Source organism: Narcine bancroftii, chromosome 8 (assembly GCF_036971445.1).
Source record: "Narcine bancroftii isolate sNarBan1 chromosome 8, sNarBan1.hap1, whole genome shotgun sequence".
Lineage (NCBI taxonomy): Eukaryota > Metazoa > Chordata > Chondrichthyes > Torpediniformes > Narcinidae > Narcine > Narcine bancroftii.
In genome coordinates, this window is record NC_091476.1 from 148,244,951 (window position 1) to 148,533,308 (window position 288,358).

General features: G+C 40.4%; 4 protein-coding genes and 3 long non-coding RNA genes across 19 annotated transcripts in view; 4 read left to right on the forward strand and 3 right to left on the reverse strand.

Moving 5' to 3' along the window:
• Positions 1 to 3,333, forward strand: part of LOC138741344 (serine/arginine-rich splicing factor 4-like) — a 12,217-nt gene extending 8,884 nt beyond the window's left edge. The window contains exons 5-6 of one of the 2 annotated variants that reach the window (XM_069895246.1): positions 606 to 695; positions 2,004 to 3,333. In XM_069895246.1, the coding sequence (XP_069751347.1) occupies positions 606 to 695; positions 2,004 to 2,835 (922 nt within the window). In that variant the 3' untranslated portion in view covers positions 2,836 to 3,333. The remainder of the gene's footprint in view (positions 1 to 605; positions 696 to 2,003) is intronic. The other variant, XM_069895247.1, reaches the window with a different exon arrangement.
• A 35,579-nt stretch (positions 3,334 to 38,912) lies between these two features.
• On the forward strand, positions 38,913 to 62,814 carry LOC138741348 (transmembrane protein 200A-like). The gene is made up of 2 exons (XM_069895262.1): positions 38,913 to 39,084; positions 57,090 to 62,814. Exon 2 carries the CDS (start codon positions 57,109 to 57,111, stop codon positions 58,417 to 58,419), a length of 1,311 nt encoding a protein of 436 aa, XP_069751363.1. The 5' UTR covers positions 38,913 to 39,084; positions 57,090 to 57,108; the 3' UTR covers positions 58,420 to 62,814.
• An 11,827-nt stretch (positions 62,815 to 74,641) lies between these two features.
• On the reverse strand, positions 74,642 to 199,256 carry LOC138741349 (protein 4.1-like). Of its 12 annotated transcripts, XM_069895276.1 has the most exons (22): positions 189,689 to 189,818; positions 150,061 to 150,553; positions 148,682 to 148,894; positions 147,238 to 147,342; positions 140,600 to 140,642; positions 137,536 to 137,611; positions 135,293 to 135,511; positions 132,374 to 132,461; positions 128,459 to 128,611; positions 116,871 to 116,965; positions 115,818 to 115,990; positions 113,621 to 113,710; positions 111,887 to 112,095; positions 110,180 to 110,239; positions 110,021 to 110,062; positions 109,663 to 109,725; positions 104,682 to 104,861; positions 80,043 to 80,168; positions 78,670 to 78,771; positions 78,313 to 78,393; positions 76,957 to 77,065; positions 74,642 to 76,294 (listed from the first exon to the last, which is right to left on the reverse strand). In XM_069895276.1, the coding sequence occupies exons 1-21, from the start codon at positions 189,694 to 189,696 to the stop codon at positions 76,964 to 76,966; spliced, it is 2,721 nt and encodes a 906-aa protein (XP_069751377.1). In that variant the 5' UTR covers positions 189,697 to 189,818; the 3' UTR covers positions 74,642 to 76,294; positions 76,957 to 76,963. The 12 variants fall into 12 exon arrangements, with proteins under 12 accessions (XP_069751377.1, XP_069751368.1, XP_069751365.1 ...); XM_069895267.1 differs by lacking the exons at positions 113,621 to 113,710; positions 189,689 to 189,818 and adding an exon at positions 199,163 to 199,256; XM_069895264.1 differs by lacking the exon at positions 113,621 to 113,710 and having other exon boundaries at positions 189,689 to 189,815.
• LOC138741350 (uncharacterized) lies at positions 182,943 to 189,829 on the forward strand. The gene is made up of 2 exons (XR_011343464.1): positions 182,943 to 183,219; positions 188,413 to 189,829. It is a non-coding gene; the product is annotated as an uncharacterized lncRNA (long non-coding RNA).
• A 25,337-nt stretch (positions 199,257 to 224,593) lies between the features above and the next one.
• Positions 224,594 to 284,704, forward strand: LOC138741888 (uncharacterized). The gene is made up of 3 exons (XR_011343849.1): positions 224,594 to 224,710; positions 255,800 to 255,936; positions 284,097 to 284,704. It is a non-coding gene; the product is annotated as an uncharacterized lncRNA (long non-coding RNA).
• Positions 237,956 to 244,341, reverse strand: LOC138741351 (CCN family member 2-like). The gene is made up of 5 exons (XM_069895277.1): positions 244,144 to 244,341; positions 243,067 to 243,289; positions 241,540 to 241,791; positions 240,932 to 241,143; positions 237,956 to 239,683 (listed from the first exon to the last, which is right to left on the reverse strand). The coding sequence occupies exons 1-5, from the start codon at positions 244,201 to 244,203 to the stop codon at positions 239,384 to 239,386; spliced, it is 1,047 nt and encodes a 348-aa protein (XP_069751378.1). The 5' UTR covers positions 244,204 to 244,341; the 3' UTR covers positions 237,956 to 239,383.
• On the reverse strand, positions 263,310 to 271,978 carry LOC138741887 (uncharacterized). Its single transcript, XR_011343848.1, has 2 exons — positions 271,888 to 271,978; positions 263,310 to 263,747 (listed from the first exon to the last, which is right to left on the reverse strand). It is a non-coding gene; the product is annotated as an uncharacterized lncRNA (long non-coding RNA).
• Positions 284,705 to 288,358: the final 3,654 nt, after the last annotated feature.

Here is a 288,358-nt window from a genome sequence, read left to right on the forward strand (position 1 = left end):
GGCTGCTCCAAAATTCTGCTAGGTTGATCCTAATATGTTCTATTCACCTGTAGCTACTGCACCATGACCTTGACCTTTAACAAATCAGCGTTAATTTAACCATACTCTGAGCATTTAATTGTACTACATCAATGGTAACTACACTTTCAGCCACCTATAAGCCCTGGAAATTCCTTCTAAAATCTATGAATCGCTTTAAAAATCATTCTACCTTGAGTTCCTGGATGGCCGAGTGTCCACTTCTAGAAGATCATACATTTGCAAAGTTCCTTGTAATATTTTGCGACATTAAAGGTACATTATACATTGTCGTGAACATTATTGGATAATACCTGCTTCTCTGGGATCTAGCATTGGAGAAGTTGATTTTTGTTAACTTGGTTTTAATATCTGAAGTTCCCTTTCCACGCCTCCTTTACAACAAGGGTTTTACCCAGCTATTCTTTTTCATCTTTGGCTGCAGTGTCATTTTTAGTCCGGTGATGTCCCTGTGGAATGTCTGGGAGAATTTTACAGAAAGGTTAAGTGCCATGTAATTTGCGCTGATTGAAAGTACATGTTAGTAGCATATTTTCTTTCTTTGGTGGCCTTTTAAAACAATATAGGTCTCGTTCTCCAAGCAGAAATCGTTCACATTCTCGTAACAAGAGTCGAAGCCGCAGTGGAAGCACTAAAAGCAGCCGATCCCGATCACGGTGCGTATGTAACTATTCCCTCGAAGTTGAAAGACTAGTCTTGAATACGCATGGAAAGTGAAGAATATTAATATGTAATGAGATTTTTTAAAAAATCTAGCATCATATGTGAGGCCATGCAAAACTTAAATTGGGGAAATAGTTGCAGAGTATTTGATTTTAAATAGTGGATGGCAGAAATGTGGACAATTACAGGACAATTGAGGGTGAAGTGGACATATGTCGGCTGTACAAACCAAAAGCTTGAGTGATTATTGATTGCACCATGCCATAAAAATCATTAAACGGTTGTAACACAGAGACCACTCAACTCCTGTCGCACTAGTTTTTGCTAATTCCATCTTCCAGCCCTTTCTTTTCCATTACTTTGCAGTTTTGTGTCCAATGTCCTCACAAAGCCCACAATGGAACCTACCTCTACGCTTGTAGGGAGTGCACTCTAGATTCTCCTCTTGTATTGGGCAAAGACATACTTCACAATGCTCTTGCCCCTTATTTTACACTTGGTCTCTGCTCCACCTTAAAGATCTTATTCACTGTTGTATCTTATCGCTTTGTATATCTTCAAATCTCCCATCAATTTCTCCAAGAGGAAAAAGGTCCCAATCTTTCTAATCTCACCCCTAGGAGTAAATCTCATAAATCTTGTGGATAATATCTAATTAATTCATATCCTTATAATACGAATATTATACAGAAGAGATTACAGCAAATGAAGCCGACCAGTTTTTAGAACTATTCAACAAAACTTCCTGTGTGTTTGATTTGGTGAAGCCCAGAAATCTTTCTCAATCTGCCCTATTAGTTTGTGTTTCCTCCAGGTTTTTCTGCTTTTATACTCCTTTTGGAACCGTATTGCTTTTCCTTGTTCTTCTGAACAAAGTACATCACCTGGTGTCTCTGCATTAAGCATGTTTGCTCTTGCATCAGCCCATTTATCAGCCTGTTTACAACTGGCTGCCTTCTCTCACATTGTGGATGACAATATTTGGAAATACATGAAGAACAAATTCAAAAAATTGTTTTTTTTTCCCTCATGTCTAGAACATTAATGTACATTGAAAAGCAATTGTCCTAATACAGATCCTTGGGGAATGCCACTTTTCATGTTCCTCCAGACGAATTAGTAACCATTCATCCATAGAAAGTGAGAACCAAAAATACATTTCGCGAACTGTTTGATCTAAGATGAATTATTGTGAGAGAGAATTAAAGTGTACCGTAAAAACAGGAATTTTTATCAGAAGGGCAGAAGACTTTTAATTTTGCACTATTTGAGTAAATGTTTAATCTTTTCTTTTATTTCAGCTCTGGTTCACACTCTCGGAGTAAAAGTGGAAGCAGAAGCAAAAGTCGAAGTGTGAGCAAGAACAAAACCAAGAGCAGGAGCCGGAGTAAAGAGAAGAAAATCAGAGCAAGTAGTAGGAGTGGAAGTGAGGAGAAGAGTAAGAGCAGGAGCAGGAGTGTTGAACAGATTAAAGAAAACAATGCAGAAGTGAAAACTGAGAACAGAAATGAAAATGGGGAGAAGGAGCGGAGTGTTAGTAAAGAGAAGAGTAGAAGTCGTAGTAAGAGTAAAGATGGAGAAAAAACTGATAGGAGTAGAAGCAAAGAGAAGGGTAAGAGTAAAAGTCGGAGTAGAAGTAAAGGGAAGAGTAAGAGTAGAAGTCGGAGCAAGAGCAAGGAGAAACGAAAGGGCAGGAAGAGGAGTAGAAGTGAGAGCAGGAGCCGGAGCAGGAGTCGCAGCAAAAATGAGAAGAGCAAAAGGCGTGGTAAACGCGAATGCAGGACTAAAAGTAACAGTAAGAGCAGGAAAAGAAAGGGTGACAAGGAGCAATCTAGATCGAGATCGAGATCAGAATCAAAGGAAAAGGAGGAAGAGAGTAGAAAGACAAATGTTGAAAAAGAAACTAAGGTTGAAGCTGAAGAAGTGGATGGGGAATCGGACATTAACGAACAGTCAAAGTCAAGGCTTGCATCTCGTTCTAGGTCGAGGTCCAGATCAAAGGCCAAATCTAAATCTCGTTCCAGGTCTAAATCGATCTCCAAAACCAGGTCACGTTCAAAGTCCTGTTCACCTTCTCGCTCTATGTCAAGATCTGTGTCTCGTTCTAGGTCCAGGTCACGATCAAAATCCTAAATTTCCTCCCTGTTCATTTTGTATGAAAACATTAACCGATTTTTTTTCTGGCAGGTCTGTCGTTAGCTGTTACCACATACAAACAATAGACACTGATAAGCTGTACATTTTTCAAAATAGACAATGTATTTAGTGCTAAATTAAAATTTTATGATGGGCCTGTACTGTCAGAAGGATTCTTAGGTAGGTATGCTATGTGCAGTGTCATGGTGCCCATCACTGCTGGTGTTGTTGGATATGTCTAATGAAGTCTTAAGTTACATTCATTTGTATTGATCATTTAAATAAAACATTTCTGATGTTGTGGACTTCGTAGCCAAAACATAGCAAATTGTAAAGTTTTACAAATACAGTGTAATCAAAATATCGAGATTTCACCCCCACCCCACCTCTGATGTAAGGAATACCTCTGCCTGGGTTTCTGCTTATTTTATTTTATTTTTTAGCTGGATAACATGCATTGCTTTTTTTGGTTCAATAAAATACAAATAACTGACAGCTTTCATTGGAATGATTTATTATTAAGTAGCTCATTTAATAGGAATTGCAATTTCAGTAAATTATTGAAATATAAAGGGGTAGTATGATGGTGCATCTAGCTGCTAAACAGGTAATAACATTGCTCATTCTAAATTGTTGACCATTAAGATGCTGGTGAGTTTACGTAAGTATAGTAAAATACCCATTATCCAGCACTTGTGTTGATCTCGGGTGTCAGATATGCAAATTTTCTGGTTGACTGAGACTCGTTCTTCCAGTGCCTAACTAATACACCTGCATTAAGAATACACCTGCATTAAGAATACACCTGCATTAAGAATACACCTGCATTAAGAATACACCTGCATTAAGAATACGCCTGCATTAAGAATACGCCTGCATTAAGAATACGCCTGCATTAAGAATACGCCTGCATTAAGAATACGCCTGCATTAAGAATACGCCTGCATTAAGAATACGCCTGCATTAAGAATACGCCTGCATTAAGAATACGCCTGCATTAAGAATACGCCTGCATTAAGAATACGCCTGCATTAAGAATACGCCTGCATTAAGAATACGCCTGCATTAAGAATACGCCTGCATTAAGAATACGCCTGCATTAAGAATACGCCTGCATTAAGAATACGCCTGCATTAAGAATACGCCTGCATTAAGAATACGCCTGCATTAAGAATACGCCTGCATTAAGAATACGCCTGCATTAAGAATACGCCTGCATTAAGAATACGCCTGCATTAAGAATACGCCTGCATTAAGAATACGCCTGCATTAAGAATACGCCTGCATTAAGAATACGCCTGCATTAAGAATACGCCTGCATTAAGAATACGCCTGCATTAAGAATACGCCTGCATTAAGAATACGCCTGCATTAAGAATACGCCTGCATTAAGAATACGCCTGCATTAAGAATACGCCTGCATTAAGAATACGCCTGCATTAAGAATACGCCTGCATTAAGAATACGCCTGCATTAAGAATACGCCTGCATTAAGAATACACCTGCATTAAGAAAAGACTGTAGAATCTAAAGTAATTGGGGGGGGGCGGGGGATCAGTATTGTAGTCTTTAATTATGTAGTTTATTTTAATCAACTAATTCCTGTAACTTACAAAATTTGAATTCAAACTTCAGTTGCTGGCGCTGTTATGCTAGCCACTATCCTAACCATGCTGCTGTCATAATTTATCCCCTCCCCCTAAGTTTAAGTTAAAGCCTTACCAATATACTTCATAGTATACTAATAAAAATAGACTCTTACTAGGCATGGATAGAGAGACACTTTGGAAGAGTCAATCCCGAAGCAGTACCGACTGGCTGGCTCTTCATTCTGGGTGCTGCCATTTTATTCAAACACAACTTTATTGAAACTTAATTCAAGCAGCTGCAGTGGGTGGGAACAACTGGGGTGCTTCACTGGCTGAATGTTTGCTCCCATTCTCACCATGGGGTTGTGTGTTGCTTTGGAGAACTTTTTACAATTTTATTTAAAACTTTATTTTAATATTTATTTCTTAGACTTTTTTGCTGGTTGTTTGAGTTTCAGGTTGAGTACTGGATAATGGGGATTTTACAGTAATCTTGACAATAATTGTTGAGATCCCACATTACCACCTCTACATCTCTTCTCACCTGTAAGGATTCCATTCCATTCTCTCAATTCCTCTGTCACATTTACACCCAGGATGAGGACTTCCATACCAGATCATCAGAGATGTCCTCTTCAAACAATGTGGCTTTTCCCCTACCACCATCAACTCGGTACTCACCCTCATATCCTCCATTACCTGGCCCCCTCCACCCCCCCCCCCCACATGCAACAAGAACTGGGTTCCTCTTGTCCTCACCTACCACCCCACCAGTCTCTGAATCCAACACATTCTTCTCTGCTATTTCTGTTGCTGCATGATTCTCACCACTAGATACATATTCCCCTTTCTGCCTTCCACAGGGACCGCTCCCTCTGTGACTCCCTTGTTCACTCTTCCCTCCACAAACATCATCCCCTTGGGACCTACTCTTGTTACAGCAGGAGATGCTTCACATGCACCAGCACAATTCTGGGCCCCAAGTAGTCTTGCCAAGTGAGGAAACGTTTCATTTGTGAATCTGCAAGGGTCATCTAGTGCATCCGGTATTCCTGTGTTCTCTCTAGATCAGAGAGACTGGATACACACTGGGAGATAGTTTTATCGAACACTTCAGCTCTGTCGCAATAGCGTGGATCTCCCAGTGGCCACCCATTTTAATTCTCCATCCCATTCCTTTGCTGATATGTCAGTCCATGGTCTCGTGTACTGCCAGGCTAAGACCACCCATGAATTGGAGGAACAGCACCTCATCCTCTGACTGGGCACCTCCAACTGAATGACATTAATATTGACTTCTCTGGCTTTTGTTAAACCCCACTCCGTTTCCCCTGTTGTCTCTTCATTCCCTGCCTCCTTTCACACAGATGTGATATTATCCATTATCACATCTAATACTTTTTGTTAGTCTGGATTCCTCCCCCAGTGTTTGAATTCTGAGACTCTGATATATCCTGCTTTTTTCTGTTTTTTTTTCCTTGAAGAAGGGCTCAGGCCTGAAACCTCAGCAATATATCTGTCTCCTATAGATGCTGAAAAGACCAGCTGAATTCCTCTAGCATTTTGGTGTTTTAACCCAAAATCTTTTGCCTTTGAAGACCAGCTGAAAACTTCACAAAATTCTTGGGTCCCTCTACCTGCTATGTAAAAATCTGGCCAAGTGCAGCTGCAAACTTAACCACCTGATTTGGAATAAGAATTTGGATGGGTCACGTCTCCAGAATGGAGGACCATCGCCTTCCCAAGATCGTGTTATATGGCGAGCTCTCCACTGGCCACCGTGACAGAGGTGCACCAAAGAAAAGGTACAAGGACTGCCTAAAGAAATCTCTTGGTGCCTGCCACATTGACCACCGCCAGTGGGCTGATAACGCCTCAAACCGTGCATCTTGGCGCCTCACAGTTTGGCGGGCAGCAACCTCCTTTGAAGAAGGCCGCAGAGCCCACCTCACTGACAAAAGGCAAAGGAGGAAAAACCCAACACCCAACCCCAACCAACCAATTTTCCCTTGCAACCGCTGCAATCGTGTCTGCCTGTCCCGCATCGGACTTGTCAGCCACAAACGAGCCTGCAGCTGACGTGGACTTTTTACCCCCTCCATAAATCTTCGTCCGCGAAGCCAAGCCAAAGAAGAGAATAGAAGTTATAAACATATTTAAATATTAGGATGTATACAGTAAAGGGCCACTATTGTGGCAGAGTTGAGGTGCTCAACAAAGCGATCTCCCAGTCTGCATCTAGTCTCCAATGTAGAGGAGACCACAACGGGAAAACCAAATGTAGTAGATTACCCCTACAAATTCACAAGTGAAATGTGGCTTCACTTGGAAGGGTTGTTTGGGGTCCCTTCACCTGAATAGTGGTGAGGGGGGAGGTGTGGGTGCTCCCTCCTGAAGTCTGCTGCAGAATCGGGTAGGTCCCTGATTTGGAATCTTCAGCTTCAAGGGCCTGAAATGCCATCTAGTGGTAGAATGAAGAATCTACAAATGTGAACACAGAATGCAAACAAAGTGACAGCAAATAAAGGAGTTGATTGAGAATTAGTTAATAGAAGCAGAGCTGATGTAAGCAGAGTCCTTAATATGGGTTCCAACAAGTTTGCAGTTGGTAGATGGGATTAAATATAAATTTCCAAGTTTGAATCACATAGTCTAGTGATAAGAAGAGAATGAGACTTCAAGAGGAAATCAGAAAACAATGCTGGAAACCTGAGGCTGAGAAGACTGGTGGGCAAGGCTACTGGCCACCATTATGTCTGCCTTCTATAAGCAGCTCTAGCAAGACCGACCTTGCCGGCTGCATCAGTGTGGAATGGTTGCTGCAGAGAAATGGATTGGAAGTCGGTCCACAAAAACATAAGAGTGGCAGAGAGGATCACTGGAGTCTTTCTCTCTCCCCCCAACCACATTGACATGATCTATTGGGATCGTTGTCTGAAGAGGGCGCACAGAATCTTTGTGGACCCCTTACACCCTGCACATAGCATCTTTCAGTTGCTCCTGGGTGGGGGGGTGGGTGGGGGAGACATACAGGATCAGAGCCAGCACCACCACCAGGCTGAGAATGCTGAACGACCAAAGGAACTGCTCACACTAACCGTCGGAGACTTAGTTGTACAAAGCAATATTTTTTATGTAATATTTGTATGTGTGTTACATCTAATCCTGGGTGTGTTTTGCACCGAGGATCGGAGAACGCTGTTTTGTCAGGTTGTACTTGTACAATCAGATGATAATAAATTGGACTTGAATAGATGAAGTGTCTACAAAAATACAATTCATCTTTTACAAGAGCGCAGGAGATCAGAATCTTTTGCACCGAGGATCGGAGAACACTGTTTTGTCAGGTTGTACTTGTACAATCAGATGATAATAAATTTGACTTGAATAGATGAAGTGTCTACAAAAATACAATTCATCTTTTACAAGAGCGCAGGAGATCAGAATCTTTTGCACCGAGGATCGGAGAACGCTGTTTTGTCAGGTTGTACTTGTACAATCAGATGATAATAAATTTGACTTGAATAGATGAATTGTCTACAAAAATACAATTCATCTTTTACAAGAGCGCAGGAGATCAGAATCTTTTGCACCGAGGATCGGAGAACACTGTTTTGTCAGGTTGTACTTGTACAATCAGATGATAATAAATTTGACTTGAATAGATGAAGTGTCTACAAAAATACAATTCATCTTTTACAAGAGCGCAGGAGATCAGAATCAGATTTATTATCGTGAACATGGATCATGAAATTTGTTGTTTTACAGCAGCATTCAATGCTTTTGCAGGTGCAAATGTTCCTATAAATTACATTTGCGTAAATAAATTATTTTTTAAAATTCAATCAATAAATTGGTGCAAAAAATGGTAGTCTCTGTGGTTCATTATCCATTCAGAAATTTGATGGTGCAGGGATAAGCTGTTTTTGTACCTTTGGGTGTTGGTCTTCAGGTTCCTGTATCTCCTTCTTGATAGCCTGGGTAGTGAGGGTCCTTAAGGATAGAGGCTGCATTTTTGAGACACCGCCTCTTAAGCTGTTCTTAAATAGAGTGAAGATTAATACCCATGATAGTGCTGGCTGAGTTCACAACTCTGCATTCTTTTCCTGTCCTGTGCCTTGGCACTTCCGTATCACACATTGATGCAACCAGTCAATGCTTGCCATGGTGCACCTGTAGAAGTCTGCAAGAATCTTTGATAACATAAAATTTAGCTGCTGGCGAGGCGACTTCATGATTGCATCGACCTGAAGGCCCCAGGATAGATCTTAGAGATGTTGACACCCAGGAATTTGAAGTTCTTTACCCTCTCTACTGCTAACCCCTCGATGAGGACTAGTTTGTGTTCTGGTTTCTCCCTCCTCAAGTCTACAATTAGTTCCTTAGTTTTGCTAATGTTGAGTGCAAGGTTCTTGTGACACCAGTCAACTAGAAATGTAGAGTCTTAGAGCTATGCAGCACAGGAACAGGCCCTTCAGCTCGATTTGCCCATTCTAATTTAAAATAATTATTTTGTCTAACATTATATTGAAAAAGGCTTAATTAAAATGTGTGTTTGTTGATTCTTTTACCAGTTGAGAAACTCTTTTGTATCTTTTTTACACTATTTAATTCCTTGTGTAAGATTGGTGAAAAAATATTTTTTATGTAAAGTCCCAAGTCTTCAAGTGTGGCAAACCAGGTGGTTAACGATGTGCAGTATATCAGAATCAGAATTTATTGTCATGAACAAATCACAAAATTTGGTGTTAACTTTGATTAAAATGCAGTGAAATTAAACATGCAGAATCATTTTGAATTCTTGTCCAAGGTTAAGTTTGCTGGTTTGATTTTCTTTGCAGTAAATTGAACTGTTTGTTGCCCCATCATGCAGGTACTGCATTGTTATTCCAAGGATCAACTGAGCATTAGTTAGACTGGCAGGCCCAACAATGGGTTATCAATCCTTGCTGTATTTTATCCTTCAACAGAGGAGGTGGGAAGGGGAAGGTTGGGGTATTTGTAACAAGAGGCATGGGAAAACAGACAAAAAAGCAGGAATGTTCATTACTCAGGCTCCCTTGTTCAAATCTGTGATGCCACAAGCCAAATGTTTATGGATATTTTAGTTAATTCTAATACCTTTTTTGCTTCATGTGATTGTTAGACACATAATCACGGCAATGTTGTCCTGGGATATCTGCCTAAGTCCAGAAAGTGTAACACCCACTGAAAGCTGGCAATGTATTTTTTCAGGCAATGAGGGCAAGAGTTTTGTGAAGTTCTGGGCTGTCCCTGTAGCAACGTTGCTTCTGGCCCAAAAGAACTTTGGGTTCATGTTTTTTCCTGAGACTTCAGGATAAATTCTAGGCTGACTCCAGTGAAGTGGTGCCATCCAGTTCATCCAGATTTTGATGTAGAAACCAAGGACTTGCCTGCCCTGTTGAGTGGGATGCTTTGTACTTTTTTGAAGTTGAATGGGGGAAAGCTGTACTGAACACTATCCTCAACAATAAGGGGGCAGCACGGTGGGTGTAATGATTAGCACAATTACTTTACAGCACCAGTGTTTGGGACCAGGGTTTGAATCCCATGCTCTCCGTAATGAGTTTGTACATTCTCCCTATGTCTGCATGGGTTTTCCCCAGGGGCTCTGATTTCCTCCCACTGTTTGAAATGTACCCGGGTTGTAGGTTCATTGGGTATAAATTGGGCAGCATGGACTCGTGGGCCAAAATGGCCTTTTACTGACTGTATGTCTAATTTTTTAAAATTAATAGTGATAAATATTATCATCTGGGTATTTTCACATTGCTCTGTGCATTTTGGCACCCATGTTGTCTACAGCGTTGATCAATTTTCAGACATGAACTAGAGATACCTTGAGATTGCGTTAGGCCCATTGGGCGCACACTTGTTAAGATTTTAATATTACTGAAATACTCTGCAAAGGTAAGTGATTAGAGGATGAGCTAGATCAGTGGCATCACTAGGGTTGATGTTACCCAGTGTGGTAACTCATGGTGTCACACCCTCCCCCCACCCCATGCTTGTAGTGCATGCAGACAAAACCACGTGATTCGAAGCGTCATTATGATGGGGTCTGACCAGAGCGCATTAGAAGGTTCAAAAAGTAAATTAGCGTAGAGTTTTAGCCTTTTGGGTATATTGATATACTTAAGCTGGACTTGTGAAAATAAAATTTTTGTTGTTATAACTAACTATAACTAATAAATTTCTGTTGGAACAGGCACAAAAAGTTTGTAGAGATGGCATCCAACCTGAGCTGACCTTCTGTCAGATTGCTCCAAAAGAGAAGTTCTTCCGTCAGTATTTTGACATACATTTCCACTTCCAAAAATTTCTTGTGGCTGATGTTTTTTATTGAGAACTGAAGTTTAAATTGTATATTTTTCCTGCCTTTCCATCATCCATCCAATCGTTTCACTTTGATCATGAAACTGGACCCTGTGATAAGAGGAATCCCTTGCCCACTAGGTACAGTGGATGAAAGAGTAAAGGTATTCCCCCCCCACCCCCCCTCCCCATCCTTCCATGAAAGGCTAGAGTCATTTCCGCATGTTAATGCTGTGGGATAATAACAGAATATCAATGTTATTTGTTTAATATTACTTGTACTTCAACCTGTGTTTAATGGGAGAGCCTTTGGCCATTGTCGCTTTTCAAATAGTCACATTTCATCAATTAAAGCTTTAGGATCTTAAAAAGATAAATGGAATTATTTTTTCTCAGCAGACAGTCCCTAAGCATTACAAATATGTTTTTAAAATCCAAAAATGTCATAAAGAAAACTTGGCATTAGGAGGTTATTAGGAGAGCCCTTTTTTGGGAATTGTCACTTGGGATAGCAATGGATTCCTTGGTTGAATATTGCTGATCTGTCGAAGGTTTGGATCTGGAGATCGGGCTGCTAATGGTTTGGACTGGACTCTGGGGGGCTGTGGCAGCAGTGGAGGCAAATCCATGGAGGGGCTTCTCTTTGACTGTAAGGCACTTCAGGCAATTTTTGCCAATGGCGAATCTGAATCTAAAGCAAGTTTCATGTAATAGTGCATTGTTTTTAGTACATGAAAATAAAGGAATCTTAATTTTTATAAGGCACTGACTGGTGAAGCTTCACTTAGAGTATGGGGTACAATTTTGGGCTCCTTACTTAAGAAAGGATGTGCTGGCATTGGAAAGAGTTCAGAGAAGATTTACAAGAACAATTCTGGAATGAAGGGATTAGCATATGAGGAATGTTTGACAGCTCTTGGACTGTATTCTCGAATTCAGAGCAATGAGGGGGATCTCAAAGAATCATTTTAAATGTTTTTTGACATTTTAAATGCCTAGACAGAGTATATGTGACAAAGTTATTTCCTGTGGTAGGGGAGTCAAGGATAAGAGGTCACAACTTCAGGATTGAAGGGCACCCATTTAAAACAGATGTGGAGGAATTTCTTTAACCAGAGATGGGTGAGGCTCTGGAATTTGCTGCCATGAGTGGCTGTGGTGGCCAGGTCAATGGGCATATTTAAGGCAGAAATTAATAGCTATCTGAATAGTCAGGGTATCATAGGTTATGAGGAGAAGGCAGGTGAGTGGGGTGAGTGGGAGAATGGATCAGCTCAAGATGGAATGGCAGAGTGGACTCTATGGGCTGAATGGCCAACTTATGCTCTATAATTTATGGTCTTAAGATTTTGGGAAATAAATTCCCAGGAGATAACACCAATAATAGTGCTGTAACCAGGACTTTCCTTTTAAAACTACAAGTACTCCTTTTAAAACTACAAGTACACTCATAAAGATTTAATACCAAATATGGTCTGAAAAGTTCATAAAAATGGCTATTCTATGATGCTACTGAAGCCAAGACTGAACTAGTTTGGATATAGCCAGCCCTGCTTATCTGGATATATGTATTTTTTTCCATTGAGACTGTTGATATTACCTCATTGGGCAGCCAGCACATCTGCTACACTTTATATTGATCAAGACATCATCACAGAAGAATGCAATGAGCATTTTGTCTTGTGACCCACGCAACCTTTCTTCACATGAATCACATAAATATATTACTGTGATAGTACAGATCTATCAACAATGTACATAGTGTATATAGTTACTGTATCTAGACTGTGCTTACAGCGATTGGCTGAGAGCTAAGCCACACCTATTGTTTGGGCCTTAAAGGGTTGTGTCCCTAGCCAGGTCGGATCATTCCGGACTGGTCGGCCACCTGTGAAGAGCTCCGGTCTTTTGCTAATAAAAGCCTTGGTTTGGATCAACAAGTCTTTGGTTCTTTCGACGAGCTCTACAATTACCTACAATAACCCCTAAACAATTAAGAGCATTGTCAAACCTTTAAAATTTTCAAAATAGTTTGCTGTTAAATTAGACAGAGAGTTAAAATTACTACCATATATTTGTTTATTTCTTTTGATTATATGGACATTATATACACAAAAGAGTCTGGAAAAACAACCAACTGAAAAACCTCACAAAGATAAGCGTATTCAGAGCCGTTGTCATACCCACACTCCTGTTCGGCTCCGAATCATGGGTCCTCTACCGGCACCACCTACGGCTCCTAGAACGCTTCCACCAGCGTTGTCTCCGCTCCATCCTCAACATCCATTGGAGCGCTTACATCCCTAACGTCGAAGTACTCGAGATGGCAGAGGTCGACAGCATCGAGTCCACGCTGCTGAAGATCCAGCTACGCTGGATGGGTCACGTCTCCAGAATGGAGGACCATCGCCTTCCCAAGATCGTGTTATATGGCGAGCTCTCCACTGGCCACCGTGACAGAGGTGCACCAAAGAAAAGGTACAAGGACTGCCTAAAGAAATCTCTTGGTGCCTGCCACATTGACCACCGCCAGTGGGCCGATAACGCCTCAAACCGTACATCTTGGCGCCTCACAGTTTGGCGGGCAGCAACCTCCTTTGAAGAAGACCGCAGAGCCCACCTCACTGACAAAAGGCAAAGAAGGAAAAACCCAACACCCAACCCCAACCAACCAATTTTCCCCTGCAACCGCTGCAATCGTGTCTGCCTGTCCCGCATCGGACTTGTCAGCCACAAACGAGCCTGCAGCTGACGTGGACTTTTTACCCCCTCCATAAATCTTCGTCCGCGAAGCCAAGCCAAAGAAAAGAAATATGGACCTCTTCTGCTTACAAACAGGAGAATTTCAACATCATGTTAGTTCAGCTAACTTCAGCTCAATGTTTAATATGATCATTCCCCAGAGGCTGGTAGAGATCCTATCCTCACTGGGACTGGATTCTGGACTTCCTAACTGAAAAACAGTCTGTCCGGGTTGATAGCAAAATGTTGAGCACCATCACGCTTCTGTTCACGCTACTGACCCAGGACTGCATTGCTAGACCTAGTTCCAAAAGTGTGATCAAGTTTGCAGATGACACAACAGTAGTTGGTCTCATCAGCGACAACGAATAAGTAGAAAATCATATTACATGGTGCTAGAGTAACAACCCGAGACTCAACATGGTCAAGATGAAGGAGATGATTGTGGGTTTCAGGAGGACCAGGAACAACCATCCTGCACTGTAGTAGAGAGAATGGAGAGCACCACGTTCCTTGGAGTTAACTAGTGGCCTATCATGGACACTCAACATCTCAATTGTCAGGAACGCACAACAGCGACTGCACTTCCTGAGAAAACTGAAGCAGCTAAGGCTACCGGCCATCATCATGTCAACCTTCTTCAGGAGCTCTATCGAGAGCATCCTGGCTGACAAAATTACAATGTTTGACAGTTACTGCAGAGAAATGGGCTGAGGTCAATCCACATAACCATAAGAATGGCAGAAAGGATCGCTGGAGTCTGACTACCCCCATTGATGCAATCTACGGGGATAATTGTCTGAAGAGGGTGTGGAAAATCATTGAGACCCCTTTCCACTACGCACACAGCAATTTCAGCTGCCCCTGCCAGGAAAGAGATGCAGAGTATCAGAGCCAGCACCACCAGGCTGAGGAGCAGCTTCTTCCCACTGGTAGTGAGAATGGTGAACAGCTATTAAAGAACTGCTCACACTAACCATCCGAGACTCTCATATTCACAAAACAATATATATACATGAATACTTGTCATGCATATGTATTATTTGTTACTATGTGTGTCATTTCTGGTTGTATGTCTGTGTTTTGCACTGAGGGACTAGAGGACATTGTTTTGTTGTCTTGTACTTGTGCAATCGGATGACAATAAACTTGACGAGTTGTATGGGCTGATTACTCTCCAACCTGCTATCATCTTCATATGGATGATTTCTCCAGCATTTCCTTTGAACCAACTACTTACCATTTTAATATGTACATAATCAGGCATGATACAGAATGGCCCAGCTGCCAGAATCACATCAGGATTTGCCGACACAAGGAATAGGTGGTAACACCAAGCCTGTGACTAATGGTATTTGAAGTTCTGTGGTTTGCTTTCTTAAGCTTGTTGTTTTACAAAATGCCTTAAAATGGTAGCTCATAATTTTTAAATCAAATTTAATTGTTTGATTTAGTGTACTAATGTTTATTTTAATTATTTAAAACTGCTTTCAATCTTTTTAGATGTCCTTATGGAAATAGGTTGGCTGTTTCTCTCATGCAGTGGGGCATATTCAAACACTTGCCTGAGTCCAGGGCTGTCTTAAGCCTTTTCACTTTTCTGTTGGCCAAGAGTCCAAGAAAAAAAACTCCGATCAGATCTTTCGAATTTACCTTTTCAGATCGAGGGCTTTGGTTTAACATCGCAGGTGAATATTAGTCCTTTTATCATTTGGCATTCTACTGTTATGACTTTGGAGATAGAAGTTTGGCTTTCTACCAAACACTGACTTTAATAGAGAATGCTGAGTGGTGTATTGACGTACAATTTATGCACAAGTGAATTAATGTTCTAGTAAGGGAATGGTCTGGTTTAACCTCTCATTGAAAATTAATTGCAATCTTTTGTTACTTTCTGATTTCACTGCACCCAGCGGCACAAGGAGAGTTTCTTCCCCTCTGCCTTCGGCTGAATGGACAATGAACCACACACTACCTCACTTTCTTTTATTTTCTTGCACTATTTTATTTATTTTTGAAATGTAACTTATAGCAATATTTGCATGGTAATGTGGCTGCAAAACAATAAATTTTGCGACATGCTTCTGTCAATAAATTCGGATTCTGATTTAGATCTCCTTCCTTCTGTTAACAGAGTGTGATTGGAATTTTTTTTACAACCGTACAAAACAGTTTTATTATCTCCCCTATAGAGTTGCTCGGGGGTGGTGGGGTTGGGGGGGGGGAGGGCGTGGCCTGATGGGGTAAGGAGAAGGCGTGGAGAAACACCTCCCCCTGGCAGAACTATTAAAGTTTTTAAAGTTTTTACATTTTTTCAGATATTTTGCTGAAATATCTGGAAGAAAGTATGAGAAAAACAAAGGCAGAAGCAGTTTAAAAAAAACGATTTCCAAACAGCTACCAAGTGCAGAAGAACTTGGGCCTACCTTTGAAGTGGAGCCTCTGGAGTTGATTCCTCCTCATCCAAGACCACAACGGCAGTCCCTCGGTAAGATTCACTTGACTCTGGCACTGACCACGCAGCGTTGCAGAAGATGGCACTGGCAACTGACATCATCTCTTTCACACATGTGTGTTATATCGAGTGTGGCCCGGGCTGCGAGAGGACCTGACCTCTCGACCCAGTGATCCTGGGCTGATGGGAGTGGGGGGGGGGGGTGTCCTGAACTCTCAGTCGGGCTGAAATGCCTTCAGCATCAATGGAGGAAGAAGAAGGATACATTGGAGGACTGGAGGAAGAAGAAATTTATCAAGATGTGAAGGAGGAAGAAACTGTCATATACAAGGGTAGGCCCATAGCTAAACAGGTTTTAACAAAGTTTAAATCTGACCTTCGTTATTCAGATCCACTTTCACAAATTGATATATCTAAACAAAAAGAAAATTTGGCAACTCAGACGGGTCAAGATTTTTCATCTATGAAGGAACAACTTGCTGATATGAAGGGGAAATATCTTTTATTAAGGTGGATGTGGCAAAGTGTGAAAATTATGAATAAAGTGTAAGATAAATTGAAGAGGATTTTCATCATTGTAAGGAGGATGTGGTACAATGTAAGGAAAGAATCGGTCAGACGGAGGATTTATTTACTGGTTGGAAAATCCAGAGAAATGATTTATTGAAGAAAATTGTTGCGTTGGAGAATCAAAGTCGAAGGAATAATGTTCAAATTGTAGGTCACCCAGAAGATTTTGAAGGTCTGGATCCAGTTCAATTTTTTCAGAAATGCATTCCTGAAATTTTGGGGAAATAATATTTTCTGAATGGTTTGGAATTGGATAGAGCTCATAGAGCGATAAGAAGGAAACCTTTTCCAGGTCAAGCTCCACGTTCTATCCTGATTAGATGTTTACACGATCAAGATAGAGTATTGATCTTAAGAGTTGCTGTTCAAAATGCGAGAAGCAATCAAGGCCCCTTGGTAGTTAAGAATAATAGTCTTTTATGCCAATTTGAGTCAAGCTGTTATTAAAGGTCGTAAAGAATTTAATTCAGCTAAAGCTGTTTTGTGGAAGAAAGGATACAAATTTGCTTCTTGATATCCTGCTGTACTTAAAGTTTTTTATGGAGACTTTCATTCCCAGTTCTTTAGTGACGACGCCGAAGCTCTTACATTTTCTAATTCTCATCGGATAATAAACAGATGAAAAGTCAAGAAAGTTTTTTCCAACAGCCTGTTCCAGTTCAGAAGTGGAAGATTGGAAGGCGAGAGAAGGAATCTCAGCAGTTAATTGACAATGATGATTAATAGAGATCTGGAGGAAGCTTATACTTGAAATGATTTGTTCATTATTACTTTTGGTTCTGTTCGGGGGAGGTGGTTTGGCTACTGGTCCTTATGAAGTCGTTGGCCACCTTGTGGCATTGGTCACTCACATATAATTGAGGGGGGGGAGTAATACTGTAGTACAGTTTTTTTGGGGGGGTTTATATATATGGGGTTTCTTTCTTTTTCTTTTGAGGAGATAATTTTGTCTTTTGTGTGGTTGCCATGGGGATGTGCTTCACCATGTGTGGTAAGGTTGTTTTTTAAATGATTTGTCATGATGGCTAATTTAAATTTTGCTACTTTTAATGTTAAAGGGTTTAATAATCAGATTAAGAGAAAAAGAGTTGGTGTATATTTAAAAAATTGAAGGTTGATGTTGCTTTTTTGCAAGAGAAACAACAGATGGGAGCAGAGGACTAACTCGTATTGTTTGCTGGAGAAAGGAGGGGGTTTTTGCAACAAAAAGAGAGAGAGAGAGAGAGAGAGAGAGAACAGTCACAGCTGAAACAAGCAGGAGAAGCTGGTTGGAACTGAAACAGAAACTCCAGAGTGGCAGATGGCTGGAAGTGCTATCTGCCTGATGTTTCTCTTTGAATAAGTGGAACAGAAAGGAACTCTGTCATAGCCTGAAAGAAAGGTTATCATCTGAAGAACCCTGGTGGGGCAAGTTTGATCAGCAAGACATTGAGGTTGTGGAACAACAAATCTCTCTCCTCAAACCAACAAAGAACCTTCCTGAGTGGTAGACATTTATCGAGCACCAAAGCCTGGTGAACTTTATTCATGTTAAATTTTGTGCACAGTATAAGAATTGCCTGCTACCAGAGAAATTGGAAGAATGAGAAGTGAGATTGAACTATGAACCAAAGAACTTTTCTTAAATTTACACACACATTACATACATATATGCTTAGAATTAGAAGGGGGTTAAGTTGGGTTAGTTAAGTTAATAGGAATAAGTTAAAGTTTGATTCTGTTTTTATGTTTAAAGAAAATTAAAAACAACTTTTGTTTAAGTAACTACTTGTTTTGATGAATATCTATTGGTGCTGGGGTTTGGGGGCCTTTGGGCTCGTAACAACTAAAATGGCAAAATAATTGATAGTGAATTTAGTAGATATATGGAGAAGGTTAAATCCTAAAGAGAAAGATTTTTTGTTTTATTCATTTTGACATGATTCTTATTCCAGAATAGATTTATTTTTGGTATCAGCACAGTTACAAGGCTGGGTATTAAAGGCTGAATATAAGAGTAGAATTTTGTCTGATCATTCTTTGTTATTAATAACATGTACTGGTTTGGAGAGAATTCAGAATGTTTTATCATTGGAGATTTAATTCTTTATTGTTGAAAAATGTTGAATTTTGTAATTTTATAAGGGATGAAAAAAGGATTTAGTTAATAGTAAATTTTTTTAACAGGATGCTTTAAAAACATATTTGAGGGGACAAATTATTAGTTATACTGCCAAAATTAAGAAACAGCATGTTGCTGAAGTAAGTAAATTTGAGTAGGAGATAGAGATTTTAGAAAAGAATTTACAGCAAAATTTTATGGAGATTAATGAAATATGTTTAGTTAATATGAAATTACGATATAATTTGTTACAAACTTATAAATTTGAGAAATCATTACAGAGAACCAGACAAAGGTATTATGAATTAGGGGAAAGAGCTCATAAAGTATTAACTTGGCAGTTAAAGAATGAACTAGAATAATAAATGCTATTAGATATGATTCAATTATTACATATAAACCTCAGGAAATTAATGATGTTTTGAAAAATTGTATACTTCTGAAGTAGTGGAGGATGAGGTTAAAAATTATAATTTTTTTTCTGATTTGGATTTACCCTTTTTAAGTATTAAGGATTTGGGTACTTCTTCTACCACTAAAGAAGTAATAGATGCACTTTGATCTACGCCTAGTGGGAAGTCTCCAGGGGATGATAGTTTTAGCTCTGAATTCTAAAAAGAATTTCAGGATTTATTAATTATTTTTTTGATGGATGTATTGAAGCAGGTGACAGAGGTTCATTCCTTTCTGGATTCTTTTTTTAAAGCAATTATTACAGTTATCCTTAAGAAAGATAGGGATCCACTGATCCCTATCTTGTAGACCGATTTCTTTATTAAATGTTGATTATAAAATTGTGGCGAAGGTTCTAGCTAATAGGCTAGCTAAATATTTACCAGATTTAATTCATTCAAAACCAGGCGGGTTTTATAAAAATCATTATTCGGCAGATAATGTTGTGAAGTTGATTTCTTTAATTAATGTTTCCCGGGAGGAATCTAACCTACCAATGGTTATTTCGTTGGATGCAGAAAAGGCCTTTGATAGAGTAGTGTTGAGTTTTTTATTTAAAGTTTTGGAGAAATTTAAATTTGGCCCCTTTCTTATTGGTTGGATTAAGGCTTTATATAAAAGTCCTACTGCTAGAGTTGTGACAAATGGACAAATGCGGCGGATGAGCAGTGTAAGAAGCACTGCCACCATGCTGAGAATCGTTAATGATTGTTTTTTTTATAATTGAGCACGTGCCCCTTTAAGGGCAGCGTTGGTTCAGTCACCACGTGCGAGATGATACCACAATCGCTGTTCAGGGCGCGTGCCATGCGGGAGGTTTGAGTGAGGAAGAAATCCCCGACAGCACCATCTTCCCAGAGCTGCCCCGCCACATGGCGTTACAAGTGGGGCCGGTTCACCCTGAGCGAGTGCACCGCCACACAACCCTCCCCAGAAAAGGCTACGTGTCTAGCCGCTTGGGCGGGTGGCCTTGTTGCTTGGGCCTGGCCGTCAGCACCAGCTGTGACATGTCCACCGTGAAAAGTTCCTCCCTCCCCCCAATGTCCAGTGCGAAGGTTCTGCCGGACCGGTGTAGAACCTTGTACAGACCCTCGTACAGGCACTGTAGCGGTGCTGCCTGTGATCTTCTCTGCACAAACATGAATTAAGCAGAGTCGAGTTCCTTGGGGAGGTGGGCTGGCCGAGTGCCGTGGCACACTAGGGGAGGGGGGAAAGGGAGGCCAGTCTCTTGCGGAGGTTTGCCAGCAGGTTCATGTCCCCGGGTGTCGGGATCCGGGCCGAAGAACTCGCCGGGGATGGAGAGTGGTGCGCCATATACCATTTCCACTGCCGAGGCTTGGAGGTCCTCCTTGGGTGCCACCCTGATCCCAAGGAGGACCCAGGGTAGTTCATCTCCCCAATCTGGGTCGGTGAGTATGGCCATGACCGAGGACTTAAAGTGCCAGTGGAACCTCTCCGCCAAACCATTGGACTGTGGATGGTAGGCCGTGGTGTGGTGGAGCTTGATCCCCAGGAGTTTTGCCATTTGGGTCCACAGAGCAGGTGTGAACTGGGCGCCCCTGTTGCTGGTGATGTGCGTCGGGACTCTGAACCAGGCGATCCACTGGCTGACCAGGGTCCTGGTGCATGTCCCCGCAGAGGCTTCCTTGATGGGGATAACCTTGGGCCATCTTGTGGCTTGATCCACCACCATGATAGGTAACGCACCTCCCTGGACACCGGCAAGGGGCCAACGACATCTACGTGGATGTGCTAAAACCTGCAAGCTGCTGATTCGAAGTAGACCTTGGAGGTCTGGCACCTGATGCAGTTCCTGACCAGCTCCACCACCTCTTTCTTAAGTCCGTGCCACACGAACTGCTCCGCAACCATCTGCACAGTCGTCTTTACTGCAGGTGAGTGAGGTCATGTACCAGACTGAAGACTCTCGATCTCCAGTTCAGTGGGACTACCAGATGCAGCGTACCTGTTGAAATATTGCAGAGCAGTGTGTCCAGACTGTTGGGTACTTGGACATCCTTGAGTTCGAGGCCTGAGTTGGCAGTCTGCAGGGCTTGCGTCTCTGCGTCAGTTTGCTGGGCCTGGGCTAAGTTGTGCATAGTTCAACACGAGGGCAAGCGTGTTGATGGCCGGGCACGAGAGTGTGCCCGCCACCACATCGTCCTTGCCTGCCTTGTGCCGGATGTCGGTAGTGAACTCTGACACGTATGAGAGGTGGCACTGTTGTCTGGTGGTCCACAGGTCCTTGGCTATCGCCAGTGCCTGGGTGAGGGGCTTGTGGTGCGTGAAGATTGTGAAAGGCCTGCCCTCCATTAAGTAACAAAAATGACAGATTTTTGCTCCCGGTCAAAGGCTCTGTATTTGAGCTCTGGTGGTCACAGCTGCTTGCTGAAAAAGGCCAGCAGGTGCCATTGTCTGTTCAGCCATTGTTCCAGGACCCCCCGACTGCTGTAGCTGAGGAATCGACAGAGAATGCTGTGTGTGCCTCTGGCCGTGTGTGCACCAGCAGCGTCTTGCTGGCAAGGGCCTCCTTCGTCACCACGAACGCCTTGTCCATCTCTTCCAGCCAGGATAAGGTTTTTTCTTTGGTGGCCATCAGCGTGAACAATGGGCGCATGGTACGGGCAGCCCCGGGGATGAAACGGTGGTAAAAGTTCACTCTCCCCACGAACTCCTGCAGGCCTTTAAGGGTGACGGGTTTGGCCAAACGTTGGATGGCCGCCACCTTCTCCGGCTCTGGGGCAGCCCCAGCTGCTGAAATAATATGCCCCAGAAACTGGAGGGTCTCCTTGCCGAACTGGCATTTGGCCGCATTGACAGTAAGGCTGATATCCGCCAGCCGGGCAAACAGGATGCGGAGGTGGGCTTTGTGCTCTTCGTGGTTACGACTGGCAATCAGTATATCGTCCAGGTCCTTTCCCACCGCGTCCATGAGGCACTGGAATGTCTGGGCCGATCCTTTAAGCCAAATGGCATGCGGAGGAACTCAAAGAGGCCAAAGGGGGTGATAATGGCCGTCTTACCCACATCGTCTGGGTGTACCAGGATCTGATGGTATCCTCGCACGAGATCCACTTTGGAGAAAACCCGTGCGCCGTGGAGGTTGGAGGAGAAATCCTGTATGTGGGGAACTGGATACCTGTCAGGAGTGGTTGCATCGTTTAACTGACTGTAGTCCCCGCAGGGCCTCCAGCCCCCAGACGATTTCGGGACCTTATGGAGCGATGATGCCCAGGCACTGTCCGAGTGTCGGATGATTCCCAGTTCCTGTAGTCTGGAAAACTCCTCTTTTGCCTGCTGGAGCTTTTCGGGCGGCAGACATCTGGGCCTAGCATGCAGCAGGGGGCCTTGCATGGCGATGTGGTGGAAGACTCCGTGCTGGGGCAGGGTGTCTTTTTAAAATTTTTATTTAGTGTAAATCAAATAGTTTTTCCACATACATGACAGTAAATGAGGGGAATTGGTCAATCTGCTCCAATCCCAAGTGGAGCTTGAAGCACAATCTCTAGGTCGAAAGGCACAAATGTGTTAACAATAGAGTTGAATTGAGTTTTGTCTGAACATTTTAAAAAGCAACAACTAATCCTTTGAATTCCTGCAGAAAAACATGTAATCTGTGAGATACTGACAGAAGGGATTCTCTTTTGTTTCACTTTTTCCTATTGTTCAGGATGCCAGGAAGTACTTATGGTGTCTCTTTGTTTACTGGAAGGCAGACAAAAGTTGAAGTATATCATGTGTATTACATTTTTAATGTATTGTTGCATTTTTAATGTACTATTATTTGACAATAAAAGGAATCTTTAAAAGGGACCTTTAGTTTTGAACGTGACTGACCTTGATCGAAATGAACACATCATCTTCAGAAGTTTGAATGTGTGATCATCACTTGTGACATAGAACATTACAGAATAGTTCAGGCCTTTTGGCCCACAATGTTGTGCTGACCTATATAAATCTACTCCACAACAATCTAATCCTTCCCTATTTTACATCCATAACCCTCTATTTTTCTTACAGCTCTGTGCTGTACCCCTAGCAATGCATTTCAGGCACTCACCATTCCCCTAAATTTTCCTTCACTCACCTTAAACAGATTTCACCTGTTATTTGTTATTGCCACCCCAGGGAAAACTGCTGGCTGTCCATTATATCTACGCCTCTCATAATATGATATGCTTCTGTTAAGTCACCTGTCATCTTTCATTGCTCCAAAGAGAAAAACCCTAGCTCTGTCAGTCATATTGCATATGACACATTCTCCAATCCAGGTAACTTCCTGGTAAATCTCCTCTGCACCCTGTCTAAAGCTTCTACAACCTTCCTACAATGAGGTGACTAGAACTAAACACAATACTGAACTGACTGCAATATGTCTGCAGATATCTAATAGGAGATTCACTGTTAATTAGGGTTAGGGGTTTCTTTAGACTTCATTTTTATTTAGAATCACACTCATTGTTAAACCAGTCCAACTTTTTTTCAAGTATAAATGAACACTGATTTTGTCCATTGAAATTCAAGGAATGCTGAAGTGAAACAGTTGACCTGAGATGTACAAGACAACAATATAACACTTTCTATGTTGCTTTATATTTAATTCTGACCAGATTTTAAATCCAAGTTGTGGTTGACAAAAATATCTATTTGAAATGTAATTGAACAAAGAGTAAAAGCATATTTTAGATTATAGCAATTTACAAGTTTGATTAGGCCACAAGTTTGAGAACAGTTCAGTTAATTTGGCTGAAAGTGACTGCATGGTTGTTCCATTTAACCTCATTTAACCAGATTTCTAGGTATCATCATCTCTGAAGATCTATCCTGGGGTCATCATGTTGAATCAATCATGAATAAGGCTCACTAGCGGCTATATTTCGTTAGGAGTTTGAGGAGATTTGGTATGTCACCAAAGACTTGCAAATTTCTACAGGTGCAACATAGAGAGCATTCTGACTGGTTGCATCTCTGTCTGCTGTGGAAGTGCCAATGCACAGGACAGGATCAGGTTACAGAGGGATGTAAACTTAGCCAATGCCATCATGGTCATCAGTCTTCACTCCATCGAGGACGTCTTTAAGTGGTGGTGCCTCAAGAAAGCAGCTTCTATCATAAAGGATCCTCACCACCCAAGCCATGCCCTCTTCTCACTGCTACCATCAGGAAGTGAGGTACAGTAGCCTGAAGACAAACACCCAATGGTACAAAAAGAGCTCTTTCCCTTCTGCCATCAGATTTCTGAATAGAATTGAACTTATAGACACCACCTCACTTTTTTCACTATTTATTAATTTTTAATATATTTATGGAACCATAAATTATTGCCATTTTGCACCTTAATGCAAAATAAATTTTGTGTCACATGTTCAAGGCAATAAACCTGATTCTGAGATGAGCCAGGCTGGGATCAGTAGTTAGATTTCAATATCTGAACAGTAATATTAATACTGTTTAACTTTATCTAGGTCCAAATTTTTGTTTTAATGGGATATGGGGTCACCAATATCCCTGAGCGGAAAGCTCTGCAGAAGATTGTAGACACAGCCCATGACATCACAGGCAAAACCCTCCCTACTTTTGAGAACATCTACAGGGAACACTGCCATCGGAGAGCAGCAGCAATCATCAAGGATCCACACCACCCAGCTCATGCTCTGTTCTCGCTGCTGCCATTAGGAAAGAGGTCTAGGTGCCACAAGACTCACACCACCAAGTTCAGGAACAGTTGCTACCCCTCCACCATCCAACTCCTCAGCAACAAACTCAATCAGGGACTCATTTAAGGACTCTTACTTGTGCACTTCATTGATTTTTAAAAAATTCTCTCTGTATTGCACAGTTTGTTCACATTCGTTAGCTGTTTACAGTTCTTTATTTGTTCACGTATAAATTGTGTATAGTTTTTTGCATGACCTAGAAGTGGTAATCCTGCCTCGCCCACAGAAAAAGAATTTCAGACTTGTATGTGCTGTCATGTATGTACTCTGACAATAAATCTAAAATCTATAATATATCCTTTCTGCAAATTGGTGTCCAGAAATGCCAGATGGATTTGACCAGATTCTGCAAAAAATGAGCAATTCACTTTGTATTCCTGACCACAAAAGTGCCTGAATTACTTCTGGAACTCTTCCAAGGAATTGTCTCACTTTGATCTCATTGCTGTGGCTGCCTTCCAACAACCTCTGCCAAAGATGTGCTAGGTTCCACATGATCCCTAAGAATACAAAGAAATCTTAATTATGTGATTACGGAACCCAAAGATGTAATAATTGTGTACACCAACAACCTAATCTGTTTTATTTTGTAATTTCAACGAAACTGAATCAAGCAAGCACTCTGCAGGATAAGGCCACAGATGTGTTTTTGTCCGGTGATAATTTCAGCAGTTAGATTCACATATTTCAATCACTTCAATTTGCCTTCAGTTTCTACAAGGACACCTTCCAAGGCCTTAGTTGACCTGTGTAAAATAACAATGAACAAACTCATCATTCTTCTACCCAGTAATGCAGTGAGAATGTTTGCTTTTCTCTTTGTGCGTGGATAATGTACAGAAGCCATTCTCACTGGGGGCCACTGTACATTTAAGTCAAAGCCTTGTTTTCACCTTGCAAAACATTTCCTTGTTCTTGCTTGGATTAAATTCCACCTGCCACCAACTTTCCAGCTGATCCCTGTCCTACTGTACCCCTAGACTAGGCATTCTCAACAGGGCCTGTACACCACACCACCCCCCCACCTCCCCCATACCTGTCACTCCCCCCAGGGGCCACAGCACATTTAAGTTTTATGTTCTCAGTAGACGAGAAGTATGGAAGAAACCAAATAAACTTGCCTGCTTCACAGGGAAGGGGGGCATAAATTTTGAGCAGACTCCTAAGTGGGCTACAGCTGAAAAGAAACTTGAGCATAGATGCCTTCTGCAGCCCTTTTACACAGAGTTTGAAAGCTGGATTTTATCTACCTTTCGAACACTGTGTGAAAGTATTGCAAGGTGGATTGTGGGGGGGTGGGGGGGGGGTGTGTTTTGACTTACCCATCTTCGATCCACCTGGGTAGGTACTCTCAGTGGTGAAGCATATTTGACTCATGAAGCCAGCCAGCTTTTTTCGGTTCTGAGTGAACAAGCAAGCAGGCTTCCAAACAGAAGTTGTGATTATGGCAATAACGCGGCTTTTCAGTTTAAAAAGTGCTTTTGCCATCTTCAGCTCCAACAGATTTTCATGTTTCTTTTCTACAAACTGACTGTACTTCTCAATTAGGTAATTTATATTATACAAATGTCAAGGAATATGCAGGGCAGGGGGGAAAATTAAGTTAAGGCCGAAGGTCAGACTTTATGAAGCAGGCTTGAGTCTACTTCTACATCCATTTCTTTTTATTTAATTGTCATACCCAGATAATAAGCAGGTTATCAAAACAATATACATATTCTGTTTCTCAGAGTCAGAGGTCCTAAGGGGGGGTGGGGGGGCATAGCCTTGAGGATGGCTGATACAGAATAATGAATAGTCTAAGGAGAGTGGATAGTGGAAAAGTGTAACACCACCCCAAGCTCTCACCAAAACATCCTACTTTTAAAGATGAAAGAAGGATAGGGAAAGAGAGAGACTTGGGGAGGGGTTTAACAGAAATTGGAGAAGTAATTTCAAAGGAGACATTCACCTGATTCCTCGCATTTATTCCTATAGATGTTAATGCAAGAAGTTCACAGATTGCAAGAGGAAAGCATTTGCTTCTGGCAATAGAGCAAAGTCTTTATCATAGAGAGAAGTTCACTGCTTGTGTAGAGCAGACATTCTAAACAGGGGACCACAGCACATTTAAGTAAAGCCCTTGTTTTATTTTCACCTCACATAATGTAAAAATCTTTTATATTTTTAATTTAGTTTGTAGGAGAGAAGTACAGAAGAAACCAACTAAGTGACTGCTTCACAGGGAAAGGGGCCCATAAAGTTTGAGCAGAGTTCTAAGGGGGACACAGCCAAACAAAAGGTTGAGAATGGCTGATACAGTACAGTAATAGTCCATTTATTTAGCAAGAGTGGTTTCTGACTATGTTTCCATTTTGTGCAAATGTCTCCACTTGAATCTTCTTGCATCTTTCTTCTCATTTCCTTGCCTCCTTACTGACAACCAAACCAGCTGTGGGACATCAATGTTAACTATTTAGCATTTGGTTAACCTATTTTCATGGATCGAAATTTGACTTCAGATATTTTAAAACCCAGCTATTGCTATACTCTAGGTAATTAAGTTTAATTTTAAATATGCTTTTGGAATTTAGTTCATCACACTTAATTAGGGAAAGTGCATTCCCATCAAAGTTAATTCAGTAAATGACTCTATGTGGGTGTTTCACAAATTAATTTATCAAATTAACCCTGGCTGACACATTAATGGTGTTTAAAACTTTTGAAACTTTGTAAAATATGAATTCAGATTATAAATGGGCAGTTTATTCAGTTAAGTAAATACCATCTAGCAAGCTTGTATGTGAAAGTGCCAGAAGCAAGCTTGTCAGACAATGCTAGGCTGTGGGTCTGTAACATTGTTCTCAATGTTGAGCAAGTCTAGAACCAGGGGTCACAGTTTAAGGATAAAGGGGAAGTCCTTTAGGACTGAGATGAGGAAGAATTTTTTCACTCAGAGGGTGGTGTATTTATGGAATTCTCTGCCGCAGAGAATTGAGGCTGGTTCCATAGCTCTATTTAAGAGAGAGTTAGATTTAGTACTTGTGACTAGGGGGATCAGGGGGTATGGAGAGAGAGCTGGAACAGGGTACTGAGTGGTTGATCAGCCATGGTCAAATGAATGGTGGTGTAGGCTTGAAGGGCCAAATGGCCTACTCCTACACCTTTTTTCTATGTTTCTATGGTCGAGATACTATTTTCTTCAGTCATTCTTTTCAGGAGTAAAATGGCTATCGATGGACACTCAGTGCCACTGAAGGGACTCTTTCTCTTAATGTAAGTGGCAATACTAATGGCGACTTTGCCTTATGACAGAGTAAAGGAAATTTTGTGTAATATTACATTTTCTATTTTATTGCACGATTTAAAAAAAATAATCTTGAATATTGAAAATGCAGGAGGAATGAAAATCAAAAAGGCTCAGATGCTGAAATTCTGAACTGAAAACAAATAAAAATATTGGAAATTCTTTGCAATCTGCAACTGAGCCTCCCTTTTCTTTAAATCTCTCTTTCAGTCCCTTAAACCAGAAGTGTGCATGGGAAGTCTTCATCAGAGCACACAACTGTGAAGGAACTGGAAGAATGGAATCCTTGCAGAAATTGCTTTTGGAGAGAGGTTCATAAAATTACTCAGTTCAGAAACAAGATATTGGCACCATGCCCCTCCTGGTCCTTGGTGTAATGGTGTAAACGTCATTGAGTGACTAGAGAGGAGGTTCACCAGGTTGATTCCAGAGATAAGGGGGTTAGCCTATGATGAGAGATTGAGTCATCTGGCACTGTATTCACTGGAATTCAAAAGAATGAGAGGGGATCTTATAGAAACGTATAAAATCATGAAAAGTATAGATAAGATAGAGGTAGGTAAGTTGTTTTCATTGGTGGGGGAAACTAGAACCAGTGGCGTCACTAGGGTTGGTGTCACCATTCCCCCCCCATCCCAACCTAATGGACCGAGTGTAAGAATGCACCAAGCGTAGAAGAAACAGGTGTATGTTCCTTGTATGTCTGTGGGGTGACAGTGGCGGCACTGACCAGGGGTGGAAGGGGTGTGGGGTGGGGGCGGCAGTGCTGAGCCGGGGGGGGCGGTGTGGGGGCGGCAGCGCTGAGCCGGGGGGGGGGGGGGCGGTGTGGGCTCTGTCCAGAGTGTATTAAAAGATTCAAAAAGTAAATTAGCAGAGAGTTTTAGCCTTGTAAGCTCGGCTTATGAAAAATGTCTTTGTTGTTATAACTTACTGCTGTATAGGGCTACTTTTATTAAAAAAATGCATTTCTGCTGAAACACTGCACAAAAATTTTATAGACAATAATTTTGGTGTCACCCCCTCTGATGGTGTCACTCGGTATGGTCTGCATCTCCTAGTGACGCCAGTGACTAGAACTAGGGAACACAGCCTCAAGATTTGGGGTAGTAGATTTAGGACAGAGATGAGGAGGAGCTGCTTTTCCCCAGAGGGTGGTGAATCTGTGGAATTTTCTGCCTATTGAAACAGTGGAGGAGACCTCAGTAAATATAGTTAAGACAAGGTTAGATAGATGGTTACATAGTAGGGGAATTAAGGGATATGGGGAAAAGGCAGATAGGTGGAGATGAGCCGCTCATCAGATCAGCCATGATCTTATTGAATGGCAGAGCAGGCTCGACGGGCCAGATGGCCAACTTCTTCTCCTATTTCTTATGACCTTGATCACCCATGTTGATGCAATGGTCAAGAAAGCACATCAGTGACTCTACTTGCCCAGAAGGCTGAGAAAATTTAGAATATCACCGGTGTCGCTTAGCAACTTCTACAGTTGCACCATTGAAAGCATCATATCAGCTGGTGTGTGCTCCACCCAAGTCTACAAGAAACTGCAGGTGGTTGTGAACTTGACACAGGCCATCTCACATATACATCCCCTCCCAACTATTAACGTATATGTTATTCCCACTGCCTTGCAAAAGCAGCCAACATATTAAATGACATCCCATCCCAGCTATACTCTTTTCACTTCCCTCCTGTCAGCAAGATTTATGAATATATCACACACCACTAGATTCAAGGACAGATTTTTCCCTGTTGTTATCGGAATCCTGAATGAACCTCAAAATACTAAATTGATGTTGGCTTTGCTCTGTACCAACTGATGTCTCTCTGTAACTCTGCACTTTAGTTCTGGGTCTGAGATGGCTAACTTGTCTGCTCAGAAAAGATAGAAACATAGAAGATAGGAGCAGGAGTAGGTCATTCGGCCCTTCGAGCCTGCTCCGCCATTCAATGAAATCATGGCTGATCTTAAAGTTCAGTACCCCGTCCCCGCCTTCTCTCCGTAACCCCTAATTCCCTTATATTGAAGAAATATATCCATATATAAATATATTCAATGAACTTGCCTCCACTGCCCTCTGTGGCAATGAATTCCACAGATTCACCTCCCTCTGGGTAAAGAAATTCCTCCTCATCTCGGTGCTAAATGGTTTGCCTATTATCCTCGAACCATGGCCCCCGGGTTCTGGACTCCCCTACCATTGGAAACATCCCATCTGCATCCATTCTGTCCAGTCCTGCCAGAATTTTATAGGTCTCTATGAGATCCCCTCTCAATCTTCTAAACTCCAGCGAGTACAATCCCAAATTGCGCAATCTTTCCTCATAAGTCATTCCTGCCATTCCAGGTATCAGCCTGGTGAATCGCCTCTGCACTCCCTCCCTTGCAAGAACATCCTTCCTCAGATAAGGCGACCAAAACTGCACACAATACTCCAGGAGTGGTCTCACCAAGGCCCTGTACAGCTGCAGTAAGGTATCCTTATTCCTATACTCAAACCCTCTTGATATGAAGGCCAACATACCAGTTGCCTTTTTAACCGCCTGCTGTACCTGCATGCTCGCCTTCAGTGACTGGTGCACAAGAACCCCTAAGTCTCTCTGCACTTCCCCATCTCCCAATCTATTGCCATTCAAATAGTAATCCACCTTCCGGTTTGTATTACCAAAGTGGATAACCTCACATTTATCCACATTGTAGTGTATTTGCCATGTATCTGCCCAGTCCCCCAATTTATCCAAATCACACTGAAGCTTCCTGACCCCCTCTTCAGTGCACACAACCCCTCCTAGCTTAGTGTCATCTGCAAATTTGGAGATATTACATCCAATTCCCTCATCTAGATCATTAATGTAAATTGTGAACAGCTGGGGTCCCAGTACAGATCCCTGTGGCACCCCACTGATCACCGCCTGCCACTCAGAAAATGAGCCGTTTATCCCAACTCTCTGTCTTCTATCTGCCAGCCAGTTCTCAATCCACATCAATTCCTTGCCCCCCCCAAAAAAAAAAAAAAAAAAAAAAAAAAAAATTCCTTGCCCCCAATCCCAAGAACCTTTATTTTGCATGCCAGTCATTTATGTGGGACCTTATCGAAGGCCTTTTGGATGTCCAGGTACACCACATCCACTGGCTCTCCCCCGTCTATTTTACTTGTCACCACCTCAAAGAATTCCAATAGATTTGTCAAGCACGATTTACCTTTTGTAAATCCATGTTGCCTCTGTCCGATCCCTTCTCTGCTAGTCATATGCTCCGCTATTACATCCTTAATAATGGATTCCATCATTTTTCCCAGTACTGATGTAAGGCTCACCGGCCTATAATTCCCCGCTTTTTCTCTACACCCCTTTTTAAATAGTGGGGTAACATTAGCTACCCTCCATCCATGGGTACTGATCCTGAGTCTATAGAGTTCTGGAAAATAATTCTTAAAGCATCTGCTATCTGAATGTCCACTTCCTTAAGTACCCTAGGATGTAGATTATCAGGCCCTTGGGATTTATCGGCCTTCAATCCCTTCAATTTCCCCAAGACCATGTCCTTAGAGATACTGATTTCTTTCAGTTCCTCCCTTGCATTAGTCTCTATGTTTCCCAACATCCCTGGGAGGTTATTTGTATCCTCTCTTGCGAAAACAGAACTAAAGTAAGAATTTAATTGGTCTGCCATTTCCTTATTCCCCATTATATATTCCCCTGATTCCGACTGCAAAGGACCTACTCTGGATTTCACCAATCTTTTCCTCTTGACATATCTATAAAAGCTTTTGCAGTTGGTTTTTATGTTTGCCGCAAGCTTACTTTCGTAATTTATTTTTGCTCTCTTGATTAATCCCTTTGTCCTCCTTTGCTGCATCTTGAACTGTTCCCAGTCTTTAGATTTGGTACTTTTTTTGGCCAATTGATATGCTCTCTCTTTGGAACTAATGCTGTCTCTAATTTCCCTTGTTATCCACGGTTGAGTCACCTTTTTGGTTTATTTTTATGCCAAACCGGTATAAACGATTTCTGCAATTCTTCCATTAGATCTGTGAATGCTTTCCATTGTCTATCCACCGTCAACCCCCCCATAAACACCACCCAATCAATCTTACTCAACTCCCGTCTCATACCATCATAATTCCCTTTATTTAAATCAGGACCTTACTCTCGGTTTTAATTTCTTCACTCTCCATGTCGAGTGAGAATTCAATCATACTGTGATCGCTCCTACCCAAAGGGCCTCGTACAACAAGATTACTGATTAGCCCCTTTTCATTGCATAATACCCAGTCTAAAATGGCCTGCTCCCAAGTTGGTTCCTCGACATAATTGGTCTAGATAATCGTCCCGTAAACATTCAAGGAAATCCTCCTCTTCAGTATTTTTACTAATTTGGCTAGTCCAATCTATATATAAATTAAAGTCTCCCATGATGACAGCTATTCCCTTATTGCGCGCTTCTCTAATTTCTCTTTTTATGGCTCCCCTCACCTCTACATTACTATTTGGAGGCCTATATACTACCCCCATTAACGTTTTCCGTCCCTTGGTATTCCTCAGTTCTACCCATATAGATTCCGCATCTTCCGAGTTAATATCCTTCCTGTCAATCGTGTCGGTCCCTTCTCTCACCATCAATGCTACCCCACCCCCTTTTCTTTCTTGCCGATCCTTCCTAAATATTGTATACCCTGGGATGTTAAGTTCCTAGGCTTGCCCACTTTGCAGCCATGTTTCTGTAATCCCAATCAAATCGTATTTGTTGGTCTCAATTTCCACAGCCAATTCATCTACCTTGTTCCGAATGCTTCTTGAATTAAGATATAAAGCCTTCAGATTTGCTTTTTTCACCCTCCTTGCTCTTTCTGATTTTTTACTTTCGCTGCCTAACCTAACTTTTCCTGTTTTATCTTTTCTGTCCTTTGCCCTATCATACAGGTTCCCATCCCCCTGCCAAATTAGTTTAAACCGCATCCGACGGCTGTACCAAACCTAGCTGCCAATATATTGACCCCTTTTGGGTTTAGGTGTAACCCATCCTTCTTGTAAAACAACTGTCAAAGTTCAGATTTATTGTCAGAGTACATCCATGACACCACATACAACCCTGAAATTCTTTTTAACTGCAGCCACGGCAGAATTGCCACTTATCAGTAGTGCGGAAAAAAACTGTACTTGAGGAAAAGATACATATGCCAAAGAAGGAAATGTAAACAAACTCGGTGCAATACAATAAATATTGTGCCAAGTAAAAGTCCTTAAGTCTCTGATTGAGTTGTTGATGGTGGAGGGGTAGCAGCTGATGGTGCAAGCCCTGTGACACCTGTACCTCTTTCCTGATGGCAGCAGCGAGAACAGAGTGTGAGCTGGGTGGTGTGGATCCTTGATGATTGCTGCTGCTCTCTGACAGCAGCGCTTCATGTAGATTTTCTCAGTGGTGGGGAGAGTTTTGCCAGTGATGTACTGGGCTGTGTCCACTTCCATTTGCAGGGCCACCTGCATGTGGGTATTGATGCATCATTAGCCTTGATATATCTGGTCAGCAACAATTTTCACTAAGGATTGGCACAAGTGACAATAAGCTTGAACATGAGTGAGGATGGTATTTGTCACAGGCAATGGTGACGTTCTCATCTCCCTCCTCCGCTTGAGTATCAGAGTGCAATGGATGTTTATACTTGAGAGTAACCAGTCAGTGCCAGATCCAAATGCTTCCAGATCCACTTCATCAACAACAGCTGTAAAACAAACATTTTGTTCTTTCCCCATAAACCCTGGATGTGTTTTCTTTTTGGATCTATCTGGGAAACATACAATGTAACATTTACCGATGGTTGCTTAATTAATAGTGACTCTGTCTGTCTTATGGCAGGCAAAAGGCAATTGTGTTAATGCATGTTCTATACTATTACAATAAAGGAATCTTGAATGTTAATTACTGTCAAATTGAAATGGTTTTCTGCTGGAAGGTTATGCATTAGTACTTCAGAAAGCATCCATATCTGGCAGAGAAAGAAACCTTTCAAATTACAGGTACACGATCCTTTATCCAGAACCCTTGGGGCATAGTGTGTTCTGAATTTTGGATTTTTCTGGATTTCAGAAAGCCCACCTGAATTGTGCTGCCGTATCCACCCCCACCCCTTTCCAGTCGCCCAGCCATCTCCCCTAACCACTGGTCTCTCGGCCATCTGAGTTAAATGTTCCTCTCTTGAAAGACTCTATCTGACTTACAGAATGATTTTATTTTTTATCTGTGGCTTTTAGCATCTGTTTGATTTTAGTTTTTCAGTATGGAGGATTGGTTGACTTGGGATTTGAGTCAGGGTTACTTCCTGTACCCTACTCTTTGACTATAATCCTGTGATTTTGTTAAAAAAATTTATTTCAACTATCTAACCAGCATCCTTTGACAAGTCGACCAGTTCAAACGTTTGAACCCAAGATGATGTTTCCTCGCTTGTTATAAATTTTCCAATGGGATGATTCCATATTTTATGGCTTATTCATATTGTCCAAACCAGCCATTCTCAATGTGGGTCCTAGGGCCCCCTTGGGGGCCACACCACATTTAAATAAAGCTTTGTTTTCTTTTCACATCCCGAGTCATAAATATCATTAAATGTTTTTTTTTAACGTGGAGAGAAGTACAGAAGAAACCAAACCTTGCCTGCTTCACAGGCAGGGCCAGTACCAGACTATTTTAAGCCTGAGGCAAGGCCAACTACTTGCACTCCCCTCCAAAAAAACTGCCAACTTCAATTTTCAATTTTGTAGAAAAAATGAAAAACACAAAACTTGAAAATGCTGAATTTATTTTAAATTGCAAGAATGAATAACATCAATCTTTGATTATCTTTCTCAAATACAAAAGAAAATATTTTGGCACAAAATCATTTTGAACTAAGGGGCACTCTGGTAGAATGCACACCTCCACCAAGGGCAACACAACATTAAAACCTTTTACTTCACACATCTTTAAGTTGATCTACCTTCCAGTGTCCATTTTGTTCCACAAGAATGATGCAATATGGAAATGCCTCTTTGGTCCATCAAGTTTGTTCTGACTTTTTACAAATCTTTGCTATTCTCTTTATTTATTTTCCCACATTTCTCCGATTTCCCCCCAGGTTCCACACTCTTACACATTACAACATTCCTCAATAATTGACCTGCCCACATCTTTGAGATTTGAGAGGAAATTGAAGCTCACATGGTCACAGGGAGAGTGTGTGAACTGCACACAGACAGGGTCAGATTTCAAGGCAGAAGCCAGGTCGCTGGAGTCGTGAGGTAGTAGCTCCATTAATTGCACCCCTGTGAGACAGCATCAACTGTAGCAATAATCAAGTTGATTACATGTCTCTCTAAGAACTGCCTACAAGGATAGTATCTCCACATTACACAACAACAACTGTGAGAACTTGCAATACATTAATAGTAAAAATGTAACTATATAATTTCAGTATGGTTTTACACACAGAAATGCAAGAATGCTTTTCTGTTAGTCTGCCTTTTGAAGTCCTCATGTTTTAAGAAACTTTGACAACTAGGATGAACAAAATCATTGCTTTAATGACAAAAATAGCATGTAGTAATTGCTGAGCTGATTTCTTTTAAGAATTTATATATCTTTATTTCTTTCTCATCTATGAATATTGATAGTTATTCTGCTATCAGAAACCAGCTAGTACCTTCCTGACACTGACTTTGAACCCTCCCCTCTACAGTCGGCCTAAAGTTGCACACCAGAGCTCCCAATGCCCGACTTTGAACCCTCCCCTCGGCCTATACTGGAGCTCCCAATACCGACCCCAGACCCTCCACTCAGCATTCGGCCTACAGGTGCACTCCAGAACTCCTGACGTCGACTCCAAACTCTCCTCTTGGACTCCGGTGTGCATGTGCAGTAGGCCAAGGGGACAGGGTAGGGTTTGGAGTCAGGACTCTGGCATCAGGAACTCTGGTGTAGGCCAAGGGGAGAGTTCAGAGTTGGGAGTTGGGAGCTCCTGGCTCTGGTGACCAGTGTTCCTAATGTCTGACTCTGAATCCTCCCTTCAGCAGTCAGCCTACTGGCACACACTGAAGCTCCCAACACTGATTCCAAACCCTCTCTTCGGCCTACCTGAAATGTGGGGCACAACAGCGCCCCTCTGAGGTCTGGACCCTAGGCAGCTACCTAGTTTGCCTAATAGGAGCGTTGGCCCTGTTCACAGGCAAGGGGCTCATAAACTTTTAGCAGAGTCCTAAGGAGGCCATAGCTGAAAAAATGTTGAGAATGGCTGATTCAAACCATTAAAATATATTCAGTAATCCTAAAATGAATTGCAAATTGATTAGGCAAAGTGAACTCTTCTCCAATTAATTGAACTATTTATTAATCTTTTAAAAGTTTTTTTTACATTTTCACCTTTACCTTCTATACCATAAACTTCTTTGTACTAATAACAATCAGTGACATTGGAAAATAGGTCATTTGCTAACTATCTCTCCACCCCCTTGCCATCATGGACAAAAGGAACTGTACTGTCTCTTCCACACCCCCACCCCCCCCCCCCCCCCCCGCCATCCCCAGCTTCTTTCTCCTTTACTGTATATACAGATGTAAAAATTGACTCCTTATTTTGGCTAACAAATCAGGAATTTTCCAGATATCTTGCATTAATTTTTTTCCCTAGTCTCTCACCTTGGACCTGTCCGCCCGCAGACCAGATCTCCCAATGCCTCCAACGCGGAATCTCGACTTGGCCCCTGCCACCCCATCGCCCCCCAATTGGAGCTCCTGATGCCTCAAATGTGGACTCGCGCCCCAGCTGCTGGCCGATCAGAGCTCCCGACGCCTCCGATGATGCAGATGCTTACTGCGGTTCCGTCTTCTCCCATGGTAGGACGTGTGTTTTGATGCACAGACCCTGTATTATAATTTTAATTCACTATGTTTTTGTTCTTTATTTGTTTAGAGATCATTTGGATTTCTGATACTGATATGGGATTTTGGATTCTAGTGTAATAGTCAACCCCATAAATTTAACATAAAAAATTGTCTACAAATGCAACGTTTACATGAGTATATATGTAATATCACCCTTATTTAACTTTATTTTTGATAAGGGGTCCCGAGTGCAAACATCAACCAAACCATCTCTACTCATGGACACTACTATATGAGCTTCTCCAGCATCTCACCATTTGTTCAAGTTTCAGGCATCCAGTTGTTTGAATTTCCGAGTCACACAAGCTCTGACCTTGTTCTTCTTGGTTTTTTCATTGTTCCAAGGAAACTTCCTTGCAGAAGGACTTTGGAGTGTCTGTGCATGAATCGCAAAAGGTTGGTTTGCAGTGCAGCAGGAAAATGGAAAGGAATGTTGGCCTTCCTTGCAGGAGGGGTTGAATTTAGGAGCAGGGAGGTTATGCTGCAACTGTGCAGGGCACTGGTGAGGCCACATCTGGAGAACTAGTCTCCTTACTTTGAGGAAGGATGTACTGACTTTGGAAGAGGAGGTTCACTATGTTGATTCCAGGGAATGAGGGGGTTAGTCTAAGAGGAGAGATTGGAACTCTCACTGTACTCGCTGGAATTTAGAAGAATGAAGGATCTTTAAGAAACATGTAAAATTATGAAAGACAAAGATAAGTTGGAGGTAGGTAAGTTGTGGGGAAACTAGAACTGGGGGACACAGCCTCAAGATTCAGGGTAGTAGATTTGGGATGGAGATGAGGAGGAACTGCTTTTCCTATGGAATTCGCTGGCCATCAGAGTAGTGGAGGTGACCTCAGTAAATATATTGAAGACACGGTTGGATAGATTTCTACATAGTAGGGAAATCGGGGAAAAGGCAGTTAGGCCGGTGGAGATGAGCCTATCATCAGATCAGTCCCGACCTCATTGAATGGCGGAGCAGGCTCGACGGGCCGAATGACCGATCCCAGCTCCTATTTCTTATGTTCAACAGGCACTCTACCCCTCGGGGGCCTCACATCGCTCCTTTCAGATTTTCAGAGTTCTTTCCACATTCCCTGATTCAACTGTTTACATCCTCTGTTATTCTGTCCTTCTCCCACCCTGGCATGGAACTTCGTCCTTTGTTCTCTCCCGTTCCCAGGATTGCTAATCCGTTTGCCAGCTCGAATGTTATTTTATTTGGGGGGGGGGGGGGGGTGGTCTTTGATCTGTATATTTCCCCAATTTCTCTTTTCATTCCGTATTTCCAGCACACGGGGCGATTTTTGTTTTTGGAAATGCAACCTTATTCCCACGAATAAGGCAAATGCAGCCGTTTACTTCCAGGGAGAAGAAAGGCAAATCAGCCCTTTTGGAAAAGGATATTGTGGGAATCTGTGGCTTGAGATGCACAAACTGAACTGCAACTGACCCGAAGATTTGACGAGGGATCTGGGAGCCCCGGCTCGGAACCCTGACACAGACGGTGCAAGCTAAACATCATGGAACTTTATTCCAAAGAGGAGGAGAGACTCCCCCACCCCCCGGTCCGAAATTCCGGCGACAATGAACAATAAAACGTTCCTCTCTAAGTTGCGGGCGGTGTAAAACAGCCAGTATCGGGAGGATGCGTGTCCTAAAGTGGGGAGTGATCAGCGGGTTGATTAGGGACAGGGCAGCGAGACTCGACCAACAACAAAAGCGAAGCGGACAAGGATGAAATGCGAACGCACTGGACTGGGGCACGACTTCCCAACGCCGAGGGTCGACGCCCAGCTGGGAGATTTAATCGAGAGCCGTGCATGTGGAAGGCAGAAGTGGAAAACGGGGGTGGGGAACGGAATGTGCCCCCCCCCCCCCCCCTCCCTCCTCCTCTTCTCCCCGTTGTCTCTGCCTGTTCGCTGCGGCCACTTGGTGTTTGACTCCGCTGGTTAGTTGCACCCTCGCTTTGTCCAAGTCAAATTTCACCCCAAGCCATTGCAATCGGCAGATAAACGCGAGGGGGACAAGTCTCAATGTCAGCGGATTCCAAGTGGGAGGAATGAACGGATACATTGTACAAGAGAAGGTAAGGCTTCTGATCCGAAACTCGAGAAGGGGTTGGAGAAGATATCCCCCCCCCCCCACCCCGGACCACTGGAAAAGGCAACGTGCCTTGGAGCTCGTCGGTGAGGGGAAAGAAACTTTATTAAGATTGTATTTCCATCAGATTAACAACTGAGTGCGGAAGCCAGAAACCTTAACAAGAGAGGGATCTCCATTGGAATAGTTTAATTCCCGCCTTCGCTGTTTGCTCGCCAGGGGCTCATTGTCACGTCGGGGATCATTGAAATTGACGGTTGAACCGAAACCTTTCACTAGTTCTTCAAGAGACATGTAGATCCAGCATTTTCACTACTTTGGCTCTGGAGGGGTTGAGTGTGGCCTGCACTCTCATCGCAAGCCTCTCATCTCGTTTTATCATGATCTTTGGTGTTGCAGTGTAACTAATTTTATTGTGGAAAGGGTCTGAATTTCTGCCGAAAGCTCCCATAGGGGCATTTCCCTTCCACCTCAAATCCTTTGTATCCAGATATGACTCCAACACTCATTCATTCTTTGGATGACAGGTGGAATCATCACCTGTTTCCAATTTGCCCACTCCACCTTTTACACTCCTGAGCTTGTTCTTTTGAAACACACAAATGCTGTGCTCAAAATCCCCTCTGCCATCGGATTTTTGAAAGAACCACCTACCATCTCACTTTCTCTTCTTTTACACTAATATATTTATTTTTAAAAATCTAATTTATAGCAATATTTGCTCCTGTAATGTTGCCGTTAAACAATTGTCTGTGACAATAAATTCTTATTGTAAATAGAGAGAGGGAATGTAAGCTCCAAAAGTTAACAGTGTTGTAAGGGAACTGGAAAACAAGCCACAGGGAGGAATTTAATGGAAATGTTCAAAAAATAATTTTGACATCATCAGATGCAAAAAAAAAAGAACCAATCCACTGGGATATGACGGTTTTCAGCACGGGGCATTAAAAGAAATGAGGCCATTGCAAATGCGCCAAGAGGCAGGAAACTGGCCTTCTGGATAAAAATTTGTAATGCAATTCTGTTAGTTGGGAAGGGAAGGAGATCACCATGGAGCTGAGAGGGTAAGGGGCAGGGGGATGGGTTTCTGGGTTAAAAGTAGAGTGTATTGGAGAGAGACTTAACAAGTCGTGTGGTATTACTAGGGAGAGGAACAGAGTGAACGTTTCCCAGCAATGATCTTTCATCAACACAGATCAATTTTTATTAAAACATTGCCTGCCCCTCAATTCATGCTCTTAGTTTCCAGAGGCCTAATCATATTTTTCTTAAAAGTTGTCACAGAGAAGGTATCCACAGTACATTGTAATGTTTAACTATAGTGTATTACAGGACTGAAAATAGACCTTTCAGCCCTTCTAGTCCACGCTATTATTCTGCCTAATCTCACCGACCTGCAGCCATTCCATACCTTTCTCATCTACTTATCTGTCCAAATTTTTATTAAATGTTAAAATTAGGCCCACATTCACCACATCGGCTGGCAGCCCATTCCACTCTTTGTGTGAAGAAGGCCCCCGTCATATTCCCTTTTACCCCTTTCACCCTTAATCCATGTCCTTTGGTTTATATCTCATCTACACTCAGTGGGGGAAAAAAAGCCCACTTGCACTTACTCTATCTATACCCTCATCATTTTGTATACTTCTGTAAAATCTCCCCTCATTCTTCTACACTCCAGGGAATAAACTCCTAACTGGTTTCCTCTTTCCCTATATATCAATTCCTCAAGTCCTGGCAACATTCTTGTAAATCTTCTCTGCATTCTTTCAATTTTATTGATCTTTTCTATAGTTAGGTGACTAAACCTGCACACAATACTCCAAAATTGGCCTCACCAATGCCTTATACAACTTTATTCTAACATCCCAACTCCTGTACTCAATACTTTGATTTATGAAAGCCAATGTGCCAAAAGCTCTGTTTACAATCCTATGTGACACCACTTTCAGGGAATTATGTATCTGTTCCCAGATCCCTCAGTTCGACTGCACTTCTCAGTGCCCTACCATTTACCCTGCATATCCTACCTTGGTTTGTCCTTCCAAAATGCAACATCTCACACTTGTCTGCATTAAATTCCATTGGCCATTTTTCAGCCCATTTCCCCAGCTGATCCAGATCCCTCTGCAAGCTTTGAAAACCTTCCTCACTGTCCACAACTCCTCCAATCTGTGTCATCTGCAAACTTGCTGATCCAGTTATAGCATGTTATCATCTAGAATCCAGATCATTGATATAGATGACACACAACAATGGATCCAGCATTGATCCTTGAGGTGCACCACTAGTCACAGGCCTCCAGTCAGAGGCAATCATCCACTACCACACTTTGGCTTCTCCCACCATGTTGAATCCAGTTTACTACATCACCATGAATGCCGAGTGTCTGATCCTTCCTGACTTGTCAAAGGCCTTACTAAAGTCCATGTAAATAATATCTACAGCCTTTCCTAGAAACTCTGAAGATTTGTTAAATGGGACCTTTGATGCACAAATCCATGATGACTATTGCTAATCAGTCCCTGGCTTATCCAAATATTTGTATTATCTAATCAGTTAGAGCACCTTCCAATACTTTCCCTATTACTGATGTTAGGTTCACTGGCATATAATTTTCTTGGTTTTTTTGGGACCCTTTTTAAAACAACTGAACAATACCTTCAATCCTCAGGCACCTTACCCATGGCTAAGGAAAATTTAAGTAGATCTGCCAAGGCTTCTGCAATTTCTACACTAGCCTCCCTCAAGGTCCGAGGGAATACCTTGTCAGGCCCTGGGGAGTTCTCCACTTTATTCACTTCAAGACAGCAAGCACCTCCTCCTCTTTAATGTGTTCTATTATCCTCACTGCTTGTTTGTCTCACTTCCCTAGATTCTGTTTGTTTCTTGAGTAAATACAATTGCCAAAAAACCCATTTAAGATCTCCACCATCTCTCCTGGGTCCATGCATAGCTAACCATTCTGATCTTCGAGGACCAATTTTATCCATTGCTATCCTTTTGCTCTTAATATTTCTGTAGAAACCTTTAGGATTTTCTTTCACCTTGTCTGCCAAAGCAACCTCATGTTTTCTTTTAGTCCTTCTAATTTTCATCTTAAGTTTCTTCCTGCATTTTTTATACCCAAGTTCATAATTTGCTCCTTGTTGCCAATATTAGTTGTACATCTCTCTTCTTAATCGAGATCCCAGAAAAACTGAGGTCCTTTATGCCTGTTAACCTTGCCTTTAATCCTTACAGAAATCTCAAAATTTCACCTTTTGATGGTCTTCCATTTACCAATGCATCCTTGCCAGAAAACGACCGAGCCCAATCCATGCTTTTTAGATCCTTTCTCATTTTCTCCAGTTGGGAATCTCAATCCGAGGACTTGATTTTTAAAAGTTTCCTGACCTGGAAGGTTTTTGAGTTTCATCAGCAGGGTGTGCAACCTCCTTCTATTGCTGTGTTTGGCCCCATGAACTCTCCTCAGGATAGTTCAAGTAACCAGAGTCTTTCAGACACTTCTCTGCCTACTAGACTGAATGGCTTTGGGCCAAAAATTCTCATGATTCTCTTGGAGACCTAGGAGTACATGTGCATCATTCCTTGAGAGAGATCCAGGGGTAGGTGTACATAGTGGCTTGAGAGAGATCCAGGGGTATGTGTGCACAGTGGCTTGAGAGAGATTCTCGGGTATGTGTGCACAGTGGCTTGAGAGAGATCCAGGGGTATGTGTGTACAGTGGCTTGAGAGAGATCCAGGGGTATGTGTGCACAGTTGCTTGAGAGAGAGACTAAGGGGTATTTGTGCATAGTTGCTTGAGAGAGATCTAGGGGAATGCACATGTGTATAGTTCCTGAACAAGATCTAGGGGGTGCAAGTGTATAATTCCCTGCAATTGGCAACATAGGTAGACAGGATGGTAAAGAAGGAGCATGTGAGGGCATTGTGTACAGAAGTGGGGATGTCATGTTACAGCTGAACAAGACTTTAGTGAGATTGGATATAGAGCATCATTCGTGGTTCTGGTCACCCAGCTGTAGGAAAGATGTCACTAAACTGAAAAGGGTGCAGGAAATCTTCCTGATGATTTAACTGGGGCTGCAGGGCTTGAGTTACAAGAAGAATTTCTTTCCTGAAAGCTCTTGCTGGAACAGAACAGGGGGTAGAGTTTCAAGGGTCAGGTGAGAAGTACATAGACCATCTGGCCTGCAGAATGTAATCAAACCGGTCAATCTGGAGATGCTAGCCTGGAAGAGGATACGGACATTGGTTTGTTTATCTAGTCAGTGGTTTTAAGGAGGTAGGATTTGTGGTACTTCTCCATGTTTTAAGGTGCTACCTGTCAAAGTCTGCAATGGATACAGTCAAGAGGGAATCTCTTGTCTCTTGTGCAACTGTGAGCATAATGCTGGTCTTGAAGCCTTTCACCTGGAGTGAGTGAAGAAACACAGGAGGCAGTGGTAGATGTCATCATTGATGTTTCTCCAGAAGGTTTGAATCTGTTCAGCTCTTGAGCTGTGTTAACTTAGAAATTCTTTCAATAATGCTGTATTATTTCCCCTTAACCCTGTCCAGAAACTTTTCTCACCCCTCCATTCCCCATCCCTCAGTGCTTAGTTCATATCGATCTACGATCATCCTATCTTTAAGAATTGGGGTGGCGTGGTTAATACAACATTATTGGAGCACCAGCAATGGGGGTTTGAATCTAGTGCTTTCTGTAAGGAGTTTTCATGTTCTCCCTTTGTCTGTGGGTTTTCCCCAGGGGCTCTGTTTTCCTCCCAATGTTCAAAATGTACTTGTGGTGTGAGTCAATTGAGTGTAGTTGGGTGGCATGGGCTCAAGGGCCGAAAGGGGTTGCTACCGTGCTATATGTGTAAAAATCATGTGGCTTAACCTAGACTCTCAAAGACCCCTTATGCGTTTTTCTTTTGATTTAATCCCCTCAGCCTTGTTTCTGGTTGCAAGGGAACTGGGGAAAGAAAGAATGATGGGATTTTGAATGGGTGGAAGAAATGATGCTATTTTGGGTGGTTAATCATTTAATCTGTACACTTTGTAGCTGAGAGCATTTAAAGTGAGCACCTTGCAGAAAGTGAGGCAGATCCGCACCAGATGCCCAGCTCTGCGGGATCCAAACCAAGCCAGCCATGCTTCCTGTAACTCACACAAAAACAAATCAGTGGCACACCACGTCTTGTGTAAACAATATTTTTCATGCCACTGGCATACCGAGGGAGGGTTACACCCACTTGCACTAATTCCAAGGTATTTCTGTAATCTCCAGTCAAGAGCAAGCATAGGAATTTAAGTTTGACATCTTTTGGAAGATGTGTTTATTCATTGTTACCTACCCTGCCTGTGTGTGGCTTGGCCTCGAACTCTCTAAGTAACTTGTATTCTTATTTTGAGCTGTGTTCTGGTTCTAACTGAGGAGGATAGAACCTCTCAGTACCAAATCTGTCGAACCCCCTTAGAAACCTGTGTTTCAACAAGGTTCAACATCAAATTCCAATCAGTACAAATCCACCCCACTTGATCTTTCCTCACAAGGTATTGTTTCCATCCCAGGAATCAATCGTGGTAATTGCCTTCAATGAGGAATATTGAGTTAGATCTGGTTTCAATTTCCATCTGTCCTTTACCTGTTCTACCTTTTTGCCAAGTCCAACTTCTCCCAGTGGTCTCTGTCTCTCTACCTGTCACTCGTTGGTAAGTGAAACTAGACCATACAAACATTATTTCTACTTTATATAAGTTGTGTGTTTATCATATCATTCCTGCTTTTACTATATGTCAGTGTTATTTTAAGTTTTATGTGTATATCTGATATGATTTGGTAGGTTATTTTTTGAGGTCTGAGAATCCTCAAAAATTTTTCCCATAGAAATCACTGGGAATTGCTTCTTTGCTTTACGACATTTTGGCTTATGAAAGGTTCTGGAGGAATGCTCTGTACTAACTTTCTGAAGAGCAGGATTCTGTAGACCTCTCCACCTCTCCACTTGAACTACCAGTATCTTCCTATCACACTTCCTTACATTACTCTCTGACCAAGGTGGACATATTCAATGCAGGCATGATGTTTTCCTGGCATAGGCTTCTAGAATGAGGGTTCACAGTTCCAAATTGTGGGATAAAACATATAGAATTGAGATCAGGAGAAATGTCTTCGTTCGATCAACCAGTGCTACAGAAAGTGGCAGAAACTACTTTATTGAATAAATTCAGGAAGGAAGTAGATTTTTAGACATAAAAGACTTTAAAGGATTTTATAAGAGATTAGGAAATCCTAGCAAATTTTTAAAAACGTGTGGTGGAAAGTATGTTGACCAGCTGCATCATGGTCTGGTATGGGGACACCAATATCCCTAAGCGTAAAGCCCTCCAAAAGGTAGTGGGCATAGCCCAGGACATCATAGGCAAAACCCTCCCCACTATCGAGAACATCTACAGGAAACGCTGCCGTTGCGAGCAGCAGCAATCATCAAAGATCCAAACCACCCAGCACATGCTCTGTTCTCGCTGCTGCCATCAGGAAGAAGTTATAGGTGCCACAAGACTCGCACCACCAGGTTCAAGAGCAGCTTCTACCCCTCCACCATCAGACTCCAAATCAAACCAAATCAGGGACTCATTTAAGGACTCTTACCTGTGCACTTGATTAATTAAAAAAAAACTCTCTGCATTGCACAATTTATCTAAATTCGTTCTATTCACATTTCTTTGTTTACAGGTAGACGCTGTGTACAGTTCTTAATTGCGCTACCAAGAAGTGGTAATTCTGCCTCGCCTGTAGAAAAAGAATTTCGGGTTGTATGTGATGTCATGGATGTACTCTGAATATGATACTGAGATAGAGGAACAGCCATGATTGTATTAAAAGGCCCATAGCCATGCCTATTTTATGTGCTTGTAAATATTTCCATCTTGCAGTTATCCTTTAAAATGTTGCTTCCAAATACACCTCTAATCAACCTCTCTGACCTAATGGATTATTATGTGGTTGAGTTGATTATCTTTGTACAATAGGGTAAAATGTTTTAGGGAATTTTGCTTTGCTCAAACTACCATAAAAATTACTGACATTGGTCTGGATCAGCCATTCTCAACCTTTTTTTTATTATGGTCCCCTTGGACTCTGCTCAATGTTTGTAGGCCCCCTTTCCTGTGAAGCAGTCAAGTTTAGTAGGTTTTTTTCCATACTTTTCTACCATCAAATGCATAAAAGAAATTGTTACATGAGGTAAAAGCAAAGCTTTTACTTAAATGAAATGTGGCCCCCAGGGAGGCTGTGGAGCCCTTGTTGAGAATGGCTGGTCAAGAAGATAATCCTCAAGGTTAACACTTGAAATGTAGCAGTATTGCAGTTCGCAAGCCCCAACATTTCCTCTAAATTTCCCTCACTCTCCATCAATACTTTAATCCTACCTGTTTGCTTGTCAGCCCTAACATTTAATTAGGTGTGTTAATTTTTAAAAAAGTTAACTCTCCTCCTGATCCACCTAAATATAATGAGCTGTGTCAAAGTTCGACAGAAATGCAAACTGTGAGGGTAGTTTGAAATTGTCCTTCTGTCAAGCTGATAGATGCAAGGAGCAAAAGCACACTTACTTTTGCTATGTATATTTTAATAGTTGCACAGCAATTTTATTTTGCAGAAAACTAGACTGTGGTTCCAAATGCTAACATGGCCATTAAAGCAGGAAAGTCAAGTGTGCTTTAAGTATGACTTGTAAATTGATCTGTTACGTTGTGGAATGTGTAGTCTTCATTTGTAGTTGAGTTGTTGAACTACAGGTAATTAAACCCAATGTATATGCAAGGAAGTGAAGTTCTTTTTCTTTGGCTTGGCTTCGCAGACGAAGATTTATGGAGGGGGTAAAAGTCCACGTCAGCTGCAGGCTCGTTGGTGGCTGACAAGTCCGATGCGGGACAGGCAGACACGGTTGCAGCGGCTGCAGGGGAAAATTGGTTGGTTGGGGTTGGGTGTTGGGTTTTTCCTCCTTTGCCTTTTGTCAATGAGGTGGGCTCTGCGGTCTTCTTCAAAGGAGGTTGCTGCCCGCCAAACTGTGAGGCGCCAAGATGCACGGTTTGAGGCGATATCAGCCCACTGGCGGTGGTCAATGTGGCAGGCACCAAGAGATTTCTTTAGGCAGTCCTTGTACCTCTTCTTTGGTGCACCTCTGTCACGGTGGCCAGTGGAGAGCTCGCCATATAACACGATCTTGGGAAGGCGATGGTCCTCCATTCTGGAGACGTGACCCACCCAGCGCAGCTGGATCTTCAGCAGCGTGGACTCGATGCTGTCGACCTCTGCCATCTCGAGTACTTCGACGTTAGGGATGAAAGCGCTCCAATGGATGTTGAGAATGGAGCGGAGACAACGCTGGTGGAAGTGTTCTAGGAGCCATAGGTGATGCCGGTAGAGGACCCATGATTCGGAGCCGAACAGGAGTGTGGGTATGACAACGGCTCTGTATACGCTTATCTTTGTGAGGTTTTTCAGTTGGTTGTTTTTCCAGACTCTTTTGTGTAGTCTTCCAAAGGCACTATTTGCCTTGGCGAGTCTGTTGTCTATCTCATTGTCGATCCTTGCATCTGATGAAATGGTGCAGCCGAGATAGGTAAACTGGTTGACCGTTTTGAGTTTTGTGTGCCCGATGGAGATGTAGGGGGGCTGGTAGTCATGGTGGGGAGCTGGCTGATGGAGGACCTCAGTTTTCTTCAGGCTGACTTCCAGGCCAAACATTTTGGCAGTTTCCGCAAAGCAGGACGTCAAGCGCTGAAGAGCTGGCTCTGAATGGGCAACTAAAGCGGCATCGTCTGCAAAGAGTAGTTCACGGACAAGTTTCTCTTGTGTCTTGGTGTGAGCTTGCAGGCGCCTCAGATTGAAGAGACTGCCATCCGTGCGGTACCGGATGTAAACAGCGTCTTCATTGTTGGCGTCTTTCATGGCTTGGTTCAGCATCATGCTGAAGAAGATTGAAAAGAGGGTTGGTGCGAGAACACAGCCTTGCTTCACGGCATTGTTAAGGGAGAAGGGTTCAGAGAGCTCATTGCTGTATCTGACCCGACCTTGTTGGTTTTCGTGCAGTTGGATAATCATATGCAAGGAAGTGAAGTCTCGCATTATGAAATCAGCACTTCAAATGGAAACAACTTTGCCGTGTTATATTGTTATCCTTTCGCCACTAATGGCGATGTACTCTCTGAAAGCAATTTGTTGTGGCATTGGAGTAGGTTCAGAGAAGATTCACAAGAATGACTCCTGGAATGCAGGGAATGTTTGACAGCTCTTGGACTGTACTCCTTGGGGTTCAGAAGAATGAGCGGGGATCTCATGGAAGCATTTTGAATGCTGAAAGGCCTAGACAGAGTAGATGTGGCAAAATTGTTTCTCACGGTAGGGGAGTGAAGGACAAGAGGGCACAACTTAAGGATTGAAGTGCACCTATTTAAAACAGATGTGGAGTAATTTCTTTAGTCAGTGATTGGTGAACCTCTGGAATCAGCTGTGGAGGTCAAAGTCATTGGGTGTATTTAAGGCAGAGATTGATAGGTTTCTGAACAGTCAGGGTATCAAAGGTTATGGGGCGAAGATAGGGGAGTGGAGAAATAAATCAGCTCATGATGGAATGGCAGAGCAGACTCGATGAGCTGAATGGCCTACTTCTCCTATATCTTGTAGTCATATGGAAAGGGAAACTTAGACAATGCTAAGTTTATAAAAAAGTTGCATTATTAAAGTGGATATGGGAATTTCTTCGGGAAGAATTGGAATGTTGATCGAGATTTTAAATCTAAAATTGATGGTCACTGCCAGATAATGTTACCTAAACTGTTGAGTTTGTTCTCAGGATTGATGTAAGCTATAATGGTTTTATTTGCAAAAAAAAAGTATACAAGTCCCCTAGGACTTATCTAGCAATGGAACAATGGATTTGATATTCCCAATTTGGCTTGCGTCTTCAGAATGACTTTCTGGCGATCTACTCTGGTTGATGAATGACTGGTTACAGATATGTAACTGGTAATGAGAACAAGTATTTCCCACATATTAAAGCAAAAGGATGGTTTTTTTCACTGATGACTTTGGCACAACTACGGATTGAGCAGCTCCTGTAATATTTTAACTTTATGATTTCTGAGATATTGTCATGGGATTCTTGGCCAGCAGCAGCAATGGTATAGTTTTTTTTTAACAAGTCAGCCCTCTATCTCTACTTAACACAGATTATAAGATAATAGCTAAACTATTAGCAAACAGATTGGCCGACTGTGTACCTAAAATAGTAAAACTAGATCAAACTGGATTTATTAAGAAAAGACGAACAACGGACAATATCTGTAAGTTCATTAACTTAATTCATGCAGTACAAGGAAACAAGACGCCAACAGTGGCAGTTGCCTTAGACACAGAGAAAGCCTTTGACAGAGTAGAATGGAATTATTTATTCAAAGTACTATAGAGGTTCAACCTACCAGAGAAATATTTTAATTGGATTAAAGCATTATATAAGGGACCATTGGCGAAGGTGACAGTAAATGGATATATATCAAACCAATTTAAATTAAGCAGGTCAACTAGGCAGGGATATCCACTATCTCCCTCACTGTTCGCATTAGCTATAGAATCACTGGCAGAACAGAAAATAAAATAAGAGGGATAAAAATAAAAGAGAAGGAATATAAATTCAGTCTATTTGCAGATGACATCATAGTATACGTAACAGAACCAGAAATATCAATAAAAGAATTACATAGGAAATTGAAGGAATATGGAAAAGTATTGGGGTACAAGATCAACGCAAATAAAAGTGAAGCAATGCCAATGAATAATGCGGATTTCACAAAGTTTAAGAAAGAATCACCATTTAGATGGCAAACACAAGCAATCCGATACCTTGGTATACAACTAGATAATAATCGAGGCCATCTATACAAACTAAATTATCAGCCATTAACGAAAAAATTACAAGACGACTTAGAACGTTGGAAAGACTTACCACTAACACTGATTGGAAGGGTAAATTGCATTAAAATGAATATCTTCCCAAGGATAAAATACCTATTCCAATCATTACCAATTCACCTAACAGAGAAATTCTTCAAGGAGCTAAAGAAAATAATAAGGAAATTCTTATAGAAAGGGGGGAAACCGAGGATAGCGCTAGATAAATTAACAGAACGGTACAAACAAGGGGGCTTTCAGCTACCAAACTTTAAGAATTATTATAGAGCAGCACAATTAAGATACCTATCAGATTTTTATCAAACAAGGGAAAAACCAGATTGGACCAGATTAGAGCTAGATAAAATAGGGGAGAAGGTACCTAAACATATACTATATAAGTGGGATGAAAAGCTGGTGCAACATAGAAATTCACCAGTACTGCACCATCTGCTCAACATTTGGAAGAAGATTCACGTAGAAAGGAATAAAAGAAATGATCAACTACCAAAATTAATATTGACGCAAAATCAACTAATCCCTTTCACAATAGATAACCTTTCCTTTAGAGAATGGGAGAGAAAAAGGATCAAAAGAATAGAAAATTGTTTTTCGGGAAATAAATTATTATCTTTTGAACAAATGAAGTGAACATATGGAATAACTCATGGTACAATGTTTGCATACCACCAACTGAAAACCTACTTGAAGGACAAATTGGGAAGTAGACTGAGATTACCAGAAGGAAGCAATTTTGAATATGTGATTACAGACGCAATGATAATTAAAAGATTTATAACAAACATGTACATCAAACTGAAAGAGAAAGAGAATGAGGAAACGAGCTGTAAACCCAAACAAAAATGGGAACAAGATCTAAACATAAAGATAAAGAATGAAACATGGGAAAAGCTATGCTCCGAAACTATGAGAAAAACAATAAAAACGAGGTTACACATGATACAATATAGTTGGTTACACAGGCTATACACCACGCCCCAAAAGTTAAATAAATGGGACCCAACAGTATCAGACAGATGTTTTCGCTGTAAGAAGGAAATGGGAACAACAGTACATGCAATTTGGGCATGTGAGAAAGTGGAAAAGTTTTGGGAAGATCTAAACGAGGTATTAAATAAAATCACAAAAAGCAACATACCAAAAAATCCAGAGATCTTTCTTCTAAGTAATATAAGAAGTAAAGAACTTGGACTCAATTTGGATGGAGCACAAAAAAGATTTATTATGGTAGCCTTAGCTGCAGCAAAAAAATGTATTATGTCAACCTGGAAATGAGAAGATAGCCTGAGAATACAGCAATGGTACATAGAAATGAATAAATGTATTTCATTGGAAAAAATAACATATAATTTAAGAAATAACATCACAGTATTTGAACAAATTTGGGAACCGTATATGGAACACAACAGAGAAGTCCTACCGCGGACCTCCACTGCCTAAAATGACAGAATGAGAAGAAAACGAAATGAACTGACCCAGTGTGTAAAAGTAGAAGACACAAATTTCTTGTTTATTTTCATTGTGTGATGACATTGTTTAATGGGTTTAATGTATCATATAGGTTGAACGTTGAGTGGGTGGGGAGGTGGGGTGAAGGAGGGAGGAAAAGGAGGGGGGGGGGAAAGGGGTGAAAATGACACTGTGTATATTCAAGAGGGAAATGTTTGTGTGTATTTTGGTCAATATGGTTCATAGTGTGAAAAATAAAACAAATAAAAAAACAAGTCAGCCCTTGCACTGAGACTTGTGGGAAGTAACAGGAAAGAAAGACCAAACAAGTAGGAAGAAAGGGGGGGGGGGGGGTTGAATAAGTTTCTTGAAACATGATATCAGGTGGTGGCAGAAACAAAAGAGGAAATTCCAGAGAGAACACCCCAGGCAGCTAGTGGTACCAGTAACAATGGTGGGCGGGGGTAAGGAAAGTAAATGGGGAGTCTGTCATCTGATGAGTGCACTATTTGAATGGGGAGATGAGGGTGAAAATGTGAGGCTAGAGGATGTGAGAATTGACTGGGAAGAGAATGAAAATGTGGGATTTAGTGGAGAAACAGAATATGTACCTTTACTTTGACAACCTGGATATGTCAATAATAATAAAAAAAGAAATGGATGTAGAAGTAGACTCAAGCCTGCTCAATAATATGGGCTTTGACTTAATTTTCCTGCTTGCCCTGCATATTCTTTGACATTTGTATAATATAAATGACCTGGTTGAGAAGAACAGTCAATTTGTAGACAGCATGAACATTTGGAAAGAAAGTTATCTAAGGCACCAGGTTTTTTTTTTCAGCTGTGGTCCCTTTAAGACTCTGCTCAAAATTTATGGCCCCCCCCCCCTTCCTGTGAAACAGTCAAGTTTAGTTGGTTTCTTTGTACTTCTCTCCTACCAACTGCATAAAATATATGGTAAGATTTCTGTCCCTTCACCCCCTTTAGATGTGTTGCAGCCCCAAGGGGGGGTGGGGGGGTGAATGATCCCCATTGAGAATGGCTGGCCTTGGGACGGGGATCAGCTGGTGGCAGAAGGAATTTATTCCAACTAAGGTTAAGGTAATGCACTTTGGGAGGTCAAGGTGGGGTGGCACAGTTGGTGAGGTGGTTAGCACAATGCCTTTACAGCACCAGCAATTGGGACCGGGGTTTGAATCCAGCGCTATATCTAGGGTACGTTCTCCTCGGGCTTGTGTGGATTTTCCCCAGAGGCTCTAGTTTCTTCCCACCGTGCATAAATGTACTGGGGGAATGTAGGTCAATAGGTGTAATTGGGCAGCATGGGTTCATGGGCCAAAATAGCCTGTTACCGTGCTGTATGTCTAAATTTAAAAAAAAAATCTGTGGTAGGACATGTAGTGTAAATGGCAGGGATGTTAGAAGTAATGATATACAGAGAGACCCTGGGGTGCTCCCTGAAAGTGGAGACACGGGTGGATAGGGTTGTGAAAAAGGTCGTTAGTGTGCTTGTCTTCATAACAAGGAGTTGAGTATAATAGTGAGCTGATGTAGAAACTGAGCAGGTCAGGCAGCATCCATGGGTAGAAATAGTTAACGTTTAGACTCAGGAAAGGGTCCCATCCCAAAATATTGTCTGATTGTTTCTACCCACTGAGTTCTTTCCGCAGTTCATTGTTTAAGATTCCAGCAACTGCATATTTTGTTTGTCCATTGAGTGGAAGATTTGGGACTCCAAGTGCAGTTGTACCAAACCCTGGTTAGTCTGTGGTTTGAGTCTTGGGTACAGTTCTGATTGCCACACTATAGCAAGGATATGGTGTTGCTGGAGAAAATGCCAAAGAGATTCACCAGTGTGTTGCCTGGAATCGAGGACTGTACTTGTCAGGGGGGATTGGACAGGCTGAGTTTATTCTCATTGGTAATTTACTGAGCTGCTCTTCCTCAAGGTGTGTAATGTGGAAGAGAAGGGATCCCCTTGGGGAAAGGGGACGTATGGTAACCAGAAAGGTTTTCACTCCTGGCACTGGGTGAGCAGAAATGTAATATTTACCAGCAATGTCCAAACTCGAGATGGCAGAGGCCGACAGCATCGAATCCACGCTGCTGAAGATCCAACTGCGCTGGGTGGGTCACGTCTCCAGAATGGAGGACCATTGCCTTCCCAAGATCGTGTTATATGGCGAGCTCTCCACTGGCCACCGTGACAGAGGTGCACCAAAGAAGAGGTACAAGGACTGCCTAAAGAAATCTCTTGGTGCCTGCCACATTGACCACCGCCAGTGGGCTGATATCGCCTCAAACCGTGCATCTTGGCGCCTCACAGTTTGGCGGGCAGCAACCTCCTTTGAAGAAGACCGCAGAGCCCACCTCACTGACAAAAGACAAAGGAGGAAAAACCCAACACCCAACCCCAACCCACCAATTTTCCGCTGCAACCGTGTCCCGCATCGGACTTGTCAGCCATAAACGAGCCTGCAGCTGACGTGGACATTTACCCCCTCCATAAATCTTCGTCTGCGAAGCCAAGCCAAAGAAAGAGATTGGTTCAAATTCTGATAAAGGAACAGCATTTTAGCACACCATTGTGCTCTCGAGCCCTCAAATACATCTGCAATCACTTTTTTCTTTCACAGTGACTAATTATAGTCATTATTAATGATTCTGTTTGGCTGTGCTTTTGTTATGAAGTCTGTTCTTGAACCTTTTGATCTCTGTACAGTGATTTCCTTGCTTCTAAGTGGGCAACATACACTGTGATCAATTGGAACCATACATATCCAGACTTTTGGATTTAAAACATTTCATATAAAGGGATAAGTGTTGGAGAAGCCCAGAGGGGGCTAAAAGCAACATCTCGCAGGGAACCAATGGACTACATCTTATGGACTTGAAGAAAGTGGCTGCAGAGATAGTTCAGATTTATTGTCAAAGAACATACATTAAATCACATACAACCCTGAGATTCTTCTTCATGCGGGCAAGGCAGGATTAACACACATTGGTAGTGCAAAGATAAACCTAAACAAATAATGCAAACAAACTGTGCAATGTAGAGAGAAAAAAAAATCAATAAGGTGGAAAAGAAAGACTCCTTAATTAGGTCCCTGATTGAGTTTGTTGTTGAGGAGTCTGATGGTGGAGGGGGAGCAGTTGTTCCTGAACTCGGTGGTGCGAGTCTTGTGGCACCTATACAACCTTCCTGATGGTAGCAACAAGAACAAAGCATGTGCTAGGTGGTGTGGATCCTTGATGATTGCTGCTGCTCTCCGACGGCAGCGTTCCATGTAATTTTCTCAATGGTGGGGAGGGTTTTGCCTGGGATGTCCTGGCTGTGTCCACTACCTTTTGCAGAGCTTTATGCTCTGGTGTATTGGTGTCCCCATACCTTGATGCCAGTCAGCACATTTAATCTATTGGATGAAATTTTTTGTAATTTGCTAAACCCTCCAGAGGTAGCAGAAATTGAATGATTTCCAATGTGATCCCCTTGTTCAAAAAAAAGGAGAAAGGCAAAGGCCTCAAAGCTATAGGCCATTAGTTTAACAGTCATTATTGGTGAAGTATTATAATCAGTAATCAAAATAAATTGCTAATTATTTAGGAAAGTTAAGTAGAATTAAACCTAGTAATGAAAGTTGATGAAAGATGAATCATATTTGACAGATTTACTTGAATTCTTTGAGGATGTGACAGAGGGGAACTGGTATATAGATTTCTAATAGGCATTTGTCAAGGAGGCACTTAAGAGGCTAGTGCATCAATAGAAAGCCCATCGAGGAAGTGCATTGGAACGGATTGAAACCTGGCTGTCTCATTGCAAACATTTGTAATGCATGGGTCCTTTGTAGACTGGGACAAAGTAACTGGTGGAGCATCTCGAGGATCAGATTTTCGCTGTTTGCATTAATGACCTAGAGGAAGGAATCATATTTGAGGTTTCCAAGTTAGCAGATGTCACCAAGATTGGCGGAAGGGCGTGTTGAGATGAGGGTACTGTGTTTCTGAAATGGTGCATTAGCTACTTTCCCAAACAATAGAACCATTCAGCAAGGAACAGGCCATCCAACTTCATCCTGTTTTATACCCCTCCCATCCACTCCTCCTCTCCAATCCTTGTGCAGGGCACATCCCGACTGGCATGTCTTTGTGACAGGCATTGAATCCCGAGGACTTCACTTTACACCTACGACTGTGTGGCTCGGTACAATAACACCATCTACAAATTTGCCGACGATACCACGGTAGAGGGTTGTGTAAAGGAAGGGGATGAGTCGGCATACAGGATGGAGATTGAATACTTGGCTGAATAGTGCACCAACCATTACACTCAATGTCACTAAAACTAAGGATCTAATTGCTTTCAGGAAAGGAAAGCCAGAGGTGTACGATCCAATGATCATTGGGGGATCAGAGGTGGAGAGGGTGAGCAAATTTAAGTTCTTGGGAGTCACTATCTCAGAGGATCTTTCCTGGACCTAACACACTAAGGGCATTGTGAAGAAAGCACATCTACTTCCTCAGGAGTTTGCGGAGGTTTGGTATGACACCAGAAACCCTAGCAAATTTCTACAGAGGTGTGGTGGAAAGTGTGCTGACCGGCTGCATCACAGTCTGGTATGGGAACACCAATACCCTTGAGCATAAAGATCTCCAAAATGTAATGGACACAACCCAGGATGTCACAGGCAAGACCCTCCCACTATTGAGTACATCTATAGGGAACGCTCCTGTCGGAGCGATCATCAAAGACCCGCACCATTCAGCACATGTTCTGTTCTCGCTGCTGCCATCAGGAAAGAAGTATAGGTGACACAAGACTCGTACCACCACCAGGTTCAGGAACCTACCCCTCCACCATCAGACTCCTCAATGACAAACTCAATCAGAGACTCATTTAAGGATTCTTGTGCATTTTATTTTGTTCTCTTTGTTGAGAAAGTGTCAAGTTTGGTGGGTTCAAAAAAGATACGAGTCTGGACACAAGGGTTTGCAATCAAACTTAACTTTATTAACACAATTAATAAAAGAGCTGAGTTGGGCGGCTGTCTACATTTTGCTTGTACTTTGATGAAGGGCTCAAGTCTGAAACGTTGGTTTTGTACCTTTATTTTTCCTATATAAAGGACACTTTAACCTGCTGAGTTTTTCCAGCATTGTGTTTTAATTCAGTAAGTTGCAGTTTTTCTGAATCGAATGCTTTTGATAGGTTTCAATATTTATTAAAATATTACAGATACTGTATATTCCTGAGCCTGGCCCTTCAGCACATTTCTCTGTATCCAAAGTAATTTTCATCATTCTTATTCCATTCACCCCCACCCCCCCCCCCCCATCCCCACCAAATTTGTTTGACAATGACGTTTTTATTGGCTTGTTTCTGCATGAATGAAGTTAGTCATTTGTAACCATGTAATTTGTCATGTGAGCATTTGAAGATTGTAAGGACTGCTGTGATTCAGAAAAAAAACCTTTCATTTTAAAAGCAGAACTGGGCAAGAAATCAAATGGGGATAATATTTGTTAATGTGTGTAATTTGCTTCTTTGTATATTTAAGAAGTTTCTCTTTTATTTTAAGCAAACTTAAAACAATCAAAATGATGACCACGGAAAACAACCCAGTCACAGGGAACCATACAAACTTCAGCCAACCTGGTGTTCACTCTCCTGGTAAAGCATCAAGAGCAAAATGTAAATCCAGAGATGATAAAAGTGTTAAAGGAAAACTTAATATGAGATCTCCTGCTGGTCTTTTCATTGTATTGGGCCTGTTCATTGTCTTGGTGGGGATTGCAATTGCAGTTGTTGGCTATTGGCCACATAAACACAATTCTCAGGCCTCCAGGATTCATCAACGAATGAACAGTAGTGAAATGGCTGCTGAGGTTCAACATGGAAAGGTGAGGCTTCGGTCCCAACCCACGCAGATGAATGAGAAGCTGAAACTAATTGGTCCGCTGATTATGGGCACTGGATTATTTGTATTCATCTGTGCAAACACAGTGTTGCATGAAAATCGGGATAGGGAAACGAAACTTTTAGCACAGGGCAAGGTTAATTCCACAACTGGCCAGACTTGCAGTGAGAACAAAGAACCAGAAAGGATCGGGCAGGATGGTGCTCCACCTGCCACCGAAAGCAGCTTGAGATGTTTTGATCAGTGCTGTGCCCTTGAGGAAGGCTGCAGAGCAACTCGTGGTCACAAATGTCCCCTGAGTGCAGAAAAATGTGTGGATCGGCGCGGATCTGCTCAACACAACACGACTGCACAGTTGTTGCATCACAAAAGACCTTCCCCTTCCATCTCCCTTTGTAGTATGGAATTGGGTTCCTGCACCTCCAGCGAAGAAAACCTTAATGTTGGTTTGAATTGCGGCAATGACCCCTCAGTAGCCACCTCTGTGGTATTACCAGTTATTAAGGTCAACAACTGCATCATTGACACTCCAATTGTTAGCGGCATGGTCAAAGACGTTGAACCCGGGCAGCCAGTGGTCATGATGTCCACCGAAGACTTGGGAGAGCCACGGAACCATGGGTACATTCGCTCTGGCAGTATTCGCAGTGTTGATGGTGCTCCGACTATTATGGAACGCCCCTCACCCTTCTCTAACACATTCATTGAGAAGTTATTGTCCTCAGAAATGACCAGGAAAGCATACGGTTCGGAGATGCAGCTTCACATGTTATGTGGTTACTCCAAGTCATTTGACCTTGGGAAGAATGCAAACCAACTTGGTGAACAAAAAAAAGAAGGGCAGCATAGGAGTTGGCCCCGCTTGGATTGCAGTTACATAAAAAAGTATCTGAAGCTGGATAACAGAGAAGACAGTGTGGACAGATTGCTTGAACAGATTGAACGCGAGTCTGCAGGCGAGGAGCAGAACTTTCAAGAGCAAAGGAATTGAAGAATATGGTGGCTGTAAATTGGTTGCAAGATGCAGAAATGTGAAATGGTTTAAAATATTTATCCACACAGCAATTTCTGAAAAAATCCATCTGTTGTGGTCAACTGAAAATGGTTAAATTTAGACACACAGCACATTAACAGGCCCTTCCAGCCCACAAGTCCATGCCAGCCAAATACACCAATTTACCTACAACTCTGGTATGTTTTGAAGGGTGGGAGAAAACCCACACAGTCACTGGGAGAAAGTACAAACTTCTTACCGACGGTGCCGGATTTAAACCCAGGTCTCTGACTCTGTAAAAGCGTAGCGTTAACCGTCCTGCCCAATAACAGATGGGGAATGGTTTGCAAAAATATTGCCCCTACTTTGATTGTTGTAATCAACTGTAACAAGCAACGTTAGTGTTCTGCAAAAACTCTTCCCCACTCCTGATTGGGTGGACTTGCTAGACAAATAATTCAGGACTATAAAAGTTTTCCTGTTCTTAGCTTGCCCCTATGTAGTCTCTCGTCCTTTTTGGCCATCCCACATCGTTGTCTCGTGTCTTTGTCTCCATGCTACCTCTATGTACATCCTGAGTAGATACATCTCCTCAAATATCTCTCAATGCTTTCCTTAAATTGTGAAGAAGAAAGAACTTACCGCTGAAACAATGCTCAAATAATGTACTCCTTGGACATAATGTCACTGGACAACAATTTTTTTCAAAAGGTTTGCTTCGTGGAAAAAAAAGGCAATTTCAGATTTGCTGTATCATGTGGGAAGTTGAAGAAACATTATTGAATTTAGCCTGTTTAATCGCATAATGATGCTGACACATTGCGTGAGTTCAACTGACACAAAATTGTTTTGCCGCTGATTTTTGTTTGTACTCAGCATCCGGTGCCTCTTGTTACTGACATGGTCAAAGACATTGATGGATTCTAGTTGCCCTGATGCCACTTTTCCATGGTCGCAGTCTCCTGGTGAATCCTTTCACCGTGTTCGTCACTGACTGCACCAAGGATCAGCAGGGAAGACGTCCAAGTGTGAATGCAAAAAAATGACTTTTCAATAATGTTGCACTTCATGGTTTTTATGCTTGAAGCACGTTAAAAATATGATAGGAAATCATAAAAATAGGTTATATCTTTTTAAAAAAACTGTATGTGATAGGAAAATGTTATGGTGATCAGCAGCCCAAAATCCATAACATACACCCAAAATCCATAACATACACCCAAAATCCTTAAACAGCTCAGAAAGCTAAATTTTCGTTATCCAGTGTTTTTTTTTGCCCCTTCTCAGCTACTTTAGTTTTTATGAACTCTTATCAATCCACAAATCAACTATTTGTATATCTGCATTAATGTTAGAATTCTCTATTGATGCTATGTCTAATTTTGGTTCTATCTCTTCCAAGCCAAATGAACACTCTGCTCAATACTTTGTTGTAATAAAAACTCAAGCTATTTAATGCATTTTGATCTTTCTCACATTAACCTCCATTTTATTTCCATTAATCATTGATCCCATTAACTCATCTTTATTAGCATAATCCTGTCTCCCTCCCCCCCCCCCACCCCCTCTTCCAAAGCTAATGTGTTCATCTATAGTTTTGTGCTTCCACAAACACCCTTTTTCTATTTTCATGGAAACACCCTCCATCTCCGCAGTCAGATCTTGGCATTGTCTTGGCATCACATCCTTAATCACTCAACTCTTCCTTGCCAATTTTCCCAAATTCTAAAGCCTCCTCAAAACTTACTCAATGTTCAAGTTGCTTATATTGATGGCATAAGATAAATACATGCAGTCATTACAGGAATAAGAATATTTTGTTATTGCTATAAGATTAATGAAAACTTTTTTGTCACTTGCTTCACTTTGGATGAGTGAAAAGTCCAAGCATCCATGTCAATTGAAACTGTTCAAGTATTTGAAATAAGTTGATGTTTCTTCTAACATTTAATACAAGGGATGGAAATGGATTCCTTTCTTACACAGAAATGTTTCATGTAGAGGCTCTGCTCAAAGAATGTGATGGTATTTTCAAAGGTAAGGTCTATTATTTGGAAATGGACCTTCAGAGTATAAGTTCCAGCACCAAATCCCAATGTATTTAAAAACAACTTTGGCCATAATTTTGGGTATGTATAACTGGTTACATTAACTGCTTAACTATCATCAGGTTAAATATTATGTCTGTTAGTTCATGTTATTTGAGAACAAATTAAAGACATGCCAACCCTGAAGAAGGTTCCCACCTCTCTTTGGGAGTTCAGTGAGTCTCTCTCACTGCTCCCCTCCATGATCCTTGTTGCTCTACAACCAGGTGATCACCCAGATCACTTCCACAGCCATGTTTTCTTCCTGCCCACCATCTTGGGCCACATGGCTTCCAGTTCTATTTCCAGACCTCTCAGTTTGGTCCCAGCAAGGATCCCAGGTTCTTGCGCCCCATTGACTGCTTCTCCCGCCAGATTCTAACCCTTGTCCCCGTGAGCAGATACCAGCTGGCTATTGGTCTTTCTTTGCCACAGCTCTGCGCCTCACTCTCCACATCCTGCTACGGTCCTCTCCGATACTTCTTCCTCTGATGGATCCACGACTGCAACTGGTGGCTTGTCACCTCTCGTGCATCCAGGGAGAATCAGCTTGCCCCCTCTCCAGCTGTGGTCCACCTCCTTTTCTTTCAGCTGCTGGATCTACCTGCCCCTCGACTTCTCCCACCACACCCTAATTATCCTTGCTCCCTCACACCCAATGTTTTATTCTCCACATTTTTCTGTCACCTCCAACAGGATCTTCCCCCCCCCCACCCCACAGACACATCTTCCTCCCTCCTCCGTTTTCTACAGGGATCACTCTGTCTGCTCGTCCCTCCTCATTAGTTGCCCCATCCTCAATACTTTTCCCTTGCTACAATTCAGGGCCCCGTACAGTCTTTCCAACTGAGGAAATACTCCACCTGCAAATATCTAGGGCCTATTCAGTGCATATGGTGCTCCTGGGAGGCTGGGCACATATTGGGAATCAATTTATTGCCTCAACAGCCAGGATCTCCCTGTAGCCAGCCATTTTAATTCCACTTCCTATTCCCATACTGACACATTTGTCCATGGCCCATTGTACTGCCAAGCTGAGGTCATGTGCAAATTAGAATACAGTTTTTTGGTTTGACAGTCTTAACCAGTAGGCATCTACAACCAATTTCCTGTAACTTTCCCTTTGTTTTCCCTGATATCTGGCCCATTCTTCCTTCTGGTCATCACCCACACCTTCCTTACTTTAGTTCTCCAGCCCCTTCCCTTCTAGAGAAGTCATTCTCAACCTTTTTTCAGTTATGGCCTCCTTAGGAAACTACTCAAAGTTTATGTGTCTCCTTCCCTCTAAAGCAGAGATGTTTAGTTGGTTTCTCCTACCGACTTCATTAAAAAAAAATCAAAATATTTGTTAGTGAGGTGGAAAAAAAAGGCTTTTACTAAAGTTGGGGTTGGGGGGGGGGCAATGTGGTCTCTGTTGGGAATAACTGCACTACTGCCCTCTGCCTCTTCCACCTATCACCTCCCTAGCTTATCTTCCACCCCGCCTCTCAGCTAGCTCATGCTCCTCCCCCTCCCCCACTGTTTTATTTGAGCTTCTGCCCTCTTCCCAGCTCTGATGAAGGCTTTGGCTGAAACACGTATCATCTGTTGTCTGACCTGTGTTCTTCCTGCATTTTGTGTGTTGCAATATTTCCAGTGAATCCTCATTTACATATCTCCAGTTGAGTTTCATTAAAATGTATCCATTTGTATGACCAACATTTTTTATTTTTCTGTGGCTGAGATATTTATTCAATAACAAAACTTTATTTTAACCCATCCAATTGAAATACTTGGAGCATTATCAAAATCTTCTATATTGCACAGAAAAATGATCTGATCCAATAACCAATCATGTGAGCCAACTGCATTCAATTTCTTATTTATTGTAGTTTGGGCAGAGCTTTAAAGTCCTCACTGTTTTTTTGGGCAACATTTGTTCAGTGAGCCAGTCTTTTCTGCTTCATATTATTGCCAGATCACATGGTCAGGATGGGGAATGTTGTGTACTTGCTGTAAGGGAGGGATATCATAGAGTTTGTTTTCAGCAATTGTACTAGAAAGAGGCATCTTCTGCAAAGAGTGAGAATTTAAATTAAAATCTTGGTTCACTTGTAAATCACTAATCTTCTGTTAACTTTTCACCCTTCCTTTTTATGATCCTCAATAGCAAAGATGGTACCAGACACTAGTATATCTTATGGATGTGAAGTGACATTTTTAAAATTGGGTACTGAGAATAAAAGTGAAACAAGGCATTCATTATCAAATAGTACATATTTTATTGTCTTTTGCTGTAAAACTGTGATTATATAACAGAAACACAATGGTACTACAATATTCCTAATCACTTGCTTTAAATATAAAAGCCTTGATGCTCTTTAAGTTTATGGTTGGACTCTAGTAAACAGAGGAGCAAAGATTTATAGCTAGTGGGTATGGCATCTTTTGGGCAACATACACCAACGAGAGTGCAGGTATCCATTAATATTTCCAACATCTCCCCACTACCCTGGATTTCTTCAGTGTTCCACTGTGGTTAAGTTAGAAGAATGCCTTCTTGGAACTTCAGGTATGTGGGTTGACTTTTGTTTAATGCAGAAGAAAACAATCATACTTCAATTGGCCTTGCCAATAAGTTTAATGCTAACGAACTCTGTTGTTAAATGGCAATGCAAATGCAGACTTTGACCATGCCAAGGTTTCTGATGTTTGTCTACCAGACTTTCATCTCAGAGAGGTGGTCTCTGTGGGCAGATGAGGAAAATAAATCCGATGGTGTATTAACACATTTAGCTACAAATAGATGAAGTGGATGTACTACATGGCCACAATGCAAGGCAAATGCAAGACAATGTGCCTGGCTTGGAAAATAGTAGAGTAGTTGGGTAAAAACAAAGTCCATCCATAATCAAAATAATCACTTAATGTGGGAAAATATCATTTTCTCATCATGGAATCAAAGATTTCTTCTGGCACAAGAGGCAATGGGCTCTTCAATTCTGTCCTGACCTTTGAGGGGGTAATCCAGTCCTGATCTTTTGCCTCCAGATTATTGTCCTTCAGGCACCTCAACTAATTCCCTTTTAAAAGTCTTGATTAATGCTGTTTGACAACCTCTTAAATTAATGGATTTTTAAAAAGTAAATAAAAAAAAATCCTTTATCTTTTGCCTAGAAATTTATGTTCCCTTGTCCATAAACTTAAATGAGCAACTTCTTAAGAGTGACCTCCCATGTCTCAAATGTCTTCAATTCATACAATTGAAAAATACTGTAATTTATTTTAGCAACTTTAATACAATTAGTATTTTTATATTAAATGCTTTAAAATAATTTCAATATTTTTCTAAGTCTGTTGTATGAATTTCTTGTCTCAGGTAATTATCAATGATTTTCCAAAATAAATTGTAAAAGGTGCAACTTTTACAGGATCAATGAACTATCCACCAGGAGCTGACAGTCTGAGTAGATTGGGCAGGCTGTACTGTGCATGATGACTAATCTGGTCCCTTTTCTTACTGATGCCTTATGATTTTATAAATCCTTTAAGGTCCTCCTTTAGCTTTGCAGATTCCGGGGTAAAATGTCCCAACCTCTTTTAATAATTTAAACCTACCAATCCCAGTTCCATTTCCATGAATTTTTTCTGCATCCTTTCCAGCTTTAATGACATCTTTCCTATAGTTGGGTGACCAAAACTGCACTCAGTATTCTCACCAACATCTTGTCGAATTGTAACATGCCATTCCTGCTCCTGTACACTATGGCTCAACTGCTGTAGCAAGCATGCCAAATGTCCTCTTCACCACTTAATAATATTTTAAATACTTGGCCCCTTCACCCCACAAGCCCATGCTGTCCAATTACATTCAATTAACTTACAACCCCCGTATATTTTGGAGGGTGAGAGGAAACCAAAGCCCCTGGGGAAAACCCATGCAAACACGGGGGTGAACGTACAAACTCCTTACAGACAGCGTGGGATTCGAACTGTGGTTGCTGGCACTGTGACAGCATTAAGTTAACAATGCCACCCTAATGTCCACGTACGTTGCCACTTTCATGGAACTATACTTCAGATGTGTGTTCTACAACACTAGCCAGGACCATCCTATTCACTGTGCAAGTCCTGCCTGGTTTCAAACACTAAAGCCTGCAGACACTGGGATTGTAGTAAAAACACAGAAATGCTGGAGGATCGCTGCTGGTCTCGCAGCATCTATGCAAAGTAAAGATATATTCTTTAGCTGAGCTTTTTTCCTGTGAGATAGGCAGAATTGCCACTTATTGGTAGGGCAAAAGACTGTACTCAGGAAGATATGTATATTGTAAACAAATTAACTGTGCAGTTCAGAGGGAAAAAAAAATAAAGGGCAAAAGTAAGAGCATCTTGGCTCTGGGCACATTTGAAGTCAGCTGGAGTCTTTAGGTTGATTATGTTCAAAAGCATTATAACTTTCAGAGGTTGTTTTGAATTGAGCTTTAAAAGATTTCTGACATCAATTAAAAATGACCTGATCTAATGGAGAACCTAGAATCATACAATACTGGAGGAGGGCCATTTATTTTTCCATTCATTTTCACTGGCCCTTTGAAACAATTATTCTTAAATCCTCACCTCTTACTCCACCACACTAGTTTTATCACCCCCTTTTTAAAATCATCACCACATTCTCCATAAAATGTTTATGAAGCACAACACATCTGCTTTTGTAATTTATAAAAGAACCAATTCTAGCAATCCCTGAATACTCACACAGATATTGTATTTGACCTTTGGCTGGGTGTTCAGTCAGAAATCTACATGAACACAAAGTTCTTCATCTTCCTCTGTGTTATCTTTGCCACAGCAGTACCTGGGGCATTACAATGATTTCCTAAATCTGAACCCACTGAGAGAAAAGTCAGCCATGGTCTCCTCTCTAAGTGTAAATGGGGGAAGAGGACTCTAGACCAGTGGTTCTCAACCTTTTTCTTTCCACTCACATACCACTAAGTATTCCCTATGCCATAGCTGCTCTGTGATTAGTAAGGGATTGCTTAAGGGTAGTATGTGAGTGGAAAGAAAATGTTTGAAAACCACTATTTTAATCGTACCTAATTGACTCATTATGTGCATGGTTTCATAACTCCAAAGGAAATGGGCCAATGACAATTTTTCTCAAGCAAAATATTTCAGTAACAATTGGGTCTAGAGCAGTGATTCTGAACCCTTCCTTCCCACTCTCATACCAACACACCACCTTAAACAATCCCTTACTAATCACAGAACACTGATGGCACAGGGCGAGTAGAAAGAAAAAGGTTGAGAACTACTGCTCTAGACTCAGCTTTCCTGCAACCATTCACCAGAGCAAAGTATTGCAAAGTTGGCTGTGTGCAGAAGGCAGCATCTGGAAATTAGTTTACTGCTTTCAAAATGAAACATCAAAGAAAATACACAATTTGGGAACTTGAATTGAGTTTACCCACCAAAATTCAGCACACAGTTCACCGCCGGCAAACATTTTTCTATCCCCATATAGAAGATAAAAGAAACAGGATAACACACAGCAGATAATTGTCTTGTTAAAGCCGATTACTGCAGTTTATCAAGTCAACATCATCTGAGAATTATGTTAACGATTTTAAATGAAGTTATGGTACTAGCAACGATACACATATTCTGTGTGGCCTGAACTTTCAGATGGAAAATATTCCAGGAACTGCCATTCCCATTTTAACCTATGGTGCTGCAAACTCTGCTTGCAGCAGTGCCTCTACCTGCTTCTCCACCTCTCACTTTCTCCACCTCTCACTTTCTGACCAGTAGCTTATCTCTTAGCCTCTCCCCAGCTTCTTTCCCCCTTCACCCTTTCTTGCTTTAGGCTTGATAAAGGGACGAATCCTGAAATACTGACTGACCACTTCTGTCCATGGATGCGTCCTGACTTCCTCTGGCACCTGATTCTTTGCACAAGATTCTAATATCTGCAGTTTTTGTGTTTCTCTGTTGAGATTAATTAGATTGTTTGTTACCGAATGGTTAGTGCAATACTATTACAGTCCCAGAGATTGGGACTGGTGTTTGAATTTTGCATTGCAAGGAGTTAATACGTTCTCTCCGTGTCTGTGTGGTTTTCTGCCCACTGTTAGAAACATTCTGGGGTTTGTAGGTTAATTGGGGGCAGCACAGGCTCTTGGGCCAAAATGGCCTGTTACCATGCTGTAAAGGGAAAAAAAAATTGTGTTGGACCAAATCCTGAGACCAAGAAACTGGGTTGTTCTTGGAATCCAGCCCATCCCATGGAAAAATTATGTTCATTGTAATCGGCGAGCACTGTTTTTGAGGAGAGAGACCATACAATTCCCAGCAATTATACAGCTCAGATGGAACAGTGTAAAGTCCACTTTTTAAAAATCACATCAGGAACTACACAGCAAACATTAAGAGTTCCAGACCACTCTGGTAGGAATAAAGTAGGATACTTGATCCAGATTGAAGTATAGGTTTCAATAAGTATGATAATATTGCATGCTGGTATTAGAAAATGACTATGAATGCTGCCAGTCTAAAAACACAATGCTGGAGAAACTCAGCAGGTTAGAGAGTATACTTTATCTTTGCTATATAAAGTACACTGTTTGACCTGCTGAGTTTCTCCAGCCTTGTGCTTTTACTTCAATCATAGTGTCAGCAGACTTTTGTGTTAAAACGTGGTTTGTGTTTAGTTAGTTGATCTTGCTTGTATTTTGGGCTTCAGTGCAAAGGATGGATGGTTAGAATCATTACCTTTAATTGGAGACTGCCGTGAACCCAATGCTATTCTCATCACTGCTGCTTCACTGAATATTTACTCTAAATGCCCCATTTCATTCTTCAGATCCACCACAGCTTTGGTTGTTTCCAGGCTGGAAACAAAGTGACTTGAATTTGGAGCTGTGTGGCTGGGATCTCACTCTCTCTGTTGAGGTATGCAATTGGTCTATAGTCAAGATTAATCCACAGAGCTGTTTTGCATGATAATAAATTTGGAAAGTTTCACTGTGAGGCAATCTAACAAAAAAAAATGATTTAAAGCTGTAGAACAGAGTTTACAGGATGACCTGATTAAATGAGCAATCCATGACATCAGAAGGAAAAGGTAGTTGGCATAAATGGAGTGCAGAACTATCTCACGCAAACAATAAAAATCTTAAACTGCTGGTAAGGTGCCCAGAGCACATTATGTTGGTTTGATGGCTGGCTAACTTGCATGTACAACTTAAAATCTTACACAATTCCTCTTTACTGCTAGGATTGTTTTGTTACGATATTTTAAGTTTTTGTGTAGTTCTGAAATTAGTATTGCATCTTTACAGAAGTGTATCTCCATTATATTCATTTCCAGTAAATTATTACCAGGTTCATTAGTGAAAGCAGTTTAAAAAATAAATAAATTATCAACTGCTTTAATATCATAGCCACTCAAATACTACATTTTGGTTAAGTTTCTCTATTATTTAATGCTTAGTGGAAGTATCAAAATGTTTCTAACAGTGGGCAGAAAACCACACAGACACGGAGAGAACGTATTAACTCCTTGCAATGCAAAATTCAAACACCAGTCCCAATCTCTGGGACTGTAATAGTATTGCACTAACCATTCGGCAACATCCTGGTAAATCTCCTCTTCACCCTCTCTGTAGCTTCCACATCCTTCCTATAATGAGGTGACCAGAACAGAACTAAGTGTGGTCTTACCAAAGATATATAGTGTTGTAACATGACCTCTCGACTCCTGAATTCAATCCTCCCTATTAATGAATCCAAGCATCCCATAGGCCTTCTTAACTATCCCATCAACCTGTGCGGTGATCTTAAGGGATTGTATGGATTTGGATCCCAAGGTCTCTCTGTTCATCCACACTCTTAAGTAACCAACCATTAACCCTGTACTCAGCCTTCTGGTTTGTCCTTCCAAAATGCATCATCTCACACTTATCTGGATTGAAATCCATCTGCCCCTTTTCTGCCCAACTCTGCTTCCTGTCTATATCTTCTTAACCTTTGACAACCTTCAGCTCCATCCACATCTCCTCCAACCTAATGCCATCCGCAAGCTTACTGACCCATCCTTCCACCTCTTCATCCAGGTCTTTTATAAAAATCACATAGAGCAGGGGTCCCAAAACAGATCCCTGTGGCACTCCAGTAGTTACCGACCTCCAGATAGAATACTTTCCTTTTACTACATTCTCTTCCTACAAGCCAATTATTTATCCATACAGCAAATTTTCCACTAATCTTGTGCCTCATGCCTTTCTGGATGAGTCTCTCTTGGGGGACCTTGTCAAATGCCTTGCTAAAATCCACGTAGACCACATCTACTGCCCTACCTTCAATTTATTTTGTTACCTCCTCAAAAAACTCAATTAGATTCATGAGGCACAACCTTCACAAAGGCATGCTGACTATCCTGGAGTAGACTGTAACCTTCCAAATGCTCATAGATTCTATCCTTAAGAATCCTCTCTATTAGTTTACTGATGTAAAACTCACCAGTCTATAATTCCCAGGATTCTCCCCATTACCTTTTTAAGCAAGGGGACTACATTTGCCATTCTCCAATCCTCTGGCACCTCCCCTGCAACCAAAGAGGATTCAAAGATCATAGCTACTGCCCCAGCTATCTCTTCTCTCAGTTCCCGCAGCAGTCTGGGTATATTGCATCCAGCCGGCCACTTGTCAATTTTGATGTTTTTTTTTAAAAAAGATCATTAATGTTTAATAGCATTGTGCAGCTGTAACAGTAGAAAGAAATCATGGATGGCTGTTAAGAGATTTCAGGCTTAGATCAGATAAACAATTGTTTTGCCAAGGAGTCAATTAGTGTAGATTGGGAATTTATTCATTGGATCTGCCAGTCTCCTGGGATAATGAGAGCCTGGGGCCGATAAACATTTTAAAGAATTTCCCTTTCTCAAGAAATCCATTTTTACTTCGATCTATTTACATTGTCACTAATGGCTGATTGTCATAAAGATTATTCAAAGTGAAAACCAAATTTTAATTGGAGATGATTGCCTTGCAAAACCCATATCAGTTAAGACTTTTGGCTCCACTAAAGTAACTCAAATTGATGTTAAGAACTCTGTGTAACTGTCATGGGATTTTTTTTCCCTGGAAAAATTATTTGGAGAGGTTGCTGTAAATTTTTTTCCCCCTCATCTTCAAATACACAAATCAAGAGTAAATTGACCATTTGATTTTTCTGTCATAAAACTGCTGCTCTTACCAACACCAATTTGCAAAGAATGATCAATATACAGCCTTCTTCCCACGGGTAGTGAGAAGGCTGAATGACCACAGAAGCTGCTTACATTAACTCTCTGAAATTCTCCTATTTATGAAATAATATTTATTTATTTGAATAGATGAATACTTGTCCAGTATATGTATTGTCTGTATGTGTTATGTTGAGTTGTATGACTGTGTTTTGCACAGAGGTCTAGAGAACGCCATTTCGTTGGGTTGTACAATCAGACAACAATCAACTTGTATAAATGCCAATCATGTGGCATTTCTCCACGAGAAATATGGCAATTTAACTCAAATCTGAGAGAAGAGACAATCAGACAACAATCAACTTGTATAAATGCCAATCATGTGGCATTTCTCCACGAGAAATATGGCAATTTAACTCAAATCTGAGAGAAGAGACAATCAGACAACAATCAACTTGTATAAATGCCAATCATGTGGCATTTCTCCACGAGAAATATGGCAATTTAACTCAAATCTGAGAGAAGAGACAATCAGACAACAATCAACTTGTATAAATGCCAATCATGTGGCATTTCTCCACGAGAAATATGGCAATTTAACTCAAATCTGAGAGAAGAGACAATCAGACAACAATCAACTTGTATAAATGCCAATCATGTGGCATTTCTCCACGAGAAATATGGCAATTTAACTCAAATCTGAGAGAAGAGACAATCAGACAACAATCAACTTGTATAAATGCCAATCATGTGGCATTTCTCCACGAGAAATATGGCAATTTAACTCAAATCTGAGAGGAGACAATCAGACAACAATCAACTTGTATAAATGCCAATCATGTGGCATTTCTCCACGAGAAATATGGCAATTTAACTCAAATCTGTATTCAGTAAATTCTGACAAAAGTACACATCTGTGGCAGGGTCATCTTTGTAAAAATTAGCTGAACACCCACCAGCCGATTTCCTCTTTGTAAGACAAAGTTCAGCAGAGCCGCTGCAGTTTCTCCTGCTTACCTGGCTAAGCTCAATCATTGAGACGTAACAAACACAATCCCAGTTCCCCATTTATCTGCCGTTTTAGGTCTTACTACTTCGATGATGCCTGCTTGTCATTATATGATCAACTCCAAATTAAAAATCTTAAAGATAAAACGGTGGTTGAAACAAAAACACAATGCTAGAGAAATTCTGCTGCATAAAGAAACACTGTTTGACCTGCTGAGGTAGATACAAAACCAATGTCTCGGGCTTGAGCCCTTCATCAAGGTATGAAAAATTGTAGGCAGGTGCCCGAACATAATGGTGGTGAGGGGTGGGGGTGGAATGATGGAGAACAGTCTCACAGCAGGAGGTATTGGGTAGATAAGGGAGGGAGGGAACATCAGTAAACAGAATCTGTTCACATCAGTGACATCGCACCAAGACCACTCGTAAACTGGAAGTGCAACACTTAAATTTTTTTGTATGGACACTCTCCAACTGGATGCCATTAACAGACTTCTCTGGTTTCTGCTAACCCACTCTCTATTCACCTTCCCTTGGTCTTATTCCCTCCAGCTCTCCACCCTCTTCCCTCTCCATTCACAGAGCCATGTTTGCTGGTGTGCCCTCCCTGCCTTTGGGACTGGGCCCCCACCCCCACCCTCTATAGTGATAGAGTGCTAGTGACACTCCTGACCACTAGAGGGAGTCAGAGACCAGGTTGATGCAGCTGGGGTTGGATTCTTTATTTCAAAAGACACACCACACCCCCCACTTCGATGAAGGGCTCAAGCCCGAAATGTTGGTTTCTTTGGCTTGGCTTCGCGGATGAAGATTAATGGAGGGGTAATACCCACATCAACTGCAGGCTCGTTTGTGGCTGACAAGTCTGATGCGGGACAGGCAGACACGGTTGCAGCGGTTGCAAGGGAAAATTGGTTGGTTGGGGTTGGGTTTTTCCTCCTTTGTCTTTTGTCAGTGAGGTGGGCTCTGCGGTCTTCTTCAAAGGAGGTTCCTGCCCGCCGAACTGTGAGGCGTCAAGATGCACGGTTTGCTACATAAAACACACCATTCGACCGGCTGAGTTTCTCCAGCATTGTGTTCTTACTTAAAATTCCAAAATCTATTTATAAATAATGGAATACCATGCAGTGCAACAGTGGTGGAAAACTGCCAATTTAGAGGAGAGATTTCAGGTGACTTTGAACTTACTTTTAAGAACGAGTGGTAAAAGTCTGGAATGGGTGAAGGGCTGGGAGTCAGAACTGGCATAAGGTCTGTAATGGAATTAGTCCAGAAGACTACAGATTCATACTTTCCAAAGCCACTGTCACTTCCTCTAAATCTGTGTCACCGCATTCCCAGAACCATACTGAAGGACATATTCACTGCCTCAATGCACGAGCTATTCAATGCTGGTACCAACAGTGGTGATAGCAGCAAACCGAGCTTGCACAAGTCAGAGTTCCCAGATTTTACTGGCCAATGCAGCACAGAAGCCAAAATATCTGCCATCAGATATTGCATCATCGTTTGGATATGAAATGGAAATGGAACAGAATGGGCTGCCGAGCTCTTTGCTTGGTTGATGCTGGATAGTTCATGACCTTAACTGGTACTGCTGCACCCACAAATCAATATGCAAGATTCTCGTTTCACCATGGAAATATTTCCTTTCCACCAAAACCTCAAATACAGCACTTGAGTACCTTGGTAACCGCACTCTCTTGCACTGTGCTATTTAAAAAAGAGTCTCAAGTGTTTTCATTTGTAGAACATCTGCTAGTACCTGCTGCAGCCATCATGCAACTCCCTTAAAAAAAAGGAAATGGATCTAACCACTCCCAAAAATCACTCTTAAAAAAGGTAATAAGCCAATAAACATCAAGATCAGCACCATGTATTCTACAATCATGCAAGCAAACAGACCAACATTAGGGTCCTGCCTAAATTCGACGCACCTCACCTTTCCAATCTCCATATCTATTTTAGGTGTATTTTTTAAAAAAAGTTACTGCACTGTAGAAGCCGATTCCAGCCAATTAAAACAGTGCTGCCCAATTACATCCAAAATGACCTTCAACCCTGTAGGTTTTGGAGGGTGAGAGGAAACTGGAGCACTCAGAGGAAACCCACATAGATATGGGAATAATGTACAAACTCCTTACAGTGTTAGATTCAAACCTGGGTTCACTGGTGCTGTAATAGCGTCTACGCTAACCATGGTGTTTAAAGGGCATGGTTCAATTTGATTAACTTATCTCTGGCAAAAAAAAAACTCAGGATAAATACTTTATTGGTATTTTTGCTTTGTATTGATAATTTAACTACACATCAGCATCAACATATGGTTTCCAGCCCTCAACATGAACTTATTAAACTTGTCAGGGCAAAGAAAAACATTTAATACACAGTGATCTCAGTGCAGTCAGCATATTTATTTGATTAGTCAATTTCCATGAAAAAAGCCAAACTGCAATGTTTTTAGGCTAGCCAAGCAAATGCAGCTATGAAATAGGATAGCACAATGCAGTGTCAAGATATTGATTTTAAACTCATTATTAATGTGAAGACAAATCTATCACAAAATTCACTATTCACTTTAATTGCTACTTCCTTAATATTGTGCAATAAATTGGTCAGCAGTGGGGTCTCCAATTTCTGTATAAACAAATGCATAGAGAATTGGTCAAATGTCTTGAAGCCTTTGGAGAACCCAACTCCATGTTGAAATCCTATTATATCTAAACTTTAAATTCTTTAACAAGATTGGACTCAGCATTTCTATTTTCAAGATGACAATTTTAAATTGGTAATATCACTTCCTGTTACCAAAATACACAACTCTATGGAATGAATTATAAATTGCAGAAACATTTTCTACAAGTTCTAGTTTTATTGTCGCATGTACCAAGACGCAATTATAGAGGTTGTTTTGCAAGCAGTCCAGTTAGGCATCTCATACAGCTTACAAGACTGTACAAAAAATGCAGTTACACAGGGAGACAAGTTTCTACACAGCAAATGTTGCATTATTTTACAATTTTGGGATCAGATAACAATGGGAAAGTGGGGGGTGGGAAAGAAATTGAAGACAGTGTGGCCACGGTGGGAGGACTCTTAATATGTTGGTCGTGGGAATTGTAGGCGAGAGTTATATGAGAGGGGGTATGCGCAACAGCTTGGGTCGTCCTTTGTGGTACCTTGTGGTCTTGGGCAGAGAAGTTCCCGTTCCATGCAGTGATGCACCCTGATAGGGTACTTTCAATGATGTAATTGCAGAAATTGTCAATGGATGCTCATGACATACCCAATTTCCGCAAGCTCCTGGGAACGTAGAGGCGCTGCTGTGCTTTCTTGGGTATTTCATCAAGGATGGATCTGCTCATGTCACTGGAGATGTTTACCCCTCAAGAATTTGAAGATGGCTTCCAACTTCTCCTTTGCATCGTTGACCAAGGAATGTGCTCTCTCTCCCCACCCCTCCTCTGAAGTCTATAACCAGCTCCTCAGTCTTGCTGATCATTGTCTTGGCGTCAAGCCACAAGTCCTTTTTTCTCTCTTGTGCACTCTGCTTCGTTGTTGCTGGGGATCCTGCCAATAATGGTAGCTTCATTTATTAATTTGTGGATGGAGATGCAGCTGTGCTTGGCCATGTAGTCATGGGTGTACAATAAGTATAGGAGAGGAGTGAGTACATAGCCTTGTGGTGCCTAATAAACATTGATTACATGTCAAAGATACTGCAACTCTGTGACTCTTTGAATGGCGGAGCAGGCTCGAAGGGCCGAATGACCTACTCCTGCTCCTATCTTCTATGTTGCGATGTTGTGAAAGGTGCTAAACTAATGAAATTATTTCTTTTGGTAGATAATATTAATGATATACAAGCATAATTAATCCAAAAGTTCTGCAACTCAGTACATGATCAAAAATTTTTTATTTATTTTTAAATTTGTATTCAAAAAGCTATAGGATGATTTTATTTCAATGCTTCCAGCTACCAAATGCAATTTCCTATCATGTCATTAATATGATCATGGTGTGACTGAAGTCCCACAACAATGAGATTATCGTCATTAATTAACATCGGCTAAGACCATGATTCATTATTCTCCATGATTACATGCCCTAAAATTTAATGGCGCAAAGGTTTGATTTGCTAATTCTATACAATACAAAGAACTGTACAAAAACTCCTTAAAATCAGTAGGGCTCACATCTAAAAAAAAGAAATTCAAAGAACTGAGCTATTTTTCATGGTAGGATTGAGATCATAAATTTAAATGAACATCTTTCTCCAATACCTCATACAACATTTGACAATTCATACCAATGTGCATGATAAATTAAGATTTTCTTTCCCTTCTGATTATAAAATTACAAACTGTTATTTCAGGACCTCAATATCTAAACTGTTTAGATATCTAAATCGACAAGCACACTAGTTTTGGAGAGGCACAAATTTAACTGATAACAGCCCAGACTGGAAATTCTCTGCTGACAGGAAAACAACTTTATAGAGGAATGACACACAAGTACACAGATGATCAACAATCCTAGAATATATTAAAGATTATTTTATCCAGCCAAGACCATGCAATGAGCATTGAGAATTTTTTCTCATGTCATGGAAAAAAAATCTGAAACATAAATAAGATAACAATTCTAAATAATTTACTTCATATTACTTAATTTAGAACTTAATGATCGCAATCCTACAAAGGCCATCTGCTTTTCCTGGCGGTGTGTTTACGCTCTGTACAACTTCCAGGTAAAATCAAAACTATTGTATCCTTTTTCAAAGTTGATCAATGGTTTTTATTAAAAATAGAATACAATTTTAAAAGATTTCCTGCACAGCAACCTAAAACATTGAATTTTATTTTAATCTCCTCTGATTCAATAGCTGCTTAGGATCAAAACCCCAGCGGAACAAACTAAATTGATAACTAATGGCAGCTGGTTGAGAAAGTTCAGTAGATCGTTTGAAAAAGGATACTACAACTTTCAGAAGCAAAAATAGAAGGCTTCTGATAAGCAATAATAAAGATTCCTCTTGCTAAAACATTTGAAAAATTTGTCAAATTCACAACTATTCACAGCTCCTTCAATTCACAGTATAAAATGGTTCATGATTAAACTGTGCTGAAATTTAATGTCTTCATTCTTCACACATCATTTCCCTTCTCAGCCCAAGTACTGAATCTTCAGCACTAAAACGAACTTTGGGGAATTTCCTCCCTCCCCTTCGAATACAAAACAGTTTTAAAATCTGCTTTTAGGTACTGAGATATGTAAAAAATCTATGAATCTAAAACTGTATCAAATAGGATGCTGCCAAGTAATTAAAAAACAAAAGTTCAGAATCACACCTTGGCTTGGATATCTTCTCATTTGGTCATATGTCCATTGTCTACTTGGTTCCAAATACAAGATTTGGTGATTACTGAATGGTTGCAAAGCAAGCACAAATGGCAGTGATCAGATTCTAAAAAAGGTACAAAAATCTTCTAATGAACAGCCAAAGCAGTAAGACTTGGAAAGCTGCCACTCATGGTATTTTCTATATTTCTGTAAAACAAAATGGGGAAGCTTTTATTATCCTGCAGGCCAAAAGGAAACACTAAATTGAGAAATATTATTCTCTCTGCAATTTAAGATTAAACGTTTGACTACTTATTCAATTTTTTCACCTGATTATCCCAATTTATTTATCTCCCCCATACAAAAAAGACAATTAAATATCTTTCAAAGCACAGTGACGAGATGATGCAGCTGATGATGCGAAAAATGGGTTTGATTCAGCATCTATGGTTACTGAGTGTGGGAAGTTGTGATTTCAAATTGGCATCTAACCAGCCTAGGTCTCCGTGGCATTATTTCATTGTGTTATTATCTGCAGGTATTTTGCAGAAGTTTACCACTGAAAGCACAAGCCATTAAACATGAAGTTGAATATCATTAGAAAGTTTTTGACCAGCTGCAACCAAGTCAGCATCATGTAATCCATCAGATTTGGATTGGCACAGATTTTATCTGCAATTCAAAGTATTGATTGGTCTGTGACTTAATGTCCCTGGAGCGAAATCTTTGCTTCATTGCAAATTGCATAAATCAATACTCTATATAGACACATGTAATCTAGCCAGTGTATCTATTAATTTAATAATGTTACCAAATATGGTTGTCATTTTTCCATAATATGAGTGGAAAGGTCCGACTAAAAGCTATACCTTGGCTTTACTCCTTATCAGCTATCTGTGTCTCTTGATGCACCACTACCTTGGTCACTGACATATCTGGATGCTGTTCTTTGGTTTCTCTGATGGCTTGTGCCAAAGCCTGTCAAAATAGAAGAATAATATTTCTAAATATTTATGCAACTGCTAAATCATATGCATCTTCTGTAATGTGTTGATTATTTGTACAAATGGCTTTCACTTTCCATTTATTCAGAGTAAATATCACATTTCCTAAAAAAAAGCAGAATATTTACATACTAGCTTAATAATAGAGATAAAACACTATGGAGTAATCAGCATAAACTGGGAAAATACGACATTGAGTGAAAAGGATGCATTGTCACAGATGCAGCATACTGCGCTAAAGCCTCCATCACCACAGGATACAATGTTCATGATTCTATATTGAGAAATCTTATGACTGTGACTAATTCTGGTCCAAACAAAGGTGCTTGTCTGCCTGGGTAATCTCCTTGAATCTCAGGGGAAAAATCCATTTTATACAGAGTTGAAATTTGAATCTTGATATTGGGAAGCAGAGATCAGGCCAACACACGCACGGTTTGGAAATGTAACAATTTTGAAATTTCATTGAAGTGAAATTCAATCTAGTAACAATTGACAATAAAACGTTTGCTTCCTGAACACATTTAGGTGCTAATCACAAACATCACCTTAATATTTTCCTATCATGCACCATTTTCTAAAGATACAACCTATTTTTGCGATTTCCTGTCACATTTTTGACAAAACCATGAAGTGCAACATATCATTGAAAATTGACTTTCTGCCTTCGCATTTGGTGATCTTGGTGCAGTCTGTGACGAACATGATGAAGGGTTTTACCAGGGCACTGCGAACACTGAAAAAGGTAACAGGGCAACTGGAATCCATCGATGCTACCCGACTATTGTTGGAATCGGACATGAGAGGCATCAGATGCTGAGTACAAATGAAAATCAGCAGCAAAACATTTTTACGTCAGTTGAACTAACACAAAGTGTCAGTATCATTATGCAATTAAACATGCTAAATTCAATAAAATTTAATGTTTCTCCACTTCCTATGTAGTACAGGAAATCTGAAATTATTTATGTGTTCATCTTGAAGTTGTCCATCATAATCCTCAACTTTCTATCAGGAAGCAAACGTTGGTGTAAAAAAAAATTGTTGTCCAGTGTAATTAATATTACAATCTCAGAACACTGGTTTTTTAATGTCACTCATTAACACTATTACAAGATAGAGATACCATTTGTTGATATGAAGATTGATATTTTCACCCAAAGCAATATTTTACAATGGAATCTAACAATTCACTGCACAGGAAAGACAAAGATATTTCACCTGATCGTGGTCAACATTGGCATCTCCCGTAATTACAATTCGTTTCTCAATTCTGGTTTCAGAAATCCCCCCTTTAATAGTCTGGAACAAAAAAAAAGAGAGCACATTATAAACTTTACTAAGGCATTGATGACAATGAAGCAAAATTAATTTAGATCTTGACATGTGCCATTCCTAGATACTTCTGTCTATTGACTGGGGAACAACATTGACAAACTGCAACATGCACCTCTAGACCTTCTGAATTCATCCACCTTATAAATGCACATCAGAGATTCACTTGCTTCATTTTGTGATTCATTATTACCAGCAGATATTAAATGGAAATCTTTAAGAATGTTGATAGTTTGTCCTTACCTTTGTGATCTGTGTGGTTGTAGTGGTGGACACAGTCTCAGAGGTGATAGTTTGAGCACTCATCAATACCCCAGGCTCACCATCACTACTGCAATCACCTGTCTGCACCAGATTACAACAATCCAGAATGGAGGTATATTAAAATGAGTGTATACTAAAATGGCCATTTATTACCAGCAATATTCATGTCCCTGCAATGTTTGTTTTCTTTTTTAAAACGAAGGGAAGCCTTCAACAGTTGTGGGGGGGAAGGGGGGGGGGGAAAGCAACTTGTATTTTCGTGGAGAGTAAAACATGACCCTGCTTCACAAGAGTAGTCAGTTAAAAACTGACCATCTTTCCAAAAACTATTATGGAAGGTGACTAAAAGTTGGGCATAAAGTTATTTGAAGAGGACAGGCAGAGGAATTTTAGAAGTGAATTTCAGGACTTTGGGCCTAGATGGCTAAATGCATAGCTGTGACTGCTCAGATAAAGGGATTGGCAAATAGGCCCTGAGCTGGAAGAACACCATGCTCAGATAGTTTTACTCCTGGAAATGTGTGCCTATAAGAAGGATTTGAATACCAAGATGAGAAATTTAACACTGAGAGACTGGTGGTCATGAAGGCCAACAAGCACAGCAGTAAAGAATACACAGGGTTTTTCATTTGTTATGATATTGGTAACTAAAAGAGCTAGAATTGTGGAAGATGGTAAGCTGGCCAATAGTGCATTAAATTAACTGAATTTGCAAAAAAAAGTTATTCTCCAGCCATCAATTACCATCTGAAACAATCTTAAATTGACTTTTGTCGCTAGGACAATGAGCTGGTAACATTACTAAAAACTTAAATAGTGACACATCTCCAATAAAATGCCAAATTATTTAGTTTTGTTTAATAGTTTTTTTAACTTTTAAAAATGTCGGGTAGTAGAACTGAAAAGTTGGGAGACATGCTCTACAACACATAAACATAGTTCTGAAATATTTTATAGGATTTCCAGAGTTCTATCCTCCAGAGAAACAGATTCAAAATGTCCTTCATGCTCCTGCAATCCATGGAAATTGCTAGTCACCTGAAATCTTATTATATATAATCCCCAAGTGAATGGTAGCAGGTATTTGACGTCATCACAGATGACCAAGAAATACTCAAGACCACAGATGCATAATCCATTAATGAACACAAACAGGAATTCTGACCAAATGTTACCACTTTAACCTCGTGACTTCAGCTTAAATGAAATTAGCAGCAGAGACTGTGAGATTGAACTTGATAGTTTCCTCATTTGAAAATCTCAACTCATTCGCTGCATAAGAGGCAACACAAAGTTCTTGTCAGATCTTCAAGCTATGATGGAGACTAGTTCCTCTCAGAATCATTTCAAACCTGTGGTGCCTCATAAGTGATGGTCTTTGTTTCTGTATGAACAACTGGAACTTCACTGGTTGCGATTTCATTTTCAGAGTGTGGCATGTCAGAGATGGTCAGGGTTCGAGTCTTCACAAGTGGTGGCTATTCAAAAAAAAAGGGGAAGAGATTATATTTAATGAGTTTTTCCAAAAGACATGTTATAATCAGCAACAGGCAATAAAAGTTTAGCCATTTTCACCAATGACAAAAATCAACGTGGCAAAAGTATTGTAAAACTCATCAGGAATAGCTGTTCAAATCTTGTCTTCACTACCGCTGCAAAGTAACAGAAATGCTGATTGCACAGAAGAAACACAAAATAGCAGTAATTGATGCTGCAAATGAATCCAAATTGGCCAGCTAAAGCACACTGTGTTTTTATTTTGCCGTTGAAGTTAATCCTCCAATACAATTGGCATATTCAAGTCAAAGTACAATTTCTGATAAACCAATTTATGACTACCTTTTCAATTTTTTTTTAAACAAATACTCGGGAGATAGTTAGACGTGATGTTAGCATAAGGAGCTTTTTGTGAATAAGTGCATTTAACAAACCACATTGACAAGAGTGTAGATGAAAAAATAGGGTCATTTCTCTTCCCAGAGAAAGCTGCTCGACGTACTTTGTGCTTCTAGCACAGCTTTCATTTCCGAAATGTAGTATCAGCATTTTTTTGATATTCAATATTAATGCTGACTCTAGGAACTCAATTTAATTATAGCTCTGATTGATATTAAAATATTTGTGACAAAATTGAATGTAAACCACCCCCCCCATTTACTTTTCATCAATGAACTGCCAGAAATGCAAGTAAATGCACAGAAAACACCACACTGTATAATCCATGGGAACAATCTGTCAACATTTCAACAACATTGCATAAAACCAATAAAACTGTAGTTGACAGAATAAATGGAAAACAATTAAAATGCATGATCTACAAACAAGTTGTGTCAGATACTGCTGCAACTACCTGCTGACAATCAAGATAAAATAATCTCTTTTTAATGTCCTTTACTTGGATATATCAAGTGTTAAAACATTTTAACTCCACCACCAATAACCATTGTTAGTCACCATGCAAATAACAATATTAGCATCAGAACTGGTCAGAGTTTAGATAGGAGAGAGAATAGGTAAAATCCATATTATTGTTGCAATTTCCAAATCTGATTTGAATTCATTTGAAAGGATCCAAAATTTCCCAGTATCCAGAAACCAACACCGAAGCAAGCAAACTCTCTGCTTTCCATAAAATATATGTGACATATAAATTGTATTTTGAAAGTTCCTAAATACACCATCAGATTCTCTTAGAAGTTCATATTAACCCAACATGCTGTAGTGTCTTTTATGGTGGAAAGCAAATCAGTATGATGGAATTGGTGGTCTCCCGATTTCAGTTTTACCTGAAAGTAACGAATTAGCTGAGGAGGTTCATGGGAATGAGCAGCATCTAATCTTTAAAGGGAGTTCCCCCTGTTCACCTTCCTTCAGATGGTGATTTATTGAACAGCAGTAGCAGAGCTCAACAGCGTCTTTGCTACAATATCCTCTGAAGCCTCAGACTGCATATCCAGGCCTGTTCCAGACCTGCTCTGCCACTTCAGATCCTTGTTGGGAAGGAGGTATAATTGTTCCTCCTTTAAGCTGCTTATCACAGAGGAAGGTACAGAGTCACATCTCTGTGGAGAGTCCAACAGACCAACCACTTGGCTCATGCTGAAGCCATTCTCAAGCTCCAATCCCTCTATTTCTGCTTACACACTGTCTGATCTTCCAGTTCTGATTTCAGACCATAATCCACATTCTAAAAGAAAATGGGCAAATATAAGGGGTAAAATGAAATAAACCATTAGGCAGAGTTTTAGTTCAATTAAAATGCCAACTTAAAAAAAAGTGTACTACATTATCTAAATGGATTGATTATAATTTGGACTCTAAAATTGATTCACGCTTTTGTTATACTAAGGCAACATCAAATCTTCAAACTCTATCATTTGTATAAAATAAAGTTGGCATCTTCACCTGTACTTTATAAAATGTAATACCTACTGTGCAGCTCTACAATAGCATTTTAATGGATAATCACTGGGCTCTGATGAAACTATCTAATGGGAGATTTCAACCTTGCCATCACTTGGTTCAATGTGCTCTTGAACAATGAAGCATTAACCAAAATAAAACCTCCCGCAATAATAGAGCATATTTAGAGCTTATTGTGTACTAGTATCAAAAGTATATTCATAGAGATTGGGAAAGGCTCTTCCTCCACCCCAATTTTGTTTTCATGTTGGCCCCAGAATTCATTACCATCCCAAGGATTCTATCTTCTCCAAACTATAATGAAGGCAGCAATTTGAAGGTCTAGGCTTCACACTAAATATCAAAAGAATTAAAATAAAACACCTCTGAAAAATGCCCACAGGAGAAAGAAATTGGTTATTTATGTACTGTAAATGTTGTTACAGATTTGAAAACATATACTCAAGATTTAAAAGTGGACATTTAGCCAAAGGAGAGCCAGACTCTGGAGACAAGGTTGCTCTCATTACTGGGAAAACCCCAGTACAAACAGCACGGGCATGAATGGTACATACTGATGTTTTAAATTTAACACAAATCATGATTGGATTCAATAGACTTCAGCCAATTTGGGATTTAGGTAGTGAGTGTATCAGATGACTTCATATTTAGTGAGGAAAGGAGTCCTCACTTGCTGAGCTTCGTCAACTTTTGTAGAGGGGAGAGGAGTTCTGACACACCTCATTGATAGGAGGTCTGCATTTTTTTTGTTTAAATATTTCAAATGGCACCAATTAAAAATAAAAAAAAACTTATTTAAGTTGCTCTCCATGACCAGCTTTTAAAAGAATGTGTGAATGCATGAGAATTTGTGCTTTTGAGTAACAGAAGAACAAATAGCAAGTTGAGAATAAAACATATATAGCACCTGAACATGTGAAATAGAGCAAGGCAAAGCAGTTTTATTTGGAGTCAGTGCCTGTCCTTCACGGTTGGTCTTCTCAGGTGTTGAATAAAAGAAGCATGTGGCCTGGAATATGGTTGGCTTTTCATTGGCACGCAAATTTCCATATAGGCCTTCTATTAATTTCTAGGCAGTTAGTCGCAAAGAATAGAGAAAAATGGAAGAGAAAGAAGAAAAGTAACAAGATCAGTAAGACACCAGAAAAAGATTGAATTTAAGGATTACAATGACAGCAAAGCTTAAACAAGGCGTGCATTTAAATTGCTTTCCTTCATTGCAAGGCATTGTTGCTTCATGCAAAAAGATCATGGAATCTGAATGCTATTTCGTTGATAAAACAAAGCACTTTTTAAAAAAAAACTTAAGCCATGACTTGCATTATAGTTGTAAATTTGAATCAAGAAACATTAAACGAATGAATATACATTTAAGAACAGGCTACCCAGAGGTATTTTAATCTAACTCTTTTCTAAAACAATTTTTTTTTTTTTTTTTTTTTTAAAAAGGATCAAAACCGAAGGATGAACCTGTCAACATTTTTAAAACTTCAGTATCCCCTTTCTGAATCTTTCTAGAATTATAGGCATGTTAGCTTCTTCAATCTCAATTGCCAAACTAACCTGTTTCCAGAGGGTCTCATTTCTAAATCTGATTGTCCAAAAAGATAACTATTTTGTCGATTGAAACGTCTGAGGCACGGAAGCTAACATTTACTGACAAAAGGGATATTGCAGCTTTAAGGTATATCATTGGAACAGCTCTGATAGATGGATAAATTACAAACCTTCTGTAGAAAGCAATGTTAACTGCATAATTAGGTTAAATTGGGCAAACATACACATTAATAGGGGTTAAAATACTTGGCTGCCATCAAATTTATTCTGGGCAAGTCAGGAAGGTGAACATTTCACAACTCAGCAATAAAATATTAAACACTAATATTTATCAAGTCATTTTTCAATCCGATACAAGTAAGCCTACAAGCCTTTTAAGTAAATATTTGCAATGGAACAAGCAATCATCTGCAAATGTTCCAAGGTACATTATGCATGGAATATTTCAATTAATCCTAATATAAATTACAAGAAATCCTTAAATAGTTACAAACCAAGAATCTGCCATGAATTAAAAAACTGGAAATATTCAATAACCAAAAGGAAAAATTACAAGAAATCCTTACATAGTTACGAACCAAGAATCTGCCATGAATTTAAAAACTGGAAATATTCTGTAACCAAAAGGCAAAAATGCAATGAAAGGCTCAACAATTTATCCAAAGTATTTTCTTATAATTACACAAGTTTAATCACAGATTCTCTGAAACTGTTGCAGCAGATTTAACAGGCAATGTTCAACACTAATATGAAAAAGACCCAGCGGAAGAAACAAGTGAAAAATGTTTCAATTTAACAACCCAAATTAAAAGTTCAAAAATTACAGAAACCATTGGGTTAGTTTTTATTAACATAATTAAGATTTCAATAAAGCCTCGAGTTTTACATTTCACCTTATTGCACCATTAAAACCTAATTTGCAAATTTTGTAATACCTGTACTCTATTTCTTTGCTCCACATTTAAAAAGTGCAAAATTAAATTTTGCCTAAGCTAATTTCACGTTCAGCTGGGCCAATATTGTTCCACCTAAAGTGCTGTGTTTCGGATGTATTTTAAATAGATTGTTTAGTTCAGCTGTATGAAAACTCACATTCAATGGATTAAGAAAGATGGAGACAGTGACACTAATTTTTATGGCCTGGAAAATAAACTCGTGTTATACATAGCAGGCACAGAATTTTGATGGGCCAAATTTAGAGCAGATTCTTCCAAAAGTATTACTGAAGAGTAACTCTTATTACTGCTTCATAAACTTATAATTCAGATGGACACCAGCATTTTTCCTTAAGTATTTTAATCCCTCTTGGAATAAATGCCAATTTGAAGTTCTTCATTGATCTTGTTAGTTTAAATTATTAAAAATGCTTCATCCAAAATAAAGGCCTCAAAATAAGAGTATTATGTGCATCAGCTATTTGGCCAGCAAAAACAAGCAAAAGATAATGCCACATGACATAACTTTGCCATTTTGTTCAGTTTCAAATTAGACTCTTCCTTGACCTACGTAGACTGCAGCTTCCTCTCCACCCCCCTCCCCCCAAAGTAAACAACAATTGTGAATCTTAGTCCCTTTTAATTCTGATGCTGGAAGGAAACTGAAGTTGTAGGGCTTTTTGGTCAGGTTACCGGATTCCCTAGAGCAGCCATTCTCCATGGGGGCCATATGCCCCGCCACCCCACACCCCGGGGGCCACATCACATTTAAGGAAAGTCACAAACTTAAATTATAAAATAATTTTTTGTTTTTTCTCTAGTCGGTAGGAGAGAAATACAGAAGAAACTAACTAAACTTGACTGCTTCACAAGGAAGGTGGCCTGTAAATTTTGAGCAGAGTTCTAAGGGGGGCCACTACCAAGAAAAGGTTGAGAATGGTTGCTCTAGAGTAATGGTTCCAGGTTGTGATTACTTTAAACTGTACTAGTAAAATAATACTGACAAAGCCAAACTCAAATTTAAAAATAATATTGAGCCACAATCTAACCTATGGCAAAAAAAACTCAGGATTAAAAAAAAACCACTGCTAAAATTTCAGTATTTTAAAAACATTTTCATATAAATTCAATGCCAAAAGAAAACTCTGCCAATAATAGTTCTCCACAAATTTATGTACAAGTTCTAAAGAGCTGCCTAAGTAGGTCAAGATAAGGATATTATTCATCTTCATTCCAAGCAAACAAAATATTGGCTAAACATATAGAAACAAGCAATGTGCCAGCTGAAGCCATAAAGCTTAAATAGAAATTTGCATTGTGTCCAGTACCAAGGAACACTCACCAGTAACCACCGCAGTTTCAACTTTTTGGTATTCAACATGGTGAAAGCACACAACTGGAATGACTGAAGTGCTCACTAGAGAGCAGCAGTTTGTTCCCCTGCTTGCACACGCAGGGATGGAAACTCACCGCAATAAGAAAATGATTAACAAGACCCCGTTCACACAAGTAACAAGTAATAAAAACCTGGGCATCACTTCATTCATTATGCAACACATGTGTCTCTCCCTTCAAGTTATAATTATTAAAAATAATCACAATAAAATTCTTAAGTCTAAATTAAGTAAAAGAGCACCATAAGCAAAAGCGACAAAACCCTATCCTACCACCCATTAATATTCTGAAATTCCACTGACCACCAATTTCTAAAGTGGAGATTAATATGTACATTACGAGCAAGATGCATGCTCTATCCCATCAATTCAATTACCATACAATTTAAAAGATATAATATTTAGCATGTTTTATGCTGAACAATACGTACTGAAGACAAATTACAGACCTAGTCTGGAGTCTTTTTCTGAAAAAAGTCTACAAATACTGTGCAAGTTATGCCAATTATTTTATACAACACATAAAAGCTGTTTTCCATTACAGTGTGTTTTACCGTAAGAGCTGAGATTCATCTGAAAAAATAATGAACAATGATCACATGAAATCTGGGGCCAGGGAACCAAATTCAATTTCATTTCCAAAAAAACTAAAAGGTTAAGTTGCTGTCATATTGCAAAACACTTCCAAACACAAGGGAAATTTCACTATCAACGGAGGTAAACTCAATTTAATCATTAAACTTAGTTTTAAAAAAGAATGAGTGTAAATTTTAATTTCTGAACAAATTTGATTTTTACAAAAAAAAAAATTGAATATTGTTTCTTATTTTGCTTTAAATTGAAAGTACCATTAAATAATTGTTTGGGAAATGTTTTTAACTATGCAGACAACATTGTTACACAGTAAATATTAAGTTCATATAATCAGCTATAATGACAGACTTCGCCAAAATCAAAAAGTTATAAAATCCTAATGATTTAATTTTTTTTTGTATAGAGTAGAATTTTGCCGATTTAACACTTGTATCTGTGACAAGCAATTTCAATAGAATTAAATGCAGTACAGATAGCGTAGTGGCTACTACACCACTATTACTGTGCCAGTGACCTGGGTTTGAATCTGGCACTGTCTGCCAGGAGTTCATACATTCTCCCCGTGTCTGTGTCGGCGCTTCCTCTGGGTGTTCCAGCTTCCTTCCACCCTCCAAAAAAAAATGTATGGGGTTTGTTGATTAATTGGTGTATTTGGGCATCACAGACTTGTGGGCCAGAAGGACCTGTTATCATGTGGCAGCTCCAAATTAAAATTAAATAAAAATTTCAACTGGCTAACTGCAAAAGTTAGCTTTGCAATATTAATAATAGCGAGAATAGTTAAAGGTAATTTGTGTTTACTAACTAGAATTAACAAATTCTTCTTTCATGAATGTAATTACATGACATAAATCTTTGGAGATTCAAGTTAACTTAGTGTTCCATCCATTCCAGGGTAACGAGAGTAAAACTTTAATAATATTGTAATTGGAAATGAACAAGCAAGCTTAAATATTGTTTTAGAGTTTAAAAAAAAAAGACACACCACACAGTACCAGGCCTTTTCAGCCCACAAGCCCAATTTACACCCAGTTGACCTACACCCCAAGTATGTTTTGAATGGTGGGAGGAAACTGGAAACCATTGGGGGGGAAAAACCCACGCATACATGGAGTAAACGTACAAACACCTTACAGACAGCATGGGATTCAAACCCTAGATCTGATTGCTGGCACTGTAAAGCCATCGCACTAACTGCTCTGCCAACCATGCCATAGTTAATTAAAATCAAGAGCCTTTTCATACTAATCCTTTTTTTTTAAACCTAGCTTCAATCCACATTTAAATAACATAACATAACAATTACAGCACGGAAACAGGCCATTAGGCCCTTCTAGTCCGCACCGAACCAAACACCCCTTTCTAGTCCCACCTCCCTGAACAATGCCCATAACCTTCCATCTTCTTCTCATCCATATACCTGTCCAACCTTTTCTTAAATAATACAATTGACTCCGCCGCCACTATTTCTCCCGGAAGCTCATTCCACACGGCTACCACTCTCTGAGTAAAGAAGTTCCCCCTCATGTTCCCCCATCACAATAATAGCCATGTAAAATAGTCTGTTGGCCAATAAGTAAAACTTTTTCACATTCTAAATGTGTATTGATGCTTTTAGCAATTGTTCTTAATTTTCAGTATGCTGTTACCAACATACTAGTTTGCGCTAAAGAAGCCCAACTACAAGTCACAAGGTTCTTTATATATCAACAATTTCACAATCCAATGAACTTATGAAACTTTGGACCATCTTTGGCTACCTGAATGAAGAAATTTCCATTAAAAAAAATAGATTCACAAGGTGTATCTCTCCTCAAAGACATCCTTCAGTTTAAATAACGAACTGATTTCATGGTTTATATAAGCAAATGTCCAAATGCAATAGGCTTAGCGAATTTGCAGGATGTTTGCTTACTGTATAACCCCAGCTAAATTGCAAACATCCAAGTAGGTAAATATGGTAAATGCACACAATAAATAGAATAATTAACAGAATTACAAAATATAGTCAAGCTGTATTCAAACTACACAATACACTGGTAGTATATACCCAGTCCACATCCCTTGTTGAATATTTTGTAAACCAAGGGCCAATATTACTACATTTTATATTCAATTTCCAAGTGACCAATTCCAAATTTGTACTTATTTAAAAGCACATGTTCTCAACTTCTAATAAAAATAAAATACCAACTTTAATCACATCATGCCCTTCAAATCAAAATACCTACATGACATTTACATAGCATCTAAACTAAGGGAATCTGTAGATTTTTGTAAATAGATTTTATGAAAGTTCAGTCATTTGAATCACCCCTATAGTTCCACGCTGCTGAAGATCAAACTGCGCTGGGTGGGTCACGTCTCCAGAATGGAGGACCATCGCCTTCCCAAGATCGTGTTATATGGCGAGCTCTCCACTGGCCACCGAGACAGAGATGCACCAAAGAAGAGGTTCAAGGACTGCCTAAAGAAATCTCTTGGTGCCTGCCACATTGACCACCGCCAGTGGGCTGATCTCGCCTCAAACCGTGCATCTTGGCGCCTCACAGTTTGGCGGGCAGCAACCTCCTTTGAAGAAGACCGCAGAGCCCACCTCACTGTCAAAAGACAAAGGAGGAAAAACCCAACACCCAACCCCAACCAACCAATTTTCCCTTGCAACCGTGTCTGCCTGTCCTGCATTGGACGTCAGCCACAAATGAGCCTGCAGCTGACGTGGACATTACCCCTCCATAAATCTTTGTCCGCGAAGCCAAGCCAAAGAAGAAGATAGTTATTTATTTATTCATACAATTCTGTAATGTAACAATACCCCCCTTTTCCACTGGAACCTTGTCCCAGAATTGAAAGCCAATTTACAGGTTATGAGTCCAGTGGAAAAGGGAAACAATCAGCACGCCAGCATCAAATGATGTTAAATCTCATTGAGGATTGACAGCCTCGATCCCTACTCACATCCCTAGTGTCAGCTGATGCCAGTGTGCTGATTAAACCAGTGGAAAAAGGACAAGTTGCATCCCTGGACTATTGATCAAGGTAAGACTCTCGTATCCCCGGGGGATAACTTGTAGTCAGTGGGAAAGCACTTAGTGTCCCTGTTAAAAGTGACCCAGTGGAAACAGCAAAAGCAGCTTCTTTAACCAGGACACTGCACAGCCAATTAACTGGGATGCCAATGGAAAAAGGGCAGGATGGTTCAATTCAACAATGCAAATAAGAAAGAAAAGCTTAAAGAACATGGTGATCCATCAGCACAGTTCAAAATAAACAATATCTGCAGATCAAGTTTTCACAATGTGTTTATTTATCTTAATACACGTACAAGAGAGTTTTAGCAATATACAAAGTTCTACTGTAAGGGTCAATTATATTTAGTTCTTGTTCTGAGAGATAAAATGTTTTCTTGTTTCAATTAATTTGATAGATTATGTAAAATTGTTTACCCAAAATACTTGAGGCTACTATTCTACTGTTGTAACCTCATTCATATCTAAGACCATAATCCCAGGTATAATTTCCAAGCATTTTGTATTTATCAGATGGTTTCAACAGGTAAGCAAAAACAATACGAAATGGATTTACAAAATCAAAACATAACTGGGTCTTTAATGTTCTAATGGCACTGATCATTTTTACAATGTTTTTCAGCTGCACTCGGACTTATCTCATACTATTCAGCTCTATCGAGGAACACAAAGAATCCACGCTACATGTTTAATCTGATGCTAATCAATTAAATGTACAAAAAAAATTAAACTTCACGATCTTCTGGATTAAATTTGATGATTTCCTTTTAGCTTGACAACTTGCTTTTCCCTACAAAATAGCTTTGGCAGTTCACTCATCTCCAAATACACTTTGCCTCGCAAACCACTTTTTTCCTGTTTTAAAACATCTAAAATAATTTATACACAGCTGCCTCTTCTGCATCACTGCTCCTCTCACAAAAATTCTAATCACAGTCTAAACTGTGAAACATCTGTCCACCAATGTACAAATCCGAAGGAAAGAAACCCCTTTATTTGTGAATGTGGCCATGTGAGAGACTGCAGATGCTGGTATTAGAAAATGGCTATGAATGCTGCTAGTCTATGGTCAGGAAAACATGGCCCATGTTTAATAAAAACACAAAATTGGAGAAACAGTGTACCTTATAGAGCAAAGATACAGATGCATAACTGACATGCCCGCACCTGCCTACATTTTCCTCATGGCCATGATGAAGTTCAAAAAGTTGGTTATCTTTCTTTACCTTTGCTAAATAAAGTGCACAGCGCCTGCCCACATTTTTTCCCCCACACCTTGATGAAGGGCTCAAGCCTGAAACGTTGGTTATGCATCTTTATCTTTGCTCTATAAAAGACACTGTTCGAACTGCAGAGTTTCTCCAGCTTTGTGTTTTTACTTCAACCACCGTGTCTGCAGACTTTCGTGTTGTACTGCAGATGCTGGAAACTGGAGCAAAAAAAAATGCATTGAGCAGCATCGGTGGAAGAAAATTAGTCAACATTCCGGCTATTTTTCTCTCACTGATGCGGTTGGATTGTAGAGTTCTTTCAGCAGTTTGTTTTATGCAAAATTTTTTTGAAAAAATTATGGGCTAGTATTATTCGCATCCTTCAAAGTTTGCAATTTTAACTCGAATGACTTCAGACTTCTAATAACAGCACTAAAGTTTAATGACTTTTAATGCAAACAGATCAGACAATTTCAATGATGGCTTTACAAATGATTTATATGCTTCTTGTTTAAACACCACTTATCTTCCTTCGGTAAAGCCCGTTCACAAAGACATGGATGCCTCAAATTTGTCTGCTTTCTCATGAATGTTATTTTGGCTGCGTTAATTTCTGCCATTAAGTTTCAAATAATAAATTCTGATCCACTATCTGGCACAGGATCCTTCCAAATTCAAGCATATCTGCAATGACAACTGCAATGGAGTAAAGTGCTTTCTTTACTTTTGATCCATTTGCAGATGCTGAGTTGCAAGAGCTAATTCTGTGGTTTCAATTGCAAGGTTGAAAAGATACAAACTAAAATTGCTTCACTGCTATACTGCTGATGGAATATTGCCACCGTTATACATTATTTTCTTAACAATATTGAATGTACATTTTAATTATTGCTAGAGAAAATGTTAATTTGACTTATTTCATAAGTTGATGGGTGTAGGCTTCAGAAATATATTCCTGTTTTAGCTTTTCCCATCCCAAAACAGAGGTATTTCTTGCACATACTGTGCTAATTAACAATAAGTTTAATTTTTTAAAGATTTAAATTTATTAAATTTAGACATACAGCACTGTAACAGGCCATTTCAGTACACCCAATTAACCTGCATCCCCTGTCCCCGGTACGTTTTGAACAGTGGGAGGAAATCAGAGCCCCAGGGGAAAAACCCACACAGAAACGGGGAGAATATACAAACTCCTTACAGACAGCACATGATTCAAACCCAAGTTCCGATTGCTGGGGCTGTAAAAGCATTGCACTAACTACTACACCAATCATGCCACCCAGATCAAGTTCCATATAGGATAAGAATACAAGCTGCTCTTGACATGGAGGCATCATTATTGTTGGAGTTACCTCACATGAATGAATATAGTAATGGTGTTTGGTTGTCAATCAACCAAACCTCAAGTCCCCCAGGCCCAACCATCTCCAGTTCTTTCATTAATGATTTTCCTTCTTTTGTAAAATTAAAAGTAGAGCCAGGTGATTGTGTGGGGGAGGAGGGGGGGGGGAAATGATGAACCACTGACCAGTTGCTTGTCCTGATATAAATGAAGTCCCTAAAATCCCAAAGCCTTTCCACCATTTTCAAGACATGTTTGGAAAACTCTCCCCTTGATGGAATGAAGGCAATTCACGAAGCCCATCACCATGCCAATAAAGTTGAATATTTAATTAGTCCCCACATTAAACATCAATTCCCTCCACAACTCATGGACGTTAGCTGCAATGTGCATCATTTACGAAAAGCACTTTTCTACACAAACAGCACCTTCCAAATACGCAATCTTAACCACCAATGAGGACAGAGACTTCAGCTATGTGGAAACATCAGCTCCTACAGCTCCTTCATTGTCACAATCTAAATCTTGTAACTCCCTACTCAACATCATGGGAGTTCCTTCAACAGAATGAAGCCAACAAGAAGATGGCTCACCATACCTCTTCAAGGTCAATGATGTACACTGGCTCTGGATCACAGTTCTACAATAACTGCTGGTCTTGCACAGATCCTGAAAAACGAATAAGCAGACAGTACACTTGGCATTCTATAAGAGCCAAAAAGACTTTATGTGAACTGAAGTGAATCATTAGGTATTTATGTTAATGACTAAATACTTCTGGAATAAGCTTACTGCACATCACAGCTCTTCTTGTTCTTGTTTCACTCAGAGGAGGAAACTGCCAGCTTTTAAATGAATGATATATTTGAGGAGATTTGACAGATGAAATATTTTTCTAGGTCTGAAAATCTTCAAGTTCCTCAAATACATACCTTAAATTTGTTTCCATCTTTTCCACTTTAACATTTTACCTCTGAATCCAATTTACAGAGAGAAAAAAAACATTATAAACGTGATTTCCGCAAAGCATTCATCAACCTTCCAGCTAATCCTGATTCTGTTCACTTGCTACCATTTTTTCCCCCAAACACAAATCAGAGAAACAAAATATGCTTGAGTAACTTGAACAATCAGGTGCAAAAATAGCTCTTAAAAACTTTTTCCCCCCTCAAAACTATATTCTCATGTCTGCATTATATTATTGAACTGTTGCAGAATTTTACCTTAATACAGATTTAGTGAGATTCCTAAATATGCAGACAGATGCAATTTTGACTTAATTTATGTTTTGAACAACTATAAGATTTTTTTTTCCATCAAAAGGAGATACATTGCCCATGTATTAAACAAAATACAATTTTTAATTTTTTTGGCCCTCTTCAGATCTATCAAGATTCCTGACAGCTCTGTTCCATCATTTGTAATAATAAACCATTTTTATAGATCAGTCTCCATGTCAGTTTCTTCAGAACTTTTCTACATGACAGACTCCTCTTACATCCAAGGCTAATCAATTTGGGTAAATGAAATCAAAGCCCACATTTCAGGGGTGTATCACTTCCCACATTAGAGTTAATTTGTTTAATCAAATTAGTACAACCTAGCTCTTTTCATGTGTAACTTTATACTTGCAGACAGAAATCACAGTCTAGAAATTCTTCAGCAACTTACAGAGGCACTGTGTAGGGGTCTGTTCCTTGCACACAATGTCCCACCTCAAAATAATGCTTCACTCACATGAGATGCAAAGTATTGGATGTATTAGGTATGCACACAGGTCTTGCTTGTCCTTTTCCCCAGTAACAGAAAACAAAGTAGGTCACAGATCAAGAACAAGGGGTGGGTGGGGGCAGGGGCTTGCTGGGCAAGAATTTGAAACACTGATCTTTGTTGTGCTCAGGCCTGAGGTTTGCCTGCAAGCTGATCTGAGACATGGTAGCCAAGTTGGGGGGAAGGAGGTGCAAGATGAGTTCTTGGAGGAGCAACCTGAGTGTGGTGCCCACAATAATCAAATCAACACGATGGAGTGATTAAACGGATTTAATTACCAAAAACCTGAGCATTACGGATACACTACTTGGTCAGGTTCCAGGTTCAGGAGCAAGAAGGGGGAAGTCTGGTCATGACGGCCTGTATTGGGAAATCCAGGGAGGAGCCAAGGGAGGGGTTAGGGAAGATCAGGTAGGTTCGGACTGGCCAGTCCATACATCTATGCAAATGCCTTTCACAACACTGAGGATTTATGCAATTATAACCATACAACAATTATAGTATGGCAACAGGCCATCTCAGCCCCTCTATTCTACACTGATTTAAGTCAACTCCACTAGTCCCACCTACCTGCTCCCTGCCCATAACCCTCCAATCCCCTCACATCCATGTACTCATCCAACTTTCTCTTAAATGACAAAATTGACCCTGCTGCGACCATCTCTTCCAGAAGGTCATTCCCCTCAGCCACCACTCTGAGTGAAGAAGCTTCCTCTTGTGTTACTTCTAAAGTTTTTCCCCCAACCCTTAACTTATGACCCCTCGTTCCAATCTCACCTACCCTCAAGGGAAAGAGCCTATTCACATCTACTCTTATCTATCCCCCTCATAATTTTATGCACCTCTATCAAATCCCCCCTCAACCTTCTATGCTCCAATCAATAAAGACCCAGTCTACTCAATCTTTCTTTGTATTCTAGATATTGCAATCCAGGCAACATTTTAGTAAATCTTCTCTGCGGCCTCTCTACCTTATTGATATCCCTCCTATAATTTGGGGACCAGAACTGCACACAAATTCCAAATTTGGCCTCACTAGTGCCTTGAACAGTCTCAATATCACCTCCTAGCTCCTATATTCTATGCTTTATTTATAAAGGCCAGCATACCAAAAGCCTTCTTCACCACCCTATCTACATGAGAATCCACTTTCAAAGAATGAAGAACTGTTATTCCAAGATCTCTCTGTTCCTCTGCATTCCTCAATGCTCTCCCCTTCACTACTTATGTTCTGTTTTGATTATTCTTCCCTAAATGAAGCACTTTATATTTATCCACATTAAACTCCATCTGCCACCTTTCAGCCCACTCTTCTAAATAGTCCAAATCCTTCTGCAGTCCCTGAAAACCATTTTCACTATCCACAACTCCCTCCATTTTTGTATCGTCCGCACATTTAGTAAGCCAATTTACTACTCCAACATCTAAATCATTAATGTAAATGACAAACCACAAGGGACCCAACACCAATCCCTGAGGCACACCACTCGTCACTGGCCTCCATCCTGATAGGCACCAGAGAGTCATGGTGGATAACTGCCTATCTTCTAGCTACCGTTGAACCCATCTGACTATCTCAACATTAATCCCTAGCTCCTGAACCTTCCTCACCAACCTTCCATGTGGTACCTTACTGAAATCCATATAGACTACATCTACTGCTCTACCCTCATCAACCTTCCTCGTCACTTCCTCAAAAAATTCAACAAGATTTGTCAAACATGACCTTCCCCTCACAAATCCATGTTGGGTGTCCCTAATCAGTTCCTGCCCCTATAGATACTGATACATATTATCTCTAAGAATACTTCCCATTAGTTTACCAACAACCGACGTCAAACTTACTGGCTGATAATTCCTGGGCCTACATCTGGACTTAGCAATTGACAAGCGCCACAGATGTATCTCTCAGCTGCTTCTGTGCAAGTGGCCTTCATTATTTAGATGTTGCCCAATGTCACTGCATATGACTATTGGAACATGAATATTAAATACACAGGAGGACCCAAGCAAACTTGCCAAACCTTGAATTAGTGCAGAGTTCTAAAATAAATTCTTTTATTTTGGAGAGCATGTGTTGGGGTATGCAAGGAACAAAAATTAGGCAGAAAACAGCATCTAGCGTCTTGTTACATTTTCTTTCATAGGTATGGTCAAACATCATAAACAATTTCATACTACTTATCATAAATACCTCTACTTAGAGTAGAAAGAAGATTTACACTTGACTGAATATTATTTGTTAGTGCACCTGTATATTAAATCCACAATTAAATATAAATGCCTGCAAGATTTATTGTAATTTTCACTTGACTATGTCTGAATATTTTATTTCTAGTGGACGCTAGTAATAGCGAAATATTGCTGCTACAAATACTATCACAATAATATCAATAATAATATCCTTAAATGCAGCAAAATTAAAGAGCAATGTTGGAATATTTTTGCTACTCATTTATTCTCAATCAAATGAAGCTGAAAGAAGTCTCTTTCTGCCATTAATACTAAATATTAGACCTTGCAATTGACAATATTTAATATATAATGATTGGCTCACTGCATAGCACCAGTAAATAAAATTGAAGTATCAATTTTAAACCTAGATTTAAAAAATACATACAACATATACATACCAAAAGGAATTGTGGAATGATTTCTCAAGTACCCTAACTTTTACAGAAACGCAAGAGTGCTACCTTCAAATTCTTTTAATTTAGAGACAGCAGTTTGGTAAACACCATTTTAATAGGATTTAACGTTTGAAATGAAAAGTTTTGGCAAAAGTCACAATTTTCATCAATATTGTGTTATAAATGACATGGTATCACACAGCACAAACATCCTCACAAAAGAGAAAATCTTTTCAAGGCTCTTACTGAATTCAGCATAACAGAAATAAAAAGTCAGCTCAAAGTTTTGTAAATTACAAACAAGAAATACAATTTGGACAGGGATTTTGTTAAGAAGAGAGGAATTCATCAGTGCAATGTTGAATTAAAAAAAAGTACAGCTCAAAAAAAACTTTGAAAGATTTTAGCTACTGCTTCATTTGAGTTCATATAAAGATAAGCCACCAAACTGTCAAACTAAACACTATTAGGAATGACATTATGAGGGGAATACGAGGGGGTTGAAGTGCAATAGGATAGAGGTGACAAGGTTTTGATTTGGGCTGGTCGTCAGGCATCTGAATGGAAACCATTTGAGAATTTTCTTCTTTATTTTCTTGTGCAAGTGCAGTCCCTGTGGTTTCTTGCTTTCCTTTTATCTCATCTTCCTCCTGTACTAACAGTGGCATTTTCTTTGTCTGCTTCATGACAGAAGACCAAGAGAAAAAAAGAATTGAACAAATGCAAGATGGGAAAGCAAGTACGAAATTAAAAAAAAAATGTGCAAAGGAAAAAGAGAACAAAAGTGGCAAATGTAAGAAAAATATAAAAATAATGTGGTGAAGATTTGGGTGTCAGGGATTTTCCTTCATGGATTTTCAAAGAAAACAAAATGATAGCAAAAAATGGCATTTTCAGAAACAAGGAGGAAAGGAAAAAAGAATAAAATGTAAAATATTATAAACAGAACAGGGTTCACTTGCACTTTGGTAATTTTTGTTGGAAAAGGTATGGCAATTTCTTCATGCAACCTTTAACCAGCCATGCACAGTTTAATAGGCATTCATAAAGCTGCAGCATTAGGAAGTCTTCATTGGTTTTGGAACTGCAAGAATAGAAAAACTAATGTCTGTCTTCTAGCAACTAAAAATACAATTCAGCGCTGATGAGATCTCTGAGCAAATAAAATATTAGCATTCACAGCACAACTGGTAATCACTTTACCTCTGGCCCACCAAGCTTCTTTTCAGTATGTAAACCTGAAATCACCTTGGCCTGTACATAGATAAAGTTATTAGTTTTAGATACTACACAATACAATCACCGCATGCACTTTCGTTTCAACATCAACACATCTTTGGTTACTTACCAACCATCTAGTTTTTAAAAAAAAAAATCATAAATCTAACCGATAAACTACAAAGTTATGATCAGCAATTTCACTGTAGTTGTTTGGGAATGCTGCTTTAAAAAAACTATAAGGAATGTAAAAAGCAAGAGTTCAAAGGAAAAAAAAAAGACACGATTTGTCAAATTATATATTCTTTCAAGACACAAAACCCCAAAAGGAAAAGTCTGTGACTAACCAGAGAAATTAAAATATAGGGTGACAGGAAAGCGCTGGTATCATTGTCAAAAATAGCAGTAAAAATTGGCAGCATTTTACAACAAAGGTTGATCAGGAAACTGACAAAGAAAGATAGCACAGAAAAACTAGAAAATCAAGGAACTGATTAAAATGACCACAGTAAAATTTTAAAAATTGGTATTGGAGATAATGAAAGTGGACAAGAGCCAAAAATGATCGACATTGCATTCATTTGAAAGATACATAGTTAACACTGTGTGAGAATCAGTTAACATAAGGAATGGGAATAAAATGTCCCAGAGCAGGTTGGCAGGCTACCAAATATATTTCCAAACTTGATGATGGTGCAAATTTAGATAGAATCGTGAGTAAGCAGGAGGATACTAAGAGACTGAGGATCAGATAAGCTGAGTGTGTATGTGAGAGCATGGCAGAACAAATACAAAGTGGAGAATGGTACAAAACAGCTTTTGTATGCCACAGTACAAAAACAGATTCTTCAGCCCCTACCGTTACATTTCTTAATGGACAATGAACCACAGACACAACCCCACTTCCTATTCTTTTGCACAAATTTATTTTTAAAAATGAAATTTATAGCAATATTTACAGATTTCGCGACATATTCATGACAAATTCTGAATCTGAAAAGTGTTAGCTCATCTGTATTAGTGTACAAAACTGAAAATGGTGACAGAACGAGAAATCTTGCATTTCAAAAGGTATCTAAGTGTTAAAGGAATCCATAAAAAGGATTCACTGAAAGCTAACATTTGAGAACAGCAAGCAATTATGAAAGCAAATGGTACCTCGTGCTTTATTACAAGGATTGGAGTACACCTGGATAATAATGCTCTTCCAAAAAGTCTTGTCATCTGCAATGCAGGTGACGAGATCAGTTCTAGCAATGACAGGTTTGCCAGAAAATTAAAGGCAAAGTTTATTGAGATAGGACATCAATTCAAAATCAGAACTCTTACATATATTAAAAAGGTGAAAGTTTCCTGTGCTTATGGAATGCAGTAGCAAGGGTCACGGTCTCAGAATAATGGGTAGGCCGTTTAGGACTGAGGAGAAATTTCTTCAGAGGATGGAAAATTTAGCAATTTTCCACCTGGTAGATTTCCAGAGATTCAGTTACTGATTTCATTCAAAGCAGATTTTACTGAATATCAAGGAATCAAAGCATACGGGGATAGTGGAGCTATGGTCTTAATGAAGAATGGAACAGCATCTAATGACCGTTTATTCCTGCTTCTACCTCTTATCTTCATAAGTATCAGAAACTTATAGCATGAAAAAAGGCCCTATATTATTCTCCTCACACTCCCATCAACAGTCCTCACTCCCTTTGATTCGTTCTCCTAGAACAGGCAATTTAGGTCGGACAATCAGTCCAACAACCAGCACGTCTTTGGGATGTCCAAGGAAAGCAGATCACAAAGGAAACCCACAAGCCAAGAATTTAATGTCGTATACACAAGTACAATGTTCTTACTTGTTTCAACCACACAGGTACACAAGACACACCAAATGAACTAAATTAATACAAATTAAATTACACAATATGCTAAGGCAAAGAGAGTCAATATAAAAGGATACATAAATAACTATTCACAGTTGTAATTAGTGCAAGTAGAACATCCTAACCTCACACAGTAATGCAGGTGCAAATGCAAAATAGCAGCTCTACTAGGTCTGCCTGTTCTGCCTACATCATGGGAATAATGATTTAATTTAGTCATTAAAATCACACCAAGCAATATTTTGGTATGAATTTTGAAATAAAATAATGTAATCATTAAATGTCTATCTCACAGCTTACAATAGTTGGAGATATCTTAGACATTGTAATATAATATATATCAAACTAATTAACGTTGTCCATTTTTACCTAGCAATGATTTTCACTCAAGCCAATTCCCCCCCCCCCAACGATTTTGTTGAGGTTTATAGAATTATTGGCAGAATGACAACACCTAAAGACTGTTCCATGACCGCGAACATTGGACAGCTTCTATTTAAGTACCTCTAGTCATCAGAATGACCTTAGCACCCACTTTCCACACCTTTGACTTAGTTCTAACCAATACCCCAAATATCTAGGTGACTTAATCTTCAGCAACATTTCCTCAGCTCTTTTCCCTTAAAATTTGTTCCCTAGTCCTTCAAAATTCAAACACTAATGTCCCATCCTTTACAAAATTCTATCATCTCTAGCTCTGTAATCTCCTTTACTACATCTTGTCTGAATGCCTTCTATCAAATTCTTTCCCTCTTTTGAGCATGTTGTTCCATCTACTGTGCTTGTTGAGGCTAAGTATTGAAGTACAGTTCTGTGACAACTCTGTGTGCATTATTCAGGTTGCAAAAGGAAGCTCTAGGCATATAGTTGACAAGTTTTCAAGATACAAATGAATGAAAAATCTGCTGAACTATAAATTAATAAACATTTCTCTCATGAGAGGCTACAGTAAATACTAATTGCCTTCCATTGTATTCACTAAAAATAAAATTAAGGGGAAACAAAAGCTTGAAATACCATATTGTACGAGAATTCAAAATACCAAAAAGGGCTTGCACAGGTTTAGAACCTTCAGATTATTACATTATGAAACGTAGAAATGAATCAAAGCAATATGAAACAGTAAAATCAAAACAGCAAGTTTGTTGACCCATTGAAAGTTTCCAACTCAATGTTCAGATATTAAGATTGATAATGAAACATCATTGTAGAAAAGACTCAATCAGAACTCACACATACAAAAGAATTTGAGAACCACATGCTGAATTTTGATAAATCATGAATGTGAATGCTGCTTACCTTCGAATTCATTACATACAAACAAGTCGTGAATGTTGATGGTGCAACTTTAACTTCACTGAAGTGGAAGAAATCAGGTTCGGAAATAAATCATGGGATGTCTTGAATTATAATGACAGCAGTAGTTATGTGGTGCCATTTTGGACTGGTTTCTAACCTTTGCATCAATTTTGTACGATAGGATTTCAAATAATTAAAAACAACTCCACAAATACTTTCTTGGTGAAGCATCACTGCATGAAGGCTAATACCAAATCAAGTTCCACCACATCCCACTCCTCAAAATCAATTTAAAAACAAATGTGCAATAGTGTTGGCATGGTTTCCATTTCAAAATGCATTCAATTGTGACATTCTTAGGTACAAAAAGGTGTTGCAGCATTTTTACATTTTGCTGGACAAGAGGAGAAAAAAGCATTAAAAAAAAACACCATCCCAAGGACAGCCAGAAAAGAGTAGACATTGTTGTCTACTAAAGGGAGGCTGTAGGAAAAGTCTTCACAATTGTGGATTTCCATGTCTCCTCCCCTAGAGTCTGTTACCACAGCAGCTACTACATCTACTCTGATCCTTGTGTTGTCGACAGGACCATCGAGCCAAAGGTTATTTTCTCATGAATTATTTCTTCCGATAAGCCATTTATGCAAGCACAGATAAACACCTTGGACTGTGCAAGACCTGTATCCAGCAAGTGTTGGAGTTGTCTTGCACAGTGTCCTGATGTCAGCAGAGTGAATCTTTGAATGGCAAATAAATGTACTTTAAAAAAAAAAATTACTGGTTGCTTTCTGTCCCAGGATCTCTAATTTTGGATGCAAAATGTGTTGCACTTGTTATTGTACGTATGATACAAGGAAAATATTTGGACTTGCTTCTGGAATTGCTCACTCTAGTCCTGTAACTGACAACCTTTACCTAGAAAGGACCACCAATATGATGTACACTGGATCACAGTTCTGCAAAACACCAATCGTCTTAATTTCTCGGAACTGAAAAGTAGGTATTGAGTGCAAAGCTTAAGAATATTCCAAACATATTAGACATAATTGCCAAACTGATGCATCTGGATCCTAACAACTGTTTTAAATCCTGTCTATTCACTTACAGCAGACCTCTTGGTTCTAATCAACCTTTTCTATAATATCTCCATCGCATCTCAAATGACTTTAAAAAAAACCTATTTCCTATTGCCCTGCTCTCATGCAAGAGAGGTTAACACATGAAATGTAGGTTGTGGATTGTAAACGGACTTGCAAAGACTTTTCAAGAGCTACTTATTTGGATTCAAAATTTGATTTCAAATAACTTCAGACACTAATTCAATTAAATGTGCACATGCCAGTGATAATACAGGAGTCTCAGGAACTCCACAGCCTCTAGGTCTATTGTATCATTCAAATTAGATCATGGTTGACTGGTACTTCAACTCCATTTACCTGTCTCTGCTCAATTTTTAAATATTTTCTTAACCAGTCAACTTCATTCACCTGGTATCTATAATACCCTTTGGCGGAAAAAAAAAACATTTTCAAGGCACTTAGAATGGAAAGAGTCCTCTCTAAATAGTCCAGTTCTAATTTTAAGCCCCTATGAAAGGATCCTAGAGTAATGATAGTATGGCAGAATTTCAAATTCAGTTTAAAGTTGAAAAATTTGGGTCTCAACTACTGTCTTAAATTTAAGGCAATTACAACAGAATAAGAACGGGGATGCGCAAAATGACAAATGAGCAAGTATTTGAGATGTTTCAATATCCCACCAAAGATGTAATCTGGTGGAGTAAAGGCTCTATGTGCCAACAAATGTGCCATTGTTTGTTTACTTATCTAAACGAGAATGCATTGAAAACATTCCAATATGAATAGATAGTCAAGGGCCATAGAGAGGAAGAAACTTAAAAAAATATGTACAAAGCAATCTAATGGTACAGAAGGTTGAGAAGCCCTCAGGAATTGATGGGCTACATTCGAGATGAATTGCAATCTACCAAACTTCACAGGACTCTGAGGAGGTCCCAAAGAATGACAAAAATCACAATTTAAACAACACAATAGTCGGGAGACAGAAAGCAGGAATCAAAAGGGCAGTAAGTTGATCGTGTCTTTTCAAATGGTGAAATCCATTATTGTAGAAGGATACTTAGAAAATTAGATATCAAGCAATGTAGTTTTATGAAAGTGAAACAGTGCCAAATTTGCTCACGATCTTTGAGGGTGTAACGGAGTGGATAAAATGGAAATCCATAATGTATTTTAAAAGGTTCATGGAAAAGAATACGACAGTTTGAGGATAATACATTGACTGGGCAGGAGAGGTGCCAACAAAAAAGCCAGATATACTTGACCTGATATATTGACCATCCCTCTACCTTTACAGATGCTGTCTGACCAACCAATTCCTCTAGCAGATTCAGGATGAAAGGGTCATTTTCAGATAGCCACAGCAATCTACATTTGGGGCTCAACTATTTATCATAGATGAGGAATTTAGTGTAATGTGGGGGAAAACAAAGCAAGTTACTGGGAAGAACTCAGCATCTGCCGAGGGAAAATATATTCAACCTGCTGAGTTCTTCACTCATTTGTATTTTTTTTTGCGCAAGATCAGCATCTGTGATCTCGGGTCTCCATAATGTAGGGAATTGAGAGATCATCCATTTTGCAAGAAGAATGGAAACATTTGTTTAAATGAACAAGACTAAAAATGTTGATGCATAAAGTTCTGGGGTTCCTAGTCCAGGACACAAAAAACAAATTAGCATTAAGGAACAAGTAATTAGTAAGGCTAATATTGTTTTTTTTTGGAGTGGTAGGAGATATAAAAGTGGTGAAGGTTTTATGTACTTAACAAGGTGATGGCAAGGACTAGTGGTAATCAGTTCCAGTCTCCACATTGTAGAAAGGAGGTTGTTGTATTGGATGGAGAGCAGAATAAGGGCTGACGACACTGATGATTGAAATCATTAGAATTTGTTGACAGTAGCAAAGAGAGTTTAAACTACGTTGATTCCTGGGATAAAGGGGTTGAACTATGAAGAAAAGTAGAGCAAGTCGGGCACTGCAGAACAGAAGATTGAGAGATGATCAAATTGAAATAAATTCTAGGAGAGATCGACAGGCTGGATGCTGGAAGGAGATTTCTTCTAGTGGAGGCATTTTGAAATTGGGGACAAAGCTTCATTTTTGTGGTCGCCCATTTCCAATTGAGATTAGCAGCAATTTTTTTCTCCGATTTGTGAATCTGTGGAATTCTCCACCTCAGTAAGCTGTGGAGATGGATTTTTCTCCTACCACCAATATTTTAATGAAGAGCAAAAGCAGCATTTTTAATAACATTTCCTTCTTCCCAAGAATACTGTCCAATATAGGGGTGAATTCTTGTGCCAACCCTTTGGTAATTATTCTTCAAGAATGAAGTTGACAGGCAGCTACTGACAGAGGTATATGATATTTAAGGTAATGTCAGAGATTCATGGGAAATGGGGAGTGAAAAGAAAATGTAGTTAATACATTTATAATGATCTTATTGAATAGTAGAATTGGCAATATGGGCTTGATTAGCCTACTGTTGCTCTTGTTAGTTTATGTCCTCATTTCCATTTACCCAAACTTCTCCTATCAGATGAAACAGTATTTTTTTTGCATCTTGTTCCGTGATGCACTATTGTAAGAAAGCGGTTTTTAAAACAAAGGAAGTAAAATATCAAACTTACTTCTTCTGCAGCACTTTGAACTTGTCCATTGACATTCAAGGCCTTAAAAGGTGAGTGTGCTGAGAGCCGTTTATCCCATTCACTGGGACGTGGTTCTGGTACAGCCTCCATAAAGTTCCGCTTTAGTTCACTGATGCTCGCATGATGTTTTATGATTTCATCTTGGGTTTTATCTAGATCCTATCACAAACAATTGAGCAAAAGGAGAAAGATCTTTAAAAGTAAAATTGTGAAATTTAAAACGTTAAGGTATGGGTGTTTTAAAAGGGACCAAAGATTAAGCTGGCAATTATTATTGACAGAAAGCAAGCAAAATACAGTACGGATAATTTAGTCAAATGTATGTTATGAAATATATTTATATCAAGAGCTTCATTTAAATTTAGCACACAAGTTCAATGAAGAGCAAAAGCAGCATTTTTAATAACATTTCCTTCTTCCCAAGAATACTGTCCTATATGGAGGTGAATTCTTTGCCAACCCTTTGGTACCTTGCTCAGCTAATTATTCTTCAAGAATGAAGTTGACAAGCTATGTATCTGTACTGGGGTATTACAACTGATCCCAAAACCCACTTTCCAGACAAGGTCATGGGATGAATATTTTCCTAGCTCAGGGAGATGGAAAGGAATTTAAATTGTTCCCCACCCCACCAAAGAAAAGAAAACAAAAAAAAATAAATAGATTTGACTGACCATTTTAGTGCATACCTCTGTACAACATCAAAGTCTTCAAGTAAACTGCTCAGTTGTGAAAACTCTGAAAATCAACGCATCAATACGGAAACCAGAAACAAATAAAACTTCAATCTTTAAGGTTTGGTCATTTAGTAGGCTTCCAACACAAATCCTAATTTTCTTCCAGACGCCCTATTAACTTACCACAATGTTTGGTCACATTGGACACAAGCACAGATGAAATGGAGCACACACAAGGCCAGAAGCAACAAAATCTTTTCTCTTTATAAGCTTATGGATAGGAAGTTGGTAAAGTAGTACATTGCAATGTAAAGAGACAGGAAAGAAGAAGGAGCATTACACATCCAAAGTTTAAAAATCAGTGTGATCCCTTGAACTTTCCCCTTCTATTTTTATATGACTGAGGAGCACTTTACTGGACCTTGTGAAATTGTTTGCTCCTATATATACCTATGAGAGCACAACAAACAGAAGTGGGAGCAGGCCATTCCGCCCCGCAGGTATACCTCACCTGTTAAAGATCATGATTGAATTAATTTTTGTAAACTGCATATGACTCTCCTACTCTAAACCCTCATCGTGTACAACTCTCCCTCATTGCTTGATTTTCTTGAGGTATTTAAAAACCCAAAAGTGAGCTGCTGAATGTCCTAAATGAGACCTTATCTGAAAGTAACCTGGCAACTTTTAAAATGCAAAAATCATTCCCATCCCAAGATCCACAATCAAACCCAAAACTACGGTGTTTCTGAAACTTAATGGGAGTAGAATATTTACAGTACAAATTTTCAATGGACTAAACTTAGTTGAATCAGCTAATCTTTATTAGGCTGCACCAAGAAGCTGGCCAGTCTCATGGAAACTTAGATGCAAATCAGGCCTATTTAACAAGACACCAACTTCTCTGAATTAGTCTGAAATATAAAAATGATTGATGTGTTTATAAAATACCGAGGCTCTCAGTTCTCGCTCCAAATTTGCAGTGGAGCAGCAGAACTCAGCTAAGGTTGCACTTAAAAATGAGCAGCAAAAAAAGTCTTCAATTTTTCACTTCTACCCCAGTGATAACTCCTAAAAAGGACCCACCTGATCACTGACTCCTGCAAGTTGTTAATGAATACGTATTCAGGTGATCTGATGTTTATAAAGAAACCCATGATAAACTGTTGTTAGAAAATTATAATTGCTTTGAGTATGTAAAAGTGAATGAATCTAATTTGGCATGGAAGAGAGGCTGCTATTTCACTCCTTTCTCCCACTACAGAAAAAGTAAGTAATTTTCAGTTCACTTAGTTGTCTCCTAAAGATATTTTCTGTGAAACTCTCAAGAACACATCACATTTCAACTTTTATAATCTTTGGAATTTAAAAAAAAAAGATCTTCGACTGTTTAAAAAAAATAAACAGACGACCTGCAGGTCGTGCAGCTATCTTGTAACTCACAGCTCCAGCAACGCCAGGTTCAAGTCTGACTTCTGATGTAGTTTGTGTGGAGCTTGGAGGATTCTGCCTGAGACTACATGGTTTCCTCCAAGTGCTTTGATTTAGAACTATAGGACAGAAAACAGGCCATTCAGCCCTTCTAGTCTGTGCTGACCATTATTCCACTAGTCCCATTGTCCTGCTCCCATTTCATAACCCTCCAGACCTCTCCCATCTATACTTAAAACTTGACCCCAAATTCACTACATCAGAAGGCAGCTCATTCCATACTCCCACCACTGAATGAAGAACTTCGCCCTAATGTTCCCTCTAAATCTTTCCCCCTTCATCTTAGAACAATGACTGCTCATATTTATCTCCCTCAATCTAAACGGAAAAAGCCTATTCGCATCCACTCTGTCTATGCCTCTCAATCTTGTAAACCTCTATCAAATCTCCCCTCATTTTTCTTCACTCCAAGGAATAAAGTCCTAACCTGTTTAATCTTTCCCTGTAGCTCAACTCCTGAAGACCCAGCAACATCCTAGTAAGTCTTCTCTGCACTCTTTCAATCTTATTGATATCCTTTCTGTAGTTAGGTGACCAGAACTGCACTAAATATTACAAATTTGGACTCCACAATGTTTTAAACAACTTCAACATAACATCCCAACTCCTATACTCAATACTTTGATTTATCAAGGCTAAGATGCCAAAAGTTTTCTTTACAACCCGATCCACCTGTGACACCACCTTCAGGGAACAATGTATCTGTGTTTCCATGTCTCTTTGCTCCTCTGCACTTCTCAGTGCCCTACTATTTACTGTGTATGTCCTTCCTTGGTTTGCCCTTCCAAAATGCATCACCTTACACTTGTGTGCATTAAACTCTATCTCCCATTTTTCTGGACCATTTTCCCAGTTGGTCCAGATCCCTCTGCAAGCTTTGAAAATCTTCCTCGCTGTCCACAACACCTCCTATCTTTGTGTCATCAGGTTGTGATCAATTTTACCACATTATCATCCAGATCACTGATATAGACCACAAACAACAATAGTCCCAACACAGATCCCTGAGGCACACCACTTGTCACAGGCCTTTAATCAGAGAAGCAACCATCATCTACCACTGTTTTCTCCCACAGCCAATTTCATATTCAGTCTACAACCTCTCCATGGATACCTAGTGTCTTTACCTTCTGAACTACTCCCATGTGGGACCTTGTCCACAGCCTTTCCTTCATCTATCTCCTTGAAAAATTCTACAAGATTCGTTAAACACGACCTACCATGCACAAAGCCATGCTGACTGTCCTTAATCAGCCCATGGCTATTCAAATACCTATACATCTCATCTCTCAGAACTCCTTCCAATAACTTACTTATTACTGATGTCAGGCTCACCGACCTATAATTACCTGGTTTATTTTTGGAACCTTTTTTAAATAACGGGTCAACATGAGCTACCCTCCAATTTTCTGGCACCTCACCGATGGCTAAGGACATTTTAAATACATCTGCCAGGTACCCTGCAATTTCTACACTAGTCTCCCTCAAGGTCAGAGAGATGCATCTACCTTGATTTGCTGTAAGGCAGCAAACACTTCTTCATCTTAATCTCCATATGTTCAATGGCACTTCTGTTTGCTTTCCTTCCTTCTTTATGCAACTCTGCTAGTTTCCTGAGTAAATATTGATGCAAAATAAAACTGCTTCCATCATAATCGACAGATACGATGACTGGTAGGTTAATTGCCCATTGTAAATTAACCCTGGTGTAGTTGACTTGTTGGAGGCCAGGAGGGGGTGTCAATGGGCATGTGTGAGAGACCAGATTACAGGGAAATATGAGTAAAAAAGTTTGGTTTTCTCTAAGAGACAAAGTGGACTCAAAGGGCTAAATGACTAACTACATTCTAAAAAGAGATGCAAAATACGGGACTTTTAACGATTGTTATCTCAGTCTTCTTATCATTTACTGATTCTAGGCAACAATATCTCAAAATTGTTGGATTTTTAAAATCAACTTTAAAAATAAATCCATGAGATTGAAGACTAGTGCTCCATCGTTTTCTTCTCTACATTGCAAAAGAGGAGAATAATACCAACCGTGAAATGAAAATGTCAAACCAGTGATATTTTTCTGTATTAAATTTAATCTAATAAGCAAAAAAAAATTTTTAAACAGAAGAGGGCACAGTAAGATTGTCTTCTGAAGTTTACTTTCTATTATTTGATCAGGAAAAATGGCAGTTATAACTTGTCCTTAATTACTCCTGTACTGAGGAAGATGTAAAACATACTGCATTGTTCAAACTGGGCAACAACGCCCGATCTCCTCTCCTGAAGGACATTATGGCATTCCCATCATTTCAGTGGTAAGATTTGTGCCTCTGTATCAATGGTCCAGCAACGGGTGCAAATTCAAAGGGAACACTGTCTTTTTAAATCAGAATGCACAACTGTTGTTCAAGAATCACCATAATGTGAGCAGTATATCTTACTTATATCTCCTTTTTACACTCACAGAAATACCCCAATATGCAACCATCAGCAGAACACCTTTGCAGTGGTTGCAAAATAGTATTTTTCTGTTTTAATGCTTCAATTGAGCTAACTGCAATTACAAAATGGATTTTCTTAATAGACCATCTTCCCATCCATAGTTTCAAGCAGCTTAAAGAAAATAAACACAAACATGCTAATGCTTGCTTATAAAGTAACAGGACAATTAACAAACAAAAACATTATAATACATCTGCGTTGGTCGCATACAGCACATGCAACATTGCATTGAAGCAGCAAAAGAATAAATGCAGAACCGTGACTTGATGGATAACAAGCTTTCAGTTCATACAAACCTCCAACATTAAATTGCTATGCCTGACATAAATGTTTTCACCCTCAATTTTCTTTGATCTCTTCTGCGAAATGAAAGAAGGGAAAAAAGAAAAGCACAAAAATTAAAATGTTGTTCTTGTGGCATTGCAAAATAGCAAATAAAAAGAGTTCAAAAAAAGTTCTAATAGCGCAGCAGAATATATATATGATGATCATGAAACCACAAGAACACTCCCTGATTTGATCACCAAAAGGAAAAAAAGCAGAATGAGACAATTCATTATTGATGAAGAAACAATGACTTAACCAAGGTAAATAATGCTGGGTATACAAGGACAAAGATCGATCTATATTAAAATAAATCCAAAAAAAACTAACCTTACGCATTTTGACGACAACTTCTTCTCCATCAGGCTTTTGCTATATGTATGTTATGGAAAGAAGTGAAGTTTAGTGACCTGCATTCACAGAGCTTACAAAAGATTTAAAACGAGATCTAACATTTGAACTGGTTTTCATTCCAATTTGGAAACAAACCTGTAATTTGTCATTTGCTGCGGTAGAAACTGGAGTGACTTCAGTTTGCTGAGGAAGGGCCTGCGTCATCAGAAATAAAGACTCAAATTTAATTTTAAACTCAGGAATCCAATTACAGTAAAATCCCCAGTATATGCAATTCAAGCAACCTGCAACCCAACCAACTGGAAAGGGTTGGGGGGGTGGGGGGGGGAGAGGAAGAGGAAATAAATTAAATAAAATTAAAATAAATAAGAATTTAAATAAAAGTTTAAAATTGTAAAAGTTAATGTTTTCTGAAGCAACACACAACTCCTTGGTGAAGGTGGGAGCAAACATTCAGCCAGTGGACTGCCCTAGTCATGCCTTGCCGCATCAGTTGTTTGAATAAAGTTTTCAATGAAGTTTCATTTGAATAAAATGGTGGTGCCTAGGATGAAGAGCCGGCCGATGCCGCTCGCCACTGGAGTGACTCCCCCAAAGTATCTCCTTATCCCTGCCTAGTAGGAGTCCTTATTAGCATTAAGTATATTAGTAAGGCTTTATCTATAAACTTAGGGGAGAGAGGATTAATTCTGACATAAGCACAGTTAGCGAAGCAGTTAGCACAATGCTGTTACAGCACCAGCGACTCAGTTAGAATTCAAATTTAGTAAGTTACAGAAGATAAATGATTAAAGTGAATTTTACATAATTAAGGATAATAACTGATTTTTTTTCCAAATTACTTTACATTTTGCATTGTCTTTTAGACTGTGCATGTGTATTAGTTAGGCATTGTAAGAGTGTGTCTCAGTCAACCAGAAAATTTGCATATCCAGCATCTGTGATGCCCATAGGTGCTGGATACTGGGGATTTTACTGTAATATTTTTTTCAAACTTGGATTGAGAAACTTTACATTTCCAAAGTTTTGTTACAGCTTTCATTAACAAATTTAAAAAAAAACTCAGATTAAATTTGATCTGCACATAATACATAGGCTTCATTTTCATTTATCAAATTAGATGCAAAATGCTTTAATGCTAAGAGTTAATTCTGCAATTTATTCTTCATAAATATCTGTAAAACCTAGATTTACAAAACTGTGCAAGACATTAACAAACTTCATAAGCATCTCAATATCAAAAGCCTTTTTATATTATGTTCCTGTAGATGCACCGCAGTAAAAGTTCCATACTGGTTCATATTCTATTTTATCAAAAAGTGTGGGGGGGGGGGGGGGGGGTGCTGAAATAATAGCACAGAAAACTATTTACTATTCCAGTTCATCAGATGGTGCTTAATTTCAAAGGTAGTTTTTTTATATAAAAAAGATGACAGTATTTCTTAGTTTCAGTCAGGTTAGCTTTAAATTTCAATTTGTAGTATCTAACGGATTTGTTCAAGTTTTAAATCAGCAGTGAAAATCAGAATCGATGTTGAGAGAGAGATGCCACTGCAGGACTACCCAAGGATAGAACAGCTTGTATCAACATTACTCTGAACTAATTCTATCACTTCACCTTTGGGAGGTATGATGTTGCCACGTCAGAGGAGACTGCTCTACTACCAACCCCAAAAGGATAGAATTGATACAAATTTTTCTTCTCTTGTCAAACTCAAAATTCAATACTGTTCAGCACAAAAGCTTCTGAACTACAGAGCTATTCACTTTCAACAAATATCAACATTAATTTGGAAAATCATTTAAAATGTTACGGCGGCATAAATTCAGCTCAAGAATCACCTTAAGTTCTTGGGCTGGTTCTGATCTTTTGTCTACGAGACACTCTTGTTTTGCTTCATCCTTCACTTGATATTCAACTGCATTTGATTCAGCCACTCTTGTCTCCACTGTAAGTGGGCTACTGACTTCCACTGAGTGACTTTCAGATACTGCTGGCACAGTAGTGGTAACTGGCCTTGGACTTCTGTCTGGAGTCACAACTACTGCAGCTGTAACAAAATGCATCAAAGTTACTCACTGGTATTACACTATTCTGTGAGAATTTTCAGGAAAATGCAAAAACTGCCAAAAAAATTAAGAGATTTGGAGGAAAAACCCAAACAAACAGAAATCCAAATGCAGAATGAGTACAAACATTTTAACCATAACTAAGTGCTTAAAATTTAGCTTGGCTGAGGTTCTTCCTTTTAATGCCACTTCTTTCTCCTGTCAAACTAAATTCAATACTTAACCGGATAAGAAAAATATTAATTTAATTCTAAATACAAGTAGATTTTTCTTGCCCCATTGTAATCTCATCTTATTGGGAGGATAAATTAGTTGAATGAGGCATAAAAATGTTCAGGTTTAATAAGTTGGCTTTTATTTTGGTATTTCTTCATAATTCTGGATCATCTTGGGGTGCTAACACTCTGCTTTCATTTTGTATCATTAAGGAATTTTGGTTGTAAAATACACTTTACAATCAGTTGGTAGATAAATATTTAATTGTATTTCAAGAGTAGTAGAACTGACATGTCTGTCCATGGTCTTATGCACTGCTAGCCTGAGACCACCTGGAAATTGGAGGAACACCTCATCTTCCTTTTGGGCACTCTCCCACCAGATGACTTCACTGGTTACCATTAAACCTCCCCACCCCCCCATCTTTCCCCTGCCTCCTTTCAGAGCCAAAATCAATTCTCACACCTCTTCTTATCATATCCAATTAGCTTCTTTTGTTGGTTTGGACTCTCCCCCTGCCAGTCTACAGTCTTTATTCCTATTCTTTGCTTGTTCCTTGAAGAAGGGCTCGAGCCCGAAATGTCAGTAAAATATCTTTACCCCCTATGAATGCTGCAGGACTGGCTGAGTTCCTCCAGCATTTCTGAATGTTTTTATACCAATCCAGGAAATACCCTCAAACAAATATTTATAGGAATGTCCAGGGACTGTGTTGACTGCCATCATCACCAGTGGAGAACATTCCTCTCCACTCAACCCATCTTCATTCACTTCAATGTATGCATACTGTTGAACATCCTGTTGTCAAGTCAGTCACTCTCACATCACCTTGGAATTCACCCATTTTATCTCTCTTTGAGCCAAGTGTGCTCCAGGAAGATTTAAATTGATTTTAAAGGCAAAGATGCACAATTGGCAGTTCACACTGAACTTAGCGACTTAAGTCCCTGAATGGTGCCTCACACATGAATGGATTGAAAAACTAGACATGTGAATTACAAGGCTTTGTAAACTAAGGTAGTAAAGGTACTCATAGCCCTGTATTCAAGAATCCAGGTGTTTTTGAAAAAAAATCTTAAATCTTTGAGCTGGTTAAATTACAAAAAAACTTTAACAATACTAGATAGGTACAAAGAAGGTTACAGATTGGTTAAAAAAAAGCATTTGCTTCCAGTTTAAGTGATCACGATTAGAAAATAAATCACTGAATCAACAGAGGAATTTTAAATTGTTTGCAGAAAAGATGAAGAAACAGGATCACTGCAGAGCTTTAAGCCAACAAACTGGTACCTGGCAGCTCTATGAGTGCTTTATCACATCTGGGCTCAGGATCCTTGTCCACAGGTAACTCAAAGGAAGATTTTGGAGGTTTACGTTTTGCTGGAGGGAATTTGGACATTTTACATGCACACATGATTAGTCTATATAAAATTTTCAGTTTCTTTCATTTGATTTTTTTTAAAATCAAGAGTCAAGTCTTTTTTTTTTAAACTGATCTGCATCAGCACATACTGGGAGTTGAAAAAATTCTCAGGGAAATCATCAACCTACTATAAAGGGAAAAATACTGCATCAGAATTCGAATTCCAAATATCCAATCACAAAGCAAAATATTGCAGAGGCTAGAAACTGGGGGAAAAAAATCCCCATAGAAAATACCAGTCATACACAGCAGATCAGGCTACATGCATGGGAGAGAGATGCAGAATGTTTTGGGTCAATGACAATGAGAATGGAAGAAACAGGAGCAGGAGTAAACCTTTCTGCAGCTGAGTTGACATTGCCATTCAAGACCACGGCTGGTCTTCTATCTCGGCACCATTTTCCAGTTCTATCCCCACATCCCATTCTTCCCTTCACGCCCAGAAATCTAACCATCTCAGTTATGAATGAGCACAAAAGCAGAGTGTTCACAGCTGTCCAGGGCAGAGAATCCAGAAGCATCACTTTGTGCGTGAAAGTTTGTACTCATCTCATTCTAAACCATCTACTACGAATTTGGAGATTGCATCCCAAGGCAAGGAAAATTCTTCCTGCATCAAGCCTGTCGAGCTCTTTAACCATTTCTTTGTTTCTAGGAGTTCTCCTCTCATTCTTCTAAGCTCTAAAGAATAGCGTTCCAGTCTAGTTAATCTCTCCGCATACAGAGAATGTGATTTTGGAATCAGATGAGTCAATCTGCATTGCACCCCCTCAATGGCAAGTAAATTCTTTCTCAGTTAAGAAATCAAACCTCTTGTGGTTTCATTTGTGGTCCTTCACAACCTGTTCAGGCCTATTCTTCAAAGAGCTGTATTTAGATCAATTAATTAAAGAATTTCAAATCAAAAAAAAATGTAGCAGTTGGTAAAGGAACCATTTGCAACTTCAGAAGGTCAATTTGACTACAAGTACTTAATACATTTTTGAGGGGGAGGACTTCCATCAATGCTGTCTCCACTCCATCCTCAACATTCATTGGAGCGACTTCATCCCTAACATCGAAGTACTCGAGATGGCAGAGGCCGATAGCATCGAATCCATGCTGCTGAAGACCCAACTGCGCTGGGTGGGTCACGTCTCCAGAATGGAGGACCATCGCCTTCCCAAGATTGTGTTCTATGGCGAGCTCTCCACTGGCCACCGAGACAGAGGTGCACCAAAGAAGAGGTACAAGAACTGCTTAAAGAAATCTCTTGGTGCCTGCCACATTGACCACCGCCAGTGGGCTGATATCGCCTCCAACCGTGCATCTTGGCACCTCACAGTTCGGCGGGCAGCAACCTCCTTTGAAGAAGACCGCAGAGCCCACCTCACTGACAATAGACAAAGGAGGAAAAACCCAACACCCAACCCCAACCAACCAATTTTCCCTTGCAACTGCTGCAACCGTGCCTGCCTGTCCCGCATCGGAATTGTCAGTCACCAACGAGCCTGGACATACCCCTCCATAAATCTTCATCCGCGAAGCCAAGCCAAAGAAGAAAGAAGACTTAATACAGTAAAACCCCTGTTATCGGGAATTCAAGCAAACAGCAGCCTCAAGCAACTGACAAAATAATCACAGAAAATAGGCAAAAAATACAGAAGTTTAAAATTGGCGTGCCTCGCCGCTAGTTTGCCAATCATGCAACACGCAATCTCAAGCATCTAGAAAATTCACTTATCTGGCATCTATCAATCCCCATAGGCTGATACCAGGGGTTTACTGTACTTCTTTTTAAAACTCAGACCTTAAAGAAGGGCCCAGGCTCAAAATGTCGGTTATACATCTTTAACTCCTATGAATGCTGTGAGATCTGCTGAGTTTCACCAGCATTTCTGTGTTTTTAGTACTTAATACTCCACAAGGAATGTTTCCTTTTAAGATACATGGCTGCAGTTAAATGGCTACTTGCTCTGGCTACTCTCAACAGGTTCAATACACAAAACATATGACATGAAAAATACACTTTGGCGCCCTCTGGCTTCAATGATTTAATACATTTGTAATCTCAGCTAAATTTACCTCCATCAAGGCTTCTTGATGCCCGTTTGCTTGCAGTACGCTCAAAACGGGGTGCAGGTCTATCAATTAGGGCACTTGCTTCCCTGGTCTGAGCCTGTGTTCGCCCACTGTAACGAAATTTGGAACCTAGGGACAAGAACTTGCTTTTTGATGAGGCTTCTGGAGTTGTTAACCTATTGGGGAGAGCATAAAATTAAAAAGCATAGGTAAGGCGCAGGAATATTCTTGCATTCTTCACTTGAACACACCAAACTGAAATTAATACTGGGGCAAAAAAAAAATAGAAATTACGTCAAAAAAATTCTACATGTACTTTGGGGAGAAGTTTTTGTAATTTTTTTTTATTGCAATTCACATTAATCACACAAAGAAATATAATAGCTGATTACTCAATGCAAGTGCTTTAGAGGATAGTTTTGAGGTTTTTGAACTTGAATTTTACTGACAAGTTGAACTTAAGGGTATTTGCAACCGAGGACTATGATATTTGACTTGCATGTCTTCTTTTCTTTGGCTTGGCTTCACGGATGAAGATTTATGGAGGGGGTAAAAGTCCACGTCAGCTGCAGGCTCGTTTGTGGCTGACAAGTCCGATGCGGGACAGGCAGACACGGTTGCAGCGGCTGCAGGGGAAAATTGGTGGTTTGGGGTTGGGTGTTGGGTTTTTCCTCCTTTGCCTTTTGTCAATGAGGTGGGCTCTGCGGTCTTCTTCAAAGGAGGTTGCTGCCCGCCAAACTGTGAGGCGCCAAGATGCACGGTTTGAGGCGATATCAGCCCACTGGCGGTGGTCAATGTGGCAGGCACCAAGAGATTTCTTTAGGCAGTCCTTGTACCTTTTCTTTGGTGCACCTCTGTCACGGTGGCCAGTGGAGAGCTCGCCATATAACACGATCTTGGGAAGGCAATGGTCCTCCACTCTGGAGACGTGACCCACCCAGCGCAGCTGGATCTTCAGCAGCATGGACTCGATGCTGTCGATGTGCTAATTAATTAAACATACAAATTTTCTGCAGAGGATTCTTTATTCTCTAATCTTTGTGCTATTTTACATACCTGAAAAAGGTATGATTTTCCACACATACTTTCCACAGTTTCTTGGCAGCACGGTAATTGGACAGTTTAAACCCAATAGTACTTTCACACTGATCCTGAAAAATGAATGCAGAACACAAATAATTCCATGAACAGCTGGTATAGAAAACTGTAATTAACCCTAAAAGTTACCCCCAAAAAATCACTATAGTTTGAAAATGCTTCAAATCAAGAACATTTTTAAAGTATTGAGACAACAACCTACCTTCTGTACGTTCACCCATTTACTGTGTTAGCCCATGTTAAGTTGCCACTACAGAAATCGACAGCTCATATTTTCTACTCCATGCCAATGACTTCAAAAGGTAGTCATCTCCAACATTTTAATCACTTTTCCACATTGTTTATGTCAAGCACCATGTAGAAAGACCTCTGCTGATCAGAAGCTGACTCCTGACTGAAAACCACAGTCCATAAACCAAGCAGCAAAAAAAAAACAACACATTTTTAACCACTATTTTGTATAACACAAAGCTGGAATATAGAGGCAAAATTGTGACAGAACGCAAAATGCTATTAAAAAATAGTAAAACTAAAACTGCACACGCTGGAAACCCAAAGTGAAAATGTTGGAAACATTTTGCAAGTCAAGTCAGCATCTGGGGCAAGTGAAACAGTTAATGTTTCAGAAATATTCTCAAGGATACGAATCAAGAAATGTGAACCATTTTTCTCTTTCCACTGATACCTGGTGCATTCAAGGCTGCACACTGTCCCATCCTTGGTTACTCAGACCACATCGTTGTCCTGCTAACCCCAGTGTACAGACTGCTGACAAAGTAAACTAGGTCATTTCACAGGGAGAAAAGTACATGGCAGGACTGCCCTGAAACCACGGACTGGAGCAGTTTCAAGGGAGGTGGCCACTTACAATGGTCACGTAAACAGAGGAGTACACGAGCTCAGTGACTGGCTACATCAGTAAGAGCAAAAGCACAGAAGATCCACAGACAGCTGTGCAACACTGGCAACACGAGGTGTATGTGGTAAGGGATCAAGACTATTACGGATCATAAATCAACTTTGTGAATTAAGGATAATGATGCCTCCCTTCCTGACAGACTGAACACCTGTACATAGTTTGATGAGAAGAACAGGATGATGTCATCCCGATAAACTGGCCTCCCACAGAGCCGCAGCTGAGATGAGGATAAACCTATTTAAGGGGAACCCACACAAGGCGGCAGGACTGAACAACATACCTGGTTGGATCTGAAGGATTGCACAGACCTATTGATAGAGGTCTTCGTGGACGTCTTCAAGACCTCAATGCAGCCGTCTGCTGGTTTCAAGACAGTTTCCATCATCCCGGTTCCAAAGAGGGCAACAATAACAGGCCTAAATGACTACTGCCCTGTAACTGTGACCTCCACTATTATGAAATGCTTTGAGCATCTGGTGATGGAACATATCAAAGCACACCTCCCAGAGATGCTGGATCCATTTCAATTTTCCAATAAAAGAAACTATAGCCTTGTCACTTCACACTGTCCAGGCCCACCTGGAGAACGACGCCTCATACACCAGGCTGCTGTTCATCGACTTCAGCTCAGTGTTTAATACGATCATTCCTCAGAGGCTGTTGGAGAAGCTGTCCTCACTGGGACTCAACTCCCCTCTCTGTAACTGGATCCTGGACTTCCTAACGGAAAGACTACAGTCTGTCCACATTGGTAGCAGAAAATCGAGCACCGTCACACCTCAGGGCAGTGTGCTCAACCCACTCCTGTTCATACTACTGACCCATAACTGCATTGTCAGATCCTGCTCCAACAGTGTCATCAAGTTTGCAGATAACAACAGTAGTTGGCCTGATCAGCAACAACGAATCACACCACAGAGAAGAGGTGGAAAATCTCGTGAAATGGTGTGAGAATTACAACCCAAGTCTCAACGTGGACAAGACAAAGGAGATGATTGTGGATTTCAGAGGACCAGGAATGACCACCCTCCACTACACATCAACAGTTGTAAAGTAGAGAGAGTGGAGAGCACCAAGTTCCTTGGAGTTCACTTAACTACTGACCTATTGAGTACACTCAACATCTCCTCACTTGTCAGGAAGGTGCAACAGCAACTGCACTTCCTGAGAAGACTGAAACTGGCAAGGCTACCGGCCACCGTTATGCCAACCTTCTATAGGAGCTCTATCGAGAGTGTCCCGGTCAGCTGCATCACAGTGTGGTACGGTTGGTACAGAGAAATGGATCAGAGGTCAATTCACAGGACCTTAAGAGTGCTTCTCAACCTTTATTGCCCTAGGCCCCACTTTAAGTTTAAAAAAAAATGTATGCCCCACCATTAGTGGAAAAAAGTTATATATTCAAAAGAAGTTTTAATTAAATAATTTACTGAAAGTGTATTTCAAAGACCTCAACAATGAAGACGCTGTTTACATCCGGTACCGCACGGATGGCAGTCTCTTCAATCTGAGGCGCCTGCAAGTTCACACCAAGACACAAGAGCAACTTGTCCGTGAAATACTCTTTGCAGACGATGCCGCTTTAGTTGCCCATTCAGAGCCAGCTCTTCAGCGCTTGACGTCTTGTTTTGCGGAAACTGCCAAAATGTTTGGCCTGGAAGTCAGCCTGAAGAAAACTGAGGTCCTCCATCAGCCAGCTCCCCACCATGACTACCAGCCCCCCCACATCTCCATCGGGCACACAAAACTCAAAACGGTCAACCAGTTTACCTATCTCAGCTGCACCATTTCATCGGATGCAAGGATCGACAACGAGATAGACGACAGACTCGCCAAGGCAAATAGTGACTTTGGAAGACTACACAAAAGAGTCTGGAAAAACAACCAACTGAAAAACCTCACAAAGATTAGCATATACAGAGCCGTTGTCATACCCACACTCCCGTTCAGCTCCGAATCATGGGTCCTCTACCGGCATCACCTACGGCTCCTAGAACACTTCCACAAGCGTTGTCTCCGCTCCATCCTCAACATTCATTGGAGCGACTTCATCCCTAACATCGAAGTACTCGAGATGGCAGAGGCCGATAGCATCGAATCCATGCTGCTGAAGACCCAACTGCGCTGGGTAGGTCACATCTCCAGAATGGAGGACCATCGCCTTCCCAAGATTGTGTTATATGGCGAGCTCTCCACTGGCCACCGAGACAGAGGTGCACCAAAGAAGAGGTACAAGGACTGCCTAAAGAAATCTCTTGGTGCCTGCCACAGTGACCACCGCCAGTGGGCTGATATCGCCTCAAACCTTGCATCTTGGCACCTCACAGTTCGGCGGGCAGCAACCTCCTTTGAAGAAGACCGCAGAGCCCACCTCACTGACAAAAGACAAAGGAGGAAAAACCCAACACCCAATCCCAACCAACCAATTTTCCCCTGCAACCGTGTCTGCCTGTCCCGCATCGGACTTGTCAGCCACAAACAAGCCTGCAGCTGACATGGACATTTACCCCTTATAAATCTTCATCTGCAAAGCCAAGCCAAAGAGAAGAGAAGAGATTTCAATGCAATTAAGGTTGGGAATATACTGGAACACATATTTCATATTCAACTTCTACTTCAATATGTCAACCATTTCAAACACACATTCAACAATTGTCATCATTTCAGTGGGAACCTTGCCCCCGATGCTCGGTGCAGATTTTTTTGATTCAAGGGACTAATTTTGTTAGTTTCAACCTTAAATATCCACATTTTGTAATTTCCAGTTGGTTTCTCTTAGCTTGTAGCAAATTACTAACAGCACTGAAGCCACATTCTACAAAATAAAACAATGGAAAATGTATCAATAGTTCCCTTGCTAAAGTAGTCAAGTTTGGATATTTCTTTTTGATCTCGTTAGACAGACACATCATGGTTCCTTTCACTTTTAACAGAGTTTTCACAGATTCATCGTGTTGCAACTCTGATAACTCCTCTTGTTATTGCACTGGAACTTCAGACAAGTCCACCAGCAATAGCTGAGTTAACTAAGAGGGAAAATCCATTGCCTTTAAAAATCCATAATTGAAATCAGTAACCAACATTTTCAAATGGTCAACAATGACGTTTGTAGCAGCATTAGTTACCTCACACTTATTCAACCAATAGAATTAACTGAAATTTCTTGTAGAAATATTCCTTTGGCATCATTCTGGAAGTGTCATGAATCCAAATATTTTTTGTTTTTGCATCAACGAGCATCATATTCACTACATGGAGTTGCTGGTTCAATATACTTAGTTTCTCAAAAATATCCGTCAAGTAACTCATACATTTTGCCATCTGTTGTTAGCACGAACTTCATTTCAGGTTTGTCCTTCAAAAACTCGCTGAGGAGATCAAACAGTTCCATAAACCTTTTGAAGCAGTTTCCCTTTGACAACCACCTTACTTCAGTGTGAAGCAATAATCTCACATGTTCTGCATTTTTAATCGACACAAAACTACTTAAACAGATGTTCACATTAGACATTAGCTTTGATGGGATTGATACACTTGATCACAGAATGCAGTATCTCCTGTAGAAACTTTCTAGGCAACTAAGTTTTCTCGGTGGATAACACAATGCACAACCAACATGTTTGGATTTTTATCCTTCATTAATTTTAAACATCCTGTTTTTTTTTAACCCATCATAGCAGGTGCACCATCTGTAGTACAAGATACAATGTTTCCTTTTGGCATTTCATTTTCACTCCAAATAATTTTTGAGGTGGCTGTAGATTTCAACCATAGTAGTGGTTATTTCTAATGATTCACAAAACAATATTTCTTCTTGAATCTCTTCCTGATCAATATATCTCACGTATGCTATTAACAGAGCTTCACTGTTCTGTACAGTAGATTCATCCAGTTGTAGTGAGAATTTCCCTGATTTCAACTTCTCAATAAGCTGTTTTTCAACTTCTTGACCCATGTCATCTATTCTGTTGCAGACAGTACTCACTGGTATTGCTCAGACATCTGTGTCATCCTTTTGCAGAATTGTTTTGAGAAACAATGATATTGCAGGTTTAATCAGTTCCTCCCCAATCGTATGATTTGCTATCATGTTTTGCTATCATCAAAGAAATTTCATAGCTAGATTCAAGGGTATGATTCAGGCCTGTAGTTTGTGCAGTGAATAATGAAGTGATTTTTTTTAATCTATTTTCAAACTTCTCTTTCAGTGATTTAAAATATTCCAATTTCGAATTGACATGGTTAGGATGTTTTACCCTCAAATAAAATTCAAGACGGCCTGCTTTCATGGTTTCATTTGTCAAAGTCTGTTGGCATAATAGGCAAAAAGGTGCATGTTCATCAGGTACAGCAGGTATAAATCCAAGCTTCAAGAACTTCACTGAATATTGACAAACTTTTTGCTTGCTTGGTCTGCTCAATTTGAATATACAACAGCGTGCACTCTCTGAAACAGATTAATATAACAATGCAAGCTCCTTAAAACAGATTAATCAATATTTTATTATGTCTTAGAATTGAAAAATGTAATAAAAGTAATGAATGAATCAAAAGGAAGAAGGTTGACCATAAAAAAAGAAAAAAAACACTAGCGCGGTTTCTGACATTTTTTCCTTCCAGAGAGTGCATCAAAACGGTGCTAGCCCCGTGCTTTCTGGAGTCCTTATTTCTTTTCACACCCGATTTTAGCATCCCCCTCAGGCTGTCACCTGGGGCAGAACCCCCGCACCGCCCCCCCCCCCCAATCGATACACACAAAGATCACTCACTACTGAACTGATAAAGTGGAGTATAGATGGAGACACGATGGTCGAGATAGTTTGGAATCCCCGTTGCCAATAAGATAATATGGAATGGATGATCATTATATTTTTCCTGACCGGTCTTATTATGTTAACCAAGGATAACAACAGTTAAAAATAAGAGAAACAACAGAGAAACATTGGAAGAGCAAAAACACATGTTATGAAAATAAAAAGAACAAAGTGATTTTGGAAGTTACTGCAATTGTGTTATACGGACAGTGTTGCCAAGTCACAACCTTCACACCAACATAACAAGTTTATTTTTTTAAACCAACTTTTTAATTACTTCCCAAAATATTCCCATGTCCCACCTTGAGAATTTATGGCATAGAGAATCACTGGAGTCTCTTTGCCCTCCATCTACTGGGACCATTGTCTGAAGAGGGTGAGCAAAATTATTGAAGAAATATTAAAACACAAACTTCCAATTAGATTACACAAGCATTATTCCCACTATTGAGCAACTCCTTCCCAGTTACCTACAAATGGAAGGACAAACCAAGGTAGGATGTACATCCAATTTTGCCATGTCTCTTGCAAAGAAAAGGTTGAAAATATAGGTTTAGGATTAAAGCAGTTAATTAAACAGTAGCTTTGAGATGAAAGTTAAAAGTGCAAGTTTTGTATTCTAATACTGAGCCATATGGTTGCACATTTGACCTATAATGAGCAAGCAAAATCTCCATCAACACCAAACTCAAACTTAAAAATATAAACCCTTTTTCCTTCTCCAGCAATGTAATTGGATCTGTTGACATTTCCAACATTTTCTGCTTCATTAGAGAAAACACGAAGCTTGACATGATGTCCCATGGTCAAATAGTTCACAAACAAAGTCACAATTGCATCGTTTTTATTGCCTTGGTTTCTCTTCAACAATTTGCATTTGCTTTAAGCTATCCTGATTTGCACTTCATCTCATCCATTTCTGCATTTGGGGATGCAATTAAAACTTCCTTCCTTTCAGAAGCCACACCTAAACCTTGGCATCACCACTCTGAGATAGTCCCTTTATTCTTTCAGACAGAGTAGTAGTGGAAAATCGCTTGTCATACGAGAGGCCGGTGATTAGCCTCAGGGATCGGTGCTGGGAGCATTGTTTTTTGTTGTCCACATTATTAATAGGGATGATAATGTAGAAAATTGGATCAGCAAGTTTGCTGAGGACACTAAGATTGGAGGCACTGTGGGTGGATAGTGAGGAATATTTTCCAAAGCTTACAGAGGGATCTGGACCAACTGGAAAAATGGGCCAGAAGGGGGCAGATGGACTTTAATGCAGAGAAATGTGAGGCATTGCATTTTGGAAGGACAAACCAAGGTAGAACGTACACAGTAAATGATAGGGCACCGAGGAGTGCGGAGGAACAAAGGGATCTGGGAATTCAGATGCACAATTCCCTGAAAGGGGTGTCACAGGTAGACAAAGTTGAGAAGAGAGATTTTGGCATCTTGGCCTTCATAAATCAAAGTATTGAGTACAGGAGTTGGGATGTTAAGGTGAGATTGTATAACACATTGATCAGGTCAAATTTGGAGTATTGTGTGCCGTTCTGGTGAACCAAACTACAGGAAGGATATCAATAAAATTGAGAGTGCAGAGATTTACTAGGATGTGCCAGGCCTTCTGGAATAGAATTAAAGGAAAGGATTAAACAGGTTTGGTCTATTCCTTGGAGAGTAGAAGCATGAGGGGAGATTTGATAGAGGTTGATAAAATTATGAAAGGTATAGACAGAGTAAATGTGAGTAGGCTCTTTCCACTTAGATTAGGAGAGATAAAAAAAGAGAACATGCACTTAGGGTGAAAGGGGAAAAGTTTAGAGAGAACATTAGGGGGAACTTATATTTTTACTCAGTGTGGAATGAGTTGCCATCTGACTTGGTAAATGTGGGCTCACTCTTAAATTTTAAAAATAAACTGGATAGATACATGGATAGGAGAGGTCTGGAGGGTTATAGAAGGGGTACAGGTCAGTAGGAATAGCAATATGACTTTGGCATAGACTAGAAGGGCCGAATAGCCGGTTTAATCCCAAGCCTCAAAAAACAAATCTTGTTTGTTTTTTTTTCCCCTTCTTATTTCTAAAGAGTTTTCAATCTGAAATTATGACACTTTCCACCAACACTACCTGACCTGTTCAATGCTTGCAGCATTTTCTATTTTATTTCATCTACTAATGATTTCCTGAGAAAGATTAAAATGGTTATCACTACCAGCTAAACTAAATATCGAAAACAAGTAGAATCTCAATGAGACGAGACAAAAATTTACTTTGCCCACAGATGGCGCCACATTCATGTTCCAACTTGCTTTTTGATTCATGTTTTACTAGCAGAAGGGATGAACCAGTTAGAAAACGTTCCCGCACGTGCCCACACATGCGCACATGCACATCATCAAATAATTCCAGACACCATCCACTGTGTCTGAGGAAATGGAGAGAGAGACAAGATAGGACACCAAACACAAATGTTTAACACGAGGCCATGAGGTAAAACATCTTTCTGTCCACATCACAATTATTTATGCCATTTGCTAGATGCAGATTAACTGCTGAACAATGATGTTTCAAAAGCACTTAACTAGTTGTAACAAACAATAGAAAATCCCTATGTTATGAGAAGTCCAATACAAATCCAAATTTAATTATTTTAAATTCTGTGTTAAATACAATTAGCTTGCTTGGATAAGAATAACTTTTGCAGATATAGTTTTGACATTTCTAAGAAATTGGTTTTCCCACTTCACTTTGTGCTTTCCCATCTCTTCCCACGTAGCAAAACATTGTTATGCCTGTACGTGGATCACTCATTTTCTCGGTCAGAGAGCACAGAAACAGACTCATCACATCCATGTTAATCCCATCTTCCATACCATTCTATTCCTAAACAATTTAATTGCTTATCTGTACATTCACTTAAATGCTGTCAACAACTCTTCTCCCACAACTTTCTCCAGCATTGCACTTCAGGTAGTCACCACTCTAAAGGTCCCTCTCAAGATGCACTCCAAATATTTTCCCTCTCACTCTTAAATTTACATCCTCTGGTTTATTCACATCTGATAAGGGAAAAAGTTTCCGATAGTCTACCTTATCTATAGCCCGCATAATTTAAAACAGTTCATGATCACTCTCAACCTCACCACCACAGGAAAAACAACCTTGCTACTGTCTCTCCTCAGAACTGAAATACCCTATCCCAGGCAGCACTCTGTACCTCAGCACAATCACATTTTGCTAACAGTGTGGCCAGAACTGCACATAATACTCCAACAGAGGTCCAACCAATATTTTATAAAGGCTGAGCACAACCTCTCTGTTCTTGTCTTCAACGCTTCAACTAATGAAGCTTGCATCCCATATGCACGCCGAACCATGCTTCAAGGAGTTTTGAACTTGCATGTCAATACTGCTAGGACCTTATTATTCATGGAGCATTCCCTGTCCTCATTAATATTCCCAAAATGCATAACCTCACATTTACCAAGATGCTAATGCATCCTATAATTTTTCCATTATTGACAGTACATGACAAGATTGTGCATGACAAGACATTTTCTTTAAATAAAATCTACAGTGAAGAATCCATTAAGGGAAAATGGTCATAGGTGTAAAGTCCTCCATTGTGCGATATATGAGCAAATGTTTTAGTGCATCTTTTGGAAGGATTGGGCATTAAGGAAAAGGGCAGTATAATATTGAAGGGCAGGATGAAGGCAGAGGAGAGAAAAGGTCTAAAGCATTTAAAAATAATTCAGTTCGGATTGAGGGAAGAAACAGCAAGGGACAGAAAATACTTATAGGAATTGCATACATGCCCCATGTAGTAATCATAATCTACAACTCTTAAATGTAGAGGTACATTAAACCAAGCAATATGATAATCATGGTGAAACTGAATTCAAATGTAGATGAGGCAAACGAGATCAGCAGTTTTAGTAGGGAGAATTATAGATAGATCGTCTTCTCAATCAACATGTTGAGCAACCAACAAGGAAATAGGCCTCTTTAGATCTAGTATTATACAATGAGCAAGGAAATCAATGATTAGTTAGTTGGGAATTTTTTTAAAAACTGATAATTATTTAAGACCCTGGCAATTCAGCAAATGAGATAATGTACACAGAACTGATAAATTTAACAAAGTAAGGATATACTCAGAGTGCAATGAAAGTTCACCAGGTTGATTGAAAGGGGGCATTACATGAGGAGAGATTACATAGGTGGAGTTAAACTGAAATTTGGAAGAAAGCCAGGTCTTAGTGAAAAACACAAACTCTTAGGGTAGATGCAGGGATAATGTTCTCATTGTGGATTATGGAAATAGTGGTCACAATCTCAAAAGAAGGGGGTTGGCTATTCAGGACTGGAATAGAGAAGACATTTCTTCACCAAGAGGATAGTGAATCTTTAGAATTTTCCACACAAGAGAGTAGCAGAGTTCATCACTGAGTATATTCAAGACAAAAATCATTAAACTAAGGGGTTTATGCCAATTTCGGGCACAGAGACAACAATGGACAATTAGGAAACTGGGGTTGGGGACACCTGATAAGAGATTCATAAAATCATGAGTGGCTTAGACAAGGTAAAAATAGTCTTTTTTCCCCCAGAAGAGGGGAACAAAATCTGGAAAACATGAATTTAAGGTGAGAATGGGTAGATTTAAAAAGGAACCCAAGGGTGACTTTTAAAAAAAAACTAAAGTGGTGGAGAAACTCAGCAGGTCAGTGTGGGTCTTCTTTGCCCTTTCACACAGAGGGTAGTGGGGAACAGGCTGCCAGAGAAAGTGGATGCATGGATAGGAAAGGTTTAGAAGGGTAAGGGCAGACCACATAACTGGGCCAAAGGGCCTGCTTCCATGCTGTCATCACTGACAAATGCAGAATTCATGAACACCCACAAACTTGGTTTTTTTAAAAAAAATGTCATTAATGAATTAGCATCCAGAACATGTGAATAGCAAGCTGTAGCCTGAGAACATATTTTTCCTTTAAAAATTAAGAGATAAAAATCCACTAATTAAAAAGCATCATGACTGCTTAATTATTGGAAAAATTGCAGTACCCAAGTTCATCTTCCTTAGCTGGTCTGGTTTCTGTGCATGAAGTGAAATATGAAAGTCTGCAGACGCTGTGATTGCAGTAAAAAAACTCACAAATGCTGGAGAAACTTAGCCGGACTTGCAGCACCCATAGGTGGCAAAGCTCAGGCCCGAAACATCATTAAGATATCTTTACCACCTAAGGATGCTGCAAGACTAGCTGAGATCCTCCAACACTTGTGAATGTTTTTACTAGTTTCTGTGCATCTCTAGGCTACGTTGTTTATGGATAAATGACTTTTCAATGGTCGATACGTTAGTTGTGTAAAATTGAAACAGTAATTGAAATATAAAGATCCACCCACACCTGAGAGGAATAAGGGAGGGCTAATAAATGCTGGCATTACTAGAGACAGTCACAAATGGATTTGTAAACACAAAAAAGAATAATCTTAACAGATCAGATGGGAAGTACTTGATTAAACAAAATTCATGACTAAGCTAACATTTTAAAAAAAATTCGGGGAGTGCAATAAGGTTACAGTGCCAGTGTTCAGGACTGCGGTTTGAATCCCACACTCTGTAAGGAGTTTGTACATTCTCCCCATGTCTGCATGGGTTTTCACTGGGGCCTCTGGTTTCTTCCCACTCTTCAAAACGTACCGGGGGCTGTGGGGCAAATTGGGCGGCACAGGCTCGTAGGCCACAATGGCTTTGTGTCTACATTTAAATTTAATAATTTCACTTTACAAAGATGCATTAAATTTAAGTACCTCTCCTGGGCGAATTTTAATGAAGAAGCTGCTCCGTTTGTACGAAATCTTCAGAACTTTAGGCCAGGCAAAGCGATTTATTCGTAGTCTGTCTTTGTAAACAAGGAGGCCACCTGAAGAAACGCCGAGCATGATGTCCACTCCTTCCAAATCCTAAATGCCAAAACAAAACAATGAAGAATAGTGCATACTAAGAGTTGGACACATTGGAACTAAAGATTGTATCTAGTTCACTTCTCTACTTAAGCCAAAAACCATTTGTATTCGTTGTGCTCCAAAGGGTTTTTACGTCTTTGAAGTTTCTCACCCATTGTTTGTTCTGAAGTTTGTTCTGGCACTTTTCAGCAGACAATTTTGTTTTTTCCTTCTTTTTTATTTTTCTTTTTCTTTTTCCATAGCTACATCTTTTTCTTGGGGCCTTTCTTGGGTGGGTGGGGGTTGGGGGGGGGGGAGAAGTGGGTTACAACCATCATGGAGTAAATGCTGAAATTAATTTTGTACTTGTATTTTTTAAACTTTGTTACTTGACTGCCATGTATGGTCAAAATTTTAAAAAATATAAAGAAATTGTTGGTTCACTAAATGCTAGAATGAAATTTATTTTTTTATTCAAATTTTCTCCTTTTAAATATTGTTTATAAATGAATTATATGCAGCCCCCCCCCCTCCAGTTTTAGAAGAGTACTTACAACACGAAAAATACACCAATTCTTCACCACTGAACTGGATGGTTGACAGAAGTTGAACTGAAATCTTTTTAAAGTCCCAAAACTTTAATTACGGAAATAGAAATTTAACATCATCTGATATCATTAGAATGAGGTGGTAAAGATGGTAATTTCTCAGATTACAAAAAAAAGTGGATAATCAAATGATCCAATTTCTGTATTTGATGGCATACAAGACCACCCCCACCCCCCACCCCTAATTTTAGCATGAGATTTCAGGAAAATTTTGTTTTAGTGTATTTACCTTCAGTCACCTTGATGGAAACCCTCCAGCCTTGCATGGCTGAGATGCTGAGGTCTCCTTGCACACAAGCAGCAGCACATCCTCCTTGCCCACCGGGGCTCAGGCTGCTTACCCTCAATGCACAATGCTAATTAATTGACAGGTGTGCAAGGGAGAGAAGCCAGGACAATGGGTAGGGCCCAGGCCCACTGTTGCGTGGAGACATAGATCGCTTGCATTGAGGGGAGGACTGGGCTCAGCTCAATAGGCTGCTCGTTCAAGCCAGCCATCCCCGTGTCTCGTTTGATTTGCTCTGAGGTCATGCTCGTTGTGGCCCAACGCACCCTTCAAAGCATTGTGGGAGAGAGTGAGCAGGATTGAGCGAGCAGGCCTTCTCACTGGGGGAAGTGAGTGGTACTGGCTCCAGAATGCACATATGTGGAAGACAAATGATGTTTATCAAATGCCTTTTTTTTTTAAAATACAGGGTCAATGAAGGAAACACAGTTAATGTGAACCATTTGAATTTATAAAACATTAATAAGTTCTGCATAATAGACCTATTATTCAGATCAAGTCCCATGGAATCATATGGGCAGAAGCCACATGCAAATTGGCCACATTACATCAATGGGTCATAATCACAAGATAAAGGAACAGAAGTCTGCTCTACAACTCCACCCTTAGCTAAATTGTTCTCACATCTACTTCCAAATTCTGACATTTTTCCCATATTCCTTGATACCTATCAATCTCCTCCTTAAACTCCCCCAATGATCAGGCCTCCACAGCTGTACGTGGCAACAAATTCCACAAATCCACGACTTTCTAGCTACAGCAATTTCTCCTCATCTCTGTTTTAAATGGGTACCTTCTAATTCTAAGAATGCTTTTTTTTTGGATTGGAGGAATGAGTAGAGTGGTGATCACCAGGGAGAATTAGACTTTGGTATACGGGGTACTATTTCCAAATTTGCAGGCAACACAAAACTTGGGCACAGGAAATTGCAAGGATGATAACTGATTTCAAGAACACAGGTAGGTTGAATGTGCAGTTGTAGCAGTTTAATTTAAAGACAAAAAATGTTCCATTTCAACCAAAAAATGAGAGCCAAAAAAATGAGGGCATGCAGGATGCTGGGTTATATAAATACATAGAGAAAAAGAGAAAGGATATCATAATGAACCTTAATAATCTGAAGAGACATGGACTCCAGACGGGCAGACAGGATTAGTTAAATCCACCTCAGAAGCTGATTCTACAATCCTCATTCGAAATGTGGTGGCTGGCAAATCAATCAATGGGTCTGTAATTTTTGTGTTGGGGGGGGGCGAAGAGAGAGAAGAGAGAGAGAGAGAGAGAGAGAGAGAGAGAGAGAGAGAGAGAGAGAGAGAGAACTGGGAATGATATAGCAAGTTCAGTGGAAAATTTGGTCTACTGGGAGAACAATGAAGAAATTTCTTTCATGCCATTAATGGTTTGCTACCTGACCTTCACCATGTTTATCTTGTTTCAATTAATTTAAGTGGTTTCATGTTCCATACTATCCAATACACAAAATTGCATGTTACATATTCGCAGCACATTTATAAATTCATGCCACGGGGGTCAATGGATAGAAGCTTTCCATGTGCAAGAAAAATAGTAAATCACTTGAAACAGCATTTCTGCAATGCAAGTAAAAATTGTGCTATTTAAAATTTTGATCATTCTTGAAAGTAGTGAAACAGGTAAAGTAAAAAGACTCACTCAAAGAATGATACAACTGATTGCTTGCTAAGTAAGAGTTAAAACTGTGGTAAACTGAAAAATTTTAAAAAACCACTAATGCAATAATACATGTAATTATAGCAATGAATTCTTATCTTCCAAATTTAAATTATAGAACTGGGAAATTATTCTACCAAGATTGAAAAGCGGATCTAAAATTGTTAGACTTATAAATAATCAGGCAATTACAGCAATTTAACAATTTTTGTTCAGCACAGGAGGCCTCCATTTGGGCCAATCCCTGGTAGAGAAATCCCTTCAGTACCATTATTTCTCTTTCCTTCCCCCCCCCAACCCCCATCCACCCCACCCCCAAACAATTTCCCTGTAGCCCTAAAGGTATATTGAGATTCTGTATTATCTGTTTTCTCCCCCTCAACAAAATAGTTCAATATGCATTTTTAAACTTACTTTAAACCTGCCAATTTAATTGAAAAATCAAATGACATATTAATGCACACTGGACAATTCAAAAGTGTCCCATATTTACAAATCCTATTTGAATATGTACATTCCACAGGAGTTCAATTGTTTGGAAGTGTTATACGTATACAAATTACAATGCATATTTTATTGGTCCAATTTCTTAGTGTCAAATTTGGAGGGGAGCGGGTCGATTTTTACACAGGTCACACTCTTGATCTTGGTCGTTCAAGGCTTTGAGAGTTCGGATGGCCTGGACTGGGTGTTAAGTCCGCGGTCGGGACATCTGGAGCTCCGCTAGGTGGGCAGCTGGAGTGATGACCTGTGGTCTGGTTGGTAGCTCTGATGGATGTGCAGCCAGGGCATTGGGAGCTCTTATGGACAAGCAGTTGGGGCCAACTTTTACACAGCTCATACAAAAATCCCACGATGTTTGGGGGAAAACAAAGGAGGGGGGAGCTCAACTGTTACACGTATCTATGTTAATTCAACCATCTTTTTCACATCAGTTTAACTGATTGCTGGATCTTATACATTTACAAACTAGTGACATTTACTAATTGTGCATTTGTGGTATCAGCTAAACCACTACTTGGCTAATAACAGTTTAGAAACTGGAACATTTAAATTTCAGTCTGTAACAAAATTGCATCATACCACTGGCTCCAAATGTTTTTTTTTTAAAAATCAAGCACATATTCTCAATCTGACTAGCATTAAAAAAACCCAAATTTTTAGTTTTTTTGTGGTAGAATTAAGTAATTGAGTACCTTTGCAGGATGAAAATCGACACCATACATTGACAGCTTCTTGGCATTCTCCAAGAATTGTAAATCTGCTTGTGCAGGGGTCATAGCCCTAGAAAAAATTTTTTATCAATGCCAACATTCATAAAATACCTCATTATCTAAAAAGCCCCACTTCTGCCTGAAAAATAACATTCAGATAACAGATTGATCTTCCCTTTGTTGTTGAAGGACAATGCTGTCCCTTTTTAAAATTACCAGTAAGCAATGTAAGACAGTTCACAAGAATCCCCATAATTTCCAGTAGCCATCATTGGATATTACAGCCACTTAATTCAAGCTCCCCTCACCACCCCCCCCCCACCCCCCCCCCCCCCCCGCAGATGAGGATATGATATGATTCCTCCCTTGGCCCAATTTAGTTTATTTAAAATGTTTCAGATGATGCTTGGATTAGATACACATCAACACTATTTGCCTTAACATGCTCATCAAAAAACACCATATAAAATATCTTCAACAATGAGGATAAGTCAGAGAATTTCCAGAAATTATAAGAATAGTAACTGTGTAATATTTCCACTATAATGATCATACTTGTTTAAGGAAGACTGAGATACATAGCCATCAACCTTTTCCACCATTCAATAATATCATCGATGATCCTACAATTCAAAGTCACCTTCCTGACATCATTTTATCTCTCAACACCTTCAAGCAATCGAAATTAGTCAATCTCAATATTGAATACTTATTATAGAATAGAATAATAGAAAGTAGAAGTATGGTCATTCATCCCTTTGAGCCTCCACCACCATTCAATATAATCCTGGTTGATCATGACTTCAGTACTCTATTCCTGTTTTCTCTCCATTCTCCTTGATCCCTTTCACGATCAAACCCACACCCACCTCCCTTTCAATACAATAATGAACTGGTATTACCAGTAACTTTCTGTGAAAGGGAGTTCAACAAGTTCATAACTCTCTGTGAAGAGGTTTCTCTCATCTCAGTTGTAAATGGTTTTATCCTGGACTTCAACATCAGGAATATTCTTCCTGAGTCTAACCCGACTAGTCTTGTCAGAATTTTATACATTTCTTGTTGTGATCCTTCCCCACCCCACCCCCATATTCTTCTAAATTCCAATGAATGCAACCCTATTTTCTTTCTTCAGACACGATTCCTGCCATCCTAGGGATCAGTCTAGTGAATTTTCACTTACCAATCACACTTTCAACATTAATTTCCAAATTGTTAATGCATAATGGTTTATACCAAGGCATTAATCCCCGTGGGGGAACAACTGGCAATAAGCTTCCAAATCAGAAAAGCAACCATCTACCAAGTCCATTTTGGATCCAGTTTGCCAACTTGCCTTGAATCCCTTTGGCTCTAACCTGTGGACTAGACTCGCTTTGGCACCTTGACAAAGGCCTTTCTGAAGTCCATGTAGGCAACATTAGCTATCCTCAGTAACATGTTTGGTTATCTCATCAAAAGAACCAAAAATTAAAAGAAAAATTAAATTGGTCAGATTGCATCTCCCCTGAACAAATCATTATTATTAATTAATCAACATCTACTAGGTTTAATCAGCTATTAAATATAAATTTAAAAGAGCAGTGGACCCAACACAGACTGATATGGAATAATCACTGCCTTTCAATCTTGCAGTCTTAAAAACTATTTAGTACTACTTTCTGGGAAACAAGAAATGTTGGGGTCCACAACAGTACACAAAAGTGTTAAAGAAACTCAGCAGGTCAAGCATCATCTGTAAGAAGTAAAAGGTAGTCGCCATTTTGGGCCAAAGTTCTTCATCTGGAATGTCAGAAATCAGGCAGATGGGTGAAGAAAAGGGTGGAGGAGGCAGGAGAAAGGGGAAAAATGGGGAGGAGCACATGCTAACATTTTAGAATAGGTGATTGCTTTTGGGAGAGAACACCATTGCCACATTGACTCACCTGTCCAGAACCTCACATACAGCCAAACAGAGGCAACCACAAATGAGAGGAAGCACACCTTATATTCCATCTTGGCAGTCACCAATCAGATGGCATTAATATTGATCTCTTCAGTTTCTGTTAACCCGCTTGCCTGGTCTCTCCCTTTCTGTCTCCCTTCCTCAAGCTCCCCTTCCTTCTCCTAGCAGAGAGCTATCCTTCATAGCTTCATGCCCTTATCCCCTCTCATTTCTCAGCTTTTTACTCTTCTACTCTCCCATCTGTATTCACTTCTTATCTGTTAGTTTGGGCCCCTCCCACTTCCCCTTCCTCCAGCCACCTTTTATAAAATTTTAAATTTAGACATTCTACACGGTAACAGGCCATTTTTGCCCACAAATCCGTGCTGTCCAATTTACACCCAATTAATTTACACCCCTGGTATATTTTGAATGATGGGAGGAAACCGGAGCCCCCCCTGGAGAAAATACACTCCTTACAGACAGCGAAGGATTCAAACCCTGGTCCTGCCACTGGTGCTGTAAAGGCATTGCGCTAACTACTCCACAAATCGTGCCGCCCATCTTAGCATCTGGCTAATTTTTGACACTCCTGATGAAGGACTCAGGCCTGAAACACTGACTGCCTTTTTTTTCCTTTGGATGCTGTGTGACCTGCTGAGTTTCTCTAGCACTTTCATGCACTGGATTTTAAAATCTGTACTGGCTCTCCTTTATCACTCAATTTTCTCTAGGTGCCTGTTTCTTTTTCTTCATGATTAGTACTTTGAAAAGCTTCCTCTTAACCTTCAATATCTCAAAAATACACACTGAAAATACTACTAATTGTTAAAAGTGCAACACAAACAATAGGTTTAACCACATATTTCAGAAATAACCAACTAATTTCCAAGATGGAATCAGAAGACACTGTTCCAGAAAACTAGAAATGGTATTTCAATCAGCAAAATTAACATTTTTAAATTAGAAGTGAATACCTGTGGGTTTTGTGAAGTTCCATTATTTTCTCTTCCAGTTCTTTTGTTTGATTTGGAGCCAACCTGAACTCACTCACATAATCTGTTCCATGTAGCTCTGGATCATATTCACCCAGCTCTGACTGAACTGTATATGATCCCAAAAGGATAAGGGTAACAAATGAACAAGGCAAACATCCAGTAACTATGTCCTGTCGTAGCTGAAGGCACAAGTAGTATCTGAAAGAACATTTGTAATCAAAAGTCATTGGAATGAATAAATTTAAAGCATTAATAAATTCAATAGAACCAATCCTTAAAAGAGTTTGACTAAAGATTTAATAAAGTTACATTACAGGTAACTTTTTAAAGTAATGACTCGTGATGGCATTGATAATGGGTTGCTCTTGCATTATTAAGTATACATACCAAGCTTGGAGTGGAACATGCAAATAACATGATGGTAAACACCATTACTTACATGTACCACTCCAAACTACACAATAAATAATCACCATTTCTTCATCATGATTGGGTATGAATGCTGAATCACCCTACTCAACATCGTGGGAGCGCTATCACAAGAAGTACCTCAGGAGATCAAGAAAATCACTGCCACTTTCTCTTTCACAATAAGCATTGGGCTTCTCTATATTTCGTAAATGAATGAAAAATTGGAAAGTAGTCGGTGTTGGGAAATGGATACTTTAAAATGCAGAGATTGGTAGTTGAGTGTTTAAAGTTCCTTTTTGCAGAACATTAAAAGATCTGATATTTCAATTTCTACTTTTACCTTGAGACCATTTTAAAAAAAAAGTATTTGAGGGAATTACATTACACATGGATAAGATTTGTTTTTCCGAAAACCTGACTAGGACTTGGAACACACTACCCATAGGGACCGACCGCCTTAGCTCCAATGACTCCGGTTCAATGTGGGGTTGGTAGGTTATTGGCTCATGTAAATTGCCCCCTATGGTGTCAGTGCTGGGCAATTGCTCAGCAAAAGGTGTAAGGCACTTCTTCCATCTGATAGCCTGCAGGTTAGCCTACGGGTCACCCTTGGGCAAGGTGTGGTATCTGTTCAGCCTCCCAATCAGGGTCATGTGAAGCCATGAATTGCAGATGGTGGATTTTTTTTTTTAAAAAAGCAGATTCTACAAATTGGAATTTATGCTTGTAAAACTAAAAACGCTAGAAAGATGAATCTGCTGATGAATGGCTAGGGTTGCCTCCAAGTATGGAGATTGCAACTGAAGAAGGCAACAGGAAACCACTTTAGAATTTTTCCCTTGTCTTATCATGGGCTTAACATGGACTATGGTCTCAGCTCAAAGATGAGCCTTCACCGAAGGAGAACAGGGGAGGTAACAACTACAATTCAGAGGGTCGACGGATGGAAAGACTTGATTGCCACGCCGAGTGGCAAGGAACCTGAATGAATGAAATTGCCCCCAGTGTGTAAGGAGTGGTAGAGTTTAGAGGGGAGAAGGGGGAAGGAAATAGAGACAATAAATTTGGTTGGGGTAGTACGAAAATGCGTGGTTAATCATTAGTACTGACAGTCTGCCAAAGATGTGTCGGCCTGACTCTCTCTCTATGTGCTCCCTTTCTCTAGGATTCTAGAGCACAGAAGTTTTTACCTTGTGTAACAAAGTCTAGCACGAGCTATGTGTATTTATAGATATTTGTGGATCAATGTTTGAATCAATTCACTGATTACTAGAGAACATCCTGGGTAAAGTTGGAAAACAGCATAATCTGGAGGGAAGAATGAATCACCAGTAGAATTTCAACTCTAGAAATATGTATCCCAATAACTGTTCACAGTTTCCCTATGGAATCATTGTGAATGGTGACAGTTTTGCTGGCATTACTACTACAAAATCCAGTCCAAATAAACAAGTTTTATTAATATTCTGAATAATAATAATTTTACATCAGTTTTCAAGGAGCTATGGAACATTGCAGAAAGTAGTCTTTAAATAATGTTTTGTCATTTAAATTTAAACCGCTAAAAAATCCAACAAATTACAATCCATCCCTGACGATCTATTCTATTTATATTTAGCCAAGTATTCTTATTTCCAGTACCACAAAACTAGAGTACTTGCACAAGTTCTCAGAAATATTTAATACTACAAATCAATTTGACAGACTTTAGCCATGATAATTATATTTAGTATCCATACACGTAAAGTACTTTGAACATCAAAAAGAATTATGACCAGATTAATAAAAAAATTGAGAAAACATCTTTACACCTGGTTATATCTTCAGTCAGCTGTGCAGGGTCAGGAGGATAAAATTTCACATTGAATGTAAAATCCCATGGACTACCTGAAGTAGAAAGAAACAATATGTTGTCACTAAATCCTGGCCAATAAATGCACATTAGTATGTCCAGAAGCCAGGCATTTGTAACCTGGGCAGACCTTGAGGAAAGGCTCAGGCCTGAAACAGTCAATTTTAAATTCTGCTTTGACAGAAGTGAGGAGGGGAGTGATGATACAAGAGGCAGGCTGTCAAAATTGTGCTGACAAAGTAGCTGAACATTTGTGCCAAAAGGCAGAGTTTTGCTCTTTGGCATTCGCTGGTGTAATGGAGGATTAAAACCATGTGCCCAGATGCTTTTTGCTTATGTGGAACTGACGACACTGGGTCCACACGCAGGTCACCTTACTGTCAGAACTAGCAGATGAAATTAAACTCAGCCATGGGGATTTATCTGAAGAATCACTTTGAAATGGAATTCCACTGTGAGGCCCAGGGAAAGCAGTTGTCAAATACGACACTCTGAAATTGACGAATTGGTCACAACCTGCCTTGCTCGAGAAGTTTTAATAAGTCTTTGTATCTACGAGATAAACCAGGAAATCATAACATCCTGGTTCCATAATAATTAATCTTCTAAATTGTAGAATATAATGTTCAGTTTTGATTTTGACTGACAAATGTTAGAAGGAGTAGGCACTTGATTAATTGTTTTTGGGGTATATAAGCCTGTGGTCCTGCTGCTGAAGTTTAGACTCTCCGAGGGGTGGGAACACCCCTTGTCAAGAAGGAAGAACAGCCAGAGTCTGAGCAACGTCCCGGTCGGGGGAGGTGGAGAAGCTGCTACCGGTGCCCTGACAACCTACTACAAGTGTGCAGTCGTTGCCTCGCTTCGGCAGTTGAGACCAGTCCAAGCATTGATAAGTATAGTTGGGAAGGGTTTGCATATTGTAGTGTGAAATCAGCTTTTGAATTAGTAATAAACATTTGTATAAACTGAACTGCTCTCGGTGTGTGTGTCTATTTTCTTTCGGTAGCTCAAACACTGTGACCAATCTAAAATGAACAAAATGAGAGGTATAAGTTTACCCAAGACAGCTGGTGAGCCAGGAGCCAGTTGCCCACAATCAACTTTGCTCTATAGCCCACAAACAACATGCTGCAATACTGGATTCCACCAGTTATTTCCAAGACTTTAACTGAAACAATCACCACCAATCTGACCTTCAGTTATGGAAATATCATTGAAATGTCACACAGAAGTTTTGAGAGAATCTTCCTAAAGTATCTAAGAGAAATGTGCCATTATACAAATTATATATGGATGAAAAAAAAAATCACTGTATTCAGCTCATCTTACTCAACCAGAAATGCATCAAATCAGTGAAGCCAGGTGCTTTGCCTATATTTAATTTTTACTGGGAGTTCACTTCCTAAATATGGGCACATGTTGTCAGCTTGATTCAATTTTACTTGAGAATCAGCATTTTATGGGTTCCCTTTGAAACTTGTGCAGCTAATAAATACACTGGCTAATAATTATAGCACTGCATTGGTTTGTGTCTGCTGAAAGCCATGTCAATTAAAATCTTTGCATCTTTTGTTTTATTTCCTCATTTATCCTGAACTGTTTTAACTCAAAGAATTTATCCAAATTATCCTAAAAACAGACAACCACAAGGTTTATTAACACTCAACAAGGAAAGGACATTTAAAAACAATGTTATCAATTATTTAAAAGTTTCTACAAGTTCTGTAACTTGAGGTACTTAAAATGCTTTGATATTGTCTTGAACTTTTCCTGTAATTGTGCAAGTGGTTTGAAATTTTCACTGCTTCCCAAAAAGTAGCCTAACAATTCACAATGTGATAAGGATGAGACACCCAACAGGAGAAAAAAAAATCTTACGCGCAAGGATTATTCCTATAGGAATAGGATGGCTCAAATTCTTTGGCTTGGCTTCGCGGACGAAGATCTATAGAGGGGTAATGTCCACGTCAGCTGCAGGCTCGTTTGTGGCTGACAAGTCCGATGCGGGACAGGCAGACACGGTTGCAGCGGTTGCAAGGGAAAATTGGTTGGTTGGGGTTGGGTGTTGGGTTTTTCCTCCTTTGTCTTTTGTCTTAAATGAGATTAGTGTAATGAATGCAAAACTGAGACATTGCAGGAATAAAAAGGCAGTATATAAACACGTTTCTTTCCTCTACAATTAATCACTTTAAATAATGATTTAATCTATTACACACAAAATACAAGAGTGAGGTACACAGATTCTCATCAAATGTTTGGTTCTATGAGAATTGTTCCAGTCCCAAAGGGAATCAGTTTGTCATTATGCTTTCTTTGTTCACACCCTTAAAATGATCAAGTATTCAATAACATCTTAATTCTAACCTTCAATTTCAGATTGGGAACATCCCTTCTTTATTCCTTGAATGCTTTTATTTTGAAAATTATTCATATTATACATGCTAATTTCTGCAGATTATTTATGGATGTTCCAAAATTGACTAACAATCAACATTTTTACCAGGTTTGCATTAGTTTTAGGCTAACAGCCTAAAATTAATGCAATTCTGGCCATGGATAATTATTGATGCATTTCCTTGTGATGACAGATGGAATAAATGCAATTAATTGAATGTATAAACAGAAAAAGCCACGAGAAATTCATAAATGAACAGATAATAGGTTGTAATCAGAAAGGACACATTCATTTTTCAGAAAAAAAAGCATTAAAAGCAGACAGAACATTAAGAAAGCCTTTAAGAGCAAAACAAAATTTCAAAAGGATCTAAGCCATCATGAAATCCCTGTGTGCAGAATGTGTAAAAAATAAAATGTCACTTGCTTGCCATTGTTACATTGCCAGCAAATTGAGAGTTGTTTAATAAGGATTTTGTAAATAAAGAGCTATAGGCAATACTTCTATACCAAACCACAATATTTCGGAATGGTGTTGCACAGATAAACTTTTACATCAGCCAATATAATCTTGCTATTGAGAAAATTAACGAAACGGCTTGTATGTTTTAGATGAGAAAGTATCTTACCCTGTACTTGCTTCTTTATCTCTTTGGTGAGATCCAGCCAACTCTGAAAACAAAAAAAAACTGTTGAACAAATGTAGAAACACAAATCATCATGGACCAACCCCTGAACAATGAGCCCACATATCACATATTAGTGAACTGGCCACAACAATAATCGTGTAAGAAACCCCATTAACATACTTAAAAAAAAAACTATATTGCCTCCTACTAAGTTGGTACTGGTGTCCATCAGAAGTTTTGGCAAAATCAAAAGAATCCTTTTCAATTGCCCTGAATGATCTAGCCTCCACAACTCTGCAAGGGAATTCCAGAGGTTCACGATTATCTGCAAGAAATTTTACACAAATGCTCCCTTATCTTCTGTATCCCCTCATTTGAGGCTCTCCCACTAGTGGAAACATTTTGTATCTATCCTGTCATTCTTCCTTGGATATTATAGGTTCAAATGATCACAACTCGTTCTTCTGAACATCCAAGAGTATAGATCTATTTGAAAAAATTCCTGAAAAGACGACCTCAATCCAGGAATTGTTTGCTTCTACATTAAAGGATTCAATTATAAATTATTTGACCACCTTCCAGTCATCTCTTTCTTTAATTATTTTCCACCTCCCATTCTAACCTGTCCTTAGCATCCTATATTGCTCTAACAATTCCCAATGTATACACAAGGAACAATACCTCATCTTGGTACAGTCCTGCAAATATATTTAAGAAATTTAGGTAACCACTCCTCTTTTTCCTCCTCCCAGATGTGACTGTATTGATCTGCTTTAAAATATTTGTCAATCTTTAAATGCCATTTTTAAAAATGCCACCTCAGAAACTTAGTATGCAGCCTATCAGTCTCTCCCTGGTCTCACCAGTCCTTCACCTTTCTGCAACTTAAAAATGCTTTTTTTTTCTCTCTTTATCAGTTCTGAAAAGGAATCAGTTCAACATCAACATTGTTTCGCATTTGCTTTTTCTCATTGTTTTTGTTGCCATTTCCAGTGTCTCTAGATTTATGCTCTAAATGCCAAATCATTCATTTAACTGTTCAGTAAATTTTAAATTTAAATTAATTATAAAAATTTAGACACACAGCACAGTAACAGACCCCTTTGATCCATGCTGCCAAAATATCCCACAACCTACAACCCCCATACATTTAGGGGGTGGGAGGAAACTGGAGCACTAGGAGGAAATTTACGCAGACACAGGGAGAATGTACAAACCGCTTAGACAGTGGCAGATTCAAATCAGGGTTGCTGGCACTGTAACAGCCTTGCACTAACCACGATGCTACCCGTTCCTCCCTTGGACTATTTATATTCTCTGTTGTTTGCAGTTTTTCTTAAAATATTCTTAAGACTTCCTGATAATTTTACGTATCAATAAATCGTTAAACTAATCCCTTATTTGGAAACCCTATGAGAATATACTGAGCCCATATCATACAACCATAAATAGTGCTTTAAGGTACAAAATATGCTGCAGAGTGAGGTGGAGGAGGATAAAGGACATGCGAGGACTGCATGTATAGACAGAAATCAAAGGTTTGCACATGATAGAAATGCTCTCAGATGTTTTTATCTTAATGTAAGGAGTACATTAAGAGGCGCCTGCAAGCTCACACCAAGACACAAGAGAAACTTGTCCGTGTACTACTCTTTGCAGACGATGCCGCTTTAGTTGCCCATTCAGAGCCAGCTCTTCAGCGCTTGACGTCCTGTTTTGCGGAAACTGCCAAAATGTTTGGCCTGGAAGTCAGCCTGAAGAAAACTGAGGTCCTCCATCAGCCAGCTCCCCACCATGACTACCAGCACCCCCCACATCTCCATCGGGCACACAAAACTCAAAACGGTCAACCAGTTTACCTATCTCGGCTGCACCATTTCATCAGATGCAAGGATCGACAACGAGATAGACAACAGACTCGCCAAGGCAAATAGCGCCTTTGGAAGACTACACAAAAGAGTCTGGAAAAACCTCACAAAGGTAAGCGTATACAGAGCCGTTGTCATACCCACACTCCTGTTCGGCTCCGAATCATGGGTCCTCTACCGGCATCACCTACGGCTCCTAGAACGCTTCCACCAGCGTTGTCTCCGCTCCATCCTCAACATTCATTGGAGCGCTTTCATCCCTAACGTCGAAGTACTCGAGATGGCAGAGGTCGACAGCATCGAGTCCACGCTGCTGAAGATCCAGCTGCGCTGGGTGGGTCACGTCTCCAGAATGGAGGACCATCGCCTTCCCAAGATCGTGTTATATGGCGAGCTCTCCACTGGCCACCGTGACAGAGGTGCACCAAAGAAAAGGTACAAGGACTGCCTAAAGAAATCTCTTGGTGCCTGCCCCATTGACCACCGCCAGTGGGCTGATAACGCCTTAAACCGTGCATCTTGGCGCCTCACAGTTTGGCGGGCAGCAACCTCCTTTGAAGAAGACCGCAGAGCCCACCTCACTGACAAAAGGCAAAGGAGGAAAAACCCAACACCCAACCCCAAACCACCAATTTTCCCCTGCAGCCGCTGCAACCGTGTCTGCCTGTCCCGCATCGGACTTGTCAGCCACAAACGAGCCTGCAACTGACGTGGACTTTTACCCCCTCCATAAATCTTCGTCTGCGAAGCCAAGCCAAAGAATTGTTAGAAAAGCTGACAAGCTTAAGGCATGGATTGACATGTGGAATTATGACATTATAGCTATTAGTAAGATTTTTTGCAGGACTGGCATCTTAATGTTCTGGGGTTCTGTTGCTTCAGTTGTGATAGAGGGGTAGGAGGGATGAAAGGGGGAGGAGTGGCATTGCTAGTCAGGGAAAATATCTCAGCTGTGCGAAGTCAGAACAGCCAAGAAGGTTTGTTTATAGAGGCCATATCAGTGAAGTTGAGGAATGGGAAAGGTGTGACCACACCTTATATTATAGACTGCCCAATAGTCAGAGAGAATTGGAGGAGCAAATCTGTAGAGAGATAGCAGACCAACGCAAGAAACAGAAAGTTGTGATGGAAGGAGATTTTAATTTTCCAAATATTGACTGGGACTCCCACACTGTAAAAGGGTTGAACGGCTTGGAATTTGTGAAATGTGTTCAGAAAAATTTTCTAAATATATAGAGGTACCAACAAGAGAGGATGCTGTATTTGATCTCCTATTAGGGAACAAGACAGGTCAGGTGACAGATGTATGTGTGGGTGAACATTTTGGATCCAGTGAATTTGGATTAGCTTCAAGTTAATTATGGTAAAAGGTAAGTCTGGTCTTCATGTGGGGATTCTAAATTGGACAAAGGCAAATATTGTGGAAATGGCAAGGGTGTGTTAAGTGGATGGCCTTCAAAAGGTGAAATCTTGAGTGCAGAATTTCCATGTCCCTGTTAAAGCTAACAGACATAGGGAACTCTGGTTTTCAAGGGATATTGGTGATCCAGTTAAGAAGAGGGAGGTGTATAGCAAGTATAGGCAACAAGGAGCATTTAATGAGGTACTTGAGTACAGAAAATGCAAGAAAATATTCAAGAAATCAGGAAGGCTAAAAGAAGAAATGAGGTTGCTTTGGCAGATAATGTGAAGGTAAACAAGAAGGGTTTCTACAAGTATTTTAACAATAAAAGGAGAGCAAGGAACAAAATTGGTCCCCTAGAGTATCAGAGAGGTCAACTATGTGGGGAACCTCACGTAATGGGGGAAGATATTAAACAGTTTTTTTTTGCATCAGTATTCACTCAGGAAACTGAATAGTGCTTAAGTAAGGGAAACAAACAAAAGAGTCATGGAACATCTGGAGATTAAGGAGGAGGAGGTGCTTGCTGCATTACAGCAAATAAAGGTAGATAAATCACCCAGCCCAGATATCATATTCCCTCAGACCTTGAGAAAAACTAGTGTAGAAATTGCAGGGGCCATGGCTGATATATTCAAAATGTCCTTAGCCACTGGTGAGTTGCCAGAAGATTGGAGGCTCCAAAGGCTCCAAAAATAAACCAGGGAATTATAGGCCAGTGAGCCAGACGTCAGAAGTAGGCAAGTCATTGGAAGGAGTTCTAAGAGATAGGATGTACAAGTATTTGGACAGCCATGGGCTGATTAAGGACAGCCGGCATGGCTTTGTGCATGGTAGGTCGTGTTTAACGAATCTTGTAGAGTTTTGAGGCAGTTAACAAGAAGATAGATGAAGGAAAGGCTGTTGTCTACATGGACTTTAGTAAAGCCTTTGACAAGGTCCCACATAGGAGGTTAGTTCAGTAGGTTATGACACAAGGTATCCATGGAGAGGTTGTAAATTGTATTTGTAATTGGCTGTGTGGGAGAAAACAGACTGGAATCCTGTGACTCGTGGTGTGCTTCAAGGATCTGTGTTGGGACCATTGTTGCTTGTTGGATGTATCAATGATTTGTATGATAATGTGGTAAAATGGATCACATAAAGATAGGAGGTGGAAAGTAAGGAAGATTTTCAAAGCTTGCAGAGGGATCTGGCCCAACTGGGAGAATGGGCCAAAATTTAAAAAAAAAAGGGAGATAAAGTTTAATGCAGACAAGTGTGAGGTGATGCATTTTAGAAGAGCAAAACAAGGAAGGACATACACAGTAAACAGTACGGCACTGAGGAGTGCGCAGGAGCAAGAGATCTGGGAGTACAGATACATTGTTCCCTGAAGATGGTGTCACAGGTAGATAGGGTTGTGAAGAAAGCTTTTGGCATCTTATCCTTTATAAATCAAAGTAGTGAGTATAGGAGTTGGGATCTTATGTTGAAGCTGTTTAAGACATTGGTGAAGTCAAATTTGGAATATTGCTTGCAATTCTGGTCACCTAACTATAGGAAGGCTATCAATAAGATTGAAATAGTGCAGAGAAGATTTGCTAGGATGTTGCCTGGTCTTCAGGAGTTGCATTACAGGGAAAGATTAAACAGGTTAGGATTTTATTCCTTGGAGAAAAGAAGAATGAGGGGAGATTTGATCAAGGTTTACAAGATTATGAGAGGCATAGACAGAGTGGATGCGAGTAGGCTTTTTCCACTTATTTTGAGGGGTGGGGGGTGGAGAAAAAGATAAATATGAGAGGTCATGGTTTTAAGCTGAAAGGGGAAAGGTTTAGGGGGAACATTACAGGAAATTTCCACAGAGTGGTGGAAGTGTGGAATGGACTGCCATCTGGCATGGTGAATGCGGGTTCAATCTTAAGTTTTAAGTATAGATTGGATAGATATATGGATGGGAGAGGACTGGAGGGTTAAGAAATAGGAGCAGGTCAATGGGACTAGTGGAATAATGGTCGGCACAGACTAGAAGGGCTGAATGGCCTGTAGTGTCCTATAGTACTAAATCAAAGCACTTGGAGGAAACACATGTAGTCTCGAGCAGAATCCTCCAAGCTCCATACAAACTACATCAGATGTCAGACTTGAACCTGGCGTTGCTGAAGCTGTGAGTTACAAGATAGCTGCACTACCTGCAGGTCGTCTGTTTATTTATTTTTTCTGTGCTGCAACAGTCTATGGTTCTATAGTTGGAAAAAAGCATAAATCCTTAATATAAAAATGTGAAATATGATAACAAGAATATCCAGGCAATTCAATTCAGTCAATAAACAATTTATCCTTTTAGTTTCCATGGCAAACATTTTACAGAAATATTTTTCCTTTGAAAGCATACAAAATGGCATGGTTAGAGTAGGAGGTGGCATGATTAGTGCCACGCTGTTTCAGTGCCAGTGAATAAAGTTCGAATCTGGCTCTGTCTGTAAGGAGTTTGTACGTTCACCCACTAACTGCATGGGTTTCTTCCAGGTAGTCCAGTTTCCTCCCATCATTTAAAAAGTATGGGGGTTGTAGGTCAACTGAGTGTAATTGGGCAACATGGACTCCTGGGACAAAAGGTACTGTTTGTTACCATGCTGCAAGCCTAAATTTAAATATTGGTCATCTCATAACTACATTATTTAGCACTAATACAAATGTTCAGAGCAGATTTGTTTGACATTAGGAATACGCAACCTTATTTGCACTGAACGTGGAAAAGTTGTTCTTGTTGGATTAAAGAAGATTATGGGAAGATTTAATGGAGATGGATGTTCAGAGTAATGAAAGCTTCTGATAAAGAAAACACATGGGTCAGAGGATACAATTTGGAAGACAGCTGGATGAATAAAAGATGAGAAGAGATTCTTTTTTAAATGTAGTGAGTTACTTTGATCTTTCATGAACTGTAACTGCATTGAGATCTGATTTAATAAATTATTTAAGGACAAAGTGCTGGACTATGGGAAGAAAAGTTGGTGAATACCAGTTGACTCTTTAAAAGACTTAAATTTCTTATGTGTGGTACAATTCTAGGAAACGTAGGAAAGTAGCAGCTTGTATGCACCACTTCTGAGGCTTTTACATCCCGAACAACAGTGATACGTCAATTTACATTTTGCCCAGTGTTTCATGGTATTCTTTGCCTATCTGCAGATAAAACTTGAACATGAATGACATCATGTGTGAGCTAATAAGCTGAGTTAGGGGGTATTGATCAAATTTTGAATTCCTCAATGAAAAAAAGTGGAAAAGGAAAGCTAGATTTTGAATGCAACTGCTTTATAAATCAACAATGATAATTACCATTATTATCACCTCATATTTAAAGAAATAAAATTGCTTACTCTTTGATTGGTTGAATCCCAAAAGGCCAGTCCAAAATAATCCTTCTCAAGAAGATTAAGGTGTTGACACACTTTAGTGAAGAGTTCATGTCCCTTGGAATGTCTCTGCATCAACATGGATATAATAATAGAATATTTTATGGTTTATAAAATTATTAGTTTGTGGTATTATGATTCAATATGCTGAATAATTTTAATGCTCAATATTAAACCTGATTTGGACATCACCAAATACAGTAAAACCCTTGCTATCTGGAATTCAAGCAACAGGCAGCCTCAAGCAACCAGGAAAAGGACAAATTAATAGGTTAAAAAAATGAAAATTTCAAAGTGGCGCATCTTGCCATTTGTTCGCCAATCCACGCAACACGTGACCTCAAGCAACTGGAAAATTCACTTATCCAGCATCTACCTATCTCCATAGGTGCCAGATACCAGGGGTTTTATTGTACTATATAATGCTTACTATATAATACTTACCTGCATGTGATGCAAAAATACTCATGTTCAACAACACTGCAAGATTATTTTTAGAGACAAATGACTTCATCAGTTAAGTCTATTCATATTCTTTCCCAAGAACAAAAATTAGGCAAGCTTGCCAAAAACTGTATTTCCTTTCTCTTTCAATCTATAGGTTTTAAAATATAGCTGTACAATTAGTTCATCAATGATAGTTTTAGCTATTTTGCACTCATGCGTTTTTCAATTCTGGTTGTTTTCTATAGTATAGGCCTTTCACAATTCATTTGTAATTGATTCTCCACAGAGTTAAGTAGACGAATGATATGGTAAGCTGCAGTCCCAGAGCATTGCTCAATCTCTTATTAAGCAGGTAAAATTGCAACTGAGAAACAACCAACTGAAAAAGTGCAGAGGTTTTTGAGGAGAGAGAACTAGAAAAGGGGAACACCTCAGAACATTCTTACACACATAGTGGCTGGTTAAATGGAGCAAATACCTGGTGGCAGATTCCTGTCCCATCCTCTCAGAAGGAGAACAGTGCACGTACGACCAAAGAGTAGGCGGGAAAACAAAAAAATTTGTTTCACACATCTTGAAGTTTATCTTCACAGACCATATTATTGGGCAGTCACCTTTTCATTACAAGGTTTTATCAAAATGTAATGAACCTTTTTAGCCAAGCTGACTCCTAAAATTTTAGTCATCAGTTGAAAGCAGTGAAACACAAACACTGTGATTGTAGTCAAAGCACAGAAATGTTGGAGGAACTCAGCCAGTCTTGCAGCATCCATAGAAGGTTAAGATATATTACTGCTATTTCATACTGCCATATGTTGAGGAAGGGTTCAGGTCCGAAATGTCGGTAATATATCTTAATCTCCTATGGATGCTGCAAGATCGGCTAAGTTCCTCCAGCATCTCTATCAGTTGAAAGCCACACAGCATACATTTAATACTAGAAATAATGCATTCATCTTACCTCAACATCACATTCAAATTCAGTTTCATCCAAAAGAGTCACCTTACAGTGCATGATTTTGGATTTTTTGGCAACCTTAGGTGGTGGTTTCAAATCCTTACTGGTTTTTAGCTCTGTACTTTCACCTTTTGCCTCAGGGTCATCTAGCTTAACTTCTTCCTCAACTTCAGAAGCCTTTTCTAAACCAATATCTTCTTTTTCTTCTTGGGCTGGCTGCAACACATACAAAGTTGTTGGTAAGTTGTCTAAATTACATTAAGGTTTTCAGGAATCTTCAACCCAAGTATCACACTTCATTTTTCAATCAAATTGAAAGCATCACTGACAAATACTATTTTAATTTGATTAGGACAACAGTATTTAAAAAAAAAAACAGAATCATTTCAAAATTCTGTCATCTTTGAAATTAAACTAAATTTCTTGGGCTTTGTGAGACGATTTGTTGAATCTCAAGCTTTACTTACTGCTCATAGGCGTTAGCTAATAATTAATGACACCTTAGCTTTAATCAAGTCCGCACAACCTCATTAATAGGAGCTCACTGTCCAAGCATTTCGTTTATACTTTCATCCACAAAATTCAATTTTATAAGCACAAAAACAAACAACAAAATATATTCTTGGAAATGAGTCAGGAAATTGAGTTTTTTTCCCCCATCCAAAATTATTCCTGAAATGGGAAAAAAAAGTCTTCAGCTGAGGCATTAAGCCTTCCAACTACATTGTTGAACTTATTTAAATAATCTATTATTGGGATCCAAATCCCACCAATGGGTGTACATATCTGAAATTCTTAGCAATTTTTTAAAAAAAAAAAAGGTCTAAGAGAAAGGTTAATTCACTCCTCACAAGTTGGTGAGTTTCCAGCATTTTCTGGGACTTCTTTCCAATCAATCAGGCTTCTTAAGTGGAGGGTAATGATTAGTCTTGGAAACAATGCTCTGCACACTACCAAAACAGAAACAGTCCAAAAAAAAATTTTTTTTTTTCTACAGTTACACACAGTAAATAGATTTATTAGGCAAGAGAAGTTTAAAAAATGGCACAAGTGATTAAAATTGAAAAAACCTTATATTAAGTTACAACTACTTTCAATAGCTCGGCTACAACAAAACTAGTATTTATTTTAACATTATAGTTCTTGAGGCAAACTTTTATTAAACCCAAAGAGAACGATTGCTCTCTACTCAGGAACATTGGTCAGTCATAGGCATTTCTTACCCCACTTGCATAGAATTTAGAACAATTTTGGATGTGGTATTGCTTTTTGGCAAATAAAAACCACAACTGCTCAAACGGCATACTTGAAACAATCAAATAAAATTTTCCAACTTCTGTCTATTACCCAGCAATACATTTCCAAAACTAAACAATGATTACCCGAGTCTCAGCACTGCTAATGGAATGCAAATCTAAAGTTGCTTCTTCGTCAATATTATCATCCAGTTCTTGATCTGCGATAGGTGCCCCTTGCGCGATGAACTCGGTTTGCTTTACCGAATCCTGTTGTGCTGGGAATGTGTTGCCGGCTTCACAGACTGCACTACCTTCCTTGCCACTTTCCTCTTCTGAAATCTGAGACCTGGGTCTTTTAAACCAGCCAGGCAAGAAGCGCGACAACCCTTTGCCACCGGAAGACTGTTCCCTCTCAGTCTCCTCCTTGTTGGCTGCAACACCATTGACTGGAGTTGTTGGCGTGTTCTGGTCTCCACCTGTTTCTTTGTCCACCACTTCTACTGACAGTTGACTTTCCTTCTTTGGCCGACTTTCTGAATTTTCAAACTTGAGAGGCTCTTGTGGTTCAGAACTTGGCTGTTGTGGATGGAGATTTCCTTTGGCAGCACTTGAGCTAATTTCCGTTGTCATAATGATCCTAAAAAAAAAATTTAGATACAAATCTTTTGTTTAGTTTGGAAAAACACAAAACAGTAATTCCAATAAAACTATGTTAACATACATTCTTGAACAGTGCGAGCTGATAAAATTAAGTGGTGTTCAGCAACAAACCAATCATATTAAAACAACGATGCAGTTACATCAACTGCTGCCTTGCAGGTCTAGTGAGCCAGGTTCAAAATCCTGACCTCTCGTGCTGTACTTAGAGTGTTGACAGTGATCAGCTGGGTCATAGAATTTCCCTACAAGCCAACGTGGACTGAACAAGCCAAATATTAAAGAGAAATATGACAGCTCCCAACAACATTTAAGCACTTATCAAAAACAAAAGAGCTGCACAAATCACAAGGTTTCAGGATTGACTGATTTCCAAATGTCAATGTGCCAAGAAATTGGGAAGCAAATAGCACAAATTGAGAGAATGGTTTAAAACAAAAAAAAACAGATGGAACCTCCAGCTACTAAATAGACAAAAGGAAGAAAGACATGAAGGTTGATAAAATATTGGCTTGGTCATAATTCTCAAAACCACTATAAAGAAAGATGCAATGGCCTTACAGGGGTTACATACGAGATTTAAAGTAAAAGTCTGAACAACCAGATTGCTCAGGGATTGGGTCAGCCTGGATTTTCTGGATTCTTGGGCATTACTTTTAAAATTCAAATTTAAGGAGGAATAAAGAGATGAACAGGACAATTTTGTTAGTTTATTCATTAGCAAATACAGCAGTTTTAAAGAAAAATAAAGCCAACAAGGCATTGTTGCTTGTGCACCTGTGGCGATTATGCATGCACATGCACAGAAAAGCCTGCAAAATCTCAAGTTTGATTTTTTGAAAAATCCGGATTCTCAGGTGGTCTGGATTTCTGGCAGCCAGATTTTTTGATTGTACTACATTAAAATTAATCCAGAGATGAGGTTCACTAGTTACAGAGAGAGACAAAAGAAGCTTGAGCTGATTCTCCTTAACTGGGAGAGGTCAAGTTAAATCCTAATCAACGTACAAGTATGTGCTGCTGAACATCCACGATAAACTTGTGAAACTGGACATTGTGTGAACACTTTATTACTACATACTTAGCAAAACTATATAGGCCACTGAATCACACACAATTTAAAGAGGATTAGGATCATCCACATCACTGTTCTCCACGTCCTCAGTGTTTTACTGGAAGAGTTTCAGGTCAAATAACCTCCATTGATGAACTGTCACAACTGGAATTCCAAAAATGCTTCCAGATGATCAAAGGGATCATTAAAATAAAACTATTAAATACTTCATCAATTTGTTCAGTTCAAGGTGGTACATCGGGCACATATGTCTAAAGATAAGTTGGTCTTTATTTTTTCCCCCCATTGTAAATCGTTCTTGTAATAGGTGCGAATTTGAGGTCGCTACTTTAACTCTTATGTTATGGTCATGTTCAAAACTAGAGTGTCTTTGAAACCCTGACAAAAGTTCTAGGATTAGAATTGCAATAAAATCTATTAACAGCTCTTTTTGGAATCATACCAGTAGAGATTGGACATGTGCCTGTCCTCCGCACAGCAAATAATCACCTTTTCAACATTATTGGCTGGAAAAGCCATAATACTTAAATGGAATTAACCTAACCCACCTATTCTACTTCAATGGCTCTCTGCTGTCATGTTATGTTATGTTTAAGTTTGGAGAAAATTAGGAGTCGGACATTTGATGCATCTTTTAAATTTGAAGAAGTTTGGCGACTGTTTATTCAATGTTTCCATATAGTTTAAGAATCAATTTTATACTGGATTTTCTCCTAGTTCCTTATGGTAAATTTGGATTTTTAATCAGGAAACCCTTTGTTTTCCTACTTTAGCCTCAGAATGGACTGCCCAGTTCCTTTCCCTTTTATTTATTTATTTAGATTAGTTAGAGGGGATTTTATAATAAAAATTATTTTTTCCTCTCTTTTTTCTTTTGGTATCATAAGAGAAGACATTTATGGTTAATATATATTTGTTAAATACTAATATGTTCTTTTTCTTATACACTTGTGTGTAATGTAATTCTCATCTTGTATCCATGTTCGATAAAACTCAGATTGGAAAAAGAAAGATGAACAGTAACTCTGTAATGTCTGAATGTCCTGCTAAGGCACTTTTAGGGAGGTGTTGGCTTCTTCAGGAATATGTCATGTTGTTTGTCTAGTTTGTTTTTTATTTTCTTCAGAGAAAAGAGTTTAGTGTTTGGGTCCATCTCTTCAACAAGCTGTTGAGGTCTGCAAAGAATTTGGCTAACCCCTTAACAGTGAACCTCTCTGCACCTGTTCCTTTGCCCGAGACTCTTCTTCAGTTCCGATTACATCTGCTACTTTCTGTTCTCGGATTGGGATTTGTGACTAAACTCCATTATAACCTATCGGACAACAGACATATAGGCAGTTGGACGTTGCCTGATTGGACGTTAAGCAGCACACATCTGTATTTAAAAATGTAGAATGGGTGGAGGGTAACTATTTTGACTGGAAAACTAGTGTTAGAAGTTACAGAATGAGAGTTTTTTTTTCCAAACAACCAAAATTGATATAAAAGGGAACTGCAAAAACATTTCAAAAAGAGAACATTTGTAGGGGTATGGAGACAAAACTGGACTGGTTAGATTATTCTGCCAGAGAGCCAGCAACTATTCAATGAGCCAAATGGCCTCCTCCCTTCCTGTATCTGTGAAATTTTATTTGTAGTGCATAAAACTAAAGGAATGATTTAATAATTATTTAATAATGTTTTTGCAGCAAAGAGGGTGGAATTATCAAGGGAAAATAAATGTCAAAATACGCACATTTAAAGCAATGCAGTTACACCCCAATTCTATGGAAACCAGCACAAAACAAATCCACATCAAGTCCAAGGAGACCATCATTTGGTCAGTCCTTACATTCTAGCAGAACAATTTAAACTCCCTTAAAACAAAATCCCCAAACTATCAAACAATTTCAAACTGCACTACAATAAATACCTCCTGAATTCCATTTTTCCTACAGCTGAGGGTGCAAAACTGCATGACATTTTAAAGGCAGCTTTACCAATGTCTTGTCTAGTTCTTTTATTTTCCTGAGAGTATCAGAGGCTATGGGAGGGGCCTTAGAGAGGCTTATAAAATGGGTTTGTGGCACATGGAATTTTTTTTTTTTTTTTTAAAAACAACAGAATAATTTTTGAATAGAACAAATTTTTGAATTGCACAATTTAGTAATTTTTTTTTCCATAGTTTTAATGCACCACCCAATTAAATTTATAAAGTGGGATCAGGAAAGTGTGGTGGGAAGTTTTTCAATTGGCAGCATGTTCTAAGAACTGAAATAACCTGGTGATGGTATTGTCCTATTTATAAGTACAATAGGAAACTTCAAGACTATAGCAGACTATAAACTACTTAGAGTCTAGTTACTCAGCACAAAACAGGCTCTTTGGCCCAACTAACCAATACTGACCAAGATTTCCCAGTTGTTTACGTTTGGCCCATATCCCACTGTAGCTTTTATACCCACCTCTACTACTTTCTGTGGAAGCTCATTCCATATACCCACCAATTTGTGTGTGGAATCCTCCCCACAACCCACTCTCCAGGTGCCCGTTAAAATCATACCATTCCCTCACCCAAAACCTATGCCACCCAGTTTTAAGCGTCTCCCATCCTGTTCCTCATAATCATAAACTTTTCCAAGTCACCCCTCTTTCAACAATACCCCACCCTATCCTCCTGTGCTCCAAGGAAAATGACACAACTTATCCAATCTCTCCTCATGGGTCCTGAGCCATCCAGTCCCTGCAATATCCTTGTGAACCTTTACACCCTCTCTAATAGACTAATATTTTAAAGGAATAATTTCAAATTAGGGATGGCAATGTTAGCATAGTGGTTAGCACATCACTGTGATAGCCCCAGCAACTGAGGTTTGAATCTGGTGCTGACTGTAAGGAGTTTGTAGGTTCTCTCCGCATCTTTGTGGGTTTCCTCTGGGTGTTCCAGTTTCTACCCACTCTTCAAAAAGTACAGGGGGGCTGCACAATTTTAAGCACAACTCTGATTGCATTAATAAGACATTCTCAGCCACATGTTAAACAAACATTTCAATAATAAGAACTCTCAAAACATTTAGGTCAATTGAATGTAACTGGGCGGCAAGGGCTCATGGGCCAAAAGGGCCTGTTACCATGCTGCATATCTACATTTTTAAAAAAAATTAATTCTCAATTGCTTTTTAAAAAAGAAATTAGGGTAAAATTCAGTAACGGATGCCTTCTTATTCCTAGAACAATCTCCAACAAGGTTAAAACATTAGGAAGAAAAATATTTCCATTAACGCAACAATCTCAATTCTAAATGTTTTGAGAGTTCCTATTATACACTCTCAGCCACATGTTAAGCAGAGTTCTGCTTAAAATTCTGCAGTCATTCCATTAATAATACAAATGCCTTTTATCTGGTAAACACTATATGAAACAAACTGGCAGTGGAAACATCATTCTGAGTGATGTTTACAAATTATTGTTGCCTACTCAAACATAGCAAAAACTCAATTCTATCAGCATCCATACCCAGACAAGTGAACTGAAAAGATGCCAGCAAGCTCCATAGCAGCTATTGTGCACTTTGAAAAGTGAATGCAGGTACTAATCTCCTTAGTCCAGTGGTTCTCAACCTTTTTCTTTCCACTCACATTCCACTTTAAGTATTCCCTATGACATAGGTGCTCTGTGATTAGTAAGGGATTGCTTAAGGTGCTATGTGGGTGGAAAGAAAAAGTTTGAAAACCATTGTTTCAATCATACCTTTATTGACTCATTATGTGCACAATCTCATAACTCTAAAGGAAATGGGACAATGACAATTTTTCTCAAGCAAAATATTTCAGTAATCTTCCCTTCCCATTCACACACCACCTTAAGTAATCCCTTACTAATCATAGAGCACTGATGGCATAGGGATTACTTAAGGTGGTGTGAGTGGAAAGAAAAAGGTTGGATTAGTCAGTTATAGGCCAAAGTGCAAGCAGATTAGATACATAGTCTATCACAGCCATTCTTGACTTTTTTTTCCAGCACTGGCCTCCTTAAGACTCAGCTCAAAGTTTAAAGACCCCCCCCTTCACCATGAAGCAGTCCGGTTTTGGTTTCTTCTGTACTTCTCTTGTACTGACTACACAAGAAATACTTATGTTATGCGAGGTGAAAAAGAGAACAATTTTAAGTTAAAAAACTGACCTGCTGAGTTTCTCCAGCATAATGTGTTTTTAAATTTTACTTAAAGGTTTTGTAGGGCCCCCATTGAGAATGGCCAGCCTAGTCCTTTCTAAACTTATTTGAGCTCACCAACATCGAAGTTAATTTAAATTCAATGTCATATTAATGTAGAGAACAGCAAGTAGATGAAAATTACTTATCTGACATTTTACTATCGCACAATATTTAAATATTTCATTTCAAAGGATCTACAGACTAAGCCACAGGTAGCAATAAATATGTGGGCAATTGGGACGTTTGACTGGATGGAGGATGAGGTGAGTAGGGTTGTCTCCTGTCACTTTCTAAGAAAAGACATACAGCACGGTAACAGGCTCCTCAGCCCATGAGCCTGTACCACCCAAATGAAATACAACCCTGGTACGTTTTGAAGCGTGGAAGGAAATCAGAGTACCTGAACAAAATCCTCGCAGACATAGGAGAACGTAGAAACTCCTTACAGATAGCACTGGATTCTAACCTCGCTCACTTTCGCTACAAGCACTAACCGTTACTAACAGTGATGTCTGCATCAAACAAGCCTATTTGCACCAGGCTTGGTCTCTTCTCAATAAACTGATTCTGAACACCATTCCAAATATGGGGTGTTTGGGTTTGTTTTTTGAAAACAGGTTTTGAAAACATTTAAATGTTCAACCAATGATCTTTATGCAAAGGAGCTTGGAATAGGTGCTCATGTTGGAGGTCTTCTGCCTGACTTGTGAAAAAAGCAGTGCAACTTAGTGGTACCTAGGACTCATGGTGTGAATGTTGACCAGGGAGAGGATACAAGTTTAATGTTTCACTGAAGAATTACTATTCCTTGGGAAGAATTACTGCAAGAACAGTGCAAAATATTTAAGGATATGCTCAAAGCCTTGTTGAGGAAAAGCAACATTCCTACAGACTTTGGAAATCCTGGCCCATGACAATCAAAAGGAAGGCAGCATTTGCAGTAATGCAGACTGCAAGGCTATACATCTAGAGCACACCATTTCAAGCTGCCCTGACAGGCGTCCCCTAGCCATCTGTAGCCTGTAGCTCCTACACTGGCCTCATTGGTCACCTCACAAATTCATTAAACTCAGGAGTTTGTACCCAAACAAATTAGTGTAGTGAACTACATCCAGTGATCTGAAGCAAGCATTTTATTTGGCCTAAAGTCTTCAATTGATCATTGCAACAGTGCTCCAGGTTCAGTACATTCACCTCCTCAGTGCACATAGTTGAACATACTCAAATGTACATCACAACCAATCATTGAGCAACCTGTCACACCAATACTCATGTTGATGCACCAGATCAAGTATGGCAGTGACAAACCTACCAATAGGATCAGGAAAAAGTCAGAGGACACATCTGGAACAAGGAAAAAAAATAGTGCGGTTTGGAAACCTATCTGGTCAGCCTTAGATAAACCTAAGTAGTCTTATTTCCTTTCTTCAACAAATTCAGTAAGAACCTCCAACCGGGAAAAACATGGTGATGTTTATTTCTACATCAATATCTTACATTCATTCATACTCACCATAAGGTGTTAGAACCATTCATGTAGGATCAATAGATGGAGAAAAATATTCTGTTACAGAAGGGTAAGGAAGACACATACATGCTTGCCAAGATTCACTCGCTGATGGAATGGCAGGACATATTTGAAGAGTTGCATGGTTTATTTCACTTTGTGAACACAAGTTAGAGAATCCAAACCACTAAACTTTATAACTATTATTTGAATGAAATAATTAAAAAAAAACTGCAGATGCTGAAAAATCAGAAATAAAAACAAAAATGCCAGTCAGCAGAAAATACAGCATTGGTAGAGAATCAACTTGCAAAGATTGAAGCCCTTTTCGTCATTACTAAATTTCACCCTTTCCAGGAACACCTAGATTTCAAGATTTCGAAGTGTTATCAATGAAGCCACAAGGACTTGAACATGTTATATAGGTCTCCTACCAGCATATTGCTCAGTATACAAAAGCATTGAAAATGAAAATAAATTAGCATCAAATTATTTTCCCTAATTCACTATTCCACAAATAATTATTTTATTGCTCTTTGAGCAGAAATTTACACCACAAAACTCACTAAACAAAAACAATGATTCTTATTTTAAATAAAACAATATTGGCAGGTTGGGTTACTTCTGATAATCTTTCATTGATGTGGAAAATGAAACATGAAATATCCTCTCAAGAGCTTTTAACAACTGATGCACAAAGTCTTGAGCAGTGATTGTAAATGCATGCAAGTTCAAAAACAATCACTGCTGTAATGTGTAACAACTTGAGCCAAATCAGTATCATACATAACCCTGCACATTAATTTTTAAAGATGAAAGTGCATTCCTGGAGCACTACTTTGTACAATATTCCATGAAGCACAAAATATAAACCAGATGAAAACTTTATCACAGTCCAAAAAATTCTTTCAAACTTTTTATAAATGCATTGACTTCTAGTGGGACCTTAATCATTCATCTACAAGTGAGAATTGAGAACATCAGCAAGCCAACTCCAGAAGGCATCCTAGAACAGAAGATGTAAATTCAGTCTTTAATTTGCATTCACATATTTGTACAAAGTTTCACCTTGGTATTGAAACCTCACTGCAAATTTACTACTCATGACCCAAACAACAACAGCCAACACAACACACACTAAATCTCCATCTCAAACAAAGTCCAACGATAACTATTTTATTTTCATCTTAATGTCTTAAGGGATTTACAGCATACTGCTAAATTAACTACGTTTGTCCCACAGTGCTGCAACGATTCCAAACCCATGAATAGCCTTTGATAACAAAACATTTCCTGAATAAATATTAGAAAGCTGACAAAATTCTGAATTGTTCAACTATTCTTAGTTTATGCTGTACCAGATATTACATGTATAGGATCAATAAAAAAAAATGTAGGTTAAAATATTTTGCAACTTTTTAACATAAAATTACACTAACTGAAAGAAATTATTCATTTGACTGTCCAATTGGTAAAGTTTGGTTTTAAAAAAAGTCAAAATTACTAAATTGTTAGTTTAGAAACTAAAATTGACAGTATTAATGCCAATTATCTCGAGCCTGATAGCTATTTTACATACAATCATGTGAGAGAAACAGTGAAATTATCAAGAAGATGTATCCAAAGTGCGTCCTGCTATGCATCCAATTTGTGAATGTTTATTTGCATGTACATTTTGCACACATTCCTTGAGGTTATGTTGGATAGGTTTTATTTCTTAATTGCATATTAATACCATTTAAATGGCTGGACTATATTGGAAGGCTTTTTATCCCAATGTGAACAAACTAACAATGATGGAATAATTAGTGAAATACAAAATAAAAAGCACTGGAGATCAGAAAAGAGTGAAATTAAATAGGTCAGAGTAAAACACAAAAGTCTGCAGTGCTGGGATTGCCATAAAAAGACAAAAATCCTAGAGAAACTTAGCAGGTCTTGCAACACCCTTAGAAGGTAAAGATATAGATCCAATGTTTCAGGCCTGAGCCCTTCTTCAAGGTATGAGCAAAAAGCAGGCAGGCATTAAAAAGGTTGGGGAAGAAAGGGCAGAGGGAGGAGCACAGGCCACAGACAAAAGATGATAATTGGACTGCATTTCTGAAAAGAGAAACTATATTATTAAATGGTAGGGCAGACCAGAGAGGTAATTTTGCCTCTTGATCTGAAAATTATATGTTCTGTTCATATTAAGTCCCAAAAATTAAAACCAAAAGCTACCAAGGGAACATCCTACAGTTGTAAAGATCGTCCATGACTGAACACTTTACCTATAAATATTCACAAGGAAAAAAAAAAGACCAGTTCCTAGATGAGGGGGATAGCCTCATTATGACTCTAGAATAAATTCGAATTGCATTCTTCAGAATATAGAAGAATGATAGCTGATTTTACTGAAACACAAGTCAGAGTAATGTCAAGATTGCTTCAAGAGTGGGAGAATCCCAAATATAGGGACATAGTTACAAGGATAAAACTGACATTGCTCAGGGTGGCAATCTCTGGAATTCTCTACCCCAAAGAGATGCAGAGTCAAGATCATTAATTGTATTTAAAAAGTTAAATATTTCTATTAGAGAATAGAATTGAAGTCTATAGGAAACTAGTGTAGAAAAGATTAAATGTGGACACAACCATCATCTTAGCGAATGGTGGAACAGATTTGACTGGCTGATTCCTGCTCTTATTTTCTTACCATTTTATAAAAAGATAAAAAAGTTATCCAAACAGATGAAAAAAAACTGCAATAAACAGAAATCCCTGTGCTTTGAGGATTAAGAAAATCTGATAATCCCTCTAGATTGCCCTTCAATCTGGTCCAGTCTATTCATTTGAGGGCAATCCCCTGAGGCACTCTGATACAGTTATGTAACTAGCTTTACTACAATCATGTGCAGAAATTTATGCAAGGTACCAGCAAAAGAAAACACAAAAAACTATAGCACCATAAACATATGGGCCTGTCCTGCCTCTTTAGGTAGAGTGATTGTTATGGTGGCAGAACAGGTTGAGAAAGCAATCCAAAAACAAGGAACCCTAGGTGTCATAAATAGACACAGAATGCAAGACAAATATGTTATCTTGAGCTTTGGTTAAAAAGTCATCTGGCCACAACTAGAGTACTGCATCCAATCAAGGTCACTGCATTGCAGGAATTAAGAGATTCTACAGGAGCTAAAAGAAAGATTAGCCAGAATGGTTCCAGGGATAGAGTAATGGTTACAGGATTAAAAAAAAACAGAGCAGACATTCTCAAACTTTTTTTCCCCCCAGCTATGGTTCCCCCTGGACTCTGCTCCAAGTTTATGGGCGACCTTCCCTGTAAAGCAATCAAGATTTGTTTCCCCGACCCCATATTTCTCACCTATTGACTGCATTAAAAAATGTTACAAGAAGTGAAAAGAAACAAGGTTTTTATTTAAATGTGCTGTGGCACCCAGGGCACAGACCTGCTGGACGAGAGGATCAGTTTAAAATTTATGCAGCACAAACAATCGTGAGGAGAAATGAATGTGCACAAAATATTGGCAGATTTAGGGCAAATGCAAAACCTTCCCATTACAGGCCACAATTAAAGTATGGGGTTGGAGAAGACAGAGAGAGAAAGCAGGGTAAGTTTTATTTTGCCACAGAAAGAAAATGGCTGCAATGGTTAAGCAGATATAATGATAGCATTTAAGGGGTTTATAGACAGACATAAACATCAAGGAATAGCAGGAAATATATCATGTGCAAACAGAATTTTAGTTTAATTTAGACAACATATTGGTGCAGATATTTGGACTGAAGAGCTTGTTCCTGTGCTGTTCTCAGAATCAGAATTTACTGTCATGAAAATAGTCTATCAAGAAGGCAAATGGAATGTTGGCCTTCATTACTAGAGGGATTGAATTTAGGAGTAGGGAGGTTATGCTGCAACTGTAGCAGGTGAGGTCACATCTGGAGTATTGCATACAGTTCTGGTCTCCATACTTGAAGGATGTACTGGCTTTGGAGGCAGTGCAGAGGAGGTTCACCAGGTTGATTCCAGAGATGAAGGGGTTAACCTATGACACACATGTCAAACTCGGGCCCGCGGGCCAAATTTGGCCCGTGATATAATTATATTTTGCCCGCAAGATCATATCAAATATGTATTAGAGCTGGCCTGCTGGCCGCCGCGCCAGTATAGTGCATGCACAGCTAATACTACAAATCCCAGAATGCTTTGCAAATGCATTGGCGTCAGCCCGCTAATCGCCCCACCTCCCCTCTTTACTTTCATTAGTATCTGCCACCTGTCGCCTAACTCACATGTAATAAACCCCTTACGATAAATGGCCAAACGAAAGACAGAAAACAGGTCCTTTCAAGACAACTCTGACCCCAGAGTTTGATGAACTTGCATCTAAGAGATGCCAAGTATCTGGTTTAGACCCAGGTGCATCAGAGTAAATCAGAGTGTAGCAAGCTAAGCATGGATTAATATTTTCTTTGGTTAACTTTGGACTGTTCATAGTTGAAAGATTGGATTTTCATTGAAGCAAGTTGTTATTTTTTTGACTTGTTGGCTTGTGAAAAAAAATACATTTAAAAGGAGCTTAAAGGCTATAGAGAAATATTATTTATTGAATATTTTATTTCTCATTTGTTAATGCTTCTTCTGGAAAGAGTTTAACCAAAACTATTATTAAACATTTATTTTAATAAGAAAAAGTTTAACATTACATATGTTGAAAGAAGAGAAAACATGCAGATGTTGTTGAAAATTTTCAATAAATATTTAGTTTGGCCCACGACTTAGTCCAAGTTTTTAATTTTGGCCCTCTGTGAATTTGAGTTTGACACCCCTGACCTACGAGGAGAGACTGAGTTGAATGGGACTGTACTTGCTGAAATTTAGAAAAATTAGAGGTGATCTTATAGAAATGTATAAAATTATGAAAGCCATAGATAAGGTAGAGTTAGGCAAGTTTTTTCCATTGATGGGGGAGACTAGAATTAGGAGACATAGCCTCAAGATTCAGGGTAGTAGATTTAGGACTGAGATGAGGAAGAACTGTTTTTTTCCCAGAGCGCAGTGAATCCATGGAATTCGCTGTCCATTGAAGGCAACCTTGATAAATATATTTAAAATAAGGTTGCATCAATTTTTACATAGTAGGGGAAATAAGGGATATGGAGAAAAGGAAGTTTGGAGGAGATGAACCCATCATCAGATCAGCCATGATCTCATTGAATGGCAGAGCAGGCTCGGCGGGATTCCTCATACTCCTATTTCTCGTGTCGCAAAATTTGTTCTTTTGCGGCAGTGTTACTTGTGCAAAGTTGTGTCTGTGGTTTACTGTCCATTTAGAAATCTGATGGTGAGGTGGGGGGGGGGGAGAAAAAAAAGAGAAGTGGTTTCTGTACCAGTGGGTGTTCATTTTCAGGCTCCTGTAACCCCTTCCTAATTGTATTAGTGAGAAGGGGCAAGGGTCCAGGATCCTTCCTTAAGACACCTCCTCGAGGTTACATTAATCAAGTGAAGGCAGGTGTTCATAATGGCACTGGCAGAGTTTACAACTTTCTGTAGCCTTTCCAGTTTATGCATTGACACTTCCACACCAGCCAGTTATGCAACCAGTCAGAATGCTCTCCACAGTGCACTTGTAGAAATTTTGCAAGTTTCTTTGGTAACATACAAAATCTTCTTAACTCCTCATGAAGTATAGCCACTGGCGAGCATTTTTCGTGATTGGATCAATACGGAGGTCACAGAATAGATCTTCAGAGATGCTGACTCCTAGGAATTTGAAGTTCTTTTTACTGCTGAGAATGGTTTGTGTTCTCCTGATTACACCCGCCTGAAGTCCACAATCAATTCCTTAGCTTTGCTAACATTGAATGCAAGTTTGTTGTTGTGGCTTCACTCAGCCAGCTGATCTATCCCACTCCTGTACGCTTCCGCAGTGTCATTGTGACTCTACCAATGACTGTGGGGGCCATTGGTAAGTTTGTAGATGGCATTTGAATTGTGCCTGGCTACAGTCATGGGTGGCCAAGCACCCTGTGAATGAATATCTGTGCAAGAGAATACAGTTTTCAGATTTTTCCAATGCATTCTCGAAGAACAGGTACAAGTGTAAACTTGAAAAATAAAAAAAGTTATTAGATCCAAAGTGAACTTCATTTGATGGATTTGAAAACTGCTCAATTGTTCCTTCAAGGAGACCATTCCTGCAAGTCATAATAATATCCAGACAAAAGTTACGAAAACAATAAGATAGATATGTGCACTTTAGGATATGTGCAAAATCCTTCTTTCTGCTTCTAATAAAGACAATCAGAAGTTTATTTACAAGAATAAGGAACAAACAAGGGCTGGTGTGGGTTTTAAAAAAAAAGCCCCACTTTATTTTGGCAAATCAATTCTAGCAGAGATGTAAATCCTTAATGCCAGCAAGAATGACCACGTGGAAGGTGGTGAATAGTGTGATGCACAGAAACAAGTTTGCAAAACCTCAATTTGGATAACATTGAATCTATTATAGAGAACTGTGGTTGTAATCAGGTTACAAAGAGGTCTTGGGACTATAATAAATTTTAGTGGGTAGCCCAATCTTAACATTTCACTGGATATCATGACCATGAAGTCAAAGCCTTTATGTAATGGATCAAGGCACCACATGAAGACAGGTCATTGGAGTCAGCGTACAGAGTGGCATTACAGCTGATGCTTTCGGTTAACATTCTGCACTGTTTATTGTAATTGCACTCTCTTAATCAAGGATCATCAGCTCATCCAGCCTTATACCATCCATAAAATGCAAGAAAGTGGTATTTTCATACAACCTGACATATGCAAAAGGATGAAAAAAAATGTTGGAAGAGTACAAGAGTTTCTAACATCCGTGATGTTATGAAAACAAGCAAATTCAGTTCAATGCAAATTCAGAGGGTGAAACAGTAGGATCTATCCTGGACTCTCCATGTTTCTTTGCAAGGTGTCTGAGGAGGTTTGGTATGTCACCAAAACCTCTTGTAGCCTTCTACCGTGGAGAGCATTTTGGCTGGTTGCATCACTGCCTAATATGAAGGCCAACCCTCAGGACAAGAATAAACTCAAGGGTTGTTAACTCAGCCTGCGACATCACAGGCACCAGACTTCACTCCATTGAGTACATCTACAGAAGGCAGTGTCTTAAAAAAAAAACCAGCCTCTATCCTCATGGACCTCCACCACCCAGGCCATGCCCTCTTCACTTGGCTGTCATCAGGGAAAAGGTAGAAGAGCCTAAAGACGAGCACTCAGTAGCACAAGGACAGCTTCTTCCCCACTGCCATCAGATTCCTGAATAATGTGAACTAAAGACACGGCCTTTCTTTTCGCGCACTATTATTATTATTTTATTTTTTATATTAATGTCGTAAGATGGTTTATAATATGTACATTTGCACCAGGACGCTGCCGCAATTCAAATTTCATGACTTGTTCATGACAATAAATTCTGATTCTAAAACAAAATTTCTCCCAAATGCATTGGTTATTTGAATAATCTATTTTGCTTAACATCAAATCAGGTGTCCAGTCTCGAACAAGGCTTTTACTACAGTAAAAAATATACAAACCACCAATTACAGTGACGCATAGAGCAACACAACACAGATTACCATAGAAAACTGGTGTTTCTGACTTGAGAACTTAGTTTGCAGACAGGTCTCAGGGAAAAACCAATACAAAATATAAAGAAATTCAAAAGTTAATTTTGCAAAGACAGTTTACATCCACAAGCTACTAATAAATCATCAAGGATCCACCCCACCCAGCCCACGCACTGTCCTCACTGCTACAATCAGGAAAGAGGTATCGGTGCCACAAGACTCGCACCATCAGGTTCAGGAATAGCTGCTACCCCTCCACCATCAGACTCAACAACAAACTCAATCAGCGACTCATTTAAGGACTCTTACTTTTGCACTTGATTGGTTGGTTTTTTTTTCTCCTCTGTATTGCACAGTTTACATGTCTTTATTTGTTTACATGTGTACGTTGTGTACTACATTTTTCCCTCACTGCCAATGTGATAATTCTGCCTCACCCGCAGGAAAAAGAATCTCAGGGTTGTATGTGATGTCATGTATGTACTCCAACGATAAATCGGAAATGTTGAATTGCTAATAAATTTCAAGGTCATATTCATTACTTTCTAACCATGCTGGTGTAGTTTAGAAAAAAAATTGGGTTTCAAGTTGACATATTGGAAAAAGATATCTTTAAATGAGGAACCACAATTATAGGAAGGTCAGTTAGGAAATGTTAACTGTATCTTCTTTTCAACATAGTTCCAATTACAGTACTCCATTTCAAGATCAATTTCGCTGCTGCAGAAATAACCCAACCTCGATTTAAAACATCCAATTCCTGTTACTTTGCCAGTTCCCCATCCTCATCAACATGTCAACCCAACCCTGTGTGCTCAGGTCGGTAACCTTTCCTACACCATCTTTCCAAATGTCTGCCAGAAATACAAATTCATATCTATTATTTGCCCTTTATCCATCCCTTTTGTTACATTCTAAAAGTACGAAGCACATTTGTCAACCACAATTTTACTTTCATAACAATTATGTTGCTTCTTCTCAATTGTCTAATGAGTTTCAACATATCCTCCTATTATTTTTTTTCTAAATACAGCATTCGTTTATCTTCAAAACATTTGTTGAACTGACCAAGAGATTCCCATATTCTGTCTCCCCCTTTTCTCAATTACTGGTGTCACATTTGCAGTTTTCCAATCCTTGGAATTTCTCAAAAATCCAGGATATTTTACAAGAATCCAATCAACAGATTCATCATCTCTGTAGCTATTCCTTCAAGATCTTTGGATCCTCAATTTGCCCCAATAGTTTGCCTTGGGTATTTTCCATTTGATAGAGCACATATTAATTGTCCCTTCCTTGGATTATTGTTGGGATTTATTTTATTTAATGCCTTATAGCATATGCGCTACAACAAGCGTGGAAGGAAACACATACACGCACAAGGAGTCAAAATCGAAGACTGTTTTATTCCACTGCCAGCTCTGCTTATATGGGCCCCTAGTGCTGACATCAGGCTCCTGTATCATTGGAGCGCTGACCTTGGGTAGGCCAGTGTTTCCGCCGAGTTCAGTCTTCCCACTGCGCAGAGGTCACCTGGGACAACAGCCGGTGTCACACCACCCCCCCCCCCCCCAGGTCCGCATGGTTGCTGCGTTTGGCCATTATGCGAACCAGTTTGTGTCTTCGTGCACAGGCCACTACATGACCCCACCCCCCAGACCAGCAACTGGGCCATTGTCCATAGCCTTTGGTGGCCTGCCCCTGCATTGCAGGGGGAAGAGTGTAGACCAGCTCACCAGATATGCTGATTTCAGGCAGTCAACGGTAAAAGGTTTCCTCCTTACCACCAATGTTGAGGATGAAGATGGAACCATGGTCTCTAATTACCTTGTAGGGCCCCGCATAGGGTCACTGTAATGGTGGACTGTGTGCGCCCCTCCTCACAAACGTGTATCAGCAAGTCCTTTGGTCATTCAGGATGCTATGCTTGGGTTGGCCATGTGGTCGGGGTTGCCATAGGACCATGGACCCCAGCTTCCACCACAGGCTCTTGAAGTTGCTGCAGGGTCTTCTGGGTGTTTATTGGGGGCCAGGAACTCCCCGAGGATGATTAAAGGCGTGCTGTAAACCATCTCTGCTGCCAAGGCATTGAAGTCCTCCTTGGACACGGTACAGATTCCCATCAGGACCCAAGGCAGTTTGTCCACCCAGTTGGGACCCTTGAGCTGGGCCATCAAGGCTGCCTTGAGGAGCCTGTTGGCCTGTGGGTGATATACCATGAAGCTGTATCCCTAGAAAGTTAGCCAGCACCGCCCAGAGGTGAATTATGCCCCCTGTCCAAAGTGAGGTGCTCCGGGACCCCGAATCAGGACACCCATGTATCAATGAGTGCCCTGGCACAGGTTTCTGTGGTGGTATTACCCAGTGGGACTGCCTCCAGCCACCTCATGGAGCAGTCCACCATGGTCAAGAGGTTTCTTGTCCCAAGGGAAACCGGTATCAGCCCCACTAAGTCAATGCGCACATGGTTGAACCTGCGCCATGCCAGCTCAAAAGTCTGTGTGGGCGCTCTGGTGTGAACCTGCACTTTGGAGGCCGACAGTTCATGAAGGTCTTGGCCGACCTGCTGACCTTTTTACGGAGACCATGCTTAACAAACCCGCTGGCCACTATTTTTACCCTGGAGTCTCCTTGCAGCTGGTATGATGGGGCATGGGCTGCCAGTAGAAATGTCACGGTAATGTCAGGTTGTCTGGGCCAACAGAGACATCCTCCAGCCCGAGACTGGACACAGCTGTCCTGTAAAAGGGAATCTCAGGGTCTTGTTGCTGTGCTTTGGTGAGAGCCACATAATTGACCCCTTGGGACAGGGCATGTATCAACTCAATCACAGGGCGTGACAGAGCATCAGCCACCATATTGTTTTTCCCTGTGATGTATTGAATGTTTGTGGTAAATTCAGTCACGTAGGACAAGTGACTCTGCTGTTGGGCCGACCATGGGTCCAATACCTTATGGAAAGCGAAAGTCAGTGGCTTGTGGTCAGTGAACACCCTGAATTGCTGGCCTTCCAAAAAGTAACAGAAATGTCTTACCACCAGGTACAGTGCTAACAGCTCCTGGTCAAAACCCCTGTATTTGAGTTCTGGGGTGAGAGGGGCAGAGGTGACTGCTGAAAAAGACCAGGGGTTGCCACTGGCCCTTGATGAGTCTAGCACACCCCCTTCCGCTGTGCTGGAGGTGTTGACGGTTAGAGAGGTAGGTGCCTCCGGATTAGAATGGACCAGGAGGGTGGCATTGGTTAGTGTGTCTTTGGCACTCTGGAATACCCTGGAGGATTCTTTGTCCCAAGCAATGTCTTTTGCCTCGAGTGATGCATGCCGCTACCAGTATAAACGTATGGTAAAAGTTTATCATACTGGCAAATTCCTGCAGTCCTTTCACTGTGCATGGTTTAACGATGTGCTGGACCGCCACAACCTTCTTGGGGAGGGGTGTGGCCCCGTGCCTGTTAATTCTGTACCCCAGAGAGTCGGTGGTGTCAACCGAACTGGTACTTAGCAGGGTCGATGGTCATCCCAAACTCGCTCAGCCAGGTGCACACCTGTCTCAGGTGGGCGGCGTGGTCTTTGCGGCTGTGGCTGGTAATGAGGGTATCGTCTAAATAGATTAAAGCAAACGGGAGGTCCCAGCCCCCTGCATCCATCAGCCACTGGAAAGTTTGAACGCATTCTTTAAACCAAAGGGCATGTGAAGAAATTCGAACAAACCAAAGGGGGTTATGATTGCACTCTTGAGGATATTCTGGGAGTGAACTGGGATTTAGTGGTAACCCCAGATGAGGTCCACCTTGGAGAACACCCGTGCAGGTTGACAGAAAAGTCTTGGATGTGAGGCATGGGATATTGGTTGGGCATGGTGGCCTCAATCAGGCGACAGTAGTCCCTGCATAGTTTCTAAGCCCCTGCTGATTTGGGCATCTTGTGAAGGTCCAGGGAGCGTCCGAGCAGCACACAATCCCAAGCTCCTCCGTAATTTTGAACTCCTCCTTCACCAGCAGAGTTTCTCGGGCAGGAGTCAGCTTGTCCTGGCATGGAGCGGGGGTCCCCCTTCCTTGGTCAGTATGTGGTTCCTTACCCCGTGCTTTGGCTTGACTGTGGAGCCACTATGGAGGGGAACTCCACCAGGATGCAAGCGAATACATTATCCAAGAGTGTGATAGAGTCTAGGTGGGGGCGGTGGGTAACTTGGCTTCCCCCAGAGGCAGAGTCTGAAAGGTTCTGGTGTGTATGATGCGTCATCCCTTGAAGTTAACCAGCAAGCAGTGAGTCAAAAGGAAGTCCGCCCTGAGGAGCAGTAGCTCCATTGACACAAGAGTCAAAGGTCCATGTAAATCAGTTGTTGCTGAAATGAAGGAGGATGGTGGGGGTCCCGAAAGTTTGAATGCAGAAGCTGTTGGCTGCCCTCAGTGTTGGCCTCTGCAGCTGTCAAGGCCTGTAAGGGGGGAGGGGGGGGGTAGGACACTTATCTTGGCACCTGTGTCAACCAGGAAATGCCTGCCTGACAGTGAGTCCCAGATGTGGAGAAGGCCATCACATGGGCCAACTACCACAGCCATCAATGACAGTTGGCCATGGAGTTTCCCAAAAAACCCACAAGGTGGGCAGCATCAACAGGCCTCCGCACCCCATCACTGGTGGTAGTAACATAGCTGTCCTGGGATTTTTCACTTGCCTCTCCACTGGCCTCGATCTCGCCGGGACTGTTTATGGGGCTTACTGATATGGTCTATGACAGTGCTAGCATCCTTCTTCGCTCTCCAGAGCACGTCCACCCAGATGGCAGCCCTCCGAGGGTTGCTGAAGTCTTTGTCTGTGAGCAGGAGCCTTATATCCTTAGGCAGCTGCTCCAGGAAGATCCACTCAAAGAGCAGGCAAGACCCTTGATTAACATGAGCATCTCGCTCATTAGGGCAGAAGGGGCCCTGTCCCCATGTCTGTCCAAATGCAGCAATCAGGTGCCGGGTGAGCCAGAAAGAGTGAGTTACTAGCTCTTTGAGGGCCAAGTATTTACCTTGCTCCGGAGGAAATCTACAACCCTTACCGCACTCACGACGTAGAAGTTGCAGTGTCGTTAGCAGTGATGTGGTGAAGCTGGAAATGGGCCTCAGTTTGCTCAAACCACATGTGCGGCTGCGACACCCAGAACATCGGGAGCCTGAGGGAGACTACATTGATGGTCGCTCTGCTTGATCCGCCATCTCCGGGTCCAACTGTCGGTTGGACTGGTCAGGGTCACCAATGTAGCTTGGTACCAAGAGTAGAAGGAAGACACACACACGAGGAGTTGAAATCGAAGACTGCTTTATTGCACTAGCAGCTCTGCTTATATGGGTCCATGGCGCTGACGTCAGCGTCCCTCGTCAATAGAGTGCCAACCTTGGATTGGCTGGCATTCCTGCCAAATTTCTGTCTTCCGGCCATGTGGAGGTCACCTGGGATGACAACCGGCGTCACCCCCAGGTCCACGTGGTCACCAGCCATTTTGCAGGCCAGTTTGCATCTCCGTGCACAGGCCGCTACAGTCTTCCACTGAAGATCAATTCAAAAATGTTATTTAAATTATCTATCACTCCTGTTTCCCATGAAAAATTCCCCAGTGTTATCCTCCACGTTAGCCACGGATGGAGCACTTTCTCATAGATCGTTTATGCCACTGGAATACATGTTTACTGATATTTGAGAAATATTTCTTTGAATGTTTGCCGCTGCTGATCTACCATCCCACTTTAATCTATTACCAGTTCATTTTACACAATTCTTGCTGTTAGATCATTACAATCAAGTTTAGGGCATTCATTACAGAAGCAAGCTTGTGGCTCTCAAAAATGTTTGAAATGCCATCATTTTGTGAATTAGGATTCTTAACATAATCCCCTCTTTGGATTAGAGATCACAAAACACCAATCTTAAAGTGAACAATTATAATTAATGTCAGTCAGCGGTGGCAGGAATTGAACTCCAACATTAAGAGTGAATTTTAATTGTGGGGTTAGCCTCTCTCTTTTGAGAGATGGCCATTTCCAGGAATTTTGTGGCAAAAATATTACTTGCCACATGCTTGAATATTGTCTAGACTTTCCACCTATAGGTAACATCGATGATGACATTCACCAGTTTAAAAAAAAAGGATAAAAAAGACATCAATATCTTCATTACATGCCTGAATGCATGCATGTCTGTGTGGATCTGTGTGCTGTTAATTAATCTGTGTAGAGACAGATCTGTGTAAAGAACATACTGCTTATACAGTATGTGCATCTCTGTAAGGAAATGCACAAAGTTGAACATTTCAAGCAGAGGTAATAGCGTGTAGAATTCACAACCAAACCAAAGGTGCTCGAGCTGATTTTAGACTTACTACCACTGCAAAACTTTTTATCTATTTTTTTTTTTTTTTGGAGTTAGATGACCCAAACTGGGGTAACAAGAAAATGTGCTTCACCAGCAAACTTACACCAAGTAAAAAGATTTAATTCTATCTGGTTCGTGCACATTCATGACTTATCTAATAGTGAAGGTACCCCTCCTGCAGTTGGACAGAAATGATAAGCAAATAGATTCAACTTTGAAGAAACCATGTTAACCAAATTGCCTCCTAAGTTAGTCGCATTTGGCTCCTCTGAAGCTTTTCTATTAGTGTATCTGCCCAAATATCATTTAAATGTTCTAACTGCACCTCTGGAAGTTTGTTCCACAGATTCACCACTGGTGTGAAAAATGCCCCCATTTCTGAACCATCCCTCTCGACTTAAATACATACCTTCTATTATTTTACATTTCCATGCTAGGGAGTAGACTGTCTACTCCATGTCTCTCATTTTTATAAACCTCCACGTTTCCCCTTGGTATCTGACACTCCAGAGAGAGAGAAATAACAAGTTTGTGTCACGTCTCCTTATTGCTCATATGCTCTAATCTCAGGTACCATCCAGGTAAATCTCTCCATCTTTAAACTAGGAAGGTCTACAGATACCGTGATTGTAGTTTAATACTCAAAAGTGCTGGAGAAACTCAGCAGGTCAAGCAGCGTCCATAGAACCAGAATTTATTGTCATGAACAAGTCATGAAATTTGGTGTGAAACATTGATTATATATCTTTGCTTCCACGTTGAATGGTGTAATGACAACAACCTTGCTCTCAACATCAGCAAAACCAAGGAAATGATTGGAGTGCAAGCATTCATATTATAACCATCTTACAACATTACTATATATAAATAAAAATAATGCACAAAAAGTAAGGCAGGGTCTTTGGTTCAATGATTATTCAGGAATCTGATGGCAGCAGGGCAGAAGCTGTCCTTGTGCCATTGAGTATTTGTCTTTAGGCTCCTGTACCTTTTCCTCAACAGTAGCAAAGTGAAGAGGGCATGGCCTGGCTGGTGGGGGTCTCGGAGGATAGAGGCTGCTTTTTTAAGACATCGCCTCATGTAGATGTCCTCAATGGAGTGAAGTCTAGTGTCTGTGATGTTGTAGGCCAAGTTAACCACCCTCAAGTTTATTCTTGTCCTGAGAGTTGACACCTCCATTCCAGGCGGTGATGCAACCAGCCAGAATGCTCTCCAAGGTACACCTGTAGAAGATTACAAGGGTCTTCTGTGACATACTGAATATCCTCAGACACCTCCAGGACAGATCCACAGAGATGTTGGCATCCAGGAATTTGAAGTTCTTGACCCTCTCCACTACTCAGCCATCGTTGAGGACTAGGTTGTGTTCCCCTAACTTCCTGCTGTTGTCCACAATCATCTCCTTGGTTTTGCTGATGTTGAGAGCAAGGTTGTTGTCATTACACCATTCAACATGGAAGCAAAGATATATAATCAATGTTTCAGACCTGATACAAGCAAAAAGTAGGCATATACCTGAATAAAAAGGGAAGAAAGCGAGCACAGGCCAATAAGTAATTTCAGATTTCTTGTCAGAGTACATACATGAAATGACAAATCCTGAGATTCTTTTTCCTGCAGGTGAGGCAGAATTACCACTAATTGGTTGTGCAAAAAAACTGTACACAGCATAACCATGCAAAAAAAAACCTGTAATCAGATAACAAATGTAAACAAACTGACTGCGCAATATAGAGAGAATAAAGAAGCAATTCAAAAAAGTACACAAGAATCCTTAAATAAGTCTCTGATTGAGTTTGTCGTTGAGGAGTCTGATGGTGGAGGGGGAGCAGCTGTTCCTGAACCTGGTGGTGCGAGTCTTGGACCACCTCGACCTCTTTCCTCATGGCAGCAGCGAGAACAGAGTGCGTTCTGGGATGTGTGGGTTATTGATTATTGCTGCTGCTCTCCGATGGCAGCGTTCCCTGTAGATATATTCAATAGCAGGGAGAGTTTTTTCTGTGATATCCTGGGCTGTGCCCACTACCTTTTGGAGGACTTTACACTCAGGAGTATTGGTCTCCCCAGCTTTCCGAATGGATAGAGAAAGGAGTAGTGAGCTAGAGGAAGAGACAGAGACCTAACAGAAATCAGAGGTCGAAGTTAATGCCATCTGGTTGGAGAGTGCCCAGATGAATTATTCAATGTGGTTGTTCCTCCAGTTTGTGGATTGCCTCACTTTTGCAGTGCACGAGGCCATGGACAGACATGCTGGTGTGGGAATGGGACATGGAATTGAAATTATTGGCTACTAGGAGGCTCCTTTTGCCTGTGGGAGTTTTCACATTTTAAATGGAATACTACCTTCGATGTTAGAACATCGTATTATGCACATCACATTGAGATATGCAATTGTTTTTGGGAGTTGGAGATAGAGATCGAAAAAGGGGAGTATTGCCAGAAATTAATTGAGTGAACTTTAGGTTGGGGAGACAAACTTTCTACAGACATTTTTTTTTTTTTTTTTTTTTTACAAATCTACCAACTCCCACAGTTACCTCAACAACACATCTTCACACCCTGTATGGATTCTATTCCTTTGTGTCAATTATTTAGTTTCTGGTCTTCCATCCCGGATCAACCAACATACTCTCCTTCAAAAACGTGCCATCCCCTCTAGTGCCATCAACTCAGCCCTTACCTGCATCTCCTCTATTTCCCATACATCTGTCCTGGCTCCCTCTACCCCTAGATGCAACAAGGATGGGATTCTCCTTGTCCTCACCTATCATCACAATTTCTGCCACCCGCAACAAGATCACACCACCAGACAAATCTTCCCCTCTCTATCTTCAGCAGGGACCACTCCCTTCATGCCTCCCTTACCCACTCATCCCCTCCCACCAATCACCCTCTTGGTACTTACCCAGGATTGCAGAAAATGCTACCCTTGTGCCCACATCTCTTGCATCATCGCCATTTTGGGCCCCAAACAGTTCTTCTAAGTGAAGCAACACTTCACTTGTGAATCTGCAGGGGCCATCCATTACATCTGGTGGCCTTCTCTACAGAGAGACTAGACACAGACTAGGAGATTGTTTTCTTGAAAATCTTCACTCTGTCCGTTGCATGACGAGCTTTTATTTAAAAAAAAAAATCTGATGTACATCTACAAGTAAATTACCTAATTTTTAAAAATACAATACCAATTATTATTCATTCTTATTATTTTCATAGAGATTGGGACAGGGAGATTTTTCCATCAAAAACAGATTGACCCAAAATACCAATGATATTTGTGACCATTTGCCCTTTGTTCAATTTCAGTAAAATCAAAAGATGTTCCAGTGGCACTACACACAAGTGACTCTCAAGCTGAGAATACAAACATCATTCTTAAAAAGAAATACACAAGCTGGAAATCAGAAATAAACATAGGAACCATTCAACAAGTCAACTGGCATCTGTGATACAGAAACAACATTTCAGATCAATGACACTGCAATAGGAAAGGTGAGAAAACCACATTTGAATTTACAGAGACTAGTTAAACCTTTAGAAAACTATTTAGGGCAGCACGGCCAGCGTAGTGGTCAGTGCAAGGCAGTTGCAGCGGCAGCAGTCTGGAGCGGAGTTCGAATCCCACACTGTGCAATCATGAAGGTGGCTCCTAAGCTATACTTTGTGAGGTGTTTGAGAAGATATTGTAGTCAACGAAGACTTTCAAACTTTTACAGGTATACTGTTGAGGGTATTTTGGCTGGTTGCCAAGAAAAAAAAAACTCCAGAATATTGTTGACTTGGTCTGCGACATCACAGGCAGCAGATTTCACTCCACTGAGAACATCTACAAGAGGTGATGCCTTAAGAAAGCAGCCTCTAACCTTAAGGACCCCCACCACCCAGGCCATGTCTTCTTCACTCTGCTGCCATCAGGAAAAGGTACAGGAGCCTGAAGACAAGGACTCAGCAGCACAAGGACAGCTTTATCCCTGCTGCTAGATTCCTGAATGATCAACGATGCAAAGACACGGCCTCACTTTGACTTTTCGTGCACTATTTTTATTTATTTTTGAAGAATGGTTATACAAATGTTTTCACTGTGATGCTACTGTAAAACAACAAATGACAATAAACTCTGATCTTTATTCTGAAGGAGTTTGTACCTTTTCCCCGTGTCTGCATGCATTTCCTCTGCGTACTCTGGTTTCCTCCCACTCTTCAAAACTGTCCAGTAGTTGTAGGTCAATGGGTGTAATTGAGCAGCATGGGCTCATGGGCTGGAAGGGCCTGTTTCCGTGCTGTATGTCTAAATTTTAAAAATCTATGTATTGTCTGGATTCTCTTGTATTCTTTTACAGTCATTCAAATTGTTCCTTCCACTAATACCTGGGCTCTGCAACTTAAAACATATTTTCTTTCTCATTTTACCAGACCCAACTACCACTATTACGGAAAATTTAACTCTTTTTCTCTCTGCCAGAGTTTCTCTAATCTTCTCCAGCATTTTTCCTTTTTATTACACCAACATATTGTTTTATACAATGTTGTACTGGGGCTAAATCTTTTAAGTTTTGAGTTTGTAGACTAAAGATTTTGACAAATTGCATAATGTTATTTAGCACTTGACCCTTTGGAGTGATTTCCTTAATAGGAGCCAGTATGAAGGGCTCTTCTGATCGTTATTATATTAGAGGAAGAATTGCAAAAACATGGGGCCTGTGCTCCTCCAATCACATATGGGCTCACCAGGTACGAGGGGGAAGCCAGGCTCATGCATCTAGACAGCCTGGGAGACAGAACGCCATCCACCCTCATGGATGAAACGCTCACACTGGCAGAAGGCCACAGATTATGCCTTGTGTTCGAGCAGGCTTTTTTAGAACAGCTACCTGACAACATCCAGCTGCTGCTGGCCGATGCAGATTTCAGCGACCCCAGAAAGGTCGCTGCCAAAGCAGACTACTTTGGCGGACCAAGTCTACCATCAGCCAGTTGACCCGTTCACAAACCAAACACCCACTACTCCATGACCAACAACGTCCCCACAGGGCACACAAGAGAACGAATGCCAAATGGGGTTTCTACCATCAGAGGTGGTGGGAAGGGGGGCGGGTGATGCCTGTAAATGTCGGCAGCCTTGTACATTTCTAGGAAACGCCTGGGCCAGCTGCCACTGATGGCTTCGGCAGCTGGCCACATAGACAGCTTTCTCCACATAACAGACAAGTCCTCAGGCTGCAGGTTTCTGGTCAACAAAGGCACAGAAATCAGCTTCATCCCATTAACAGTGCTCGAGACCCCGACAGCTTTGGAATCCTGTACATTTGACTACAGACTGAGGTGCACAGTTCACTTCTGCCCTATGATCAGAGTTGGCCCATGTACTTGGCACTAAACTGCACCACACAACAGCCTACCATCCATAATCAAATGGCCTGGTTGAATGCTTTCACAGGTACCTCAAATCAGCTCTTATGGCCCAGTTGACCAGCCCCAACTAGGAAGACAAACTACCCTGGGTCATCCTCAGGATCTGCACAACTCTGAACGAGAACCTCAAGATATCATCAGCTGAGATGGTGTACGGTTCTCTTTCTACCCCCAGGCAAATTCCTGCCAGCAACAAGTGACTGGGAGCCAGAAGGCACCATGGTGCTCAAACAGCTGCACAACAAGTTAGACAACCTCGCATCATACCCTCCATGGTCAGAGCCACTCCTCTGTACCCAACGACTTACAACATTGAGTTTGTGCTCATCCGCAGGGGTTCCCACCTCTCACCCTTACAACAATCTTAAGAGGGACCTTGCAAGTAAACCGCAACAATGGCTCTACATTCATTTTGAACATAGGAGGTAGAGAAGAACTTTTCACCATTGACTGTTTGAAACCAGCCCACCTGGATTTAAGCCGACTGGTTTCACCGCTGCCGGCCAAGTGCAAGGTGGACCACCCAAATTAAAAGCTCCACAAAGTACAGACACTGATGCTGGTTTGGGGTGAGGGGGGCTGGTTGTGTGGTGGTGCACATAATTGATGGTCAGGCGAACTGGCTCCACGTGTCAAAAGGGAGTGGAGCAGCCGCATCAAACACGGCGTCACACGTTAGTCTCTCCACCAGCGGAGGCACCGAGCCCGCATGCACACAGGCCATGCGGTGGCATCACACAGATGCAGTTTCTGGCGTAGGGGGCAGGACCTTCCAGTGGCCTTAAAACACAGCGCGTTAAAGAAAAATAAACTGAGTGAAGACAAGCCCACTGACTGCTGGTCTTGTTTGTTCGCTCTGCTAGCACTTCGCTACAACATAGATGGAAAAATGCTTTTTTCTCATAGTTATACTGAAGTGCCATCCAATGATTGTTGGAAGAAATAACCCATCACACACACACACACACACACACACACACACACACACACACATGCAGATATAATCCAGAGATGGCAGACAGACTTCAGCATATCTGCTTAATCTTTATTATATCAGAGATTAATTGCAAAAGACAAAAAAAGTTGCTAGTTATGAATGCAGTCCAGTTTTGTATCAAAATAATCCTCACATCTAATTAAGTTGAATGACTATATTTATAGCATGCATTATACACTTGTAACTACTTGAGTAAACTGACAAGTATCCATTAGTGTTTTAACAGCAGAAAAATTTATTGATATCTTCATAAAGCAAATTTCTTAATGAAGGGCACTTAAAATGACTTGAAAATTAGCAATCTACAGTTTATGATAGTTTTAGAACTTTACATCATCTTTCAAAAACTAAATCATGCAGTGGAAGGTAAACTACTGCAACATCAAAATCACTCGTAGACTGCCCTTACTCTCTGAAGAAACCCCCAAAACTTCATGCTGGAATGCACATCATATTATCAAGTATTTTAATAAGCATGTACATTGTACTGGAAAAGCCAGCCACACTCTTCTCACATTGGGAAGGCTTGAGTGCAAAACTGTGCACTAATAAGCTTAGGCCTTTTCTTTCCCACTGCCATCAGGCGACTGAAGGAGCCCAACAGCGCTCTCGTGCTGTCCTTGCTTTGTACTATTTATTTTCCCCCTTGCACTGCAACTCTATACAGCTGTATGTTACATGTTGACTTGTTAGACAGCTCATTGAAAAACCTTTGTACCTGGTACAATATGACAAATACACTTCAATACTATTTAGGCAATTTCAAAGTGGAACTTTCTCAATCAATCCAATGACTTAATTATTTGTGAGTTTTTAAAAAAAAAGTAATAATTATTAACAAAAAATCCATGCTGTACACAGCACTGATATTTAAAAGGTTGTTGCTAACCATGTCAGGATATCAGTGGAACAAATGACCAAGGTCAAGTGTTAAGACAATGACAGAGGAAATTCCAAGCAGAGAAATTAATCCACTGTATACTACTACACATCTCAATAGGAACTATAAATACTGGCATTATCTGGAGGTTTGGAGTGTTTATACCCAAGAATAGTATTGGAATAGTGATTCACTGAACAAAAATTCAAGTATTAAAAAAATTCTATTTATGAGACAAATAGTTCTGCAGATCATTTTGTGAACAAATTAGTCTGTAGATTGGCTGTTGCAGTAGCGAGGAAGTGTATTGTAATTACATGGAAAGACCAGATAGAACTTAATTTACAGAGATGGCATTCAGAATCAAGATCTTGTATTCCTTTAGAAAAAAAATAACATACAACTAGAGAGATTAAATACTCCAATTTTAGGAAAGTTTGGAGCCCTTGTATGGATTTGGACCTAGTGTAGCAGGGTTTCTGCATCACATGGTTTGGTTATTGTTGTTTTTCATTATTTCTCCTCTTCTCATTTTCTTTCTTATTAGAGTTTAGTGTGGTTATAGATAAGGATTGGTATGTTGGGAGAGGAGCAATGATAGTATAAGGGGATGGGGTAGATTAGAGGGGTTTTTATATAAACCATGTTTGTTTTGAAGGTATATTTTTGTATTAATTGTATGGTGTGTGATCATGGTTGTTTAAATTTTAACTAAAATATTCAAAAAAAACAAGTTAGTCTGAAGCTTTTTTTCTGTAATATCATACAGAAGTCTTGGTAATAATCTGGTATTTGATTCCACTTCAAATAAGGAAACAGTCTTTCCACATTTATGATTGCAAATCTTGTTTTGTGGACTTCTATTAAGGCAACCTCACACCAGAAATTGACATTGGAAAATGTGTGGCAATGCAATGGTACCTTAATTTTGTTGCATCAATGTCACTAGGGTTCCCTGACTTCAATTATTACTCAAGTCTTTTAGAATTCATCATAATCATGTTTCAGTTTGGTATCCTGGAACTCCAAATACCAGATCTTCTATTGATAGAGTAATTAATAGCAACTCTAATACAGAAACTTCTAAAATACCTCTCACCAAACCTTTTTAAATCCAAAATTTTTTTAAAAATGCATCCTTTCTGTTAATCTGTTCACTTTCCTTTTTGCCTCCAATACCAATGCTTATTGTATTTGGTTTTTACTTTTAACAGTATAGACAATGGACTTATTCCCCTCTTACACTAATTTACTAAAATTAGGCAACTAATGACTTGGAGAAAGCAATACAAGTCAAAGGAGAAGTTATTGAGGGTGTGGACAAGTTCTGACAACCAGAGCAGGGTGATGATGGTGGAGGGGACCAGTTGGGTCTGTTGTTGAGGAAGAAATGAAGGACTTTGAGGCCTTCAGTATGGGGTATGAAGGGGTATAAGTGATTGGTTATCCATGGTGAAGTTCAGGCAGATGAGTTCAGGGAATTGAAAGTGGTTGTCGTGATGGAACACATGAAGTATTGTGGATGTAGGTGGGGAGGGACCAGACCAGGGAAGGACAAAACCAAGTTGAGGTAAGCAGATACCAGTTTGTTGGGGCAGAAGCATGCAGAAACAATGGGTCCCCCTTCAACAAGACCCCATCAAAATTCATCAAACCATTGTCTCAGAAACTCTGGACTTAATCACTTCTGGTAATCTCCCTTCCATGGCCTCCAACCTTATTGTTTCCCAATTCTGCAATGCCCTGTTCTACCTCCTACCCAAGATCCACAAACCCAATTGTCCCATTCTTTTCCCACCCCATTCCCATGCCAATATATCTATGGGCTCATGCACTGCCAGAGATCACATGCAAATTGGAGGAACAACACCTCAACCTATCTGGGCACCCTCCAATCAGATGGCATTAACATAGACTTCTCCAGTTTCCATTAGCCACCCCCCTCCCTCCCCATCCCAATTTTTCCTTTGCTCTAGCTGTCTCTTTCCCACTGTCTCCCTACCTCTAGCTCTGCATTAATAGTGTCACCCATTCCCCCAATCAATTTTCACCTGTCCCTTTATCCATAGATCAACTTTTGTCTGTTGGCCTGTGCTCTCTCCAACCCCACCTTTTATTCTCTTCCTCCCCAGCCTTTTTATTCAGGCATCTGTCTGCTTCCTCCTCATACCTTAAAGAAGGGTTCAGTCCCCAAACATTGGCTATTTATCTTTACCTCATTTTGTGCTGCAAGACCTCCAGAGTTCCTCTAGCATTTCTGTATCTTTAAGTCCTTCAGTATCTGACATTTTTTACCAATTCAGATCATCCACCCAGCTACACCTCTCACAATCCCATAAACCTCCATCAAGATGTCCTTCAGCCTCCAATCACTTCAGACAAAACCCACACGTATCTAGTCTCACCTTAATAGTTCATACCTTCCAATCCAGGCAGCATTCCACTAAAAACACAATGCTAGAAAAACTTAACAAGTCAAACAGCATACTTTATATTGCAAAAACCTCCCAACCCTCCACATCCCTATTGTATGGGGGAATGGAAGGAAACCAAAACAACACCCAACAATGTCAGTGCAGCCCAAAGTTTTGTACAACTGCACATAACCTCCCCACTCTCATACTCAATCAATGAAGACAATATGTCATAAGCCTTCTTTACCCTATCCACCTGCACAGACAACATCATCTTTTCCTTTCGTTCCTCTCCCCCCACCCCCATCTCCTGTCAAATCTTTCAACCAATTACTTTGTAAAAACCACAATCTCCACCTGGTTTTTCATCTGTCAGCTGAATGGAAATATGTTCTTCTTAATTATTAAGCAAACCCCCTCAGTTTTATACAGTTGGTGAAAAAATAAACCAAAAAAGTTTCCACACACATTGCGTTGCACAATGGAGATATTAGCCAGAGATAAAATGTTGAACTCTTCCACATCAAAGAATAAAACCCAAGTTTTGATACTGACTACATTCATAGTGAGAGCAGTTCAAGGTGATGAATTGAAAGAAAAGGAATACAAAAAAACCCCCACAAATATTGAAACATGCAATTACAAACAAACCTCACAGCAAAAGTACATTTTTGCATTTATGTGCAAAGTGTAAGGAGAGGATCACAGATACAGCAGAGTACATCCTACTTTTATAAACATGCCTACACTAATTCATTCCTTACTACATGGTACTTTAGAGACTACTGAGATACAAAGTTATTAAATGCAAAAATAGAGAAACTGGATTTTCCAGCAATATATTGCACGGTTAAAAAGACAGTTCGAGTTTGCACACAAATTCATCATCATCATGTTCAGAAAATCTTCCACCAATGTGAAAGTGAATAATTTTTTTTAAACCATTAGAAAAGCTTCCTTGCTGCTTTAAAGAGTAGCAACCAAATATAACTTGATTACTGCAGCTCGAAATAGATTCACTCTACTGCTTCCAGTAGACAAACCTGCTCTAATGTAAATGAAATAAAAACACAATATGCTGGAAACACTCAACAAATCATCTATGACCAGTTGCCATTTTGGGTTAATAACCTTTCATCAGAAGTATGATTCTATTTTATCTTTCTTTTATCCAAATTATCAGCCTTTTTTCTTTACTTTTAAATTAATATGATGAAATTCAACCAATAGAGGTAAAATAGTAAATTGATGAATAGAATAAATTTAAGTGTTTCTTCATAATTCAATGTTTTACAAGAAAATGCAAGTCCAATTGGCAAGTTTTCCAAAAGTTGATCCATTCACACGGTCCTGAGCCAGAGAAAATGGTCCACACGAGGTTTCAAAGTGGGGATGTGGACAACTTCGCTGGCGAGGACTCAGTCGGTGTCCGAAATCATAAATCGGTTCAGGGGGTTGTGGTTCACAGTTGCCCAGTTATTTATACTGACATTTTTTTTTAAACCTAGTCGGAAACTAAATCCCGAGATTTGAATGGCAGTCGATGGAACTGCTATTTCAACAGTACACAGGGGACAGCACAATTTGTTTCTTACAATAAATGCACATCCTTGAAGTCAAAGATACTTCATTGGAACTAGGAAACAGATTCAAAACCTTAAAACATCAAAAACTATACATTTCAACTGAATTAGGCTTCGCTGTAGTGCTTTCTGAAGTGGACCTTTCTAACACTGACAGATTTTGGAAACTACGATTCAAATCATGTAACATCAGCAGTTCAAGACTAATAAAACACGCAAGAATTAAACCACCCCACCCCCAACCTCCTTTCCAGACAACAGGAGGCTGGCAACAAAAGGAAAGGAAACAAAGGGACCCCCCCCCCCCCCCTTTAATTGACCAGCCCATTTACAACGAAGCTCCGACCCTTCACAGTCGCGAACAATAGACAAACATTAAAAATAGTAAGTTCACAGAAGAAAAAAAAGAGGAAGAGCGATACCCACAGCTAAAGTTCATTGTCTACGCGAGGATACTGCAATGGTTCACAACAAATAAGCTGCTCCACAGTCAAAAAGGTAACAGATGGAACAGCAAGAGAGCTACGCGCTGCCGTCTTTCTTTCTGCATTAACGTTGACAGAAACTACGTGGAAGTTCATTGAAAAACGATGACCACCAGAAACAAGGTAGGAATACAGGTGCAAAAGAAACAATGCCTCCAGACCCGAAATTTAAAGCTAACATTGTTTGAAAAGGAATCCCAAAAATATTCCATCTCGTCACTGGAGAACTTGTTCAAAGGATGCTTCACTGAAGGATAATTAATACCTCGGTGCAAAAATGGCGTCTGTTTAAAAACATCCTAAGTCACAAAATTAATAAGGAAAACACTCACAAATGCACAGCTGAAGTCAGGGCAGCTCACCTTGATTTGCAGGGAACAAGGAGCAAGAGAAGAATACACTCCCCCCCCCCCCCCCCCTCACCCACCCAATTCTTAAAAAGACACCTCACTCATTCAATACTGTATATTGTTGGAAAGCTCCAAACTCAGAGCAAGTATCAGTTTCTGTTGTGGGTGGATCGGCGCATGGAAAATAAGTAGCGAGCCACTCAAACGCACCAATCACAAGAACCTGACTCACCTTGCGTCCAATCGCTGAGTGAAAGACAGAACGCCACGGAGCGTGCCAAAGCAACAGTACTAGCCCCGAGCATCCTGGATCGGGGCATGTCAACAACTCGCAAACCGAGAGGAGAGAAATCGACCAGTGTGTGTCCCCCCACCCCCGCCCCAGCCCCGATCCCAGCCCCAGCCCCAGTCCCGGCCCCGGCCCCGGCCCCGGCCCCAGCCCCAATCCCAGCCCAGCCCCAACCCCAGCCCCAGCCCCAACCCCAGCCCCAATCCCAGCCCCAACCCCAACCCCAACCCAGCCCCAACCCAGCCCCAACCCCAGCCCCAGCCCCAACCCCAACCCCAGCCCCAGCCCCAGCCCCAACCCCGGCCCCAGCCCCAGCCCCAATCCCAGCCCCAGCCCCAGCCCCAACCCCAACCCCAACCCAGCCCCAACCCCAGCCCCAGCCCCAACCCCAGCCCCAACCCCGGCCCCAGCCCCAGCCCCAATCCCAGCCCCAGCCCCAACCCCAACCCCAACCCAGCCCCAACCCCAGCCCCAGCCCCAACCCCAGCCCCAACCCCAGCCCCAACCCCGGCCCCAGCCCCAACCCCAACCCCAACCCAGCCCCAACCCCAGCCCCAGCCCCAACCCCAGCCCCAGCCCCAGCCCCAACCCCAGCCCCAGCCCCAGCCCCAGCCCCAGGTGACAGTGCTCGGGCTCCGCTTGCCAGGATCAGACCAAAAAACCCCGATGACCTCCAGGACTTGAGTGCCTGCCGAAACATTGGCGTTTACTGCAATACTATTTCACACCCCCCCCCCACTATTATTCTCCGATCCATAAAGGCGACAACCGCTATTCAGATCAATTCAAGATAAATATGCCAATTCTTCAACCTTGGACAGGAAAATTAAATGAACTGCAAGAGGGTTCATTCATTTCTCCCAACAGTATTTTTTTGGGAAGCACTGAGATGATGAGACACCATTCCTTGCGCCTTTAATCTTGTTCACCGCCTCGCCACATGCAAAAGGAGAGATGATTGAAATTAGAGCGAGGTGCTTTTAAACTGTGTTGCTGCGACTGAGCTCCTTCTCAGCCAAAGACCATTTATTCAATTGTAATTTGAGGTATGTTGACCAATAAAGCCAAAAGCATAGCTGTCTTGAAATGCATCAAGGCCAAAAAAAAAACCCTAGAGCATCTGCTTTTAGAAAACCAAGTAGTTACCATAGTAATAAGGACGGAACAGTGCAAAGATGGCGATTTCTTCAACCTTTACAAATGATGCACAGATTGAATTCCTCGTAACACGATGACAAATCTGTTAACACGTTTTAATTGATATAGGTGTGCAAAGACTCTACCGTTACAATGATCCTTTGTTTGATACAGTCAGACGATTTCAGCCAGGGAAATAATGGGGATGCTCCAATTGCTTTTATAAGCCTTCAACGTGGGATCAGGCAAGTTAAACCAAGGGGTATTTTTACAACTGCAACATCTCTGGCAGTTAACTATTTAATCGCTACAAAAGACACAACCGACACGTTTGGAGTTATTAAGAGAGGCAAAGAAATAGAAAGATTAGAGAAACGATGAAAATCTTAACATTTTATAGAACAATTTAAATGTTTGGACTTTTACAATGTCATTGATATTTTCTACAGGCGAGTGACATTTTTTAAAATGCTGAACATTGAATTAAATTTCTGAATTTTTAAAGGGGGAAATTCCCATGGGTTTCAAGACTGATGGATTTTAATGTTTTAATCCTACTAATAAATCACATCATAGAAATAAAGTGGTTGTGCTGGTGAGAGCACAGCAGGGATTCACCAGATGTTGCCTGGATTGGAGTTTAGTCATGGTGATCGATTAGATAGGCTGGTCTTATTTTCCCTGGTGCAAAGGAATGTGGACAGAGGGAGAGGCGAGTTGATGAAGATATACAAAATAAGGGATAATGGGATGGATGAGGTAGACAGAATCCTTTCCTGCCATGGCAGGGGCAGTGAGACAGTGGCAGTAGTGAGGTGATCTTTGTACTTGATGCATAGCTGTATTTTCCAGAGGAATTGTTGGAAGTTCCTCTCCCAACTCAAGCTCGTCCCTCAGGTTTTAAAACCGCCGAGTGCAAGGATTCTGTATTGAATCTGGTCATCAAATACTTCCTTTGAGGAAACACCCACTGTGAATTTTTATTTATCATAAAAATAATATAGCCATCATTTCTACACATTGTGGTTATCCATTATGGACTTGTTTTACAAGCTAACACTGAAAATATCAATTTTTGGTTCAGTTTAGAGTCAACATCAAAAGTACAGATGGCAACTTTCATGAACACACAGCTATCTTCATTTCCTTGTGTGACTCAAAGAATGTGCTTATCAACTCAAATAATCTATTAGCATGCTGTTTATTGCAAACAAGACTTGCATCATGGTTTCCTTTTCATCCCTGTGACTAGTGTTCCCAGCTCTGGATGGAGAAAACAATTGTTTGAATATGGAAATAAACACAGATACCCATAACCTCTGACTAAAATCAAGGATTATCCGTTATATCTTTTGTGACAACATAAACCAATTCTCCCACATCTTCCATGTTGAGCCTTTTGGTAATGCTACCTTGGCCAAACTGGAACTCACACTTTGTTTTCATGCTAAACAACCACAACCATTAACTGACACAAGCAATTCTTTAACCTTCCTAAGAAAAACCTGGTAATACTCAATACTTGAGAACACATCAGAGAAGAGATGGATATCTGGAAAAGAATAACCTAACTCACCACTGCACCTAAATCGATCATCAGCCTTGATTCCTTAGAGATGGATTTCTGATGGCATCACAACCAATGGAACTGCTGTTCTTAACATCAAACTATGACTGTTTTCCCAGTCATGCAGATAAACAATTACTGTCTCCTCATGCAAGTATTTTTTAAACTCCAGCTCTCCAATACTCCCAGGAAGAATTCAATTAAAAAAATATTCATTTCCCTTGCACAAGTACTTCCTGTATTTTGATTCCTTTAGCACTTTTAGTCTTATCAATGTTTCTGTTCCTTCTGAATTACACATCAATGTGGTCGTTCTCCTGTCTGAAAGTAGGCCTTGGCTTCAGCTCGAAATTATAAGTGAGAGTCACATAATTAAGTTGATTCATAATAACTGTCTAGGAATCCAATAAACAAGAAGCAGGACATTTAAAATAAGTATTTCCTTCAACACAAGCACTTAAATACATACAAATTAAATAAATTAGGATTTTGCATAGACCACGCAGCCCTCAATCCTGCTCTGTTATTTAGTAAGATCACGCAACCTAAACTTCTCGTTCCGATCTGCCGGTAGTAACCTTTCACCCCACCTTGCTTCTCAGGGATCTATCTATCCTACCTTAAAAATATTCAAAGGTTCTAATACCACAACCTTATGAGGAAGAATTTGAAAGACGGGCAGAGTATATTTTTAACCTTTCTTTGTCCTAAATTCACTACCCTTAATTTTTAGATTTTCCTGTGAGCAAGCACCCTCTCTACATCCACCTGATTAGGACCTTGTATGGTTCAATCGAGTTCCCCTCACTCTTCTCATTTCCTCTCAACATGGGTAGCAGCTATTCAGCCCACTGAGCCCATTCCAGCTTGCAAAGCCAGCTATTTCCCCAATGATTTTGCCGCACATATGCTCATTAATACCACAAATTACTCTTGTCACTCATCTACTCTACTGATACTCTAATTTACCTACCAACCAGTAAGCTTTTTAGTTATGGGAAATGTGTAAATGCAAAACTTTTTATTTAACATTGAACCAGAGAAATAATTTGCAAAGCTATTATGGTTGCAACCAAATGAACTATTTCTAACTGCTTCATTGATAGATTTTCTCCAGAATTGTAAGCCTTCATTAGTACAAAGCTAAAGAACTTTGTTACTTAGTAACTTTATAAAAAGTTCTCTACAATTCCAAATTTTGAAATTGGCGACTGCACGGTTGTGATAAAAGATAACAATTTATCTAGTTGTCATAATCTTATCGCCCTGTATTTTTGCTATTCTCAATCCTTTGACGAACAAAAAGGAGAACATATCACTGCTACATGTATAACATTTTCCAGCTGTAATGACAAGAGGCAGTAAAAGCCAAAGAATATTTTGGATCTCAAAAATGCAGCATGTAATGGATGTATACATTTCTTGGGTAAATTGATCTCAAAATATTGAACTTTAAAAATAGGTTTTGGCCAGTATAGCCCCACAGCTCCAGTAATCCCCAGTTCTGCATTTTTGGAATTTATCCATTCTCTGTGACCACTTGGGTTATCGCTCCTTCCACATCCAAAAGACCTACTGATTGATAAGTTCATTTCCAACTGTAAATTGCTCCCCCTCCCCCCCCCCAGTGAACTGGTGAATAGTAGAATCTGGAGTGGAGGGGTTTAGGGGAGGCAATTGTTGGCATTATAGGTAGCAGAAAATTGATTAGTATCAATGTGTATTTGAGTCAAGTTCTGTTATGACTCCAAGCAATCACATTAATTCAGACCCTTCAAAAAGTAAGATTTGTTTTCAAAATTTTAGGTTTTAAATAGGTAGAAGCTCATGCAAGATGTGAAAAGGGTTCTGATTATATTTAATATGCAGGGAACTGTCTTTCGAAGTAAGTTTTCATCCTTTGTAAATCAAGTTAAAATTTACATGTATGACACACCCTATCCAAGACTATATTTACTGTTCCACTCCAACAGGAAATTCCACAGGACAAAGAAGAATATGAAGAGATCAACAATTCGAGAGCCACTTGCAGAAGGAAGGGGGTGGTACATAGTGACTGTGCAGCATAAGGGAGAAGAAAGAATGAAAAAACAAATGTAAAGATGTTACAGGAAAATAATTGTCCCTCTCCACTCCCCAAGTTCTGGATGAAATAGTTGGTAGCCTTCCATTGTACCCTGTTCACAGCCCACATACAATTTTATCACTACTAAATACTTCTAACCCCCCTCTATTTCTACACATATTGTTTCAAAGTATGAAGGCTTAAAGCAGGAAGCTGATGCAGAGTTAAAACATTTCCTTTGTACAACTTCCCAGGCAGGAAAACATTCAGCCATTTGGCTCTACTCTCAAATTGGATGTAGTCATTTATAAGATTAACACAAGTTACTTTATTCCGCAAATGTTGGAATGAAAATGAATTATTCTCTGCAGGGTGTTAATAGAAAAATGTTAATGTCATAGAGGATCAATAAAGATAACTCCACCCTATTTAGCACTATTTTAAAATCATACGATTTCTATCCAAATGATTTTAAGATACAAGATGCCTTTATTGTCATGTAATAATACAGAAGACGCCTGCCTACAGTTCCATGACTTAGTAGTTAATCAAATCAGGTGAGGAGGTGGAAATAGTAAAAGATCAAATAAGTCATTGCACAAATCTCGTTGGCAGATACATACAGTACTTTAGCAATAAAACATGCAATTCGCAGGAAGTAGAATTTTCACATGAATGGGTAATAAATTTTCCATTCACTGATAACAACTGCTCAGTTTGTTGCTGCAATGGGAACAGAAGATCATTGCAGGAGAGCACTTAGGTCTTCAGTAAGTAGAGGTATACAGACCATCAGCGTCCAAATCATTGGGAGCCTCAAATGATTCGAGTACTGAACTCAAAATGCATTGAGGTATAAATATTTATTTAAATATTGAGGTATAAATAATTATTTCACAATAACAAAAAGATAACGAATAATGCAGAGTATGAAAACACAACTCATTAAAAATTCTACAGCATAATCACTTAGATCATAGAAAAATGTGCTACATAAAATCTAAATCCCTTTTCTCTTATGCCGAATTCTGTTATGACATAGAAAATTGTTACTGAGAAAACAAGATTTATGTTAGTACATTTGATTTATTCAAAACATCTTTATTAAAAAACCTGAAAGCCCTCCCCCCCAAAAAATGTTAAACCAGGACAGTATTATACTTATCAGGTTACATTATTAGTACCTCATCATGGAAATCAACTGTGACTTCACTTCTTAGTTCATAAGAAGGGTTATGGTCAGTGGGACTCGTCAGAATAATCATTCTGCAGAGACTAGAAGGGCAGAAAGGCCTATTTTCTGTGCTGTAATGTTCTATGGCTCAGGTATCTAAAAAGAATAAAGTAGCTTAGTGGCCTGCTTCAAACAGTTTCCATACAACGCAACATTCACCATAAATTAAAGTAGCTCTACAGTCAATTTTTGTTGCCTACTTTTAAATCAAGAACCATCCACCAATCAAATGGAAGGAAATAACAATACTCTAGTAAATGGGGGAGAGCAAACCTCCAGAATAAATAGCAACAAAACGCCTGCAGTCATTTAAAAACTATGAACTCACTATTGCATTTTATCCGATCAATTGGATGCCAGGAAGAAAGTGTTGGACTCAAAATGCTAATGCACAATTCGCAAATAGCAGAGAAATGGATGTTAGCCTTGGAGAATGCAACAGAACTGGAAAACTATAGTACCTCACCTGTCTGTGTGACAATAATTCTCTACCTCCCAATAAGATATTCCTTACAATACAAATTTATTCTGCCCATCTTGACATACAAATTCTGCACTTTATATAAATTGTTTTCTTTACCAAGTTGCTATAACATGCAATTACTAATCAATAATCAAATTAAACCATGCATATGTACCCTACACCTTATAGCGAAATTAAACCATGCATATGTACCCTACACCTTATAGCGAAATTAAACCATGCATATGTACCCGACACCTTATAGCGAAAATAAACCATGCATATGTACCCTACACCTTATAGCGAAATTAAACCATGCATATGTACCCTACACCTTATAGCGAAATTAAACCATGCATATGTACCCTACACCTTATAGCGAAATTAAACCATGCATATGTACCCTACACCTTATAGCGAAATTAAACCATGCATATGTACCCTACACCTTATAGCGAAATTAAACCATGCATATGTACCCTACACCTTAAAGCGAAATTAATCCATGCATATGTACCCTACACCTTATAGCGAAATTAAACCATGCATATGTACCCTACACCTTATAGCAAAATTAAACCATGCATATGTACCCTACATTTTATAGCGAAATTAAACCATGCATATGTACCCGACACCTTATAGCAAAATTAAACCATGCATATGTACCCTACATTTTATAGCGAAATTAAACCATGCATATGTACCCGACACCTTATAGTGAAATTAAACCATGCATATGTACCCGACACCTTATAGTGAAATTAAAACATGCATATGTACCCTACACCTTATAGCGAAATTAAACCATGCATATGTACCCTACACTTTATAGCGAAATTAAACCATGCATATGTACCCAACACCTTATAGCGAAATTAAACCATGCATATGTACCCGACACCTTATAGCGAAATTAAACCATGCATATGTACCCGACACCTTATAGCGAAATTAAACCATGCATATGTACCCTACACCTTATAGCGAAATTAAACCATGCATATGTAACCGACACCTTATAGCGAACTTAAACCATGCATATGTACCCTACACTTTATAGCGAAATTAAACCATGCATATGTACCCTACACCTTATAGCGAAATTAAACCATGCATATGTACCCTACACCTTATAGCGAAATTAAACCATGCATATGTACCCTACACCTTATAGCAAAATTAAACCATGCATATGTACCCTACACCTTATAGCAAAATTAAACCATGCATATGTACCCGACACCTTATAGCAAAATTAAACCATGCATATGTACCCTACACCTTATAGCGAAATTAAACCATGCATATGTACCCGACACCTTATAGCAAAATTAAACCATGCATATGTACCCTACACTTTATAGCAAAATTAAACCATGCATATGTACCCTACACCTTATAGCGAAATTAAACCATGCATATGTACCCTACACCTTATAGCGAAATTAAACCATGCATATGTACCCTACACCTTATAGCGAAATTAAACCATGCATATGTACCCGACACCTTATAGCGAAATTAAACCATGCATATGTACCCGACACTTTATAGCGAAATTAAACCATGCATATGTACCCTGCACCTTATAGCGAAATTAAACCATGCATATGTACCCTGCACCTTATAGCGAAATTAAACCATGCATATGTACCCTACACCTTATAGCGAAATTAAACCATGCATATGTACCCTACACCTTATAGCGAAATTAAACCATGCACATGTACCCGACACCTTATAGCAAAATTAAACCATGCATATGTACCCGACACCTTATAGCGAAATTAAACCATGCATATGTACCCTACACCTTATAGCGAAATTAAACCATGCATATGTTCCCGACACCTTATAGCGAAATTAAACCATGCATATGTACCCTACACCTTATAGTGAAATTAAACCATGCATATGTACCCTACACCTTATAGCGAAATTAAACCATGCATATGTACCCTACACCTTATAGCGAAATTAAACCATGCATATGTACCCTACACCTTATAGCAAAATTAAACCATGCATATGTACCCGACACCTTATAGCGAAATTAAACCATGCGTATGTACCCTACACCTTATAGCGAAATTAAATGGACATTGAAATCGAACATATTTTGTAAAATATCGCTGACTCATCAATAAGTTCAATTATTCAACTTAATCAACTCAGATCTCGTAATTGTATTAACTCAACGCATTAATCAAGATGGAAACAATCTAGATGAGTAAACAAGAGTATAATATTACTTCAACACATTACAAACCAAAAACAAAATCAGTAACCTGTATGGAATCATAGTAATTCTGAAGCATGAAAGCAGACCTTAGTAGTGTGTGCAGATGCAAAACAATCTGACTGCTATTCTTAAATTTCATGTTAATCTGAATAATGCTTCAGAAATGTATTGCCCAAATGGAACCACATTGTTGTAAATGGACATTAGCTGGCCTTAAAGTGTGACTTTAATTGATAATTTGCACATATTGAAAATGTGCAAAAATTTGCTAGATCCCCAAACAAGCCTGGATTCTACGGGGGGAAATCGACTCTAGTTTTATCTTTGGATTTATAAATGTTAATCGACTACCTTAAGTTTTTTGCTGAATCACAACTAAATCCCTAATTCAAAATACAACAGAGAAAGTCATTAAAAAAAATAATGGCTAAAAATGTTTGCAATAAATACTACTGAAAAGTGTTTCAAAATACACTTTTTCCCAAATGTTTAAATAAACATGTTCTGTATTAATATAAAGCTTGAACAACATGAAATTAGGATTATAAATGTAAAATATGGAACTAAAAGTAATTTTGTTAGAATAGCTGTTACCTAGAAATCATGAAATTAATTGGCATAATGTTCATTCTGATTTAAGATATTAAAAAGAAATATGGTATTGGAGAAGGTCCAGAGGAGGTATGTGAGAATGATCACAGGGATGAGAGAGTTAATGGATAAGGATCATTTGATGGTCTACATCTGTACTGGCTGGAATTTCGAAGTATGAAGGGGAATTTCAATGAAACATACCAAACATTGAAAGGGCTGGAGAGAATGGATACAAAGATGTAAGTGAATCCAGGATCAGAGGGCACAATTTCATAATAAAACAACTTCCGTTTAGAACAGAGATGAGGAGAAATTTCTTCAGCCATTGCCACAGACAGCCGTGGAGGCTAAGTCATTTAAGAGGATGCTGATAGCTTCTTGGTTATCAAGGCTGTGAAAAGTTCTGGGGAGAAGGCAGGAAAATTGGGTTGAATGGAAAAACACATCAGCCACGATTTGAACTGGCAGAGCGGACTCAACTGGCCGAATGGGCTACCGCTCCTATCTCTTATGGCACACCTGTCAAACTCAGGCCCACGGGCCAAATTTGGCCCGTGATATAATTATATTTGGCCCGCAAGATCATATCAAATATGTATTAGAGCAGGCCTGCTGGCCGCCGCGCCAGTATAGCGCATGCACAGCTAATACTACAAATCCCAGAATGTTTTGCAACTGCATTGGCGCCGGCCCGTCAGCCCGCTAATCGCCCCCACCTCCTCTCTTTACTTTCATTAGCGTCTGCGACCTGTCGCCTAACTCACACATGTAATAAACCCCTTACGAAAAATAGCCAAACGAAAGACCGAAAACAGGACCTTTCAAGACAGGTGGGAGGCAGACTATATGTTCATCATTTTAAAAGACAAACCTGTTTGTCATTGAAGCAAGTTGTTATTTTTTTTGACTTGTTGGCTTGTGAAAAAAAATACATTTAAAAGGAGCTTAAAGGCTATAGAGAAATATTATTTATTGAATATTTTGTTTCTCATTTGTTAATGCTTCTTCTGGAAAGAGTTTAACCAAAACTATTATTAAACATTTATTTTAATAAGAAAAAGTTTAACATTACATATGTTGAAAGAAGAGAAAACATGCAGATGTGGTTGAAAATTTTCAATAAATATTTAGTTTTGCCCACGACTTAGTCCAAGTTTTTAATTTTGGCCCTCTGTGAATTTGAGTTTGACACCCCTGTCTTATGGTCTTTACTACCACTGGTTACTGTTACTGAAAATAATTTAAAAAGGAACTGAAAAGTAAAACAAAAATCCCAAGAAGGAGGTAATTAAGAATGAAGTATGTAGCACATCTTCCTTGTGCTGTACTTATACTCACAACTTAAAATGTGATAATGAGTTTACTGACATATACACCAAAATTCTTACATGCTGCAGCTGAACAGGTAGTTAGAAAAAATGTAATTACTAAAAACAACAATGATATACTTAATTGAATTAAAAAGAAACCTCCACATCCCGTCAATTATGTCAAACCTATTTCTAATATGGAAGCAGATCAAAACATCCACTCTTCACGCAAAACTCTGAGCACTGCAAACAATTTACCAAACCATTCTTAAATAACAATCAAAACCCTAATGCAATAGGAGCAGGAAACCAACATTATTTCTCTCATTTCCACTAAAGGAGATGTTTGGGTACTATATTGAATGTAAAAAGAATCTTAAGTAAGAAATTAGAAAAGCTAAAAGAAGGTATAATGTAGCTATAGCAAGCAGAGTGAAAATAAATACAAAGGGTTTTTATAATTATGTTAATAGCAAAAGGAAAGTGAGAGACAAAATTGGTCCAATAGAGAATCAGAAAGGACAAATGTGTGAGGAGCCAAAAGATATGGGGGAGGTCTTGAACAATTTATTTTCCTCAGTATTTCCTGAGGAGAAGGATATTGAACTGTGCAGGGTAACGGGGGTAAATATGGAGACTATAGTGATTAAGAAAGAGGTAGTACTGGAGCTTTTGTAACATAATAAAGATGGACAAATCTCCAGGTTCTGACAGGATTTTCCCCAGGACCTTGAGAGAAGTTAGTGAGGAAATAGCAGAAACTCTGGCAGTGATTTTTCAAATGTCATTAGAGACGGGTATAGTGGCGGAGGATTGGCGTGTTGCGCATGTGGTTCTTTTGTTTAAAAGGGTTCGAGGAGCAAGCCTAGCAATTATCGGCCTGTAAGTTTGACATCTGTGGTAGGTAAATTGATGGAAAATGTTCTTAGAGATAGTACATAAGGAGGGACAGGGTCTGATCAGGGACACGCAACACGGATTTGTGCGTGGAAGGTCGTTTTTGACCAATCTTGTTGAATTTTTTATTTATTGAATAGGTGACTAGGAATGTTGATGAGGGTAGAGCAGTGGATGTTGTCTCTATGGACTTCAGTAAGGCCTTTGATAAGGTTCCACATGGGAGGTTAGTTAGGAAGGCTAAGTTCTTGGGTATTAATTTGGAGATAGTCAAATGGATTCAACAGTGGCTGGAAGGAAGGTGCCAGAGAGTAGTAGTAGATAATTGTCTGTCAGGATGAAGGCCGGTGACAAGCGGTGTTCCTCAGGGTTCGGTATTGTTGGTCATATATATTAATGATCTGGAGGATGGGGCGGTAAATTGGATTAGTAAATATGCAGGTAATACTAAAATAGGGGGAATTGTGGGTGATGAAGAGGGTTTTCAAAGATTGCAGAGGGATTTAAACTGCTTAGAGGAGTGGGCAGAAAGATGGCAGATGGAGTTTAATGCTGATAAGTGTGAGGTGCTTCATTTTGGAAAGAATAATCAAAGCAAGACATATGTGGTAAATGGGAGAGCATTGAAGAATGTAGTGGAGCAGAAAGATCTAGGAATAACAGTGTATTGTTCCCTGAAGGTAGGAGAGCATGTGGATATGGTGGTGAAGAAGGCTTTAGTATGCTTGCCTATATAAATCAGTGCATAGAATATAGGAGTTGGGAAGTAATGATGAAACTGTACAAGGCATTGGTGAGGCCAAATTTAGAGTACTCTGTGCAGTACCGATTTATAGGAAGGATATTAACAAAATAGAGAGAGTGCAGAGAAGATTTACAAAAATGTTGCCTGGGTTTCACCATCTGGAATACAAGGAGCGTTTGAGCAAATTAGGTCTTTATTCCTTGGAATGTAGAAGGCTGAGAGGGGATTTGATCGAGGTGTTTAAGATAATGAGAGGGATAGATAGAGTTGATGTGGAAAGGCTTTTCCCATTGAGAGTAGGAGAGATGGATACAAGAGGTCATGGGTTGAGAGTTGACGGGCAAAGGTTTAGGAGTAACTTGAGGGGGAACTTCTTTATCAGAGAGTGGAATGGGCTTCTGGGAAAAGTGGTGGAGGCAGGGTCAATTTTGTCATTTAAGAAAGAGTTGGATACGTATATAGAAAGGAGGGGGATGGAGGGATATGGGCAGAGTGCTGGTAAATGGGATTAGAGGAGGGTGCTTGGATCAGTGCGGACTAGAAGGGCCAAATTGGTCCGTTTCCATGCTTTAATTGTTATATAGTTAAATAAGCACTCACAATAGACCCAACGTAAACAAAGATAAAGATACATAGCCAACATTTCAAGCTTGAGCTCTTCACTAATTCAATCCATGAGTCTGCAGACTTTCGTGTTTTACTCCTTTCTTGTAAACATTTTTGGTCGTATTAAGGGGAAAAGAACAGTGGAATAATCAGTCATACATCATCCCTTCTTAAGCAATTCTAGCCCAGAGAAAGCTGATGCATGGCCAAGTTAGTCTACAAATTATTTAGATCCTAGTTCTTCCCAAATACTTTTCCCTGTTGGACTGATTATTATTTCTACTCCAAATCTGTAAACAAATGAAAGCAGAAAGTCTAAATGTTGTGTTATTCACCATTCTTCATTGGTGAAACTGCTACTTACCAGATGGTAGAAGTTTTTCCAAAAAATAATCTCACAATCATTGACAAGGGTGATATTTATCGAGAAGGCAGTGGTAAACAACCTTTTGAAACCATTAGATCTTCTTGCTTTGGTCTCCAGCAATGCTGTTGGGGGTGGAGTTCCAGGGATGAGGGATGGCGTTGCATTTTCAAATCAGGAATGGTGAGAAAATGTGAGATGGACACAAAGATTTAGTTTTGAGAGGTGCTTTCAGGGTAGCCTGGGCAAGCAGCAGCAATGCATTTTGTAGATGGCGTACATTACAACCAGTGTGGGATGTCAAATGGAGGGCCAATCAAGTAGTGGAGATGCCCAACTCCTTATGCCTATCAAATGGAGACCTCTGGAAAACTAAGATGAAAAATTGAAGTGAATGAAGTTGCCACAAAATTAAGTCAAGAGAGTAGATTTGGTGCTTTGGAAGGAGCAAAATATTGAATTTCAATGAAGTTAAAACTTTACAACATTGAAGACGAGGAATTTCTAAACTATTATAAATCCAGTGGCCTGTACATTAACTTAATTTTACTGAGGCTCCTTGGTGCCGCGCGCCTTGATACAGCAGACTGTTGCTTTCATTTCTGGAACTGAATTCATTTGTCAGTGTTTGGACCAAGGTTGTAATTTGGTCTGGATTTGGGTGCTGCTCACAGAATGGAGCATCAGTGAGCAAGGATTGTAAGCGGTGCCCTATACACCGTATTAAAATGTAATTTCTCCCTCAATCACAAGCACACCACACTGTAGTGTGTGCTATCTACAGGGTATGTACCGCCAAATAACCTGCTGAGGTTTCTTCAAATCCACTGAGAAAACTCATAACCTGAAACTTTGAAGAACAAGGACTGGAGGTGAGCACATACACATCCTTCATGGATGTTGAATCAAAAATCTAGTAGCAATTCCAGAATACTTTTGTTATACAAGATGTAATGGCCCAAGAAAGCAGTTCAGTACAATATTGCTGAAGGCAGTAAATACTAGCCTTGTTTGTGGCATTTACTATGAATAAAAAGGTGCATTCATTGTATAAACACGTCATTACTCAAATATTGCAGTATTTTACATTCAGTGAAGCTATCAAAATAACTAAAAGTTGCTCTTCAAAAAGATCATACTAAAATAATACCTAAAAAATGTTAAAAATTGTTCCTCTAATCTGTTGAACTCCAGAGACAAATTAAAAATTTACAACTACTTATCTGTCACTATTGAAGAATTGTCTTGAATAGAAAAAGTAAATCCATGTACTGAGAATTATGATGGTCTAGTAAGATGTCAATCAGTATACTTAACAGTGAAAACACAAAGTTGGAGAAACTCAGCAGATCAAGCAGTGTCCTTTATATAGCAAAGGTAAAAATACACAACCGACCTTTCAGGTTTCAGCTCTTCATCTAGGTATCGGAATGCCTGCTGACATTTTCTCCATACCTTGATGAAAGGCTCAAGCCCAAAGCATCAGTTATCTATTTTTACCTCTGCTTTATAAATGACTCTATTTGATCTGCAGAGTTTCTCCAGCTTTGTAGTTTTACTTCAACCACGGTGACTGGAGATCTTCATGCTTAACTTCAGCAGATTTATTCCAAACTTTTACTCATTGAACTATTACAAAGAAAATCCCAGAGTGACATTTTTGTCCATAGATTTTAGTACATCTTCATTACAGGTATGATTTAGAGCTCACAAAAATTGCGTCAGCCAAGTAACAGATATCATCAATCCAAAAGTGCATGCTGTTTACCATACAGTTAATAAATAACATTAGCTCAAATTCAGTTGTTTGTTTTAACTTACAACTAAAAGTTTCTTTTTATGGTTGTTGTTTAAATGAAGATCGCAACATTGCTTTTTATATGATTTTAATTAAGTGCAAAGGAAATTGAGTTTGGGATTCCCAAGAGCCAGAAACAGTTGGGGACCATGAAACAGGAAACAAAAGATAAAATTATAAATGTCGAGCACTGGAAAATGATTATTGAAATGTAATAGAACACAACATGAGACCAACATTCCAGCAATATTAATACTAATATGGTTAAAAGATTCATGCTTTATAATAAATCTCAACTACATCATCAGTTCAACTCAGGGACAATGGTCAATAAATGGCTAAAGCATTGGTATTAGATTAAAACTAATTTTAAGAAAGTTATAAACGTAATTCCGTACTTACCAAAATGATAATCACACCATTTGTTTGCACAACAACCATTTTCATCCGAAGTATTGCATGGAAAATGAAGGAGAAAAAGAATTTCAGATGTTAAATCCAATGGTCAACCAGTATCAAAATTTACATAGAACACCAATGAAGTTTGGATTTAGATCACTAACTCAATGACACTATGTACTGGTAGTGTTCTACTTAATCATGAATACCTAAAAAATGGTACCTCTGAAATACCATATAAATTAAAATAATGGACACATTTGGAACAGATATCAAACTTCTACCAATTTTAGTCTGAAAAAAAATTAACATAAAGCTTATGATCGAGGACTGACATTTAACCATTTAACGCAAATAGTTTGAATCAAAAGAGATGGGAGGACAAGCCATTGGCATGTTTAAAATAATAAGTAACATGCCTATATTTTTGTTGCACTGCATCACTCCTGGAGATGCAAGATAGAAAATGATTTGTTTCTGTTAGCACTGGTTTGTTGGATGGGGGATGTGTTCCAAAGTTGACCATAACATTGTTCTGTGACTCATGATGCCAACACCATCTAATGACTTAGGTATTAAAATACATCAGCTAAATCAACCAAAAAGCAAAGAAAAATTCTCATAAACCAAACTGGAGAAAACATTTATAAAACATTTCCAGCATCAAATAGTAGAAATTAATACATTATTTAGTCACAATCCTGTACAATATTTAACATCTGCCATTGTTTCAGAGTATTTCACTAATCGTCTGCAGATTACACCTTCAAAATAAACATGGCATTACGAGCTCCTCTTTCATTTAGTGTATCACTTTAAGGGCTAGTACTGGTTGCAATCATTCACAGTTAAAGAGAGACTGGGTGGCAACAACTAGTACAGCTATACCCAAAATTCTGGAGGAAGAGAAAGAGCATTTGTTGCATTATCCTGGGACACAGGCGGTGAGAGAGTCATGGAAGTGGAACACTGAAGGAAACAGCATTCATTATTGTCCACCAGCCAACTCTTGGAACACTGAGGTGGAGTGACTCTGTGTGAAATGGACAATTCGGTTGATTCTCCCTGTCAGCAGAATTAGTGAACCACCCTATAACCAAAGGAAATGTCACTTCGACTGACCTATACCTGGATTGTGGAAGCATTGTGGAAGTCACACACTTTGTTTCCCCTATGCAAGGAAAAGGGGAGTTGTGACAACTGTTTGTCCAAAAGGATATTACTCAGCGAGAAACTCGACAAGGATTCGTGAGTTTTTGGCTTTCCGGTCACTCAGTCTTTCCCACCTTATTCCTGATTACTTCTGGGCATCAGCTTAAAAGTCTGCATTTCAACACTGAACTTTGGAATGACTTTACAGAATTGGACCTAAGCTGTAATAATTTGGTTATCTCACACCCGCATATTTGCACATAGTAAGGTTGATTTAATTAATGTCTTATAATATTAGTAGTTATTAAGAAATATATTGTTTTAAAAGAAAAACAATAAGACTGCCTTGGTGAATTTCTATTGCTGCTGGTCTGCAATGTAACAATGGTTTAAAATAGTCATTATCATACAGATGGTTGTGGCTAAAAATAGTGGACTTCATGTAGAAAACAACTTTGTTAGCAAATATACTGACCTTAGAATGAATTACATAACCACTGAGCTACAAAGTGATATTTTAATTAATCAGTAGTACAAAAAACACATTACAGAGGTGAAAATCAAACAACATGCTCCTGGTCATTTAAACCTGTGTCTGAGTATCTTTTGGAAAGTTTAAAAAGGGAATGGAGGGCAAAGGGTTAAGCAGAGTTTTGATTTGTGGGAATGAGTAATTGGGAAATTTAGTTAATTGGCAGGGACCAATAAAAGGAGGGGTAGCTAAAGGCACAGCCAGTGAGGAGTGGCACAGGGAAAGAATGGAGGTCTGAGGCTTTGGTGAGCAGAGGTTTAGAAATAACTTGCTACCAGAGAGGTAAGGCCAGGTGAGGTAGTTTAATCCTTTTAATTAAATGTAGATAATGGAGTCAGTTAGGGCAGTAGATTGCTCAAATTGTGGGATGTGGGAAATCTGGGAAGGCATTGCCTGATGACTACACCTGCAAAAGGTGCATCCAGCTGCAGCTCCTTGCAAACTGAGTTAGGGAGCTAGAGTTGAATGAACTGTAGATCTTGAGAGAGGAAGTTGTAGACAGGAGTTTCAGGGAGGCCTTCACCCCCAAGAGTTAAGAGGTAGATGACTGTTGAGAGAGGGAAAGGGAAGATGCAAACAGTACAGAGTACCCCTGTGGCTGTTCCCATCAACAATAGATATATTGTTGGTGGGGACAATCTACCAGGGACAAGTTGAGGTGTTGTGTCGCTGGCCCCCTAGCTCAGAAAGGGAGGGAGGGAGGGAGGGGGGGTGGTGGAAGAAGAAAAAAAGTGATGGTGATTGGGGACTTGTTGGTTAGATAAGTGGATAGTAGGTTCTGTGAATGAGATTGAGGCTCCTGGATGGTATGTTGCCTCCCAGGTACTAGGGTCAGGGATGTCTCTGATTGAGTTCGTAACATTTTGGAGAGAACAGTGAGCAGCTGGATGTTGTGGTCCATGTGGGTACCAATGACTTCAGTTGGGATGAGTCCTTGAAGAGGGAATACTGGGAGTTTGGAAAGTTAAAAGCAGGACCTCAAGGGTGCTAATCTCAGGATTGCTGCCTGTGCCATGTGCCAGAGAGGGTAGGAACAGAAAGTTGTGGTAGATGAATGCATAACAGATGAATTTGTGGCTGAAGAGTTGAAGGGGTTCAGATTTCTGGATCATTAAGATTTCTTCTGGGGAAGGTCTGATCTGTACAAAAAGGACAGGCTATACCTGAACTGGAGGGGGACCAATATCCTGGCAGGTAGGTTTGCTAGAGCTATTGGGGTGGGTTTAAACTAGTTTGGCAGGTGGGTGGGACTCAGAATGTAAGTGCAGAGATTAGGATAGAAGGGAACCAGGGTGTTAGGGTTGAGAAAGAGGAACTTTTTAAAAAGTCAAAAATAATCTGCAGCAAAAAGGACAGGCAGATGAAGAGACCTGATAATTTTCTGTACAATAGAAATGCAGCAAATTGGTAGCAGATACTGGTCTTACTGTACTTAAATACATGGAGCATTAGGAATAAAGTAGATGACCTTGTTGTCAAGCTACAGATTAAAAATAGGACATTGTGGCCATCACCTAGGCCTGGCTTAATGATGGATGTGATTGGGAGTTGAATGTCCAAGGGTACACAGTGTACAGGAAAGATAAGCAGGTAGAGGGGGTGACAGCCCTGATGGTAAGCAATGATATTAAATCCCTAGAAAGAAGGGACATGGGGTCAGAAGTGGTAGAATCCTTATGGAATGAGGTAAGAAATATATGAACAAAGGAAATTGCAGTGGTATGAGAGAGGAACTGCCCCAAGTTGACTGGAAAAGTAAGTGAGATGGAGGGACAGTGGAGTAGAATTGATGATATTTCTACAAGAAAAAGTGCAGGATAGATGTACTCCAAGAAAAAGGAAAATAATGAATGGGAAAAATGGCACAAAGGAGGCTAATGAGAGGTTAAGGCTACAATAAAAACAAAAGGTAGGGCATACATGGAAGCAAAAATTGTGGAAAAAACATAGGACTGGGAAACTTAATAACTTAACAGTCAAAAGTCATCAGGAAAGAAGAGATGAATTATGAACGGAAATTGGCAAATACCATAAAAGGATACTAAATGTTTTTAATATTAAGAGTAAAAGTGAGACACTGGTAGTATTGGACTGATGGAAAATTATGCTGGAGAAATTATAATGGGTAACAGAGATGGCAGAGGAACTAAGTGAGTATTTTGCGTCACTTTTCACTGAGGAAGACTATACCAATATACTTGATAGTTGGAGGTCTCTGGGAATAGAATCAAGTACAGTCAAGATTGCTAGAGAGTGGTGCTTAGTAAGCTAAATGGTCTAATGATAGATGATTCTCCTGGACTGGATGAGGGGCACCCACAGGTTCTGATGAAAGTGGCTTTGGTGATTGTGGAGGCATTGGAAATGATTTTTCCAAAAGTCAGTAGATTCTGGCATGATTCTGGAAGATTGGAAAGTTGAAGATGTAGTACTGCTATTTGAGAGGAGGGAGGCAGTAAAAATGGAAATTATAGGCCTATTAGTCTGAAATCAGTGGTTGGAAAGTTATTGGACATGATCAAGGATGACACTAAGAAATACCTCAAGGTACATGATGTGATAAGTCCAAGCCAGCATGGTTTCATGAAAGGAAGATCCTGTCTGAAAAACCTATTAGAATTTGAGGTCGTCTCAAGTTGGATGGACAAAGGAGAAGCTGTGGATGTTGTGTATTTGGATTTTAAAAAGGCCTTTGATAAGAGGCTGCTTTAATAAAATGAGGTCATGGCTGATGGGCAGAAAGCAAAGGGTGGGAATAAAGGGATCCTGTTCTGGTTGCCACTCTCTAGTGGTGTTCTGCAAGAGTTGGTGTTGGGGCCACTTCATTTTATGATGTATACTGATGATTTAGATTACAGATTGAATGGTTTTGTGGCTAAATTTGCAGATGACACCAAGATAGATAGTGGAGTAGGAAGTGTTGAAGAAACGAAAAGGTTGCAGAGAGACTTGGGCAAACAAATAGCAGATGAGAATGCAATATTGAGAAATGTCCATTTGTACATTTTGAAAGAGGAAATAAACAGGCACATTATTATTTGGATGGAGAGAAAATTCAAAATTTGGAAATGCCACCAGGTTGGATCGGGAGTAAAGAAAGCAAATGCTATATTAGCATTCATTTCAAGAGGAATAGTACACAAGAGTAAAGGTGTTGATGAGGTTTTATGGGGCACTGGGGAGACCTCATTTGGAGTATTTGCATTAAAACTCCTCATTTGGAGTATTTGCATTAAAACTCCTCATTTGGAGTATTTGCATTAAAACTCCTCATTTGGAGTATTTGCATTAAAACTCCTCATTTGGAGTATTTGCATTAAAACTCCTCATTTGGAGTATTTGCATTAAAACTCCTCATTTGGAGTATTTGCATTAAAACTCCTCATTTGGAGTATTTGCATTAAAACTCCTCATTTGGAGTATTTGCATTAAAACTCCTCATTTGGAGTATTTGCATTAAAACTCCTCATTTGGAGTATTTGCATTAAAACTCCTCATTTGGAGTATTTGCATTAAAACTCCTCATTTGGAGTATTTGCATTAAAACTCCTCATTTGGAGTATTTGCATTAAAACGTACAATGTGCAATTTTGGGCCTCTTAGAAGAAGTGTAATGAGTAAGGAGAAAATTTACCAGGATGATTCCTGAAATGCAAGGGCTAACATGAAGAATGTTTATTGGCTCTTGGACTGTATTCTTTGGAGTATAGAAGAATGAGAGGGGATCTCCTAGAAATATTTTGAATGCTAGAAGGATTAGACAGAGATGTTAATAGGAATTGAGAACCACTGCCTTGGGTGCTGCTTGCTTAAAGTTTGTATGTGCTCTGTGCCCACATTCAAAAAATGAGTTGGCAAGTTAACTGAGTATCAAAAGGGGAGTTCATGGGACAAACAGTTGCTTTACTGAGAGGCAACATAGAGCCATCTTCTGTCTTGTAATAAACCAGTAAAACAATTTACACACAATCCAAAAAAAACATATCCAGATCAGTTATCTGGCTCAGACAATCACTTACACCTAGAACTAGGCTATACCAGCACAAATAAACCTAGATCTAGTATACAATCAGCAAAGCAGAGCACCTTTATCTTGGTCCTGGCTAGTTTCTGGATAGTCAATGGTTGTCCTATTATATTCTACACTTGCAATTTGCAATATTTATAATTATAGATTGTAAAAAAAAAAAACTTGCAAAACACTTTAATGGGTTCTCTGCAGCTGCAAGTCTCATTATTTCTAACCCCCCACTCCCTATGCAACAATTCAGATCTCAACTATAAATTAACCTCTGATTCCACGGTGATATTGACCTTGCTGACTACAATATGCAAAATGTCAAATATATTTGAAAGTTTATTCACTACATACAGACTGAAATGTTATAAAGTACAAAACTTACCAAGTTGGCTCAAATTCTGGTTTTAAAAAAAGTGATTTAATCGATAGTGATTATCCAACCACTACAGATAATATGGAAGATAATGTGTTGACTCACGATTTTGAAATCTGACAAACTTCACTCAACTAGTTATATAAACAAATAGTTCAAATTAATATAAGTCAGTAACATTTTTGTAGTTTAAGTAGCTATAAATAAACAAACCAAAATACAGAAAGCTATAATAAAATACCACAAATACTTTGTGGGTCAGACAACATTTCTGAAAAATAAATTGGTATTTCTGGTCATTGACATTTCATCAGAATTGTTTGATAACACACATCAATTTATTTTGAAGTGTTTAAAATTCATTGTTTGATATTGTCTAAATACTTTATAATCAAAGCTTTCATGAGGTGAATAAGTCTGTGAATGTGAAACTCCACCAAAAGGAACTGTACCCAAATCTTGCTTTAAAATAAAATGTGATGCGTGTGATAATAGCCAATAGCTACAATGGATGTTTATTTCTAGTTACTGATTTTTAAAAAAAATGAATATATGCAGATGAGAAAGTGTATTAGCAATGCAGTAAATGCATTTTATTGATATTTTAACATTATTGGAGCTCATGAGAATTGGAGGGTAGCTTGTGTTAATCTGTCGCTTTTTAAAAAAGGCTCAAAGTAACTGTGGAAATTATAAGGTGGTAAATTATTGGAAGACGTTCTAAGACACTGGATAGCCAGAAAGTGATTAGAGATAGTCAACATGGCTCATGTTTAACCAATCTTGTAAAGTTTTTCAGAGATTACCAGGAAAGTTGACGAAGGAAAGGCTGTGGATGTTGTCTACATGGACTTTAGTAAGGCCTTTGACAAGGTCCCACATGGGAGGTTAATCAGAAAGGTTCAGACACTAGGTATTCATGGCAAAGTAGTGAATTGTATTCAACAATGGCTGGACAAGGGGGAGGAGTCACGCGATGGAGTAGTGGCCGGACGGTGAACTCCAGCCCTCTCCAGAAAAGTCGGGAAAAACAAGAGAAAACACAAAGGCACAGAAATAAAAGTTACAGAAAAGTGAGTATAAAGGTGGAAAGAAGATGGCGACAAAAAAAGAAAAGTCGAAAGCAACGGTAAGAAGAGAGGAAGAGAAGACAAAGGAGGAAAAAGGTGAAGGCCTTACCTGTCCGAAGAGGCCCGCTGCGGAGAGAGAAACCCGCTCCCTCAGGTCGGTAAATAATGGACTACAAAAATGGCTCGCAGAGCCGAGCAAAAGTGCGCAACCGCGCATGCGCGAAGTTTCGCGCATGCGCGATGCGAATGAAAAAAAACACACCGACGGGAGGGGGGACCAGCTGGGGAGTCGATCTCCACAGCCGGCAACGACAGCTGCAGAACACCTGCAGCAAGAAGAGACCACAGAAGACAATAGAAACAAGATAGAAGAGGAGGAAAGGGCAACAAAGAAACAACAGATGGTCAACCCAGAGGAAGAAGAAGAGGAAGAGTATGGTGAAATAGAAGAAGAAAAGATAGGCAAGGTAAAGGATATACTTGCTCTTATTAAAGGATACATGGAGTCATTTAAAGAATGGCAAACACAGGAATTTAAGGATTTAAGAAAAAGAATAAACAACACAGAGGAGAAAATAATTAAAATGGAGATGACCTTAACAGAAATGGGAAAAAAAATGGACAAGATGGAAGAGCGGGCAGTAGCAGCAGAAATGGAGGTAGAAGACTTAAAAAAGAAATTGGAGAAATCTAATAAAAAAACTAAAGAGACACAAGAACTACTAGCTCAAAAAATAGATACAATGGAAAACCATAACAGAAGAAATAACATAAAGATAGTGGGCCTTAAGGAAGATGAAGAAGGCAAGAATATGAGGGAGTTTATAAAAGAGTGGATCCCTAAGACCCTAGGATGTCCAGAACTACAGCATGAAATGGAAATAGAAAGGGCACATAGAGTATTGGCCTCTAAACCACAACCACAACAAAAACCAAGATCTATTGTAGTAAAATTCCTAAGATATACTACAAGAGAAAAGGTACTGGAGAAGACAATGGAAAAAGTAAGAGAGGGCAACAAACCACTGGAGTATAAAGGGCAAAAAATCTTCATTTATCCAGATATAAGTTTTGAACTCCTAAAGAAGAGAAAAGAGTTCAATACAGCAAAGGCGATTTTATGGAAGAAAGGGTATAAATTTATACTAAAGCATCCAGCGGTATTGAAAATATTTATTCCAGGACAACAAAACAGACTATTCTCGGATCCAGAAGAAGCACGAAAATTTGCAGAACAATTACAAAAATAGACTGAGGGAGGAAGACGGGTAATGAGAGTTAAAATGATCACGACTGATATGTATGTGGGTAAAGACAAAAATAGACTGAGGGATGAAGACGGGTAATGAGAGTAAAAATGATCACGATTGATATGTATGCAGGTAAAGAGGTATAAGAGTGAATAGAGACAATGAGCATACATGAATGTATCTGTACTTAGAGGAAAATATAGATAGTATAGACAAGAATTAATAAGGGAAGGTAATGGAATAGAGAGAATAAGGAGGGAATTAAAAGAGGGACCTTTGTGACATATGAAAAGTGAAATCTTTTCTGGGGGAGGCGGGGTGGGGGGAAATAGCGGTCACTGCAAAATCAGTTGACGCTTGCGAGTGGATTCGCAAATCCAAATGGAGAGGGGAGATGTGGTTGTCCGACAAGGGATAAAGGACAACTCAGGAGGTGAAGGGGAGATTGGGGATAAATAAGATAGAAATAGGAGAATAAGGAAAATGTTAGATGTTGTAGGAATGTTGTCTTATAAAGAGTTGAAAATAAGAAAACAGAAATGGAAAAGGAGGAAAGGTAATGATGGAAAAACGGAAAGAGAAGATAAACAAAATATAAAAGGGCTACGCTGAACTATATGTCTTTAAATATTAATGGAACACATAACCAAATTAAAAGGAAGAAACTACCAAATTTAAATGAATAAATGTATTCCATTAGAAAAAATAACATATTGGTTAAGAAATAATATTGAAATATTCGAACAAGTATAGGAGCCTTACATTAAATACAATAGCGAAAACCTACCGGGGACAAACATTACCTAAGTTGATGGAAGGAGAAGGAAAGAAAAGAATGGACTCAGTAGAATTTCTGGTGTAATTTTGTTGAATGACAACATTGTCTGACTGGCTTAATGCAACCTAGATTGTATACCTAAAATGGATGAGAGGGGGGGGTGGGGGGATGGTTTGGGAGGAAAGGGGGGGGGGGAGAAAAAGTCACTGTATATGTGTGAAAAGAAATAGTGTATATCATGGCTAATGTGATTTATGGTGTGAAAAATAAAAAAATTTAAAAAAAAAAAAACAAAAAACAATGGCTGGACAAGAGAAGCCAGAGAGTGGTGGATGATTGCTTCTCAGATTGGAAGCCTGTGACTAGTGATGGGCCTCAGAGATCGGTGCTAGGACCATTGTTGTTTGTCATCTATATCAATGATTTGGATGATAATGTGGTAAACTGGATCAGCAAACTGCAGACGATGCTAAGATTGGAGGAATTGTGGGCAGCAAAGAAAGTTTTCAAAGCTTATAGAGGGATCTGGACCAGCAAGAAAAATGATCTGGAAAACTAGGAGATGGAATTTAATCCAGACAAGTGAAATGTTGCATTTTTGAAAGACAAACTAAAAGAACATGATAAACAATAGGGCTCTGAAGAGTGCAGAAGAACAGAGGGATCTGGGAATACAGATACATGATTCCCTGAAAGTGGCATTACAGCTGGATAGGGTTGCAAAGAGAGCTTTTGGCATATTGGCCTTCAGAAATCAAACTACTGAGTATAAAAGTTCAGATATTATGGTAAAGATGTATAACACATTGCTGAGGACAAATTTGGAGTAGTATGTGCAGTTTTGATCACCTAACTATAGGAATGATATCAAAAAGATAGAAAGAATGCAGAGATTTACTGGGATGTTTACTGGACTTCAGGAACTGAGTTACAGGGAAAGGTTAAACAGGTTAGGACTTTATTCCCTGGAATGTAGAAGAATGAGGGGAGATTTGATATTTAAAATTGAGGGGGATAGACAGTAATGTAGATAGGTGAGATACAAACCAGAGGACATACATTAAGAGTGAAAGGGGAAGAAAGAGAACAATGAAATAAGATGTAAACCCAAACAAAAGTGGGAACAAGATCTAAACAAAGATAAAAAATGAAAAATGGGAAAATCTATGCTCCGGAACTGAGAAATACAATAAACACGAAGTTATGCATGATACAATATAATTGGTTACACAGGCTATATACCACGCTCCAAAAGTTAAATAAATGGATCCAACAGTATCAGATAGATGTTTTTGCTGTAAGAAGGAAACGGACACAACAGCACATGCAATTCGGGCATGTGAGAAAGTGGAAAAGTTTTGGGAAGATCTAAATCAAGTATTAAATAAAATCACAAAAAGCAACATTTCAAAAAATCCAGAGATCTTTCTTCTAAGTAATATAAGAAGAACTAGGCCTCCATTTGGATGAAGCACAAAAAAGATTTATTATGATAGCCTTAGTTACAGCAAAAAAAATGTATAATGTCAACCTGGAAATCAGAAGAGAGCCTGAGAGTACAGCAATGGTACATAGAAATGAATAAATGTATTCCATTGGAAAAAAATAACATAATTTTAAAAATAACATCGCAGTATCCATACAAATTTGGATCCGTACATGGAACACAACAGAGAGGACCTACCGCGGACCTCCACCCCCTAAAATGACAGAATGTGAAGACGACGAAAATGAACTGACCTCCTGTGTAAAAGTAGATGACACAATTTTCTTGTTTATTTTCATTGTGTGATGACATTGTTTAATGGGTTTATTGTATTGTACATGTTGAACTTTTGGTGGGTAGGGAGGGGGTTGAGAAGGAGGGAGGGGAGAAAATGACACTGTATATTCAAGAGGGAAATGTTTGTATGTATTTTGGTTAATATGGTTCATGGTGTGAAAAATAAAAAATAAAATTAAGAGAGTGAAAGGGGAAAGGATTAGGAGGGAACTTGTTCACACAGAGTGGTGTGAGTATGGAATGAGCTGCCAACTGAGGGGGTGTATGCAGGCTCAATTTTAACATTTAAGAATTTGGACAGGTACATGAATGGGTGAGGTATAGAGGGCTATGGATTGGATGCAGGTCCAGTAGGAGTAGGTTTAAAAAATGGTTCAGCACAGACTAGAAGGGCTGAAGGAGCCAATTTCTGTGCTGTAATGTTCTATTGTTCTAATTGTCAAGACTTTAGATGCCAGCATATTCAGATATATTTTATTTTGAATTCACTGTGATATTTTACCACATGGGTTATTCTGTAATTTCTGCATAGATCCATTTTCTCAATTAAATTGCATGGTCTGGAGGCAAGAAAGTGTACAAAAAGGGATAAACATAGAACTTTGCAGCACAGTTTAGGCCATTCAACCCACAATGTTGTGCTGACCCATATATTCAAAAAAAACGAATCTTCCCTACCTCCTAAGCCTCCGTTTCTTTCATCCATGTCTTTTAAATGTCGCTATTGTACCAGTCTCCACCACCCCAGCATCTCATTCCAGGCACCTACTTGTCTCTGAAGTCTCCCCTAAACTTCCTCCCCTCACTTTGTACAAATGTCCTCTGGTGTGTGCTACTCATGTATTTTTAATTATTTCTAAATTACAGCTTTTGGAATTTGCTTTGGCATTTATACATTTTCTAAAACAAGGAACAGTTTCCACCCCCTCCCCATTGTATCAACTTCATACAATCACTAACTTCGCACAATAACTTTAAAAGAGTTAAATGAGTTAAAAGAATGCCAAGATTACCAATATTGAGGGAAACTTGTCTTGGAAAAATGGACGACTTAATTTTAAACCCAAATCGCTAGAAATGAGAAAACCTATCTGGTCAATCGTCCTTCTGCCATACCTGGGGAAGGAGAACAAATCAACCCTGTGACTCGTGTGATGGAAGTTTGAGAGAATGAAAGTAAAAGCTCAATCTTTTTTTATAATGTGAATTTAAGAAAAAAACTAGCAATTAAATATTACTGAGAGGTTTAAATGAAACAAAATAGGCTTCAATTCTGAACACAAAACTCTCGCCCCTCAAATTCCGAATCGAGATGAGCAACTTCAATCGGTGTGGACAGTTATCTATTGAAGACAGGCACGAATGGATCAGAACTCTGGCAATGCCAGTCAAACCCTTGATAAAAGCCTTTGCAGACCTGTCCCGACCTGCAACTCAAACCTCCGCGCTTCTACCTTAAAGAAGAAAGCTCTAACAGTAGTTTTAATGGATGTTCCCCGAACAACAAAAAAAGAGCATTTGAGCAAATATAATGGAAGTTGAGAGTTTAAATAAAGATTCTGCTGACGAGGTTATTTTGGGAACACAATTATTTCTATTCCCCTCCCCCCCCCCCCCATATGAAAAGCCAAACGTACCAATCAAGTCAGTACTGCAGTATCTTTATTTAAGCCCAGCAATATTCCCAAAGATCCAGGATTATCATCCTTCCAGGTAAATGCACGGCAGCGGTTTCCCCTTTTAAAAGTTTTCCTTATTTTGGTAACCGATGATGGGAAGGAGTTTCTGCTGGCGACCAGGAGCTGGCGTGCCCCCCCCCCCCCCACCCCCAGAGCGCTGCCTGCCATTGCCTGTGCCGGGCCGAGTGGCCGGAGCGCAGATTCCGCAGTGCCGGGGCTTCCCTCCGCCCCCTCTCTCTCAAGTCCCCATTAAACGTCGGAGGCTGAAAATCCGCGGGGACACCGCGCAACCGCCCCTTTACCTGGGCCGCTGCAGGTAAACAAGCCGTGACATCCAGCCACCAGCCTCCGGCGCCCCCCACCTCTCCCCTCCCCCGGTTACAACACCGCCACGTGCCCCATCGGACACCGCAGGATGCGAAGGAAAGACTTACCTCAAAAATAATTACGGGCTCTGCTAATTGTATTGCTTTTCTCTCTCTCTCTCCCCGCCCCCTCTCTCTCCCTCCCTCCCCTCCTCCTCGTTTCCTCTGCCGCTTGGGCTCTCGCAGCCCGAAGTGCCTCCTCGCAACCTCCCTACTGTTAAAATGACCCCGCCCCCTCCGCCGCTGATTAGTGGCCATCCCCCGCCGCAGCTTATTGACGTGAGACTCTCGGTTTCTATTGGTACAGACGGACGGCACTCAAACCGAAGGTAACGCCCTCGGGCCCCGCCCCCTCTCGGTCCGAAGTTGCGTTGAATGAGACAGGAGGAGCCTGACGATGAGTGCAGACATGGGGGAATAAAACCATCTCCTCTGTGCATTGCAGCTCAGACCGTGGAGCAGTGGGCAACGACTTTAAAAAAACTCACTAACATATCACCTTAAGTCACCCCTTTGCCAACCATAGAGCACCTATGGCATCTTATGTCAAAGATGACATAAGGGATTACTTAAACTGGTAGGTTAGTTGAGAACCACTGCTATTACTTAAGGTGATATGTTAGTGAGTGAAAAAAAGGTCGTTGCCCACTGCTCCACGGTCTGAGCTGCAATGCACAGAGGAGATGGTTTTATTCCCCCATGTCTGCACTCATCGTCAGGCTCCTCCTATCATTAAAGCAGTTTATGGCTCTTGGAGTTTTGCAACTGCCAACAGGAACAGCGCTCCTTCAAAAGGTAGCCACACAGACCTTGACTGTGTTGGATAGTTAAAACAGAATGTTGAAGAAACTCAGCAGGTTAAACAGTGTTCTTTATGTAGCAAAGGTAAAGATACATAACCAATGCTTTGGGCTTGAGCCAGTGGTGTCACTAGGATTGGTGTCACCCAGTGTGGGAACTCATGATGTCACCACCCTCCCCAGAATTTACTTTATTCTCAAAAAAAGTTATTGATATAGATTCACAAATACTAATGACCACAATACCAGAAAATGTGACAAAAGCAGCGACTATAAAAACACCAGCATCAACAAAAAAGAAACAACAGCACGTGCAGATGAAACTATGTGATTTGAAGCATCTTTGTAAATGGGTAGTAAAGGCAGCTCTCACCAGAGAGCATTAGAAAGTTCAAAAAGTAAATAAGCATAGAGTTTTAGTCTTGTGGGTATATTGATGCATATAAGCTGGGCTTACAAAAAAATGTTTTTGTTATAACTAACTACAGGGATATTTTTATATAAAAAAATAATTAATTTCACATTGCACAAAAATTTTATCCAGTCATTTTGGTGTCACCTACCGCTCCCCCCTAGTGACGCCAGTGGCTTGAGTCCTTCATCGAGGTATGAGCAAAATGTAGGCAGGTACCCAATCTCTATTTTGCTCATACTTTGATGAAGGGCTCAAGCCTGAAACGTTGGTTCTGCATCTCTATCTTTGCTACATAAAGTACACTGTTTGACCAGCTGAGTTTCTCCAGCATTGTGTTTTTACTTAAACCACATTGTATGCAGACTTTCATGTTTGACTTCTGTGTGGGATAGCACAGGTTGTTCAGTGCTTCAAAGCAATAAAACTCCTGAAAGATGCGATGACATTGGCAAACTGTTCAGACTCAGACCTTTGGTTTATGCATTTGCCCATACTCTTCTAGCTTTATAATGTTTGGATGTTGTAAATCCTGTAATATATAACTACTCATGCTTGTTCTGTAATTCTTTAATGAGCCACAGTTTTGCGATTTAACCTTCAGGAAGTAAAAATAACAAAGTACTAATATAAATAATTGCAAGCAAAAACGTAAGCGGAGCAATATGAAAATATCAAAAATAAAAAGTTCATTTACTTTTTAAATGTGTTTTGAATATAATGCATAAAAGAGATCTACTACTTACATGTGTTTATCACATTAATAAAAATAGAAAATACTAGAAACAGCATCTGTGAAAAGGGCAAGCAGTTAATTTTAGGGCCTTCAAACATGATGATTTGAATGTTTCCAGCATTTTCTGTTCCAGCACCTACATGTTGTTTGATCATACCTTGATGAAGGGCTCAGACCCAAAATGTTGGTCATGTATCTTTGCCATAAAGAATGCTGCAGGACCCACTAAGTTTCTCCATCACTTTTTTGTATTAAACATTCAATTAGTGTTCAATTTCTCTTTCTGTGTGCTCAGTTTGTTATATCCAATAATGCCTTCTCTATAATTGACCAAAGTCAGTGCTAGTGCATCGAAAGTACCAATGACATTCAATATCAATGGATGCCATTTCTGAGAGGTGGCTTCCAAAATCTGGGGAGAGGTCTGAATCTCTCATAGTCCTTTATTTTTGAAGGATAATGGATTGCATCTCTGCCATTCTACCCTGTAATATGCAAATAGAAGATTATGCCTTCTCTTCTGCAGAACAAGATGGCACACAACAGTCATCAACACCAGTTTGGCAAATAAAATAAATTGTCAGTTGTCTGCATTCTAACATCCCAGTTCCTTAATTTAATTTAGACATACAGCACAGTATCAGGCCTTTTCTTCAGTTTTTTTCAACTTAAACTCACCCAGACAGGTGAAGAATATTCCTCACAATTATGTGCTTGATTAACACAATGCATTAGTTGGAAGAACACAATTTTTATTTATGGAACTTGCTTTGGACAAAATTGGCTTCTGCAATTCCCTCATCAATCGAAGTGAACTCACTTCGAAAGCTTTTTATTCCTTATGAAGTGCTTTGACGGGACAGGCGTTAAATCAGGATTGACTTCACACACAGCCATACAAAACATGAGAAATGCAATATTTAACTGTGGTGATATGACCACCAGACTACTGCAGGGGGCGATATCTGTACCTGCAGGAAGACCACTTAAGGAGCTGACTCCACCTGGCCGGCTGTCAATCAGCCAACCTGAATATAAACCTGAGCTGGCCCCTCCTGAGCCAGTCACACAGGGAGCCACCAAGGCTTGAACTGGTGTTCAGACTTTTACTGGAATAAAGCCTGTTGTACAATCTTTTTGAGTTTTATGATTGGTTGCTGTACCTCAGCGCACCACATTGACTTACTCAGTATTGAAAACTGTATTGCAAATTTGTGTGAGATTCTGAAGAAATAGGTACCATATCGTCAAAATAAAGCAGAGGGAAACTCAATTTTTTATTTCAAACAAAAATACTTAAGCTGAAAAATGTACCAGTTGTGGCCTGGAACTCTCCTTGCTTCTTTAAAATAAATGGATTAATCTCTATTGCACACAGAATAGTCAAATTAGCTGAGTCATTGGGCAGGGACTCTCTCTGTTACTGGTGATTCACTGCTCAGAAAGGCATTAAATTCAGTACATACAGAAAAGAGCACAAGATATATTCCACTGTGTAAAGAAATATCTTTATAAAAGCTCAATGATGAAACATTGCATTAAAGAAGGGATAAAGGTTGTTTTTATCATATACTTCAGATCCTCAGAGGTAAGACCAATGTACTGTTTATCTTGAAATAAGGACTCTTGTTCTAATCTTGAGGATATTGTTTAAATATTTTTTAAAATATCAAATATGACAATGGCTGTCATAATTTCGGGGTTGAACCAATGCCAAAATTTTGAGAAAAAAAGGAGGAAGTATTTTTGAGCATTTTGCCTTATCTGCACATGGCAGAAGCAAGTACTTCAATAAATTGAAGGGACTTTCTGACTCTTTTAAAGGAAACCCTCATGTGGTTTAAGTAAAAACACATGAAATGGCTTAAAGAGGAACCATTTATTTTGTCTTAAAACACCAATGACTGAAACAAATAGCTTCTCTTCATGATCTTTCTGATTTATTTATTTAGCCCAGCCTGTGATAATAAAAACATAGTATAAATGCCAATAGAACAAAATATTCCACATTAAAATGCTGGGAACTAATTGTTCCTGTGCCTGCTAATTTTACCACTGGCAGAGACGGGCACAATTTCAATGTTGAAAAGTCATTCAGAAAGGTAAATGGATGGGAAAAGCATAAAGAGATATGGACCATATACAGGCCAATGAGACTAATTCAAGTAAGCATCTTGACCAGCATATATTGGAAATATGGTCAAGTGAAGGACTTTCCCATGAAAGTTCCTTGGGCTGGAAAACACTGATTAATTTTTCGCTGCGTTGAAATCAAGATCACTTATCCTTCCTTCTACTCTGATAGTTTCTGAAAGTCCGAAAAGTGGGGAACTTCTTCATACAGAGAGTGGTGAGAGTGTGGAACGAGCTTCCAGCTGAGGTGGTGAATGTGGCTCAATTTTAACATTTAAGCAGAATTTGTACAGGTAGATGGATGGGAGGGGTATGGAGGGCTATGGACTGGGTGCAGGTCAGTGGGACTAGGTAGAAAAATGGTTTGGCATAGAATAGAAGGGCCAAAGGGGCCCGTTTCTGTGCTGCAATGTTCTATGGTTCTATATGATCATGAGAAGGCCTGTGATTCATGATTTATATTTATCTGATTTCAGATGTACATGCATGACATTATATATAACCCTGATTATTTTTCCCATGGGAAGGCAGAATTACGGTTTATTGGCAGTACAAAAAATAACTGTACTCAACATACACATGCAAGCATAAAGAAATGTAAAGAAACTGTGCAATCTATAAAGAAAAAGTCAATCAAGTTCAAAAGTAAGAGTCCTTAAATAAGTCCCATGTTGAGTTTGTTGTTGAGGAGTCTGATGCTGTTCCTGAACCTGGTGGTGTGAGTCATGTGGCACCTATATCTCTTTTCTGATGGTAGCAGCGAGAACAGAGCATGTAATGGGTGGTATGGATCATTGATGATTTCCACTGCTCTCCGATGGCAGTATTCTCTGTAGATATTCTCAATTGTGGGGAGGGTTTTACCCGTGATGCCCTGGGCTGTGTCCAATATCTTCTGCAGGGCTTTATACCAAGGAGTATTGGTGACCCCATACCTGAGCATGATGCAGCTGGTCGGCACACTTTCCACCACATATCGGTAGAAATTTTCCAGGGTTTCTGATGTCATGCCAAGCTTCTGTGAACTCCAGAAGAAGAGGTCATTGGCGTGCTTACTTCATGATGCCATTAATGCGTTCAGTCCTGGAAAGATCCCCCAAGATGGTGACACCAAAGAACTTAAATTTGATCACCCTTTCCACCTCTGATCCCCCGTTGATCATTGGAACGTACACCTCTGCTACATTGTATATTGTGCTTGTTAGAAAACAGTTCCCCCACAGATCGGTCAAATTAGCACTGACTTCCTCGTGAAATAGCAAAATGGCATCAGTAGCTATCATTATAATAATTGTTCTCAGATTTGCTCAAATTGAAATGAATATTGTTTGCCTGTGTAAAAACTGACCAGCAGTCATAACATGTTACATCATGGACAGCGGAGCTCAGGGTTGAACCTTTCTAGATTTCATTAATAATGAATGTTGACTACAGCACTGTGATTACATTAAGAATTATATCTGAACAGAATGGCACGTTGGATGAAAAATCACAGATCTGATATTAATTCTGGGTTTTTTTTTGCTATCACCAGTGCTATTTTTATAAATGAGATTTGAAATTCCCATGAAATTACCTAGTAGATATAGCTTTGGGTCGCCCGTGATCCTGGTTAATTTTCTGTGATGTCTTGCTAAAATGGCCTCACCTTCACGCATGACCACGTAGCATGCAGAAAAGTTCCTGTCTCAGTCCCACATCTGAAACACATGTCTGATATTTCTGCTATTGATTTATGTAACTTCTGTGGGGTAAGATATAATTGGTGTTAAAAAAATTATATTGAACCATTGCATATCTTGCATTTATAATTGATCTCACGCTGTCCTTACACCAATCTGACCAGCTTCTTTCTGAAATCACCACACCCAACTTCGACTCCCATCTTTCCCTTGACCCCTGTAATCCGGGTTTTGAAATTTTGCTCAGGAGAGCACGGTACGTTTTTGTTATAAATTTGGGTGTGTTCCCCATCCAGAGTGTTCACTCCATTTTCACTAATTTCAGGTGGGGTCAACGTTGGTGCCCATCTTTCTTTTAAGAACGATCTTAGCTGGAGAAAACAAAATAAAGTCCCATTGCCCAGTCTGTATTTGTGTTTTAGTTGTTCAAAGGACGAGTTCCTTCCATATAGCAGACTTTAATATATCTTATGCCTTTTTCATACCATGAATTTAATATTCTGTTCATAGGCAGTAACTCATTTTTACACCATGGTGCTTTCATTGATATCCCTACTTATTTTCCTATACATTAATACATTTCTTGCCACATTCTAATCATATGTATTAATATGGGGTTAATGGTTCTTGAAAATAAACACTGAGTAAAAGTATATCATTGCCATTATGTCATGTTTACCACCCATACAGATATATGGAGATCAATCTAACAGTAAACCTAAGGAAAGAGTGTATGCAAATGATGTCAATAAAATGCTTCATACTGTTAGTCATTACCTTGTAATTATGCATTACCCAGCCAGCTCACACACATGCTGATTGTAGCTACGCATAACACATTGTGTGTGGGCTAGTGCATTCATAATATTTTGCCTTATTATGCTTGAATTCTGCTGTTTATCATATCATTGGATCAGAAGAAAATAATGTTGATATACAAGGAAATTACACATAATTGGCATCAAGTTTATTTTACCTCATTTGGTGATAAAATCATTGAACAACTTAAGGACCTCCACTGCCAGATACCACAAGCATGTTCCCATTATTTTTGTAACTATTATAAAATGGTCTCTCCTTTAAACAATCTGCTTCAAGTTTCTCAAGCCAAGTTTATTGTCATCTGATTGTATAAGTACAACCTGACGAAACAATGTTCTCTGGTCCTCAGTGCAAAACACGCAGAATTTTAATGAATATGCCTCACATTAACAGAGTCACAGATTCCCAAGAACCCTATAATGTGTCATGATTGGAAGAGTTGTGGAAAAAACTCAAATTAGTCAGACGAAGAAAGGCCAATTCCAATAGGACGAGGACAGATTTAGTCCAGGAACACTGAGACAAAACTTGGCGTACAAAGCTGTAAATGGACAATTGGAGTCCTTTAAGGCAAAGATGCTGCAACTACAATCTAAATGTATTCTCACCAGGCTGAAGGATAAGGAAGTTAATCCAGACCTCTCTGGATGATCAAAAAGAGAATAAAATATAGCATTAAAAGAGAGTGTAAAACAGAGTCTGTTGTCTGTAAATCCAGCTAATTTCACAAAATTCAGGAGTAAAGAAGAAATAAGAGGTAGGACAGGAATAAAACTGGCAACTAACATCAAGTGAAGTTTATTATCACCTGATTGTACAAGTACAACCTGACGAAACAGGATTTTCTGGTTCTTGGTGCAAAACATGCAGACACACATCCAGACATAACACACATATAGACAAAAAATACACATGGAGGACAAGTATTTATATATATAAATAAATAAATATTGTTTCCTAAATATAAGAATCTTGGATGGTTAGTGCGAGTTCCTTTGGTCGTTCACATTCTCACTGCCTCTGGGAAGAAGCTGTTCCTCAGCCTGGTGGTGCTGGCTCTGATACTCCTATATCTCTTCCCCGACGGAAGCAGCTGAAAGATGCTGGGTGCAGGGTGGAAAGGGTCCTCAATGATTATGCATGCCCTTGTCAGACAATGATCTGGGTAGATAACATTGATGGTTGGGGAGAAGGAGAAAAACAGAATCCCCCTTGTCTTTCCCTACCACCTCACCAGCCTCCACATTTAACACATTATCTTCTGGAATTTCCAGCACTTACAACAGGATCCTACTACCAGATACATCTTCCCCTCCCTGCCTTCCATAGGGACAGCTCCCTCAGTGATCTCATCCCTTTCCACCAAACGCTCCCCTGGCACCTTCACCTGTGGCTGCGCCCACACCTCCTCCCTCTCCACAGTCCAAGGCCCCAAACAAGCCTTTCAAGTGGAGGAATACTTCAATTGTGTATCTGCAGGACTAATTTACTGCATTGGGTGCTCCCTTTTGTGGCCTTCTCTACGTCAGAGAGGCTGGGTGCAGACTGGGAGATCACTTCACTGAGCACCTTCGCTCCATCTGCACCAGTGACAGAGATCTCCCAGTAGCCAACCATTTCAGTTCTGTGTCACACTCCCACACTCACATGTCTGTCCATATCCTTAAGTACTATCCCCCCAAGACCACCCATAAATTGGAGGAACAACACCTGATTTTCCATCTGGGCACCCTCCAACCAGGTGCCATTAACATTGACATTTCTGGTTTTTGTTAACCTGCTCTCCTCTTTCCCCCTTTTCCCCCTCCACTCCCCTTCCCTTCCAGCTCCTCTTCCTCCCTTCTCCACCTATTACCTCCTGACTTTGCCATCACACCTTCCCCCCCCCCCTCACTCTTTTATTCAGACTCTTGACGATATTTTTCCAAGCTTGATAAAGGACTGAAGCCCAAAATGTTGGTTATGCATTTTTATTTTGCTATATAAAGGGCCCTGTTTAACCTGCTGAGTTTCTCCAGCATTGTGTTTTCACTGAGGAAAAAAAAGTAAGGTATTGTCTGTGGATCATTGTCCATTCAGAAATCTGATGATGGAGGGGAAGAAGCTGCTTTTGTACCATTGGGTGTTTGCCTTCAGACTCCTGATCCTCCTTGAGGATAGTAGCAGTGGGAAGAGGGCATGGCCTGGGTGGTGAGGATTCTTGATGGTAGAGGCTGTTTTCTTTTGAGATGCCCTTAACTGAGTGCGCATGATGGCTCTGACCGAACTTACAACTCAAGTCAGAGATGAGCTGGCAGATCTGATCCATCCTGTTGCTCGATTTACCACAAAGGAGCCAGGTAGATGCATTGTAAGTATATGGGATTGCTGAGCTTGGCTAAAGAAATAAGTGGATTGTTTAGTTTACCTTCATATTTACGCTTTTCAGAATCAGAATTTATTCTCATGAACATCACAAAATTCGTTGTTTTGCAGCAGCATCTCTGTGCAAACATTTATACAAACCTCCTTACAAAATAAATAAAAACAGTATATGTAAAAGACAAAAATCAAAGTAAGGCAATGTCTGTGGTTCATTGATTATTCAGGAATCTGATGGCAGAGGAGAAGAAGCTGTCCTTGTGCCGCTGGGTGTTCATCTTCAGGCTCCTGTACCCCCTTCCCGATTGTAGCAGAAAGAAGGGGACATGGCCTGGGTGGTGGGGTCCTTGAGGTTACAGCCTGCTTTCTTAAAACACTGCCTCTTGTAAATGTCCTTGATGGAGTGAAGACTGGTGCCCGTGATGTTGCAGGCCGAGTTAATGACCCTCTGAACTTTTTTCTTGTTCTGAGTATTGGCATCTCTGAACCGCACAGTGATGCAATCAAATAGAATGTTCTCCACGGTATACCTATCGAAGTTTTTGAGAATCTTCAGTGACATACCGAATCTCCTCACAAAGGAGTTTAATTAACTTCTAATATTTCAATGTGTTTTAAATAAATCTATTTTCTCCAGTTGAATATTTGAAAAAAATTAAATGTATTTTGAATGTTTTAAAATCTCTCTGGTTATCAGACATTTTTAAATAGTTAAATAAGTTGCGAGCAGCTGCCTGTTGAAAAGCAGCAGGGCATTGTGACATTGCGGGGACGTGGCTTCAGGATTCACAGCCTGAAGCATACTAACTGCTTTTAACACACCCTGTCTCACAGGACGCCTGTGGCAAGCAAGCGTCCAGTTTGATCAGGCCCACACAGCTGTGAAAGTGCAGATGCAAGGATAGTGTGACAACGGGAGTGGTGGGATGTAAGTGCAGGTGCAAGTTCAGAACATGATTCAGCCCAAGAAGATGTACAGCCAAAAGCCCACTGAGGAAGAAGAGTTGGCTGCTGCCAACATCCCTGTATAGATCAACCCCTTGTTTTCAGAAAACAACTCCAAAAGGCATTGTGCTGAGGAGGACCAGGATAGAGCCAAAGGTAGATCATTATGAGACGACCCCAGAGGTAACAGTACAACAACAGGAGTAGAGCTGAAAGTGTTCTGGATAAGTTTGAAAGTTGAAGTGCAGAACCATTTGACAGTGGTTGCTACCAGTTTCCACCATTTTGGGCAAATGGGGAAGAAGTGTTGGATGAGGATGGTGCAGTTTTGGCATCAAAAAGTTCAGTTGGATTGGTGGATGCATTACTGCCACAGATTGAGAGAATGCTGGCATAGATATTTTTTTCAAAAAACTCTGAACATAATATGCTGAACTCCAGGCTAAGCCCAAATAGACCAATTTTGCCCATATTTCTCGGTGCACATATTCCGGTTAGTGCAATGTTGTTATAGCGGCAGCGACCCAGGTTTGAATCCTACTCTGTTTCCCCATGTCTGCATGGGCTTCCTCTGGGTGCTCTGGTTTCCTCCCACCCTTCAAAAAATACTGGGGGTTCTAGATCAACTGGGTGTAATTGGGTGGCATGGGCTGCCATGCTATATGTCTAAATTTAACATTTCAAAATTAAAACCCTTTGGGAAAATACCCCTGCTCGGAATACTCCCGACATTTTTAAAGATATAAAATCATGGTGAATCATAGTCTTTTTCTTGGTCTAAGGGAATCTCAAACAATGGAACATAGATTTAACATGGAGGTGGGAGAAATTTAAAAAAAACCTGAGGGTCAACTTTTTCAAACAGATAGTGGCTGGTGTGTGGTATGAGCCTGCTGGAGGAAGTGGGGAGGTAACTGCAGTGTTCTAAGATGGATATGAGGTGAATGCAGGCAAATGAGACTTTAATTAATAGCATAAGTGGGGGGTGGGGGGTGGGGGAACAGACGGAGAGGAGGGGGACAAAAACTGAAAACATTAAATCATTTTAATGCTTTTCTAGGCAGTCAGTAGGAGAGAAGTACAGAAGAAGCCAACTGAACTTGACTGCTTCACAGGGCCCATAAACCTTGAGCAGAGTCCTAAGGGGGCCTTAGGGAGTAAAAAGGTTGAGAATAACTGAGTTAGAGCAAAGTTTGGAAGTGCAAGGTGACTACCATTAAATTAGAGGCAACCCAAAACTCTGCTTCTCCACAACTGGATCACCAGATGGACATATCACTGATAAATGGTAATATGTCATGCTAAATAATACAGGTCATGCAAGCAGCATGAAAAGTCATTGCTTGGGTAAAGACAACATTAAAATGCTGGAGTGGAGTTAGCATTTGAAATGAAGAGGTTGATATTTTGGGTGGGACTCTTTAGAACTGTTGCCTGTTCTTGGAATTGATTCTACATGTCAAGAGAATTTGCATCTGTTACCATTTGTTTGTGGTTGGATGACTATAGATTAAAATATTCCCCAATTTTTATTCCTTCTCTTGTAATCTTGAAAAGTTGACCATGGTTAATCTGATAGTTTGGCATTTCAGTTGCCTCATGGCTCTTCAAGGCTATTAAGATCTCCCAGACTAGAGTGGGTTAATGAACTTTTTAGTGAGGTACTCAGATGGTAATAAAAGAGCTTTGAAATGTCAGAATATCCAATGCATCAAAACTTTAGAATTACTTTAATGTGCCACATCACAAGAAAAGCAGCTGCCAATTTTTGGACAGTAATACCCCGCTGATGATATTTCAGTGACTCCACCCTTCTTCCTGGCCGCCATGTGAGGCCAAACCTAACATCATATGATTGGCAAATTGTCAGATGATGGAAATGAGCTTCTGTATTTTTTTCCCCCTTCATCAGAAAAGAAGCACCAACTTCCTCTTCAAACATCACTGTATTCCTCCCTGCCAACAACTCATCTGATGCTGAAGCCCTGATCAACTTGTTAGACTTAATAATTCTGATACTGTCTCGTCTTGTTCCCCATTCGAGACCCTCAATGAACTGGCATTATGAGTGGCAGGAGGTCATGACTCATCACTTTGTCTACCCCTGTCACCTTGACTTCCATCTCACTGTATTCCCCCACCTCCCCTTGGTTCCTCCATTATCCCGTGTTCTCCCATGGTGTTCACTCACCTTTATAAGTTAATTGGTTATGTGGGTGCATGTGAGTGGCATGGGCTCATGGGCAAGAAGGGCCTGTTACCACGTGGTTTAAATTGAATACAGCATGGTAACAGGCCTTTCTGGCCCATAAACCCATGCTGCCCAAATACGCTAATCAATCCAAAAGCCCCGTAGAATTTGAAGCATGGGAGGAAACCAAAAACCCACACAGACATGGGGAGAACGTACAAACTCCTTATAGACAGTGCCGGATTCAGACCTGGGGCACTGGCTCTGGAATAGCGTTGTGTTAATCATTACACTAACTGTGCTGAGGTTAAGAATAAATTGAATTAAAATTTTTGTTATTCAGGACGAGAGAGGAAACCATTCTACCCTTTATCAACATGATGCCATAAGTCTTCTAAGTCCTTCTGAAAAGGTAGATGTGGCCTCACCTCACTTGGCAGAGCAGCATCCTTGGTACCGTACAAGGGTGAGTTCATGCTCAAATCTTTGGGGTGGGATATTAATCAAAGCTGAATGTACTTCTTCTAAGCCTAGACCGAATCCAAACAAGCTGGAGAAAGCATCATTATCTCCTCCCTCTCACCCATAGGGTCAGTCTAGAAATTAATTAAAGCAATTTACAACATTAGGTGCTTCTGGCCCTGCACTACACCAGGATATCGAGATCATTCTAATTAGCTTGTGCCCTCAATAATAAACCTCCTTTCAGTCATCTGTATGGCAACATTATGGACTTATCAGCTCCTATCAGTTTTGTAGTGAAAGGATGCTTTGTTTAGGGATTATGAGATTATCATTTTTTGGGGAATGGATTTTGCTGGCTAGATGATCTATTTTTGACTCACTACAATTGAAGAGAGAGAGAGAGAGAGAGAGAGAGCAAGAGTCAGGGATTGTTTGAACGATTTATCACAGTATGCTGAATTGTAAGTAGAACAGCTGGTCATTAATGAAACTACCACCACAAACACAGCATGGTTCAGCGTTTTCCACTTCGCGGTGACATTTTTATGTGCAATTTTCAAGCATGCCATGTGCCTGTGCCACGTTCAATAAAGGGAAATGGAAACAGAAACCAGCCCCACCTCACCCGGATTGTCAGTCACAGCCACACTTTTACCCATATTTTCGCTGTCTTTCAGTGACAGTATCGAAGCAAGTCTCACAGCACAGTTCACCTTATACACAAAACAATTTGACAGCGAGCAAGTGCAAAAATCCAATGAAAATTGTGAAGGTTACACCATATCTATCAAGAACCTTGTACTAAAATTTGCCTGAAATGGTTCTTTATATCCTTAAAATAGATTATTAGGAATACTTGAAGAGGAGGGGCCGCCTTCCCGACCCCCAGCTTCCTACTTCACTCATCATTTTCGTTATGCTGTTGCATTGCACTTTGGGGAGTTCAGTGTTACAGATTACAACATGATTAGTGAATGTACCAAGCCTTCCTTTGAATATCACTCAGCTATATCTTCCATAGTAAAAAAAAAACCTCACTTTGGTCGCCTAATCTGTTAATGTCACCTGCTTTATGTGACTCTGGTATCATCAAGGGATTGTCCTCAATCACCTCACCTCAGTTCTAAAAGAACTATTACCCAAAATGTCAGTCCCATCCACTCAGAGTTGCAATGGACGTGATCTCTACTACGTGACTGCTACACCTACCACTGATCATTTTTTAAAAAAGTTCAGTCAAGAGGGACAGAGGACCATCCTTCCGAAACCTGAAGATCAACCTACATTCCACATTTGCTACATGACATCATGCAAACTGATTTTAACCAACACTTCTACAACAGAACCAATCTTTTTTTTAAATTTTTTTATTTTTCACACTTTAAACCATATTGATCAAGATACATACATTTTCCTTCTTAAATATATACAGTGTCGTTTTCTCCCCCCCCCTTCCCTCCTCCCCTCCCTCCCTCCCTACCTCCCATCCCATTTATTTAAAGTTCAGAATATAAGATACATTAAACTCGTCAAACAATGTTGTCACTCAATAAAAATAAACAAGAAATTCCACTGAGTCAGTTCTTTTCATTCTCTTCTCCTTCTGTCATTTTAGGCGGTAGATGTCCACGGAAGGTTTTCTCTATTATGTTTCATGTATGGGAGCCATACATGAATCTTAATGCAAACTGATCAAGGCTGTGCCACTGCCCCAATAGTTTTCTGAATCTTATTGCAGGGGTCAAAGTCCAGAGTTAGAATTGGAGTCTAGATAGAATTGGAGAAGACATATGAGAGATGGTCATACAGCACTGAATCAGACTCTTCAACCCAACCTGTCCCCATTGATCAAGAATGTCCTACCCACACTAGTCCCACCTGCCTGCATTTGGCCTATATTGCTCTAAACCCATCCTATCCACATATCTGTCTACTTGCATCTAAACATTTCAATAGTACCTGGTTCTAATACCTCTGCACCATCAATTACCACAAAAGACTGAGGTTGTGAACTGATTGAATATAGACTGGAGCAGCCTCCAACCACATTGACTGGACAGGGCAGGTATCAATCAGACCTGTCAGACTAGGTCAAGATTAATAGGCTTTAATCGCTATAAACTTATAGGCATATCTTGCATGCTGTTGGCCCAATTCCAAGGCAGTACTGAGGGAGGGGATTGGGCAGTACCACCTTTATTAGGAATCCTGAGGGGGAGAAGTTACAGTATCAGGGCGGGCCAACCAGTACAATGCGTGTATTACACTGTTCCACCACATTCACCCCCTTCTTTTGAAACAAAGTCCAGTGGGTGAAGTGTCAGAGTCCATTTTCAGGTTCAGCATGTCCGGTGGCTTCATCACCTCTCAGTGCTGGCAATGATATTGCTATAGGGTCCTGGGCAATGCTCTTTGTGACAGGCTGCAATTCGGATGGCTAAACAGAATCAGTTGGGGCTGGATCGGTGGGGGGGGGGGTGGTGTGTGGGTTGGGGTTGGGGGGTGCAACTGGTGCCAATGGTGGGGTTGGATCCTTGACTGTGTCTCTGGTAGTTGTGGGGGTGGGGTGGGGAATGCTGATCGATTGCCTCAGTTGCCAGGTCTCTTCACCCATCCTGATACTGCACTTAGGCATACTGGGGGTTCCTGAGGAGGAGCTGGACCTTCTCTACCAGGGGGTTTGCTTTGTGGGTTCTGGTGTATCTCCAAAGTAGCACAGGCCCTGGGGTCATCAGCCAGACTGGTAGCATTGTTCCCGACGCTGACCTCCTAGGGAAGGAGAATAATTTTTCATATTGGGTCGCATTTGTTGATCTACAGAGAAAGGATCAAGTGGTATGGAGCACCTCCGGTAGGACATCTTGACAGTGGGAGACAGGCAGCCCTTTTGACTTGAGGGTCAGGAGGACTGCCCTCCAGATTATGCTATTCTCTCTTTCCACCTGGCCATTCCCTCGGGTTTATAGCTAGTGGTCCTGCTCGTGGCTATGCCTTTGGTCAGCAGGTATTGGTGCAACTCCTCGCTCAGAATGAGGACCCTGGTCACTGTGAATGTAACTTGGTTATCTGAAAGGCATGAAGAGGTAACGCAGGGACTTAATAACAGTGGCCGTAGTTATATATGAGCAGAGCATGGCAATGGGAACTGAGAGCATTCGTCAACAATGTTGAGAAAATACACGTTCTGGTTTGTGGAGGGGAGGGGGCCTTTGAAGTCCATACTTAGATGTTTGAAGGGGTGGGTGGTTTTGATCAGGTGAGCTTTCTCTGAATGGTAGAAGTGCGGCTTGAACTCTGCACAGACCGGGCAGCTGTGGGTCAGCTTCCTGATATCCTCAACCAAGTATGGGAGGTAGCAGGCTCTCACAAAGTGATAGAGCCTGGTGACCCCAGGGTGGTAGAGACTGTTGTGAAGGGCTTGGAGGCAATCTACTTGTGTGTTGGCACAGGTACCCTGGGACAGGGCACCCCTCAAAGAATCAGAGCAGGCACATCTACTCAGGAAGAATAGTGTCAGTGGCCTTGAAAGCATTGACGGAACTACACTACATGGCAAGTTGAAACTCTGGTGTATGCATTTTGGGCTCTTTCCATGCTTCATGTGGCCACTAACCCTGTATGAAGTTCCAGTCTCGAGTGTGGAAAAGCTGGAGAGATTGATTAACTCGTACATAAGGAAGTGGCTTGGTCTTCCCAGATGTCTCAGCAGCGTAGGGCTCTACGGCAAAGGAGTCCTAGAACTACCCATTTCCTGTCTTTCAGAGGAGTATAAATGGGTCAAATTAAGATTGGAGATGATGTTAACAGAGGCAAATGATCCATTTGTAGCTCAAACTGTTGTCAATCTGGATACTGGGAGGAAATGGATTCCATCAGCAAGCAAAGCAAAAGTGGGACTCAAGCATAGGGACATCATGGGCCGAGTGCAGCAAAGGAGGAATGGTCTTGGTCTTGGGGCCAGTACACCAGCCTGGAATGAGGCTGCTTCATCTCAGAGATGTAGGCTAGCGATGGAGGAGATAATTCAACAGTAGGAGGCAGCAAGGTATGAAAATGCTGTCACTCAGGCAAAGCAAGGGCAATGGATGAGATAGGAGGGAGTGGATAAAAGGAAGATCTCCTGCAAAGAGCTGTGGGAGATGGAAACATTCAGAGTGAGCTTCACCATCAGGGCTGCATACGATGTCTTGCCGTTTGCCATGAATCTCAGCCAGTGGTATGAAGAAGACTCTGCCCGACTTCAGCAACATTATTTTGGGGCTGCAAGACTAGCCTCATTCAAAACTGATACACCTGGCATCACAACCAGGTGCTATGATGCCTTGCAGCAGTGCTGGAAAATCAGCGGACGATTGTTAATGCTTTACCTCCCCTTTCATCCCGCTGGCTGTTAACAGCATTTGTCCAGGAAAGTGAGGGCCACATCAAGATCAGATTCCAGGCAGTCAGGCGGGGCATGTGATTGGAAGATGGCGGCAGACTTAGGCCAGAGGCTCTGCTTCCCAAATGAAATCACGGAAACCAACCTCAGACCAGACCTTGTGCTGTGGTCAGCCACACTCAATCTCTGGTTGAGGAGAAAGGATTCCACCTGAGCACCCAAGTGAGTGAATGGCCTCTTGGGGAGAGCCTGGAATGCTGGGATTCACTGCTGAACTCTCCGGAGGTGTTTTGTGTCTTTCAGCAAAACTCTGAGGAAGGAGGACATCCACTTGATAAACTAGAAGATGCTACCACTCACTTGGCTACACTGCAGAGTCTAGGTAACAAGTCTCAGGAGTGTGTGACAGATTATTGATATGTTTTTGGGAGATATTTTGGGGCAGGTTTTTTAGTGTAGATCACATACAGATACCTCAAAACAGATCTCATTTAAAATACTGGACCTCTGCTCAAGCCAGACAGGCCAGCTCCAAGTGCCTTTGCAAAATCTTTGAAGAGTGCCCAAGAGACTTCACTAATGGATTGTTGTTTTGAAAAACAACAGATAAAAGAACTCGTAGGAGTAGGTTCGGAGCCACAGGCTGTCTGCTGTTCTAAGAGGGTCATATGTATTTTTACAAGCAGAGAGGGAGTCAAACAGGCTTTTCTCTGAGAGAAAGAGAGAGAGAGAGAGAAAGAGAGAGAGAGAGATCAGTTCTGCAGTTCTACAGTCAGCAGCAGCAGCTGGGACTGGAATAGGACAAGCTGGAAAGCTTGTGGAAAACCCCATTTGGAAGATGGGTTGTGAGTGCTTAGTTCAGCCTGGTCAAAGCTCTTGTGGTCCATACAAGAGGAGAGGACTGGCTGCCTAATGTTTCACTTGAAATAAGAGAAACAAAAAGAAAGGAACTCTGTGGTGACCTGAAAGAAAGAGGTTATCATCTGGAAAATCCTGATGGGGCAAATTTCTTCTGCAAGACACTGAAGTGGCTGATTAAAAGGAATCAATTGTGGGTGTCCAGCGAACAACAAATCTCTCTCTGAAAATTGATATGAGATTGGAGTTTTCTGCCTGCTTTTAAGTGAACCATAAATATGATGCAACACACGTTGTATCCACATTTTTAAAAAATATGTTGCCTTGTTAATGGAACAAGGAATGGAAGGTCATTTAGTGGGTGTGATACAATCCTTGGCTTATCCCTCTTATATTTAATGCATTAGTAAGATTTCAGGATAACACATTTTATCCTTTCTCCGAGTGCACTTGGAAGGGCCACAAGCCTGAGGTCATCACTAATCTGTCTCACAGGCAGTTAGCCAGAGCATGAAGAACCTTAACGAATATGGATGCCTGCCTTCAATTGCAGTTTTTATTGGGTTATCTGGCAAGTTATACAGTATATATTTACTTACAGAAAGCTTTTGAAAGTTTTAAGTTGCAATTTGGAAGTTGAAAACTATTAGAAAGCTGCTACTTCTCTTTGGTAGCACATTGAAAAGCACATTAAATAATTGCATTCAAAGGGTATGGTTAAAGGGTAGACCATTTGCTGACTAACTGGCCAAACATAAGACCCTGTTGTAGGGTTTCACTGTGAACCTATTGGTTTGGTTAACCATAATAGGATAGTGGCAGAAAATCAATTCCTTATCCACGTGGATTGTAAAACTAGAATACAAATTCTTTTCTCCCTGCCAATCAGAGAGATCCTACTGGTTTCCTGAATTTTGACTACCATGCTTGTAGCACTGTGGACGAAACCATGTAATTCAAATCATCATCATGACAGCTCTGACTGGGCACATTAGAAGGTTCAAAAAGTAAATTAGCATAGAGTTTTAGGTTGTTAGGTATATTGATACATGTAGGCTGGGCTGATGAAAAATTATTTTGTTATAACTAACTACAGGGATATTTTTATAAAAAATAATAAATATCTGCTGAAACACTGCACAAAAACTTTATAGACAGTCATTTTGGTGTCACCCCCTCTGATGGTGTTACCCAGTGCGGTCCGCACCCCTCCTAGTGACACCAGTGACCATAAGAGTGGCGGAGAGGATTACTGGAGTCTCTCTCTCTCTCATCGATGTGATCGACTGGGATCGTTGTCTGAAGAGGATGCACAAAATCATTGAGGACCCCTTTTACCCTCCCCCCACCCCCACCACCCCCCCACCCACCACACAACATCTTTCAGCTGTTCCTGTTGGGAAAGAGAAACAGAAATATGAGAGCCAGCACCACCAGGCTGAGGAACAACTTCTTCCCACGGGCAGTGAGGATGCTGAACGACCAAAGGAACTGCTCACACTAACCATCCAAGACTCTCATATTCACAAAACAATATATATATATATATATATATATATATATGAATACTTGCCGTGCATATATATGTTTGTCTGTATTGTGTTATGTCAGGTTGTGTGTTTTGCATCGAGGACTGGAGAATACTGTTTCGTCAGGTTGTATTTGTCCAATCAGATGACAATAAACTTGACTTGAAATGCTTATAGGGAATTAAAACACTTTTTCTCAGAGTGTATATGACTGTGGTGGAACACTGAAGATGGTGATGAATTTTACCCTTAATATTCATGCACCATGACCCTTCTGGTGATAGAGGGTGGTATTTTACAGGTCATGTGCACAAGACAGCCATAATTTCTGCCTTACAAGTGCTTGGACTCCCTACCATAGACAATGAAGAAATACCACCTATGCTGCAAACCCACTTGCAAGATAAGCAGACGTCAGCTTCCTCTCCTAGATTAATGTACCCAGCACCAAGGCACTGATTCTACTCAAGTTTGCTCTGTTAACCATATAACCAGTTACAGCACAGAAACAGGCCAGTTTGGCCCCAGTAATCCATGCCGAACATCATCTCCCACCTAGTCCCACTGACCCTCATTTAGCTCATAATCCTCCACACCTCTCCTGTCCATATACCTATCCAACCTATCCTTGAATATTAACAATGATCTTGCTTCCACCACTACTGCCAGAAGTTCATTTCATACCCCCACCTCCCTCTGCATGAAGAAATTTTCCCTTATGTTTCCCTTAAACATTTCCCCTTTTACTCTCAATCCATGCCCTCTTGTTGAATCTCCCCCACTCTCAGTGGAAAAAAGCCTATCCACATTGACTCTATCCATCCCCCTTATAATTTTGAATAAGGCCATGCCTTATACCAGACTCCTAAAACAGGCATTGTGCTCCAAGCTTTGTCATAAGACCATAAGACATAGGAGCAGAAATTGGCTAGTTAGCTCATCAAATCTGCCTGCCATCTAATCATGACATTATCCATCTTCCCACTCATCTCCACTGCCCAGACATCCCCCCATAATCTTTAATGCCCTGGCTAATCAAGAACCTATCAATCTCTGCTTAAATACACCCAGTGACTTGGCCTTCACAACCATACGTGGCAACAAAACCCACATATTTACCTGGCCAAAGAAATTCTTCCCCACCTCTTTTCTATGTGGATACCCTTCAATCCTGAAGTTGTGCCCTCTTCTCCAAGACTCTCCCACCATGGAAACAACCTTTCTACATCTACTCTATCCATGACATTCAACATTCAAAATGTTTCATTGAGTTCCCCCACTCAATCTCCTAAATTGCAATGAGTAACACACCAAGATCTGTCAAACACTCTTCATATCCCTTTCATTCCCAGAATCCTCCTTGTGAACCTCCTCTGAACCCTTTCTAACATTAGTACATCCTTTATTAAATGAGGAGCCCAAAATTGCTCACAATACTCCAAATGAAGTTTCATGAGTGCCTTATAAAGCCTCAACATAGCATCCTTGTCTTAAATTCCTCTTGAAATGAATGTTTAAACAGTAATTAAATTCAAGGTTGTTCTTAGGACCTTGTTGAAGAGGTGCTTTACTCAATCCAGGAATTCTGACCCCATAACCAATCAACTTGGAAAAGGAGCATTCCAATTGACACTGAGAACCCTGAGTCCATGAGTTAGAAGCACACAAAGCCCAGAGTCAACAGCAAAAGGAGAAGACCAATGAACAAAACACACACCCACACACCTGCTAAGCATGCCTTGTCCCATCTTGCATGCCTTTGAATCCCAAATTGGCCTCATCAATCATCCCAGATGCACAGAATTGGAGTCAACCACAATCCCAATGGACCACCAAAGAAGACAAGGGTGGAATAAACAGAATTTAAAAAACAGTTTAAAATTTGGAACACAACCAAATAACACAGGACCTCATGGCTTCAGATTCATTGTTTCACCAGAACTACAGGACAAGACAGGGCTGTAATAACCCAGATTTTCTATTTAAAGTTATGGAGTTGAGATTTGCTGATTAACTACGAATGGAGAAATGGGAATATTCATGAGCATGGGGAACCACAGCCACTGGAGCAGATGGCTGATGTGCCAAGCACATGGGCAAATTAACACACCCTGGGAACAGAGGAGCAAATAGCAGCTGTCAGAAAAATTGACAGTGAAGTAGTATGGGTGTGCTCCAGACTGATATGGCGACAAGAAACTGAGAAGGGCTGAATTTAAATGTTACGGGCTTTTTTTTTCTTTAGTGATGCGTGCCTTTAAAAGAAGAGCCAATGCTGTATGTTGCATGTTCTGGCAGCATGCAATGTGAAATATGCTACTGTTGATAAACAAGCAGTTATTTTAATCAGGGCACTGCATTGGATGCAGGATACTCAAAAGCTGATAAAAAAAAATGATCAAGAGGGTGTGACAAACACATTGCTGTTCTTCGTTAATGTAGAAATCTCAAGTTTAGCATCTTGCTGATAATTTTAATTTAACAGTGGTAAATTAAGTGCCCATCAGTGAAACACATTAAGAATAATTAAACATAAAAATGCTTACATTAAATAAAGTGTCTAGTTTAGCAATTGCAGTCAAAAGAGGTTTGTTGACTGGAAAAAAGTTTTTTGGCAATGGAATCTTCTCCACATTTCTCACATCCTTCCACACTCCTCCCTGCATTTTAATGTTCTCCCATGTCCTCTTTACTCCCTTTATGTCCATGGGGTAGCAGAGTTAGCGTTTCATTAGCACGACACTATTACAGCGCCAGTGACCCTGGTTCGAATCTGGTGCTGTCTCATGATTTTGCACATGCTCCCCAAGTTTACGTGGGTTTTCCCCGGTTCTCCAGTTTCCTCCCACCATCCAAAATGTATGAGGTTGTAGATTAATCTGGGTGTAATTGGGCCTGGAATTGGCTTCTACTGTGCCATAAATTAAAACAAAATAAATTGATTCCCCTTGCTCCCAATGCATCAAAAGTTCAAAGTTCAAATTTTTTGTCAGTGTACATACATGACATCACATACCACCCTAAAATTCTTTTATCTATGGGCAGGCTTAGCAATTTCTATACTGATAACTGTAAACTGTAAACAAACTGTGCAAACGGGCAACACTATTATTAGTGTCAGCAATGCGGGTTCGAATCTGGCACTGTCTGCAAGGAGTTTGTATGTTCTCCTTTTGTTTACGTGGGTTTCCCCCGGGTGCTCCAGTTACCTCCCACCCTTCAAAACATACATGGATTGTAAGTTGATTGGTGTATTTGGGCGCCATGAGCTTGTGGGCTGGAAGAGCTTGTTGCCATGCTCTACGTTTAATAAAAATAATTAAAATATCACAGTAAAAGGGCTTGGAATTCCCATCGCACCATTCATCTTTGAGTCCTGACCACTCTCGGCTGCCTCATTTCATCTGCCATTCTTCATATGTGGGCTCCAGCACAGCAATATTTATTATTTATTTGTCCACTTCTAGGATCCAGGGATAACTGTCAGGACTTACATTTATTGCTCAACTTCTCTTGCCCTTGAAAAGGTGGAGATGAGCTCCTCCTGAACTATTAGTAGTTCTTCTGGTTGGACCATTATTCCAGTTTTGATGGGGATGGGAAAGGGGGTGAGTCCCAATGATAAGGAAGGAACCCTCCCCCCCCCACCCACCCCCCCCCAATATACTTCCAAAATAAGCTGGAATGAGACTTCGATGGCAACCTGAGTTAGGTTCCCAAGTGAAAAAATTAACCGTCTGATCCAACTCTATCGAAAGCCTCCTTCCAATAACTGGCTGAATACATTTTAAGATTCGCTGCTCTGGGTGAAGAATGTTCCTGGGAGGAAGTTAGCTGAGAGCAATTCAAGCTCAGAGCGATTTAGACTTAGAGCGGATGGTGCATAGAAAAGATCTGAGAGTCCTGGAAATTCAATGCTGCGGTGTTGTAGTCAGTACCGTGTGCATGAACAATCAAGCTTTCCAGAGTGGAATGTCATGACAGTGGAAAGCAGTCTGGAGAGAAAGGTCTGGGAGACTTGATTGGGTGGAATCACCAGGCCCTTGGGCTGTGTCTCAGTGCCACAGAGGAATGTGCAGCAAGAGGCTAAGTCAATGGCGCCCTCACATGGTAGAATTAAATAAGCCCTTAACAGAAGGAAATGAGTGGTTATTAATTTAATCTCTTTATAAACACAAGGTAGCATTATCCTACTGCTAGCACAACTTTGTACGTTAAATTAAGCAAGCTAAAACAATGGGAATTGAATCTAATCAAGCCAATCTCAGTTCTTTGAGTGAAACTCTAAAGTCTGCAGATGCTATGATTGTAGTGAAAACAAATGAACTCAGCAGGTCTTGCAGCGTCTTGAAGGTAAAGACACATGTTTTGGGCCTGAGCCCTTCTTCAAGGCAGATATCGGAATTAAAAGGTTGGGGAGAAGGAAGGGTCCATAAAAATAGAAAAGTATTTTGGTTTGCAATCATCTTCTGTATTTGATAGTATATTTGTTCTTTTAAGAGTTCTTTCATGGAACTAGCATTGGGCTGAAAGGCAGTGAGATACCACAATTCCAAATAAAATTCTGAAGTGGTGAGCTGATATCAATGGAAGTGGCCTTGAAGTTGTCAGAATACCATTACAAACACTTTGGTTCCTTGATGCCATCTTTATCTTGTCTGTGAATCATGTTCTGTATCAGTGTGGCTGATTCTTAACAAGACTGTAATTTTCAAAAATGCCATTTAAATACAACAATAATCAGGACAGCAAGGGCAATTGGTGCATTGCAGAGTACAGTCTGGACTGCTCTATCTCATGCACACATCTGCTTTCAGGTAATGCCAGAAACTCTGCCCTCTGCCAGCCATTTCTCCCCAAACACCAAAGACAAAGTATCCTTTAAAAAATTTTCAGTCTTGTTTAAACTTTGAAAAACTTTTCCCTGACTGGAGACTCATCATTTCATTTTCTATACAGCTCTTTAAGCACATGGTCCCTCTCTGTCAATCTCTGCCACGTTACCTCCCTCTGTGTACAATAACTGAGACCACTGCACTCTGCATGTCAATCTTTTTTATTGATGTGGACCTTTTTGAACTTACAAGAACACATATGTAATTTGCCTCAATTTGAGTTTTTCAAACCTGAAGACAGTTCTGAGATAACTGGAAATTAATTACTCATCAAAATCATAATTACCATTAAATCAGCTGATCAAAATGCTTGCTGGTTTGGGGCTCACCCACAGGAACTGAATGACTCATTCTACAGTACCAAACTTGAGTTGCCAGGGCATTTCAAGAGCTCTGCTCCAATCACATTTGAGCTTGATTTAAGGTTTGTTTTGCACATTCAGCATCTCCAGAAAGAGGAAGTGAGACAATCAATAGGTAGGAACGCCTCCTTAATATAATATTAGCACTTAAACTCAGTGAAAAGAAAATTGTTGAGTCTCTCTCTCACTCCAGAAGCTGTGTGACAATTGAGTATTTTCAGCATTTGTTTTTATGTTTCTGGTATCCAGCATCTACAGAGTTTAATTTTTCTTAATTACGGAGATCTTTAAAAAAAATTCTATAAACATTAGCAATTTGGCAGAGACCATTGCACTGAGATTAAGACATATTGCACATGACTTTCAGCCATAAAATATACAAAACTGGTTACAGTCTCCACTATATTCTCTGGGCATTTATCTTGAAGCTAGTTTGGGAATTTTGTCCAGATCAGCTATCAGATTTTTGTGAATTGCTATGGCAACTGACCATTGGCCATGAAGCTCTGATTAATTTGGAGTTCAAAAGTCCTAGATAAATGATTGTTATTAATACATTTTGAACAAGGTACATATATGATATTACTCCTACAAACCAAGGAATTTGTCATTTGCATAGATTATGCTTGTAATTCTCAACCTTGTAACTGAAAATATCTTGATTGCTTCCAGACAGTGTGACATCCTAGGAATCTCAGGATCAGAACCTATTGGATCCTGCGTCACACCAACTGTAGTAGGGCTTCCTTTGAGCTTGTTTACCATTTAACAATCACCTCAACTCTGGTTTCTCTGTCCAATTTTTATTTGGTAAAAGTGAAAAATGGCAATCAGATATCCAATAGCAGTCAGTCTGCACAAAGGTCACCCTGTCAGGAAGGGTGAGACTGGTTCGAGGCAGTGCCGCAGACAAGGATGACTAAGCAAGCACATCAAGATTGTCAGAGATCCGGTCTGCCAAGTCTGTAGTTTTCCCCCTTATGAAAAAAGTGCAACAGGTTTGCTTAAGGTCTCTAAAGATAAACATCCACTCAAATTCATTTAGAAGAGGATTGAAACCCATATTCATGCATTACCACATAAACAAATCCATATTATCCAGGTTTATATTGTTTGGCAGAAGGCTTAAGACATAAAAATGTGATGCCAGTACACTATGTCATCCCAATACCTCCTCTATCCATGAAATTCATTACACTTTGCAAGGAAAAAAATAAAGCGTTTGTAGAAAAATATAATTTTATTCCAAAAATGCAGCAAATATTTACTTCTTTTCCAAATGTACTGAAACCATTTCTATAACAACCAGTCTACAATTCAAAAACACCAATATAAATTACAGTACAAAACTGTACACATTTACATTAATCACATGGCAATCTCAAAATAATGCTTGCTTACAAGTTGAGTTTCAATTTCATTCAAGCAAAACTGATTTTATACGGATACAACTTGGTCACAAGTTTCAAAACTAAAACATTAAATCAGGATCTCTCAGCAATGGTTCCAATAGGTTCAATATCACCTATTCTTGATGATATCTTTAGGGACCTAAAATTAGTGATCTTTGACATGACAAGAATGCACTAGCTTAGTGGTTTTCAAACTTTTTCTTTCCACTCACATACAATTTTAAATATCTCTATGCCATCAGAGCTCTATGATTAACAAGGGATTACTTAAGGTGGTGAGAGGGGAAAAAAGTTGAGAACCACTGCTCAGACCCAAATGTTACGGAAATATTTTGCTTGAGAAAAGCTGTCATTGGCCCATTTCCTTTGGAGTTATGAAACCGTGCACATAACAAGTCAATTAGGTATAATTAAAACAGTGGTCTTCAAATTTTTTCTTTCCCCTCACGTACCACCTTAAGCAATCCCTTACACGGAGCACCTATGGCATAGGAATTACTTATGAGTGGAAAGAAAAAGTTTGAAAACCACTGGACTAGCTGGACAGGGAGAGTAACTCTCAAACTTCATTCACAGGTCAGCCAAATCCTACAATCAATTTCCCATTATGTTCCCAACAAATGCAAGGCTCTGTAAAACTGCACTGTGGTCTTTCACAATTGATTGACGTCAGAGCTGTTCATTCATTACTGGGACACAAACCTGGACTGAACTGTGATAAAATTTAAATACAGGTGGTTACAATTTAGACCAATTTAAACATTGTGAATTTCAAATTTCTTATCTCAACTATTGATGAAAAAATTTGCCTTTGAGCAAGGCTGCATTTTGAAATATTTTAATCAAGGATAATGCTCACAACATATTTTTAAAACAAGACAACCTCTATTCTTGGAATTTGGCGAGAAAAAAGCATTCTAATAACTGCAAGCGTTATTTACCACGTAATATTTACAAGGGCTCATTGCGAAAAATTAGAGGCCAGAATTTTAATTTAGACAAACAGCATGGTAACAGACCATTTCAGCCAATGAGCCCACACCACCCAATTACATCCAACTGACCTACAACCCATGGTACATTTTGAAGGGTGGGAGGAAACCAGAGCCTCAGGGAAAACCGACACAGGCACAGTGAGAACATACAAACTCCTTGCAGACACCGCGGGATTCGAACCTGGCTCGCAGGTGACATAAGAGTGTTGCACTAACTGCCAGGGTCACCATGCTGCCCATTCTTATGCAGCATAATCGCCAATCATTCTCCTGTAATAGGTTGACAAAAAAATGTCATTGTCTGAAGGGCAGTCATAGTGACAGGAACAGGTCTTGATGAACATCATCCTCTTTTTGATGAGGCCTCCCTCTGGACACTTGAACTCCACATGCAGGGTGGTAGTGGAATGAGGGGTACAACACCTGCTGTCAGTGCAGACTCCGCAGAACTTCGGACGATAGGATCTCGTGCTGGTACAGCCAGAAAATTCAAACTTCATCGACTTGAATGGTTTCTGAGTACGGACACACTTTTTGCCTTTCTGTGGAGAGAGAAGAAAAGCTGTTAAGTGATTGATCAGGAAACATTATATCTCATCAACTACGTAGAAATTCAACAGAAAAAAAAAATTAGACTGTAAAGATTTCTATGATTCCTGTGTATGTAACAAAAAAAGTATAATCTTTTGTCCACCTCTACTGCTGTGACATTACTGCAGCACAAACTCAAACTAATGAACTGTCAGCCCACACACAGTTATTAGCCCTTTTAATTTGAATTAAAAGCTTAAGTTCCAGTCAACGAACTCGGATAAAAATCTTGACAGTGCAGCACTGGAGGAATATTGAACTGCCTAAAGAGAGTCTTTCAAAGGAAGAGGTCCATCATTTGGTAATGAAATTCCCAATACGAAGCAACATTTCTAACTGAGGTTATCTGGTCACTGGGGGGGGGGGGGTGTGGACTTCATAGGGTGATACCATCGGGGGGGGGGGCGGGTGGGGGTTGTTGTGACTCTAAAATGCCTATCTAAAAAATTTTTGTGCAGTCCCAGCAGAAATTTATTTTTGTTATAATCCCTTCTAATCACAGAGCACCTATGGCAGAGAGAATACCTAAAATGGTATGTGAGTGGAAAGAAAAAGGTTGAGAACCACTCTTCTAATTCAAAGTAGAAAGATTTTGCAAAACAATTTTGTTGTCTAGTATTCATATAATCCAAGAAATATCACATTCAGTTAAATACGGGAATTAGTACAAAAAACATTACTAAGGATTCGGTATAGTCTGGTACGGGAGTAGGCCTATGGGGGTTTGGGGGGGGTGGAGGGGTGACATCTTGAGTTACCGCACTGGGTGACACCAACACTAGTGATGCCACTGTACACAACTTTGCTCCCATCTTTCCAAATTTTCATTGAAGACAAAGTGTTTGAGGATGTCCCTAAAGGTGTTTTGGACATAACCATATTTACAGAGCGGAAACAGGTCATGTCGGCCTTTCGAGTCCGCACCGGTTCACTTGAACAACTCCACTAGCTCAATCCTCTCGCTCTCCGCCAATATCCCTCCAACCCCCTCACCTCCATGTACACATCCAACCTTCTCTTAAATGACAGAAGGGACCCAGCTGCATGTTTTACAAATATATTCTATGGTGTTTTCTTCTGTGTAAGAGCAGAAGCAGTTATCAGTTTGAAGAAGAGTGGCAAGTGCTGAGAATCTTCCTATATCATAGAAGGAAGTGAGAGACGGTTTCAGTGGAATCAAGTTCTCCCGTGTGGTATACCTTAATGTTCCTCTCAAAATGGATGTTGCAAGGACGGATCATGCATAGTCTGCTCTGCTTCTCCAGGCGACATTTTTTGTTGTCGTTGGTCACCCTGGTGGAAATGCCCATCCCACACGTCTTTGAGCAAGCACTCCAGTCAGTGGTTTGGACAATACAGTTGTCACGGACTTGACTTGAATCAGGTCCAAAGATAGCTTCTTGTCTGTAAACTGAAGATTTGGAGAGCATTAAATAGGCAACAAATGCCACTACATTGAATACTAGGAATACATCGACTGTCTAAAGCAGTGGTTCTCAACTTTTTTCCCCCACTTGCATGCCTAAGTAATCCCTTACTAACCACATACTGTGTGCTACGTGGTTAGTAAGGGATTCCTTAAGGCAGCATGTGAGTAGAAAAAAAGGTTGAGAACCATTGGTCCAAGGAAACAAGATTGGTTACTGACATTGTATTTTTAAACAAGGTTCTAATAAATGGAGTGCTATCCAATGCTGTCAAAAGTACTCAATGTACATGGAACTATTCCTACACATGGATGTCATTCAGGAACTGTACACAGCCATGAGACTGGTTTGTGAATGACAATGAAAGGGTCAACCCTTACCTGCCATGGCAGCATTGAATGCCGAGTGATCATGGGGTTTGTCGCAAACCCACTCTTCACAGCATTTTGCGGGGATCTTGATCCGTCTGGGGGCTGGACAATCCGGGCTGGGCAGGCGCACGTCGTCGGTGCAGAAAGGAACACAGCCAATCGCTCCATCCATGCAGACACACTGGTACTTGCAGCTCGGTTGGAAGGTCTCCCCGCTCCTGTAGATCACCCCTCCAAGGTCACAGGTTGCACCTTCCCTGGCTGAGAGATCAAAGGGCAGGCTTCAGAAACAGGAGCGCTCAAAGCATCAACTTTAAGCATTTTTACACAGCCACTGAGAAGCAGAAACATTTCGGCTCCGCTGGCAGTGTAAAAGTGTTCGGACAGAATTCATTTGCTAAATTACATCCCGTAATTTTTTACCACCCTTACACATTTTTAATGGAGCGGCTGCAGTGTAAATTGACTGCAGGTACTCCAGAAGAAACTGACTACTGAATACGAGTTAACCTTCCGACAAACTCCAGAACACAGGAAGGCAGTGTAAAAGTGCTGTGTGAACGACCACTCTGGAGGTAAGTATGTAGATTTCTGTGTTTTTCACTCTCTTTGCTGCTGGTATGAAATCTGCGCAGAAATAAGCAGGCCAGCTCTTTCAGTCTACACTTAAACAAAAATCACTTCTTACCATATCTAATTAACACCTTTTGTTGCTCTGGATTTTCCCTCCCCCCCCCCCCCCCCCCCCCCCCCCCATACCGCTATACCTTGAAGAAGGGTTCAGGCCCAAAATGTAGGTAATATATGGACGCTGCGAGACCTGCTGAGTTTCTCCAGCATTTCTGTGTGTTTTTTTACTACAATCACAGCGAATGCAGACTGATGCATTAGACTTCTAAATCCTGCCCCTGGCGAAATGCTCATCTCTTCTCCCAGAGATTCTGTGGAACCTGCTCATTTCTGTTCCCACCGGATTAGAATCATCGACTTGAGGAAAGGCGAGAGTCCTGAATGCTCCACTGCCCTTTGGACCCCTATTTCCCGGGACTGGTTTTATACCCAACCACCAGCTGGTTCGTACTATAGTTTACCCAGTCAGGTATATATTATAAAAGGTTAAAAATGGCCGGAACCCAAAGAGTTAAACAGAGACCCTCTCCACAAGCTTCCAATGGGTTGATGGAACCCATCCCCGCCCGGCTCGGTTTACCCAGTCCACCAGCGTGGAGGCTCTGTGCACATGTAACGTGGTCTCCATCCAACTTCCCGCACGGTCCAGGACTACTGGGCTAAAACCCTCTCACGGAGATCCCTCCGTGTGCAAACGTACCCGAGACAGGACGAGACGTCCCCCAGCACTTCAAAGAAAAACAAGCCCAATAATGAGCGGATTCTCGTCACGGTTGCATGGATCTCTGCGGGCATTCGGTGTCCGCAGAAGTTCTGACATTTGCCACAGCAACCAGACCAGTGCGACCAAGGAACTGGAAGCTCCGTGGTTTAAGGACTAAGGTGGTGGGGGGGGGGGTGCCTTACCCAAACAGATGCCGTTCTGCTGGTTGCTGTGCGTGGGCAGGTCGCAGTACAGACCCCTGTGCTGGTCGCAAGGCTGCTGAGAGTTGCATTCATCGCCGAGCTGCCGAGCACACACCTTGCAACAGCCGCAGCCGTCAGTCAGTGCGCTCACTCCGGCCGGGCAGCGCACCGGCTCCGGCGGACATCGGCAGGGGTACACGCACTCCTCAGCCCCGGCGCTGGCCTGAATCGGGATGCAAAAGACTGGTCAATTAAACTTTGAACACGGGAAAGCAGCGCTCCCCTCCCGCTGGCTGCTAAATCAACCAGGGATCCCAATCCCAACGAACACCAAGCATAGGTTGGAAATGGACACACTTGCGCCTATAAAACCTTAGTGTAAACACACGACAGAACTGGAGAAACTCAGCAGGTCCCGCAGCGTCCGTGGATTTGCTACAATTATGGCGTCTCCATAGAAAACCTTTTTCCAATTAAAAAAAAATCACAATGTTGGAGAACCTCAGCGCACGTTACATAGAGAAATAACCGAAGTTTTGGGCTTGAACCCTTCATCAAGGTATGGGGGAAAAAAAGGTATTCAGGCGCCTGCCAACATTTCGCTCACACCTTGATGCCCGAAACGCTATATAAAGTGCGCTGTTTGACCTGCGGAGTTTCTCCAACAGAGTTTTTGCTTCAACCACGGCATCTGCAGACTTTTGCTTTAAATAAAAACTCATTCCCCCCCCTCCCCTCTCCACGGAGGATGCGAGACCTGCTGAGTTTCTCCAGCACCTTCGTGTAATTCCAACGATCTCCTTCCACTACATACAAACCCTTTTGCCAATGTCATTCCTGGCTACTAAAACATTCTTGTTTTGCCATGGTTAATATCAGATAGTCGTGGACTGCAAATTTGGACGTTATTTGTAGGATTTGATGGAAGCCACCCGCCCCCCGCCCGGCTCGGTTTACCCAGTCCACCAGCATGGAGGCTCGGTGCACATGTAACGTGGTCTCCGTCCAACTTCCCGCACGGTCCAGGACTACTGGGCTAAAACCCTCTCACGGAGATCCCTCCGTGTGCAAACGTACCCGAGACAGGACGAGAACGGCCACCAGCGCCGAGCACCACGCATCCACTCCACTCCGCATTTTAAGCGAGCGCCTGCTCTGCTCGTTCAAGTCCAATGTGAGCGCAACTCTCAGACGACCGAGAGCCGAGCTCGGCTGAGAGCGCTGGGGTTTAAGTTAGCGCAGGGAGGGCGGGTCACCGCAGAATGACATTCCTGAGCGGTCAGATGTGTACAGATTCCTCCTGGATGCTTTCAATTCCTGATTCCCAAAGTGGTTTCAGAGCCGAACCAAGAATGATTGCTCGAAATGGTTTAGTTTAATGAAAATATGTGATCCCACTTCAAAAGAATGTTGAACATTAAAAAAATTCAAACTAAGCTTTCAAAGCCAATGGTTCTTGGATCAAGGTATGTGATGAGATTGAACCAATAGGTTCCTCAGGTTACCTTGCGATAAAATTCAAGATTATTTTATTGATATGCAATGTGATATTACGTGAAATTTCCTTTCTTCTTCCATAAGACAGACAAAGATTCGTTATCAGCAGAAATTGCCTGCCCCCTCCCCCCTTTCAGTCAGAGAAAGATGCAAAAGAGTGTCCCTCACAGATTCAGAAGTCTCTGCAGCCGCACACAGCCTTCAGTCCAAACCATGGGCAGCCAGTGGTGGAGCAACCATTAGGCTGAAGTTTGGGGGGCCTGGAGGGTAAAGGGAGCATGAGGCCCGAGGCCTACTCAGTAAAGGATAGCCTAGCTTCAGCTTATCATTTCACACTTACTGCATGGGTGAAGCCGGTGACTGTGGGCCAGAATCGCGGTCTCGCCGTTGCTGGGGTGGTTTCTGGGAGCTGGTGGCAGTGGAGGCATGTGCGACCCTCTACCTTCCTACCAAGCTATTAGATTTTTAATGACCAATTCGGTCAGAGAGATGATAAAAATCTATAGTTTGGTGGGAAGGCGGAGGATTGGGGGGTGACGGATGGGGTTGAGTCCTGCCCATAATCTCAAATTTGCTGGATACATCATAACAAGGAAGAGTTTCAGAGCCCCCCCATGACAAGCGCAACACAACCCAGGCTGGCGCTCTGATTTAAGGTCATTGGCGTCAGAATCACTGTTAAAGATTTTATTTACTTCAGGAGTCACTGTGATCCACACCGCACTGCCTGGAAAAAAATGGGGTTCTTGGGGAATATTTCAAAGCGAATAGGCTGAGTTTAAGTGTTCCCAAGGACAGGGTGGGGGGAGTGAGGTGGGGGGGGGGGGGTGGAGAAAGAGACCAGAGGAGGGGAGAACCTATCTTTGTTCCCTGAACTTCACCACTGTCTCAGCCAATGTTTTGCCATGAAGACAGAGGTAAAGTCATCGTCTTTCAATGCAAACTGAAGTCACCTTGCCATTTCCCGAGAGCCTCTCACTTCCCAGTGGGGTCCCAAGTTAACATGCTTCATAAAAATAACCTTGTTCTTGCAAGCCTCCCAACCAAACAGAAATATATCTGTGCATTTTCAGTGTGGTATTTATGATTTAATAAATCTGAATTGATCGACTGAATCTTTCAATCGTGTTGTCAAGGCACAAGCAAAAGTAGATCCTGGACAGAACATTCTCTTTTAATCAATGTAATTAGAAGAAAGCCAAGGCCGGGGAACCACGCTGAGATAGAAATATACATTTAATAATAGATTATATAAAAGTAAATCGCATCTTAGAAATTTACAGATGCCTGATTTTTACCCAGCTGTTTTTCATCTCCAGTTATTTCTCTGAACCTGAGCCAGAATACTCAGAGGATAAAATGCCAACATGGCCGAACCAGGCGGTTGACTGGTTGTCAGTGTCAGAGCCCGGTGATGAGGTCCCCGCCAGTGGCTGGTACCAAGGCACTGCACTATCGGTCCAATCCCTCCCCTCCTCAAATCTATCTTTTCATCACTGAGCACAGCGAACAGATGCTCACCCCGAGTATATACCTGGTGGATAAATTTAAATATGTGAGGGGAGGGTATCAACTGGAGGAGGGCAAGGTCAGTGGGGGGGGGGGGTGCTAAGCTCAGCCTAGGGGCCCGTGTGGTAGTTAATCTGCCAACTATCAGCAACCCGAGGTCTGAATCCAAACCTCTGACATGATCAGGAAGCCCTCAGCACCCTCTCGCATCCTGGTTCAAATACCTGGTACCCCATTGGCCAGTCTCTATCTAGTCTCCAGCAGTCTGCCGCCTGGTGTGAGTCCTTAGACTGGAGTTGCCAACAGCCCGCAGCCTTCATGTGTTCTTCGCCTCGCATCACCAATAGCCAACTGCCTGAAATATACTTTATCTTTCTTCTTTGGCTTGGCTTCGCGGATGAAGATTTATGGAGGGGGTAAATGTCCACGTCAGCTGCAGGCTCGTTTGTGGCTGACGAGTCCGATGCGGGACAGGCAGACACGGTTGCAGGGGAAAATTGGTGGGTTGGGGTTGGGTGTTGGGTTTTTCCTCCTTTGTTTTTTGTCAGTGAGGTGGACAAAAATAAAGGTACATAACCAACGTTTCAGGTTTGAATCCTTCATTAAGGGTATCGGTAAGATTAAAGTACATAACCAATGTTTCAGGCTTTGCTATAATTTATATCTTTGCTTTATCAAGTACACGGTGCCTGCCTACATTTTGATTATCCCTTAATGAAGTGCTCCAGCCCAAAACATTGGTTATGTATCTTTATCTTTGGTCTATAAAGTAGACTGTTTGACCTGCTGAATTTCTCCAGCGTTGTGTTTTTCTTCATCCACAGTGTCTGCAGACTTTCGTGTTTTACTAAAGGAGTGAATTAAGATGGTTAAGTTTGCATTGAATCAGTGGCCTGGAAACAGCCAGATCTCAATTGGATAATGGAGGTGCGATACACAAAGGGCAGGCCACAGTACCCAGAATTGATTACACTTGGTGGGTTACATTAGTCAGGACCCATCATTCACATATCCTGACAGAACTCTGAAACAGGTCCTCTATTCCGAGCTCTGTAATGGGAAGGGATTGCCCTTCAAACAGAGGAAAAAAATTCAAAGGGGGATTGTTCTTCACTTATCACCCGCTCCACCCTGTACAACTCATTTTCCTCCACCTGCTCACCCTCCCCCCTCTTTTTTTCTCTCACTTTGTCTGGCATCTACCAATCAACTATTTCCATCTGTCATCCTTTACCCCTCCTTGGTTCACCAATGCCCTACTGGTCCGTGTCCAACCTCTCCTACTCTGTTGTCGTTATACTTGCTACCTCCCCTATGTACACTGGGTCTTGATGAAGGGTTCCAGCCCACAATGCTGCTCAACCCACTTGACTTTCTCTAGCAGATCCTGTTTTCTGGGAAAAAAAATTCAAGGATGTCTCATAGCTTTCTTGAAGAAATGCAGCATCCTCTCTGGAAATCACTGACTTATGGTTCCTCACAGTGGGGATACTTTTGAAAGCCGAATCCATGCATTGGGATCACACACAGAAGCCAAGTGGAAGCAGCACATGATCAATCGTATAAAAGGTATAAAATCTCAAAGCCACTTGACAGTCAGGGATCTATTAAATTTACTTATCTGCCTTTGAACTTGAACTTCAGCATTTTTTGTCCTGTAAAGCAGGAGAGAAGATAATTACAGGGAAGTCATGTTAGATTTGGGTTAGTTCATTGTTATACACCAGTCCACAGCAGCAGGGTTAGCGCAGTTACAGCGCCAGCGATCAGGACCAAGTAAGGAGTTTGTATATTCTCCCCATGTCTGCCTGGGTTTTCCCCAGGGCTCTGGTTTCCTCCCACCATTCGAAACTTATCGGGGTTGTAGGTCAATTGGGTGTAAATTGAGCAGCAAGGGCTCATGGGCTGAAATGGCCTGTTACCGTGCTGTATGTCTAAATTTAAAAATAATAAATTCAAAAGTATGAGGAGGCCACCTATAATAATAGTAGGAAATGACCATGTGGGAAAGCTTAAGCTTCTAAAACAAAAGAATAATTGAGTGAGCACAAGAGCTGTTGTAAACCAGCACCATTTAGTGTTCAGGCTTATTATTTTGGACAAAGCAAATTAAAGAGAGACAGACATTGTTCTGAAGAAATTTACTGCGATTCCTGTTTGTGTTCAGAGAGATGCCATTGTATTTCATAACTAGCATGTTCTAATTCAGGCTTTCCCAACCGGGGGTGCGAGATAATATTTCAGTTTTTTTAAAATAAATCCATTAGGCTGAAGTTTGGGGGGCCTGGAATTCAATTTGGATAATATGTTGGATGATGAAGAGCTGAAGGAAGATCTTCTTGAGCTGCGCACAAATCGTGTTCTTGAAATGCAGTTTGAAAGCAGAACTTTGGAACAATATTGGTGTTCGGCAATGGACAAGTTTCCAAGACTTTGTGAAAAAGCACTAACTATGCTCATCCCATTCGCGACGACATACTTATGCGAGACTGGATTTAGGGCCCTTTTGTCAATCAAGACAAAATCTAGAAATCGCTTGGGTGCACAGGCAGACACACGGACTGCTAACGAAGTGGCTCGTTTTGAAAAACTCCTAAGCAATAAACAGGAACAAAAGAGTCATTAAATTTAAATTGGCTTATGAACATTTGAACTTTAGTTCTTTAATTTTTTTAAAGAAATTTCATGCATGGATGAAAATTTAATTTTTTGTAGGGTTTATGCAAGATTTAATTTGTTGTAATATTTTTTCTTTTCTATATGTTTAATTTTTGTTTATATATTATTAAAAATTGATTATACAAATTTGTTTTGGTCACCTTCACCTTTATTCTTAAATAAATTATTACGCTAAGGGGTACGAGAACATATTAACATTTTTTAGGGGTGCGGGGCATAAAAAAGGTTGGGAACCACTGTTCTAATTGATGAAGCTATATTTCTATAGCCTGAAATATTACAATATTAAGAATAAGCCAAGGCAGTGGTGATGGAGTTGTGTCTTAGTTTGGCTGATTTACCACATTCTGAACATTCCACACAACTCCGTGGTTTGGAATATTTGGCCAGCAGTTGCTTCCTAACAAACACAAGCCAGATCAGTATTCCCTGGGCAAAGTAGTGTACATATTACACGGGAAATCTTAATATTTACAAATCAGACATTTTTGCAGAAACTCAATAATATTTATTCAAGTAACTTTTACAATGTAAAAAATAGGCCATATTTTCCTTTGAAGTTAAATAAGAAAATCTGCTGAATCTGGAGTAAAATGCAAAACACAAATAAGCTGGGGAAATTCAGCTGGTCATAGAGCATCCGTAGGAATGCTGAGACTGAAATGTTGGTGACCAATGACTTCCTATGGATGCTGCGTGACCTGCTGTGTTTCCTCAGTATGTTTGTGTATTCCAGATTTACATTTATGAATTGGTTTAAAGGGCACCATTAGAGGCTGCGTAGCAATTGTGTATGGAGAGCAAGCAACTTGGCTTAAATAGACGGTTCAATTGCTTCTTGATAAACAATTTAGACCTACAGCACGGTAACAGGCCCTTTTGGCCCATGAGCCCGTGCCCAGCCAAATACACCCAAATGACCTGCAACCCTCAGTAAGTTTTGAGCAGTGGGAGGAAACCGGAGCCCCGAGGAGACAGGGGGAGGAGAGATAGACTCCTTACAGACAGCACCGGTCCCTGTAATAGCATTGTTCTAACTGCTATGCCAACTGTCCCACCCTTGTTTCTTTTTCAAAATGAAATCTAGTTCCGGACACTAAAAGCACAATGTTAAAGAAACTCAGCAGGTCAAACAGTGTATATTTTAGAGCAGAGATAACCAATGTTTTGGGCTTGAGCTCTTCATCAAAGTATGAAAAATATAGGCAGGCGCTCAAACAAAATAGTTGGGGGTAGGGACATGGTCCCAAAGGCAGGAGGTATATATAGGTGGATAAGGGAGGGAGGGCACACCAGCAAGTTGGGGGAGGAGCAATGGCTCTGAGAATGGAGAGGAAAGTGGTTAATTCTGGTCTAATGGTCTCAGTATCATGGGTAAGGTCTCTCACAGTTCATCCACAACCAGTAGTTGATGTTGGAATTTTGGGCAGGTCTGAGAACAATCCTGATGATAGATCCATGGCTAGATACCTTTGTGCTACCAAATAAACTACAAATCTAAAATGCTCCTGTCTGTATCTCTGTTCTCATTTGTGGCCCACTAGAACAGTTATAGAATCCAGTCTTGCCCCAATTAACTTAAACCAAATTAAAACATCAGTCCACAAACAAAAAGCCTAAACATCATCTGGAATGCTGTCTTATCTCTCCGCGCAAACCCTTACCTTGTCGAGGAGATGAGAGGCAAAGCCAATACTTGAAGTAATATTATCTGATAAATTTCAAATTCAATATGGGGCGGAGATCCACCCATGATCAAGTCAAGTCATCTGATTGTACAAGTGCAACCTAACAAAACAGCTTTCCCCAATCCTCAGTGCAAAACACAGTGACACACAACCAGACATAACACACACAGAGACAAACAATACATATGCAAGAGAAGTATTCATATACAAAAATAAATAAATATTGCTTTGGAAATCTGAATCTCGGATGGATAGTGCAAACAGTTCCTTTGGTTGTTCAGCATTCTCACTGCCTAGTGGCACTGGATCTGATACTCCTGCATCTCTTTCCTGATGGGAGCAGCTGAAAAATGCTGTGTGCGGGTTGGAAGGGGCCCTCAGTGATTTTGCATATCCTCTTCAGACAAAGATCCCAGTAGATCATGTCAATGGAAGGGAGGGGGAGGAGGGAGGGGGTTAAAGGGAGGAGGGAGGGGGGAAGAGGGACACTCCAGTGATAGGAGGCCTCCAGAGCTGAGTGTGCTCTCTTAGTGCGGGAACACCATCTATGCAGGAAATGAGACCCAGAGCTGAGTGGCATTTGCAGAATCATCACTGGCCGTCTTTAGACATTGTGAATCAACAGAACCATAATGGTATAGACAGAGTGGGTCACTCTGTCCTTCCGGCCTTTTCTGCCATTCAATAATATTAGAACTCGTCTAATTATAGCCTCAACTTTTCATTTCTACTTCTAGTGGTACCTTTCACCCTCTTGTTTATGAAGAATCTATCTATCTCAGTATTAAACAAAATCAATGACTGTTTGCACTAACTTTGAGGAAGGAGGTTCTAATAATTCATATAGGAGAGAAAATTATAGTTCATCACTGTCTTAAATGGTGACCCCTTATTTTTAAACAGCCATCTACTTCCACCCATTCAAAACCCCTTGGGATTTTGTACATTTCAATTAAGACCCTCCCAGTCCTGCAAATCTAGATACACATGCATTCTCTGTATTAATATGCTTCCCTAAGTAAGGAGACTATGGTGATTCCAGATGTGGCTACATCAATAACCAACAAAAATGAGAACAGACCACTTGCATGTTCATTACACCTCACAATAAACATTAACATTTTCTTCATATTCCTATTTAATCAAACCTAAATGCCACAATTTGCCTTTCATCCGCCAAGAAATCCATCTCCATGTCAGATCTCTGAAATCTCCCACTTTCCTGCGTAATATTCCATTTGCCATATCTTCACCTGATTACTTAATCTATCCATATGTCTTTGGACCTCCTTACAACCTCTTCACAACTTACAGCATACAAGTCCCCACCTCTTTTTCCCCAAAAATTCACCTCAAAAACCACCCTGGGTCCTATACACAAAGGTGAGATTTTGGTGCCACCATTTTAGGCACCAAAATACAAAGTGGTCACTCACCAAGAAGCCCATGGAGGTGCTGTGGCTGTTCAGGAAGCGGGCCCGCAGCATCATGGACTACCTTCCCTTGGGTGGTCCATGCTTTCCGGAGCCTCTGAGGCTGCTCACTTCCCCTATGAGAAGGCTGACCAAGGTGGTCCCCGCTGGCAGCGCAATGGCCGTGTTTGTAGTACACACTGATGGTACGATCGATCGCTTGCTTTGAGATGAGCGCTGGGCTTCGACGATCAGGCTCCATGCTGAGCCTTTGTTCGACGAGCACAGCCCCCAGTGTAAAATGCTCAGGCACACAAGTGATTAATCGTCTGCTCCCCACAATGGTGGGCCCTGCCTATTGCCCTGGTGACCGGCTTCTCTCCCTCCCGCCATCATGCGCCCACAGATCCCAGCGTGCTGGTTAATCAACTGCAGTTTGCATGGAGGGGGGATGTGGCCTGAGCCTCAACATGTGGCGGGCAGGAGGATGTGTGGCTGCTACTGTTGCTCGTGTGCAAGGAGGTTTAGTCATCTTGGCTATGCAAGGTTGGATGGTTTTCATCGAGGTGAGTGAAGGCACACACACATATGTTATCTACAAGGATCCTTGCAGGAGGAACACATTTGCCATAAATACACTAAAACAAATTTTTCCTAAAATTTCACGCTAAAAATGGGGTGAGTGGTGGTGGTGGGGGGGGGGGGGTCTTATATATCAGTGAGTCCTATATGCCATCAAATACGGCCCATAGCTCCAACAATTTGTTTAGTATTTTCAAAGTCAAAATTCACATGTATGACATCACATTCAACCCTGAGATTCTTTTACCTGTGGGTCAGGCAGAACTTCTAATTAGCAGTAATTCTAAGCTGTACTCAAAGAAATTTTCCATGGTGATTTCAATTTTCCTGAGTTTCTCCTTTCTAGTTCTTGATTTCTATATATTTCTGGAGCATTCGTTATATATTTGTGGTGAAGGTTTATGCAAAACATAATGCCTGGAAAAATAGATGCTGCTCTCTAATCTGGCCCTCAGTGTAAGATAGACCTTTTCGGCACAGTTCCTTTCTCTTTTGACTTACTATGGAGTGCTCTTATTGGCCCCATATCTTTTGAATGATATGTCATTTGAAAGCACCAAATCATGAATTCAAATTTCCTCTGAAGGTACACCAAAGGGAAACGACCATAATTCCAAAAATTCACAGTAGTGTTTGTCCATGGAAATACTGCTGCCGACAGATATGTCTGGAAAACTTCCCATTTATTTATATGGACAAACATTATCCACAAGATTCATGGCAACAACCCACCAATGCTTATTTGCCACTACCTCTCAAACCCATGACTTCTGTCTCCTGGAAACACAAGGTCAACAGATACAGAGCACAACTTCACAGAAGGGAAAAACATCAAGCAACCTACCAGCCCGACTTGGAAATAATATCTCAGTGCTTTCATTGCTTATATCTCACAGCCCTGTGACAGCATTCATCACATGAATAATCGTTATTAAAGACACCACAGAAATAACCTTTGTAAAGGCAATTAATACTGGCCTTGCAAGCAGTATCAATATCTTATGAATGTATTTGTGCAGGATGTTGGTGAATCACATTAGCAACATTCTGTCTGTATGGAGTCGATTGCTAACATTAAGAAAGTATAAGGCACAAATACAGTGATAATACTAGGGAAAAGGGGAATTTATGATAATGAGAAGTATATAAGAGATGTAATTAGTGGAGTAGATAAAGCTCAGAGCAGACTTAATGAATGCATTCAAACCTATTAAAGGATTTGAGAGGATAATCAGTAAAAGATTAGTTCCACTATATGATGAATTGGTTACAAGAGGATAAATGTTTGCCTTCAGTTGTGTCCGCAGCCTGTGAAAGAATAAGATGATAAAATATTGAATGAAATGGCTTGATCCATCGATCTCTTGAATGATTTGTGAGTTGAGTCCCTATTCAACGCTAACGACAACAATTGATTGATACACATAATGGATCGGTGTACCACAGTATTTTTTCGTGGAAGGAAACAGCGGTAACTGGTTGCAAAGCTACACTGTGACCCTCTGGAATAATTTGATCCATAGTGCAACACTGATAAAATAATTGTCATCACATCTAGCTTCTCAGGAAAGCACAAGGTCAGAGCCATCATTTGGCAGTGACACACCACTTCAGAAAGTGAAGCCACTTTCTCAGTAACTGAATATCCTTTCAATTGACTTGTTGACAAGGCAACCATAAATACTCTTTAGAAAATGTCCCAGTTTGGCATCATGCACTGTTAGGTAGCTAGGTGGAACAAATCCTTTACTGAAAGGACTGATGTTTATTTACATGATACTTAAGTTTCTTTGAACAAGACAGAAAGCTACAGTGAAATTCCAAACTTGATTTCATGGACAGATCTGGCTAAAAGTATCCATTTCAGCACAATGGAAATCACATGTGTACTCTAGAAATTACAAAATAAGAGTAGCTTTAAATCAAATGGGATTTAGTTAAAAAAGTTTTTCTTGCACTATTTTTATTTATTTTGTAAGGTGGTTTATATAAACATTTGCACTGTGATTCTGCTACAAAACAATGAATTTTGTGACATGTTCATGAGAATAAATTCTGATTCTGAATCCTGATTCTGAAAAATTATTTTGCTGAGACAAGTCTGAGCTATCTCGTATATTTCTAATAGAGATATAGAGCCTGAGTAATGGCTGAACTATAATGTAATTGATATTTTACTTGCATTCATATAGTGGCTTCTATAACCCCAAGATGGACCAAAATACTTCATAGATAATGAAATCCTTCCCCAAGTTTACCTGTTGGGTAATGTGGGCAATTTGCACTCAAAACAGTTATTAAGTAGATCGCCAGGTAATTTTCCATTTGCAGCAGACCAGGGAACAAGTTTAGGCTACTGGAAAAATTCTTCAGACTGAGTTATTAATCACACTATTAAATCATTTTCATTCATTGAAGTTGGAAGACTGAACTGTGATTTAGTCAATGGAGGACATCTCTAGCAGCGGAGTACTGAGAACTTTTTTTTGCCTATTTACTGAGCTATGGACTTGACAATGAATGTTTTGAAAAATCCTCAGTCCAATACATTGTATCTCTGGATCTCTTCTTCAGGCCCTCCTAATAGTGGGCTGGTGCACTCGACTTGTACTGACACAGAAAGCAAACGAGAGACACCATTGGCATTAAGTAACCGGGAAGGATGGAGAATGTCAGCGTCTCCACCCGATGATTCCAGTAGTTACTTAAAAAAGATGCTGCAAATGTTAATTGTTTCCTTTTTAAGTGCTGGGAACAAAGCTATTGATTTATCTCTGTTTCCCACATTCTGCCAACTGCACAAAAGCCTCCTTGATCCATATGAGACATGTCAAATGAGCTGATTTCTGCCATGGAATGTTTGTAACTCAACCGAATGAAAGAGTTAGTGCCCACTTTCACACTCAGGAAGCTTTAACCAGCTGCAACTATTGTGTAACATAAATTCCTCCTTACAGAGTCTGTTCACTGTGGATGCACCAAGACTGATGGGAATCATGAAATGCTTTACAAGAATAACCTTAGCTGACTGAAAATAACACTGTTCTCCTTTTCACTCAAAAGAAATTAGATTTGTTTGGGATCTTTTGTTCCAAATCTTTGTTGCCACTCCATTTGTTATTTTGACCCAATTCCTGAATGTGTACATTGTTCCAATTGCCATCCTGTTAGAACCATATGAAGAGTCTGAACAATGCAGATCTACTGATAGCCAGGGGTGTAACCTGACTTGAAGAAATGGAAACTGGCGGGGGTTGGGGGACAGAGAGCTGGGGACAGCAGTGAAGAAAAGTATTAAGCTTATTTTATTGAGGACGTTTAATGAACATTTTGTTAAGGTTCCAATTATCTAATTGTTTGTTTCAGATCAAACACATTTCTTCAAGGCAAGACCAGAAAAATAAGTAAGTCCTTGTGACAAAAAGAAGGCTGTGAAACAGGGCGCCAGCTGTCTAACTGAATTCACCAAAGAAGAATCACCACTTCAGAACATTTTATTGCCAGTAGGTGCTTGTGGAAACAAAGCTATGTGCTGTCTATTTATTGGCACCAATGTAGCAGGTGCATTTATTTGCAAATTCCTCTTTTTTATAACAGATAAGCCCCGACTTATCAATTGCAGTTTGTATTTATAAAGTAAAATGATCCAAGCCCCTCACAGGAGTGTTAGAATCATAGAGTTCAAAGGTTCTACAGCACCAAAACTGGCCCCTTTGTCTAACCTGATCCTTGCTAACCAACCTTGCTTCATTTGCCTGTGTTTGGCCCTTATCCCCCAAAACTGGCCCCTCTGTCTAACCCAATCCTTGCTAACCAACCTTGCTTCATTTGCCTGTGTTTGGCCCTTATCCCCCAAAACTGGCCCCTTTGTCTAACCTGATCCTTGCTAACCAACCTTGCTTCATTTGCCTGTGTTTGGCCCTTATCCCCCAAAACTGGCCCCTCTGTCTAACCCAATCCTTGCTAACCAACCTTGCTTCATTTGCCTGTGTTTGGCCCTTATCCCCCAAAACTGGCCCCTTTGTCTAACCTGATCCTTGCTAACCAACCTTGCTTCATTTGCCTGTGTTTGGCCCTTATCCCCCAAAACTGGCCCCTCTGTCTAACCCAATCCTTGCTAACCAACCTTGCTTCATTTGCCTGTGTTTGGCACTTAGCCCTCTAAATCTTCCACAGTCATGTACCTTTCAAAATGCCCTTTGAATGTTCTAATTGACTCTACTTCCACTGCTTCCTTGGGCAGCTCGTTCCATATACCCACTGTGTGAAGAAGATGCCCTTCAGCTCCTCTTTAAATCAACTTAAATCTATGCCCTTTAGTTTTAGATTTCCTTGCCCTGGGATAAAGGCGATGATCGTTTATATTCCCTGCTCCCCTTATGGTTCTATAAACCTCTATAAGGTTCCCCCTTTGCCCCTTATGCTCCACAGCCTATCCGGCCTCTCCTTATAATTCAACCCTGCCAATATGTCAAAGTGGAAAGATAGAAACTTGTTGGTGGATGGTGACAGAGAAGGAAGAGATAGCAAGGGTTAGGGAAGGGATTCTAGAGTTTGAGTTTGTGGCAAAGATGACGGAGCCGTGAAGGGATCTCCGAGGGCTGGAGGATGTTTCAGAGGGAGGAACTGAGTCTTAGGAATTGAACAGAAACGGTGCAGAAGCAACTGACTTTAAAGCCTGGCCATCCTTCTTAATATTCTTCTGTCAGCTTGTATTTTTGTTCTCAGTTTCCTCCCGTAGTCAGCAGTCTCCTCCCCACCCCTGAACCAACCCTACCCGACACAAATATATATTCACACAAAACCCACGCTCTGTCCTCTGTGAGTAGTCACACTCATCATTGAGGAGTACTTCAAGGTTCAAGGTTCCTTTTATTCCCACGTAATAACACATTAAACATACAAATATACCGTAACCTTTGTCTGCCATAAGGCAAACAAAGAGTTGCCACAAGCATTGCCTGGCACCCCTAACAATAGGGGAAAGAGAAGCAAAAGAGAGTCCCTTTAGAGTCACTGAGTGTCCATTACAGCAGCTCAGACCACCATTTATGTTTAGGATTTAAAAAATTCTATCATTCTTACCTCATTATAACCATGATTATTCTTGCCATTTTCACGGTCAGTTGAAATTTTTATAGACATTACATCACAAATTCTTTTTCCATATCAGATCTCAAATCCCAGAAACATGGGAAGAGGAGGATGTTTGAAATAATTCATCTTGAAGCTGAAGAGTTTTTGCCAATGCCTCATTTGCCAATAACCAGCTTGAGAAGGATTTCAGACATTCATTCAGCTAACCTCTTGCATGTGCACCTGTGGAAGTTCAGGAACACACTCCCATATACCTGCAAATTCCTGCCTTTTATCAGCCACCATCTACGCTGTTACTTTGGTTAGATTTTCTTTGAACAATCAAATCTTGTGTTTCACGTTTGACATTCACAAGTCAAAGTGAATCTATTACATTCCCACCCAAAAAAGGAAATGAACCACGACTGAAATATTTCATCGACTCTTGGAACTTATAAACCATTTTAATGGTTTTCCACAGTGCCAGTAAACAATCCAGAGATAAAGGAATCATTCTTTGAACAGGCTTGAGTTTTCCTCTTTTTAAAATATATGATGTTAATAGAGCTTGTGTTTTGATGTTAAATTTGCAGGGTATCCCTCCTTTCCAAGGGTTCCAGAAGCCATTCCATCTAATAACTGTTAAACTCATGGTACTCAAGTGGATTTAACCCCTCCACCCAAGTATTCAACAGACTGTCAAAGTGATTTTTTTCAGTATTTTGCAAATATTCTTAATTCATGATAATATATACTGGAAACTCATTCAGCATGTATGTTTCTCTGCATTCATTCCATGGTCAGCACCAGAACGAATGTCAGAGGGGGGATTAGCGTGTTAGTGGGGGGCACTGTGGAACTCTCATAGGGTGTTATTGAATGCTGGGACCCACCTGTCGACAAATGTTAACACGATCTGCCGGTCTGGCGTAGGATTTGAGGGCGCTGCATTTATTTTGTAGAGCATCACTAATCACCACTGACCCTTGATACATGCTAGTGACGTGGTTGGGGGCAGGTGGAGAGTCACTAGCGTGTGTCATGCTAGGCGCTAGTGACGCAGGAGGGTGTGAGGTGGGTCTGATGGTGAGCAATGGCCATGACCCAGTGGGGGGGGGGGGGCACAGCACCTCGGTTGGGGGGGGCAATGACTGCAGATGCCTCCTCCTTGGTGCCGACCCTGATTCATTCTACCATCAAATCTGTACTTGTGCTTACAATGTTTCATCCCATGTTTCTATCTTAATTAATGTACCTCTGAGGTACAGCTCCTCAGTGTCTAGTGGTGACTTGTCCCTAGCTGGTCTCCTTCCCCACCAAGCCTTCAGTATGTCCCTCAGCAAAGCAATTGGTCACAGTGTTGGACTCCTCATAACATTTACTTCTCACTTAGTATGACTGGTGTTAAAGGGTCACTATACTGCAGAGGATAAGATGTTCTTTTCTACACATGTGCAAAACTATCTAATACCTACAGATCTTTATATCTGCTTAGCCTTAAAGTGTTTTCTTGCACGTTCCACCAACAATTATTTGAGGTGAGAAATAACTTATCAAAGGAAATTTTCATTGATTGAACCAACTCAAGTTTGTCTGAAGTTTGATGAATTGCAGCCAAACAATTTTACTCAACAAGCATGAAATTATCACTTCCATGGCTAACCTTTTAGTATCAACTTTTAAATTTAAATTCCAACCATTTAAACTCGTGCTGCCCAGCTACAATCCCGTACGTATTGGAGGGTGGAAGGAAACCAGAGGACCCGGGGAAAATGTACAGACAGTGCTGGATTCTAACCTGGGTATCAAGCTCTGTAATAGCTTTGCACTAATCGACACATAACCATGCTGGCTTGGCTTCATATAACCATATAACAATTACAGCACGGAAACAGGCCAAACTGGCCCTCCTAGTCCGCACTGATCCAAGTACCCTTCTCTAATCCCACTTACCAGCAATCTGCCCATATCCCTCCATTCCCCTCCCATCCATATACTTATTCAACTCTTTCTTAAATGACAAAATTGACCCTGCCTCCACCACCTTTCCCAGAAGCCCATTCCACACAGTAACCACTCTCTGAGTAAAGAAGTTCCCCCTCATGTTACTACTAAACTTTTGCCCTTCAACTCTCAATCCATGACCTCTTGCATCCATCTCTCCTACTCTCAATGGGAAAAGCCTTTCCACATCAATTCTATCTATCCCTCTCATTATCTTAAACACCTCTATCAAATCCCCTTTCAGCCTTCTATGTTCCAGGGAATAAAGACTTAATTTGCTCAATCTCTCCTTGTATCCCAGATGGTGAAACCCAGGTAACATGTTTGTAAATCTTCTCTGCATTCTCTTTATCTTGTTAATATCTTTCCTATAAATTGGTGGCCAGAACTGCACACAGTACTCTAAATTTGGCCTCACCAATGCCTTGTACAGTTTCATCATTACTTCCCAACTCCTATATTCAATGCACTGATTTATATAGGCAAGCATACTAAAGGCCTTCTTCACCACCCTATCCACATGCTCTCCTACCTTCAGGGAACAATGCACCGTTATTCCTAGATCTTTCTGCTCCACTGCATTCTTCAATGGCCTCCCATTTACCACATATGACTTGCTTTGATTATTCTTTCCAAAATGAAGCACCTCACACTTATCAGCATTAAACTCCATCTGCCAACTTTCTGCCCACTCCTCTAAGCAGTTTAAATCCCTCTACAATCTTTGAAAACCCTCTTCATCATCCACAATTCCCCCTATTTTAGTATTATCTGCATATTTACTAATCCAATTTACCGCCCCATGCTCCAGATCATTAATATATATGACCAACAATACCGAACCCTGAGGAACACCGCTTGTCACCGGCCTTCATCCTGACAGACAATTATCTACTACTACTCTCTGGCACCTTCCTTCCAGCCACTGTTGAATCCATTTGACTATCTCCAAATTAATACCCAAGAACTTAGCCTTCCTAACTAACCTCCCATGTGGAACCTTATCGCAGGCCTTACTGAAGTCCATAGAGACAACATCCACTGCTCTACCCTCATCAACATTCCTAGTCACCTCTTCAAAAAATTCAACAAGATTGGTCAAAAACGACCTTCCACGCACAAATCCGTGTTGCGTGTCCCTGATCAGACCCTGTCCCTCCTTATGTACTATCTCTAAGAACATTTTCCATCAATTTACCTACCACAGATGTCAAATTTACAGGCCGATAATTGCTAGGCTTGCTCCTCGTACCCTTTTTAAACAAAGGAACCACATGCGCAACACGCCAATCCTCCGGCACTATACCCGTCTCTAATGACATTTGAAAAATCACTGCCAGAGCCTCCGCTATTTCCTCACTAACTTCTCTCAAGGTCCTGGCTGCGAGTGAATCATATTGACTGCATTACTTACAACTTTAGGAACTTGCATTCAAACAACAACTTTAACACTTCAAAGGGTTATTCAGGATTAATAATCAGATACTGAGCGATAAGCTTGACTAAAGAAACAGTCTAAAAGAATGGAAGGGAGGAGAGGCAAAGAAGGATAGGGAGGGACTTTCAGAATCTATGCCCTCAGGAATGAGAGCTGAAGATTGAAGATTAAAACAGATGTCATGCAGAAGCCCAGAATTGGTGGGTCACTTGGAGAATTGCTACAGGATGTTCAGTAATAGGGTACAAAGAAAATTAATCTTCATTCAATAATATGACTCCCTAAAAAAAATGAACATATTGGAATAAAATCAAATCTATAAACCAGCTTTTGACTTCCTGGTGCTGGTTAATTTGAATGTTGCTTTTTCTTAGTGAGTGATACTGTTTAAGTTCCAAGATAGAGACCACAAAAATGCTTCAATTTTCCTACTGATTTTATATTTATTCTTTGAAATCCCATTAAACTAGCGGATCCATAACAGTTCTTTATATTTATTTGACGTATATTGCTGATTAACAAGAGTTAAGATTCTTCAAATCAGATGATGCAAGATAGGATTCATAATGAGAAAAATAATCACATGGTAGTGGAATCAAGAATAAAAAAGGTAGGAAAAGAATCTAAAAATTGGATAATTAAAGTAGGCTTGTTCAAGTGGGACCTTTCACACAAAAGATAAGACCACTTCTTAAAATCGTATTCATTTTACAGGAGTTGGGTATTGCTGGTAGTTGTAGGTGCAGTGTTTCAATCACCATGCCACCAGCCCAGGCCTGGACTAATAATCCGAGATGACATCTGTAGGTACAAATTCAATTCATCTGGAATTTGAAAAAGCAAGGAAAACTCATCTTGCTAACAATAATCACAAAGAATACTGGATTGTCATAAAAATCTATTTGGTTCACCAATTTCCTTTGGGGAAGATGTTTGCCAATCTTACCTGGTCTGGCTGACTCCATGAGGTCACCTCTTAAATACCTGCTGATAGAGCCTAGCACTCCAGTTAATGTTCAAAAAGAGAGGTTTGGAAATCTCCTTCAGAAAGCTGTGCGTGTTGGGACAAAGAGCTTTCTCGTCCAAATTTAATAGGTTTCTGTTGCATAGGAGTACTGAGGGACATGGAGCAGATGCAGGATGTCAATCCTGAGACGCAGATCAAATGGAACTGCAGCATGGATAAAGGCTGAATGGCCTACTCCTCTTCCTATTCATTTTAAATCTTTGAAGTGATCAGTGAGATCATGATTCAAGGATAATTCCTTTCCAGTTGTTATCAGACTCCTGAATGCACCTCACGCAGTATAATTAGGTTGCATTTGTTCTGTACCAACTGATTGCCTTTTGTAATTCTGCATACTTGCTGTACTATATATCAAATATCTAGCTGGACTGCTTGTAAAACAAATTTTATCTTGGTCTGTGTGAATCTTGAACTTGATTTATTTATCCTAAACTGCAGTTCTATAAACTGTAAGCTAAGGTTTATAGTTTGGGGACTTGTAAAAGGAGCAACTAGAGAAAATCCTCAATAAACTCATAGTGAAAAAAAGAAAATATTTCACCCAGGATCAGAAAAGTCATGAAAGGACACCCATCACGAGGCTGGCAAGCACAGCCCACAGTAACCAACAGACTCCATTCATTTAAACCTCCATTGGACTGTGATTCACCATTGGTCAATGGCGTAAATGTTAAAATTTCCATAGTTCTATGATGCTCATTATCTGATATTTGCTACAAGAACAAACCTTGCCCTTGACATTTTCTTCTCTAGAAGAAAGAGGCACCATTCATGAAATGGTGGCATTATGATCAATGATTATAATCATCTATAATTATAGTCAGCGAATAGGTTTATCGGCTGGCAAATATTACATCTGTCGTCCTTTATTACAAGAAGAGCAATTCATGGATATACATGAAGTCACATTCATTTCTAAGACATGAATAGAGTCTAGTGTTCCACCGGGCATTCAATGCAGAACTCTTTCAGGAAAGTGGAAAAAGGGACACAGGGCAGGAAAAAAAAGAATCAGTAAAGTTTGGGTCGAGGTCAAGAGTACAGTTGAAGTGTTTTTGAAACTCTTCTCAAAGAATGGAGGTTAAAACAATTCAGGGAAGGAATTCTGAGCCTCAGCAACACAATGGCTGAAAGGATGGCCAATAATGGTCAGAAGTGATTAAATCGAACGCCATGGTTAAGGTGGGGGGGGGGGGTTGATTCTAAGTGGGTCTGACATCTGAAGCAGAGTTAATATGTTAGTCACAAGTCAAGTAACATGTTTCAGATTCATAATAATGTAGTGTGCTATGCAAGAGCGGTGGAACAGATTGAAGACGCAGGCTCCTAGCTCAAGTGTCACAGCAAAGTGTTTATTCAAACTTCGAGCGCTCATTTATCAGGGCGGCAGTCAGATTGCATGCCCCCTGCTTGCATCACGCAAGTGCACAGGCCAACTTCTGGAGACGAAGAGATGAGTATGCATCACTGACTATGCGTAACAAGCAGGGGTGGTTCATCACGATGGAGTTGTGCGCCACTACATAACACCACCCCCACCCCCCCCAGTACGGGCACCAGTGTCATCCTGGAGCTTCGGAGGCCTGCCTCTGTGCACTGGATCCTGTACTTGAATCAGCTGGGTCTCATCCAAGTGAGCCGGCTTGAGATGGTTTACAGTGAAACATTCCTCTCTGCCCCTGATATCCAAGGTGAAAGTGGAGGCCATTCTGTGGAGCACTCTGTAGGGCCCCTGATTGGGATGCTGGAAAGTTGCTCTGTGTCCACCCCTGCGAATGAAAACATAAGCACAAGACATTAAATCATGGGGAACATGAGTGGGGGGCTGACCATGATGTGAAGGTGGAGGGGAGGTGGGTGCAGGTAGTCCAGTTTCTCCTGGAAATGCACAAGTGTGGCTTCTCTATCTTGGGCTGGATCGGTGGGAGGGGGCAGGAACTGTCCATAGAGCAACTCGGCAGTGAAAGCGTGCAAGTCATCCTTGAGGGTATTGTGGATCCCCAGGAGGACCCAAGGTAGCTAGTCCAACCAGACCAGACCAGACCCTTGAGGTATGCCACGAGGGCAGATTTGAGGTTTTGATGGAACTGCTCCATCAGGCCATTGGACTCATAAGCAGTAATGTGATGGAGCTGTGTTTCCAGGAGTTTGGACAATTTGGTCCACAACAAGGAGGTGAACTGCACACCCTGGTTAGTGATAATGTGGGAGGGGACATTGTAATGAGAGGCCCAGGTGGACAGAAAAGCTCTTGCACAAGTGTCTGCGGCAATGTTGGGTTGGGGTGTTGCCTCCGGCCAACATAGGAGGTAGCAGTAGCCCCGTGAGACAGGCAGTGGTCTGACAATGTCTACATGGACATGCTGGAAACGGTGTGAGGCTGGCTCAAACTGCTGGGTGGGGCCCTCCTGGCAGCCTGGGCAGGCCTGCACCCATTCTGAGACCTTTTTTATGAAGGCCATGCCAGACAAAGCAGGTGGAGATCATCTGGACCGTGGAGTGGCTGGAGGGTGCGATAAACTGTGTATGATGTCGAAAACCGTCTTTTGCCATTTTGCTGGTACCACTGGGTGGGAGATGCCTGTAGAGATGTCACAGAGGATGGTGGTAGTGCCATCGTTCAAGGGCAGGTCCTTTAGGTGGAGGCCCATGACGGTCTTGCAGAAGCAGTTAATCTCCGGGTCTGACTGTTGGGCCTGGGCCAACTCGTGGAAGTCAACACCCTGTGAAAGTAAACATTCAGCTGATCTTGAAAGGGCGTCTGCAATAATGTTGTGTTTGCCAGAGAGATGACAAATGGAGGTAGTGAATTTGGAGATGTATGACAGGTGCCTCTGTTTCCAGGTGGACCACAGGTGGGAGACCTTGGTGAAGGCAAAGGTAACAGTTTGTGATCAGTGTAAATGATGAAAGCTCGGCCCTCTAGGAAGTACTGAAAATGGCAGATGGCGAAGTATAGGGCAAGCAGTTCCCCCTGTTGAAAGCGCTGTACTTGCATTCCAGTGGGCTTAGGTGTTGGATGAAGAAAGCTAACAGCTTCTAGGTGTCATCCACCCATTGCTCGAGGGCCATTCCCACCGCTGTGCTAGATGTGTCAACTGTGAGTGCATCCATCTGCAGATGGATGAGCATGGTGAAACCAGCCAGGGCTTCCTTGGTAGAGGTGAAGGCTGTGGCAGCATGAGGATCTCGTCCATTAACGCGGACGGCATTCTGTCCCCAAGACCATCTAAGTGTAGGAGTCTGGCTGCCCTCTCGCATCGGGATAGGCCATAGATGCTGATAAGGAGGTTCTTTAACTCTACATATTTATCCTCCTCCGGCGGAGCTTGAATTAGGTCATCTATGCGGACAGCGGTCTCTTGGTCAAGTGAACTAATGATGTAGAAGTACCTCATTGAATCAGAAATGATTTGCTTGATCTAGAACTGGGCCTCCGCTTGGTCAAACCAAGTGCAGGGCTGGTTGGTCCAGAAGGTCAGCGGCTTCAACACTACGGTGCCTACTACTCGTCGTGGTGACCACTGTAGTGTGCTGTGCGAGATCGGTGGAACAGACTGGAAACGCAGGCTGTTAACTTGAGAGTCACAGCAGAGTGTTACTCAAACTTCGTGTGCTCATTTATCATGCTGACACAAGCGCGCACGCCAACTTCCTCTCTGGCGTGGAAGTGACAGGTATACGTCGCCATCTTCGTCATGACTGCCCTGCTGACCATGCGTAACAAGCGGGGCCGGTTTGTCATGACAGAGTTGTGCCCCTCTACAATAAATCAAATAATGGACATAGATGTTATGCAACTGAGCACAATATTTATAGCACGGTTAGTGCTATGCTATTAAAGCACCAGCGACCTGGGCTAGAATCCAATGCTGTCTGTAAGGAGTTTGTACATTCTCCCTGCATCTGCATGGGATTTTCCCGGATGCTCCAATTTCCTCCCACCTTCAAAAGTGCACAAGGATTGTGGGTTAATTTGTATATAATGGGGTGGCACGGGTTTAAATGACTGGAATTGGCTTCTACTGTGTTGTAAATAAATTAAAAAATATAATCTTTTGAAAAATGCTCTTCTCATGTAATGATAAGTATTTACAAGTAGTTTTTGTTCATTGTGAGTTTCTCACTTCCTTTATTAGTAGATGTTGAGGAAATAAATATACTTGTAATGTCTTTAAGTTCTTGGCAGTCACTATCTCAGAGGATCTTTCCTGGACCCAACACACCAATGGCATCATGAAGAAAGCACGTCAGCACCTCTACATCCTCAGTAGTTTGTGGAGGTTTGGTATGACACCAGAAACCTTGGCAAATTTCTACAGTGGTGTGGTGGAAAGTGTGTTGACCAGATGCATCACAGTCTGGTATGGAAACACAAATAACCATGAGCATAAAGCCCTCCAAAAGGTAGTAGACACAACCCAGGATGTCACAGGCAAAACCCTTCCCACTACAGGGAGCGCTGCAGTCGGAGGGCAGCACTAATCATCAAAGACCCTCACCACCCAGCACACGCTCTGTTCTCATTGCTGCCATCAGGAGAGAGGTCGAGGTGCCACAATACTTGTACCACCAGGTTCAGGAACAGCTGCTACCCCTTTACCATCAGTACTCCTCAACGACAAACTCAATCAGAGACTCATTTAACGACTCTTACTAATGCACTTTAATGATTTTCTTTTTGTTCTCTCTGCATTGCAAGTCAGGTTGTTTACAGTTCTTGTTTGTCTACATGATTTACGCTATGTACAGTTTATTTTTTGCACTTCCAAATAGTGGTAATTTTGCCGTGACTGCAGGAAAAAAGATCTCAGGGATGTATGTGATGTCATATATGCACTCTGACGATAAATCTGAAATTGTTTTATGTGGGTATTTGTAATGTGGTGTCTACCAGGACTAGAACATGTGATTAAAACATAGCTCTGCAAGAAGATCATGTGCCTGGGTTTTCAGTAATATCCACTGATTAAAACTGTCCATGGTGTCAGAGGTTACTGTTGTTGGAAGTGACTGCATTGTGGTAGATTTATGGAGTTTTCAACATGGAAACAACCAATGTTCCCTCTTATTTTTAGAAGTCAGTGCGCGCAAAAAATCTTATGTTGAGGAATTTTTCTTTCCTGTGACAAAAGTTTGCTTGTGCAAATGTAAACTTGAAATTGTTTCAAGATCATTTTGGCACAGTCTGTCTCTCATGGCTAATAAAACTGTATTGGTATGTTTTAATATAAGTATGATTTCATTCTACGAAGTAACATATTTAGTTAAAATTTTATTCTACATTATTTTAGGGAACAAACTTTTTGTGAGCACATTAATTTCCTTTGTGTGCTGGTTGCAAAATGTATATGTGGACACACACACACACATTCACAACATGGAAGAGTGGAAACTGGCCCTTTGGTTCAACTTGTCCGTGCTGACTATGTTATATAACTTCTGTCTGCATCTGCCCCCATCCCTCTAAATCTTTCCTATCCATCCACCTGTCTAAATGTTGTTTAAGCATTACAATTATTCTTCTCTGCATCGCTTCCTCTGGCAGCCCATTCCACATACCCACCTCTGTGGATCCTCAGATATATTTTAGATCTTCCCCCTCACCTTAAATGTGTACCCTCCAGTTTTAACTTCCCCAACCATGGGATAGATAATAAATATTCAGTTATTGTAGCATGAGAAAAAAGTGACTTGCAGAAGTGTGGGCAGTCCTTTTGTGGTGTTGGGGCAGTTTTTGATTAGTGTAACAAGGGGAGGTTCAGGAGCCTAGTGAAACACAATAGGCTGGAGATGCTGTGATGGTAGTAAAAAAGACCAAAATGCTGGAGGAGCTCAGCTGGTCTTTTCAGCATCTATAGAAGACAAAGATACATCGCTGACACTTCAGGCCTGAGCCCTTCTTCAAGGAAAATTCAGAAAAGGCAGAAGCAGGATATATCAGAAAGTCTCAGAATTCAAACAATGGGAGAGGAATCCAGACCAACAAAAGGTGTTAATTGGATGTGAAAAGGGACTAGGTAGAAATAATAGCTCCCGCTGTGGTCTCATCTACATCAGAGAGACTACACAGATTGGGAGAATCACTTTGTTGAGCACCTCAGCTCTGTCCACCACAATAGCGTGGATCTCCTAGTGACCACCCATTTCAATTCTCCATTGCATTCCCTTGCTGACATGTCAATCCATGGTCTCAGGAACTGCCAGACTGAGACCACCTGTAAATTGGAGGAACACCACCTCATCTTCCATCCTCTATCCGGATGGCATTAATTTTGACTTCTCTGACTTTAATTAATGCCCCCCACCCCCTGTTTCTCCTGTTGTCTCTCCAATCCCTGTCTCCTTTCACACAGACATGATAAATTCTACCTAGTCCCTTATCACATCCAATTGACACCTTTTGTTGGTCTGGATTCCTCCCCAGTTGTTTGAATTCTGAGACTTTCTGAAATATCCTGCTTCTGCCTTTTCTGAATTTTCCTTGAAGAAGGGTTCAGGCCTGAAACATTTGTAATATATCTTTGTGTCCTATAGATGCCAAAAAGATCAGCTGAATTCCTCCAACATTTTGGTGTTTTTGTGAGGTTCAGGAGTCTGATAACTGTTGGAAAGAAACTGTTCTTAAATCTAGAAGATCTGGTCTTCGGGCTTCTGTACCTTCTGCCCAAAGATAGCAGTGAGAAGAGGTTGTAACCAGGGTGATGGGTGTCTTTGAAGATGTTGGCTGTCTTCAGTGCCTCACATTATTATCTTAAATAGATGGGAGGCCATCCTGTGACAGACCTGGCTGTGTCTGCTACTTTATGGAGTCTTCTGTGTTCCTGGACCATTTGAGCGACCAACCCTGACTGTGATGCAACCAGTCATATTCTTTCCACAGTGCACCTGTAGAAGTTTAATAGAGAATCTGATGACATACCAAATCTCTTTAGACTTTTTAGAAAGTAGAGTCATTGTTATTTCTTCTTCATGGTTGTCATGGAAAGGTCTCCTGAAAGTTGGAGTCCCAGGAATTCTAACCATCTTCAACGTCATCCCATCAATATGTCCTGAGAACTAGGTTGTTTTTATCTTAATATTTAGTCATTATGATTTGACCCTGTGTATCTTTCATTGTTATCAGCTGGTTAATATATAAGAACTTAAACCTCACATTTAGATGTGGAGCGCCAATCAATCAGGCAAAAATTGGAGCCCTGACTGTTTAATATGACTTAACTCCATTCAAAGGATTGACATTTGAGTCCAAGTGGTTTGGCTGGAGCGGGCATTGCCAAGTATTGGAGTAAATAGTGCTTGCACTGATGATCCAAAACTGAGTAATTTAATGAATAATCCAAGATATTTCTTGGATTACTCAGTCTGGAAATTGGCTGGACATTCTAGTTATAAAAAAGGAATGTTTTGTACCATTTAATGTTGAGTCTCTTCTGAAGTTGAAGCTTTGCTTTGCTTTAACAATCGTGCTTTCTTGACATTTCTTTAAATTGTGAAAAAAATTCAACTACAGATTCTAAAAGTTCCTTCCAATTTAGACCAATGATATTTCTTTACACTATTGAAAATCACCTTGATTCCATTTTGCAGTGCATTTTAGAATGAATTTTCTTTTAAATCATAAGGGTAGAAGTTATTCATCCATCGTCATTGATGAAGACCTTGACACCCTTAGTCACTTTAAAATGTGTCTTCGGTGTGTCCGAAGATGACTGGTCAAGCCAATTCGGGCATGGAATGTCCTGGCACAAGTTTGGCAGACATGTGTAGGCACTGTAATTGTTGCACTGATCGCTCTGGACTTGTGCAGCTCACACTTATGTTGCGCTGCAGCAGTGCGCCTTGCTTCATAAACTTGATAGCCCGTGTGGATGAGGTCACACCAGCATTTCCCAGGTGGTCATGACTATGTCATATTACTTCAGGGAGGCCTTTAGTGTGTCTTTGTAACGTTTCTTCTGCCTCCATGCGAGCATCTACCACATCATCCATGTCCACCTGGAGAATCCTGTCTATTGAAAACGCATTGTTTTCAGCAGAATAAATTCCATGGACAGAGTATGATACATGACCAACTGGGATTAAGTTCCATGCAAAGTTTTTTTACAAAGTCTAGATTTGTTTATGTACAGCAATTTTCACAACTTTAGGATGTCCTCCTGTGTTTTATGACGAAGTATTTACAACATGCAGCTACGACTGCAATTCAAAGTCCAGCAATTTATCTGGGTACAGCAATTCTCACAAACTGCTCCTGAGCAATGAGTAGATAATCATTTTTTAGTGATGCTAATTGAAGGATTGATATGAATTAAGATTAGATTTAATAGAGATAGGTAAATTGTTTTCATTGGTGGGGAAGACTGGAACAAGGGGACATAGCCTCAAAATACAAAGTAGTAGATTTAAGATGGAGATAAGGAGGAACTGCTTTTCCCAGACAGTAGTGAATCTATGGAATTCACTGCCCATTAAAGCAGTGGAAGTGACCTCAGTAAATCTATTTAAGACATGGTCGGATATATTTTTACATCGGTATAAGGGGAAAAGGCAGGTAGGTGATGATAAGATCACCCAAGATCTTAATGAATGATGGACCAGGCTCGACGGGCCGGATGGCCGAAGCCTGCTCCTATTTCTTATGTTCTTATATTAGCCTGGACACTGGGTGTATTTATGCCACTCTTCTTTCAAATACAGCCACAGGGTCTTTTTTCATCTCCCCTTGCACCTCCCCACTGAAGCTAAACACAAACTGCTGGAGGAACACAGCAAGTTGAGCAGCATCATGGGGAAAAAAAAGAACGTTTCAAGACGATGAAGGGCTCCAGCACCTTTCTTTCGCCCACTGATGCTGTTTGACCTATCTGCTGTTCCTCTAGCAGACCAGACCTTGCTATCTAGTCTTTGGACTGGGCCTTGAACCAAGGTTCCCTGAATTGGAGAGAAGATACATATTAACAGAGCAGCATTTGACAGATGTCAAGTGTTATAATGACACCTGGATATTTTACTAGTTTATAACAATTGTGATTGGAAATGAATCATCACAGACCTTATTTTAAGAGGGCTGATATCGCTTGAGAGCTTGATATAAGTACAATCAAGCATGATCAGGAATGTTATTTGGCTCCTTGAACCTGTTCAACCAATCAATAAAATTATAGTTGATTGATCTTAACCTTGAGTTCATATTGCCCGCTACCCTTGGTGACCTTTCATCCCCTCCTGCTTATCAAGAGTCTATATACATTTGTCACAAAAATATCCAATTTCTCTATTACCTCTATTCTTTAAGAAAGAGAGCTCTATAGACTTGTGGCTGTCTGAGAGAGAAACCCTTTCCTCATCACTGCACTAGATGTGATTGTTAGTGATCCCCTAGTTCCAGATTCTCCAAGATGTGGAAACAAGCTTTCTATATTCATCCTGTTAAGGCTTCTCAGGATCTTACTTCTTTCAGTAACATTCCTTCTCACTCTTCGAAACTCCAGGGGATATAAGCCTAGCCTGTCCAACTTTTCCTTATAGATAGCCAACCCCTTTCAAGTATCGCTCCAGCAAATCTTTTTCTGAACTGTTCCAAATTATCTTATATCTCCTTTCCTTAAATAAGGACTCCAAAAGTGGTCACAGTATTCTTGATGTGGTCTCACCAACCTCGTAGATAACTATAGCATAATCTCCCAACCTATGTATTCAATTCCCCCATAATTTGAAGGTGAGTGATAGAATTTGGGGAGAATTAATAGAAATGTATGGAGAATAATGGGATTAATATGCAGGATTAGTATACGTGGATGGTTGATGGTTGGTTCAGACTCATTGAAAAGAGTTTCCAAGCTGTATCTCTCGATGAATCTATCACTCTATGAAAGATATTCTATTAGTAACTCACTAATTACTCACTGTACTGGCATTCTAGCCTTTTGTGAATCATGGCCAAGGACATCTGGATCTTCACGTCTTCCAACTCTGCAACCTCTCACCAAAACACACAATTAAGACTAGCACGGTTAGCACAGCAGCACAATGCTGTCACAGTGCCAGCGATTGTGACTGGGGTTGGAATCCCGTGTCTATGTGGGTTTTCCCCAGGCACTCCAGATTCCTCCCACTGTTCAAAAATGCACTAGGGGTTGTAGGTCAATTGGGTGTAATTGGGAAGCACATGCTACTGGGCCGAAAGGGTCTATTACCATGCTATATATATGTATGTATGTCTAAATTAGAATTTTTAAAAATGTAAACATTTAAAATTTAATTTCACATATTCCATTATTCATTTAACTTACCTACATATGTTCTCTTCACAACCTATCTTTGTGTCATCTGCAAATTTAACAACCATTAAAATTATTGATGTAAATTATAAAATGTTGAGTCACCAGCTCAAATCTAGTGGCACACTACTTATTACAGATTGCCAACTAATATACCCCATTTATGCCTACTGAGTATTAAGTTTTGGTAAGGAGTTTCTGCACGAAATATCAACCATTCTTTTTTTTTCTCACTGATGCTGCTTGACCTACAGAGTTCCTCCAGGAGATGGTGTTTAGCACTAATGGTTTCCTGTTAGCCAGCTCATCTTTTACCCATGCTTTTATTTTACACAATTGCCTTTGATACAGCGCCTTAGCAAATGTTTTCTAGAAATTTAAGAGTTGTGTATTTTCCAATTCCCTTTATCCACTTCACAAAGTTATTTCTTCAAAGAACGGCAAAAAAATTGACCAAGCATGATTACCTTTCACAAAATCTTGTTGACTTGGTGTAGAAAAACCTTCTGTTTTCTCTAATGCCTTGCTATAACACCTTAACAATAGCTTCAAATTTTTTTTTGCCTTGACAGACCATTGGACCATGAGCAGAATTCGGCTATTCAACCCATTGAGTCTGTTCTGCCAATTAATCATGAGCAGATCCATTTTTCCACTCAGCCCCATTGTCCAATCTTCTTCCCATAACCTTTCAAGAACCTGTCAATCTCTGCCTTAAGTATACACAATGATTGGCCTCCACAACCACCTGTGGCAACAAATTCCACCCTCTGGCTGAAGATACTTCTATGCATATCTGTTCTAAGCAGGTGCCCTTCAATCTTGAAGTTGGGGTCTCTTGACCTAGAGTCTTTCTACATTCACTCTGCCCATAGCTTTCAACATTCAAAATGTTTAATGAGATCCCACCTCATTCTCCAAAATTTCAATGAATACAATCCAAGAGCTGAAAACACTCCCTTTCATTCCCGGAATCATATTTGTGAATTAACCTGTAGCTTAACAGCCTCATTTTGGTTTCCCTCACTTTTTGAATGAAGGAGTCATACTCACTAGTTTTGAATCTTATGGATCCTTTCTCTAACTTTGTAAAGTTTGAAAAATGAAAAGTAATGTATCGACTCTATTTAAGTTTTTCTTTTAAGCTTAATTTCTTCTAGGCTTAATCTGTAATTTAAGGATATAATTTTTTTGTACATTTGTATATATTCGTATACACATTCATTGAGTCTTTCTTTTTGTGTGTGTATATATATATATATATATATATCTATAATTTTCTTAAAAATTAAATAAAATATAATTTAAAAAGTATTTCTTTTTAAGATCCCAGAATGAAATCTATCAGGATTCAGAGACTTGTCAGTACAGCTGATTTCTATGTTGAATACAAATTTCTCTCCTCTCTTGTAATTTCAAATTTACAGCTACTAAGAGAATAGAACAGTACAGCACAGTAACAGGCCCTTCGACCTACAGAGTGTACACTGAACATGATGCCCAAATTAAATTAAAACTCTGATTTTTGCATACATGTCCTTTTATAACCTATCCTGATGCCTCTTACATGCTACTATCAGATCTGCTTCCACCAGTACCCCTGGCAGCTTGTTCAAGGCACCTACCACTCTTTGCATAAAAAAATTTCCCATATATTTAAACTTTCTCTCCCTCACCCCTCTAGTATTTAACATTTTTCAGATTTCAGATTCATTATCAGAGTACATACATGACATCACATACAATCCTGAGATTCTTTTTCTTGTGAGTGAGGCAGAATTACCATTAATTGGTAGTGCAAAAAATAAACTGTGCACAATGTACACATATAAACAAATAAAGAAAGGTAAACAGATAAAGAAATGTAAATAGACTGACTGTGCAATACAGAGAGAATTTTAAAAAATCAATAAAGTGCACAAGTAAGAGTCCTTAAATGAGTCCCTGATTGAGTTTGTTGTTGAGGAGTCTGATGGTGGAGGGGGAGGAGCTGTTCCTGAACCTGGTGGTGTGAGTCTTGTGGCACCTCTACCTCTTTCCTGATGGTAGCAGTGAGAACAGAGCATGTGCTGGGTGGTGTGGGTCCTTGATTATGACTGCTGCTCTCCAATGGTAACGTTCTCTGTAGATGTTCTTGATGGTGGGAGGGTTTTACCTGTGATGCCCTGGGCTGTGTCCACTACCTTTTTCAGGGCTTTACACTCAGGGGTATCGGTGTCCCCATACTAGACCATGATGCAGCTGGTCAGCACACTTTCCACCACACCTCTGTAAAAATTAACCTGGGAACAATATTTGGTATATTTCTTGGTCCTTCTGTGGTGAAGACTCATACAAATTGTTTAATTTACATGCCATCTTCTTATTTCCCATTATTAATTCCTCAGACTCATTTTATATCTGAGCAATGCTTGCTTAGTTAACTCTTCCATTTTTCTAACTATCTGTTGAGGCTCACAGTTACGTTCTCAGTGGAATTGATCACCTGTTTGCTCAGGCAGAAAAAATTCTGTTTATTTCTTCAAAGAAGAGCACTGCCAAGCAGATGTGAACTCCAATGGTGGTCCAGCTATCGAGCATTGGGCACCAAGTGTCATCTCCTTTGAAACGGCACGAGGCTAAGAATGACACTGTGTTCCTTCAGGACAGACTCCATTGAAATGATCCTTCCATTTGGGCATGTTAGTCTAAGTTTAGCCATCAGTGTCTGGGCTGCGGCTAAAAATAGCCATGTTGTGTTGTGAAGCACTGACCCTTGTCAGTAATGTGTCAGTGATCTCTTGCAAGAGTGAAATGAGAGTCGTAACGGAAGGAGAAGTTGTGGAAATGCTTCCAATTCAGGGAATCCACACGTGCGGTTATAAATATAGCTCTGTTTATTTTTATTTTCTCTTACTGAAACATTTCCTTCTCTCATTTTAAGATAATTTCTCCAGTCTCTGCAAACACTAACAGATGAGAGATTCCCCTGAATGAGATACGCTTTGAGAATGCTAGGAGACTAAGCTCATAATGCACACATTGAAATGACGAGCTGCCACATGTGAGCAGTTCTGGTTGCCCAATTACAGGAAGGATGTCATTAAGCTGGGAAGAGTGAAGAAAAGATTCACAAGGATGTTGCCAGGAGTGGAGGTCTTGCACGACAAAGAGAGACTGGGTGGGCTGGGACTTTTAGAGGCTGAGGGGGCGACCTTATCAATGTATATAAATTCATCAGGGTATAGATCAGGTAAACAGACATAGTCTTCTCCCCAAGGTAGGAGAAAGTCTACAGGCAGAGGGCATTGGTCAAGGGCGAGAGGGGAAAGATTTAAACGGGACCTGAAAGGTATCTTTTCCATCCAGAGGGTGGTAGGTATGTGGAACGAACTGCCAAAATCTTTAGAGAATAAATATTTAGAGACCAGATTGCTGAATGCCAGATCATTATGCAGTGCACAATTTAATTTCAGTACAAATGAAGCTTAATGAAAAGAACTTCATGGGTAGTTATTGCAGCTCCTATGCCCATATGAACTGGCTGCAGTGTCTCTGAAGGTAACCCTGACCTTGACTTTGAGAACAGAACGGGACAGCAAATTGCATTTGTTTGTTACTTGAATAAATGCTTGAATTGCTCTTAAAATTCAAGGACAGGGTCACCCATGTTTAAAAGACGTCTTAGGAGGTTCACAAGGATGATTCTAGGAATGAAAGGGTTATAATATGAGGAGCATTTGACAGCTCTTGGCCTGTATTCATTGGAACTTAGGAGAATGGGGGGGGGGGGGGGATCTCTTTGAAACATTTTGAATGATGAAAGGCATGGACAGAGTAGATGTAGAAAGGTTGTTTCCATGGTGGGAGAGTCGAGGACAAGGAGGGCACAAGGATTGAAGGGTATTCGCTTAGAACGGAAATGAGGAGGAATTTCTTCTACAGAGGCTTGTAAACCTGTGGAATTTGTTCCCACAGGCAGTTGTGGAGGCAACAAATACGTTCTTGAATAGCCAGGGCATCAAAGGTTATGGGGAGAAGGGCAGGCAGTGGGGCTGAGTAGGGCAGGAATCAGCTTATGATGGATTTGCAGGGCAAACTTGATAGTTTGAATAGCCTATTTGTGCTCCTATGTCTAATGGTTCGTGATTACCTCCTGCTGAAAAATATTATGTGTGAATCGTAGAAGACAAGATGAACTTGGTCTTGGAGGGTGGGAAGGGGAAGGAATACTATTCATTTTTGATAAATTTGACTTTTACTTTTACCTTTAGAGGCTTTGTCACACGTCCAACCTTTCCACAAGCAGAATGCCTCTTCTACGCAAATGAGCTGCTGGGGGAACTCAGCATCCATGGGAAGAAATAGTCCATCAACCTTTATTTAGACTAAATTAAAAAGGAGGAAGGAGTGATGTTACATATATAAAAAGGGGAAAGAAGCAAGGAGGTGCCAAGTGATATTAGGGTATTGGACAGAGAGGGAGAGAGACAGATAGAGGGAGAGACTGATGGGAAAGTGGGGTGGGGGGGGAGAAACATTGGGAAAATTAAAAATACAGGTAAAGAAGTGATGGACACCATTGAATAATGGAGATGGGGGTTTACCTAAAATGAGAAAAATGATGTTCATGCCATTGGGTTTAATTACGCATGTCTAGGAGGAATATGATGTGTTGTTCCTCAAGTTTACATTTGGCCTCACCCTAACAATGAATGCAGCAAAGTACAGATATATCTGTGTACAAGTTGAAATATTTAGCTGCAGGAAATTCAAGCTTAGACCCACTAACAGAGCATAGGTGTTTGGTGATGCGGTCACCCAATCTGCATTTGGTTTCACTGATGTAGCGATCAGATTTCAGATTTGCATGACATCACATACAACCCTGAGCTGCTTTTTCCTGTGGACCAGGCAGAATGACCACTTATTGGTAGTGCAAAAAAAAAACACTGTACACAACATACACCTGTGCAATAGAGAGAGAAAAAAATATCAAATGAAGATCAGACATCTCCACGCACTCTCCCCATTGCAGAAGTTGGATTCCTACCATATCACAAGATATAGGAGCAGGAGTAGGCCCATTGCCCTCAAATGAAACCCTGATTGAGTTTGTTGTTGAGAAGTCCGATGAAGGAGAGGTAGCAGAAAACCTCCTCATTGCAATTTTCTTCAGCATAATGTAGTTTTCTCTATCCCCTTGACCAGTGTTAGTAACATCTCTTCCCATTGTTTTAGTGTGCTCTCGCTCTTTCTCAACATTTCCCAGTAGTTGACTGAGTACTGATTATGTTATGGAATGATCCAATAAAAATTAGTTCTTCAGGTCAGGATTGGAAGGTAAGAGATGATAAATGCAGGAGATTCTCTTGATGCCTGTGGAAACTCTGTGGTGTTACAAATGGGAATTGCTAATACTGTTTTGGAACAGGAGATTTTGAATGCTGATATGATATTTTAAATTTAAATTTAACCAAAAATGATTTAAAATTTAGGCATACAGCATGGTAACAGGCCATTTCGGCCCATGAGTCCGTGCTGCCCAATTTACACCCAATTAACCTACACCCCCGGGTACGTTTCGAACGGTGAGAGGAAACCAGAGACCCCAGGAAAAACCCACGTAGACACGGGGAGAACGAATAAACTCCTTACAGACAGCATGGGATATGAATCCTGGTCTTAATCACTGGAGCTGTAAAGACATTGCATTAACCACTACGTCAACCATGCCGCTTTTGAAATAGTCTTAGTAACAATGCAAATGACTGGAAACAGGAGCTAAATTCTGAGGCCAGTCTGTTTATAGAGTAGAGAAAACAGAACTTATGACAGATGCTACCTCAACTTCCTTTTGCAAAATCAAATCAATTTTTCCAAGAACATGCTGAGATCAATACCCACCACTAACAGAGAAACAAAGGAGTTTTAAAGGGATCCAAGGGGTGATTATTGGTTGGTATTTGGAATGTGTTGCCTGATGATGTGGTGGAACCAAATACAATTACAATGTAGAAGAGGCATTTAGACAGGTACTCGAATAGACAAGGCAATAGAAGTGTATGGTCCTAATAGGATTAGTGTAGGTGGACTAAAAGGCCTCTGACCCTACTCAAGCCTGATGTGGTGGAAGATAGGAGAGGTGAAATGCTGGGGAATCCCAGCAGACAGTGTCTAGGTGTTGGATCAGCAACAGAAAGTAGACAGATATGACATCTCACTTTGAATACCGTGCAAAATTTTAGGCACCTTATTTGAGAAAGCAGATGCTGGTATTGAGAGGGTTCATAAAAAATTTACTAGAATGATACCAGGAATGAAAGGGTTTGCATATAAGGAATGTTTGCTGGCCCTTGCATGCGGCAAGTGGGGGGGAATTGCCCCCCCCCAAGCAAGGTGCTGTGCCCCCCAGTACGGTTGCACCCATTGCTCACCATCAGACCCGCCCCCACCTCCTCCCGCATCACTAGCATCTAGATTGATGCATGCTAGGAACTCTCCACCCGCCCTCAACAGCATCACTAGCTCGCCTCAAGCTTCAGTAGCGTCTAGTGGCACTTGATGCAATAAAAGTAGTGCCCTTGTCTCCTGCGTCAGAGTGGAGGATGACAGCATCCGATACAACATCCCCCCCCCACCCCACCGTCGGCATTAGTACCTCTCCCTCTGCTGAGTGAGTTCATGTCTGTCCAACTGCGCCACCCTCTAACATGCTAATGCTCCCATTTGACATTTGTTCTGGTGCCAACCTTGGGCTCTTCGACTGTATTCGTTGGATTACAGAAGAATAAGAGGGCACCTCATAGAGGCATTTTGAATCCTGAAAGGCCTGGACAGAGTAGATGTGGCTAGGATGTTTCCCATGATAGGGGAGACTCAGATAAGAGAGTATGACCTCAGGATAAAACAGTGTAAATTTAAAACAATGATACAGAATAATTTCTTTAGCCAGAGGATCGTGAGTCTGTGAAACTTCTCACAGGCAGCTGTGGAAGTGAGGTCATTGGGTGTACTTAAGGCAGTGATTGACAGGTATTTGATCAGTCAGGGCATCAAGGGTTACGGCGAGAAAGCCGGGAAGTGGGGCTGAATAGGAGGATGGATCAGCTCATTAGAATGGCAGAGCAGACTTGATGGGGCAATGGGCCTACTCCTGCTCCTATATCTTGTGACCTTGTGATATGGTAGGAATCCAACTTCTGCAATGGGGAGAGTGCGTGGAGATGTTTGATCTTCAGCAGATTTCGATCAGAGCTGCCGAATGCAGCCAAGGTATGTACTGCAGCTTGGGCCACAGATGCTGTCTGACCTGCTGAACACTTTCATCATTTTCTGCTTATGCCTCAAACGTTCAGTAACTGTGCTTTTTTTTGGTCTTTGATTGAATTCAAAACAACGAGAATGTCTGGCCAGGGATTTCTGGTTCTTGAGATGAGATCATTCCTGTGAGATGTGCCACAAGATCCCTGTGACGTGTCTCATGGGAATGATCACACCCGAAAGGAAAGACAAGAGTTAAATTGTGCTGCAAAAAAATTGATCTGTGAACTATAACGACCCCAGCCTCTGAAAAATACAGCCAAGAGTTTTATTACAAATCTTAATTGTCAGCAATATTGGTGATGCAATGTCAACTGCTCTCTGATTAACAGTTTGCCAGGCCCAACATTTCATAATGCAGCTGCTCAGCTCCTGATTCTTCTGGATTTCAATTAATTTCCCCCAATTCTACAGGCAGAGCCATGGCTCTTCCTTTTGAATATTGGTCTGGTTTCAGGGAAGGAATTCCTTGGTAGCATCAAAAGGTATGTGTTCAAAGCCTACCTGCCAAAGTTAGTGAAGTGGCTTTTGGATTATTTTTGGAGTTTAAAGACCAATAAAATAATGTACTTGGTTTTGACTCTGGATGTGAAACATTACACTTTGGAGGTGCATACTTGTTTTCTATCTTTGAAAACATAAAATAACCCAGAAAGGAACACACTGGTGTTTTTCCATTAAAAGAAACGCAAAAATACTTCTGTGGTATTTTCAAACCTCGTACAACGAACAGCATCTGTGTACCACATCCTTGAAAATTTCCAACAAAACATCTTGCTCATATAGAATTATCAGCCAATCTACTCGGGACAGTTTTCTGGTCTATTGAGTGAGAATCAACAATTTGGCAATAAAGAACTTCACTGATACATCTTTTATTTTCTTTTATAACTTTTACAAACTTCAATCTTGTGGAATTACAAGAAAAATTATGAAATACAAAGAAGAAAAGATTATCACATGGATTTAATATTTTCATTGCATCTTGTAAATTCTCTGAGCTATTTCCTTCAGTTCTATCACCATATTATCTGAACTAATTGTTTCTGAGTTAAATTTAATAGCCTCTTTCTTTTGATTTGGTTATGTATTCCGTTAATATTTATAGTCATATAGTTCAACATGGCCATTCTCATACTTTGTTTACATCTCATTTCCACTTCCTCACCACCACCTTACCCCTTTTCCCCATTTCCATTTCTCAGTTTTCTTTTTTTGAATGCACTGTATGACAACACTTCTAAAACATAAAATATTTCAACCAGTCCCACATCTAAAATTCCCTTAACCCCAAGTGTCCGCCCCTCTCTGAGTCACCCCTTGTCCCTTGCCAGGCAACCACAACTCCTTTCTCCATTCGGACTGCGAATCCGTTCGCAAGTGTCAACTGATTTCGCAGTGACTGTTATTCTCTCCCACCCAACCCCTTCCAGAAAAGACTTTTATCTTCACATTACAACAAAGCTCCCCCTCTTTTCTTCACTTTTTCTTTTTATGTTTTATTAATTTATTTATTTTTTTAACCCCTCCTCTTTTTCCCCCCTTCTCCCTTACTTCCCTTTTCTTCCCTCCTTTAATATTTACTTGTACATTATTTTTACTTCTTTATATGTAGTTTGTCGTCGTTCTTTGTTCTTGTTACATCTCTTCATCTCTCTTTCTATCTTGCAGGTGTTCTGCAAATTCTTGTGCTTTCTCAGGATCTGAGAACAGTCTGTTTTGCTGCCTCGGGATAACTATTTTAAGCACCGCTGGATATCTTAACATAAATTTATAGCCTTTCTTCCATAGGATCGATTTTGCTACGTTAAACTCATTCCTCTTCTTTTGGAGCTCAAAACTTATGTCTGGGTAGAAAATTTTTTTTTGACCTTTGTATTCCAGTGGTTTTTTGTTTTCTCTAATTTTATTCATTGCCTTTTCCAATATATTTTCTCTTGTCGTGTATCTCAGGAATTTTACTAAAACGGATCTTGGTTTTTGTTGTGACTGTGGTTTCGGGTCTAATGTTCTGTGTGCCTTTTCTATTTCCATACCTTCCTGCATTTCTGGCATTCCCAGGACCTTTGGGATCCATTCTTTTATAAATTCTTTCATATCTTTGCCTTCTTCATCTTGTTATATTGTTTCGCCTACTATAGTTTTCCATTATATCCATCTTCTGAGCTAACAACTCCTGTGTTTTTTTAACTTTTTTGTCACTTTCTTCCAATTTTCTTTTTAACTAGTTCACTTCGATTTCTACCGCCATTACACGTTCTTCCAGATTTTCTAATCTTTTCCCTACATCTGCTATGACCAGCTCTATTCTACTCACTTTTTCTTCTGTACTTTTCATTTTTCTTTTCATTTCACTAAATTCTAGTGTGAGCCATTCTTTTAATGCTTTCATTTGTTCTTGAAAATTTTCCTCTATTCCTCTGTGCAGAGCTTCTTCTTCTTCTTCTTCTTCTTCTTCTTCTTCTTCTTCTTCTTCTGTGTCAGATCTTGGGTTTGTGTCTTCTATTCTCTTCCTTGTATCTGTGTCTCTTCTGACTTTCTTGTTGAGCTGCTTGTCTCAGTTTGTTGGGTATTTTGTTTTCCATGGTTTCTTGATGTTGATCCTCTTCTTCTGGGCTGGGTATCTGTTGTGTCTCTAGTTCCCTTTTTTCTTTCTCACCCCTCCTGTTCCCGTTGCTTTCTTTAACTTCCAGCTGGGAGTCCTGCTGTCGGGCCTCTCTCAGCTGTTCGTGCTGTGGAATTTCCTCACGCATGTGCAGTTGCGCACCCCTGTTTGGCCCCGTGAGCCATTTTTGCAGTCCTGCGGTCGGTGGGTCATGATCCTGCGGGGTCTCCACTAACCTCGGGGAGTGGAGTGGGCTCCTTTTTCCACGGTGGGTCCCTGCTTTCTCTTCCAGTGTCTTTCTTTCTTCTTTTCTTCTCGTTGTTTTTGGTTTTTCTTTCTTAGGTGCCATTTTCTCCACACCTTTATTTTTTATTTGTTGTGATTTGTGTGTCTGGGGCTTTGTTTTTTCTTCACTTTTTTCCTTCTTTTCTGGAGAGGGCTGGTATTCTCCTACCACCCACTACTCCATCACGTGACTCCTCCCCATCTGAACTACTTGTTCAATTACATTGGTGATCCATTGACCGTTTAGTGTAAACCCTCATGTGATGATTATAGACAACACGAGGTTCCTGGAAACGTTTCCTATGAAAACCTCAAAGCACTTGAAATTTTAAGAGACCCTTGGGTGTCATTTGAAATAGACTGGAGAATGAAAAATAATTAATAAATTTTAGGGCTCAAGCCCAGGTTGAGGCATCAATGATCAGTGTGAGAAACTGACAGTGATGTTGGCAGAACCTCAGTGTAATTTAATTGGGCATTTGGATCATCAAGGGATAGAATTAAAGGAAGTTGCTCAAACATTTGAGTGAATATCAGAAAATTAGAGTTGACATTTTATTCCACTAATTATTATAAAAACCAACCAGTTCACTAATATCTTTCAAGCAAAGAACTTCTTTATCAGACTGGTTTCCAGGTGATTATCCAGACCAGACAATATGGTTAGTTCAGGGGCAGTTAGAGAGGGAAGAAACTGTTCCTCAGCCTGGAGGTGCTGGCTCTGATCCTCCTGTATCTCTTTCCTGACAGGAGCAAACAGCTGAGAGATGCTGTGTGTGGGATGGTAGGGGTCCTCAACGATTTTGTGCACCCTCTACAGACATTGATATGGGACATGGGAAGGGCAGTGATGATGGGTTGTGGCAGGAATACTGCTCCCCTCACTGCATTCCACTAGAATTTTTAAGCACATGCACATATATAAAGGAGATTACTTTCCCCTTTGTACATGTAATATCACCCCCTTTTCCCTCTCATTTCAATAATGGGTCCTGACCTGAAATATGGCCTGACGATTTCTACCCATGGATGCCGTCTGACTTATCTTGAGCTTCCACAATGTAAGAATTGTCTATTCTGCCTCTACATGTTCCAGGTAATTAAACATCTGGAAATGAGATCAGCAGGCGGGAGAATTGGCCTGTGAAACCCTCTAGTTGGAGGATCATGAAACTTGGAATTGTTGCACAAATTTGGAAGTAAACACAACAGTGAACTAAGCGCAAATGAGCCCTGTGATCTTTTGAAAATTCTCTCTGTAGGATAAAGAGCCCTTAGAGGGAGTACTTGGGCATGTAAGTGCCACACTCATCATGTTTGGGGGGCTTTGTATAGGAGTTGGCAAAGGAATGAAACACTATCTTTATTCTCTCATGTTTATGAAACATAGATTGCCTAGAATCACTGCGTGGGATCTAAAGGCTCAATGAACAGCAGGATTATGTAATGTTAATGAGCTCCTTTGGCCAAGTCTTGTTCTGATGAATATTTTTAAAAAATCTTTGCACTGCAGGCCAACACAATTAAACTGTAAAAGGGAACGTGCTAATTACTGTTCCTGCAGGAGGTTCTGACAAAAAGCACCACCACGTAACTACAAATGCTGAGTATTTCACTATTTATTCTTTACTTCTTTTTCACAGATCTCCCTCAGAAGATGTATACAGAGCGAATGCACTTCAGACAGAGGAGGCAGGGCTCAGCATAGGAGCAGTGTAAAATTCACCAGCTACTCCCACCGTCAGCATTCCCTCCCAGCAACAGAGGCCTTATAACTGTGTCCTGCCAGCTGTCAGTTTAGTGTTTAACACATTCACCAGTCACACGTTCAAAGTCCACTCCAGAATTCCAGTACAAAAGTCCAAACTGATGCTCCAGTGCACCATTAAGGCTTGGAGCTACACTATTGCAGATGCTGAGGTTTAGAAATGTTAAACCCAAGCCCATCTGCCTTTTAGATAGAAGCAATGGAGGCACGCTACTCGCATAAAGACACAGGAGTTATTCATGGAGACCAGGCCATTATTTATCCTTTAGACCAGCCTTTCTAAACCTTTTTTTTTTTGGCTATGGATCCCTTAGGACTCTGCACATTTGATCTACTTGTTGGTTGTAATTAATTTACAGTTTTTTAATGTGCTGTGCCTGCTAGAGATAGAGAGAGTCGATGGCACTGTGTGTTTAACCCTCGCATTCCCAGTCGGGAGTTGAGAATGTTTAGTCGTGATTTAATTCACACCCAATGTATCGTTATTTGTATATTATTCTGGGTTGATCTGTGTGTGTGCTCTTTTGTGAATTCCCCTGTAAATAAAGCTCATTGTTTGTTGATAACACATGTCCAGCCTTGATTCTCTTTGAACCCATCAAACGTATTCCTGAACACAACCCTTCCATACTTCTCTCCTACCAATGATATAAAAATGTAAAAAATATGAGAAGAAAGCAATGTGCTGTGCCCCCTCCCCCAGGACCCCTTTTGAGAACGGCTGCGTTAGTCAATATTACTAAAACTATGGGATCTACACTGACAACACCTCAAAAAGTACTGAACTGGCAGTAAAGCACACTGGGTTGTTGCTAAATGCAAGGAATAATTTTATGTGATTTTGTGTGCACCTCATCTCAAATGGCTAGAAAGGATGTGAATTTACTAGAACAGACCAGCCTTGCACAAAGTTTTCAAAGAAGTGGGAAGCATTCCTTCTATCATCAGGACCGGGGAGGGATGTGATGCTTGTGAAAAGAAACAATCCTTTCTCCAATCCAAAAGTCTATCTCACTTACTGCCCAAGTTTTATCTACGCCAGAATATCCACACTAGAACAACCGAACTATGACTTACAACATGTTAAATTTTCAGTATTGTAGTTTGGCCCTTGTGGAACCCACTGAAACTCCACTATAATCCTATGAAAAGAAGTTTAATTTTTTTCATCCAAAATGAGTCAGGCTTACTTGAGTCACATTTCCTGTTCTCAAATTCTAGATAGTCTGACTTTGGATCCATTATTTTGTTTGAAAACAAATGTTTAATACAGAAAAAAAAAAACCAGCTGCAAAATATTGCTTTTTCCTTGGAATATATTTTAAATAATATTGAGTCAACAGTTGTTTAGTGAACATTACATAAACTTGTTGGTGTATAATTTCAGGATTATACATTTGCAAAGTGGGTTACACAAGGTACAATTTCTGACAATTTATTATTTTATTATACCACATAGAACATTACAGCACAATCCGGGCATTTCTGCCCATGGTTTTTTTAAATTAACAAGGACAATAGAAGCCAATTCCAGCTATTTCAACCCGTGGCATCCAATTACACCTAAATTAACCTAAAACCCCATTTGTCTTTGGAGGGTGGGAGGAAACTGAACGACCTGGAGGAAACTCTCGCAGACATGGGGAGAAAGTACAAACTCCTTACAGAGAGTGCCAGATTTGAACCTTGTTGCGCTAACTGCTATACTAACTGTGCCACCCTATGTTGTGCTGGATCTTGACACATAATACATTAGCTAGTCAATCTTTTTCACACATCTCCTTGATGCCCAACAGAAGCCTAACTACTGATCAAGTGACATATTTTTGCTAATTAGCTTCAGTTCTTACAGTTTAGATTAAATTGCTCATTCTGAGATTGAATGGAGAACAGTAAAAAGTTTTGTCAGTCAGCTATCTACATCTGCTGTAAGTGAAACGTTGAAGGTCGCAAAGTGCTCTTGTCAGAATTGTCCTCAGAATGGATTTGTTGGATACTAATTCAATGGCATAAAAACATCCTGTTATAAACCTATTCCACAAGAATTTAATCCTTCCCTACCTCACACCATAAACCCTTTCTGATTGTAAGAGGCGCTTCAGGCAATTTCTGTTGATGGCAAATCTGTCTGCCTTATGGCAGATAAAAACAAATTTCATGTAATATTGCATTGTCTTTATTACAAGGCAATAAATTGAATCTTGTAAAAGGTACTGGCTGCCCACTGTATCTATGCTCCTGTCATGTTGGGAAGAGTATCAGATTTGGTAGGTTCACAGAGAGATGAGTCTGGACACAAGTGTTACAATCACATGTAACTCTAACACTCAGGAGACAAACAGGGGAGACAATCAAATGGTACTTGATTACTACATTACTTAAACAACAATATAGATATTCACATCAGACCTAGGTTGGACTCCAATACTAGTGGCCACCTATACTCTAAATGCTCACACACTTGAGTACACACTCTACAGACCGGGACTTTCACACACACATCCGTTTCCCTATACCAACAGGGTTGTGGCTCTCTGCAAATACTGATCTATTGCAGTATTAGAGCTCAGCTTCAATGTAGTGCACAGCTCACCCGTGACACTTCCAGTGATCCCCGCAGTAGTGACCTGGCATGGGGCAGACAGAAAGAATGTGCTATGTATCGATGTTGGATTCAGTTATGATCTGGGCACCTAGCCTATAATGACCCTAGGTAATTTAAATGACCCAACAGCAAAGTGCACACTAATTGGTGGGGCTGGAGTCCAACCTTGATTGATAGGTGATGTGACTTCCAAATAAGTTTCAAACAGGGAAGACACATGACCTCTCTCAATCCACAATATTGCAGACAGGCAGGGAGGCCACGTGCTCCTCCACAATTCACATACAACAGCTCCTCAAAACCTTATATAACCCTCTATTAAGTCACCTCTCATCCTTCATCATTTATAAATTGGGCAGCAAGTTAAAAACAGTTCAGAAGTAGAGTTAGAGATCAGTCAGTACGGAGAAAAGGCAATATAATTTTACTATTTTGAGGTTAATTTAGGAGTCTGATAATGGCTGCAATGAAACTGTCCCAGAGCCTGGTGGTTACGGAGAGAAGGCGGGGACGGGGTACTGAACTTTAAGATCAGCCATGATCTCATTGAATGGTGGAGCAGGCTCGAAGGATCGAATGACCTACTCCTGCTCCTATCTTCTATGTTTCTATGTTTCTATGTTAAACAGTTTATTCTTAATGCTGGTGTATTAATCAGGCATTGTAAGAGTGAGTCTCGAGCAACCGGAAAATACACATCTGGCATCTTTCAATCCCCATATATGCCAGATACTAGGGTTTTTACTGTACAACAACAACAACATGGGCCAAAGGGGCTGTAGTGTGCTGTAGTGTTCTATGTTCACCTTTGCCTCTGGTGGGATGTAAACTGCTGGCAATACAGCTGATATGGAATCCATGGCAGGCAGTAGGTTCATCACTTCCTAGATTGGTTAAGAATTATTATTATTCAATCAGGATATGTGGATGTCCTTAGCAAGCCTGGCATTTATTCTTTCTTGAACTTTTCTTGGCAGGTCAGAGGCTAGCCATTCTCCTTGTTGCTAACTCCCCAAAGCTGTTAAATCACCTGTCAGGTATACCAGAAGGGTGAGGAAGTCTGCTTGCTGGATGAGTGCAGTTTCAATTATACTCGAGAAAGTCATTAGTGAGAAAACTAATTACAAGAACAGAAATACTGAAGATGGCAGATGCCGGAAATATGAAACAAAAGACTATGTATGGAGGATACCATTCAGGTCAGGAAGCATCTAATCTTCTGACGAGGTCGTCAAGATTCAACAGTGAGTTTAAGAATTTCAGATATCTTGCTTTGCAAGTTTCCTGTCCTGATGGAAGGTCATTGACCCATATCATTAACTCTGTTTTTCTCTCTTCACAGACATTGTTTGGTATTTCTAGCTTATTTTTTTTATTTCCAACTTCTCACCACAACACTCGTCCAACCATACCCTCCCTTTTTTGCAACACAAAATGCACTCATTTCCTAGTTTTGCACAGTATTGATGGAAAGTCATCAATCTAAAGCATTAACTCTGATATTCTCTCTCCATAGGCGCTGTCTGACTTGC

Coding starts and splice junctions, on each gene's coding strand:
- LOC138741348 (XM_069895262.1), top strand. CDS start 57,109: ATGATGACCACGGAAAACAACCCAGTCACAGGGAACCATACAAACTTC.
- LOC138741349 (XM_069895276.1), bottom strand. Junction 147,343..148,681: donor AATTTGAATGTGATGTTGAG/GTAAGATGAATG, acceptor ATGTTGATGCAG/AGACATTCCAAGGGACATGA. Junction 109,726..110,020: donor TTGTCGTCAAAATGCGTAAG/GTTAGTTTTTTT, acceptor TTCATTTCGCAG/AAGAGATCAAAGAAAATTGA.
- LOC138741351 (XM_069895277.1), bottom strand. CDS start 244,203: ATGCGGAGTGGAGTGGATGCGTGGTGCTCGGCGCTGGTGGCCGTTCTC. Junction 243,290..244,143: donor CCGTTCTCGTCCTGTCTCGG/GTACGTTTGCAC, acceptor ATCCCGATTCAG/GCCAGCGCCGGGGCTGAGGA. Junction 239,684..240,931: donor ATTTTGAGAGGAACATTAAG/GTATACCACACG, acceptor CTCTCTCCACAG/AAAGGCAAAAAGTGTGTCCG.